This window comes from Tauraco erythrolophus, chromosome 6 (assembly GCF_009769465.1).
Source record: "Tauraco erythrolophus isolate bTauEry1 chromosome 6, bTauEry1.pri, whole genome shotgun sequence".
Classification (NCBI taxonomy): Eukaryota; Metazoa; Chordata; class Aves; order Musophagiformes; family Musophagidae; genus Tauraco; species Tauraco erythrolophus.
In genome coordinates this window covers 13,046,512-13,334,869 of record NC_141470.1, presented here as the reverse complement: position 1 = coordinate 13,334,869, position 288,358 = coordinate 13,046,512, and the positions used below count along the sequence as shown (strand labels likewise).

General features: G+C 38.7%; 3 protein-coding genes across 5 annotated transcripts in view; 1 reads left to right on the top strand and 2 right to left on the bottom strand.

Annotated features, from left to right (window-relative positions):
- SOX6 (SRY-box transcription factor 6) overlaps positions 1-59,785 on the bottom strand; it is a 381,585-nt gene extending 321,800 nt beyond the window's left edge. Inside the window, exons 1-2 of the mRNA XM_086614165.1 lie at positions 59,748-59,785; positions 1,583-1,653 (exon numbers count right to left, since the gene is read on the bottom strand). The gene's annotated coding sequence lies outside the window, so the exon portion shown is untranslated. The remainder of the gene's footprint in view (positions 1-1,582; positions 1,654-59,747) is intronic.
- Positions 59,786-102,138: 42,353 nt separating this feature from the next.
- Positions 102,139-108,636, top strand: C6H11orf58 (chromosome 6 C11orf58 homolog). Of its 2 annotated transcripts, none has more exons than XM_086613805.1 (5): positions 102,139-102,239; positions 102,519-102,599; positions 103,955-104,015; positions 105,742-105,851; positions 107,084-108,636. In XM_086613805.1, exons 1-5 carry the CDS (start codon positions 102,180-102,182, stop codon positions 107,291-107,293), a joined length of 522 nt encoding a protein of 173 aa, XP_086469931.1. In that variant the 5' UTR covers positions 102,139-102,179; the 3' UTR covers positions 107,294-108,636. The 2 variants fall into 2 exon arrangements, with proteins under 2 accessions (XP_086469931.1, XP_086469932.1); XM_086613806.1 differs by having other exon boundaries at positions 102,504-102,599; positions 105,742-105,861; positions 107,094-108,636.
- Positions 108,637-118,898: 10,262 nt separating this feature from the next.
- On the bottom strand, positions 118,899-282,648 carry PLEKHA7 (pleckstrin homology domain containing A7). Of its 2 annotated transcripts, XM_086613526.1 has the most exons (29): positions 282,551-282,633; positions 282,312-282,388; positions 282,086-282,143; positions 185,804-185,887; positions 176,652-176,763; positions 172,065-172,169; positions 170,240-170,312; positions 168,727-168,827; positions 160,131-160,309; positions 157,681-158,166; positions 151,101-151,620; positions 148,946-149,032; positions 148,459-148,578; positions 146,585-146,638; positions 143,496-143,576; positions 141,378-141,446; positions 141,132-141,212; positions 139,655-139,804; positions 137,768-137,869; positions 132,839-132,947; positions 131,548-131,786; positions 130,937-131,125; positions 130,544-130,661; positions 129,698-129,777; positions 129,104-129,304; positions 125,913-126,065; positions 123,184-123,317; positions 122,212-122,354; positions 118,899-118,996 (listed from the first exon to the last, which is right to left on the bottom strand). In XM_086613526.1, exons 1-29 carry the CDS (start codon positions 282,631-282,633, stop codon positions 118,899-118,901), a joined length of 4,086 nt encoding a protein of 1,361 aa, XP_086469652.1. The 2 variants fall into 2 exon arrangements, with proteins under 2 accessions (XP_086469652.1, XP_086469653.1); XM_086613527.1 differs by lacking the exons at positions 143,496-143,576; positions 148,459-148,578 and having other exon boundaries at positions 282,551-282,648.
- Positions 282,649-288,358: the final 5,710 nt, after the last annotated feature.

Genomic DNA, 288,358 nt, shown 5'->3' with positions numbered 1-288,358 from the left:
AACACAAACATTGTTTTCAAAATACTTTTTATGTGAATTTTGCTTACTACGGCTTTTTGTCCTTGTCAACCAAGAAAAGCAGGACTCAGATCAGGAGCCTGCAATAAAATTACTAAAGCCCTTTATATGTTCATAATACTAGATGAACATGAATTAAACAATAGATTCAGGTTCTCATCCAATTAGCCTAGTACGTACAAAGAAGTTTACCATGAATTTACCATTGCACTTATTCCATTGCTTTGATTGGAAAGTATACTCTATATTGAAGTATAAAGAGGTACTGTTTGTACTGACTGATACATTGCTACTTCCATTTATAGATGAGAAAAATGAGGCAAAGAAAACTAACTGATTGCTTGGAAAAAAAAAAAAAAAAACAAACATGTAGTGGCAAAGCCAGGAAGAGTTAGAATAAATAACTTGCTCCCAATTCAGTAATCACTTTATATGGCCTTCTCAGAACTATTTTTCAACAGTAATACTTTTTAAAAATTGTTTATTTTATTTGATAACAATATTTTCTTTAAATACAACTGATGATGCTTATCAAAAAGATGCTGACCTGTAAACGAAGGAAACTGCAAATATAATAGCAAAACCATATATGAAAATAAACATTTGTAAAGGGGAAGAGTTGGTACAAATTGAACACATTTCCATAGTGAGAAGACAACCAGCCATATTTTTCCCTGATGAATGTAGTTTTGTGAATATCTTTTTCCACAAATGATTGAATAAATATTTATTCATAAACCATATTTGTGACTTAAGAGAACAGGCTGCATAGATTGGTTTCATTTATACTACATCATGCAAGAGATATTGCAATAATTTATATCATGCCAAGCCTAAGTTCCATTAGATTTTCCTTATTATACTTGACTAAAGCTGAAGACTATCCAAAACAGCAATTCTGAAAGCTTTCTATTCTCTGTGTAAATAACTATCTTCCTCCCAGATACTCTCCTCTAACTTTCCCTTTCTCAAAGCACTTACACATAGGCCTAGTCCCATTTGGCTAATTTGAATTTAAGCATACGCTGAAACATATTCTTGGGCCATGGCCCAAATGACTACAGTCTCAGTCATTTTGCTGCAACCATAAAGGTCAGCTTTCTCCAAGGTACATAAAAATACATTCCCAGTTCAGCAGACACTGGTCATCCTAGTGTTTCCTCAATAAACCTATGTAGCTTTTCCTTTAATAGTCCTGTTAGTCTTGAATCACAGCCTCATTTCTAGAAATAATTTTCATCACAACAGCTAGATGTGCTATCATTAACAAGCATCATAACAAATGTGTTACTGTAAGTAACACTGTTCTCTCATTATTGTTATGAAAATCAAAAGAAAGCTTGAAATAACAGGAATATTCACTTAATTCAAGCATCTGTAGCCCCTCTGAATAACTGAAGCATAAGTTGGTGGCAAAAAAAAATACAGAAAGTTTATAAGTAGTTAGGTACATTTCTTAAGAAAAGAACATTCGAAAACCGTGATATGACAGCGTCATTTTGAAATAGTTAAAAGAGTATTAGAAAGATGCACGTAACAGGAAAACTAATCAATAAATACTTACAAATTCACAAGAAAATCAGCCCCAGCTCCCAGAAATCACTGGTAAGTTGCTTTTGAATTCATGAAACTGACCTGAAAACATAAAAGGAAAAAAGTTGAAAGAAAAGAAAGCCCAGAGCTGATAAATATTACTTTCTTATTATTATAGAACAGTTATGATTTCTAACTACGAACTACATAAAACAGCACACAAGACTGTTGTCACTATTTCAGCCAAGTAATTTACACAGAATTTGTTTCCAGGAAGCCAATACCAAGAGAAACAATTATTTCATTGTTCTGCATCTCACACCATAGCAACCCAGTCCATTACGGCTTCTAAGAACTGTCATAAATGCAAGCACGGTTATCTTTTAATAAGGAAAATAGCTGTGAGGGGGTTTTGGCTTGTTGGGGCTTTTTGCTTGCCTTTTTTTCTGTTGTTTTCAAGTGCTACAGAACAGTCATTACTTTTTTAAAGTATTTTGTTAACAGCACTTTGCAGCTTAACTGATGTAAAATAATACTGTTTAGGTGCGTTTAACTGGAACCCATCTAAGGCAAAATCCACACAGAAAGACAGACTAATGATTTTGTTCTCCTACGGTCTAGATCTCAGTTAGAAGCTTAGCCTAAGCACAATGGGTTCACTATAAGGCATGATTAAATCCAACATTCTTTTTCCTGCATACCCCTCAGTTCTAGTTGGAAAGGTAACAGATGCAACTCAAACCCACAGAGCTCGCCTTATAAAATTCTTTAACTAGCACAATGACTCACTTTATGCCTCTAAATATCCATGGTTTCCTTTCTCCAGAACCCCCATGCATTAGAAGGTAGTTCAGTAGTTTATTTTTATTGTTTGGTCTACATACAGCACATTTTTAGTTCTTATGAAAACAAAGGAACTTTGTTGCACAGCCCTTGTTTTCTTTCCAAAATGTGAGGATGGATATGGGTAACATTAAACTGAAAATAGTAATGGAGCCTGGGCAACTAGTTTAGGTCAAAACCTTTTTGTTCTCTGGGAGCTATCTGATTAATTTTCAGTTCATAAAACAGTAGGTGTAAGCTCAGTTTAAAAACATGTAACTATATTTAAGATGAAATCATCATTTTTGTTAGCCTCCAGTAATCTTTAAGAAACACCTTCCCACAACATTTCTGTATCCTAAAGTGCACCAGCCAGTACTGCACAGCGCCTAGAGACAAGGAGAGAATACCAAACTTATCTTGATGTAGAATATCCTCCTTATTTCATACACCCACCCTGAAGTGCATGTTATTCATTCCAGCCAAACCCTCCCCCATCCTGAAAGTACACATTTAATTGTGTCTTCTCTCCTGTAATACCAACAGAGAGTCAACAAATCTCGTTTGCTATATCAATGCCGTGTTATTATATATTTTAAAAGCAAGTCTGAATCTCATTATCAGCTGATTTATGCCATTAGTGTGCTTTGGAGCCACCAATTAAACAAGGACAGTGGTTCATAAGGTCACAGTTAATTAATCTGAAAGAGTATAAATACACTTTAATGCACACCACCTCATGTAGAGAATTTAGGAACAAAGCACCAAACCTTTATTCTGGGCAAGCAATTAGGGGGAAAGGTTAAATATACAAAATTTTAAATTTAGCTTTAGTGCTCTGTTAATCTATCAGGAAAAAAGTTCAGTTTGGTAAAAAAATCCTGCAGAGTAATATGTATGTGAAGCCTTGATTCTTACAGCAATAGTGCAAGTGAGGGAGAAGGCAGAACAGGGCTAACCATACCCAGTGATCCTGAGCAAATGAAGGCTTGTTGCTCAGATAACACCTCAGAACCGGGAATCAGCTGCAGGCTTATCCATTGTGTAGCTGGTCAGGGCGGAAAAAAGAAAAACAAAAACCCAACCCCAAACAACCCAGTCTATTCAAAACGGACTAATCTGAGCTAGACTGTTGTATTTAATACATCATACAAAACTGACTTTTCCTTCAACCACATTCCCTTAGTAAATTTAATAAAATAGTGCAATCGAGTAAGTGTTCAGTAATAGCAGTAGTCTACCAACACAACCAGAGTGTAAGTAAAATGCTGAAAACAATCTAATTGACCAGAAATTGTTATTCGCAGTAAAAATTCAAGTATGAGATACCTGGGGCTTATATGGAAGAAAATTATACCTGTTTTTTACTGCCTTGACTCATTTTACCTTGCACAGTTCCTTGCTTAAATAATAGGTGATATAGCTAACACATACACACAAAACCCAAAAGTGAACCTCATGACCTAATTATATTAAGTAGCTGTTAACTACTTTTTTTCCTCTTTTACACCCACAGTCCTATATTCTATAGACTACTTTTTTTCTTTTTAGCTTTTCATGTAATTTTTCTTAAAATAAACAAACAAACAAAAACCCTGTTTTCTTATCCATGTAGAAAACCCTCTGTCCATCAAAGACTAACATCATAAAGTTTAATAAAAAATTTCTATCAGGTGTATCCTACATAAATCATATAGTGAAATATAAATTTATTACATAAATAAAATAGACAAAGGACTAATACTATACAGGTCAATAGTTGTTCCATGTACCTTTTTTTCACCTGTCTCTTCTATCAATTAAAGACTTACATCATGTTTTTAAAGGTGTTTGGGATGTCAGCTCCCACCAAAGTTGAGAAGAAAGACCAAACCCTTTCAGAAGTCTAGCTCTTACGCTATTAGCTTAAACCATTTATGCTTTCACTTTATATGTCTCGAGTTGAACTCCAGGTGACTACATAGATGAGTAGTTGTCGCATAAACCTATAAAAGAACAAAGTTTTCTTTAAAGTAATCTGCTGATTTAATTGGTATGAGTCCCACCAGAAACTTCACTCAGATGTTTTGCAGTATAAATGCTCTCAAAACATTCTCAATACCTGCAATTTCTGCAGGTATTTCAGACGCTTGTTTGGAAAGTTGCTAGCCTCCTTATCAAAGACTGACTCTCCCAGTCCCGCTATGAAAGGGATAAAATAAAGCTGTAAGAGCAACTTATGCTCTGATTTCAAGTACCTTTGCTGAAAGATGTTTCATTCTTAAATTGGCGCATAACATGAAAAAAAAAAAAAAGAGGTTATGTTTTCTTTTTCCTGTACTATAGTGGACTTTCTGTTCTACCACTCTGTTCAAATGCCAAAACTTTTGACGGCAAAGGAAAAACACAGCGTAAAGATCTAAATTTGTGTACCAGTGACTCCAGTGCTCTGGTACTAATCAGAATTTCAACCTACAAGCTGAAGCATGACTGCAAGGCAGGGGAACTGAGGCAATAGCAGATGCAATATAGCAGATCTATATAAATGTACTAACTACAGAATCATAGAATGGCATAGGCTGGAAGGGATCTCAGAGATCATCTAATCCAGCCTCCCTGTCATGGGCAGGGACGCCTCTCAACTAGATCAGGCTACTCAAGGCTCCGTCCAGCCTGGCCTTGAACACCTCCAGGGAGGGGGCATCCACAACTTCTCTGGGCAATTTATTCCAAAGTCTTACCACCCTCATACTGAAGAATTTCTTCCTAAGATCTAATTTAAATCTGTTCTCCTTCAGCTTGAACCCATTTCCCCTTGTCCTATCTGTGGACACTCTTGTAAAAAGTCCCTCCCCAGCCTTCCTGTAGGTTCCCTTCAGGTATACATCCGTGGTATTTGCTGTTGAAAACACCCTGAGGTAACACATCATGGATTCCCAAGTCTTGGAAAGCAGAATAAAAACCCAAACAACACAAACTGACAACATCATGAAAACAAGAAACCACAAAGACAGGGATTTACAAAAGGACCTAAGGGTTCAGGCAACCAGCTTTCAATGAAAACAGCAAAAGTTGATTATCTCCTCGTTTGCCTCAAAAATTCCATTTTAGAAAACCATAAAAATGTTACATTTTAAATGAAAAGTTTTGCTCAAAAGCAAACATCCTCGCAGTTTTCATGGTTTTGACTGTTTGGGGTTGATTTTTTCAAAAAGGAAAAGGTGTCCTAACATGAGGTAACATGAAGTAAGGCCAAGGTCATTTCTGCAAACTCCAAAAAGTCACAGGCCTGGCTTAAAATAAATGTTCATAACGTTAACCATCTCTCACTGACTTGACTAAGAATAATGTACCATCCTCCAACAATTTTACATAATCTTTCAAAATAACTCACTTTTCAAAAAGCTGAGCTTTAGCTTGTCTTGCAAACATCTATTGACACCAAGAGAACTCTGGATGTAAAACGGATTACATACATCACTAAATGACTGTAGAATCTTGTACGCCTGTCCCAGCTTCAGTTGGGACAGAGATAATTTTTCTCTTTAGCAGCTAGAAGAGCTCTGTGTTTTGGATTTAATCTGGGACTTGTTATGAGCAGAATTTGATAGTGCACTGATGTTTATAGTTAGTAAAGTGACACCAAGGACTTTTCAGCTTCCCGTGTTTTTGCCAGCTGCAGGAGGACAAGAGGCTGGTAGGGAGCATAGCTGGGACAAACGAGTCACAACTCCTTTTACGATTTGAACTTAGATTTAGGATTGAGGGCCAAGCTGACCAATGGAATATTCCGTACCATGCAACATCATGCCTAGTATATACATGAGAGTTGACTGGGAAGAAGCTCTGTCGCTCTTCCAAGGGCTCTTTCTCTTCTGTGGGCCTCTCTTGGTCTTTTGTAGTTCTCTTTCTCTCTTTCTTTTTTTTCAAGCCTCTCGCTTATTTGAGATTGCAGTGTCAGGACTTATCTGTTTCGAAATCACTTGCTGGGACAGGATTGGCGTTTGTCAATAGGTGGTGAGCAATATACTGTGCATCACTTGTTTGTATATATCAGCATTTTCTATATTATCATTTATTATTATTATTATGTTATCATTAATACTTTAAATTTTATATTAATGTTATTATTAAATTGTTCTTAACCCATGAGTATCCTTCCTTTTTCCTCTTTAATTCTCTTCCCCATTCCCTGGGGGTGCGGGCGGCTGAGAGAGCAGCTTTGTGGCATTTAGTTGTTGTCTGGGTTAAACTACGACAATGCCCAAAGTGTTATGAATCAAAGAAAATTCCATAAATAGCCATACATCACTTAAAAAATAGTCCTCTTTTTGCCCAAACACCATCAACCCCAGTAATTCCAAGAGATTTTAATTTTCAGAACAGAAGATTTCACCACTTCTGTAAAGCAGAAAAAAAAATATTCATTTTATTAAAAAAATTCATTTTTTAAAACCTTTAATTAAAATATTCTGATTCTTCTAAGATAGAGCCTCTACAGGTAGTCTGTATTTTCTGTGCACAGTCATCAGTGAGCATGAAGGAAGCCTGCAAGTAAAAAATGGAAGCAGTTATTTAGTAAAAAGCATGGCATCGTGTTATATCATTTGAGAATGTGGCCTATCATTGTGGGCTGCTGGGACTAAAATACGTACCATTCAACAGCTGTTAAAAAACTATTTTCAGAATTATAGCATCGTGTAAAATGAGAAAAAGGAATAATACAGAAACGAAGCTATACATTTAGGGTCTGAATCACATAGCAATTTCACACCCTTAAATGTGCAAAAATGTCACAATTAAAACAACATTAATGGCCTGTAAGCCCCAAGCCACAATCTCAAAAATTAAGGAGGCAGTAGGCTGATTTTCATGAGATCCTTTGAGCTGGATTTCTAAAAATCTTACTTAATTGAGGTAAAGGGCACAGTTTCAAGATGATTCACTGAGGAATGTTTTACTTACACAGAAAACTTTTCATATATGATCATTTTGAAATAGGAAAGTAAACACAGTAAGTAACCAGTATAGATGAGACTTTCTAGAAAAGACACAAGGAAATTCCTTATATCTTCCTTTTGTGTCACTTCTCTTCAACAGTCCATGATAGTATTTTACTGCCTTTGCTGGCTTGTTTCTTAAACTGTTCATTCTCCTTGGTTCCATGCATTAGCAAGAAACAAAACAAACAGAAAAACAATGAAACTAAAACAACCACAATGTTGTTTCACTAATGCTTTTAATTTTAGAATAGTCTCTCTGCAGTGATGCTCATTCAGATTTTTGTACTCTGTAACAGAGATTGCAGCCAAATGATCTATCAAGGAAGGAATCAGAGCATACCACCTGTTACACCACTGGTCATTTTAAAACACATGTTGCATCACAGTGAGGTAAGAACAGCAATACAATGTAAACATCAGTCTCCAAAGCTCTGGACTCAATCACTGTCTTTGCTATAGACTTTCTGCTCAACTTTCAGCAAAAGAGTTTATTTGTGCTGTTTAGTTCTTTATTCACAAAAAGGAGATACTATTTCTTCCTTCTGTAACAGCGATGTTTTACAATTCTACATACCAGAAGCTGTGATGTCGTTATTACAGAAAGGAGGCTCAAAAAAATACCTAAAATAGGACACATCTCCACAGAGTTTTGCAGGGAGATGTGAGCTCACTCTGCCCACACTCAGAGATGACTGGCCACAAACCCACTCTAATCCAGTTTAGCTATGGTTAGCACTTACGTAAACTACGTGACTTCCAGTTTAGCACAACCTCACATCTGCCTACAAAAAGCATGTCGACGTACACATACAATAGATGGTGTTTCTGTAAACTACCTCCTGAAAAAAGGAACCCCATAAGCATCACCACTTCTGCTAAAGCCCACAGCGTGGCTCACAAGACAGTTGTTCCCTGTCTCTCCCAGAAGGGTATCGGCTCGGTGGCAGCACATGATCTGGCAGCCCCCTATTATGTCACTGACTCTAAGAGGTCCTTATGATCTCTCCTGTAAGGGCACATGCATTTGCAAAATTGTATTATGTCTTCAACAGGCAGCTCATGACAGTTTCTCTGCTGTGTGCCTGCATACCTATAAAGCATCCAATCACTGTAGGACCTGAGGACAGAATACAAAATTAAGGTCTTTTGGTTGTATTGCTTCATAGCATAGCGTCAGGTTAAGACCAAAAAGGTTTTTGATGCAAAAAGTACTGCACACGTCCAGCAACTAATCTAAATGTATTATTACATCTGCCACTAAAATTGCACTTGAAAACACCAAAAACCTCTAATTCACTGTACAGGTGAAAGAAATACCTAAATATGTATTTATTCTTTCATACAAAAGGAAGGGGGTTAGCATTCCAGATCTGATAAGCTCTGTACTCATACTTTCAAGCAGATAAGAACCACAAGACATAAACCACGCTGCTTGGAAGGCTGAAGGGAGAGGAGCAACTCCAGTTACAACTCATGGGTTAGAGATAGGAAAAGCCTCCTCACTGGCCCGGGGTGGGCTGGTAAGCACTGCCAGCACCCTGCTCCCACATCAAGGGACTCAGATTTCCCAGCAGTTCCTGCACCAGCCCACTGCCACTCACATGATGTAGCTACGACACAAAAAACACTCGGAACCTCTCGTGAGCTATATGCTGTTTTAATAGCCACAGGCTGGGTCATTCCTAACCAAAATGATTGAATTAAAGAAAACAGAGAAAGCTTTCAAAATGCATACATTCCTGTCGCATTTACATATACAGATCCATGTGCTGAAAGCACTACAAGGCAAATTAAGCCCAGAATGAAAAGTTACAGCATTACAAGCCCCGAGAAGTATAACTGGTGTTTCAAATACCAGAAACCCTTCCAATATGTGGTACTGTTAGAAGGATATATCAAATACAAAGAATTTTACAGCAAATACATACTGCACTTGGAAAGTTACTTTCTACACCTAGAGAAGCAGCGGTGTGCAGAGGACATGGCTTGGAAATGACATCCAGAGTCACTCTTCAGAGACCCACATTTGTCACACAATCATTGAAATCAACCACACAAAGGCAGACATGGCAGCTCTGGCATTGACCTGCATTACAATATTTGGCAATTTATTCCTCTTCTCTCTCTCTCTGCCTCAACTGTACTTTCTCCACGTGCAATGATAGCTTTTTAATCTCTTCCTATGCGTGTACGGGGACTCGCAACCGCAACAAGGTCTCAGGGTGCTACTGTAGAACAGTCTCACAAGGGTTCTCTGGATATAATTTTAACACAAAATAAAAACATTTTTGTTTATCTTACAATATTATTATTATGTAATACGTGCATCATGCAAGAAGAACACCACACATACCAGGAGCTGTCAGTCTATCACACGGATGTATTTTTTCTTGACAAATTGTATTAAAATTATATGAGTAGTCTTTGGCTCCCTTTATCTTTCGAATACGTAACGTGTCAGGTTTCCTGCTCTTTCATATTCAGACCAATGTTTAAAGTAGTTTTACTGAAGAATTGGCTTACATTGTTTAAAAGAGGATATATTCTTTCAGTTCAGTCATATGACTGAAAAGGACAGTATAAAAAGTATAAATATTATCCCAACTGTAATTTAGCATGCAGCTAAGTCTCTTTAATGAGCTTCATGAGCTCTGGATTGGACCAAATTGAAATTCAATCACACAACAGAATGGAATCACATTGTTCTGAGATTCAAATCAACTATATTTACCGGTACATACTTATTTTATCCCCATTTTTTTTCTATATTATCTACATATATTTTTATATTTTATCTACAATTGCTGACCACCTCTGAGCAAATAAATGGTCTTTTTGGAAAGAAAGATTAAAAAAAAAAATTTCGTGACACTATTATTCTTGCTAGATAAAGCATCAAGAATTATGTAGAGTTGTGAACAGTTAAATAACATGGGAAGGCTTGAGTCATCGTACATCACCGCTCAAAGTCTGAAGCTGTTGCACACGGAAAGGGTTTAGGACACATCTTCATCAAGTTCTTTCACTGCACTTTGACTGGAACACCTACGAAATTGTACTTGTGCTACATTTACCAGATGCAAACTGCTTGGCACAATTTTTGATAGTGTAATACCTGCATATGCACAAGCAAGTCTTGCAACAGTAACAAGAAATCTCAAACAGAAAACTAAAGCCCTCAAGCAGAGAGATCTATATGGGGGAGGAGGGGGAAGTATTAATTGTGAAAGCCCAGCTTTAACATTATTTCCAAGAACTACAAATTGTAAGATAGTTGAAATGTCTATCTGCTATTTTAGAGATATCAGCAATAATACTAGTGAATGAGAACACATTACCATATTTCAAATTCCAGCACAAATATACTGTATAGCACTTGGATTTGAAAATTCCCTGGAAATTGGAGATTCAACCTGTCACAACTGCAGTGCACTTACACAACAAAAAACATAGTGATTCGTGGTTTCAATTAGGGAAAAGAAAAAAAAAAGAAGAAGAAAAAGAGAAAAATGCAACAATGTACCCTTATCTTCAGAATTTAATGTAAGCAGGTTGTGAGCCAAATGGCCAGGAGCTAAGTCAGCTGTACACAAATTCACATTTTTTCTGACAAATGTATTTTGTAATATTACAATATAAGCGTGCCATTTTCTCCCATTGAAACTAGTTTTAATCCACACAAAAATGTGGAGAGTATTGGAGAGTACCATATTACAGAAGCTCAGGTTTTCAAAGCCAGTGAAGTAGGACATAAAAATCAATTAACATGCCTTAAGAACATCTGCCTTCAGGTCTAGTTCCCTGGATTCCCCGAGGGACAAAACCTCCTTACTACATATCTTGGGGGTGTTTTTCCCAAAACTCTGAAACATAATAATTATAGCTTAAGTCTTTTTCTTTTTTTTTTTTTTTTAAAAAAAGACTTCATATACTAACTTCCTCTCTCAGCTCCAATTTTTGAAATTCATTGCTCTTGACACTATAACCAGAGAAACGTAGGTCCAGGTGCTCTCATTTTAATTTCATTTTAAAAGAATGATATGTAAATTAAACTTCTTTTTTCAAGGATTCGTTCAGTCAGTTGGACTTCTATCCTACATGTATATCCTCTGTCAGAAAACGATTCCCCAAGTATGTGTAACAGAGTGCTACCAGCAAGCACAGGGCTTTGTATTCTGCCCAAAGGATCATTCCATTTGTGATTGTCTACAATAATCAACCTCGAAGACAATTATCTCTCATCTGCTGGACAAATAAATCCCATGAAAAAAAAAAAAATGAACCCTGTTACATCACCAAGCCCTCCAAATAAAAACCTCCCAGCCTCCTTTCAGTCTGTCCTAAAGCACGACTATCATTAGTTATAAAGAAAGCAAAAAATTATGTTTAATTAAGGAAGGAGTATACCTTGAAACATAAATTTGCCTTCAATGGTAAAGCTATCAGTTTGGTAAGAATTCAAGCTTTGGAGACTTCATCAGGTGAAGTCCTACTTTCCTCTAATTTTCTCCTACGACATCTCTGTCAAAATCTTCTCTGTGATTTTGAACAATATTTGTTCTTGTTGCCTATCATCTAAAGATTTTTATTTCCTATTTTTTTCTGCAACATGCATCTCTGCAAGGTATTTTGAAACCAGAACTGAAACATGTTCACTATAGATAGAAATCCTTGCAGGCAACACTGCACATGAAATAAATGATACGACAGTCCCTAACTCCAATTTATGCTAAGCCCAGTCATGGGTACTAACAGTCAAGCAGGTTGAAATGCTAAAGCACCACTTTTTCTCAGTCCATAACGATCGGTCTTACCTAACCTAGCAGGAGTGCATGGAGCTCTACCTAGGGATGGATCAGGAGCTGATCGAGAGTTTACAGGTCAGGATTAAAGGGAGGGCAAGGACAGGTGACGCTGTAGTGGGGGTCTGCTAAAGGCCACCTGACCAGGAAGACTAAGCGGATGAGGTCCTCTACAGACAGATAGGAGCAGCCTCATGTTCACAAGCCCTGGTCCTCATAGGGGACTTCAGCCACCTCGATATCTGTTGGAGGGACAACACAGCAGGGCATAAGCAATCCAGGAGGTTCCTGGAATGGACTGATGATAACTTTTCCAAGGGATAGAAGAATCAACAAGGAGAGGTGATATGGTGGAGCTTCTTCTCACCAACAAAGAGGAGCTGGTGGGGAATGTGAAGTTCAAGGGCAGCCTTGGCTCCAGTGACCATGAAAGGGTGGAGTTCAAGACCCTTAGGGCAGCGAGGAGAGAGCACAGCAAGCTCACTACCCTGGACTTCAGGAGAGCAGACTTTGGCCTCTTCAAGGATCTGCTTGGTAGAGTATCATGGGATACAGCCCTGCAGAGAAGAGGGGTCCAGGAAAGCTGGTAAGTATACAAAGAGCACGTCCTCCAAGCTCAGGAGCAGCGCATCCCAGCAAAAAGGAAGTCACGTAAAAACACCAAGAGGCCTGCATGGATGAACAAGGAGCTCCTGGACAAACTCAAGTACAAAAAGGAAACCTACAGAAGGTGGAAGCAAGGACAGGTAGCCTGTAAGGAATACAGAGAAATTGTCTGAGCAGCCAGGGATCAGGTTAGGAAAGTTAAAGCCCTGAGATAATTACATCTGGCCAGGGACATCAAGGGCAACAAAAAAAGTCTCTATAGGTATGTCAGTGATATAAAGAGGACTAGGGAAAATGTGGGCCCTCTCCAGAAGCAAATGAAAGATCTAGTTACCCAGGATATGGAGAAGGCTGAGGTACTCAGTAACTTTTTTGCCTCAGTCTTCACTGGCAAGTGCTCTAGCCGCACCACCCAAGTAGCAAAAGGCAAAGGCAGGGACTGGGAGAATGAAGAACCGCCCACTGTAGGAAACAATCAGGTTTGAGACCACCTAAGGAAATTGAATATGCACAAGTCCATGGGACCTGATGAGGCACATCTGCGGGTCCTGAGAGAACTGGCACATGAAGTTGCTAAGCCACTATCCATCATATTTGAGAAGTTGTGGCAGTACAGTGAAGTTCCCACCAACTGGAAAAGGGGAAACACAGCCCCCATATTTAAAAAGGGAAAAAAGGAAGACTCAGCCAACTACAGGACAGTCAGTCTCATCCCTGTGCCCGGCAAGATCATGGAGCAGATCCTCCTGGAAACTATGCTAAGGCACATGGGAAAAAAGGAGGTGATTGGTGACGGTCAACGCGGCTTCACTAACAGCAAATCGTGCCTGATAAATTTGGTGGCCTTCTATGGTGGGGTTACAGCATTGGTGGATAAGGAAAGAGCAACTGACATCATCTACCTGCACTTGTCCAAAGCATCTGACACTGTCCCACACGACATCCTTGTCTCTAAATTGGACAGACATGAATTTCACAGGTGGACCACTTGGTGGATGAGAAATTAGCTGGATGGACGAATATAAAGAGTTACAACCTACAGCTCGATGTGCAAGTGGAGACCAGTGACGAGTGGCGTTCCTCAGGTGTCAATATTGGGACTAGCACTGTTTAACATCTTTGTTGGTGGCATGGACAGGGGGATCGAGGGCACCCTCAGCAAGTTCGCTGATGACACCAAGCTGTGTGGTGTGCTTGACACACTGGAGGGAAGAGATGCCATCCAGAGAGACCTTGACAGGCTGGAGAAGTGGGCCCATGAGAACCTCATGAAGTTCAACGAGGCCAAGTGCAAGGCCCTGCTCATGATTCAGGGCAATCCCAAGCACAAGTACAGGCTGGGCAGAGAATGGATTGAGAACAGCCCTGAGGAGAAGGACTTGGGGGTGTTGGTTGATGAGAAGCTCAACATGAGCCAGCAATGTGCGCTTGCAGCCCAGAAAGCCAACAGTATCCTGGGCTGCATCACAAGAATTGTGGCCAGCAGGTCGAGGGAGGTGATTCTGCCCCTCTACTCTGCTCTTGTGAGACCCCACCTGCAGTACTGTGTTCAGCTCTGGGGTGCCCAACCTAAGAAGGACATGGACCTGTTGGAGTGGGTCCAGAGGAGGGCCATACAGATGATCAGAGGGCTCGAGCACCAATCCTGTGAAGACATGCTGAGAGAGTTGGGGTTGTTCATCCTGGAGAAGAGAAGGTTCCAGGGAGACGGTATAACAGTCTTCCCATATCTAAAGGGTGCTTGCAACAAAGCTGAAGAGGGACTTTTTACAAAGGCATGTAGTGATGAGACAAGGGGCAACAGCTTTAAACTGAAAGAGGGGAGATTTAGTTTAGATATAAGGGAGAAATTCTTCATTATGAGGGTGGTGAGGCAATGGAACAGGTTGCCCAGAGAAGTTGTGGATGCCCCATCCCTGAAAGTGTTGAAGGCCAGGTTGAATGAGATTTTGAGCAACCTGATGTAGTGGCAGGTGTCCCTGCCCATGGCAGGGGGTTTGGAACTAGATGATCTTTGAGGTCCCTTCCAACCCAAATCATTCTATGATTCTATGTTCACAGCCTGTTTTTTGTACAGCGTAGAGAGATAACGTATTAGTAAACTGTTGATCTTGGAGTCAGAGGTGCCCTGCACTTTAGGACAGACTGTCCTAAGCTACAAATTTAAAGGCAAGTTTGGAGGAAGGGTTCTGTTTTTCACGTGACAAAAATGATTCCTAGCTTCTTTAGGTAGTCGTATAAAACCATATCTCCAGGCATTTACTAGCATTGCTCAACATCTATGAGCCTCAGGCTATCTGCACCTGCACTCAGCATGATACTGACAGGCAGCAATGAAAAGATGACGGCTAGAGGGGTGGCTACTAGGTGTTTTGCATATGATATTTCGAAAATGTAAATGGAATACTGATTTAAAAACAAAACAAAGCAAAGCAAAACACCACATTCAAAAAGTTAGCATGAACCTGGGTAGCAAAGCTAAAAGTTTTACAAAATTAACTCATCAGCCTGACATGTCTCATTACAAGATTTTATCACTGGTTTAACTAAACAAAAGAAAATTAATGAGGAAAGAAAAATAGACAGGGAATAACTTATATTTCTTTAAAAAGAAAGTTCTTTAGGAAGTGCTTCAAATATGTTTCTGTCTTGTGCTAAATGAAGCAGCTATTGCTGTGGAATTTTAGGGTGGTGTTTTCTCCGTTTTCTTTTTAACAAACACCAGAGTGAACATTACAGAACATCCATCAGAAATCATTAGAGCACAAGTTATAACTACTCCCTGGCAATGATTAAGTATGTAGGTTGCGTTCTTTTTTTTGTTTGGTAAAATTTTCTAATTCCTCTATTTTACTTCAACTAGGCATACTTTGCTTCTTTAAGCTAGAAATTTCTCTTTTTCCAGGTGACTCTGCCCTCTTCTAGCATATGCACCCTTTGGAATGCAGTGCAAAGTTAATTATGCATAAATAACCTTATAATAAAACTTTCAGGGAAATCAAGGAAAAAGAAAAGGATTAAAATCTTAGCCAATGCCACTCTCAAGAATCAAAAATCACATTAATAGATCATCTTTCCCACTTGACAAAGCTTCTAAACCTTATTCTTCTCTTTCTTCATTTAAGAAACTTTAAAATGTTAGTTATAGTTCAAATGATCGCGGTTATAATTTCAGTTATTTTATTTCTTACTACGCCTTGCTTCCAAATAACTTAATCCTTCACTTTCTTTCCAACTAAGTGCATTAGGGTGGTACTGTAGGTCGCAGTTATGTTCAAAATCCTGTTGTTCTCAGTGCAGCGTAAATTGCCATTAAGAGTCTTAAAAGTGTAGATTTCTAAGAGGACATGCATTTTGAAAGTATCAACAGGCACACTACTCAGTGTGAAAAAATGTGGTCCCTCGAAGAAATATATCAACCCCTGGGGACTCTGATCGCACAGGAAGGCATGGCTATTTTTGGAACGCAGGGTTAAAAATCCAGCTGTGCTTGGTTCATTGCAGAACAACCATGGTTTTAGATGATAATTCACTGCAAAGTCAGGCACTACTATTAATCACCACAAGAATGTATTGTGCACCTATATAACGTTTCCAGACAAAATTTTAAAATACCTTACAAGAAAATAAATATTTAAGAACACTACAGTTGGATGATATTTTCCTCTGTACAGAGTGCCAACATAAAGTTTGTGGAACTTTCAAACCATAATTTGAGGATCTAGGAGGGAGATGAAGCAACACACATTACTAATACCGACACCCTGTACTGGGATCATTTGTGTAATTAAGCAACATCTAATCTGATCTGATCACCTTTTATGATGGGGTGACCCGCCTGGTTGACGAGGGAAGGGCTGTGGATGTAGTTTTCCTTGACCTCAGTAAAGCCTTGGATACAGTCTCTCATAGTGTTCTGGTTGCGAAACTGGTAACTGCTGGCCCGGATAGGCACACCCTCCTTTGGGTTAAAAACTGGCTGGATGACCGGGCCCAAAGAGTGGTGGTAAATGGGGCTAAATCCGGCTGGAGGCCGGTCACCAGTGGGGTTCCCCAGGGCTCAGTGCTGGGTCCAGTTCTGTTTAACATCTTTATCAATGACCTGGATGAGGGTTTTGAATGTACCCTCAGTAAATTTGCGGACGACACCAAGCTGGGAGGCTGTGTCGATCTGCTCGAGGGTAGGGAGGCCCTTCAGAGGGATTTGAACAGACTGGATCGTTGGGCTGAGGCCAATGGCATGAGCTTTAATAAGGCCAAGTGCAGAGTCCTTCACTTGGGGTGTAAAAACCCCAAGCATCGCTATAGGCTCGGGGAAGAGTGGCTGGAGAGCTGCCTGGCGGAGAAGGACCTGGGGGTGTTGGTTGACTACCGGCTTGATATGAGCCAGCAGTGTGCCCAGGTGGCCAAAAAGGCCAATGGGATACTGGCGTGTATCAAGGATAGTGTAACCAGCAGGAACAGGGAAGTGATCCTGCCCCTGTACTTGGCACTGGTGAGGCCGCACCTGGAATATTGTGTCCAGTTTTGGGCCCCTCGCTTTAAGAGAGATATTGAGCTCCTGGAGCGAGTCCAAAGAAGGGCGACTAAACTGGTCAAGAGGCTGGAAAATAAAACTTATGGGGAGTGACTGAGGGAGTTGGGGCTGTTTAGCCTAAAGAAGAGGAGGCTGAGGGGAGACCTGATTACAGCCTACAAATACTTGAGAAGGGATGGTGGGGAGGTGGGGGAAGGGCTCTTTACATTAGTGCTGGGTGATAGGACAAGAGGAAATGGGTATAAACTTAGTCAGGGGAGGTTCAGGTTGGATGTTAGAAAGAATTTCTTCTCTGAAAGGGCTGTCAGCCACTGGAATAGGCTGCCCAGGGAGGTGGTTGAGTCCCCATCCCTGGATGTGTTTAAGAAAAGGGTGGATGAACTACTTAGGGATATGGTTTAATGGGAGATTAGGGACGGTTGGACTGGATGATCTCTAAGGTCTTTTCCAACCTAGAAATTCTGTGATTCTGTGATATTAATAGCAAGCCATCTCCTTGAAAATCAGGGAATAAGATTCTACTTGATAAGATCAGAGGCAGCAGCATCCCAGTCCAAGCCACATAGAGCTTTGCAAAAATCAGTAAAAATACTATTAAAACATTTAAAAAGTTGCAAGTATAAAAAAAATACATTACTCTTAGAAGTATGTAGATGAATCCTCGCTGTAAGCATGCTGACTCTGATTTTAAGATGAACTAATCACAAGTTGCTTAAGTGCACGTACAAAAATTAAGAGATAATTATATAAAAAAATTTACAAAGTGGCTCAATGCCAACAACAGTCTCCCATCAATCATATATGATACTCTTCTTGTTACCTTTCCCTACCTGGAGAAGCAGCTGTGCTCTGCAGCAAGTCCCGACAATCTTTAAAACCTGACTCCTACAGACACAATAAGAGGGTCTAAAGGCATAACCAGTTGGGCCCTTCTGGTTTTGTTCACTGTTATTTCAGAACATAAGCAGCAGGATTCTCACATTTTACAAAACTAAAATTTCACAGCATTTCACAGTTGCACCAGTCCAATCCTACAGAAGCCAAAGAACTCGCATGATATAAGGATGGCCATACTTGGCCTCATTATCTCAACTATGCCTCGTTCAAGATGTATTTCAACAAGCTGACCTTATAATCACACTACCATCAATGGCGAAACTTTCAGCGATTTCAATGACAGTAACAACTAGGGTTTCAGACAAGAGCGACACTATTCTTGTGTAAAACCTGCAAACAAATACATCACCAGGTTCTTTCACATCACTAGGACTTAGCAAACATATCACACAAAAGCAAGAAAAAAAAATCATATGCTGAACACATTATTCAAATACATACAAAGTCCTCTGCGATTACAGCACACGAATTACTGCTATGCTATTATTAGGGCTGGCTGGAAGGTATTAAAATTAAAAGTTGAATTTTAACATTGCAGAAGCAAATCAATCAACATTTCAAACTTGTATGGACTTACTTTATGATATCAAGCAACATTCCGGGAGTTATAAAATGTGCTGTGTGACTTGCTATTTGTTTAGTTTCTCTAGTCTCTAAATGTGGCCTGTCCAAATTCCTCTGATGGGAAAGTCTTCCGAAAGAACAGACCACTCTTGAGCCATCTCAGACATGGAAAATAAATATCATGGTTATACACCTGAACCCAAAATGTAGGATATATTCATATCGTAGGAGAATTATACATTAACAGCACACTGCGAAAACTGAGCATGCTGGGAAAATACCAAGCTACTCGAACAAAACCAGTATTGTTCATAATACAGTTTTTCCACTTTGGAAACATAATTTGGCACCCTTTCTATTAGGCTCAAGTATTCTGACTTTCAGATACTCCTACAGAGAAGCTAAGTGAGTTTTATTCAGCTATATGCAAAAAAATATATGGTTCTTTCTTTTGTGTCTGAAAATAACTTGTCCACTCTGATAAAAAGTATGCTGCTGGAGAGGTTGGTAATTAAGCCTTTGGAGTTTGTCATCCATTAAAACTTGGTGATCCCACCCAAAGCGCTTCATCATCAGAACCATCTGGTGCTCTTTCTGCACAATTACCAAAATACAGAACATATTTTGACTTGGCACTTGCATTTGGTAGACACTTTAGTCATTTTATAAGCAACAAGAAAGCATCTTGCCAAAGCACAGCCTCAAAAGGAAATCTTAACACGCCAGAATCTGACTTCCATCCTAGGAAGTCCTACCAGAATAGAAAGAAGGAACATCTTCACCTTCAGTTAACGTCCTCACCTTCACATACAAGATACCTCTTACCAGTTTCATTTTTCTATGCTTCCTCTATATGCTGATGATTCAGAGCATTACCTAACAGATTAGGAGTAATGCAAATTGCCTCTAGTTTGAGACTCAGTTTCTTTTAAGATGTCTGGCTTTGAAATCAAACTAATGACCCACCAGAAGTTAAACTATTAGAAGTAAAAGGAACAAAAGCCATTTCAGAATAATACTCTGAAGAACAATGTCAAGAATATTTCACATCAGACTCTGCCACCACATTTTTTTTTCCAGTGCCTGCACATACAGTAATAATAAGAACACAGCTCTAAATGCAGGAAAATCTGAAAAATAAGGGGAGAAGACAGGAATATGGACTACTCCTGAATGATACTAGACTTCTTTTGGGCTCTTGGTTTTCAAGATCTACATAAGAGAAACCATGATGAGAACATCAGACATATTTCCAAGAGCATTAATAAGTCTCTTGCCTTTAATTCACTGATTTTACTTGTTTCTGTCAGTAAAATTTGAGGCAAAAAGTGAAAATTTCTATGCAGTAATGATGTTATTCTCAGCTTTCTCAGGACAGTATGGATAGCACACACACAAAAAAAATATCAGTTCAACTGAAGTGATGACCCATAATTTTCAAATCTAGACATTTCAATTACTTTTGGGAATTCTGAGGATGGGTCTATATTTAATGTCCCTCACTAACAGGCATCCCATATTCAAGGATACAAAATGATGCAAACCTATTGGAACATATAGTCTAAGGAATTCACTTTACATAGCATCCTAGGTGGAAAAAATTGCTTCTCTCAAAGACTTCCGCGTATTGAACATACATAGTATTAATCTGGTTGGTGTCAAAATAAACCAACTGCTCTGAAATTAGTGAAAATATATGAAAAAAGCAACAGGCAAATATTTTTTAAAAATAGTGCAATGTGCAAAATATATTCCAAATGACAACTACAAGTTCCACAGCAAACAAATAAGCTTTTGCACTCCATATGGCATGGAAATCTTTAAAGTACCACAATAATATATGAACCAGAAAACAAAGGTTTTCAAACCAAAATGATCCTACAAAGACATGGATTTACACCCATCAAAATTTTCATAGATATAAATTGGACTGATACAGTGAAAGAATAATAGATTAGATAAATGTAGACATGGAGAACTGAAGACAACTTTACTAAAAAATTAGGAAGAAAATTAGATAAGAATTTTGGATGGAAATTAAACAGCTACTATTACCAGTAACTTGGCAAGTTTAGTCCCTCAACAAAACATTCTGAAGAAACAAGTCTAATGAAACTACAATAGTGAGATGCAAAGAAGACATGGATAAAATATGTAATCACACAAAATATATCTGCACAATAGTAAAAGATAGTGGAATCAATAAAAGTGAAATATTCGTAACGGTCAATTTGGTAACGAGATGTAAGAGTGTATGTGGCAATCTGAGGAATCAAATGTGGATTTGGCAATCTGAGGAATCAAAGACAGCAGTCTTCCAGTACCTGAAGGGGGCCTACAAGAAAGCAGGAGAGAGACTTTTTACAAGGGTATATAGTGATAGGATAAGAGGCAATGGCTTTAAACTGAAAGAGGGCAGATTTAGATTAGATATAAGGAAGAAATTTTTTACATTGAGGGTGGTGAGGCACTGGAACAGGTTGCCCAGGGAAGTTGTGGATGTCCCATCCCTGGAAGTGCTCAAGGCCAGGTTGGATGAGGCTTTGAGCAACCTGGTGTAGTGGAAAGTGTCCCTGCCCATGGCAGGGGGGTTGGAACTAGATGATCTTTAAGGTCCCTTCCAACCCTAACCGTTCTATGATTCATCCTTATTAGACAAGCCGTGAGACAGATAAGACTAACATATGAGCAAGTAAATAAACATTTAACTACATAGACACATACTCTTTGGAGTGTCACCCAATGAGGATGATAATCTATCTCATCTGTTGGCAAAAACAAACTGCACATTACAATATTATCAAGTCATATTCTCTTTTTTTTTGAGCATCAGTATGACTTTCTTAAGTCTCTACCAACAAATGAAAAGAATGAAAGCATTTACGTTCAGGAAGGATAATCAGATTACTGTCACCTTACAAAAGCATTAATGGGGTGTCTCTGTTATTTCAACTCCTTTCATCACAGTGACATGTAACAATGTAACAATGTGATGATGATATGCCATCCCCAAAAGGAACAATCAAATCAAAATGCACAAAAATTGAGAAATCATTCAACTTACACCCTAGATTCTTGAGCAATGGCTATAACATCACAAAAAAAAAATCACAGGAAAAGATGTTGGTGCTTTCAAGCCAGTGGATTTAATATTTTGGTTTAAATTTCACAGCATCTAGAAAAGGCCAAACACAATGGAGCAGACTCACTAATGTGCTACTTCAGTTTTATTACATGTTAACTTCGTAGAAACAGTGGACTCTCATTTGCTATGAGACCAAGTAATTAGGTGTAATGTCTACCTTAAAAAAGAGACATCCTAATATCTCCATCTCACTTTAAAAAAAAAAAAAATAATAATAATAAGCCATATATGATAGGTCCCTTGCTTTATGTTTTCTAATAAAACTAACAGTTTACCATTTATAAAAGCGATACATTCTGGCATATTTTTGATGCAAATTCTGTACAAGTAATGACATGAGACAGTAGTAGACCTAAATTCCTCGAGCACGCTAAGACTGAGTTGCCAGCTCTGAAAAACAGTTTTTGCAAAGCGTATGAGCTAGTCATGAGCCCAGTGCATGGTTGTTTCTACAATTGCGCTCTAATGAAAGTAAGGAGAAGTTGGTGGATATAAACGGAGCAAAATACATTGTCTGGCCCTATTCTTACCTACCCAAATGGGAACAGGACCCAGTAGAGATTTTCCAAGTCCTCCCCATGGACAAATATTTGCATTTCTGTATGTTTCGGCCTTCATGACTGAATCAGAAACCAGGATCAGCCCAGAAATAAACGCAGACTGCTTTTCACAGAAACATAATTTTCCTGTTACGCCTTGCTATAGCTATATATCTTGTAATGTTATTCTTGTCACATCCTAAAAATCTGCATCATTTTTTTGCTTCAGGAGGAATTCTTCCTTCAGCTGTGAACTAGGAGTCCCCACAGAAGCCACAGTGGTTGCACACTGGCATACCAGGAAAAACAGAACTCACACTTTGAGTTAATCCTATCCTACGTATTAACATACTTTTATAGTAGTATAATACACACAGTTTATGTTGTGATTTAAGAATTAAAAACTAATCAGATGTAAAATTAGGCCATTCAAGAAATAACTGCCAAATAAGTTGGAATTAGAGCTGTATATGAACCATTCGATGCTTGCACTTGCATCAGTGAACTGGAAAAGCTCGGTAAGCCAGCAAGGCTTAGGTACGGAAGCCGACACTCCAGAAATATCCACAATCCCCTCTCCTTTAAACAATTAAAACAATCCTGCCATTTAATGGCAAGGAACACAGAAAGAGCAAAGAGGGAAAAGGAAGGAAAGAATAAGGAAATAAATCCTTACCAGTATAGCCTAGAAGGATAATTTTTTCAGGGTCTGGTCAAAAATTATTGCATTCTGTTTAATTCTGAATGCATCTGAAGTTCCTCCTTGTCTAATAATTAATTACACTACAAAATATATGAGAGAAGATAACGCCTTCTCTAAACCTCAAATAAAAAAAGCTGAAGTCTGACGACAACAAAATATATTTATTCTATTCTAAAACATGTTTTTCAACTTCCCATATACTTAGAAGAAGGACTTCAATCACTGTTTGGCTGCAAAACATCTGTATTGAACTAAACAGGCTATTTTTCACTAAACTTAACGTAGATATTTTCCTGAAATTTAGAACTGCAAGTCAGTCACATGATAAATTAATCTAGAATATCATCAATTGATCCATCTATGATCAGGTTACAGCCAGTCATAGTAGTCTTAGCAAATTATTGTGTTGCTCATGCGCTGGCATCAGCAGTCTTTAGTTGATTATTCTAGGTACTTGGCTGGCAGTTAGAACGACATTTTCATCAGTCCTTTTCATGAACAGAGGATAGAAAATCTGAGCTGTGTCATCTATGACAGACCAACTGCTTTTGGGAGTATTATTTTAGTTAACAGACTACATAACTTCAAATTATAAAATATGTTTTCACAAACACATACACATATATTTACATTCACAACTAGCCAGAAACACACAAAATACTTCTAAATTGAGATATTTTCAAGAAAAAATGATAACATGACTGTTTACCTTTCTTCAACTTTGAAAATTGTAAAGAAATCGAGCAGATCAGAGTCTTTTTTTCCCCCCAAGTTTTTTTTCTGCCCCCTTTTTATGAACAGAAATCCTGTCATACCAATACGTTTTTGGTCAGACTACTGCATTCAAAACTGCCCTTTGACTTTTGGTTACTGTTTTTAATAAAGAACAAATATGACAGGATGAACAGAAATCTGTTCTTGTGAAAAGAGGGAAGACAATGTAGAGAAGCAGGGACACAGGGAATTCTGAATACGCAAAAGAAAAAGATAGCAAATCTTTCAAGCAAAAGAAAGCTGAAATAAGAATATAGACAACTGTACCAAACAGCAGCAGGTATTTAAAAGTATGTAAAGTAAATCTGCTCTTAAAGTAGCCACTTATTTTGTAAGACTCCATCCTGAGATGACCCTGATTTTCCTAAATATGTTGCCGAAAACTGGCTCTACAGAGTCTCAAGTTTAACCCTAAAAACAAAAGCACACACAACTAATTTTGCATTGAAAATGTTGACATTTTATAACTTATGAGCTGCTGGAAACATACTGAAAAATTCCTTGAATGTGCAAGCTAGATAACAGGTATAAGGAACAATCAACCAATAGCTAATTAATTCAAGTATGCAACTTTAACATAGCTTTAAAAGCGAGAAAAATAACCTACTATAAAGAGAGAAAAAAATATAACAGACGCTAAAGAGAACAGCTGGGTTATGTAGGAGGCCTAATAGCAACAGTAGTGTATTTGGCCTGTTTCAGGCCCTTAGCAAAGGTTTTCACCCTCTAAAAAAATGAATGGAAATTCACAAATTCAGGCAGATGTAAAATATATGAAATATATCTTTTCCCAGATGCAGATATATGAAATATGACATCTAAATATCTGTCTAATTACAGAGGAGTATAGGATGTTTAACAAATGAGACAATCTGAAATCTTATTGGAAGACCCTGTTCTTACTGGAAATCTGGACGAGCCGGATGCTGCTGCATCGCTGTCGTAGCTGTTCGTGTATGCTGCACACTTTGAGGCGGCCTGGAGGAGTAACAGGGTTGGTAGTGCCACAGACCTGAGTAGAGGCCATCACTGTGGACCTACAGCTTTCGTAGTTACCAAAGTCATACAACTTCTGCATGGGCTGCAAGAGACAACTGAGACATACCACAGTACATCCTTGGCTTCTTTTCTTGCCATGAATGCCATGGAAGTTCATTTGCACAGTTCCCTGGCAAGCCCACTCTTATTTGCAAAGTAAATCTGTACCAGCATTTCTGCTGGAGAGAGCGAGAATGTGTGCAGGCAAAGGATTTGACTCTCCATTCTTAAACGCATTCAATTAGACTTGCACAAGTGACATACCTGAATGAATTACTCACCAAAACCCAGTAGCTTAAACAGCAAGTCCATAGCCTCAGCTGTATGCAAAAGCAGATGAGAAGTACCCACACATGTGGAAGACGCATCAGAACACCAAGCTAATGCTTTCCACAAGGTATCCCTGGTTTTGTCTAGTCTTACCTGTATCTGTGCCAAAACTGTCTTTTAATGTCTAATTTGTGAAAGACATCTGAAACGCCCTTATTTAACACAGCACATTGTGAGTACTCAATTAACCAGAAAAAAGTATTTTCACAGTAAAAGAATAGTAATATACGGCCAGGTGATGGCTCACATCAAAATGCTGATCTTTACTCTTTCAGTGCCAATAATATGAAAGATTAAATTGCTGATAGCATTCAAATACAGCAGTGCTTTATTTTCAGACCTAAAGAATGTAAGATTTCTCCACCATAAAAACTGCAAGTAGAACACTTGTGAATTATGAAGGTCCGTCCTTTTTAAACAAATTTAGAAAATGTAATCATCCTTCACAGGTGAGATATTCTGTTTATTCTATGGAGAATCATTTCAGTCTAAATTAAACTCTTCAAATGGTTTTGATGATTGCTGCAATAAGGACACAACAGGGAAAAGATCTGGGAAGAGAATAATGCGTGTTAGATGAACGGCTGACAGAAATATTTCCAGTATATGAAAACCACCAGTTTGTTTTTTTAAACCAAATATCAGTATTATTTTTTCAAAGCATAAGAACTAATGCTGCTTATCTGTCCTAAGTGAAAGTACCAATCTGCACTCTTCTCTAATTATTCTCAATATGGACTGAGTACTTCAAAGATAAATAAAAGATACAGGTCTTTTCACCATTCAAAAAACCCCACTGGTGGTACAAAGACACCTTCTAGATACCAGACTGTCAGAAAATCCTGCCCATTCACCTTTTGAAAATGAGGCCTTTGGGGGTGTCTCGACCTCAAATAACCAAACACAGGGCAGAGTGAAAATGGCTTGTCTGTTAAAAATTTAAGACATAAGTCCTGCCACAGGTTCCTTAGAATCTAAGCAACTCAGAATGCAAATTAGATTTTGATAACACAAGCAGTGACAAAAAAGCAAAGAAAGAGATTAAAAGCAAAATAGAATCTCTAGCATTCTGTTTTTTTCTGACCGTAACCTCAAACCTCACAGACAGAAAGAACACAACCAAACAGATGCCCACCAAACACTTGTGGGAAGGATTGTTCATATGTTTGCCTCTTCCAAGCAGTCTCTAAATTCATACTTGTTTAACAGTGTGATTAAGAACACTACCGCCAGCAGTCATGGAAATTTCCAATATAAAGTCACAGAACTACACCATCACAGAAAAACAGGCGTGAGATATCCTACTACAGGTTTTGATTTCTTATAGTATGACATGCCTGCCAGTTCATGACTTAAATGATCTCAACAGCAAATATTTTTTAAGAGAAATCTCAAAAGAATAACCAGGAATACTGAAATCCAAGTGATTTAAAAACAGCTCTGTGAGGCACCCTATAAACTGGCTTTTCAACCTATAACTTGCTCATCCCTGTGCTAACATTCTCTTATTTCCAAGGAATACTCAACGATCCTTTACATACTGCTCAAGGTGAACAGTAGTAAAACTCTGTTTGTCAAGTGTCTTCTGAAAGAATCATTTGTCTTTCTTAATGACATTTGCTTTCCATAGCAATGTTCGCCCTGGAGGCTTTTTTGTACATACCAAGCAGTCAACAAATGGGCTGAAGAAGAGGGAGAAGACCAAGACAGGCTCATTTCACCTTTCTGGATGATGTTCCCATGGAGACTCTTTACAAAAGACAACGAAGCTCTAGGCTGCACCATTTGCACTATTTAGCCTTCTCCAATAAAGAAGTCTCGCTGAAACGAGTGTTCTTGCTCGTATAGTTGAAACGGGCACACTGACAAAGATCAGATCCAGACATACAGGGTTTCTGCACAGCAATGCTCAGTCTGCTGCTAGTCCCAAGAACTTTGCCAGGTTTATGAACAAGATTTGAGGCTGATTGTACCGTGCGGTCACCGTCCTTTTCATTACAGTAGGATAATGGGGAACACAAGGTATGAGCCAGCTGGCAGACTCAAAGCAGAAGAGCTGAACTGCAGCTTAGGGGTTAGATCCTTAAGGCAAGAGAAGGAACTTAGGATAAGGACCTGGGATGTTGCTCTTGCCGGTGGGTGAGTTTGTAGTATGGAGCTTCTGGAAGATAAGGGCTACAACCTACAAAAAGGTCATAGGTCTAAAGTTACCATTGTACATAATTGGGCAATAAGAAGCTTAGTACTTGCCTGATTGAGTACCTCATAATTAAGGGCTTGTTCCAAAGCCTGTTTAAGTCAACAGGAATCTTTCTATTGACTTCAAAGGGGCTTTTGATCAAGTCCTGCCTACTTAGTACGATACCTCTCTCCCCATGTCACAACTTAGCAGTTGCCATCAGGAGGCACTCAAACTGACAGTCTCATGGCTTAACCACAAAGGTATTGGTGAGAGGACACTTTCATTTAAGGAGATTTGACCCTGTTTTGTAACTCCAGCTGATGGCTGATCTTCAGTACCTGGGACATGTGCTTGGTCAGAAGAGAAGAAAATTCATTGACATGACTTGAAGAAAAAAGTACTACTGAGAGACCTCTTGTGTTAACTGAGTCTAATTTTTGTTGATGCATGTGAAACAACATAGACTATTGGTACAGAATACAGAATGTACACACAGTTTTCAATGCAAACAAAAGAAATGGAGGAATCACAAAGTTCCCTCTAATACACATAATACATTATCTATCTACTTCCCTGGCCATTAGGCAGTATCACATAATAATAATTTTTACAGTTACATATTTCTGCATGCATATTAATTCTGAAAATGCATACTGTGTGGCCACACTGTAACTTGTCACTGACAGACATTGTGGAAATCTCCCTTATTTCATGGATCATTGATTCAATGTGTAAATCCTTCTTAGCTTGCAAGTCATTGACCAGATAAACCACAAGGGCTCCAAAGGGAAAGAGCCCTTCTGGTCTGACAAGCAAATTCAGCAGCAGCACATGTACTTCAAATCCACATGTGAAATCCTCTTTGAAATTAGAGTCCTGATCCTGCGAATCCTTATGCCCATAACCTGTAAGTCATCCCAATACAAGTCTAATACATCTATCAGGCACATCTAGAAAGACAACATTGCACTATCCGTGTTAGATGTTTGTTTCCAGAATCAGAAATACAATTGGAAGAATAATGTCTAGAAATAATTCAAACTTTTAAGATTTTTTCCACTCAAAATAAATATCTACCATGTACTACATGAAACAGCAAAAAAAATGTGTATTTTTTAAATTAATAAGTGGGAAAACTGGCATGTATAAATACTGACTTTTTAAATTTGTGTACTCTCCTAACTTTCAAAACAGCTAATTGGACTTTCCCACCATCTCTGATACTATTAAAAATCACAGATTTTAAGCCAGTTCTGCAGATTTATAGCTACAATTCAGCAGCTGGATGCTTTTGAAAACATATCTGCTAGTAATACAGACAATACTCTTACAATAATATTTTGCCTTTTAAGCATTTTGTTAGATAACCTATATTTTCCTTAATTTCAGATCTGAGGCAAATACAAATTCAAACTACAGAAACACAAATGTTATTTTCTGCGGTGCTGGCACAATGTTATATTCCAGATCACCCTAACATGAGGTAACTATTATCGATTCTGAAAGCACAACAGGTGGGTCACATGAAAGGTCACATTAGTTTTGTTCACAGGGCCAAACAGAAGGTTTTCATTATCCTTAATAAAAACAGAAGCAAGTAATAAAATATATCATTGCAATAACATATCTCTCCATTCATATGCAATAACCTCATACATTAGATCCTACCATTTCAAAATACTGCTGTTGGCTCCAGCAGCACGATTATTTTTGCGGTTGCTACTTATAAAAATAATATTATAAATCATAGTTTGACTTGCAAATTTCCACACTGTTCTTTTGAACCGCTTTTTAAAATGTTGTTCTGGACAAACCTCCTCAAAGCCTAAGTTCACTCAGGAATATTAAGTACTTTAAATGGTCAATAAGGTGGCAAAGATTTTTAGTAATTCCTGTCATTAGTGTAATAGCAAATCATGGTACCTAGGAGTAGTCAGGCACCTTGTTCAAATCTTGATGGTAAATTAAGCTAGAGTCATAACTCAGACATGGTGTAAAAAAGTCAAAATATATTAGATCCTTTCACAATAGTCTTCAGGACAAACTGGTTGATCAACTCCACTCTGCTTGCAACGCACACGTATGCACACATACACACACATCTGTGCTCTCATCGGTGCACCAGCACAGACAACAACAGTTCATGGCTTAAAGTAAATACAACATATTCTTGCATCTACTGAAAACATATTTTATTTTTGTCACTTAGATTTCTCAAATGTGTATCATCCGTCTTAAACACATTTCAATACAAATTAAAGAAGGCATGTATTTAAAAGAATATCAGTCAGACGCTTTCAGCATCTATTTCAGAGAAATGGTTAATATCTCCTGTTTCTTTCCAGATAAATGCATTTTAACTACAATTTTACTTCTATTTATTTCTAAATGTTGTCTAAATATGTCTAGGCTGAATGATAATCAGCAAATTGGCTTTTCTCCCCCGCTTTTTCTAACTGGACTCTTCTCCAATGCTTTCTTTTGCTGCTGTGCATCCCCATCTCAGGATGAACATACCTGGATATTACATAGAAATGAAACCTAAAAGTATAAAATAAATTTGCATTTGCCTAAAACATTATTTCCCAAAATAACACAGGTTATAGGCACCAGCAGTAACAGACCAGTGCCTTCCTGTTGGTATTACAGCAACAAAGAAAAGGTCTGCTCTCGAAAGCAGCGACTTGTTATCAGAAAGCAACATGTGTTATTGAAAACAGCAAATGTATGGAACAATGTAGACCTATCTGCAAACGCAAAATACCCCTGCTAGAATGACTTTTGAGTTTGGTTCCAAAGAAATGAGCTGCTTATCAGTCTGTCACCTAACTGTGCAAAGCTCATCTTGGGGCATGTTGTGTCTGCAGAGTGACTTGCATTCTAGCAGCAAGGCAGCCGCAGCCGATGCAGGGCCTCACTCCCCAGACCCCCCCATTCCTACAAGTTTTAGGACAATGCGTTTCTTTTCAGAACCACACCTGCCGGCGCTTCTGACAGACTATTTTGTCATGTGCTTCCTTAAGAGGTTTAAAAATATTTCTCACGATTTGAAAATACTAAGCTGCAACTTCACACTTTTTCACACCTTACTCCTCCCCCCTCACAGCTTGACGTGTTATTATTAAAAAGCCTAGAACATAAATCAGTAAGTATATTTCCATGTTGGGTGAGGCAAGGGTGCGGAGGATCTCAAGCATGTTAGGTCAGGAAAAAAGTCTCCTCAGTTACAGTATATCTGATTTAGACGCACTCTGTGTGGTATTCTCCAGTTTACAGGGTATGCCAAAATCTTTATCTATAAAGTGCTAAAGTAAAAGTAGTGGCAGGTAAATAATTTAGACATGAAAAAAATGCATCTTGAAAGAACAGTTTGACCAAACAGAATGTGTTTTATTCTCTTTCTGCTTAAGCTAAAAATTCCAAGAAGTCGTTGGAATTCTTCCAATCAATTTAGATAACCAAATTTGTATTTCACTTTTTGCTTACATTTCTGTGTGCACTGTACTGAAAGCGGTTTTCAAAAAGAAACTTAATTCAAAAAAAAAGAAAGTCCTTTAATTGTCTCTGTGAACTTTAGAATAAATTAGTACTTTTTGACAAATTATCTAAAACCACAGTGATAAAGTGGTAAAAAGGCTTTTTACCTCCCATATCTCAGGGAAGTGTAAGGCTAAATGAACCTAATCTAAAACATGTTATGTAGCTGACATTTTGTAAAGAAAGCCTAGTGTAAAAAATAAAAACATTGGAGGGAAATTTTCAAAGTCAATAACATGATTTATATGATTTACAAAAGGTCAGTCATTTCTGGACAATCTTTTGAAAGATTTACAGTATTTACAATTCAGCTATTTCTACATCTTTCATGGTATTGGCACACTAAATTGAATATTTAGTTTCTTCAGTGCTCATATCAAAGCATTATCTACGTTACAGTTAAAATAGGGGACCTATGTACAAATGGCTTATAATCAGGCATGGTCCCATCTGCACTATGGACTGTTCCTCTGAGAATCCAAGATTAATCAGATTTGTTATAAGTGTAGGGTGAATTATAGATAATGCAATGGTAAGACTGGCACCTATGGTAGCTGTTTCTAAAACGTAACTGGTAAAGCAGCTGAAACAGAAGCACCTAAAGCAAGACTTTTAAACTCCTATTGCAGCCACCAAGTCAAAGGTAGCCTGATTTTGAGAGGCGTTTGGTAAACATCTCTTCTTCTCTGATTCTAAGAGCAAGCACCTTTCAGAAGTCAACCACGTCCATTTTGAAATCTCGGCGTGAATCAGAACTCTTAATTTTAGATATTCCTACTCTGAAAACATCATCCCAGTGTCCGTGGAATCATTTCAGTAAGACTTCCCTAACCAGCATTTGCAGCACGTGATTGGTTTTGTCCCTTGAGACCTTCCCTGATGAATATCATGGCAGACTCATTTCTGCCAGCCATCCCAACCTCCCCTATTTTCATACAGGACTTGACACACCCCTGTACTTAGCATGTTTCTATCTGACATTGATTGGGTTTTTCGGCTCAGCTTTGAAACAAGCTGTTGTCTAACAGCAAATCTAGCCTTTCGTTCAGTATCACACACATACACGTGCCCACTCATGGATACTTTTTAATGTATATGTACTATATACCGCTTTCTAGTGAGAAAGACCAATTCCCTCCAAACATATATGAAAACAGTTGACAGAGACCTGTTGCGTTCAGTCCGGTACTACATAAGATTCAGACAGAAGTGCTTCTGTATTGTTCCTGTTTGTCTGTCCCACTTCACACTGAAAGCTGCAGGCACGAATGGTTAGTTTCATAAATAAACGTTATTTTTCATCTAACAAAGGAACTGGCAGTTTGGACTAAAATTTCAAAAAGGTCATGAAAATCGGGAAGAAAGCCAATGCATTCTGCATTGCAAAATTGCAAAGCCCATCTCACAAATGTATCCTCCTCCCTCTCACTTAAGTGCTGTTCTTAGTTCTCAATTATGTTTCTTCAATAGCAATGAAAGTATATGCTAACACAACAACTTTGTCTGGCTGGAAGGGCCATCTATGAACAATTTGATCAAATCAGAGGCTTAGCCTTTGGATTTTACTTGTATGATTAATCTGTAGTATCTATAACCTTGATAGCATTCATATACTGTTAATTAATTCCACTAATTCAGGTAGCATACCCATTGACTTGAGGAAATTTCAGATTTGGGTCAGTGTAAGAAATTATATTACATCCTGCAGATGATGAAAAAAAGGAAGGAAAAACCTTTGTACCTACCGAATTGAGCTGTTGTGATCTCAAATCAGTTGTTCTGCACGTACGGATATAATGACAGGAAAAAAAGTAATTATAATTAGGTGTCTATTTTGATTTTTCTCTTCATAGTATCCGTACTGAATGTCATTTGATTTTAACAAACTATAAAGTCATTTCAGGCAGGCACTGTATATCCTTGCAGCTACCGATCTACTTAGAGTCTCTAGTTTATTTCAACAAAATTTTTATGTGCAAGCATTTAAACATTTTTAAAGCTTAGATAAAGAATACTAAAACAGTATTGTGATAATCCAGAAAGGTAAAACAAAACAATCTACAATCTGAGCAATGCATTAGCAATTGTTTTTGAGGATGAAAATAGAGAAAAATCTCTCAAAAGAAAAAAAAAGAAAGTAAAAAAACCCATAAATCGGTGAGGCTCAGCTCAATTAACAGTCTGATTTTGTAATTGAAGTTACACTACAATTGAGTCATGAGCCCAAAAACAGTCTTACTTGACTTTAATGGGACTGCATAATGTGCCCAAGGGCTTGCAACATATAAGGACATTCACGAGGATCGAGTCCTTAATTTTCAACAGATGTCTTTATTGAAATTACATTTCTACTACTAAGATGTCCAGTTTACTACTTCTTACTTGCCTGGAAATTTTGACTGACATCAACTTCATTGGCAGCAATAAAGCTACTCTCACACCCCAGCATTACCAAGAAATTGATAAATTCTTATGGGGGAATATTCATACCACATCACTTCAGATATCTTGTGTAAATGCCTAAATTAGGAGCCAGGACTTTCTATACAATTACTGACACTCTCGAAATCATAAAAGCCACATGAGTAGGAGACCTTGTCTCTCTACTTACTGCATAAAAGAGCCTGAAGTTAGATAAATTGTGCATGCTACACAGAGAACACTTTCATTTGTAAGACAATTGAGTTTCCCTAGGAAAAAAAATTGATCTCAGGTTAAGTAAATTGAGTATTTCTATAAAAAGAAAATACAGAACACATGCACATAGTTTAGGACATGTCTAAGAATTACACTTTGAGAGAAGGTAGTCTTGGAAGTTTCAGTAAGTTTTACATGCAGGTTCTCATCATAGGATGTTCAGATTAGTACTGAAGGTTCACCACTGGAGAAGTAAATTAGGTAAAGGAAATTCATTCAACAGTGATCATACAGATTGTGATCATAAATCCATCAACTTAAGAAACGTTTTCCAAAATAGCAGTAAAATTCCAAATAATCCATGGAACATTTAAAAAGATAATAAAGGTGATAAGAAAAAGATATTTTGGAATTGTAATGATAATGAAGAAAAATTTTATTAATAGTCATAGACGATTTCAATGACTTCCATTTGTTACAGTAGCACAAATGGGAAAAAAGGAATGTTTCTTTAACAATAGTATTGCAATAGTACCCAAACAGTAACAAAATAGTATTCCATCATATTGGAAATACAAACTACTTTCAATTTCGTAGGCGTACAAAATGCTGTCATTTGTAATCTGTACCAGGCTTTCTGTTAGTTATGTCAATAAATTAACCTAAAGCTTTCCAAGCTAGTAGTTCCAAAGGCGGTACTGGAGCTACTTCAGTTGTCCAAATCACGTTCAACACTTCTGTATCTCTTGTATTCTTCACAAGACCACAAAACTATACCATAGTAACCCGAGTTATCTGTAATTAATCCTTCCTTATACAGATCCACAAATTCAAATTAAGATGAGAGCATTACCTTCATATCAAGGCTAACTGTCAACGCCACCATTTTATATGTAGCCACCATTCATACAAAACTGTTTCAGAAACACAGCTTTAGAAGTCGCACAGTTTATTACAAATAAAATGTTAATATGGCAAGATGTAAACTGATTTCCTGCTCTGTTTGTGCAAGTTAAAGAATTTGCTTCTATTTGCTTCTGTACCCTATTGTAATCCATCCTTAAAATACATAACGTTAGATGGTTTCCTAATCCATGAGAGACTTCCAGGACACTAATACTATATCTTAGAGCACTGAAGTTGCATTTATTGAAAAGTAAAAGTATTTCCAGCCTAGTTTTGCTTCCCACCTCACCATCAGTCTGGTATCACCTTCAATTGTTTTTCCAGACCAAGCAAATCACTTCTTAAATGCTATGCCTCATTTTCTTGTACAGGCAGTTTCCAAGAGGCACTGGCATAGAATGAGCTGTGAAACTACATCGAAGACTCAGACTCAAAAATCTTAGCAACTGGATGTTCACTGCCTTTTGACCTCACAGCAAGCGAGCTTCTACCTTATGTTTCCTGAATGACCAAATCTTTTTCAATTAGAAATACTGAGCAGAAAATTACAACCATCCTTTTTAAGTTTGCGTCCTATAATGCCCTCTCTACCAAAGACAGATAATCTGACCAATGCATTTCCTTCTCTGTTTCTCTGGCCTAATTTAACAAAGAAAACAAAGCTGGCATGGTGAGTGTTTTTTCGCTCTCCCTGACCGAATGCTGCCTATCCCAGTCTAAGAGGAAAAACAGTTAGACTAACCCTAACCTACTTTTCTCTACTACTTTTGCACATAAGCACCAATTAAAATATTGAATCCATAAGTTAAATAGGAGGGCTCTCATTCAACATTAATGACAACCCCCCACCACACATTGCCTATAAGTTAACATGCATCTGTTTAAAAAAAAAATTAGTTTTTAGTACCAGCAAGCGTGTTAATTGTAGTAAAATGAACAATACTGAAATTGTTTGAAGATGGAATTAAATTTAATGAAATTCACAAACAAACCCCTTTTAGAAAGTAACAACAGTTTTTTGAACATTAAAGAGAAGCTCATTATATCAAGACAACTCCAATGTAAAAGGCAACCCGACTTCAATCACTGCATATCTGCATGTTAATGAACTTGCTGTGTGCAGCAGGGACTGAACAGAGTAAGTAATGGGAAGACTGTCTTAAAGCACACAGCACACTTTAAAAAAAAAACACGCCACCTTTAATCAATGAAACACTTTTTCATTCGTACCTTAATAGCAACTGAAATGATTTCAAACGTAACACAAAGGGAAGATGATACTTAGTAAAGGTTTCTTTAAGACATAACATTTCTTGCACATTCTTTCAGCATTCACATGCTGTCAGCATCACTGTGGCAAAGACTTTCAAGTTTCAGCAGACAGATACCGCCTAGTACAAAGTCTTTGTCATAATAATTTCATTGCAGCCCCCTGATCAAACATCTAGACAAATCTGAGACTGAAAAGTGAGAGCTAACCAGTGACCTTTGATTAGAACCACAAGCACCAGTTTTAATAAAATGCTTCATTCATTGCCTTCCTCTGCCAACAAGGAAGGTGTGTTTGAGCCTGAAAAACGTAGTCAATATACCATTTACACCCATATAATGATTCTTATTATTCACAGTTAGAATTTGTGACTGCAGCAAGCGAAACATAGACATCTTAAAATAGCTAAATGAAAACACACTGACAACGTTCTACCTTTAAAATATATTCAGGAGCCTGCCTCTGCCTTTCTGTTGCCTGCTGCTGGCTTTCATGTCTTGCTGATCGTATTGTAATAGGGTTGGCTTTCTTCCCCCCCACAAACCTTCATTTACACAACGTTTGGTTTGTTACTATTTCTCAAAATCTATGACTGTTGGCAAAGTCCAGTTTTAAGGGGCCTTTAGGTTTGTACTTCTCTTAAGTAACAGTGCCCCATTCAAATACGCATTTATAAAGCTGCCTTTTTTATGTTACATATGAATATTTATATATTAAATTTTGAAAATTCAACTCATTTCTGGAGTTGAATAGCCTATCAAACTTTGAGGGAAAGTTGTAAAAAGACTTTGCAAACTTGAGCAGTTGTTCAACACACGGTTTTGCTTAAAAACATCCAAGTTGCTGGTCTGTAATACAGAGGTTCAGGGAAATACAATTAAAATCCATTTCACATATTTGTGCTTTAGCGTATCAGGCAAGAGGACAGAAAGGGGGTCTTATCACATTTATTTCCCACTTGAAAAGCGAAAGTCTTAAGCAGGGTAATAAATATTCAAATGACTTTGCACCACTGAGCTACCATATCAAGCTAATGATCTGTAGTCTGGAGCTCTATAAAAAGAAAGCCTACTGCCTGCCGTCACCTAGAGGTGTTGCTGTAAACACTGTGGGGGGATATTCTCCTCTCAGTGTGTGTGCGCGTAACTACACTTAATGTTGTTTTCAAGACAGAATATATTGCTGAGTCGTAAAACAGAAAGACGGGATGAAACAAATGCAGAAAAACGCAAGGACAAAATGAATTAATAGAAAGTTTCTGAAGATTCAACTTAACTTCTTCCTCCACTGTGCTACAAAGGAGTGGGCTTGAATTTCAGGCCTCGCTTGCGTAGACCCAAATGATAGAGATACAGATGTTCAGTCATACATGTGGTGGGAGCTCATGGCTAGTTAACTAAGAGCAAGATGGGTGAACTCCACAGCCTGCCAGAGCCTGCTGTAATCTTGAATTCACTGCAACAGAATTCCTGATGTTATAAAGTGGTATGGCCCACTGCATAAGAGAGCAGTCCCCTTCAAGCAGGAGGAAAACAGGAAGAAACGACAGATTTGTTATGAACAGCCTGCATCCTCGCTAGAGCACGGATCAAGCAGACATATGCTCCATCAAAAGCCATGGAGAAAAGGCAGCTCCAAGTACATAAAGAACTATTTCTAATTGCATATGTAATGGTATAAAAAGTCTTATCTTTATTACAAAACATTGCATAAGAAAAAGAAAGAGAGATGGTCTGCAATTTAAGCATAGGCCTGGAAATGCGCCACATCTTCCAAGTTCAAATTTTGGCTAGGACCCAAACCATCTTGAAACCTTCCTGCTTCAGTTTCCCAACTGGAAAAGTGAGAATAAACATACTTGCCTACAGTATTTCTCACTCAAGAGTGGAGGATTAATTAAACACAGTGTACTAGTATCTCATCTATTTAGAAGCCCCAATGTTCCTTGTCATCTCTAAACAAACGTAAAAGACAAATAGCAATGATGCGTATTTTCTCTTACGTATGTTCACTTTCTAACCTGCAAGAGTTTAGACATGATAGGTAGGTGATTTGGAGAAAAAGAGAGACTGAAAGAAAACTGCATGGAAAAGGCACATAAAATCAAAAGTAAAGCTGCTCCAAGGTCCACGTTTACTTTCTTCTAAGTCTTACTCTCACAAAAGCACTAACCTTCTTCTAAACCCAGAGGAACATGCCTGTCATCAGAAACCCTCAGGTACCTCTCACCAAAGCCAGCAGGGCTTTAAATGACAAGCAACCTGGAAAAGAATAGCAAGAGGGGGTGAACGAATTTGTCTCTCTCCCAACACAGTAACATAAGCCAGGATTTTTCTGTCTCTCCTTTTTGTTCTTACACATTGCATAGCAATCCCTGCTGGCCCAAAGATGGCTGATGGTGCCTTCTTGCCTAACATATACAGCAAGCAGTGCCTTGCCAGTTCTTTGGGCTTTTAAATCAGTTAGAAGAGGAAAAGTTCTGTTCAGTTCTAAAAATAATATACTATCAGAGACCAACTTTTGACCTACCATCAGGGCTGAACTACTCAAGTTTACTCAGCAGACTTGAATCAGCCACAGTTTCTTCCATACCAGGATACAGCTAAAGATACTGTTCAGCCTCAGTTCTGGAAGACAGTGTACACAGGCTTGTGCAACTTCCTTCCAGGATCTGCCTACAATATCTCCAGTGTCTCTGGCATCTCCAAAAATGGGAACCCTTAAGTGGCCATTCTGCACTGACTTTTCATTTCTGGCAGACAGCTCTGAAACACAACTATCAAAAAAGAAGAGAGTCCTAACTCCATGAACACAAGTGAGATGTTCAATAAAGATGAGAAGCTAAGACAGCTAAGACTTCTGTAGCATCCAAACGACTATTTTGACAAAAAAAAAAAAAAAGGAAAAGGGGAAAAGGACCCTTGTTACGTTTCAAATGAAGCAGCAAAATATCTCCCCATTATCATTTTAATTGTAATTCATAAGGTTTGCTCATCTTCCAAAGGACGCCTTCTGGACTGTCCAAGCACACGAGTCTAGCTCATGCACAACACGTATGCAAACACTTTGCAATTACAGAATCACGCTCATAGAATTTGATTGTTTTTACCCAAGGCCTGAATGATCCCTGAAAATACAACAGAGGTTTAACACCCTGATTCATTATGTATTTACCAAAGCAAAACTGAATGGCTGACAGAAGAAACTTTATCATCATCTACTGATGCTTTCCTGATTTTTGATTCCTTCATACATTTTAAATGCGCAAGAAGAGACAAAGACAACTTTTCAGGAGTGTTTTAAGTACTGTGGAGTCTAACAAAATCCAAGAAAATCTAGACCTATCTATCTGAAGCTGCCAAGGGATACTGTCTATGTATGTAGATACTGCACCTTTAATGACTTAATGACATGTTCATTCTGTAACAGGAAAAGCTAGCGACAGACTAACCTATCTGAAGGTTAGATTTACTAGTTTTTGTTATATGGGGTCCATGCAATCATGGATTTTAAACATATTTTAGATTTAGAATATAATTAGTCTGTTTTCTCTAGATAATAAAAAAGTTGCTTAATGTTCATTCACGTGCTAGACATTTTTTCAGCTTTTAACTTGCAGACAACTAATCCTAATTGCTGCTGTAATACAATATCATTCTACTGTTTGTTTCTTTCCTGGAACTGCCTGGCCTTTACATGAACATTGCCACCAAAATGGAGCAAACCAGACTGTTCGGCATTAGCCCTAAGTGGTAAAGATCTACTTAGTGGCACACTTATCAAGTCAGTTCCACTGCTGTTTATTTAAATAAAAATAAAAATATTAGCTGTTCAATAAACTCCAGGCATTTATGCAGGAAATTGTGAGGACTCTAGACCTTCCCATAATGAGTGGATTTTTGACAAGTCCTCCCTAAACAGTTTCCTATTCTGAAGTACAGTAATAGCTCTAATAGTCAAGAAAAAAACATAACGAAGCTGCAAGAAGAAAAAGGTAGCCAGGAGAGACACAGTGCAGATAACCTGGTAAGCATCATTATTTGAGTGTAACAAAGTCCTTAGGCTCTGTGATTACAGGCTAAATGAAAGGATACTCTGTCCAAAATAATAAAATAGTCAAATGGATTCCTGATAGTACACACTGTTTAGTAAAAATTAGTTTAAAAACATAGTTTCACATTATACCTTTCAAATCATAGAAGAAAGGAAGATAAATCTACCTACAGTCTCACACTCTTGAGGGCATTAGAACTATTGATCAACAAATACTGTAGATACAGTAGCTAACCAGATTTTGTTATGTACATTTGTAATCACTTAAAAAATTCTGTGCAAGAACAGCTTTGCTACCCACATTTTTCTTTCTTTATATATACTTCAAATGTTGTGATTTGAGATTATAGAGCTAAACGATAATTTTGTATTCCACTGTTGCCACCTGTCAGTGAGTATTTCCTAAGGGTAGTGCCACTATTCCCAAGGCTTCACACATCAGCATAAAGGGTTGAGTTTTCATTCTGAGCTAGCTGCCTCTGAATGTTCAGCCATAAAGATTTTGATTTGCTGATAGGTGTGTTGCAATGCAGGAAAACCAAAGGAAAAGTCAGCAATGTTATTTAAATAAGCTAAAATTGTTATGGCTGGTCAAAGATACCATACAGCTAGCTTTGGTTAATTAGCATAGAATAAATAGCATATTCTACTGCAATATAAACTTCAGAATTGACCCTGCAATCTTTTAGAGAAAAGAACAGCCCCAAAATAATAAAATTTTCTGTTGATCTGAGCAAGGACCTAGAATCATACCTCTTATTCCTGGCTATATTTAAAAATTTTAAAAATATATATATATATATATATATAAAATCCCACTACAAAGAAAGAGCCACATTCTTTATGTAATATTTCCCATGCCGGAAACTAAGTATTAAATACATAGCAAAAACTATGCTGATGTCTTGTTTATGACTGAACAGTATTGTTCAATTTCTTAGTTGTTTTGATGGTTTTTTTTACTAGAAAAGTATTACTCTATTGTACACATTATCATTTTTAATAGACGATTCACTTGCTTGATACTAAATGGAACAAATGCCTTAGCAGCGTAATCAAAAATATGCAGACGTGTTTCCAAAATTAATTTTGATATTTCCTGTCACTGAATTTGCCTCATCAGAGCATGATAGTAATTTTATAGTTGTAGCAACGCTGATTTCACCACATAAGAATTTACAGGAACATTTGAAGTTGCGCATGTTCAAGAATTTTTTTTTTTTTGTCCTGAACAGCTACACAGGCAGTTAGTTTCAAATTCCTATCATCTTCCCTTTAAGTCAGACAGAAGCTAGATTAAGAATTTCCAAAGAACAATAGTTGAAATTGCAATCTATACACAATTACAGTTTCTCTCTTACAAAAAGATGCAAGTCTCAGAAATCACTATTGCGTTTTTGCTTACCATTTAAATTGCTTTCTTATGATTTAAAATGTGTATCTTGATCCTTTTAAGTAATTAGGCAATCAGTAAAAAAAGAATTTGGGCTATTACAATTATTGTTCAAGGCTTAATTTATATATGCCTTGAACATATATAAATTATATATACAGTGCAGGGGCTATACTGAATGAACACTTATTTTATAAAAGTCCTTTTCCTCCTTTTTCACACAACATTTTTCAGAAAATAAGCAGTTGTACAAAAATGTTAACATATGGCAGTATTTTTGGAACTGCTGTAGAAATTAAAGGCAATAAAAATTGCCTTGGACAAGAAAGGACAAATAGGCCAAACCAAATAATTATTCTTGCAGCTTTCTTTAACCACTAACTCCATTTTATATGCAGTTTCCAATCTCTCATATTAAATCTGATCATATATATTTAATTCCATTCTTAAAAATTTCAGTAGACAACTTCAGTGCTAACCTACAACTGCCCTGTCAGAAAATCTTTGATGTCACAGCATAATAGCTCCTGAAAGAACAGCACTAATACTTAATGTAACATGAAACCAGGGCCCTGCAGTGGGGCTGTCTGCTGTCAGGAACAAACAGTTTCACTGCTGTTCCCCAGAAGTGACAAGATTGAGAACTAACAGGGCAGCACCTCCTCAGTGCTACAGGAGACCTGTGCACCAGAGTCACTGGCAAATCCATTTTAATCATTTTAAAAATATCACCATTATTTAAAAAAAACAAAAAAACAAACAAAAAAAAACAACCTAAATAAAAAACTATGGATATGATGCTGGGCATTATCTGACATGTTCTCTTCATCTGTTGGAAACACAACTGTTCTGATATGAAGATGAATTATTATTAAGCTGCAAATGATAAATCAGGAATCTGTCTTTATGAGGAATTTCTTTAAATTTCATGCTTGTAAACAAAGATGCTTGTGTTACCTGATGCATCCTAAATTCTTTTCTAAAAGTTATTATTTTGCCTGCTAAGACCTTTGAATCTTTCTCTGGTTTGAGTTGAAATTTTAAGATTAGAAGTATTGCTAGATGGCCTTCAGCAGAAAACATAAGATATCTTTCTCCACTGCTAACACAGGTGACTATGGGCCCACCTGTGAACTTATTATCAGATTTTAACTACTGAAAACCATTGCATCCAACAGAAAGCACTGGAAAGATCAGATTCTAAAATCTTACGTGGCCCCTGTTCTGAATGGTGCTGAGTGTCACTCGCTCACTGCCCCTTTCAGTGGAACTACAGGCTCTCATGGGAGGTGTAAGACACAGAATCAGGCCCCATAGGTCTCCACTTTGCACTCCGTACTTTTACCTCTTTCGAAACGTTTTTAAGACTCGTGTAACATTGCTTTAGGTCAAAATATATTATTATACATGAGAGTACCAAGCTCCCATGGAAATCAGCTCCATTGCTGGATTTATTTTCTCTCTCGGAAAGCTGACTAGTCTATTTTATAAACTAGCAATAGCTGTATTTTTAAAGTTTATAAAACCTGGCCTCTGGCTAACTTGTAAACATAGGATATATTATCCTTTTGTTTGTAAAGCTTAATCCTACAACTGTCAAGCTGAATAAACCTTCAGAATAATAGCAAAAATACAAAAAAAAAAAACAGTTGTCATTAACAGAAAATTGAACTGAGATTAAGATAAAAATGTCAGTGGCACAATTTTTTATGTATTTGGTAGTACACATAGAACTGGGAACGTTTTAATCACTCAGATTTCTCAAAAGCATTCTTAGGCATCTAATTTTAAAAGTCACAAAGTGATAAATGTTTTTTAGAAGTATCTGTGCTTCACCATCCTCCTTCAATGAATCTCTGGAAGTTGGCAAAAAAAATAATTTGTAGTGTTTTAATCATGTAGGACCTTCCTGGCACTGAATTGGAAATTAGACGACTCTTGCAGATTCAGAGCACATATCCATACAGCAGCATTAAAAACTATCTGCTCATATATTTGCAGCTCTTGGCATTTGTTCCCAGAACATACTTAAACACAACACCCACGGTACAAACACTGGGCTAGAGACATTCTTTACACCTTGTAGTCTAAGTGGATTACAAAAGAGGAAAGAAGGATACTGTGAGTAAAGTAACGTGTTTGTAATCACTGTCTGTGGCAGTGTCAAAACAACAGATAATGCCAAGTTCTCCTACCTCCCCATTCAGTGCCCTAAGTACTGGTGCCCACTGCTCCCTGAGCTACAGGAGAGGCATGTATTGTTCCTCCTCTTATGAATGCCACTGGAGCTGTTTCAGGAGCCACTGCTATCCCTGCTAGAACTTACTGTTCCTCCACTTAGACATTACATGGTTTGAGCTGTGGTTTCAACTAACCCCCTTTGCCCCACAGTGACATTACATTTGAAGCATTCACACAGTCATTTACTGCACCTCAGCTGAGAGGCAGGAAAGAAGAACTAAACGTATGATTTCTTCTGCCCCTCCAGCTAGACGTGCAACAACATGCCTGTCTACACTCTAATCTAAGCTATATATACACTTTACCTCAGCTATTTTAAAGATGGAGCATAAAAAGAAAGACAAACAGTCAAGATTTAAGCTAGCACTTAACTGTACCCCTATTCTTTCTCAGTGGGAGCAAACAAAAGCTGTTAAAGAGACAATGAAATTCTCTTTCCTCACTGGTTTGAAAAGATCAAGGTTTGCTCCTGCTGAAGAGAAATTGCATCCATTACCTTTGCCTGAGACATCTAGGATTTTCCTGAGCTTTTTTTTTTTAATTCCGTTTGTTCAGTTGATCCTTTATGATGCTTGATCATGATTTTAGAGAGAATAATACACAAATATGTAGGAAAAAAAAAAAAATATATAATTGAGAATAATCATACAATAACAGAAAAATATTCTTCTCTGGCTTCTCTCATTCTAACACCATTGAGGTAGTGCCAAGATAATGCTTTGTAGCAGAACAGGTGAGAGGAGGAAGAAAACAATTAGAACCATTACCTTACATGGCCAAGACGTTTTGAGTGGAGACCAAATATCTGACAGAACTGTCTAGAGATCTCAGTTCAGATAAAGCCCACTGCTAATTATTGCCTGAAGAACACACTTTCAGAATAAGAAAAAGAGCTGGTAGAAAGAAGAGAGATCTTGGAAACAGAAAAAGTCATTATAAACAAATATAACTTATCTACAGAACTTGACATACTAATTGTAGACAGGCATTATTAATTCCTGCAGATAAACAACATAGCTCTAAAAAAGGGAAGAAATAAAAGCTGGGTTAAACATTGGTCTCAATCAAAAATCTTAGCAATTTCATATTAAACATAAGTTGATTATAAAGAACATATTTATTTAGCATCAGTAATTATGTAAAACGAGCCATTCCCTCTAGAGATTATCCATAGCCTTCTAGACAAAACAAGCCCCAGAAGTTTTTAATCCTGACCATGTTGTGGGCCGACCATCGAACAAAGGAGCAGGTCAGTGAGGAAATTCATAAGCCAAAAAAGTATATAAACCACCACTAGTGAAAAGGATTCGGTCCTCCAAAGTGCTAAGCATGTTGGCTCCAATCCAACAAAGTACTTAACTACATGCTGAATTTTAAGCACATACATAGTCTCATTCCCACTGAGATTATTCACGGGCTTTAAAGCTCAGCATGTGCTTATATATTCTGTTGAACTAGGACCAGAGCACTTGGTGTCTTCCAGGACTTGAACCCTGAGTGTTATGAGCTGGACCTGAAAGAGCTCAAGCAAATGAGTTTTCTACCTGCCTTAGCCAGTAACTCTGAGCTTCATTCTGAAGATGTGAACCATTCAGAGGTTCTGAGTTCATATTACCCTTCTCCCACATCCATGAGTGGAAGAATGAGGGCTCAGCAGCCATTCCTGCAGTCCATTGCAGCATTTTCTTTTGGTTTGGGTGTCCAAAACAAAAAAGAAAGAAAGAAAGGGAAAAAAAGGAGAAAAAGGTTTTCCCTTAGGCCTAGAAAAAGGAACAAAGCCCATCAGCTCCTCTGGCTGAGAAAAAGCATGTGTTACTGAGTTCAGTTGTAAGAATCATCATTGCCTGAATTATCAGGAATAAAGGCCAACTATTCAATTCATTATTGCTATTTATTTTAATACAAAAACTGTGATAAGAGGCAAACTGCTCTTTGCACATCTGATCATATTCATTATGGCTCCAACACCAGACAACAGGCAGCCTGTGGCTGTCAATGATTTCTGGCAAACGACAATCCTTTACCCAGCCGTTGCCTTTACCACAGCTCTGCAATTCACCACCAGGAGACTGAGGCCCAAGCATGACCTATGCAAACTGGTGTGACATCAAGCATGCTTGCAAACAAGCAAAGTATCAGAAGAGCAAAATGCAAATAAATTAATTTCTTACATCAAACAAGTAATGGCTAATGTTAAACAGCCTTTTATCTGGGTGCAAAAGGGGTTGTTTATGTTCTGCCTTTTTTTTTCTTTTTATTTCAGAGCCCTATTCATTGCAAAATTTTTAAACACATGTAAAGTCATTTTATTAGAATCTCAATTTTAAAAAAAGCTTAGGAAGATACTGACAAATTAATTAAGCAAGAATTTGCACAGAGAAACTTAAAGGGAATAGAGAGAAACACATGCACCTTCATGTCTGAAACAAGATTCAAAACAAATTGTGAGAGACTATTTTGTGTAGTGGCTGCTGTGCATCGTTTGGACAACTACATTACATTGTGGCATGGAAATGAAATAGAGGACATGCATAACCAGTAATAGAGTGACCCTAAAATTACCGGACAGTCAACTGCCACGATCTAGCAGCTTTAACTAGACAGAACGTTGCTATGGGGAACACTAGTCTACAGTGTTTACCAAGAAAAAGAGCTGACATGCACCATGGCATATTTTTAAGTGCTTAAGAATTCCAATCAAGCCACAGTAACAGATGATCCTACTAACCCTGGACACTCTTCTTAGGAGAGACACTGAGGATAGATGGATCCTTCACTGGAAGTTTCAGTGGCTCAATGCTTTTCATGATAAAGCTTCACATTTCTGGTACTTTTGGACTGGGTCCCTATTTATTACCTCTACAACACAACCAGCAGGTCAGCCTGCATCTCAGTTATTTAAACACGGTACAGTGGGCCCAGCCCAGCCTAACGTGCACAACTGGAAGACTGCAGGCATGGTCTAGTTCTTCTAAAAGAATTCGCCATCACAGGAAGTCAAAAAAAACCCTCTCACTAAAAGCAGAACTGGCACAACTTTCCAGAAAGCTGAGGACATAGGAAAATTATTTTTCCCTTTTACGTAACACAATATCCCCAGTTCTGGAGATTGTACATCCCAATTATCAACAGCTGTTCAGTCATTACTCCCACACTAAGCTCAAATAATATCCCATTTGACTGTGAGTGACAGAAATGCTGATTTTGGTATCTCATCCTGTTTCTTGGAAAGTGGAAGAGTATAGGTGAAGAAGGAGAATTAAGTCATTAAGTGTGTCTTGAAAGGCCTCATCCACTAATGTTGGTCTGCCCCCACACATTCTAGTTTTCTTCTGTCTCTTTGCTTCTCACCCTATTCCCTTTTCTTCCTTTTTCCCCCCTCTTGTTTCCTCTCATTGAAGTGTTCTCCCTCCCTTCCCATCCACAGAAACTGACTACTTCAGGTTCTAAAGCACCAATTTCATTTATGCTTTGCTTTTAGCTAGTCTCAAGCCTTCATCGCTAACAAGATCAAAAAGACATAAAATACAATTTCATTTCACATTCAATATTCAGACCACAAATTGGTGTGCAAGTGTATTGAGATTACTAATTTATACTGATCATTCAGAATCTGTAAAGCCTTTCAACAATATTTGCTATCAATCAGTTGTTAGAAGGATCGGTAAAACACAAAAATGTTTAAGATTCATGCTAAGTATTTACAGATTGTTCATATAAATAATACTTATGTACACATACAAGACTTGCTAAAAAATACAAAAACTACCAAACTGATGCACTCAAATTTTTCCCAGAAGCCTATTTTTTCTCAGACAGCAAGGACAGATAACTTGTGTTCCAAAGTATTTGTTGTGAACAACTTGATGAGCAATAGAAAAGGAATATGGAGTTCAGTCTTGAACACAGTAAGCACTAAAGGGGACTTTTTGACCACTGCATATTATCTTCTTAAACATACAGTATTACTCCATCTATATAGAGAAGCTCGAATAATTTAAATGTGTCAAGCTATTACCAAATTCTGACTGACTACAGATATTCTCTATGCATGTTCAACAGCAATAAGAGCATTACAGTTACTATTCAGTTCAACACATTCACTCTTCCCTCCCATCTTTCTCTTTTCATATCCCTTCCCCTCCTCTTCCTCTCCCTTTGTTTTTTCATCCCTTCTTTTCTCCCACACACTTACAAGAAGGCCCAATTCAGCACAGTGTGGCATCGGCAGAGACCAGCGACAGCTGCTGTTCCAGCTACAACAGTGAATGGATTTAAAAAAAAAAAATCAAGGGACAGCTTTAAAGTTTGGGAAAGCTGTTTAAATTGAATATGTAATAACTCTACTGAGGATTTGGACTTTAGCTACACTCAATAGGGGTGCTTCATTACCTGCTTGTGGGAATGTCACTTGTCTGTGATGAGGTCACAGCCTCCTGGCGATAAATTCCATATCTGCTGTTTAGCCCGGTCAGCTGAAAACAAACTAGCAGATGCCATGCTGATTTGCATCTAGTTGCTATCGATACTAAAGAGACAATATGTGAAAGACAGGAAGTATCATGTTGGAGCCATGCTTAGACAGCGTGAGGGGAAACGAGCGTTCACATTCTTTATCTAATCATCCCATGCTAAATTTCTGAAAGTCTTCCATTTATTCTATTTTTTATTACTCTTGAGAGTAATAAAAAATAAAAATAATTTTTTTTTTTTAAAAAAAAAGAGCTGGATTTCTCTCTTACTGGTTTATTTGTTATCTTAGGCATTTCTGTGCCACTTTGACTGGAAGAAAAAAAAAAATCCATCAGAAGTAGAATCAACGACAGCTTATGCTGCCTTGAAGTTTGCACTTTTATAAGAAACCACCCTTACATACGATTCAGCAAAACAATTTCCTCCTGTTCCTTTTGCTTTTGGTCATGTTATACAATATACTCACATCATGAAAAATTGAATTCAGCCTGTCCAAGGGAGGACTTCATAAATCAGAAACTCCAGCTAATCCTCAGTAATTAGTCTTTAGGTCCCCTAACTACCTTTCTCTCTCCTGTCCACATTTCCTCTTTCCCTGAAAAGACTATATATAACACTCACTGCATTCAAAGCCTTTCACTTTTACACCATCGTCTTGACTTTGGGTCTGTAATTTGATCCCATTCCATCAGTGTTGTGCAATGATGTTTGCAAATCAGCTGTTAGTGGACACACCCTTTCATCCCATAAAATGCATGGCAGTACATCTGCACTAAAATACACACCCGTGTATCTCCATTACCATCACTAATTAGAGTCTTTGTTATATTCTTAAAACAAACATTACAGATTGAATCATTCTTGTTTAGAGGCCATGGTGAAGATTAAAATCATAGAATCATAGAATCGTTAGGGCTGGAAGGGACCTTCAAAGGTCATCTAGTCCAACCCCCCTGCAAGGAACAGGGATATCTCCAACTAGATCAGGTTGCTCAGGGCCTCATCCAACCTGGCCTTGAACGTCTCCACGGATGGAGCATCCACCACCTCTCTGGGCAACCTGTTCCAGCGTTCTACAACTCTCATGGTAAAAAATTTTTTCCTAATATCCAACCTGAATCTACCTCCCTCTATTTTAAAACCATTACCCCTTGTCCTATCACAACTGGCCCTCCTGAACAGCCTCTCCCCATCTTTCTTGTAGGCCCCCTTGAGGTACTGGAAGACCGCTATAAGGTCACCCCGGAGCCTCCTCTTCTCCAGAATAATGAAGAGAGTTTTCACTGGCAGAAGGGAAAAATGGAATCACAAGGAAAGGCTGTGTACACAAGCAAGGAAAGAAAAGAAAACTTCTTTGGCTTTCACCAAAGGCTGAGGGACTATCTGCCAAGCAGGGAACAAAGGGCCACCTTAACTGCTTGAACACTTTGTAGACGTGGTCCCTTGAAGTCTTGAAGTCTTCGTTGAGCATTATGGGTGAGCACAGAGACACACCTGAGCTGACTCCACCATGTCTAAGTGAGCTCACATACAGAGGCAGCAAAGGGTGGGAAGTTAGAGAGATTTTCACACCTAGTGAGGGCTACCTGAAACTTGCCACCCCTCAGGAGTACCATGCACGTGGTGCAGAAGCCCGAAGGCACAATAACGCATAAGCTAACGTATCCCCGACCTGTGTAATTCTTGAAGAATAAAGAGAGCCTGTGATTTATTTACCTGCAGCAACAATGTAGCTTTGAAGAAGGCTAATAGCGTCTGCTTTCCAGGTCCAAAGTAGCCACATGCCAGAATCGCCAATATTAGCACATTCTTCCACCTTAAGGCAGCAAAGTGACTGTCCACTCAGTACTTTAAATCTAGGCAGATTTGCTAGCATAGGAACGTTTCTTTTTTCTCTGGTAGGTATGCTGACAGATTGGTAACTTGGGTTATTCTAAGAGAGACCAAAATACATAAATAACACCACTAAAAAGAGTACAAAAGATCTGTTGTAGTACTGCTCAGCAGAAATGAGAATGTTTTACCTGACTCCTTTTTCTAGAACATTAGGTGGTATTACCTTTCTTTCTTGATCTCTTTTGTTTCACATTTTTTCATCTCACTACACTTCTGTAAATGTGATCTTCACAGCCTGTGTAGCCATCATCCCATCCCAACACCAGTTAGCTACCTTCTAACTCATGAAATCAACATGAAAAGCTGATTATGCCTAACTTGTTTTGAAATAAATGAAAAGATTCCATTGTTGCTTTCAAAGAGAAATACCACAGGTATCATAATATCTATGTGGAAAGTACAGGCAGTATAATGGGAACTGAGCCTTAGAAGGCAACCTGAAAGTATGAAAGGGTTTTCCTAGAATTCGTCTTTGACTTTTTGGGCAAGCAATGAGAATAGATATAGATAGCAGAATGTAAGAACCTATGCATGTAGACCAGAGGTGAACACAAAATCTCAATCGTAGGCACTACCATTACAAAAATACTACTAAAATTATGTTGAAACATGTCCACTCATGTACATGAAAAATTTTCATGTGCACATCAACATATACTTGCAGTAAAGGTTAAATATTCTTACTGTAGTGGCATACAAGAATCCCTTAGCAAAAGCAAAATACGAAAGGATCTGCAGGAAGATAATCTGCCTTTAGTAGATCAGGTGTGGCTGAGGAAAAGAAAAAAAAAAAAAGAAACACAGCCACAAGCTCCACAGTTACAGGAAGTCAACAGTCAGAATCCCCACACACTGCGTACACTATACTAGAAGACTCAGTGGATGATTAGATATCGAGAGACAGTTGATCTAATACGTAGTTTACATGAAATGAATTCCTGTTAACGTCAACCTAAAGCCATAAGCTGAAACAAAGTTTTATTCTACACTGAATCCAATGCAAACAGGGCCTTCACATGCAACCCCCTTCCCAGCACAGTCACAGAAAGGTCTTTCCATTGAATCCAGAAGGAACTGCGTCATGTCCTAAGGAATGCACTGTGGCTAGAGTAAAATGGCACACTTCCACTTAAGTAAATGGAGTTACGGTGGTTTATGCCAGCTGAGAATCTGTCAAATATCAAAATTATATCAAAATATTCCTCTGAAATAGCTCAACATTCAAATACCATATATACTAAATCCTTCAAAAAGTTCATTCTAATAATAGTAAGCCAGTCAGGCATATGGCACCCCTCTTATCCAGAAAGCTCCCCAAACGTGATTCGTTATCTAGTTCCACCTATTACTTCAATAGCTGGATTCGGTACTTCTGAGGTAAAACACTGCAAATGTCCTTAGCACGCCACTCTACCGCACTGCGGAAAGGAAGCGAGGATTAACTGAGCCAGTTAAAACTATAAGAAGAATGTCGATGGGCAACTACATCCTATCTTAGCTGGAATTAGGCCAGGACATTGAGGTTAACCCCCCTACTTGTGCAAAAATACCACGGGTTTTTACTAACCACAAATGGTCAGGAACTCAGTTTAACAAGTCCATCCACAACAATAATACAGATGTAAAAAGCGTGCAGAACAATCTCTGAAAGCGTGATATTCTAGCTCAAAGTACTCACCTAGTCATACACTAATTGTTATCTAAAACTAGACAAAACGAAGTGAGATTGAGACACTGGCATAATACAATACTTTCACAGTACAAACATCTGTTTAGATATGAAGACTTCCTAAAAGCTTCACCTCAATGGTTTCGGAGCACTAATGGACAGAGCCTTTGTAGGAGAATCTATGAGTAGTGAGGAAATTTGCAGTGCTCACTCCCTCCTCCACACTGGGACATCGACCAATACAGTTCGTGAAGTAAACAATTCAACAGCAGCCCTTCCGGAACAGCTCCTCACCAGGGTGATCTACTCAGGAATGAAAGTCACATTTATTCCAGAAAAGAGTATCCAGATACGGAGCACTCTGCAGTATTTTATGTCAATTTTCCCACGTCGGCAGTTCCTTGGAGTAATGTATTAATTCTCCTTATGTTGTGTAACAGTTAGCTGGAATTAGTAAATACATATTGTTTCATTAAAAAGATTATGTTTCAGCACACGCATTTAATTTGCCATAAAGTATGCTATGTAAGAAATCACACCATCTTCAATGAATCTGGAAAGATATTAGCATTTTTGTTTCTAATACAAGATATTTCAAGCAAGTAGTAAAATTTCAGTGGTATATGGAAGGGGTCTTAGAGAAACACACAAAAAAATACGACTATAAACAAGCCATCATTCTGGTAAGAGGAAATACAAACAACCAGAATAAAAATAGTTGATGCACAAAAGCCATAATGAGGGGGTTGCTCAAAAAATAACTTCTACTTTGAATGGTTTGGATGAAATACAAATTATCCACAGAAAAGTGTGGACTGGCATAAATGTTTGTACAAAATTATAAGTATATTTCTAGAAGTATGCAAGAGACAACCGCCTGCATGCTGCACAAGGTCCCAACAACGCTCCGCGTAAGTGCTAGTGCACAGAGTCCAAACCACTGCATTTTAATTACTATGCAGCCTCAGATATATTGCCTTTGATATGGAAATGTTCTTGTTCTCTCATCTTCACATACGGTCTCATGCACAGAAATCTTTATCTGATTCATAAAAAATAAACTAGAATCCAATCTCAACACCTGACCTCAGTGCTTAGAAGTTTTTTACTAAGCATGGTGTCACTATAAAAAGAATGGGTAATATTGGTGTAAAGTTAGATATTTGGAGCAATGATATGAAGGATCTGCAGTTAGGAATCAAATCAATATTGCACCTCTGAGGTTTCAGAGTTTCCTGTTGCCTTATGTCAGTCTACCAGTGACTGGAGAAACAATTGACTGTTACACCTTTCTGTCTAGCTCAAGAAGAAAGAAAAAGTATTTAAATGACATCCTGTCTTACCACCGATAGAAAAGATGCAACTTAGGTGCTTGCTGTATGAAATAGGCTCTGAAATCGAATAAATCAGTAGCATCAAACTTTCCGTCTGTTTTTTTTTTAATTTGTACATAACATTTTTGTGCATATTTTAAAGGTAGGCACTACAAATTTCACATGGCAAGAATCAAAATGTTTCCCAAGCTTTACTTTATCAAATTGTTAAAATAAACATAAAGAACACTTAAAATGCAAACCTAGTACTTTTCTATATCTTACATTAATATGCTGCCTGTAAGAAGGCTAAAAAAATTTTGCTTTGACAAATTCTACGTTACTTGGAAAAAACATTAAATATCCAGACCTATTTAGATAATTCTCCTAGCTCTATAGAATTACACTCTGTTTTTATAAAGAATACGATCTGTGTAACCTCTCTATAGAAGATAATGACCCATCTGTAAATCATTTTGTTGCAGGTTATCTGTTTTGTATCACTTCTAGTACCTGTCTGTGCCTGATATGATACCCTTAAACACATTAACTTGATGGAATGTTTTGCCTGACTTCAAAAAAACATCAACTGATAGGTATTTATTCTCCACCATGAATGAATGACTCTGATTGACCTAGTTTACCAATATATCTAATTTTATAGTACTTTTTCCAATTCACAAAGCTCAAGAAATATTTGATTAAACTAATTTCCAAGCAATGATTTTCAAACTTGGGATACTGTTTTCTTTCTTCTTAATTTAAGGAGACAAAACAGTAAACGTAAAACCGATACGAGTATTCTAAAATATACAAGAGAAGGAAAGAAATGTCTATGTACTGATTCTTGTTTCTTTAAGAGAAAATCCATTTTTCAGGTTCCTGTTGTACTAATTGAAAGAGAATTATTTAAAACTTCACTGAATACTTGAATATACGATGGGTATGTGTAGCAGTTTCACCAGTGCCAAAGAACTCTAGACTTTCTCAAAGACAGCAAACTAAAAATTGGCAGGAAACCTCTTACAGTGATGTCACAAATATTTGTTGTTGCCACAGAATAATGTTTTAAAAGAACACCTACTTCTGTGCTGAAAAGGCTTTGGGAACATGTAATTATCCAGTTTTATCACTGTAGAAATCGGCTGCTTTCCAGCAAATACGTCTATCAGATCTCTCCATTCTGCGTAGAACTACATCTAAATAAACAAACCCGTATTTCACACAGGCATCACACCAGCGCGGTACCCACTCTTACTAATGACAGGATTTTAACGTATTTTGTTGTTTTGATAATATCACATCATGGCCTGTAATGATACATCAATAAATACTGCAGGAGAATCGTGTGTCTGAAAAATTCTGAATAGCTTATGAGCTATATAAGTGAAAGTAAATTCAGTTTATGTGTTTTGGTTACAAATTCCCTGAAGTTCCTATTCTTGCTGTTCTAACTAAGGGGAAAAAAAAAAATGGTGTAAATAAAAATTACACAAAAAGACACCAAAAGAGATTACCAGAAATCGGGTTACTAAGGCACAAACTTGAAACGTGCACTGTTGTGTTTTGCTGCTACTTGACGAATAAGCTATATGTGAACTACCGAAGACATCATAAAGCAGTACTTCTCTCACAGGTTCTGACATCATGCAGAAACGTTTCAAAGCTCTGTCTCTGTGATTTACTATATTAACTGAAATGTTTTAAAAATATGTCGTTGTATCACTTTAGTTGACATAGCTTATATATACACAAACACCCTTATTTACATAACTTTTAAAACGTTAGTCATTACACACAACCTCTGCCAAACCAGCCCCCTGATCTTTAAAGTCACACTATGGAAAAAGAAATATACATCTCCCCATTGTGTGGGGTATAAAGAAAAGTGCATCAGGGCTTCTCTTTCCTAAGTAATTTTTGTCCCGCAAAATAAATAAATAAATTGACAGAAGCCTTTTAAGTGTGATCTATACACTTTTAAGAGGGAAATCAAACCAACTGTAAAAGATTAATGGATGCGCTTCCTGAAGTGATATCTCCCAAGGTGATTACTGTGTTTAGCAGACATAAGGTCATGACTAAAGAAACTTTCCAATGCCCACTGAGAAAAAATGTATTTGGTTTATGCTATCATCATGCAAAGCTCTGGCCTTTATTGCCACAAGATATTCCAAGGCCTCTCAGAACTGCATACATATACGGATACTTTTGACTAAAAATATGACCAAAGATGAAAAAAAAATGTCAAAAAGGATTTTTTTTTTCCCCCGTTGAGTAAAGGAAGTTCAGCTGGTAGTGACCACTAACAATTGTTGGCCACATATTAAAAAACACTGGCTAGGGAACAAGCACTGGCAGTTCCCACTTGTGAACAAAATTAAATTGACAAGTGAAGGCAACTAACTTTGGACATCAGTTATTATTTGCTACAAGTCAAGCATTAGTGGTTCTGTGAAGGATGGGCTCCACTTTGTTTCTCTTCTCGCTTTCACCAGTGTGTAAACGTTCAGAAGGGAAAAACGAAGCAGAGTTACGTAAGTTCAGCAGAGGCTCAGTAACGTGTCGGGAGACAGCCATCTGTCTCGCTCCCTGTATGCTACGCGTTACACACATGGCACTAGTTTGCACCCTGCGATCTAGCAGAGAAGGGAACCAAGTGAGCTTTGGAGCAGCCCAGCTAAGTCTCCCAGCGGTACTGAGACAGAGTCCGGAACTGCAAGAGAGAAAATAATGCATTTAGCAGAGGATGCGAGACTGCAGACCACAGGGCCTCTGACATTCCCATCGCTGAATGAATTAAAGTTCTAAGGGAGGAGGCCGGAGAAACCAGCGTGAGGGAAACAAAAAGTATGACACGAGAGAAAAGGACCCGGGAACCGTAAATCCGGGACAACGCGGGGGGACGCCAGCAGCCGGAGCTCGCGGCCCGGCGACCCCGGGAGGCGCGGGGTCCCCGGCGGCGGCTGCTCCTTCCCCGCGGGGCTGCGGCTGTCCCCGCCCGCCACGGGTCCGACCGGCGGCCCGGCCCGGCCCGGCGGGGCGCGGAGGTCCAGCCCCCGGCCCGCGGAGGGAACCGCCGCCGGCGGCGCGGCGCGGGGGCTCCGGGGGCCGGGGCGCTGCGGCGGGGCTGCCCGGGGCCCCCCGAGCGCCCCGCGGCCCCGGCCCCGCCGCGCTGCCGGGGCCGCCGCTGGGCCCCGGGCCCCGCCACCCCCCGCGGCCGCGGGAGTCCGGCGGCGGCCGGGGAAGCGGCCCGGGGAGCGGCGCTCGGAGCGATGCCCGGGGCTCACCTTCCCCTCCCCCCGGAGAAGGGCGCTTCGAAACGGGTTTGCAGGCGAGGCTGGCCAGGCTGCGCTTGGCGCGTTGGCTCCAAGTGCAGTGCCTGGGTTGGTTTCCGTATATTCTTTGGCTTTTAATAGCTAGCTGAGGAAAAAAAGAAAGCATTATTGTTTTCTTTCTTTCCTTCTCTCATTGCCTATTCTAAATTTGACTCCAAAGTTTAGGCAGTTGAATTGGCTAATTCTGAATACAGTCTATTGAGAGACCAGACACAGCAGTATATCCCTGTATAGCAATAGATACAATGTGCTGAATTGGCAGTCTAATTATAAATGTGGCATTTGGACCTCCTTTCAGACCCAGTGCCACCTTACCTTATGAGGGAACTTCAACTACAGCAACTGTTCAAAACAAAATGCCATTACAGGATCAGCTTCACCCAACACTGGAACCAGCCAGGGGATTGTTTTACAAACAGCCTTTCTCACTTAACACAAGAATGTATTATAAGGAAAAGTTATGGATAGCGCAGAGACTGAAGAAAACGCGTATGTAGTTTCTGCCAGGTGTCGAGCTACTTCAAACTGCAGCATACTCCAAATGACCTCATTATTTTCTTTTAAATGTACTCACTATAAATAGATTATTTCTTAGTTTTACTAGAATGAGCTGCTAGGTACACTTGCTATTTATATTCTGACTGTAGTGTGCGTATAACATCGCGAACACAGAAACACGCAAAATATCCTGGCTCAAAACAAAAACCTGCAATGAGATCTTGCCAAAGAATCGTTGTGTGCTGAAAAAAAGTTTTTCAAGGCGTCTTTTCCAGGGAAATATTTGTATGTAATGGCAGACTACATGCACATATCTCACATTCATGCTTACTATTTACTTTATGGTATAATGGCTTAATTAAATGAGTGGGCACAAGCACGTCAACAAAACAAGTCAAGTCAAGTCGAAGTCTCAAAACAGGTTTCAAAATTGCTCCATTACACGAATGCAGAAAGGGAAATTCGTTAATATTTGGACTTCAAACCCTGTTTGGGGACTGGATGAAACTGTTCTTCTGCCCTCGCGACCAGCACTGAAGATGGAAATACCAAAAACGTTAAAATGAGGGTAAAAAAAACCCAACAAAACAGTAGGAGCAAAGTGCCTCTTGTGTGCCGAAGGCTATTTAAATTAGCTTAATAAACATATACCTTATCTACAAACAGCAGGCGAAGATATATTACTTTATCACAGAAAGTTTCACCGTCTATGTTTTTGGGAAACACCCCTAGGACAGAACTAATCTGTCGTCCCCAGGCTCCCACCAGGCTGACTTTCCCTGCAGCCCTCCCCCAACCCCCCCGCCACTCAGACACAACACGAATTGTCTTTTCACGTTGCCACTTTCACTCCTTCTCGTCCTTTGGGGGAAAAAAAAAAAAAAAAAATCACAAACCGCCCCCCCCCCCCCCCCCAAACACAAGCCACCAAGCAGCAGGGTGAAACGGTTGTTCGCAGAAAGCAAAGACAGCAATCAAATCGATATGATCAGCGCCTCTGATTGACCTCCAGGCCCTGCTCTGCCTAAGCACACAGCCCCTGCCGCAAAGCGGGTTAACTGCTCGGCGCTGCTCCACACAACTCGGAAGGGGAGCTGGGAGGCTCCCTCGGCAGAGGAGCAACTCTCCGGCAGCTCGGTTATTAATGCACGCGTGGAAGTACCTGCTCACATCACGCCTATACGTTCTCCCTCACGTATCTACACGCGGCCGCGCTCACGCCGGGGCCACCCCGCCGCCGGTACACGCGTTACACGAGCGGGCTCGGCGGCAGCGCCGGTGCCCGCTCCTCCCCGGAGCAGGGCAAGCCGCAGAGGCACACTCATTAGCTCCCACTGATGATTCCTTTCAGGATCATGAATGGAACAATTGTCAAAAACTGCGGGAAAAAAAAACAAGCCCCGAGACTATTATATACAGACACAGCTTGTGTGCGCGCATGTGACAGTTGCAGGCAACCCAGATTTGTTCCTAAACTCTTCAGCGTTATCCGAGATAAAACATTTAAATTGCTTAGATGGCTAAAGAGGCTTCTTATCCCCAATAAAAAAAAAAAAAAAAAAAAAAAAAAAAAACACCCCCAAAAAACCACCAGCTTGGAAGGTAGTGAAAGCCAGGAAAAGAACAAGCTCTTTCCACCAGACACACCTTGCCTTACTCGTATCCTACAGCACCGTCTGTAAACAGCTGCGCTAGCTTGTTGCAACTGCCACTATTTTCTTTTAATAATAATAACAATAATAGTAGTAAGTGAAATACTTCCTGAAAACTTACTTTGCATTGAGTTTAGGCACTATTCTTTTTTTCAGCTCGCAAAGGAAGCCGTTTTGTCCAGGTTAGGTATTGTCTACTTATGGATCAGCCTCTGGCTAAGGGTTTATTTTAATTTATGGCTTATGCATTCTTTTAAGGTCGATTTGCATGACCTCCGGCAAAGAGCTAAGGCAGCAAGAAATCCCAAGTCGAACGTTGCCACAAAGCGGCACACATCTCCCCTTCCCCGGGTGTAAGCAGAGCTCTCTGATGATGGACTGCTTTCTTCCCCCCTCCTTGTGTATCACAAATTAGGGTGCGATATCAATTTTAAAGTTTTCAGTATAACTTTATCCAAACCCTCTGCTCGGAGAGATAAGGAGCCGCCACGGGAAATCCTCGGGATAGTGCCCCGGTGTGGCGACAACCGACATTGCCGCCTCCGCGCCAGCAGCTTTGCACAGCTCCGGGCGCCGCGGACAGCACTCGTTCGTGGCCAACTTCAAAGCACTTAACCCACCTCAAACTTCACGGAGAATTTAAAAGCACCGCTAAACTCCCCTCGCCTTTCTCCATCCCGAGTCTTTCGGGGTCACCCGTGAAGAGAACCCCGCGCCGGCACTTGGGAGCAATGACAGCAGCGCCCTGCTCTCAAAGATTTATTTCGGATTTTATTTTCCCTCCCTCTCTCTCTCTCTTTCTCCCTCTCGTGTTAGTTCCTTACGTACAATATCTTCCCAGCACCATGTGTTCGCCTGCCGTGGGTGATCTTAAAATACAACGCTGATCTGTCACTACATTTTAAAATAAACTCTACTCGGGAAGGATGAGAAAGTGTTGTGATTTTAAGGTACCGGGGTCCCTTAACGTCTCGGAAACCTCGGGATTCAAACAGCCCCGGAAACTCGCACGGGGACGAGACTATAACTACTTTTCCCTAAAGAAAAGGGAAAAAAAAAAAAAAAAACAACACAAACAAAACCACAACAAACCGAAACAACACACCACCAGCCTCGTGGTATAAAAGTAAATAATCGTGCAGGGGGAGGCGGGGGGAAGGGGTGAATTCAGCCACGTTAAAAGCCAAACAACAGATCTACCTCCGGACGCTGCTGCTTCACTCAATTGCAACTAACAACCCATTAAAGACAGCGCAGGGGGAACCGGATTCTCCTGCAAAGCGACATAAATCCAGCGAAAACCCATTAAACCACCACCGCCACCACCAAGCCACGCAGCACTACACACCACAGCAAACAACAGGTATACAACACAATAGGGCTTTTTTTTCCTGGTTACCTCCTCGGGATCCAGTGTGGCACAAAGCACTGGGAGAGTCTCCTTTTTTTTTTTTTTTGCAACGCGCTTCGGTAATTTTCATTAAAAAAAAAAAAAAAAAAAAAGAGGGAAGGAGGTGAAACGGGAGAGAGAAAGAGGAATAAATGGGTGGTAATTCGGTAAAATAAAATAAAATAAAATAAAGGAACTAGAGTCTGCTGGTGTTTCTCCGGGCCATGGATGTGCAGGATCCCGATCGTTAGAAGTTTGCGGATGGGTTGCCTGGAGATTTGGTTACAATCAGGTTCATTATTATTATTTTTTTTTCCTCCTGAAACAAGTGAAGGCGATGGTTACTGCTGTCAATCTTGGCAATCAATGTGAGCGGCCATGTCGTAAGTATTCAAAGCATTTCCCGTCGTGCAACATCAGAAAGTGAGTGGCCAGGGCATTGATCTGAGGAAGGCAAAAGGAGGCAGGGCTCCCCCGCCCAGGCAGCACAGGCAAGATGAGACAACACAGAGAGAGAGAGGGAGGGAGAGGGAGAGGGGAAGAGAGAGAGGGAGACGGAGAGCGAGCGAGCAGGGAAAGCAACAACTGCGGAGAAAGTGAGCACAAAACAGAAAGTGAAATCACCCCGGGCTGCCAGCCGCATCCCCGAGAAGCTATCACCACTCACATTGCTATTAGACAAATGAAACCTTAAACCTCTCTCCTCTAATGACCACTGATTGCCCGGAGTGGTGAGGAAAGGTACTAGAAAGTTACCGGGGAGGGGGTGCGAGGGCGGGGAGGGGAGAGAGGGCGGGCGGGGGCCGGAAAAGGAGGAGGGGGAGCGCGGGGGGGGGGGTCCCGGGAGAGCCGGTTCGCGGGGCCGGGGCTGCGCGGGGGGAGCGGCGTGTTACATCGCCGGCCCTCCCCCGCCCGGCACGGCGCTTCCCGGGGATTGCGTGGGGAGGCACACGCCGAAAAAGTCCTGCCGGCTCCTGCTCGCAAATTAAAAAAAAAAAAAAAAGAAGAAGAAAAAGGAGAAAAAAAAAAAAAGCGGGAGACAGACGATCTGCAGGACATGGGAAGGATTGGGGGGGAAACGGGGACGAGGAGGAAAGCACTCAGCAAGCGCTTACTGACAGTTGATAAATGGGGCTCTGAGGAGCCCGATCCCACAGCCCGGTCGGGGTAAAAAACAGAAGAAATGTAAAGTATAAATTACACCAGAGATGGGAGTGCAGCTACAGGGACCCAGGGGAGGGGAAGGGGAGAGGAGGAAGGAGAAGACACTCGGAGTCCACAAACTATTTAGTGATACGTTCTACAGAAAGGTAAAACGTGAGCACGGTTAAAAGGGAAAGACAGGTATGGCCGGAGGAGAACAACTGATTTAGGACGGACTGGAGCTGAAGTTGGGATTCTCGTGGCGACGACGAGAGATTTTAGCAGCGGCAATATATAAATATCTCTCTCTCTGCCTACCAAAAGGCAACAGATAGGGACGTGAATATCAGCTTGAATACCAATTTAGGAACTCACGCTCCCTTCGAAGTGCTAATTGGGGGGAGAAATCTGGGAGAAAGAAGGGAAAACTATGAAGAGCTGAGGAGAAAAAATCAACCAGTGGCACAGAGTACTGCAAAGCCAAGAAAGTCTCTCTCTGCTGTATTTTTACATTCCAAAGGTAAACATAAAAGAGTCTTTCAGACTGTCAGGGGCCCGCAGATCAGGTGGGCAAACAGCGCTGCGGAGCTAACGTCTCCCTCTTTTGATATTATTCACACCTAGGCTAAACTGTTGTTAAGATGGGAGTCCGGAAAGCAACCTCAAGCCCACAAAATGAGAGAGAGAGAGAGAGAGAGAGAGAAGTTGTTGATTCATCTCTGTATTTTTGGCACTTTCTCCCCATTTTCCAGAAGGCGCCTGGAACAGTTAGTAACAGAGAAACTTTTTAATTTTAAAATAGCTTCATAACTTACAGAGGCCAGAAAGACGAGGAGAAAGCCTGATTTCGCCTTCCTCCTCTCTCAAGTAGAAATTTGCGGACTAGGTTAGACCCAGAAGTGTACTCAGCCCCACCGCGAATGAACCTTGCTTCATAAGGACGTGGTGAAAATGGAGCGTTACCGTGATGGCACGGGACTGGTCTGATCTGGCTCCAGTTCATTTTGTTAACAAGCTGTAAAACTCCACACACTCCCAGAGTCGTGCACATTGCATCCTCTCCCCTTGCTATCCGAGGTACCATCGTCCCTCTCGAGTCGAGTCCAAGGGAAAATGAGTTTTAAATCAGAACCTCTTGGAATTGCGGATCTATTTTATACAGTATTTTTGGCACTTCCACTACAATAAAAGGAGCCATCAAGTCCTATTCGGCAAGCAGCAAACACCTTGAAATAGAACTTGAAAATCATCTAGTAAAGCTTTATCATCAAATTAGCTGGCTGAGGGCATAGTAGCTAATTTCCATGCATTCTTTCAATTTTAATAAAAGATACCAAAAACATGAAATTCGGAGACGGGGTAAATTGTAAGATTGTAAATACTGAGTTCGTATTCACCTGCGTTCAGCTAATTCAAAGTATTCACCTTGCTGCAGTTGTCCGGGCTATGGATTTAACGGCAGGAAATAGCTTCCAGATATTGCTATGTCCTTTTTAATCTTTAATTACGAGAATTCTCGTGATTGGTCACTAACACTTTCCTTGTAACACATTTAAACCTGCTGCAAGTAAAGGAAACACCTTGACTTTTTGCCTAACTAGTAGCTTCGGCGCGCTAAAATGAGCTCTGTAAGAAAAGAGATGGAATCAGAATACAAGGACGAACTATCCTGCCCGAGTTAGCAACTCCATCAATTTGCTATTGCAAGTTATTTTCTTTCAAGAAACAAACAGGGGGAGGGAAAAAAAAAAAAAAAACCCAACACCCAAACCACCAAACACAACAACAAACCCACTCCTCAAACGTAGCGTCCTCCTCATTAAGTACGAGGCGGTAATGGGACAAGAGATAATTAAAGCATCAGATAAATCTAACCGCCCACCTAGCCCCAAATCGGGGGAGCGAGATGCTGCACTCCCGAAAATCCTGTGCAGAGAATGCCACTGGGCTGGGGCAGGACACCGCAGGGATGCGTCCCCGCTCCCGGGCGGAGCGCGAGTAACACTCTGCAGCTTGTTGCTTCCCCTGTGTGATCAATTAAGTTACAGATGTTACGCGCCGTGCCAGAGAGCTACAACTTCTCCGCGGTGGAACAAGAGGGCTCCTTGGGCATTGTATGCAAATGTGTGTGTATGTGCGCTGCACAGGAATAATTGTGGTTCCTTCTTTGTTTGCATAAGGGAACACCCGCCGTGTAGGTACGTATACACGTGCCGAGAAACAAGAAAACGCTTTTACTTTTAGCGTTACCACACGTTTAGAGCCCGCGTTTTAAATTACTTCCCTTGCTTTTGCTTCATTAAGGCTAAAACCATCCAGAGCAGGCAGCGCAGGCAGATGTTGAGGAGGGATGCTGAATTGCTGTGGGTCTTCGCAGAGGGAAGGGATCGGAGGCGCTCGGTTCACGTCGGGGCACTTACCTGCTCGCAGCTGTCATCGCGTTTTGCGCCGTCTCTCTCATAAAATACGTTAAAGTGAAGCAATGTTCAACAAGCGAAGCAACCCGTCTGTGTGTTAAGTTTTACATACAGCATCTTTAACAAGGTGAGCAAACCTACGGCTCCTGTAGAGTTGGTGGAACAGCCTGAGAAGTTTTGATTCAAAGGGCAAGAAATTCCACCTTAAAAGTCACTCACTCAGTTCTAAACTCCCCTCTCTCCCCAGTTAATGCTGGACAATTCACAGGCTTATTTATAAATTCCCTCTGCTGACACTTTCCGACAATGAAGACTTTTTCTAGGCTTGTTAAAGATGTTCAGAGAAACTTTTGCAAAATAATCGACAGCGTGTAAGAGAAAGCTAAAGGAAAAGAAGTTAAAGCCTGATCATCCGATTGGGAGAAAGTTTTGTTAGACTAGACAGAAGCATACTACTACACGTTTCTTCATAAGCAAACCCATCAGCTGATACGAGTTCCCCTAGAAAAAGAATCTCTGGCGATCCCCTCAAAATTTAGGGGACGCTTACATTTCATATCGCCCAAAGCTAAAGATCCGACTGAAAACAAACCCCCTGAATTCCTTACAGAGTCATCTGCCAACACAATGTACTATCCTGGCGGAAAGAGGATCAAGGAGATTTTAATTTCATTTGAAACTGTGCATCATCTTGATAGTAAAGCAAAAAGCCGCAGCAACAATCTCCCCACTCCACCCCCCCGCCCCCCGTTCAAAAAAAAAAAAAGGGGGGGGGACACGACGACCTGGAAAAAACACATAAACTTTTACAAAGAAAATAAAAGCAAGTTTGACATGAAAACCCCTTCCTGTCTCGGAAAGTTCATTTTAAAGGTCCCCTCTGTAAATCTAAAGTGCAAACACCAGGCTAAGGTAGTGAGTGGCTGGAATTTGCATGCTGATAAGAGAAGGCTGTTGTACTTACAGTGACAGAGGGCAGGCTGCGGAAGAAAAGCTGTTTGTGTTAGCCTGAGAGTCACCCAGGGCTGCAATGAGAGGAGAAGAGAGGAGTGGGAGTGCCAAGCTGGATACACCTTCACCGCATCTCATCACATCTGCCAGCCTCTCTCTCCCTCTCTCTTTCATTTCCACATTCCCTTTGTTCCTGAAAAAAAAAAAAAATCTACACGTCACATCAGTCCCCAGATGCAGTCTACACCAAAGAAAAAAAAATGAATAATTCAATCAAACTGTGCATAGTCTCTAAGGCAATAAATCTATTGCACTTAAAGAAACGAAGGGTAATTACCGCTATAGAATTAGAATAAGGCCAGAGCGCGCAGGGATCCCAGGGTCTGTAAACTCCACGGTCAAATAAAGTTTCATTTACTTAATCCTTTGACAACCCCAAGGTAAACTAAAGGGCAGGATCGGAACTTATCCCGGTTGGGTTTGAGAATGCTTGGAGTAAATGTTACAAAAGGAGAGCGCCCGTGATCTGTCACAAACAATGCAAGGAAGTAGAAGTGTTTCACTGCATCACCTCCAGGGTCCGTTCCCCCCTCCCTAATGAAGAGCAGACCACACTCCCACTTCCACCGGCTTCTGCTGCTCTCTGCAAGTGCAACGGGAATCGCTGGCAGCCAGCAGCCGCCTTACCTGCTCCTAGATTGCCAATAAAGCCCGAGGAAAACTCAGGGTAACCGGCAATTTTGTTCCACGCTCTGGCGGAGAGAAGCCATGGGGGATTTGCACCGGCACGGATTGACTCGAAACGCTGCCCTGACTTCTGGATATGTGCTGGGCTGAGTTCGGGGACTGCCTGCCGGGGGGCGGGGGGAGCACGCTGGGGAGCGGATCCCAGCTGGGCAGGCGGCGGCAGCGCTGCCGGAGCCCTGCGACAGACCGGCCGAGGTGGGATGGAGGAGGGCCACGCTTTCCCCTCTCCTACCTCTATCGTTGCTCTCTCGGCTCGGAGGTAAGACGACTCTATATTGTGTTTATTCTCTCCGGGTAACTCAGGTCCCAGGGGCATGCTTCTGTGCTAACGAGGGCGGCGGCTCGGGGCTGTGTCTCGGGTCGTTATACTCCAACCAAGCTGGAGTTTCATGTCGGCATCTGCTGCTTTACACTTTCAATCGCATTCTTTGTAAACTTCTCCTGGGGGGCTGGAGGAGGAGAGAGACAAGGAGGGGGGGGGGAAAAAGCCAACCCCAGGTGAGACCGTGCTGTTCAGATGACAGAGGCTCTGGCTCTAATTCAGCCGGCCTCTGCGCCGGCCGGGAAGATTGAAACATCTTCCACTGACGTAAAGCATCGCGCATCTCCTGTACTCGAACCGCTTTAATAGACAGTTTTGATTTATCCGAAACATTAACGGAACTGTTATTCTAATAAAGGTAAACTAGAAAACACGCCTGCCTCTCCGCTCACTCGGGCTTTGTTTATGTGCTTCAAACGCCACCGTGAGGCGAGCGCACATAAAGCAGCGAGAGCAGCCGCCTGCCAAGGAGCTCTCGGATTAGCACTTCCCGAAGCAAAACAAACAGCCTGAGCGGCGGCGCGAAAGCCAGCGAAGGATCCGCTGCCGGCGGGCGCGGAGTCGGTGGCTCCGCCGCGGGAGCGCCGCCCGGCAGCCTCCCCCGCCCCGGGCCGAACGCACGCCCGCTCTAAGGGACGGTAGAATTTAAGGCGAATTTAGGGAATGCGCAAAGGAAAAAAAAAAAACCTCGGCAACAGTGTTTTCTTCCTTAACCGTCTGCCCCGCGTCCCTCTCCGGCGCTGAGCGCACCCTCCCGCTCCTTCCCGCGGAGGGAAGGCGCCCTCGGCCCCGCTCCCCCCGCCCCGCCGCACGGCAGTGCCCTCCCGGAGCGCGTGCCAGCGAGTGGGTACTTCTGCCTCTGCCCATCTTCTGGCCACCTCCTTCCCCGGCCAAAAGCAGCCCAGTGGCGCTGCCCAGGCTTTCCTGGGGGATTTTGCTTCTCAAGCCTTTTAGCTGATTTCAAGCCAGAGGCTGGGTTTACAGTTTAGAATCTACATTTGATTTATTTTTTTTAATGGAGGGGGAATGGGAAAAAGAAAACCAGACTAGGCTGTTATGACCTATGAACAGTACCTGGGGTGACACTGCTAGAAGTTGCGGGCAAGACTCAGCACAGTGAGTTACTTTGGCACGCTCCAGGTACAAGAAAGCTACAGGAACGGATCAGCTTTAGGAGACAGATCCTGTTATATAGGGACGCAATCCATGACAATACATTGCAGTTCTTAGCTCTACTTCCACCAAAAGCCTTAAACCAGAAAGGGGTCCTGCCATGGGACTTCAAGCAGCTGGTGGGTTGATGCTCTCCCCCAGCCACCGGAAAACATCAGGGCACCCTGGCACCTGGGAAAGCACCAACCGCACTGGCAAAGCTGAAGTCACCAAACTCTTGGCTACAAGTCGCACTGGTGGAGCAAGCTCTGCAGATGATTCACGAGAACGCTAATAACAAGCTTTAAAAAAAGAGCAATTACATTCAGCTGTGATTAGAAATGCCATTAAGCTGAATACCTGGCACTTTGCAGGTATAGAATAAAAAGAGAAAAACAGTAGTGCGACTCTGGAAGTGCAAACATTTCCACTGAAATGCATCTGCTCCTCCTATTCCGCGTATCTCACCTAGCAGCTGGATTTGACTAGTTGTCATCTTAATAATTTTTCTACTCCCATCTGCATATAATAAGATGACCGTAAAACATTGTTAACATATAAAAAAAGCAGTTCAAGATTAACAATGATATTAAATGTACTTTTTCAGAAGCAACCCAAAGGCGTGCAAGAGACGCTTGCAGCAGTCACCACAGTCAAACTAAGGCACCTCATCCTCGAGCATACCCCTGTGTGGCCTCACGTATTGTACCAATACTGAATAATACTGGGAATAGCTGAGCACGTCTTGTGAATGAGGAAGGACGGGAAGATATACTGGCATATCTATGCCCGCACACACATTTGAGGAGCTGGGAGGGGACATATGCTAGATGATCGCCTTACAGCCCACAGTAGTTCTATCTTATATTGCACCCAGAGTAAATCATAGGTCAGTGATATAAACATGAAGGTTGCTGAATATTTTTCCCTAGGATGTCAATCACAGAAAAACCTTTGCTGAACACGACGACTGCAAACCCCTACGAACCATCGTAAGGGTTTATCAGCACTCCGTGGTGCTTTTCTTTTTTTTTTTCCCCACTGTCAATGTCCCATTCTGGCAGCACACGCTGGAATTCAACAGAGTATGTATAGACTTTATTTTATAACACTATTTATTCCATCAGTTTATTTTTGTTTCATACCCCTCCCTTCCCCCCAAAAAATAATCCCAACAACAAAGCACAATTTTTAAAGTTCCTGACCTAGCTACCGTGCTACAAACAAGATACTATGCAAAAAACCCAAAAACCTCGAAGGCTAGAATAAATATACAAAGCTGTCTTTGACCTGAGGACTGGCCCACATTGCAAATAAATGCATTGCCACTAAGCCACATATATATGCCACATGAATAAAAATAAAAGGAATCTCAAGATAGGCTGATGACTTTGTATTTTATATTACTACTGCTGTCACTTATAAATTGCATTGGTTTTAAGATGTTCCTGTGGATTCGTGACAATATGGCCTAATCTTGTAGGCTCGTGGCACTGTCAATTGTTTCACCCAGAAGCTCAAGTCCCATGCATGTAAAGTGCAAGCTTCTTTTTAGGAAGATCAACATCATGATTCTGGAAAGGATAAGGTGTTTCAAAAATATCAAGGAAAAAAAAACTTAAAATATCTACAAATAAATTTTGTGGTACAAAGTTGTTTTGGACTGTCCCGTTTCGCCTGGAGCTTATAAATATCATTGCATATTGAACAGCTGGTATGGCTGTCTCCTCCCTTTGATCACCTCTTAGAACACTTTACATTTTCTAACCAAAATATGCAGTAGCAACTTCTTGCAACAAAGTTGACTAAGTAGCAAATCACGTATAAATCTTTCAAACCACGTTAAATATAGCTTACTAAACCAGGAACATTGGGTAGAAACTGCTGAAAGTATTCAGGCTGTTAAAAACTAAAATGTGACCTGATCTCAACATATTTGAACATTTTTCCAGCATAATACCAAATGTAACACCCAAGTAAAGTAAATGTGATTTGACTGCTTTGGAATCTTCCTAAGACAAATGATTGAAAGATCAAGGTGTTTTATTTCCTATTTGAATCAATGATCAATAAGTCCTATACATGAGAATCACGCATTTTGAATATAACTCACACTTTTTTAATAAGTGCAAGTTAGACTGAGCAAAATAACTATGTTTTGAGAGCAAAACTCACTATTTTTTAAGTCACTGCAATCTATAATTACAAAGTAACTTGAATAAGGCATCTTACATTAGTCCTAAATTTTTCACTCAAGTAAAACACTCATTGATTCCAACGTGAGTGTTGCCTGAGTAATAGAGTTCCATGTCAAACTGTTAAAATCAGCTAACTTCTAAAAGCCTGCAGATTGATGGAATAATGTGATTATACTAAAGGTACGTATTTAATATGGAAAAAAAAAAATCAAGTCACCAGGCAAAGCTTTTTAATGTTTACAGTAATACAAGTAGATATTTTTAGGGGCTTTATAATTCTGTGCCTGGTCATGCAGACACTTATTCTTACGACTTTATTTATGTAAGTCACACAAGTGAATCGGTACTCTCATATCACAGCATTTGAGGTTCAGCATCTAGGACAACAGGAACAGGAATAAATTGGCTTTAAACATTCCACTAGCAAAACAAGACTATTTGTAAATCAATAGCAGTGAGTTACGCTGCAAGATTTTTTTTTTTTGAATGTCATATTTACAAGTTTGTGACTGATGATATACATTTTATTTGGTTTGCTTGAATAGGCTCTTCATCAGTATTACGTAGCAGAGTTAGACTTTCAAAATGTTCTTATAAAAATTAGAACTCCTTTACAAAAAAGCCAACATCAAACAAACAGAAAACAGACATACACCCTTTTCTCATATTTTTTAAAATGAAGTATTGAAAGCTTAATTCTAATAAGAATATTAAGTAAATAAATGTTAACTCCACTCAGTGGTATTAGCATAGTTGAAATTGTAGTTTATAAATTTTTGAGAACATCGGCATCATGATATGGTTGTCATAGAAACTGCAACAATATGTCATTTCAATTAATTTTACATGCAGTGATATTGAGGTCCATGTAACAATTCTTTTAAGAAGTTCTAGAAGTAAATAGGGAAAAGCAGGAATAAAAATATCAGTAGGTAACACTACCCTTCAATTATTACTTAATTAACAAAACAGGGAAAATTCTAAATTATTTTCAAACTATAACTGAGCTAGTTAAGCTAGAAACTAGTTAAGCAGACTTTGACTTCAAAACCACCAAAATTAAAAGACGAAAGCTATGGAAACATTCAAACTCTAACTGGAAAAAAAAAAAGTATCTTTTCCCAATGAAGCAGATTTGGCAAAATATATAAAACCAGATTTATTCCTGTTTAAGAAATATAAAACATGAAATAGTTTTAAATCATGAATGTTCCTTTTGTGTGTGCAAGAAGCAAAAAAACCACCACCAATGTTACAAATCCAGGACCATAATACAATATTAAAAAAAGCTTTAAAGGTAGGAAATGTAACATGAATAGATTTATTTTTTCTGTATAATGCCGCTACTGTGTGTTATGAATGCTACCTTAACTAAATCATTGCCAGACACACTCAACTGACATTAATGACTTGATTATTAGAACAGAAAAGCTAACCAAAATAAAGGCAGTGGTTTTTTTAAAAAATAATAATTGTATTGTACCAGTATAAAATTTATTTGTTTTTGCTGTTATAGGACAGTATGAACATATACTTTCATTTTCTTATTGCATATGTATGATACAATACCCAATCTGACAGTTTATACATGAAAGAAAATACTGAACAGATCCTAAGGAGAAGAAATGTAGATTTTCAACACATTTTACACAGTAATCAATAATTACATAGCATATTTTGTTTAAATTTACTGAGTCGCCATACAGACTAGAATATGCAAGATCTTTCAAACTGAGACTTGAAACAAGCTGTTTGTAAGTAAATAAAAACTATCAATATTAAAAACAAAACAAAGAAAAAGGAAAAGGGGGGGAAAAAAAAAAAGGAAACCCACAGCCTAGAGAAGCTATCTGCAGTGAGAAAGGAGAAGCATCTAGAGCTATCCTTTCTGATAGGATTAAGGAATGCTACAAAAGAAGCTTTTAAATCTCTAGTTTTCCCTGACAATTAACAATGAAAAGCAGATGTTTACAAAGCTATTTTACATGCTCGTTTATAAGATGCTAAAAGATGGTTTGTGGATGGTAAGAAGGAAGAGCTGGATAACTGCTTGTCTGGTGTATATTTAAAAGCATTTTCATTGGCTCAGTTATTGTTAATAATGAAAGAAACACTTTGTGCTGTATGGCTGTGACTATAGAAAACTGCCGTCATAAAGTCCTCAACAAACTCTTAAGATGCAATTTACAAAGATAATAATAACACAGAATTATTTCACTTCTCTGAATGCTACACATTTGCATACCAGGACTGTGTACAATATACTCATAATGCACATTCATAACAACAAGGACTTCTTAACATTGCAGCAGCACAAGATCTGTGCATTAAAAATCTACAGTTCCAAGTTTTGCTTTTTGGTGGGAAACCATTTGTGCGTGTAAGCCAGATGCTCTGCATCTACACAGGGTAAGCCCATATTCAATTCTACACCTTTATTGAATGGGATTATACCAAGAAAATCATGAAACATCGAAAGGTAGCAACAATACTAATAAATTCACTCTCGTATAGAAACACAGCAAATTAACTTTTCACACAAATTTAAGAAGAAGTCTGGTTTATAACTGTGAGTCAGTAGATGTGGGTTCTATTCCTGGCTGTGCTACAAACCTACGGAGTGTTTCTGAACAAGTCACTTACACCAAGTCACTTCAGTAAAAAAAAATTCAAAGAATGCATGCCTTCAGTTCCATTTAGACAGATCCGTATCTGCCTATGTTGGATGCTTGCACACGTAGGCATATGTCTCTGAAAAGCTGGGGCCTATCATTTTTGGGCTTTTCATCTTCTTATTCTATTTCTCTACATGGAGAGAGATTGTTGGGAGACTTAATTCATAAAAGACTCCTCACATATCAATTATATGCGTAACAAGATTACCATTAAAAATCTCAGCCCTGCAAAGACTCATATGCACGTTTCACTTCACACATTTGTAGTAGTCCAATTTACTCTAATAGAATTATTCACTCTGTATAATTCTAGGCATATAAACTTCTGCAGTATCAGGAACTAAGTTAATGGAACAGATAATGTGTAAAAATACTCATACAAGTTAGTAATGAGGTTCAAGCCTCGCATTGTTAAAGTCTAACATCACATTCAATAGAAGGATTTTTCAAATATTGCTATTATAACGTTCTGGTACAAGTAAGAGGATGCATAGCTGACTCGACATTAAAAAATTTTGCTATGTTATCATATCCAGAAAACAAACAAAAACCTCTTTGCAATGTGTAAAATAATTCCAAAAACTTCAGTTCTAATCATAAAAGATACTCATAAATGACCTGTGTGTTGCCTCCATCCAAGCTGGTTTTGGTTTTTACCTCAGACACTGAATAAATTCTCATTTCTGTTAATGCTTATACTATTCCTACTACTTATTCAGTTGTGAATTAATATATTACTCTAAAGTACAAAAATATTTAATTCATATTCATTGGCCAGATTTCATTTCTTTGATGGACTCTTCTGCAACTCAGACTTCCCATCTACAGGCTATTCTCACGGAGTAAAATGATGCCACATACATAATGATATGCAAAGTAGGTCAAGTTTCCAACTTACAGCTACAGCCATGCTTAACTTCACCCAAATGGATATTGCTCACATGGTTAAAACTAAACATGCATATAAATGTTTATAGAACTGAGGCTGAAAGTAGCAAACAGTCTTCCTGATCTGGATGAATTTTTTCCATAACACAAATTATTTACACAGAAATCTAACAGCAAGGCATAATTGAAAATATTTTGTATACCTTTCAGAAAACACCACGGGGAAAATACCTTCCCAGCAGCTGTTTTTGTAGAGCAGACAGGGACAAAAGAAGGGAACAAGTTCTCCCTCAGTCTGTAACAGCCTGCACTGGTATTACACTAATGCCAAGTACCAAACCAGACAATACAATGCAGCTCACAACTGCCTGGTTTTTCTAGTACCACGTTCCTCAGCCCAGAGACACAAAAGGTATCCTCCTTTCTCCCTCCCCTTCTTTCCACAGAAATTATACTCCTGGCTGGGTCCTTGAATGCTGGTCTGCCACGACCACAGAGGAAGGGATACAATTTACCTCTGTCTCAGTATTTTGCCGTTATTTTAATTTGATGGTATTTTAATAATATGGAATGGTTAGCTTTCTCAGACTACCATCTGAAATGTCTGTGACTAAGGTTTCTGTTCTGTGGGTTTTTCTCTTCTTTTAATTTTTCTTCTTTTCTGTTTTGAACATGTCTTTCAATTAGCTTTCTAATTTATGCAACAGAAAGGTATGCCCAAGGTGAACATGATCTTTAAAAAAAAAAATTAACTTAGGAAATGTTCACAGTGTTCAGCAAAGGAGGCCATGCCCACGGAAGTTGAAATTAAAAAGAAAAATATGTTGAGCAAAAGGAGAGCACTTTAGAATCACCCATACCCCAAATCGCCAACTCTTACCATCAGCAAGTAATAATTTCTTTAGTATGGTAATTTTCCACTTAAGCATTGAAATCTAAACCTAGACTGTAAGACAGTACTCAAGGGGTCATAGCTTCTGCCTTTGCTTTTCCTGTCCTTTCTAGAACTCAGAATTGCAAAGAAATTTGTTATGTTACGGTGTGCAATGTACAAAAGTGGGGAGACCTGAGTGTGGAATTAGCAATGTCTTAGATGTGAATGCACACATCTATTGTAGCCACACAGGACAAACCTTGTACAAAATATTCTTCGTAACCATCGTGTTCAGCACAGGTAGAAATTCCTAAAAAATAACACAGAATGCTCTGACATTCTTTCTAAGGTTCTGGGTCAAAGGAGGTGAAATAAGGATTTGTTAAGGTCTGTTTAATGAAAGACTGAGATAGGAAAAGACACCATACTGAATCCTTTTTCAACTCTAAAAAGCCCAACTCTCTTCCATACAGTATTTGGCACACTTGTTTTCTAAGAGTGAGATTCAAACTTTTCAAAGCCCTTACATGGGGATCTTGCTTCTTTTTGCTCAAAAAAAATTAATGAAATATATGAATCCTTTGATTTAGAGAGAAGCTTTATTTTGTGGAGAATATTAAGGGATTTTACTGTTGATATTTTCACATTAATATACATTATTTATCTCCACAGGGTGGCGAAAAAGAGAAAATTGCAAAGACTTACTGGGTGGCAGGAAGTGGGATTCACTATAATCAACAGCAGCAGGGGACTCTTTGAGGTTGTGTTGCAAGATACATTCAAGATTTTCACAGAAAGAAAATAATTGCATTTAATATTGTGCTGGTGGGAAATAACATATGTTCAATCTTTTCCAGCTTTTATACTTACATTCAGATTTAGACTCTTGCCCTTTAGATGCAGAGATACTACTCCTTAAGATCTAGATTTTTTTCTTCAGTACACTTATGCAGAGGAAATCCTATTATTAGCCAGCTAGAGCTTTGTGCTACTTGCAAATTTTACTTCAAAAATTTACTAAGGTTTCATGAATGTACTCACCAGACAAAACAAACAGCTCTATATTCAATAAGCAAGCTACTACCAAAACATAGTTAAGTTTCCAGCATTATTTTATTTTAGATTTTTTTAAATGAAAAACTCAAAAATTACATGCTTCCTCAGATGTTAGCTTAAAACTTCTTTCTGGGTCAAATCACTACACGTCTTGCAAATTCAGAACTTCTTTAAAATGGATGTAGTTCTGTTTGTGTAAAGAGTAACTGATAAGTTGATGAAATAATGGAAGTTAGCTAATACAAAAAAGCTGCCATACATATAGAGGTTTTCCACTCTTAAACGGGATAAAAATTTGTGCATATGATAAACTAACACTGAGGCTCAATTATCTCTCATAGAAGTTCAGGAAATTAAAAGTAGCTCTCTAGTTTAAGCTAATTGTGTAGAATTCCTTTATAAACAAATACATACATACAGAGAGGTATCTCCATAGCATGTTTCACTATTGCGCTGTTTTGCCCATGAACAACTGAAGTACAAGAGACAAACTGGTCACTGGAGGAGTCTGTCCCTTTCTGATTCAAAAAGGACCTAGAAACAATTAATTTAGGCTAGATACCTATCTTTTAGTGACTAAAGCAAGTGAGATGAATTCCATCTTGCATGACTATTGCAACCCCTGTCCAGTCTTACCATTTACCTTTTGTCATTCTCCTGCTTTGCATTACTTCAGAATGGCAATCTCAGGGCAGTCCATCATCTAGGTAAAATGCTAAAGGAACAGTGATCCTTCACACCGTATGAAGATCTGCTTATTCCTCCCCTATGAGTTTAGTTGCACACTTCAGGGAAGCATACAAAATTATTTCTCAATGAAAATCTGTTAAAGCTTTCTTTTTCACAACCCTATTGTTTTCTTATTTTTCTATGCAATTACAAATGGGAGTACATGTGTGTATAAACACACCATAAACTTCTGGAATATGAAAGAAGCCAGATCCAGGCTTTATATTGACATAGACTTGCAGGTGTCTGTAAAAAGCCTTAAATTGGGAGTTGTGTGTTGGAGGAGGAGGTGGGGGGAATCAATCTTTGATTCAAGAACAGCCTTCATAAAGTCATACCACGGCTAAACAGATTGGTTTAAGTTGTAAAATATAACACATATACTTCACAAGCTGCAATTCTATGCTCACTTTACATGGCTTAACGGCTGGCATCACAGAATTGTCCTTTCTTGCTCCATCCTCACTGCCAGTAGCAACATTAAGTGGCTACATATTCAGTCAGTTGATGAAACTGCTCTGAATTTGGGGTGCAGGGAGAAGGGGTCTGTTGTGGTCTGGAATAGTGCAGCTACACAAAAACTAGTGCTGGTAGAAGAGGAGACAGAGGTGAGCGAATGGGTGCTTGTACTGAGATCATACCAGCTTAAAGAAAGAGTGGAACTCCCACCCTGCCTGCGGGTGGGATCCTACGGCACCTTAAACCAACAAACATTCAGGTTGACTGAGCCTTGCCTACCATCCTTTCCCTACCAACTAAGCATTTTCATTCTTTCCCTTGCATCAGCACTAACACCCACATAAGTGTGCAGGAGCCAGCTCAGGGAGGTGGCTCGTCTGGAAGCTAACCCCACAAAGCAAAAAAAAAGAAATGAACAACTAAACAAAAAAACTTTTCAGCTAGATCCGCTCCAAGGAGTAATTCACAGAATGATCAGACAAGAGCTAGTGCCAGCACAACGCAGAAGGTGGAAACACAGAGCCAGAGGCAATAGAGGAGAGGACAAGGCAGCCCAAACTTAGATCAACTCCAGCTGTGATGGACCTAGAACTGGAGCCAGCCTGACCACTTACAAGCTTCCTCTGAAACCTCTGCACTTTCTTTAAAAACACTATGATAGAATGAGCAAGTATACAGAGTTGAAATTACCAAAATGCTGAAGAAATAAAATCAGAACGCTTACTTATACACTGAACGAGACAAGAAGCAAGAAAAAAAAAGTAATGGTCCTAAAGCTATCTAGCATAGTTTCTGTAGAATCTAACAGGTGAGGACAAATCATTCCTGACTGGAGTACTGGAGGTGTACAGACCACAGTTTTCAGTGAATTCCTACTTTCTAAGCCTTCATTGTGTAGTTTTGGGCTGACAAGAAGACATTAGCAGTGGCTTCAGAAAGCATTACTCATAGTTTACAGGACTTTATATCATCATTATTACAAAACACATTATTCTACATATATTTTTTTCAATGCAACCATCATGGACATGGGGAGGTAAGGCAGCGGCAGCTTGAGAAGGATTGCAGAAGACAAACTGAAAAAACTAAGAGCTAGCATTTGGAAAATAAATAGTGCAGAAGACCAGACTTCTTTTCTCTATGCAAATATCTAAATTCTGCCATCCCACATCCACAAAAATATGAATCTTTTGTTACTTGAGGATATACAAGTTTTTAGAACAAACAGATTAACCTTAGCTTAAGTTTTTAAAGGCAACTACGTAGACATAATGAAGTGTTGGAAAACTGAATTTGAAAGAAAGGAGAAAAATCTTTATTCAAGGAGAAAAAATCAACAACAAAAAGATTTCTAATATCACAGTCACGCCATAAATAAGAGAAACAAAGTCTAATATGTTGACTACGGTAGCAATATTAAGAAAAAAAAATCTCTGTAAAAGATAGATTTTCTTAAAGCTTTGGAAATTGCAGATGAAAGCTGAAGGGAAGCTATAAAGGATTGGCATGTTAATTCCTCAAAGAAAACAGGCTATTTACAAGTAACTGTGATCAGATCAGTAAGGCAGCTACACAGAGGCTGACTCAGACCACTGAGATATTTGATTAGAGTATGTATGCAAACAAAGAAATAGATACTAGTTAGTAGGTTTAAATTTTCCATCCACAGCCTGTACTAGTTGGAAGGAAGATAAAAACTGTCTCTGATTTAGGGGAAAACATCTAAGAAAAGGTTAGAAAGTTTGATATTGACCACTTGGCTTGTCAAGAAGGCCCAGAATGAAGGACTCTAACAGACAATAAAGAATATACATTGACTAGCAGACAGATCTTTGCATCTAACTAGGATAAACCAGTATTTACAGACACATTTGTTTTCCCACTATTGTAGTACTTTCCTGTACTGAATTACTAACGTTCTAGGGTCCTCTGCTGATAACTCAGGAAATTAGTTTAAATTATATGACGACATAAAAAGATTTCAGAAAGCTAAGAAGAATGGTCAAGGTATGTTAAAGGTTAACAAATTCAACATTCAAACACACGATGGGATAAAAATGCCTGCTTCCTGAGGATAGCAGTGGAGAGCGGCAAGGAAAGAGTGTAAAGGATACTTCAGGAGGAAAACGCTGGAAAACAGCTGCCAAAGGAATTCAAAGCAGAGAAAAACAAGCAGAAGTAACTCACATTCAATCAATACATTTTCAAATTTGGAGAATTGTTGGATGATAGTTTTCTAGAAATAAAAGTTTCTCAGAAACAAAAGTTTCATGTGTGACTGTCCCCTGGCTCTATGTATGGATAATGAGGAGAGGGAAGGTAAGGATTTCGTTTTCTGAAGCTTTGATTACTGGCTTGTCCTGCTTGAGATAATAAAAGCAAAGTTTAGTCCAGTTAATCCAATGTGGATGTATATTGATTTTTTGTTGTTGTTGTTAGCAGCAGTGCTATGATATACTTTCTGTCTTCTTGGGCAAGCAGAAAGCATGCTGGAAAGGGGAAGATACATGGCCAGGGGAAGTATAGGATGGCATCTCTGAGGCTGGGAAAAGGAAACAGGGGATTTGATGATACAACTGTGAAAACACCTGTAAATCCCATGTTTTTCTGGTCTGCTTTGTTGATACAGATTTGGCAGCAGTCCTCAAAACTTGAGTTCTCATTAGTTAAGCTCACAAATCAGTTGAACTCAAACTGCCTGTAGGAGCACAGTTCAAGGATCCAGCCACAATTAGCGGCTAGACTTAATTAGATTCAACATCTGAACATATTCCATTAGGGAATTTGTCCCAGAGACAGGATAGTCTTTTTGGTTTTATTAAAAAACCTGACTCGCTCCCCCCCAAAAAAAACAAGCACAATTTCACTTCAACAGCAGAAAGACAGTACTGAATAAGATGAATAAGAATGTAAGGAACACGGAATGTCTGTCTTATCTCTAGTATTTTAGCCTAGAATCTACAACCCTTGTCTAAGTTAGTCATCACAGAGTGGAGTGCCCAGATATTCATTGATAGTCTTTTTCATCAGTATGTGTTGGTATACAACTGGGTACCTTTGGGTGAAGCCTGGAACTGCTGTCTTCAAAGCAGATGATTCAGGCAATGTTTTGTGATTATCCCATACTGCGTACCACAGGATTGTTCAATCCAGCATGCTTCCTCACAATAAATTATGATATGCATACAGAAAACATTACAATAACACTATCATGAACCAACCAACCCAGTTTACTAGATCACATATAGTATTCCAAAACAGTAACATGTCTCTCATCTAAAATTTAAAATGATCACTACTAGTGGGAGGAGATCACTGGTCTCCTTTAGTAATGAGTTCATGATCTCCAATGTCCTCTTTATTGGATGTTGGTCACTGGGAGAATTCGTGGGTATTCAGTGATCTTTTCTTAGAAATCTGCTTGATTGTCACTGACCTCCTGTAGTATCCTAAGAAATATGTCCTTCTCTGCTTAGAAGTTTTAGTTTCAAAAAAAGGTAATTCATAAAAAAAAATCACAGTGAATTTAAGGTTTGCAAATGCATATCAGTACAGCAAGTATAAAAACTGTAAAGTAGATAATCAACACGCCAGGACACTAGAAACTAAGGCGTTTTTTGTTTTTGGTTTTTTTTTTTTTTTTTATAAACAGACTGAAATCATGTTCAACTCACTCAAAATCTTCGCACTCCTGTGGAAAGACATATAAAAGGTTAAATCCCTAGATGATGAAGAGAAACCTAAACAAATTCCTCAATCCTAAATTGTCACCAGGATTACAAATCAACTAATTACAATGCAAGAATATGAACTAGGTTGCTTATAGGCAATGTGTAAATGCAAAATTGTTCTTCACTGAAGGCTCATTTTCCCTGCATGCTGTCCTGTACGAGGCAAAACCGTTTTTTCTTGGACAGCTATTAAAAGTACTTACAAGTACACGTATACTCTGAATGTTTCTCAGGAATAATAAAATTGAACATTGGAAGTTGAGAATTCTTAATTAAACTACACATAGTTACAAACTGTCTTTTGGTGTCTTACAATTTTGAAGTAGTTTTGAAAATATGGTAGTTGCCTATTTACATATCAAAAAGTTGTACTTTAAAATGGAAATGGTTATGGTTCCAATCTGCCTCTCATAACATACAAAAATAGCAGATATACATAATTCCAGAAGGCACTGGACTTTATTACATTAGCCTTTACCAAGAAAAACATTTTCAAGTAATTTTTCTGACAGAAGTTTATGAACTGAAGTTGGAAAGGTAGTCTATAAATCAAGTAAACAATTTTACTATCAATGACTTTCTCCCTTGCTTCCAAGTATCTATTGCACACAGAGACTTCATTAAAGTGGATTGCAAAAAAAAATATACAATGATACCTACCTTTCAGGGTGCATCTTTGATTTACTTCAATATATAATCACACATTTCCAAATCAGTAATCAATAACCTTAAATTTAAAATTCTTTACCTTTTTTTCACCACCAAAAATACAGAGTACTTTAAAAACAGTTGTCCATTTAAGAATATTGTGAATATTTGTTTCATTGAAAACAAAACGTTGTTCTTGGATAGCAATATAATTAATTTCAAAGTTAAAACCAGCAAAATCATCATAAAAAAAGAAAACCCAGTATTTGCCTGTATGTTATTCTCACTATGAATCTACAAGATTGTTATCTCTGTTCAATTGCTCAGCAGTTCAACATTCAGAATCCATTTTTATGGCCCCAACATAACAAATTTAGTCAGTTTTAGCTATGTTACAAAATGACTGAAGACTAGAACCCCCAGCCCACACTGCATCCCATTTTACCAGTCACTACTCATATAGACAGAAGGTGTACAGTAAAAGGTAGATTCTGTCCTGAATAGTCTGAACTTTAACAGACAAGAGAAACAGAAGGTGCGAGGAAAGAATGTAATGCCTAAATAAAAGTATGGAATGTGGGGCAAAGAGAAAGTAAGTAAACGCCTTGTGGTCACAGACGAAGACCATGCAGAGCCAGAAATTACACCAGATCTCACGTTGTCCTCTAACACAAAAGAATTCCTGTCTGCACACGTATGGCTTTGCTTGCCTTTCTGCAGGACTTAGGCCTTATTAAAACTCAGAGTGAGATAAACAAGATATTTAGGATCTCCACTCACTTCTTCAAATTAAAATCTGATCATTAATAGGCTAAGGAGGAAGACCCAAGCATCACCTGTCAAGACAGGTCATCTCTTAGTTGTTACTAATAGCTGTTTTTCCCTCAGTGTGTATGGAAGAAATCTTAAAGTAACGAATTTTCATCCAGTGAGTAAAGGAAGAAAATATAATGTGAAAGTTTCCTTAGACATCTTAAAATGGGAATCACATAATTATGACAAGGGAAACCAGTTGTTAGCATTAATCTCTTGTCCTCATTGCACTTCTAATTCTTAGTTTACACATTCACATAACAAGAAATACATAGCACAAAATATATATAATCCTACTGCATTATGGCAATTGTTTTAGAGCATACACACATTTGCATTCTTAACTGGTGAAGTAGATGTATGTATAGATGTATATCTATATGCATGGAGACACAGGAAGACAAATACATATATAGGATATAGACACATAGATACGCATACTTCCTGAAGAACGCAAAGCATTTTGAAAGAAGAAAAAAATACCTTGCTCGACCACACTCACTACCTGTTAATTGAGACTTTTCTTAGGAAAATGCAGTCATGAGTTTTACTATAGATTTTTTTTTTTTAAAGAAAAAACTTTGTTCAGCAGATTTCCAATAATATAAACCAAACCATTTCCTTCTGAGTAACAGATATATCTTTTTGTTTAAGTGTCTTAACATTTATAATCTTGAACATAATACCCACATAAACAAAACTAATTCACAGCACTCTGGCACTTTTAGTGAAATTAGTGCCTGTTATAAAAAGAGCTAACAGGGGCCAGCGCAGCAAAAAACCCAGTTGAGTTCTTTATGGTCTTTCTGACACACCTCTTCCTATGTCAGACTGTGCAACACTGTCTTTCATTTGATATTTTTCTAATCCTAATCCTTGCCCCCATGACAGTAGCTACTAGTTTTGTGGCAGTCAAAGCAAAACTCATCAGTAGTACAGATATATTCTCAGAAAAGGCCAAAATATACTCATGGAAATAAGGAAATCAAAGCCCCCACCAAGATCCAGCACCACGCTTTAACACAACTTCACACAAAGCTTCCGTTCTCGCCTCTATGTTGTAATCTTTGGCCAACGTCTTTGTTCTGCTTCAAACGTACACAGGTATCACCATCACACTCGTCAAGCTGCAGTTAAGGCTGGGTATTCACAAAATTGTCGTTAAAAATAATGGCAATACTGTTGAGCGGACATGCTAAACAAGATAAACTATTTTGTTGAGCTCTATGTAGTACTAGAGCCACTGAAGCCCTGAAAGAATTCTGCAGCGCTGTACCTACCTTCCCTGACAGGAAAATTCAAAACAATCTTTCAAACAAAGGTAAGATTTTATTTTCGCTATAACCTGTCCTTGTTCTTCTGCTGTATTTCTGCAGGCATATTTGCCACGGTTGTAATTTATCTATTACCAAATTATACGTTTTGTTCTTTGTTCTGTTTCAGCAGAGATTTTGTTGTTGTTACTCTTGTTGCCTAAGGGTACCAGCCAGAACAATAAACAGTTTCAAATAAGTTCCCCTTACACAGCCTTGGATGTGCTAAAAATTTACCTGCTAAAGCCTGATCACAAGCGAAACGTATCTGAACTTTGTCAGTCCTTAAAAAAGAAAGTTTTCATTCATTCAGACATAAACATGAGAAAAACTAGATTTAAAACTTTGCTTAAAAGGAAAAAAAAAAGTCCCATCACTGTAAAATAGAACTAAATATTCTGTTTCTTAGTGGTGCTCAAGGAGAACACTCATTTAAAACCAGAAAGCACGTATATGAAGTAAAATGCATAGACTTGTCAAACAGCAGGATACAATATTATAACAGCAGATCCGGCACTGTTCCTTTTTACTTTCACTCGTCCACAGCTCTCCTGATTTGTATTAACTAGATTGCTGCCACTGATTAGTCTCTGTGCCATCACATTTGACACGAAAATCAACAGAGGACTAATTTTAGGCATATTACAAGCAACCTTCTAGAAGAATATCACACAGGTTTTTTCCAATATGCAAAACATTTTCCTCCTAAGTACCAAGAAGGTAACAGACATTCATTATCTATATTCCTTTTTAAAAGTCCAGGTCCCTCACATTTCTCCATGTGTAAGAACAGCTGGCCATCAATAAGGAACAGCGGGTTGAAACTGTTAAAATAATTGACAGGACTCTGCAGACTCCAAAAGGCTTTCTTGAAGAGCGTCTCCTAAATCAAATATTACGCTTTTCTTCAAGTTTATAACATGCAAGATACAGTCCAATGTCTTGTTCATTACATTTTCTTTCCCTTCTGTTTTCATAGTTTGTTTTTTTTTTGTCTTTAGTACACATTTGGATCTATTCCCTTTCTTAAATCTCAGAATATATAGTAAGAGCTTATCCAATAAACACTTCTCCAAATGTCCTAAAATATACTACAGAGCTCACAAAACATCCAAATAAATGGCTATTTCTTCGAAGTGTTCAGCATCTTTAACACTCTTGACAGCAAACGAAATTCATTTAAACGGTTTAAAATGTGGAGATCAGCCCTATATTGGTACATCTAAAACACCACTACTTCAGCAGCATGCCATCAGTGTGGTTTTCAAACTCACCAAGCATAGATTACCGAAAGATACCACCTTTTTGGAAGAGCAGCATTACCCATTATGAAATATTTTTCAAATCCCAACACCTAAAGCAGCCATATTGCATCTTTAAAAGTAATTCCATGCACCTTTTGAAAATAACAAATCTCGTAATATCCCATCAAGTGCTGCCAGTATACCATCTCCGTTGCACCCACAGAGAAACAGAGATATAGAACAAGGACTCGATTTACCCCATTCACAAAGAATGTCTGTAGCATAACTGCAGGGAAAACTCTGACCTCTTGAGTCCTTATGCCTTAACCACTCGACCAACATAAACACCGCATTGCTCCTTAATAATTATTTCCTAAGAAATAAACGTAGCATGCTTGCAAAACCGTGGCATAGATAGACTGAAACAACTCTTCAGCTGCTTATACTTACAGATATAAACAGTACACAGTTCATAATCCACCTGGAGTTTCCAGAAGGTTTTGATGTCAATGCTGTTCAAACACATCCTCTAAAACGTTGAGTCTATAATCCCTCAATATGTGTCAAATAAAGGATTTCTTATTGATTTGAGGTCAGGGTTTCAGCATAGTGTAACTCATGCAAACTTAAGGCTTTTTATGTTGCTTTTTTTCCTTTGTCTGGCTACTCCCTTTTCACTTTTAAACACGCAATCTGTGATCCATGAGACTTAGGAAAAAATCCAAAGCTGTTTTCCTTGTAATTCAGTACATCCAGATAAAACCATGCTAGAAGGTTATTATTGATGCCTTGTTTGCTCATGCTATACGCACAATCTATTATATGTAATCCCTGGATGTTCTGAAGAATCATTGCTAAAATTAAAGAACCTTTGTCTGAACTTAAAGTTTCAGTGAGTGAAAGGCATCTGCTAATAGAAGAAAAGCTTAGAAAAAACTGCAGAAAACTGTCCTTCCTGACTGTTACTACTTTTGCAAACTAGCCACAAAAAAAGTCATGCTAGGTAACCTCAACAAATTGGTTCAGGTGCCTAAGATTAACATTCACCACGCTTTCCTGGGACATACCTTGCCCTCCTTAACACATGCAGAGTTGCATCATTAACTCATTAAGTTTATTTAAAAATTGTTCTCCCTATTGTCATGACAGGCTGCAACTAACAGTCTGTTTTGTAAACTAAGCAAGTTTTATTCTTGGGTTCTGTTCATGCAATGCTTAAGATTTGTCTACACACAAAAGTTATTCTTAATTACACTGATTTACCTTAATCAGCTCAAGCCCTGTACTGTGATGAGATCATAAGGTTGTTGTCTATGTGTGAAGTTCCTCTTGTTAGGGACGGACACAGCCCTTTTATACTATTACAGCTGCACCCACATCCAGGTTACACCTGCACAATTATTTCAGTAAAACATAATGCATAGCCGAAGTACTTCCACTGCTCTAGATCTCATGTGTAGAACAGAACACACATCTGAAAGCGTAGATGGTCTTTAGAGATTTTGGTAAGAGATTTCTTTAGGAATTAAAATACCATTATTTTTGACATGTACCATTTTAGAGCTGATGGAAAGTTTCAGATATAATAGTCTCTACCAGAAGAGAATATGGCTTAAGTACTGATAGAACCAGCTTCCTGAGTTTCTGTGGCATCTCAGTAGCTGAGAAGGTGTTTCAAATTTTCACAGCAAATAATCACTAAATTTGGATGCTTTTAAATAGCATTCAGGATGTTTTTATATTTGTTGCTTAGAAAATTGAAAGACTAAAGACGCAAGGTCACCTGAGCCAACAAATCCTAGTAAATATTTGGAAGTTCAGAAAGTGTTGAAAATATCTGAGAATTTCTTTGAACTTAGGATGAGATTTTTCAATATTTTGCAAAATATAGTGGTTCTTTGCTACATGGTGGCACTGGCCTGAACTATTAAAACCAATGTGAAACATCAATAATTTGGAATTTTGTTCATGGAAATATCTAACAAGAAACTTGAATCCTTGATGACATTGCCATTTTAATAATTGAGCAGGGATCTTCATTCTAGGGCACTCAAAACAGAAGAAAAATACAGTTTAGGTATTACAAAGCCCTAGAATATGTGGATTCATTAATGGAATTTCAGCAGGTATAAATGGTTTTAATGAAGAAATTGCTCTGAATCAATGGAAATGTTCTTAGAGTGGCTGATTGGCTAGAGATACTGCTGCATTCACTCTGCAGTCTTAGCTGCACAGAGGAACACCTTGGGTCACTCTCCCCATCTAGCCACCAGTTTTTCTGAGGTTCATAAAAACTTTAAACTTTTCAGACACTGCCCACAGTCAAATTCTACTGAAATCAACCAACATTTTCTGAGATACAGACTGGCACAGATATTGCAGATGTGTTTATCAGAAATGAGATTGAAATACACTTGATAATGAACATAAATATATCTATTTTTTTCTGGAGATAAGTGGTTGTCCTGCTTTTCTACTCCCAGATTCCTAAACTTCGCCCCTCTATGTCTGGATCATACAAGAGGTCTCACATCGCACAATCACAACAGCTGATAGTAGAATGCTATATCCATAGATTTGTTAAATTCCACTATCATCAGTATTTCTAAGCAATCCTCCTCTTCAGTAGCATAAAAACATTATTAACTACACAGATATAATGACAGAACCATTTTAAATGCTGTAAGACTGGAAAAGCATTATGTTTTGGACTCCTGGAATACTGGGCAACAGGTTATGGAATATCCTATACGGGTTTTCCATTTTGGATAAATAACATTGTTTGCATATGGAAATTTTTAGATATAGTATTATTTCCCCACAAAACGCCCGTAGATTCAGAGAAGCAAAAACACACTGAAGTGTAAGAGTCAGGTATATATGCAAATGATGGAGTGCATGTAAAATCACAGAATCATAGAATGGTTCAGGTTGGAAGCGACCCCAAAGATCATCTAGTTCCAACCCCCCTGCCATGGGCAGGGAAACCCTCCACTACACCAGGTTGCCCAAAGCCTCATCCAACTTGGCCTTGAACACCTCCAGGGATGGGGCATCTACAACTTCTCTGGGCAACCTGTTCCAGTGCCTCACCATGTCGCTCACCAGCCTGGGCTGCGGCACCAAGGACGCTGTTGCATCCACCGCAGCCAGGAGGAAATGGCCTGCCTCTTGTAGGCAGGATAGGTACCTTGAGTTGAGTAGTTAGTTCCATTATCTCAACTCAGTCCAGCTGGGTAAGAATGATTGGTGCCATAATTCCCCCTTTTTGTTTTACCATTTTTTGTTTTCATGAAGGCTTTATGGGTGAGCAGAGACCCGGCCCATTCATCCAACTCCAGCACGCTCCCCTCCCGCGAATACCACGTCGGGGCTTGCGGCTTTACCTTCTTCTCCGAAGGACTCTCGCTCGAGCTCCTGGCTCCGGCTCTTTTGGCTCGGGCTCTTGGCTCGGCAAGGGAGTCGGGGCTTCCCAGGGTCTCATGGATGTACCACGTCGGGGTCACCAGTTGTTGCTCACCAGCCTGGGCTGCGGCACCAAGGACACTGTTGCATCCTCCACAGCCAGGAGGAAATGGCCTGCCTCTTGTAGGCAGGATAGGTACCTTGAGTTGAGTAGTTAGTTCCATTATCTCAACTCAGTCCAGCTGGGTAAGAATGATTGGTGCCATAATTCCCCCTTTTTGTTTTACCATTTTTTGTTTTCATGAAGGCTTTATGAGTGAGCAGAGACCCGGCCCATTCATCCAACTCCAGCACGCTTCCCTCCCGCGAATGCCACGTCGGGGCTTGCGGCTTTACCTTCTTCTCCGAAGGACTCTCGCTCGAGCTCCCGGCTCCGGCTCTGGCTCCGGCTCTTTTGGCTCGGGCTCTCGGCTCGGCGAGGGAGTCGGGGCTTCCCAGGGTCTCGCGGATGTATCGCGTCGGGGTCACCAGTTGTCGCTCACCAGCCTGGGCTGCAGCACCAAGGACACTGTTGCATCCACCGCAGCCAGGAGGAAATGGCCTGCCTCTTGTGGGCAGGATAGGTACCTTGAGTTGAGTAGTTAGTTCCATTATCTCAACTCAGTCCAGCTGGGTAAGAATGATTGGTGCCATATCACCACCCTCTGAGTGAAAAATTTCTTCCTTATATCCACTTTAAATGTGCCCTCTTTCAGTTTAAATCCATTGCCCCTTGTCCTATCACTACATGCCCTTGTAACAGATCGTGCGCGGTAAGTCATGTATTATATACAAAGTATACACGCGTATTCATGTATGAATTGAATATTTTATGAAACCCAGTGTAAGATAATGGAAATATAGACAGACTTACAAATGAGCATTTAGGCTTCTCACTTTAATTTCTGCTATCCACTGTAAAGCAAAATTAGTTTGAAATGGCCAAACCTGTCTTCAACAGATAGACCTTTTTAAACTAGATAGATGAATGTTACATGTGGTCTAAAAACTTCCATATTATAAATCACTTCAGAAATAACGATGGATTTATAACTCCCTCTCAATGGTACAGACAAGTGCTACTCTAATCCAGGCCACTGGGATCAGGCAGGTTGCATGATACACCCTCACCCAGTACTGTTTAGATCCACCTAAGCATCAGTGCTGAAAGTTACTAGCATGGCATAAAGCATTTGGAATTGTAGTACATTTGCTATTGTTCACACCTAAAGTCTCCTTTTAAATATTTTGTAACTTTCTTAAGTTTTATTAAGGAACATTTATTGGTCATTAAATCACTTCCCACCCTGTTGCTCTACAGGACAACACTGCGTGCTCTTAAAGGCTTGGGTGGCCTAACAAGTCTGTAGCTGCTCTCGGACTTTACTTGCTAGATATTTACCTTACTTCTACCATTTCATATGGAATTATTTGTTGGTTTCAGTGCTATTTCTTCCTCTGAGCCAGCGCTTTCATTTTATTTAATTTTTATCTTTTAGATTCACTTTGCCTATTCAAGGGATAAAGAAATTGAGGATCTAACTCCAAATGTAACTTCATACGGCTTCCATCTCTTTATGACAACCCTCTAGATTAGCAGGCACATTCTGAAAAGGACAATGATAGATTCCTTTGTATGGTGGTCTCTTTTCAGATCCCACAAATAAGCACTAAAAAAATTCTTAACGAATATGGGATTTCAGCTTAGATGGTCACAAATTAACCAGAGAAGGGTGTATGTTAGTTTAAACAAATTACTCACATTTTCCATTTTTGGTCTATAGCATAAGAAATTAGATGGTTAATTTTAAATGCAAAACTTTGTACAGCGTGCAAATCATGTCTGTATGTCAAAGTAAAATAACAAACCTAATGAGGAATGTTAAAAAAGCAAGACCCATTAGTTTAAAGATACATGGAAGCAGCCAAAGATGACAAACATGCATAAAATTCAAAACATGATGGAAAAGGGAACAGGCACTGAACCACATAAATCAGTGTTTTGAATTCTATTTCTCTGTGGGTATAATTGTACCTTAGTTTCTTGTAATGATTTATTGAGGTAAATAGTCTGTATGGTTTAACAGCTACAGCTTCAAAGTGTCAGGCACAGACTCTCCTTTATTCATGAGGCAGCTGAGTATTGGGATGTGAATTAGCTTCTGTATTCTGGGACTTGGCAAAGTTTGTTTTTAAGGTCCTTATAAAGGATTCATGTTGATGCAGCTATTCAAATGTGAAAAACACTGTGCTGTAATGGATGAAATAGAAAAGCTTTACAGTAATTCTGGAGGCAAAAAAAGTAAAAACACTGAAATAAACCATTCAGAATTACCTTCAGCAAAAGAAAGGAATGCCCCAGAGTTAATTTTAATACATTATATCATTCTGGGGAACGCAGAAAAAAAAACTAATTTCTTGATGAAGTACAAAAGTGTGATGGGATTCCAGAATTTACTTTTAAGTTAAAATAAAATAAAGTATGAAAAAGAAATGCTAGAAGTTTAAGCTGTGATATTCACATTTTGTGTTGATTGCCAAACCACACGTTCTATTGCTCTCAGACCAGGATAAACCAACCATTAACTAATCAAAAGAATCATCACCCATGAAAGCTATGATGGCATTTTAACAGTTCTTAATCTATTAATAAGAAAGAATAATTTGCAAAATATATTCCCTCTTCTGTTTATATTCATAGGGTCATTCTTAGCAGAAATTATATGTAGGCTCCCATGGTGTAGAAACCCTATGAAAGCCATGAAAATTCACTAAGCTTCCTTGCGTACTGTGCCAAGATATTCAGCAGGAACTTTGGTCGTTGCCAAGAAACACGTGTGCCTCAGATACAGAAGCTCTGCATGTACCGGTATTTCAACATTCCTGGAGAGAAATGTGACCCCTTGATGCATACACTGGTTTACTGGCATGCTTGCATTCCTCCCCATCTGTCAGAGTGGCATTCTGCCTTCTCACAAGGTGGGATGCCAGTTTTGGAGCGCAGGTGCCAACCAAATATAGGTTCAGACTAATACTCTGCAAAATGTGGCAAATGACATCTCACCTGCAAGAAGATCATCCTACCTCTGACCCATGCCAAATTAGGATTGCATGCTTCATTAGCAAAGGGGGTCATCAGCTGAAAATCACAGGCAGCACCAGAAATGCTGGTTTTCAGTATAATGTCTCCTAGCTGAGAGTCTTCAGCACTGAAGTTTAATTTACAATACGCCAAATTTTACTAACATTGTGGACACACAGCCCTTTGGAGAAAGCTGCGACAGACCATGGACAGAGATTTGTTGAATTCGTCCTCCCAGATTAATTTCTGACAAATTCCAAGATTCTTAAAAAGGGCAAATTAATTAACAATAGGGGAAAGTCATAAGTAAAGATTTGTGTTACCTCTAAGAGGGTTTGCTAACAACACAAAGAAAACTACCTTTAATATGACTGTCAAAAAAAAGGAAACAAAATCCACTTGTTATCAATCATCAAAGTCCTCATACAATTCAAATGTTTAAATTATAATAAAATATTTTGTTCTAAAAATTGACATACAATATAAAAAGTGAAGTTAGTTTTTAGTTCGAGAATTTATGTACACGAGTAAGCACATTAGTCATGACCAACCATTGTATGAAAATCATTCAACATACAATGACAACACTGTATAATATTAAATAGAATTTCAATATCCCCAGAATAAAGTATATTTTGAACTCTTTCATTCATAAAAGTATTCCACACTAAATAAACCTAACAAGAAAAGTTAAATATTCAGTTGATCAATAAATAGAACAACCACAATTACTGCTGGGTTTGCTTCCAAATTAGCGTATTTATAAATGTACAAAACAAAAATGAAGCACTAGCCTAAAAAAATTTATCTGCTTTCAGGAAACAATTCACTATCCCTTCTTTGGTAATTTACTATGATTTCTGTAATTTATTTATCACAGGACGCACCTGATATATCATTAGCTTTAGGTGATATTGTTAAACTGACTATCCAAAAAAAAAAGTCATATTATGCATAATTCTGCATTATTTAGGTTATTCAGAAGGCATGCCACTGCTATTCCCAAATGACAAACTCATAGCTATTAATTCTTACTAGCACAAAATATAACTCAATACATTGAAGTCTCTGATTATAATTCAATACGTGAAGACGTGGAGTCCTGCATCTGAGATGGAATAACCCCACGCAACGGTACAAACTGGGGGCCAACTGGCTAGAAAGTCTATTTGCAAGAAAAAATCTGGAGGTCCCTGTGGACAACAAGCTGATCATGAGCCAGCAGTTCGCCCTGGCAGCAAAGGTTACCAACAGCATCCTGGGCTGTTTTAACAGGAGCATTGCCAGCAGGTTGAGGGACCTGATAATTTCCCTCTTTTTGGCACTTGTGAGACTGTTTCAGGAGCAACGTCTCCAGCTCTGGTCTTCCCAATACAAGACAGGTATTCAAACAGGGGAGCAAGTCCAGCAGAGACATCAAGACAACCAGGAGGCTGCAGCACGATACACAAGGGGTTGAGAGAGCTGGGTTTGCACAGCCCGGGGAACAGCAGGTGAAGGTAAGAGCTTATTGCTCCCTGCAAGTGCCTCATAAGAGGGTGCAGGGAAAATGGAGCAAGGCTCCTTGCAGAGGTGTGTGGTGACTTGACAAGAGGCAATGAACACAAGCTGATTTATGAGAAATTCCAATTCAGTATAAAGAAAAAACTTACCTTGAGGGTGGTGAAACACTGGACCAGGTTGCCAAGAAACACTGTGGCATCACCATCTTTGGAGATATTCCAACTTGACTGGAGATGGCCCTGTGTAACCCGCTCTGATTGGACCTGCATCGAGCAAGAGGTAGGACTAGATGACCTCTGGTGGTCCTTTCCAATCTACATAATTCTATGCTTCTGTGATACACATGATATGATTTTCTATGATACAAATACCAGTTTTAACAATGCTATGTACAGGAACATTTATGCACTCACTGAACTATTTAGGGACAGCATATAGCTTTACATTTGCTTTTCTCAGCTTTTCATTCAAACAAAGACTTCAGCCTTTTGTACAGAATTTAATTCTAGTAAATTAACAGCATTAGACATGCCATTTATACTAAGCCTTCCCACTTCGAATCCCAAATGCTTTAGAAATAATGCATTACTTAAAATAGAAAAGGCACCTGTTATGCTCCCAGAAAAACAAGGAAGGTGGCATAAAGTCAGTAGAAGAGTGTATTTTTCTTCCTGGCACACTATGTCTGCATGTCACAACCACTATCCTCATGTAAAGGACACTGTACCGCCTCTAGGTGTTAGGTGGTGTCATGCCTCTTGTGGTGTCCTCCTCTAGGCAGGATACCACAATTCCAAGACAGTCTCAGACTTCTCCTAAATATCACAATATTAAAAGGACATGACCTTTCATGTCTTGGTTAATTTATTTAAAATGTATTATTTCAGACTATTAAAAATATCGTTTTTTGGGCTTGGGCTGCAAATTTCTATGCTCAAAGTCAAAATGTACATAAATTGTTGCAGTACTGCACCTGTGACTTAATGTCATCTATTGCAAGAGAATGAATACCAAAATGGTAAATTCAACCTCAGTACAGGCAGAGTGCACAGTAGGTTCTTGGCAAAGTTGCCAGATAATTTATAGTTTATTAATACGGTGTATAACTTGAAAAGATCACTACATTAATTTTAAAGACCTGATGTAAGAAATCGGGTGTTGGTGTTAAACAGGTAAAAGAGGGTAATGAATTTCCCTTTTATTTTTGTGTTTATTGCAGTCACTCAAAACCAATAGGCTGTGTCTGATATCCAATTAATAATCCATGAGCCCAGTACATGGATGAGGCGAATATGTATTTGTATGTCCTTTTGCACAGTAAAGATCTTACAGTAGCTAAAACGAGCAAAAATCAGCATTGCCAGAGAGACATGATGTTTTAAGTAATACAAGTCACCAGAACACATGCAAACCGTCTGCAATGGCCCTGATTCATCTTCCTGTAGGCTCCTGTAAATAATAATGAATTTTAGTAATGTATATAATAATAATAACTATGCGATCATTCAGTAATGAATGATCACATATTTGGAACATATACTGTCAAGACACAAATTAACGAAAATGTTTCTGCAGGAGGAAAAATCTTTCTGATGCGGTGACAGCAAACAGTATTGTGATATAGCTCTATCATGGAGATGCAAATATTGTCAGAAAAGAAAGATCTTCAGCAGCCTCGGAAGTTTATTTAGACTTTAGGTGCATATGAAAAGTCTATGTGCTCCACTGACAACGGAAGTGAAGCAGAAACATTTGTTTCCAAAAAGGACTCTGACTTGACAGCTATGCAGATATATCCAAGTTTTAACACATCCATTTTTTTCACACCTGTATAATCTTTCTCAAAGAATTTTGGATCAAGTGCAAATCAGCAGAATAAAGATACCTGGTGTTATTTCTTATCCCTTTCCGCTGACCACTTCCATAAAGTTACTGAAGTCTCTAGGGAGGAGCAACTACTACAATTGTACAGGGTTAGAAAGGGGAATACACAGAGCCACTGTTTTTCCCATACTAATTACATTCCCTTCTAATTTCTCTTTGCCCATATAGTAAAAGACTCAAAGGTGTTAGGAACAATTACATGAAGAGACAAATTCTGCATACAGACAACTTTCAACTTTGGCTTTCACAGCACCATAAGACTCGAAAAAGGACGGCGTTAATTTTGCTCAACCTTTTCCAGCAGTGTTAGTCACTGACGTATGTTAAGGAGTGGTTTGTCCGTGCCATTTTCAAATTACTCGATAACTTAAATTCCCTCAGAGAAACAGATGGAAATGTTAGATTCCCTGTTCCTTAAAGTATTCTGCTTTACTACAGATGGATGAAACAGAAGATATACCAAAGGGAGGAACTACTGTTTTCACTCTAAACGAACACAATTCATTTTGGTAATACCGGAGATTTTATCTCATCATTCAGACACACAGTAGAACAATTTAATTTGACAGATACTTTCTGTGAAATGTCTTCTCTTTATTGCTGCTTTTATGTGGTAACAAGCACAAAAGAAAAAGAAGGAAAATAAGTGAGATATATAAAGCTATATCTTCATTGCAAAAAAAATAATTTTTACTGAGGTACAATATTCTAGCACTGTACCACGTACTGTGGTAAATGAAGACACCTAGTCGGTCTAATATGATGTAAAATGTTAGAGGAAGCAAAGAGCTGTATTTTCTTATTTTGGTGTAGCTGGTTCACGTCAGCTCCAAGTAAGGGATAGATGGTTGGCCTTGACTGGCTGCACTGATATAAAAATTAGCTGGGTCCTGTCTCCACTAGGACTGTACCTAGAGAAAAGTGTCCTAACGTACCTTTTATTATGTTAAAAAATGGAGATTTTTAAAATCCTTGTATTAAGGACAAAGCCTAACACATGCAATGGAAGTCTGTGCGGTGCTAGGTTCAAGGACATCATTTCTCCGTTCTTTGTTTTCTTCATTTGTTAAATGGGGGCAACAATTCTTTTTTTTCTGTGGTATTGAAAACGGCCTGTTCTGCTAGCCCAGAAATAAAAGTAAGTGAAGACAGTCCTTGTATTGATGTGCTGCCTGTCTTGTTTACGATAGAAACTATTTTGGTTTTAGAAGGGAAGTGTTCTAAGAAAAGCTTTTATACCAGGTTCAGAAATATAAAAGCCATTTCAGGATGAGGACATCTCTATCCTTTATTTTGTTAGTCCTTGAAAGGGCTTTTTAAATGTTAACAGCTACAACTGCCTCCCCTCAACTGATGCTCCCTTCTCAGCAATCCTTCTGTTGACATCTCTTTGTTTGCTCTTAGCTTGTCTCTCCTTCTTCCCAACCTCTTAAAACAAAACTTGGCAAGAGCTTGGGATTGAACTTTTGGCAGACATCAGGCCACTAAAACACACTGAATAAGTATGCTGGGTGAGGCAGATTTCAATAAAAAAATTTCTTTCTCCACCTCCAGTGATATACAGAATATTTTCCACTCTTCTCTGTGGCAACCTCTATATATTGCAGTGACAACTACTAAGCAAAGATGATCAGAAAACAGGAAACATTTTCAGCTTAAAACATGCTGAAAGCAATGAAATAGTTTTGAAATGCTAGGGTAATGTCCTGTTTCCATTTAAAAAGAAATAAAGCTTTCTGCCTAAAACAAATTTAATTTAAATTGTGTACTTAAAGTAGCTGTATGCATGTGTACATACATACTTTTTCTATTTCAAGCTAAAATAAACAGTAGTTGCCTTGTTAAGCTTTCCTACAGACAGACACTGGCAGCATTCCCTGTGTCACAGTGATAGCTGCTTTAAGTATCAGAAATTCATTAGTAACAATTAAAAATGCTACAGCACTTGAAAAGAGGTTGATCCTATTTTATATGCCAATGTCAGTTAGCATATTATAAATTGCAGGAGTTCAATTACACTATAGCTAATATTTAGCACTTATACATTGCTTCGAACATACACTGTGCAATCCTCAATTAATTCTTAATGCTGGCAAGTAGATATATTATCCTAATTTCACAGATAACGCAGAAAGGTGAGATAATTTGCCAAAGGCCACTTAGTCTTAGGTGGAGCCAGGACTGTAACAGGGGAAGATGCAACTCTGAATCCATGGCTTCCAAGCCAGGGCTGTCCAATATCTTGGTCATTGTGTGATAGTTTTATTACTGCAGCTTAGACAGTCACTGCATGGCAAAGACATCCTTATCACATTACACAGTGAAAAAATTCTGTTGGCTGTCAAGACTTATTTCTACTTTAATCTACCCTACCTCTACACAGAGAGCTCAAAAAGAAATAAAACTGAAAAAAAAATCCAAGATTCTACATCAGGTTCTTCAAAGACGAAATTGCTTCTGCAAGATCTAGTTAAGCTTCGGCTTCCCCATACCTAGCTCTGCTAAGCTGTTGTCTGCCTGAAAGTTTTTGTAACACAGATTGCTGTGGTTCCAAACTTGGAATTGGACTGGGGTGGAAAATCTTCATTAAGGTAGTTTTTCCGGTATTTCCTGTAATGGAGCTGGTGTTCACCTACCTGCCATCCCCAAAGATGGTTCTTGTTCAGAGACTGGGGCTTACTACTGAAGTAGAAATACATGGAAAAGTCTAAGACAGTATAATTGTAGGTGACTGAATAATTTTGTTATTTTATTTGTTATTTCACCTCATCTTGCTCTCATCTTAAAGTCTATCTCTGGTAATTTCCAACAACAAACCTCAACATTCCTCCCTGTGGTGCTTTAGCTGCTCTGATAGGGAGTCATTTAGCTGAGGTCTCATTTCTGCACTGTGGCCAGTTTCTGCTTCATGAAAAAACCTCACCTCCTGTAAACTGTTAACTTCAGGATAGTCTCTTCAGAGGGACTGTGTCAAAGAAATGTGGAAAATTCACACAAATAGTGCCCAGGACCCTTACCTACTGTTTTGTTTATATTCTAAAACAGTCTCCCAGATTGGAGAAGACAGGTTTCTTCTTAGAAACCCAATCTGTCTTGTTCTCCCGTGAATCATTATATTTCTTAGCTGTTCAGAGAACACTGCAAGTTTAACACTGAATCCTAGCACGACAGGATTTTCCAAACTCCTTTCTTATTACTTACTAGTGTCACAGGAATTATATAAAGCTCGTTGAGTTGCACATCCTCAGAATTACCTATATCTCCATGAAGATAAGTGAAACCTTTACATAACCAGTCTGCTACAGAACTGACATTTTTGTTAGAAGTTAGATCATCCCATTTTTAAGTTACTCCGTAAGTAAACAGATGCCATTTAATGCTAAGGATGTTATTTGCTTATTAAGGTAGCTCTTTCCTGCAAAACCAGAGCATTTTTATCCCAAGTGAGCAATAAACTAAGGGAAAAAATAATTGTAAAAGCTTCTCACTAAAATATCATTAGTACATCATTATTCATAGTTTCACAGTCACGTCATGGCTTCAGTAAGAGCAATTCATGCCTGATAAATTTGGTGGCCTTCTACAACAGGGTTATAGCGTTGGCAGACAAGGGAAGAGCAATTGACGTCATCTACCTGGAATGATGCAAAGCATTTGACACCGTCCCACACCACATCCTTGTCTTTAAATTGGAGAGACATGGATTTGACAGATGGGCCTCTTGGTGGATAAGGAATTGACTGATGGTCACACTCAAAGAGTTGTGGTCAATGGCTTGATGCCCACTGGATATCAGTGACGAGTGGTGTTCCTCAGGGGTCGGTATTGGGGCTGGCGCTCTTGAACATCTTTGTCAGCGACATGGACAGTGGGATCGAGTGCACCCTCAGCAAGTTTGCTGATGACACCAAGCTGTGTGGTGTGGTCGATGTGCTGGAGGGAATGGATGCCATCCAGAGGGACCTTGACAGGCTGGAGAGGTGGGCCTGTGTGAACCTCATGAAGTTCAACAAGGCCAAGTGCAAGGTCCTGCACGTGGGTTGGGATAAGGCCAAACATGGACACAGGCTGGGCAGAGAATGAACTGAGAGCAGCCCTGAGGAGAACGACTTGGCAGTGTTGGTTGATAAGAAGCTAAACATGAGCCAGCAATGTGCACTGGCAGCCCAGAAAGCCAACCTTGTCCTGGGCTGCATCAAAGAAACGTGGCCAGCAAGTCGAGGGAGATGATTCTGCCCCTTTACTCTGCTCTTATGAGACCTCATCTGACCTCATGTTCAGCTCTGGGGCCCTCAACATAATAAGGACATGGAGCTGTTGGAGCAGGTCCAGAGGAGGGCCACAAAGATGATTCATGGGCTGGAGCACCTCTGCTATGAAGACAGGCAGAGAGAGTTGGGGCCGTTCAGCCTGGAGAAGAGAAGGCTCCAGGGTGATCTTACAGCAGCCTTCCAGTACTTAAAGGGGGCCTACAGGAAAGCTGGAGAGGGACTTTTTACAAGGAGATATAGTGATAGCACAAGGGGCAATGACTTTAAATTGAAAGAGGGGTATAAGAAAGAAATTCTTTGCTCTGAGGGTGGTGAGGCACTGGAACAGGTTGCCCAGAGAAGTTGTGGATGCCCCATCCCTGGAAGTGTTCAAGGCCAGGTTGGATGAGTCTTTGAGCAACCTGATCTAGTGGAAGGTGTCTCTGCTCATGTCAGGAGGTTGGAACTAGATGATCTTTAAGGTTTTTTCCATCCCAAACCATTCTATGATTCCAAATGTAAACAAAAACCAAATTACCAAACCATTAGTCAGCCATAAAAACATTAGTACATTTAAGTTGTCTTGAGATATACTTGAATTTAACAGTACACCGTAACTAACACCCAATTACAATAGCTGATTTAGAGTTTAACAGTGTGATTTTCTTGCACTGCTTTTTCCAAAGGCAAACCTTCTCAAGTCATCCCATAAGGGAACCATAGCCATGAAGCTAAAATTTCACACTTGTTTTTATTAAAGAACAGGTCTTTAGGCATAATAGTACAGAAACAGTAATAAAAGCTTAACTTAAAACAATGGATAAGATACACTTTTGCTAGTATTAGACTACCACAATTCCTATTACCAGACTAAAAAAGCTTCTGGATACTACTGCAAAAAAAAAAAACAAACTCGTTTTTTAATTTATAAAGTGATGTTATTTTTACATTTTTTGCATTTTTACACACCTTCTGTGAGAAATATTTAATACTGAAATTTAAATTAATCCAGTATTACAGTCATTATATAGCATTCTACACATTTAAATACATGAAGTTGAGGTTAAAGTTGTAAATACAACATTCTCTCATATGAATGCTCCTTTCTGCCCTTTTTCATTGTCAAATAGTAACTACAGAAGTTTTAGAAAGTAGGTGTCACAACTGCGCCTTTCCATTTGATTTTGCGCACTCAAGCAGTGCAATGTATGCGAACACGGATTTCAACACCACTGTCCCAGTGCTGCTTTGCACAAACAACAACTGGGAAGAATTAAATGTTACGTGTATCTTTAACTCTGAATCTGCCTGCCCAGGGGTGGAAGGGCTATAACAGCACATCCCTACGTTATTAGATCTGCGGAACTTTTGTGCTCCATCTTACAGAACATTTTCATATCGACTCTTCTTTCATTTGATTTCAGTCCTACAAAAGAATGATGGGTGACATCTGAATAACAAGGCTCAGGGAAAAATCTTTAAAAGTATCGAAGTGACTGGAGAGCTTAACTGCCATACTCACAAAAAAAAACATTGTGATGACACATTTTTAGCTCTGTAAGGAGGAAACTCATAAAGACAAACTTAACTAGGAGCAGAGCATTTCCCAAGCACAAAGATTCCTCTCAAAGGCAGTTCACAGAGCAGAAGCCTAACTTTAGAAGCCCTATAGGAACTTTTCATTCACTACAGGGAGAGCACAGGAAAACTACATTCAGATAGCCACTGCAGGATCTTCTCCAAACTGTTTGAAAGCTGGATTCAGCTCTGACCAGCAGTCACACCACCTCAGCTAAAAGTGAATTAGTGGAACCAGACCCACCATCACCACCCACCCCAAGCTGCTTCAGCACAAAGAGAAGTTACTTACAAGGAACTGAACACTCGTTCCTTGTGAGATATCTTGTCCATCAGCGTGGACAACTGCGCATAGACCTACATGTTACAGAACCTATGTGCTATGTTTTCAATGTTATGTTTGCCTCTAAGTCACTCTTCACAGAGTGTGGTCTTCTGCCTTGCATTAGCAGGCATAGCCTACCTTGTCCTTTCTTCCCTCTTGCGGCAGGAGCACTCTGCCCCATTGCCCAGGCTGATAAAGGACAGAGCTTTTCACATGGCAGCCGCCGGCTCTTCCGCATCTCTGTTTTCGCACCTCCACTGTCACATCATGGCTGCTGTCAAGTACGCACCCTGGTCGGGTGTGGGAGTAAGTGGGACCCCATAGTCAACAGATGGGTCCCCAGCCAACGGGGCACCTCAGCCCCGAGGAGCCTTTGGACCACAACCAATAGATGACCACAGTTCAGAACTGACCAGGCCGTAAAATGGAGCCCCCGCTGGAGATCCCCTTTAAGAGGTTCTCCTCAGAGCAGCAGGTGTGCGATCGGAAACCACATTCCCTTGGGACTGGGATGCCACCCAAAGAAGCTTCCTGGGATTGAGTGCCCTCATCCTCCTTTCGGTGACTGATTATTTCTTCTGGTCTTCTTGAGTGAGCCCTCGCCCCTTCAAGTCAATGATTCTATCTTCTGGGTACCCTTAACTGAGGGGTTTCTCCTTCTGTGTGAGTGTGCGCACACTGCAGTCATCACTCTCACATGTTGTCGTGTAGTAATAACATCCCTGGCTGGTGTACAGAATCTTTAACTTGTGAAATGTTATGAGAGTGTTGTTTTAGTTACTCCTTTTGTCTCGTTAGTTTTGGCTGTTTGGTTTGAGTTACAAATTAAAGTTCGCTTGAATTTATTATCTGTGTGGAGCCATTTTGGTGTACCTCCACAACCTTCAAAATCTGTCCCTCACAGCATCCTTCTGGACAAGTTGTCCAGCTGTGGGATGAGCGGGTTCACAGTGTGCTGGGAGAAGATCTGGCTGAAGGGCAGAACTCAAAGGGTTGTAGTGAATGGGGCTACATCTGGCTGGTGATTGGTCACCAGTGGTGTTCTTCAGGGTTCAATCCTAGGGCCAGTTCTAGTCAATATATTTATCAACGATCTGGATGCAGGAGTCAAATGCACCATCAGCAAGTTTGCTGATGATACCAAACTGAGAGGTGCTGTTGACGCTCCTGAGAAACAAGAGGCCTTGCAAAGGGATCCAGAAAGATTGGAGCATCGGGCTATGACTAATAGGATGAAAGTTATCACGTTGAAATGCCAGATTCTGTACCCAGGACAGAGTAACACCAGGCACTTATGCCTGCTCATACCTGTTTTCATCTGAGTAGTTTACCTCATTTTAATTTCAAAACTCCTTAAGCAACAAACTTTAACCTTAAACTAGCCAGGTACAAGCTGTAATATGAATTGGCACATCCCATTTGCACGTTTCAGCATGTGCACCTTAACCTCCTGGCATTAGTCGGACTGCTACAACTTTATCATGGGGACAAAGTCACTACGTAATTGAGGAATTAAAACAGAACGGATTTTCCTAACATTAAGGTGAGAAGATCTAAAGATGTGCCTGTGCATCTCCCCACATACTAACATTCAACGGCAACCCATTCAAACTAAGCTAACTCTGAACCAGACAATGTAAGAAAAGACCAACTTACAGAATCATAGAACGGTTTGGGTTGGAAGCGACCTCAAAGATCATCTAGTTCCAACCCCCCTGCCATGGGCAGGGAAACCCTCCACTACACCAGGTTTCCCAAAGCCTCATCCAACTTGGCCTTGAACACTTCCAGGGATGGGGCATCTACAACTTCTCTGGGCAACCTGTTCCAGTGTCTCACCACCCTCTGAGTGAAGAATTTCTTCCTTAGATCTAATCTAAATCTCCCCTCTTTCAGTTTAAATCCATTGCCCTTTGTCCTATCACTACATACCCTTGTAAAAAGTCCCTCTCCAGCTTTCCTGTAGGCCCCCTTCAGGTACTGGAAGCCTGCTAGAAGGTGTCCCTGGAGCCTTCTCTTCTCCAGGCTGAAGAGCCCCAACTCTCTCAGCCTGTCAACCTGCGGGTACTAAGTACATTTCTGCGTTGTACACGGCACATATATGGAGGAGACAGGACCGCAGGAACGACAGAGATGGCAAACGGCCAGAGCAACTGAAGGGTTAAGTGGAAACCGACGTGAACCAAGACAAACAGCGGCAGAGGCGCCTCATCTCCGCCCCGACCGTCCAGCGCCGGGAGATGAGGAAAGTGGCGGGAACCTCGCGGCGTCCTCGCGACTCCGGCCGTTCCCCGCGGCGGGAGGGGGGCAGGGCCCGGGGGCGCCGCCGCCGCCGCCTTCGGGCGACCGTAACCCAACCTGAGGCGCCGGCAGCGGCGCGCCCGGCGGGGACCGCCGCCGACTACCACGGCGGCGGCTGGTGCGCTCGGCTGCGGCCTCGGCCGCGGCCAGGGCTCGCCTTCCCTTAGCAGGGATTACCTCAGGCTCCGCGCCCGCCGCCACCCGACCGCGCTCACACGACGGCAGGAGCGCAGCCCCGGGGCTGGGAGCCCTCCTCATTCCCTCAGCGGCACTTCGCGCCTGACGCCGCACCGAGGCGAAGTCTCGGTGTCCGGCTACGACACCTCCACAACCACCGGCACAGCAACTAGACGCCCACCAGCCCACAGCCCGCCGCCATTCTCCCTCACTGATACGCGCCAGCCAGCGAGTACGCCCACCCGCCCGCCGTGCCCCCACCTCCCTCCGGAGGCGGGGCTCGGGGCCGTCCCGCGCGCCTGCCAATCAGCGGGCACAGACAGCCCCTGCCAATCAGTGGGCACAGACGGCCCCCGCCGCCGCGGAGGACTGTGGGACAGGTAGTCTCTACCCGCCCTCACCGCGTCACCAGGGCCCGGGCGAGAACTACCGGTCCCGGCGCGCCCCGCGACAGACCGGGGCTTGTGACCCGCCGCCGGGCAAGGGAGGGGCTCCGGCAGGAAGGCGGCGGAGGGGCCCGGTCACCCAGCCGCAGCGATGAGCTCGGCCCGGGAGTCTCAGGGCCACCACGGCCTCAAGCGAGCGGCCTCCCCCGATGTAAATGGGCGCGGGGCCTGGGGCGGCCGCACGGCGGGAGAGGGGGGGGAGGCGGCCGGGGGGAGGCGGCGGCGAGGCCCCGGTACGGCGCCCGAGCCCTGCGGCGGGACGCAGGGAAGGCCGCGGCCTTGCCGGCCGCCCGCTCCCTCGCGCTAACGGCCGTCCAGGGGGCAGCGGCCGGCGGAGGACCGCGGGGGAGGCGGTGGCGGTGGGCGAGGGGCCGCCGGGCCCGCCCCGGCGGAGGGGGCGGGCGGGCGCAGTCAGCGTGTGCTCCCGCAGGGCTCCAGCAGCTGGGAGGCGGCGGACCTCGGCAACGAGGAGCGGAAGCAGAAGTTCCTGCGGCTGATGGGCGCTGGGAAGGTGAGGCCGACCTGCTCCCCCCTTCTCCCCGCGGGCACACGGGGAGCCGAGCGGGAGGAATCCGCCCCAAAGCGGCGACGCGGGGTTTTCTATTTGCGATGCGGCAGAACCTCCCCGGAGGGAGGCTTGCTACAGGCCGCAGTGCTCCCTGAGGGAAAAGACAGCAGTCGAAGGCAGTCTCGCTTTGGGCCTCTCCTTTAAGGAGGATTTGGGTGTCACAGCTGCGGCTGTTATGTCAGCAGCTGTGTAACGCAAAAGATAGGTCTGAAATGTCAAGTCCCTGCTCGTCAGCTTCCTCCCCACCTCACACCTTTATACCTTCAGACCAGCCGAAAAATCTGTGGACACTTCAGAGAGAGTCCTTGTTACAAACTAACAAACCTGTGCACCAGGTCTGTAAAAGTCTCATTGGAAAAAAAAATTAAATCTTTAAAAGAATTGTAGCCTATAGACTAAACCAGCAAAATAGTAAACCTAATTAAGTAACCCAAGAAATATTTTTAAAGGAAAAATGCAGTTAAACAGTATTTCTACTATACTTTTTTCAAAAAATGCTGCAAACTAGCAAAATACAATCGTGCTTTTTCCATGTACAAACTGTTTTAGTATTGCAATTCTGCTTAACTTACCTTCAAGAAAAATAGTTTCACTTGTACTAGCTTATTTTGCTTGAATACAGTATTTTTGTAAGCCAGGATATTTTACTGTATTGCAGAGGTTAAAGTTAATGCTTCCTAATGGATAGGAATATTGTACCTTATTAAAGCTTCCCACTACCACTAATCTTAACGTCTATTTGGATGCTTAATGCTGCTTGCTATGTAATGCCTGTTCTTGCCTATAGGGATACACTTGCTAACGAGCAACTACTGAGGCAGTTTATTAGTGAGCAGTGCGAAAGTCTTACCTCATACTGTGACCAGTCTAAAAGTGGGATCATCATAAGATGCACAGACTGAACTATTGCATAGTTCCAGAGAAAGAGACTCGAAGGGTAAATTGTCAGAAGCTGAATTCACACTTGCCCAGCATTTTATAGTGTCGTTCTCGTATTGGATGATCACCGTTCCTCCTTGTTGAGCTGACGTACAAGCATGGTTTGTCGTGGCAAGAACCAGAATCGAATAGAACCAGCTTTGGGATGCGGGAAGAGTAAAGAGTATCTAGTTGTTGGGGTTTCTTTTTCAGAACACTTAACGAAACAAATTCATCAAGAGGCAGCAGTTGTTAGCTAGTAAAACTTACAGTCGGTTGTCAAGGTTTGACAGCAAAGCTTTTTCATTCGAGATTTCCAGAATGTTGGCAGAGCTGCAAGTGCATCCTAAAGCTCCAAAACAAACTGCCTTTTCTTTTAGAAAGAACATACTGGCCGCCTTGTTATCGGAGACCACAGATCAACCTCTCACTTCAGGACAGGTCAGTTTATCCAACAGCTGATACAAAGTTGGAAATCAAATGCTAATTTAGGAACATCCCAGTACTTTGAGCTTTGTAGATGTTGCAGGGAGGGATTTCAGGTTTCGTGGCTGAAGCTGAAGACAGGTTAGGCTGTAGAGTTGTAGAAGTTACTAATTTTTCTTGTTAGATTACTGACAAACAGTTTCTCTGGCTGCACTTACTTGCCTTGTAAACTTCAGGTGCAGCAAAGTACTTGATGGTTGGTTAAATTTGTGTAGGAGTGTCCTGGAAATACGGGCCTGTAGGTCCTCAGTCTTATTTTGCTTGGTACCTAGCAGTATTAGACTTCTTCCTTGCTGCCATGTATGGATATCCAAACCTCTAAATCGTTGTGCATGGAAAAGAACAGGGTTAATTCCGGCCCCCCCCCCCGATTACCAACTGAATAGAAATATCTCTGCCTTAAAGCAGTGAGGTAGAAGCTGAAATGATCTGCAAGGTCATCCTGGCAATCAACAATAATTTGATGTCATGTAGCACATGACCATGGTAACTTGTTATCAGGCTTGCTCAGGTAGTAAGTCAAAGTACATTGAAACCAAGCTGGGCTTGATTGTCTGAGAGAAGCTTGGATAAAGCTGTCTAGAATAGCAACTGTCAGAGTTCCAGAAAACTTCTTTCTCTGATACACTCCACTAGTAATTTTTCAGTTGATGAAAAACTATCTGTGGACCAAAACTCTAAAAGAAGCCTGAGGATTGGCTCCAGGTTCTGCTGTTAGTCTGCAGAGTAACTGAGAATCACTTCCTTATGCCTGAATTTCCTAGAAGGGAGATGATGCTTTCCCTAAGGAGTCATAAAGAATCAGTACTGCTTTGTTACTAGCAAGAAGTTAAGATGCTGTTTTTTCACCAAAAAAAAGCAGAACAGCTCTTTAATTAATGCTTTACTTCCTTGTCCAACATACAGTTATTGTCCTTTTATCATAACATATAGCTCTAACTTCCAGATGAAGAGACATTAATTTGTCATACAAGTTTTTAGTTTTACAGAGATGCACATTAAAAACTAGAGCGTCATCAGCCTATTGGTGGAAAAGTAGAGATTCCTACCTTTCACAGGAACAGAGGATTCTTAACTATTTTGGACCATATTTTCCCCCAGTAGGAATGATTCTTTATTTACTTACTCAAACAAGTAAAGGCCATGTAGAAGTAGCTCAAGAAAATTACTATTTCTACTAGTTCCTAAAGGTGGAAAAATGCAGAGCTGTAGTAACTGCTGCTGCTAATTCAGGATGCATGAAATAGTTTCAGATACAGCTCTGTAAACGAGAGGTAGTATTGTCCCAACTTCTGCTCCTTTATGTTAATCATGGTTTAATCACAGTAATCACGTGGTATGTAGCAAAGGTCAGAATCTTTCTCCTTGCTGTGATGTGCTGCAGTACTGGCAAGAAGCAGAGCTAAGTCATACTGGTTACACTCACCTTGTTCAGTGGAACATCCACTGGGCGTAGTGCAGCTCTCTGAACGCATCGGGTCTTAGGAACTTACTGTCCCATCTTTATATCAAAGCAATTTTGCCTGCAGACTCCATATGATTGCTTGTAAATCTGGTGCTTTGTGTGCAATAATACTCAAGCCAGTAGTTTTAGATGGCTAGATTTAAAACTTTTCCACATACACAATGTAATTTCACATAATTTGAATGAACCATAACCAAAGTACACTGGGCAATGCAGGGGAAGAAGACAAGAAAATGAATGAAGAACTGGAGTCTCAGTACCAGCAAAGCATGGACAGCACCATGTCTGGACGAAACCGGCGCCACTGTGGACTGGGTTTCAGTGAGGTAGGAAGCTGTTTATTTCTATAACGGTTTGGCTTTCATTTCACTAAGACAAGATGATGCATGGTTTAAAAATCCAATCACCCAAACTAGTGGCAAACTTCTGCTGTTTGGGTTAAAGGACAAACTAACTGCAGGCGCTTGACCTCTATTTGTGTACGCTGTGGTGGCCGTTTAGATGCCTGGAGATGATTGATGCTTCTCATTGTTCTGAAAAGTGATATGACATGCTTCATGCTCCATAGTAGTCAAGACTGGTTAGGACAGAAAGTGACAAATACATTAAATCAGGGTGTTGCCAAGGAGTACATAAGGCAGCAGGATAACCAACTGCGCTGTTGCCGAGAGCTAATTAATCTCAGCTTGTTGCAGTGAGGCACATACCTCTCTACGGTCTTGAAAAGTAAGTGGCTATAGAGGGGCCAGACAAGGGAGGTTTCCTGTACAGAGTCCTCCAGTGAGCTGACACCTGACCGGTCTTATACTTGCAAGCAATTCCATGGGAATGAGCAGGAAGAGAAGTGTGACAAAACCCAAGAGAGTAAGATTATTTGGAACATGTCTTCATCTGCCAATTGAAAGATGCAACAACTAATTTTTTTGCTAACTTTTAGCACCAGTTACTGCTTAAAACATAGCTGATGTTTCCAGAGTGAGTGAAACCACCTGTGCAGTGCTGAGAATTCTTAATATTACAGCCATGGAGGTTTTGATCTTCAGGACCATGAACAAAACGCCATTTTGGGATTGTTCTTAACAGTATCATTGGATTATTTCAGCATTCCTCATGCTGCAGTGTGCTAAACTTATTTTCAAAGATCAGTCATAAATGTGAATTCTTGATGGTGTAGCCATTAATTTCATTATGTTTCACTCCATGACAGATATTCAAGTGTCGTTATGTACTGCGTACAACAAAGTAAGGAATTACTAAACTGATGTCATCTGAAGCTTTTCAGACTCATTTATGGTGTCTTTAGGATTTCTGCTGTAACTAAATAAGAATGTGGCTGATGAAACCATGGATGCCATGGTTGGTATGGTTAAGCCCTTCAGTGGAGTTGCTTTCTGTGTAATAACTTGTATGTTGCAGACCTGTGTTTAGCAACATAGCTCATTTGAGTACTAAAATGAAAGAAGCCATTAAGCGAAACATTCTCACTGGGAAATTTTAAAAGATGCAATGGAGTTGCCAGGAAATAATGGTTTATCTGTCTCACAATGTGAACTTCTAGTTTCAGGAAGATGAAGAACAAGAAGAGTCAGCTGGACACTCCTCTGAAGAGAGTTCAGAGGACTCTGAAAGTGGCTCTGACTCGGAGCAAGAGGAGTCTGCAGAGGAGCTACAAGCTGCTGAAAAACATGATGAAGCTGAGGCTTCAGAAAACAAAAAAGAAGCAAAAAGCAACTATAAAATGATGTTTGTTAAAGCCAGTGGTTCATAACTGCAGATGTAACAGCTTTGTATTTGAAGTACAGTAAGCCTTATTGTTACAGTGCAAATTGGAGGACTGCTACAGCACAAACCTTTGTATTATGATTTTAAAAAGACCCCGTTAGCTGACAAAAAGTAGTATTTGCTTTCCATTGCCATGGATAACATTTTTATGGGCACAGTGATTACTGTTTTTTGTAAAGAGTATAAACTACTGGATGGAGAAATAAATTCTTTTTGTTCCTGCCCAGTCTCTACAATGTTATCTGAACTATCCCTCCCCTTATTCCATGCCAGATAAGGAAACTTCATGTTAGTGGTTTCTTTTGTTAGTACCCCAGTCTTGAATTTTTAACTATTAAGATTACATGTGAATTACTGGATGTTGCATTAGTTGTAAAATGTCAATATCAGCACTATTCTGTGATGTACTAGAGCTTTAAACAATGATTTTGTCTATAGATGCTCGTGTTTACAGGGCTAAGAGGAGAAATCACTCACTTGTGACAGTACTAATCCCCATATCCATCTGAAGTCCTACAGCAGTTGCATGGGAGAAGATGTTTTAGAAACGCATGATACAACAGAGGGCTCTAATTACTTCTTCAGCTTTATAACGAGGGGGATAAGCTGTGGTTCTTCTTACCTTTCAGTGGAAAAGAGTGATTTTTGAATTACTGGCTCCTGGTTATAGCACTGAGCTGTTATTAAAAACAACTCCTCCCGAAGAAACTAGTTTACTTTGAAAGAGAAAATATACTTTGATAATGAAAAGGATATAAAAATAATTTAGCTTTTTTAACTATAGAATACAGAGTTAAGATCCAAGCCCTTCTTCCCTTTCTCCCTGTACACACATCACTTGGAGGTTTAAGTCAATTACCACAAGAAGGTTATACCTCTCAAGTAAAGTTGATACAGTTAGTCAGGAGTTCAGTAACTCCTTCTAGCAAGATTTAAGCATATCCATTTCTCTGCAAATTAATAGTTCATTGTATTCAAGTAACAAATAAAAGATCAGAACTTTAAATTTAGACTTTGTTTCCTTTTAGTACATCAGACAGATCAACTGCCTCTCCTTGCTGGGAGAACGGGACATCTGATCTGTACCTCTAGTACAGCCTCATTCTCCCACAACAGCGTTACAAGAAACACTCCGGATGCTCGTGCAGAACCTCCCATTTCCGTGCACAATTAATGACGTGCAGACAACGTTTGCAGGCCACTTGGCTTACACGAAAGCAGCAGTGTGTACTATTGTTGTGTAACTATTGAACTTAAACATTAAAGCATCAGTTATTGGGGGAGGACTTGGAATAAGTTTCATTATGGAAAAAATAAAATGATTGTAAATAAAAACTGAGTGTAGATTTTGATTAATGTTTTACTATACTTGCATTTAATCCAAAATTTTTCAAAGTCATTCAGTTTTAAGAACAATGTTACAGCAGCCACTGACCATCAGTGGTTTGTATTTGATTTGTATGGATTTTTTTGCAAGCTTCTAATACATAAACAAAAATTAAAGTTGTTGTAAATGGTGATGAAAGAAAACCTCACCATGACTTAGGAAAGCTGCTCTATCTCCAGGAAGAGACAGAGGCCCTCTTCAAGAGATGAACCGATTGACTTTCCTAATAGACTGATACCATTTTTTTCCTATTTGGACACTCTGGCTGCCCTTCAACCAGCATTTCACTGTTAACTTCTTTTCAATGTGGCTGCTGGCCATTTTATGGCCTTGAGTGTAATTAGAAAATCCAGGTGTAGGCTGCAAAGTGCTGCACATACACTGACCTCTGCCTTCCCTGTCCCAGCACTGAAGCTAGTGCTGCTCTCGCCACCGTTTCTTCGGCAGCCGCGCAGCCTCCATGCCGATCTCTGAACTGGCCCATCAGCAGCGTGCATCAAAACAGGGACTCGCCTCAGAAGGTGACAGGATCCACTGCTGTAGACCCACCCTGCCAGGCAGAGGGCCCTGCTGCTTTCCCACCAGCCTCAGAGCACGTTAAAACCTCACCTCAGGGCTTTCCTCCACAATGCAACCAACCTGCAAAGTCAGAGGAAAGGCAGATCCAGCTGGCAGCCAGGGGTCTCTGCAGATAGAACAGGCTGCCACAAGGAGCACCATCGGGGCCTCTGCCCTGAATCGATTACAGCCTCTTGCCTTGTAAAACAGATTTGGCCATCAGTTCCAAATACAAATAAATCGACCACACGGGGATAATAGACAAACTGAAATTAAGCTATTCTAGTATCAGCTCTTACCAGGAAAAAAAAAAATCAACACAACCAAGTATGACATGTAATATTGTGAACATCTCATGAGGTTTGGTGTAACTCAGTTGTGATACTCACCTGCTAAGACTCATCTGCTCAAAATTGGAAGAGTTCTACACAATCACGTCGGTTTCTGTGTAACATTTATAAACATGTTATTAAGAACTTGCAGATTTATGTATGAAGCAGCCTGTCTAAGAAGCTTGTCTGTACACACTGAGAAAGGCTAATTTAGTTCAGCATAGATTGTGCAGTAAATGTTTCAATTCAGGAGTCAGTTTTAGCCACATTGGGTAGAGTCGTATCAGTGGTAGAGGCATGGATGGTAGCAGAATGGTTTCAGCTGTCATACTTATCAGAGACAGACAACACATGATAAATAAAGGTTGGTGTCTTGGCTGACACTGGTCAGATCTTTGCTTTTTCAGATTGGTAGGGAAGGAGCTCCCAGAGATGACAGCAGACACTGAATCATCTGCACTTGTCTTTTCAAACAAGGTTTGGCCACTAACATTTCTCAACCCAAAGACCAGCTTATTGCCATCTCAATAGAAAGGCAGAAGTCTGCCCATACTCCAACATGTCTTAGAAAGCAACTGATGAAAGTTAGGATCCGTCACAGAACAACCATCACATCTGGTAAAAGCTTTTACCAGTTTCTAAACCACACTGAAAATTTACCTACACAAAGGTCAATGCAGGTGCATCACCAGCATTTGGCTTTGGGAGACTGAAAACACCTGAACAGGCCGAAGGCACTGGTGTGCTTGTTCACCTTCCATCTGCCCTGGAATTGGGGACCCCTCAAGACGAGTACCATCACAGCCCCACAGCCCACCAGGTCCTGCAGTCACAAAAGAGGATACTTCTAAGGCAAGTAAAAAGGGATCCGTTTCTTTCTCAACATCGTACAGGAATTCTTCAAGGCCAAGAACACCAGATCTGTAAGTTGCCCTGTAGCTTTGTGCAACTGCTTTACAGTTTACTCTCCCTTTCTTCCTGAAGAGGAGGCTGACAACTTGATTCCTGAAAGCACAATTTATAGGCCAGCTTCAAAGTTATAGGTCCTTCTAAGGCTCTGGTTGGGGAATTCACATCAAAGACGACGTGTACATGTTGTTCTGATGCCAGAGAGGACGGTTGGTAGAAATCTCTGTGGATTTGCTACAGTCCCCAGAACAGGGATTAAATTATGCACTGAAGCTGCCTCTGTAAACTGCAGGAGACAAAGAGAATAAGTGGCAGTGCAGTACCTCATAATCAAAGCCTGCCATGGTATTTGCATCAGTCTCTTGGAAGCTGTCAGGGGATTAAGAGAAGGGACATGTGTCAAGGTACCCTCACCGAAGGGACAAAGCAGAAGTTGGTTTCATTTGCTTTTAAGACTGCCACCTTGACTGCACTTCTCCCAAGAAAAATATCGGAGTAATACACAGGTGTACAGCATCATGATGGAGAGATAAAAGTTTCCTTAGTTTTTGCACAACATTAAAGAAACAAAATACTTAGTGATTTAATATAATTTGATTTGGTTTTGATGTGCAGGTGCAGAATGAGATCACACTGACAGTTTGTACTATTATCTATCCAAATCCAGTACCATTTATGGTGTCCATAGTTCAGGAAGATCTAGTTGAGAAAAAAAAAAAAAAGACGACTGAAAAGTAACATGCATCAGAACAGAGGGTTTTTTTATCATCAGTAAATAAAAAAAACCCAACTTCCTTCCTTTGAACTTTTTTCACAACTGCCCACCTTGAGCTGCAGGGAAATTCTCTCAAACCATTACCACAGGTGTTCTTAAGACAAGCATATCAAGCTACATTAAAGACTGCAGAAAGGTTTGACAATCTGAACTGGCTCCTTTTCACCTTCATATTTATTGCTAAAGCTTTAAAACAAATGCAAGTGAAGCTTTTGATCCTTAACTGGTTGGGGCCAAGTCGTCTTCTTCCTGTAACAGCCACTAAAGAGTTGTAATTGTGATCTGTACGTAAGGATGTAGTAACAGAACATCACTTTCCAGATTTTTTTTTTTTGTCAAAAAGACTTCTTAACATAAGAAATCAATACTAGACACACACAAAAAAATAGAGAACAAATTTACTCAGTAGTCAACCGATGGAGCCACAACCCCGATCCTGAATAAAATCTGTGTATAAAATCATTTGCCAAGTCACTTTTAAACTGGATTCAGTAAAGACAACTGAAGAGTCCTCAGGCATACAGAAGGCTTTGAGGAAGCCAAAGGACACAGCTACATTCATAAGACGTTGCTCTCTGTTCTCTCTGGGCCTCTCATCCAGGCTAGGGCTTGGGAAGTAAGCAGAGCAGCCAGTTCTGGCACTCGCCTCAGCAGTGTTTCCTCAGCTTTTGCTGATTCTGTGTCTTAGCACCAAAGGAAAGAAAAATGGGATCAACCTATGTGTGTGTATGAGTTCACAATGCCCAACTCATACACACAGACAGACTACAACTGTGTCGGGCAGAAGACAAAATCCTGTTCCACATTGGGAGAAGATGCTCAAAGATGCAGTATGGAAGAAGCAGAGCAGAGACATAGAACTGTTTATCACGAACCAAGCAGTCAGAAAAGCCAACAATACAGACAATATAAGAAACAAATAGAATTAGCAGTGACTTCTCCAATGTCAACTTTTTCCCCCAGAGTGGTACAACTCACTGGAACTAAATGTCGCCAGCTACTTAATTTCACTAGGGTTGCATTTCACATAAGCCATCAGCCAGAGTTTCAAAAAACCTCCAAAAACCTCCTATGTCTCAACAGATGAACAGGAAAACAATGTTAACACTTTTCTCAATTCTGGCTCTAGAGACAAAATCAAGCCAGCCCGAAACCCCTTTGTCCTTTGAGCTTACAACACTATTCCATCAATAACTGCTCCAAAAACGCTGCCCAATTCTGTTAGTGTTTTGTTTGGAGGCTGTTTTGCACTCTCTGTGAGACAACCAGGAGCACTGGCAGGTAAATAACAAGTACACAGTGCACAAATGTGCACACATGCAATACTTTCTGAGTTTATTTACTTCCATAATTAGAGCTCAAAGTTATTCTGTCATCTCCTGGTAATTTCATGGTAGGCTTTACAATTTTACCTTCCCCTTAGGTTTACCTGTATTTTAACATTCAAAGTATGGTTGTTGCACAGAATACCTCAACAGACTTGTATTAAAAATGCTCTTTAAAATTCCAAAGCTTTGAACTAAAGAAATATCTCACGAAGTTTTCATGGAAAGTTCATCTCGGTTGGTTCAGTTCAGCTACAGTTAGATGCACCTTTTCAAATAATGGAAAAAAAAAATGTAAAGGGGTCAGACCTAATCAATACAGTTGTTCAAACAGAATTTCAGGCACTGTGATGTGTGCATTTTTTGTGCTCTTTCTTTGTACTGCTCCACTAAGAAGAAAGGTTGCTTTTGCTAGTAGAGCAATAAAAGTCTTAGCCTTTTGAATACAGCCAAATAACCAATGGGAATGTTTACTAGGTGTGGAAAATATAGCAATTTTTCATGTTTTTCTTGTGCATGGCTTTGTTCTTTTTATAACTACGCAATACATAGACACATATATACACACACACAAGGCACAAGCACTTTAAAATACCCAAAGACAGACATAAATCAGAGGGGTAACATCAGATCATGCCTTCTGTAACTTCAAAGTTTTGACACTAAGTAAATCTGGTCTTTCCTTCATATAACATCCAGAAGTTAATTGCTAAGACACAGGGGAAATATATGGTTTTACAGAGGGGAACAGACGATGACATAAAATACATACACATACATTTGAAGATCTGGAAATCAAATGTGTAAATGGTGCAGGTGGAAAAATAACAGTGTAAAGAATACCAGAACATGTTGGGAGTGCTCTGCTTTCCCAAAACATCAACCCCTGCCTCCAAAGGCTATGAGGTACCTGAGACCACCTCGCTTGACCTTCAACAATTTTTTTGAAACAGCAACACACAAGTTTAGTAGCATCTTTCAGTAGCTTTTAGTTCCACACATAAGCAACTTTCCGTAATAGAATCTCTTAATACAGTTGCTTCCTGAAAGACCTTTCTAGCTAGGTTTTTTTCCCCAACTATTCTGAAACAGTCTGGATGCCTCTAACTACTGCTACTGTCCAGTCCTTCAAAACAAATAGCTTTCCATAGATATACAAAGACAAGCAACAGCTCTATGGCTCAACAGGATTTCCTAGCAGCCCAGCAATACATACAAACTCCAAATAAAAGCAGTGAAAAATAGGGGGCTGGGGGGTGTTATGCAAGTTCAAAAAGGCGGAAGCAGTGCTACTTACCAGTATCAGGCTGTAGTTCTCTAAATTCAGCTATGCAATAAAATTTTAATAACTTAAGTTGAAGAAATTGAAAACAGATATACATGAGAAGTCAGTCTGCGTAATTTTTGCTTGGTGTAACATTACAAAACATTAATTAGAAAACAGCACCTTCAAAAGAAGAACTGATACTGCTTTTTAATGAGTTTCTGTTTCATTAATTATAATTAGTCCCAAACACTTAAGATGCTTAATAGGCAGAGGAAAAAAAAAAAAAAAAAAGCCACTTTCTGACCAAAACTACATCGATGTGCAAGTAAATGACATTTTTTTCTAGTCTTAATATTAGAGAGTAGTGTGTAACACCCACAAAACAGCATTTTGATTAAAAGAAACAGAATTGAAAAAGGAAATTGACGTGAAACGAACACCACATGCATACAAAAATTAGCCCTAATTATTTAAAAACTACACCCATCCCTGCAAAAAAGATGGTTACTGGAGAACAGCATTTGACATATTCAATAAAAAGTTTTGGAAGAAAAATTATCTTGATAATTTTTTCCCAAATATGGAATTAACTATGGACACAGATCAAAATCTTTAGAAAGACTAATTTTGTTAAAAACATCAACGGTGTACCTATTTAGGGCAAAATCCTCCTCTTTCACACAAGCTTGAATGAGCAGATTTTGTGTGTGAGATCATAGGAAACAAAATTGTCATCTCCCACAACCTGCAGAGCAGAAGTGCCTGCACCCCTTTTCCTTCATTGCTAGGGCAACAGATGGAATGTGGAGTCACTGGCTGCTGCAGTTCAGGAACCCATGGGCTGTGCTCTTCACCCACCAATTATGGCCACATATTCTTCCCTCCTGCATAACAAAGCCTCTGGAGAAAGAATGCAGTTTCAGTGAACCACAAAACGTGGTCAAAAGCTCCTTTGTGTGCCTGGGAAACAGGATGAGCATGTCTAAGCAGCTCAGCTCCCAGTATCTGCTGCAGCACCTGAAGGTCAAGTACTCACATTCTCAAATATTCGCTCTCAAGTTCACAGAGTCAACACCAAGCCACAGGAACACCTCTAACTGCTTCTTTAGAGATTAAGTTTCAGAAGAATTAAACATTTCCACTGGTCTCCATCAAACTGATGTCGTTTCAGGGAACAGTTATAGTGTAAATCATGGCTGGTTAGCTGCTACCGAAAATCTGCTTTGCCAGCTGCCCACCAACCCTCTCTTTGGTCAATACCTTATTCACATACAGTGCACATGTTACTATGTGATGCCTCCAGGTTGTTTTGTTTTTGTTTGTTGTTGTTGTTGTTGTTGATGTTGGTTGTTTTAAAATGAAGTTACTCTTGATACTTTATTTCACCAGAAATTAAAGGGCTAAGAAGCTGTCAGACAAACATATGTATCTATGAGATAGAAAGGACAGTATTGTAGTCATTGTGTTGAGGGAACTACCCTGAAAAACCTTTCTATTCAAGAATAAAGACAGATTTAATCAAATGCTAAGAAATATTTCTAAAACAAAAAAAGGAAAATAAAAATGAAACTTTGGTGTAGGGGGAACCTGATCCAAATTCCAGTGCAAAACTGGAGAACTTCAATAGGATTTGAATCAAAGAAGAGCAAAATGTGGTAAAAGCACAAACAGCTCTGGATTTTCGACCACATGGATGCTGATAAGAGAGCAGACACGACAAAGGCAACAGGAGGCAGTTATGTTAATATTTTAATCTGTACATATACCATTTTCCAAACTGTTACATTTTATTTAAATTAATGTTTTCTTGCAAAATATTCATTTATGCTTTCAAAACTTTTTTATAAAGGCAAAAATAAATCATTATTTTGGCAAAAGGTTTTGAAGTTGATACTGGCAGTATTGAGGTAAAATAGATTGCGTTAGCTAAATATATACTTTTAAGAATATTTCTGAGTACAGCGTTAATATAATATGATTTGTCTTAAAGTCTGAAACTTGAAGGTCAATTTCAAGAGTTCTGTAGCTATTACTTGAATACAGCAAATGAACAAGTTAGTGGTTTCACAAAATACTGAATGAGTATTTCTCAGTCATTTCTCATCCAGAGCTGAACTCAACTAATAATTACATAATGGGAAAGTTTTGCATGTCTTGCATTCAACGCGTACAGTTTTTTTCAAGTAAAGTAGTTGCAGCAATTCATTTCATCTTATTTTCTCCATATGTAACTACCTCACCCTTTGCCCTATACGTAAGTAAAACACTGAATTTCAAAGTTTGGCAAAGTTAAGCAAGCACCAGCTGAATATACATACGAAATTAGCAGGTGCCACATTACATTAGTTTTGCTGTTTCCAGGATAAATACTAGTCAATACATCATATTGTAATGTTTATTGGAAAAAAAAACATATTTACTAGTAAAATGACATATCCTATTATTTTTCTTATTGTTTAGTTCACATATTTTAATTAAAAGCTTTCTTTCACGTATCAGCTTTCGAAAAATTATAATATGTTAGCTGTTTGTTACTGAGGGGACAGCACTACTGTCAAAAGCAACCTAGCATACTGCGTATTGATACCAGCAAGTTAATAATATGGGATCGAAAAATGAAATGGGAGTTAAAACTGGCTTTCATTATGGCTTTCATGGAAAATTTCAGCTCTACAGTTGTTACTGATATTTAGAAATCCAAGTTAAAAGTTCCTTGCAATGCATTATTTAATGGGCAAAAGGGTGGGTGATTAACTCTACAAACATATTCAATCCAAAACACCCTTTCGGCAAATCTCTCACTTCTGTTTGCTCTACCCATACCCTATGAATGTGCTTCTAGGTTTGTTCAAATTTACATTTTTTTCATGAAACTTTACATTGTGCATCTGAACCTGAGGGGGAAGTAACAGTATCTTTTAACATCTATGCAAGTAGTTTCTCTTAAAATGAATTCAGCCCTTGATTTAAAAAAATCCTAAAATACATTGCCCTAAAAATACATTGTCAGTATTTTACAGAGTTTATTAAAAGTGCCATTTATTCATATAAAAAGTCTGAACTAAACTGAAGTCAAAATAAAATGATTTGCAATTCTCTTCATTTTCATAGAAAATCCCCCTATTATTCTCTGAATGTATTTCCAGAAGAACATGTCATCAGTCGATGAGCATCTTCACAGGAAGCTGGTAATGAATCTCCTTTCTTCCACACGGTGTCACTAGGTGGGATTTGCTTTGAGTCTTACGTCAGTGTTCACTTACTGCTTTGGCTAGCATGAAGTAAAATAAAACATGGTTAAATATTCAGGGGAGTACGCTAACGCCAAGCACTAAGTACTTTCAGGAAACATTTTTTTTTTATTAAAGCCTTCTGTAGTTTGACAGAACGGACAATTCATATAGACACATTAAGCAAACAATTATCTAATGATGCCACTGATGTTCAAACTCCATGTTGCTGGTTATTGCAATTATTTTCTTGATAATTTTCTTGAAAAAAAGGTAAGGGTTTTTATATATATGTATTATATATATAAATAAATACAAATACATATCTATACATACACATGTATATCTGTATGTATGCATATTTATATAGACATGCGATACATGTGGTTTTAAGTGAGTCTGGAATCACAGAATGGTTGGGGTAGGAAGGGACCTCTGAAGGTCATCTGGTCCAAGCCCCCTGCTCAAGTCTAATACCCTGGAACCATACGGTTATTTTTCTGGGTTCGGGAGGCGACACATGGATAGCCTATTTGCATGCAAAGATCTTGTGATAGCAATAATCAACTAGCATATCCCTAGATATATTACTAGAGTCAAGTGTAATTCAGACACAGCAAAAATGGTAGGTTCCAGTTCTCAGAAAGATGAACTGAACCAGAAAAGCAAACAGCTACTTCCATCAGGCTCTGTAGAGGCTCCTAATGTCTATACACCTCTCTTGATGTAAATTTGTCATTTTTCACAGGCCTTGTTGAAGGCAGGTCACTGCCTGCTTGGGCCTTTCTGATTATGTGCTTATTTTTATTTAAGTTTTTATTTTTTGCACGGACATTCGACTCAGATTACTGACAATGAAAACAAAAGTATCTGAAGATTAACACTATTTGAGGTATTCACTTAATCAACCCTCTTTACGACTTCATCTATGTTTTATCTTTTTGTCCAATATCAGGCTATAAAATCAGGCTGAAGGAAATCAGAAAGGCAAGAATAATTTCAAAGGAAACTATGGAAGCATGGAGAGTGTCTTAACTAAGGGCACACTTAGCAGTTAAATATCACAATATTTACAGGTTTTTCCTATTTCAAAGGAGAGAAAACTCTGAAAATACTACTGGAAAGAGACGATACACATTTCTTTATAAGGACAATGAAATTATCGTAATTTTCATACTTGAAATGGCAAAATAACCTAATCGGAGACAAAAATGAAGTTTTCTGTTAACACAATCCAATGAAAAACACATCGAAAGCATGAAAAAGTCAAACACGATATTGTAGAATTAGTTATAAAGGGCCAAATTTTCAGCTCACCTCAATCAAGACTCCGATGCTTGCTCAGATGTAAGACACCAGCCCATAAAAGAACCCCCTGCTTATACAACTTTGTTTGCACTTTGGATTCTCGTGTGCAGCAACTGCACGTGCCACGCACAGGCAAACACGCCTCCGCACCCCTGCGGTAGCCACAGGAGTACACAACACACGCCGCCGGAGTACAAACCGCTGCTGAAAATCTGGCCCCATGCAACCAACAGTACAAACGTCTCCTTCCTTCACCACAGCAAGGTTATGGAAGCGTTTTATCCATAGAAGGACAGCAGTTATTTGAAGACTTTATTAGCCCACATGTTAGCTCATTAGAAGCAATGCTTACAAGAAAAAAGGTTTCTGAAAAATAGATGCATGCGTTCATTTGGATCTAGTTTAGGTTTAGTAAAAATGTTAAAATTCAGCAAGCCACAGCAAAGGCACAATGGCAAATCAGACATGCCGAGAGCAGTTAGTTCTTACTTTTAAGGTGTTTAAACAAATGTGTAGTGAAATCCATTGCTTAAGGGGGAGTGAGGTGGCTGTGGTACAGAAGGTGAGGGTGCTTTAGATGGATAGGTCAACTGCTGAGCTAGAAGGGATCACATACAGGAATTAGGCTGCACAATCAAACATTCATATTGTAACAGAGCCTCCTTAATTTTCTACCACATGAGTAGGAAACCTGATTAGTACTGCAGTGAAGTGTTACCCTATTTTAGTTACATGGAACACAATTTAAACAATGTTTCTACCTGCTGTTTTTTTCTATTAGTTGCATAAGTTATGCAAATAAATATTCCTGTTTTGAAGAGAATATGGACAATCTATCTTAAGATGAAGTTTCACTGGAACATTTCAAGGCACACAACGGATATACCCTAATCCAGCCCTGCTTTTAAAACTGCAGTTCTGTAATAGCACCTATATTTGCTAATTTGACTTCACTGAGGGTATACAAGTTTTCAACATTTCCTTTGTTACATGCCAATGAGGAGAAACAAAAATAATATATAGAAAATCGCACAAAAAAATTACATATGCCTATACCATTTTGCTTAGTAAAGTACATGACATAGTTAATACATTTTCAGATCTCAGCTTGAAATTTCAGGATAAAGAATACGATTAAGACCATCCTTATTTATAAAGCAGAGTAATGGTATAGTATTAGAAGACAATAATCATAAAACTAAAGAGACTGAAACTCAGTCTTCAATTCTACTTTTAAATTTTGAAGGGTTAAAAGGAGACCTATTTCCAAAACAGAATTTAGGAAACGACTTCTTAATACTCCTGCATTTTATTTTAATCTTTCAGATTCTTGGCATGACTTCAATTTAGAAGGCTGATTTCTTACTAGGAACAGAGGAATTCTAAAATTCTGCTTTCCAAAGATTAGATAAATGCACAATTTATTTTAAAAGATATTTATATTACTATAGCATCTTAACATAACTTAACTGCTTCCCCCCAAAAAAAAGGAAAAGCTAAGCTTCAGTCTTTTTCACAAGGAAATCTTTGTAAAAAAAATCTATATATTTAGTTTTGGATTTTCAGATATGGTCTACTTCATCAACAAGGACCAAATGACAATCTATACTTTAAAAATCAAACCACAAAACAAGAACATTAGAATAAATGGGAATGTACCATCAGCTGTGCAAAGCATCAAATTATTTCCTTTTTAATCACTTCAGATCATCAGAAAATAGGCCATAACTAAAAAACCTGAACTCTTTTTATGGTTTGTATATTTTCTATCAAAACCAAACCACTGACTTTTTTTTTTTTTTTTAGAATTCCTTGAAAGGTGTTTGTTTTGAAAGGAGTAAGTAATAATTGAAATCAAAGCAAGACATGTTACAAGAAGTGAGTATTTAAGATACAAATGTGGCAAGGAAAACTGTGCATGGACATAAAGGTTTGTGCTTCCTTAAAGAATCAAAGACTTGGCTACTATGTTGGGGTTTTTTAAGTATCTGAAAGACAGAAGAGCTAGCCGCTATACTTCACAAAGAAAATTAATTTAAAAATCATCTCACAACAGACTGCAAATTTTTTCAAGCAGCATTTAAATATTTCAGTGCCGATACACTTTTAAATTGTCTCCCTGGGGAGAACTAAAGAATTAAGAAGATTTCTGTGGTTACGTATACCTAAGAATATGTAGTGATCACACTTTTGAAATAATTACAATAAAAAATTAAAATATGAAACAAAAATCTGTAGTAATGAAAACATAGCTACTGCATACACTACACAACATAGAAAAGTCAAACATTTTCAGTACTGTATGGTTACTACAACTTCATGCACACCCAGAAGTAAGTTAACTGGCCACATGAAGACTGTCCAGTATGGCAGGCACTCTGCTCTTGTTATACTGACACAGAGGAATAATTTCAAGTATGGCCTGTGTTCATCTTGCTTGATCTTAGCTTCAGTGCTACATTTTCCCAGGAGAAGCTATAACTCACGTGGCAAAATCCTGCATTGGTTCACACCTCCTGAAACACAAAGTCCCTCTCCATAACCAAAGTGTGCAAGACCCTGTTACAAGGACTTGGTTACTAGAACTGGGACCAGACCACCTGCAGAGAAGCCATGGGACTCACAGATGCCTGAAAGACCAAAAGGTTACTCCTGAAATGCTCGCAAGATTTTAAAGTTCTGGGGTTTTTTGTTTGGTTGGTTGGTTGTTTTTTTTTTTTATAATGTCTAGCCTCCTCAGTGAATCATTTTATCCCCTCCACTCAACTAAATTACCCACAGAACCTCTGCCAAGTCTCAAGATTTATATCTTGAAAACATATTCCATCCCCTCAAAATCACATTCTCCTCAGGTTTAGCTGCCACTGCTTCTGTAAGTATAGAGCCACATTCAATCAATGATCTGTTACTACAGATGCATGTTGTGTGTTTGGATATTGGAATAATCTGTCTTTAATGGGAAGGTCTTGAGGGCTTCTGTGGCAAGTGCCATAAGTTTAAACTGACAACTTCGGATGAGAAATGTGCATATTTTTTCTCCATCATAGTTGAAGTTTCCATTATTTCCATTCTCCACTGGAACAGCGAACTGTGCCAGTTATAAATGGCCAGTCAGATATTTGCCAGAATAGCTGCTGCATGTATTACTGTGTGATACAAATCTTTTGACATTTCTTACTTATTTCAACTATAAAGCAATCAAGAGTGAAATTATCACTTTTGGTAACGTATTGCAAAGGATCTATTAATTTCCAGGCATCAAGCAGAATTCATGCATGGCTGTCTTGCTCTGACCTCTAATCTTGGTCACCAGATAGAAACATGCCAATACCCTTTTACAACATCTTTTTCAGCCTGCTGTCATATAGCTCAAGCTGCAAATGATTGTACTCTAATCTCAATCACCAGACCAGGGAATCTTTCTGTTAAAAAAAATTTTAAAAATCCCTTTATCTCGATTTAAGTCACAGATCAATTTACTTTTTAAAAACGAATATAGAAATACCTTATTTAACATAATGATAGGAAATTCATTGGAAATGTTAATTTTTTAGTACTATTAGTACGAGCAAGTTTCCAAGCTGAAATTACTGATCATATTATTTTGTCCCCTTCACCCTGTCTATTGGAGGCCAAATACTCAATTCAATATAAAACTTTAGCCTCTCTAAATTTGTTATCTACACACACTTTTCACTATTTTGAATATGAATGAGTAAAACTCCCTCTTATGCCAGGAGGTCAGCAACAACCCCACACAACTTTAGAAGCTGGTAAGAAATAGCTGTTATTTTGTAAATAACTAAGTATTACCTGCTACCTCCTTGCTCCTCTGAGAGGCTTCAGAAGCCAAAGCGTATGATATGGTAATGATGCGCTCCTGCTCTTGCAGCTGTGAATCTAAATCAACCGAGTTGTGTTTGTCCTGGGCAATAGTAGGCTGTAGATTGTGCATACTAGTGGGAAAGTGCAAAACAACATTAACATTTACAAACATAAAGAAGAATCCACCATGCAGATGAGAACAAGCTTGAACTCATACAGCCATTTTCAGATCTCACCTATCAAGCTCCGTATTTTATTGAAGTTCTTTAAAGTAGTATTAGATATTGTATGCAAACGACTACAGCATACAAAGGGAAATGATGCAGCCATTACACATTCAGGCAAGATTTCTGCATAGCCTTAAGTGCATCTGGAAGTCCTTTGTTGTAAATACGCTGTTTACATGAAAGCACTTCCAAAAAATGTTATAGACTTGAAGTTGTTAATAAAATTTCTTGTTAGTGCCCAGAGGCAAAAAGGTATAACCTGGTGGTCCCTCAGGCACAGCCTCTTTATTTGTCTTGCAAAGAGAGAAAATGTTTGAGGTAATCAAATTCTTGAAACTCAAATGTTTCAGCTGACTCTACATTAGCTGTAGGTAGCCAAAAAGTGTTCTTTCAGAACTCTAGCTCTTTGGAGACAACAGAAACTTGCTCTCACACTGACTTTTCTTCTGCTTTTGGCCAGATCTGTGCCTTTCCTTCCTCCTCACTCTCATCTAAAAGTTGCTTGGTAAGAACTCACTACTATTTTAGGATACTCTGAATAAGAAAATAGACATATACAAAATTTGTCATTATCTCTTCTACTCTGTTTTTAAAAAGGAGCTTTAAGTATACTGTATAAATTCTGTGTGCATTTTCTAAAAGCCACAAGTTACACTTAGAATTAGACTGTTGTATGAAGTTAGTTCCCAACATTCAACACCAACCCCTATATAAGATTAAAAAAACCCCTTACCTTGATTTAGTAAGCATATTCTTTATCTTTTCTGCTTTACGCTGTCTTGCTGCCAGTTCTTCTGTAGAAAGAGGCTCTTCTGGCTCCAGTTCAACATAGCGTTCTGGAATTGCAACCTTCTCAGGTTTTGACAGCTGTGGAAAGAAAGCAGGCATCAAGTTTTTAATAACAAAGACTTAAAAAAAAAAAGACAAATTCTCATTGGGAGAACACAGTGAAAAGAATAAAGCATGGGTGTTCACAGTCAATACATGTACCTGATGCTAAACGCTCCCTCTGGATATGAGCTGATGCCCTTTTAACAGTGTCATTTCCCTCTGATTCGTATTACTTTAGAAGACAGATCGAACAAATATTAAAGAGGATTACAAAAGAAATCAGAATCAACAGGGAATCTTTCTTCAGCTCAGGCTCAGAGCCCAAAGCAGGACACTGCCTAAAGCTGTTACAGTAGAAAGAAGCAACCACTACAAGACTGATCAGACAACCTGAGATTTTAACGTCATAATGTGTCATGCCAGCAAGGAATTCCTACAACTGAAAGGAAATACAAAGTTTTAATCTAGGGTGGCATTTAGGGACATGGTTTAGTGGCAGTGTTAGGTTTACAATCAGACGATGATCTTAAAGGTCTTTTCCAACCTAAATGATTCTGTATCAGTCTTTTGAGACTGCATCATCTTCTTCTGTGAGCAGTGAAGGGAAAAAAACAAAACAAAACAATAAACCAAAACGAGCAATCTGTAATCATCTCAGGAAATTCTTGGACTATAAGATCTTAAATCCTAGGTGTTCAACAGTTGTCTAGGGAACTGCCCCAGAATTACACTAACATTGTGCAATTGTAACAGCATGTTGCACACACATAATTCTGTAGACTGAAAATTTTAATAGGATTGCACAAAAGCTAGCAACAAGTTTTTGTTAGGATCAGTTTCTTTGCGGGAAATTTTTGCTCCACATAAGAGATCTAAATCATCCAATCAAAATTCAGTTTACAAACGAACTCTGAAAACCAATGTGTATTATATGGAACAGACTGCTTTTGAAAAGCACAAATAGAGGATGTGTAAATAAATAAAAATAAGTAAAGTGGAACTATTTTTTCTTTTCCTCTTTGGATTTTTGATAAAACACTCACGAGTTTTCAAAATTCAAAGTTTTGAATAGAAATAATTCTAAATTTTTGACCACTGATCTTAATCCACACCAATTCAACGGCACATGTAAAGTGGCCTGACCTAAGCTGCCGTGACTAGGCTCAGTAACTCGCAGGTAATCATAGGCCTGAAGCATACAATACAGTCACTGGCACTCATAACTACATTAAAATCCCAAACTCACATTTTTATACTTCCTTCTCAGTAAATCCAAGGCCAATGGTTCCTGAAAAATCCTCATTTTCCACTCCTTCCTTATCTTCAAATCCAACTCCTTTCTGAAGCTCTGTAGCCATACACATTCCTTTTATTTTTAATTTATATATCTATTTCCACACTATGACTAACCTAGATCAACTCATCCTGCCACTTCCAGAATAACAAACTGAGTTATCATGTGAACAGCAGATTTATTGGCCTTCAAGACACAACTGAGTACACTTCCTTATGAGGCACAGAAGTACCTTGGGTACAGAAGCGCCTGCCAAATGAAGAGGATGAGTACATGAAATGGAAAAGGACAACCTGGGTAACCTCAGAAAGAAGTTTTACATTCAGAGCTTCAGGCCTGCGTCAGTTACTCTGAAGTAGGGCAGAAATGCCTAAAAGCAAAAGTGTTTCCTGTCCTAGGCTGAAGGCGCTAACTTGAATGTCTGAAGTGATTCAGGGAGCTCTGGAGACCTAGAAATGAATTTCATAGCAGAGTGCAAAAAGGCAATACAACGAAAATATGTTTTTCTGTTTCTGAAGTTTACAGGAGTACTGCATTTGCTGTAGAACATACGAAGATTAATTGAAAGACACGTTCGTTCATAGAGATCAACAGATAATGGCTCACGGATTCAACCTTTTGCAAATATCTCTCCATGTAAAACGATACGTTGCCAATAGCTTTCAGAAGAGTAGAGGTGCTTACCACTCTGTCATTAGTAAATTTACTGATTTTCCATCTACCATGGCATTTTACACAACGCACAGTACCGACTGAAACCTTTCCACTTGCTATAGTCTTTCCTTTCCACCAGATGGCTCAATCGCATTTCAAACACTTTACTCACTTACTAGAGCTGAAAAAAGATCTAGTGCCCAGAACACCAACCAAGTTAGTTGAAAAGCCAATGGAAAGATGTTTTCTGGTCTGACCAGGATAAAGCAGTGCTCCCTCTTCTCTACCATGCTTTGTCAGTCAAAACAAAGAGTAAGGTAGCTCTGGGGAACTAACTTTTATTTCATTGCCGTTTCTTATTTTCAAATACTCTTGATGTTGTCTTCTCATCTTTTTTTCCAATTTAAATAACATTGCCTAACCTAATTGCTTTTTCCTCTATAAAGCCCAAGGTATTTTTCAAACAGTAGAGCAAATCTTTCAATTTCTCCTCTCTACTAAAACACATGAACCTTACAGAGATTCTAAGTGTCACGCCATAAATTGTCAATACCCAAAAGACTCCTTTTAGCTCAAACGTCCAATTAACTTTTGAAAGAAAATATGAGAATTCACTACCTAAAACTTGAAAAGGTTAATATATTTGGGGAAGAGAATAGGAGGCTAAAAATTATGAGTGTTACCTCTCTGCTGATATCTAAATCATAGTCTTGAGGCTCCAGGTCTGTCTCTGTCACTGCTACTGGCTGAACTTTTAACCATTCATTTTCGTCCTTGTCTTCTCCACGAATTGCTCTCTCAAGTAACTGCAAATCAAATTCTTGCTCTCGTTTCCACTGGTAACAGATACAAAACAATTAACAGCACTCAACCATACTGCCAAATTCACCATTTAGCAATGTACATTACTACTGCTGCAAATGCTATATTGCTGAAAGAATCCACAGAGCAAAGCCCTTAACAGACAACAAAAGGAACGTATGGCTGGGAGATTTGATCTCTAGCTGTGCTGCAAGGATTTTGGAGTATTGTTTAATTTTACAGGAAACGTTCAGCAGTATTAAATTCTAACAAATGTGTTAATCACAATTTCATATATGCTGATTAACATTGAACTAGCTACACAAAGACATCTTTGGAAGCACAGACGTCAATACAAGTGAGTCTACCGACTGACTGACTAGTCTTAGGCATTCTAACCAGGCAGTGCTGTGTGATTTTTGAATCACTACACAGAAAGGGTATTTATATTGCAAGCTGAGAATTGCAACTTGAAAATTTTATATATCTTTCTATAATAATACCTCAGGATTAAAGCTGATAATATTTTACTACTAGCATTAACTTGTCTTGAACTCAAAAATAATAATTTAGTAACTTCTAAGCTCTTCTGACTGTACTAAAAGTAGTATCTAGCTAGAAAATCACATTCCATCTTTACAAGGTAAATATTTAGCAATAAGAAATTCAGAATGTATTTAATTTAAGCAGCATAACTTTAGAGTCCCCAAATCACAGCATAGTAGCTCCTTCACAACTACACAGCTGCACATAACTTAAGAACACTACCAACACTTTTTTGTTCAAAAATTAAGTTCAGTTGCAGCATCAGACCATCCAGCAGATCTCAGCAACTTTACCGTACAGAGTTGAAACAAGATATTAAAAGCAGTGGGAAAGAGAAGGGACAAAAAGAACAACAAAAAAATTATCTCCTAAGGTATTTGAGGATATCGGTAGGATAATGTGCCACTCTATGTTTCTTAAAAATATCTCTAGTATTTCTGTTACAAATCTTTGGTTTGTCTGCCTCAAGTCTGAACTCCATACGTCCTTAGATTACATTATGCTACTTGCATTAATAAATCTAACAGAAACCTATTCATGCACAAGCTCTCAATATTCACTCAGAAGATACAGATCTTCCATGTACCTCAAAAAAGTTGAATAGCTAAAAGGCAACTATATTTCAAAAATTAAGATGTTTCTTTATAGAATTCAGAAGAGAAAAAAATGTTTTCTCATATAAGTACTCCAAACTCATTCTTCTACTCAGATTCGAACCAGGCCTGATTGACATAGTATATTTTAAATACACAGTATCACTTTCAAGTTTTTAGATATAGGTAAGAAAAAGATCAAACCATTATTACGAAGCAGCATTTTTATTGGCTTTGATGTTGCGACTTTTACATTAAAAAGGCATTGTATATAACAAATGAATTCAGGTACTGTGATCAATACTTAGAATGTCTACTACACTCGAGAGCTGACCGATTTAAAATTAGGGTTACATATACAACGTATGTTTAAAGCAAATGTTACATACTGAGTAGCACTTCAATTATACATTTAACTGTTTGCCATTTTGGCTGCTAAATAAGTGTAATGCTGTAAGTAATTGTGCTATCAAACATGCTTTTTTTGCGTATCAAAGCCCTGTAAGTACCAGAGATGACCTCTACAAAACATTGCTAGGGCTGAAAGATTCTATTTTAATTTTTTACAGCAAGAAAAAGACCAAGATGGCACACAAATTATAAAGTGTTTGCCACAAACGTTAATAAGGAGTGTCACAAAAATGTTTAAATTCGACTTGTGTATGTTATGCGAGTCAGGAAACAAAAGCAGCTCAGATTTAGTTCTTCTAATTAAAATACGAAAATAACAGTGATACTATAGTTCTATAGTTCCCAAATATTATGCACTATCATCGATAAATTCGTGACTGCAAAACAGAAGACAAAAGAGATGAATGTCTCCAGGTAGTGCACTCGTATTTACTGGGGAAGTAAATACAAATAACTGGCTGTAAATTAGTGCTACTGAACAGTGAGAATGAAAGGCTGAACATTATAGGGTTTTTTTTTTAATGCTAGCAATTGACACACATGTACTAAATGCAATTAAGCCTGGTAAAAATTGAGTAGTCCAGTTAGAAATTTTAAAATAACTACAAAATTCTGCAAATTAAAAACAAGCAAACAAAAAAAAAGAGGCATTAGGTATGATGAGTGACGAATCTAAAAGCAAGAGATCTTGTGCAATGAATTAGGTAAAACAAGGTGACCATTCTAAAGCTCTAGTGGACCAAATAAAAAATAAATTAAAAGACCACAGCAAAAGTGCAATTACAGTACAGTCTTGGTTTAGCACCAAGTGAGCGACTGGGTAACTTCACCAATTAGAATTGCTTTGGTTAGTATCCAAAATGTATCATTACAAATTTATCATCTGTACAGCATTTAATCTCAGAACACAACAAAAATCCTTTTCTTCAGCAGCTTAAATCTGAGCCTTATTAGAATATTCTACATTTTAAGCTTTAAAGAATCTGTATCAATTAAAACACATTAGCTCTTACATAAATTTCTAATCAGCATGATGAGATTTTAAAACTGATTATCCATTTATCATCTCTTTAAAACAACAAACAACCACCACCTTGGTCTGATATTACCAAGACTATCTTGCAGCCTAATTTATGAATTAAAAAAAAAAATATACCCATGGTGAACAAGAACATTCTAAAAGGCCCATTCCATTATGAAGCAGTTTTAAAACTGTACAAGCTTCTTACACTTTCTAAATACAATCCCAATAAAAACAATCGTGTCTCTGAAATCACTTCCATATATTGACATCTCCACTCAGCACACTAACCTCTGGCCAACTTACCTGCTGAACCTGCTACGTATACTGGAACTACCAGTAAAAAAAGATCATCTGTTACTCACACTCTCTCAGAGTTATGCTGTATAACACTAATTTAATTAGACTAGAAGCATCGCACACACTCCAGTGAAAGTGCTTGATAGCAAAAAAAACCCCAAAATATTTTTACTTTAGTCCTTTTAAGGCATATCTAACATACTGAGCCTATGTCTGCAGAAATGGGCCTGATGAAAGACCGAGATGAAACAGACTGCCTTTCTCCTTGGCTAAGAGTTCTCTTGCGTTCACGAACTAATGCCTTCTGATGGCGCTTCATTCTTTCCAGTTGTTCCTCTGCACTCATCTTGCCTCTTTGGTGGTCTCCAGAGTATAAACGTTCCAAGGCACTCTTTGGTCTCTCCTGTAGAAATCACAAGGCACACAAAACACATGTAATTAATACTTTATAAGAATTATACAAAAAAATAACTCTTTCTCCTACCTTATTACTAAACGAACATGATTTTGTTCTACTATTTTTGCATTATTTTGCACATTTCGCCTCTATATTTTCTATTAGTACTGCTGATTTTTGGTTCCAGATCTAGTTTTAGAAATGTTTCAAATGCAGTAAGCTGTCTGTGCTTCCTGATTCATCTAACAAAGTGAAAAATTGGAGGTTTTATTAGATCACAGGTTTTGGGTCCTCTCCCATGCTGCTACCGCGCCACTTCCTGTTATGCAAAATATATTGTGGGCTTAACTATTTTCAACAGTTCAGACATTTGCCTTCAGATGTTCATTTAAAACTTACCTTGGACCTATCCCTTCGAAGTGTTGCATATGATGCAATGGTGGATGATTGGTGCAATCTGGAAGTTGATCCAGATAAACCTTTATAAGGAAGAAGAGAATGCTTTAAAACCAAATGACAGACAAAATTACGATAAGCGTCAGATATTTTTTTAAATTGTCATGCTTTTTGTATGCTATTCTGCTTAATCTTTTAGCTCACATTTCACATTTTGCAGTTCAGAAGATCAAGAGAGGTATGAAATTTCATTTCAGCCAAAGGTAATGTGTTTCAGGTCACTACTGATCAAAATTCAGAAAGATCTACAATAATTTAGAAGCTTGTATTAAATGAGGTATGGAGTGAACTCAGCTGTACAACAATAGACAAACTGTACAAATAATCACAAGTATCTTCCTTATCCTCATGTGGGAAATAGTTCCAGGACGGTAGCACAGTGGGGATGGAGTGTCAAGTCACATATGGCACCTGGGGGCATTGTGTTCTTATTCTTTATTGCTTCCATTTCAATGGTAATATAAGTGTTTTAAAAAATACTTGAATTTGTAAAAGATCACACAGAAATATAAGGAAAAATAACTCTAAATACAGGAAACATTCTAACAGCTAATTTCATGTTTTGCTATGCTTTTTTTTTAAGCATTATACATTCATTTTCTTTGTAAAAGGCTGGTTGTCTGTAACAGTCCCATTAAAATGCACAAAACCTCTAGACTTCCACAGCATTGTATAGTTAATGTAAAAATAATGATCTGATGATAAAGACCATCTCCAGAAAATCCTAGGAGAGAAAAGCTCCTATACAGAGAGTATTGTTAAAATCAACTACATAAATTCCTGGCTTACCACGGGTAGGTAATGTCTGGTATCCACTGTCAGAGCATATCAAACCACTGGAAGGTTGGCTGAGGTCACCACCTATTGTTGCTAGTTCTGGTTCACTCATGTATGAACGCAGTTCCATCTATATGGAAAAATACTCATCAGGTCAAACGAAATCACAGACAGCAAGTCTTAATCTAAAGTCTCAATAAATCCTCAAGCTTTGTTTCTGGATCACTAAACCTCTCTCTGCCATGGTCATACGGCATAGATTTCTCCCTGCCATCACTATCTCTCTGCCATCAGCTCGCTCTCCTTATTATAAGATCTAAAGGTCCACATATTTTACAGACAGTATCTTTTATTATAGATTCACACATCTTTAAAGTGCAGGTGTAGAGGCATATGAGTGCTCACCCTGTAATCTCCATTTACATACTGCCCAAGTTCTCTGTCTCTCTTTCTTTCGTCTGACTGACGTTTCAGGCCACGCACTGATGTGTGTCTGATGACAGTGGCTTCTCTTGGGAGAGGTGGAACAGCCGGTGGCTGATCATCAGGACTGTACAACTGAGGGAGAGGAGGTCGGGGTGGTGCTTCATCTTCCTGGTAACAGGAAAGTACAGGTATTTGACAAACAGTCTGAACACAGTCTGGCATAAACTGACTGAAAGTTCATTACGTTATATGAGTTATTTGTGACTTCTTCAGCATATTCTCCTCCGTCCACACCAGGAGCTTGGCGCTTTAAAAACCAAACAAGACCCAAGAAAGCAAACAACTAGTCAACCACAAAGCATTACAAAGGAAGGCTTTGCATTGGTATGTTCTAAAGCAGCATGTGGCTACTGTACACAAAGCTCCATGTTAGGTGCATATATTCTCCTGTGCGTGCTATTGCTCAGTTTCAACACAAACACTTCAAGTGTCCCCACACTGTGTGCACTTTGGAACCATGAAACTGTCATTGTTTCTGCCACAAGTAAATGGAAACATTGGTGAATGAATCTCACAAGAGCAGTACTTACAACCTTTGGCTTTAGCTTAACTGGTGACTGAAGAGGCGGCTCAATTTTTTTCAGCTGCTGTGCTTGGTGCTGCGTTCTGGCCTGGAAATAAGGCTGTGGATACAGCCTAACCTCTAGAGAGGATTTAACTGGACTGGGTGGAGGGCTTTGCGGAGCTGATAGTTTGTTCTCCGCAGTTGCGAGGGAAGCTGGTAAGGAAGGCACTGAAGACTGAGAAAACGAAGGCACTATTTTTCTCTCTAGGAGAGAAACAAGCAAATATGTCAGGTGTTGGTTCTTATCAATAATGTTCATAAGAACAGCAATGAACACCCTTCAACTTCATAAACCAGCCCTAATATTCTGCATATTGCTTTGAATACAAACAGAGGGTTTTTTTTTGACATAAAACCATTTGATTGTTACATTATATCAGGGGTAGAAAACACTTTCCTGATGAGGATCAAGCAAGCCTTTCGGACCAAAAATAAAACCACACACTTTAATACCATCCAGTAAAATTCCTTGGAAAGGGCACTGGGAAGGAGGGAAAGAAAAGCTCAAGAGTCATATGAACTCAGTTCATAGGCTCTATCTGGCCCCATGCCACAGATTCCTTAAGATGCCTATAGATCTAGACAAGGCTAAGCACTCACAGCCATACCTTATATAAAATAAGATTTCACCGTCTCAGAACTATTTTATCTCTGTACGTAAATGGTCAAAGTGAATTAACGGGTGGCATTAACAGTCTCTTGCTATCCCAACACCTTATGACTTTTAATTGAAACATAATAAAGCAACTGAGAGGCAGACCATACACACTTTCCCTTCCTCCATAGCTCCCTTCCACAGCTGATGTTGCTCTGCCCACCAAACACCTGCCTGAAGTGGGAGCGGGAAGGCAAGAGCAGTTGGGCAGTATCCAAGGAAGGCGGGGGTGGGAAGCAGAGAAGAACACAGAGAGGAAGTCCTGGACAGAATGCAGAATAGGTACTATGCTGATATGAGCCTGGCGTACAACAGAAACTCTTTCTGCAACTTGCAGAACTTAGCCCATTATTATTAGTATTATTCCCTTTTTTATGGCTTGTTACATTTTAGTGCCATCAGTATGTGAAAAAAAACAACAAAAACCTTTTGACCACCTCAACCAAAGAAACGCCAAGTTACTGTGCTCAATCAACAGAGATTTCTGATGCAACCAATAGCAGAATTAACTGGGTTTTCTGCAGTAGAACAAGCTTCTAGACTATAAAGACCCAAATATTCAGCTGCATTTGTATATTCTTTTTTGTTATGTTCTCCTTACCTGGATTCTTGATAGAGTCTACTATGGTTTTGTAGTTTGTTTTATTTGCACTCAAGCCAGCTGTAACATCTTCAATTCTCCACAAGTCTTTTTGTATTTGTGTTTTCTCCTGATGTTTGTAGTAAAAGAAAAAAAAATCAATTGTATCTCATTTTTAATTTCTTATGGGCTTATCAAACTTCTTTTGATTCCAAACCCAAACTAACATTTCAGAACTTACATGAAAACTTGGGAGTCTAGAAATGAGTTAAATCATTATTTTAAAATAAATAAAAAAAACGACCAACACAAACCATCATATCTTGCCCATTTAATTTATTAGAGCATTTCCTGAGTCTTGGAAGACTTTCTATAGAAGACTGGGGGAAAGAGACACATCTAAATTTTCTCTACAATATTATTCAGGCTACAAAAACCTAGTTTAATGTTCTACATAAAATGAGCTTGCAGAATCTTTTCATTTGAACTTTGTTGTTAAATCATAGAATCATAGAATGGTTAGAGTTGGAAAAGGGCGAACATAACCCCCATCTTTAAAAAGGGACCAAGGACAACCTGGGAAACTACAGACCAGTCAGCCTTATCTCTGTGCCTGGTAAAATCATGGAACAGATTCTCCTGGTAGCTGTACTAAGGCACATAAAAAATAACCAAGTGGTTGGTGACAGCCAATATGGCTTCACTAGGGGCAAGTCGTGCCTGACTAATTTAGTGGCCTTCTACGACAAAGCTAGAGCTCTGGTTGACGTGGGTAAAGCAATGGATGTCATTTTCCTGGATTTGTGCAAGGCGTTTGACACTGTCCCACATGACATCCTTATCTCTAAAATGGAGAGACATGGATTTGACAGATGGACCACTCGGTGGATAAAGAACTGGCTGGATGGTTGCACTCAAAGAGTTGTGGTCAATGGCTCAATGTCTACATGGAGACCAGTGTCAAGCGGTGTCCCTCAGGGGTCTGTTCTGGGTCCAGTGCTGTTCAACATCTTTGTCAGCGACAGGGATGACGTCACTGAGTGCACACTCAGTAAGTTTGCTGATGACACCAAGTTGTGTGGTGCCGTGGACTCACTTGAGGGAAGAGATGCCATCCAGAGGGACCTTGATAGGCTTGAGAAATGGGCCAGTGCAAACTGCATGAGCTTCAACAAGTCAAAATGCAAGGTCCTTCACTTGGGTGGGGCCAATCCTAGGCACAAATACAAACTGGGCACAGAGTAGGTTGAGAGTAGCCCTGAAGAGAAGGATTTGGGGGTGTTTATAGATGAGAAGCTCAACATGAGCCGGCAGTGCGCTCATGCAGCTCAGAAGGCCAACTGCATCCTGGGATGTATCAAGAGAAGTGTGGTCAGTAGGTCAAGAGAGGTGATTCTGCCCCTTTACTCTGCTCTCGTGAGACCCCCACCTTGAATACTGTGTCCAGTTCTGGTGTCCCCACCATAAGAGAGACATAGATCTGTTGGAGCGTGTTCAGAGGAGGGCCACAAAGATGATCCAGGGGCTGGAGCACCTCCGCTACGAGGACAGGTTGCGGGAGCTGGGATCGTTCAGCCTTGAAAAGAGAAGTCTTCGGGGGGACCTAATAGCTGTCTTCCAATACCTGAAGGGAACCTACAGGAAGGCTGGGGAGGGACTTTTTACAAGAGTGTCCACTGATAGGACAAGGGCAAATGGGTTTAAGTTGAAGGAGAACAGATTTAGACTAGATTTTAGGAAGAAATTCTTCAGTACGAGGGTGGTGAGATTTTGGAATAGATTGCCCAGAGAGGTTGTGGATGCCCCCTCCCTGGAGGTGTTCAAGGCCAGGTTGGACAGAGCCTTGAGGAGCCTGATCTAGTTGAGAGGCGTACCTGCCCATGACAGGGAGGTTGGATTAGATGATCTCTAAGGTCCCTTCCAGCCTATGCCATTCTATGATTCTATGAATATAAAACCAAAACAGAAGGGCTGATAAATTTAATTTCTGCTTATGTGTGGGTCGTTAGGCCTACTGGATGTGATGTATTACAAGTTGAAACAATATATTGCTGCTGTTCCAGGATTTGGTCTTATCTTGTGTCCTATTTGCTTTACCAAGTCTTTCCAGTAGAAAGAAAGTAAGCTTTTTCTACAGTCTGGACTCCGCCTTTGATTGCATCTTGCAGCCAGCGGCCTTGATAACTGAAGCCACCACTTCAGTCAGATGTTCACTGCAGTCATCATAAATAGCTATTCTCATCTACTTAATCAAAGCCTGGCAATTCTGCCTTCCAAAATTTGCATTAAGAATAAACTTAGTAAAACCAAGAAGACAACTGTTATTGAAGACAGCAGAACGCGGTAAAACACTTTAGTTAAGAATTGCTTACAAATTGTACAAGAACTCTAGAGATTCATCACCTGCCATGAGCTGCAAAATAACCACTAATTAATCCTATAAGCCTGAAAGAGAAAAACTTTAATAAAAGCTCTTACACTTCGTAGAACTGAGAAAGGCATACAAATTGCTTTCCATTTTCTGTCTTAGATCAGAAAATATGTTCAGCCAGGTTATAGATCAGCAAACAGGGTGCCAAGAACACAAACATTTAAATGATGGAGAACGTTATTTGCCTGTAGTAAACTCACTCGATAGATGGGACAGATCTTGAAAGACTGTCAGGATACAAACTATAAATTTGCTCGTTTCATTTCATTTTTCTGAGATCAATCATACTACAAGAAACCAAATGATGGATTTACAATAATCGAGCCTAAGAACTGCTTAAAAAAACTCCACACGTCCAAAAAAATTCTGCTTCTGAAACTACTCAGAAAATGTTCGATCAGTAATTTACAAAAGCCAAGAGATCTTTTAATATTATTTCTTCCCATTACTTAAATATTGATGTGAAGAGAATATTTTAGACCAAAAATGGACTAGATCTAAAAGATAAACAGATGAATTTATTTTTAAATTATGAAAGCCAAGACTGCTGTTCACGAAAGGGTATAAATGTACTTTATGGGCAAGCATGAAAAGATAACTCGGAGAAATAAATCAATTTCTCTAACTTTCTTCACACAGAAACATAATTTACAATGATTTATAAAACCAGAGGAGAAAACACTTACCAACTAAAAAGTTACCACTGACAAAATAGCACATCTCAGTTAATTTCAGCATGCCCAGATCACCCCAACCCTTAAGCAAAAGAGAATGAGGCTACACTCTTAAAAATCAAGATTTACTCTAAGCTGCTTGAAACATTTAGGTTTTAACCTCTTAATTAATGCTATATACAAACGACATTCGCTGTTTCCTACAGCAACTTGAGCCTGTAAACTTATTGAATTTTTAATAATATTCCATGAAGATTGCATTTTTTTAAATACAGTGTGTATTAATTTAGTGCTATTGAAAAATACTAGATAAACAAATTTCAGTCTACATACCCTCAAGTAGGGACCAAAAACTACTACGGGTACTTCAAGAGAGACCTCTTTGAAGGAATTTAGTTTTAAGAATATTCAGTACTTTCTGAAAAAATCAGCTCCTCTTAGTATCTCCACAATTTTTTAAAATCTTAGTCAAACATATATATGTACATATATGTATGCATAGGTATGTAAGTATACATAAACAAAACACATAATGTGTGTATGTTTGTGTGTACGTGCATGTGTATTTTTTTATAATTATGCACGTATGTGATAGGAGATGATAATAAAAATGAGTTAATATTTTTTCTGTGCAAACCGCATTCCTTTTCTGCATATTTCACTGAATTACATCCAGTATTTTAAGCATTTGTAATGCACAACTGGAAATTGTTTGCTAAAGTACTTTAACAAAGTATATTTTGTTTAAACCTGTAATTTCCCTTTGTTAAACCAATTAACTTCATACAGGGCTGATTTTATTCTAAAATACCCCTGGGATTTTTTGGAGACATGTATTCTACAGCTGAGCTAAATTACGTAATATTCTGGCTCTAGAATATGAATCACTCCCCCATTCCCCCAAAATCAGAAGTAAATGAAAACGGACTTTGAAGATTGATGCAATTAAAAAAGTTTTACAATTCTCACTTCAATACAAAACATTTCTCCATTAATAGCGAAAACAAAGGGACTTCAATTCATATCTGATCAGATATTTGTTGCAAATAAATACATTTATAAATTTAACTAGTGAGCTCTTTTGGTCCAGGATATTTGAAAAAGTAGGCTAAGATTTGAGCAAAATGTGTACATTAGCTTTGCTCCTTGTGTTTTGTCTCTTAAATAAAACTGTTCTGCTTAAACACAGGAAAAATAATCTGGACTGTATTTCTTGCTCTAAGAATAAAATAACCAGCTGTAAGCAGATATGTAGAAATAATCTGGTATGCCACATCCAGTTCAGCAAACAGAATAACTTAGCTTCAAACAAAGCTTCTTTGTAAGATTCAAAACTGAATAATTGATTTAAAACCAAGATGCCTTTCAATTACCAATGGCTGTTAAACACTTATTCCACTTCACAAAACAATCTGCAGAGATAAATCTTCCATAAATAGAAGAACATGACAAAGAACAAGTAATGACAATAACAAGCTAGTGACTGATGTTCTTAAAAATGGATAGAGAGCCAACAATGTCAGATCAAATAAATGGAAGACTAAGAAGTCCTGCATAGTCTTATAAATTAAATACGTTATCAATGTCAAGATGTCAGCACGTAATAAAAATATAATAAAATAATGACAAATTTGCATAGGCAATTTATGAGAAACTATTACACATGCTGCAAGATAGCTAGTTACTGCACAGCTACGCTGCTACAATGTGTGAAGTTTGCAAACTAAGCTACATGACAGTTGACTATAGTGCAAAAATCGCAGAGAATTTCTCTTACGAGATGATAGCTTTCAAGTTCAGACAAAATCATCTCATAAGTAAACCAGTGTCTGGAAACGGACTCACCTGAGATACCAATGAACTATTCATCTGTTCCTGTAAGGCTTTTTTCAGTTGGCTCACGTCCTTTTCTAATTTCAGATATTCATTCCAGGCATTTTCCATTTCCTATTAACAGAGGGAATACTCTAATACAATGTTAACGATAAACTTCAAAATTGCTCTATCCATATAATTGAGCACCAACGTGGTTTTAAGACAGTGTTGTTCTATCATAAAAAGCAGCAAAAAGTCAATTTTGTAGTCTACATTTTTTGCTTAGAGTTGATGATAAACTTCAAAACGTTTCATAGGTTGCAAGATCAAGTCAAGAATCCCAAGTTAAAAAATTCTGGCAAGCTTCCCCACACAAATACATTTCTTGAGCATAAAACTGGCATTTAATAGAATCTGAACTATAACTAATATGCTATGAAGCAATCAAGTCTATTCCAGTTCCTTTTACCTTATTCCTCTAAAACAAGTTTACAATTAAAATCTAAACAGTCACCTAAACCAGAACTCATGTTTTGAAACACAAAGCTCTACAGATTGTGTTGTAATGGCATTGCAACTGAATAAACAAGCAAACACCTGGAATATGAGGCTATCCAATCACCCTTACTTTACTTAGATTATTTCCAGCATTCATGGCACCATAGTCTGCCTTCTGACCCAGAACTGAGAAAAATCAAGAGTCTGGAGCACTTTTATGTAAAGAATGAGGAAGTGGGCTTTTTCTCTGAAGTCTAGAAAAGAGAGCGCTTGGGAGCTGAGCAGAAGAAGTCATGGAGGTCTATGAAACTATGAGTGGCAAGGAGCGAGTGGATAATGACTGACGATTCCCCATTCTTTCTGATACAAGAACAAGGGTCTATCACATGAAACGTGCAAGTCAGGCTAAAAACAAATAAAAGAAAGTGGTTGTCCATGCAGTGGGGAAAAGATACGTGCAATATCTTGCCAAATGATCCTTTGGATGCAAAAGGTTCACAGAACTTAACAGCAGACTGTACAGGTTCTTGGAAATGAGATCTTTTGAGGATTACTAAATAGATTAAAAAAAAAAATACCAGCCTCAGGAATTCTCTGAGCAGAAAATAGTTAGAAGCTGGATTGGTTATGACAGGAAATACTACTCACCTCTCCTATCTTTACTCTTCCCTAAGCATCTGCTTATATCCACTGCTGAAGCCAGAACCCTGAGCTAAAGGAGCCTTGGACTAGACCAGTACAGTCATTCTTACAATTATTTGCATTTTATGCCTCAGATTAAATTTTAAATGCTGTCTGTGGAAGTCATACATTTTCTATGACGCAAAACACTGCATATATACATTTAAATAATACTAGGATTTTAATTATCAGATATTACTACAGGAAATGCATTCATGCAATTCTAGAAACAATCTTATGAAGAGCTGGTGCCATATTCATTAAGAGATAGGATTAATATAGCAAGTACACAACACTCAGGTTTGATATACTCTCTTTCATGGTCAATTCTTAGAAATATTTTTATTAATAAAAATGCAACATTACACTGCATTTGAATGCCATTAAGTCAGAATATTAACAGTAAATTTTGACCAAAATATCAAACTTTCCGAATTCCTTTTCCCCTCAGAATCATATATATATTTTCAAAGGACTAGCCCAAAGATTTGCAATTTAAGCCTCATACATAAATGAAAAAAGTTTTTTGAGCTTTTTTTTGGGGAGGAGGGGATGGGAAGAGTGCATTTAAAAGGAAAACCAGAGAGATTGTTGAAATTTTTTTGTTCTGGTTTAGTATCCTGTACCTTAACCAAATCAGTTCAGAACAGGACTTAACTCCCCTATGCAATGAACAACACAGTTTTACTCTAACTGGTATTTTAATTTTAGTTTTCTTGAATCAACGAAAACACCTACCGTTGAAACTTTGGATATTTCAGCCCGAATATGTATGAGATCCTCTTGCAAAAGTCTCTGCTGGTAAGAAATTTTTTCTGCATGTTGTGGTTGGTCTTTGTACTGTTCCATCTGCCTGTGTAAAACCTCCAAAACAGACTCCAGCTGGTCCTAACAAAGAAGATGATGGCAGTAAGCTTACAACATTTAGACGGAATTTCACGGATCTACCTGTGGGAAAACAAAAGTTGTTTTCCACAGTCTCAGTCTTGCCTATAAGCCAATAGAGGTTAGGACTGGCTTCCTGTTGTGGAGACTAAGATGTAAACAAAAAAGTGCAAGAGCCTTAATTAACTATTATAACTGAAATTATCTGACATTTTCCATTAAATCTTTCCATTAAGTAGCCAAAACTGTTTAAAAACACAAAGCAGTGAGAGGGGAATTTTTCTACTTACAGTCTGTACAAAACTATAATTTACAGTTTCAGAAAAATTCCCTTTAGCAATATAGAACTGACGCAGCCATACCACAGCATAACATTAGCTGTTTAAGGAGAGGTTCTCATTCACTGTTATAGCTGAATTAGCCATGTGAGCAATTAAAATATTGTCTAAAACACTAAGTAGGCCCAATTCATTCCATCAAGAGTAAATAACACTGATTCATTTTTGCACAGTACCTCTTCCGAAGGATCCGTGTGGACAGTACTTTCATTTTAGAATAGATTTTTTCTGAAACATCTCAATTTATTGACAGCTATAGCTCATAGGCAGTGAAGCAGATAAAGATACATACAGGCAGGGAAAGACAAGGAAAGGCAAACCATTTTGTCATTGTTTACTATTTGAACTCTGACTTGAATAGGCACGGAGGAAAGGGGGTAGGTTCCAACTATGAACTTGTCACAGAAGATATTCCAGTATTTCAGTCATAATCCTCAGAACTATGTTCACAGTACTATATATAAATCAGCACAGGTTTCTGAAATCACTGCAAATTTCAATTTCCCTTCCTTCTCTCACTCTCTTTTTTATTTTTATTTTTTATAAAACCCCAAAAAAAACCCAAGAAAATACCACACCAGTTACAGTGTGAGCTCAATACAGTAGCATGCTGCTATTTATGCAAACAATGTTTGTGCAGGTGGGAAACTGCAAATGAAACATGGCTCTGCCTCACACCATATACGTATTAAGATATAAAGCAAAACTACACAGAAAAGTGTACATACCCCAATTTGTAATAAATGCCAGAAAATTAAATGTACGTGGTTTTAAAACATTTATTTGCAAAAACACATTTTCTAAAAGTGGGTATTCAATCCTAACATAAAAACGAATTCTTTTTTCTTAAGGTTATACACATGTCCAAAGAAAACTACTACAATGCAAGCAGCATTCAGTAATTTGATTTTTTGTTTGTAATTTCTTATTTTATGATTAGAGGAAAGTTTTTATTTTATTTTATTTTATAAACCTCTTTTTAATCCACTTACTTTATTTTCCTTAAGGGCTCTTAATTTGTCCTCCAAGTCCTGCAAAATTCTGTCCTGCTCACAGAAAACGCTTAGCTTGACCTGAAAATGAAATCATATAAATATATAATGTTAGATTTTAAAAACTAAGCGGAAAAGTCTCCATTAGCAGTATTTTACCCCAAAGAGCATAATAATGTGAACACATAACAGTACAAGACAAATCAAAACAACGCAAGAGGTTCTGAAGTGGTATTTCATACTTACATCAGTATCACTTTCTGCAATCTTGACAGGTTTTGTACTTCGTTCTTTTAACGCGTCACGCCCTGTCACCTATGAGGAACAGGTTTTAAAGAGCTGAGAAATGTTTTAGCAAACTAAAACCTAATTATGCTTCAGCAACGAAAAGTTTTGTTAAATATTCCCAGTTATTAATAAAGATTAATAAAATTTTGGATATGAGGATTTTCAAATATGGTTTTCGTTTTTTTAAAAATGTCATCAGAAAGAATTACTAGTTATATTAGGTTATTAAATAACTCTTACGGTAGCTTAAGATTCTGTAGAAAACAGTATAATCCTACTTGTCTATGGTTACGAAAGTCCTGTTCCTGCAAAACCTAATAGTTTTAACAGTTCGCCTTGAATAGCTTTCTGGAAGCCAAAGGACTTGAATAGTTCCTTTAAATGCACAGTTGCAAGAATAACAGCGTTAATTAATGACTAGAAATACAACTTTTTGGCAACTATTTCATTGTACAAAGGATAGTCTCTTCCATAGCACAGGGTGAATTTTATTAAAAACAGACTGCTATAAAACTGCTGTAGTGGAACTAAATGCAATTAATCTATTTTGACATGTTTATAATATTACAAATCTCTCATTCCATAAATCACTCGTTTCATATTCAATTTCTGGTGAGAAGATTATCTTCTCACATAGCACCGTTTTAAAATCAGTACAGAAACGATACTATATTATACTTCCAACCTTCACAGCATTCTTAAAATGAAGGCATGTCTATCTCTGTAGAAAAGTTTATTATTTCTATTGCCTACATGAGACCCTTTTTGTGAATAAACGAGGTTAAGAGAATGGCAATATAAATAGCTCATTAATCACACAGTTTTTAATAGCCTTAAAATCTAATGACTTAATATTACTAGATTAGAACATTTTAAATGATTCATTAAAGCAAATACTACCTTACGAAAGAAACACTTCATGTTTAGAATTATAGTACTCATAAACAGTATATTTCTATTCATACACAGGCAAGAGCTTATGAAGAAAAGTTCATCTAAATATTGTCTTTAATAATATAAAAGCAGAAGTTTTAATATAAGAGCAGAAGTTGTTGGCTTTTTTTGGTGGGGTGGAAGCGGTAGTTTGCATTTTTACTGACTCTGACTGGCAATCTCCAGAGTTGAAGCAACATAGTTCACTTATTAACCAAACAGGCACCTACAGGAGCATGCTAGCTTTCTTAAAGTAATTATTTTTTAATGGAAGTGTAGATAAATCTTTGCTGCAACCTCAGTTTCTTATTTAACATGTTTTATTAAGTTAGTCATCTACACATAGTATTTTCAAATAACAAAGTGGGTTTAGGACAGAAGACTATGGTCATCATTTATGTTTACTGTGTTCTCTCCTCCAATGGCAGACTCTATTCAGACACTTATTATGCATTTTCCTGTGGTGAAATGTTTCTTCCCTACCACCAAAATAAATTTTGGCATTTACTGCCTCTCAAAACTTTTAATTTTCAGTTATTTTCATTTTCTACAGTTAAATGTTTTATATAAGAAAAATCCTTTCTTTCAAAAGTATTAATGTAATTACTTGAATGCCAAATCCTACGTAAAATAGTAACAAGCCATTAAATATAAGCATAAATACTATCATGTCAAATTAATAATTTTGCATATTTAATTACCTGCAAGCTAAGAGAATGCAAAAGCCTTTTTCAAAACAATGGAATTAACACAAAAAACAGAGACTACAGATTTTGGGGATATTTTAAGTTACATAATCAGAACTGTAAAGAATTTGTTAATTATCAAGCAGTGAACATGAGAACATAATGAAGATTTAGCATGCTTGCACATTTTCAAAATTACACATAGGAGTCACTACTTGACACAATCATTTTCAAAACATGATAAAATGAAACCAAACACTGAGGTCAGCCATAATTTTGCATACAGACTCCAAAAGGGGAATAAATAAATTAGAAAAAAAAAAAAAAGGAAAGAAAAAAATCTTATGGAAAGCTTTACTGTTTACCATAAAACACCCGTAAAGCCAGAATATATAAACATTGACTGCTATTTTAAAAAGCAATGGGATGAGCACATTTCAGATGCAAGCAGTCTTACATGTATACTGGATAGTAACCCTTGTGCTGAGTTCTTTAGCACTTTGTATATCATGTTGATCAGAGGTCCATTATTTTCTATCTGTTTCAAACAAAAGTTTAGTAATAGCTCGTTATAGATGTAAAAATTAAAACCCCCAAACCTTACAACTCAAAACTCCATGAGCAGCAATAATCGTATGCTCTGATGTCACTCCGGTCCTTGAGGTTTACAGTCTATATAACTTGCCATTACGCAAGCTACAACTGGATATTGACCTATCTTGTTATATTGTGGGTAGATTGCTCATCCAACCATAAGACGTTTTTACTTTTGCAAAACACACACACAAACACACACATCACAAAACAGGATTTGCTCAGACTTGCCCAGTTGCAGTTTCAAGAGTGTTGGGAATTACAGCAAAGTATTTTCTGTCATGTAACATGCAGCAACGCTTGCACCAAGAGCTCTCTATCGACACTTTGAGCAACCTAGTTAAAACCTCAGTGACAAAAAAGTTACTTCAATCACACTTACCCTTCCTCCCACAACAAATACCTGCCATGCAGTGTTTCCTTCATTATCTATGTGACACAAGCTTGCACCAGCAACCTCTTTCAACTGCAGTAGAAACTAAACAGCGCCAGATACTACAGCATGACAGCAGAAGAATGAAGCAGGACCACTCAGGTGGTCTCAGATTTGCTTCAACTGGTCACACAATTTATACTTAGTGACACAAACTTTCTTGTGCTTCCTCATCCATACACTGTACAACCTGCTTGAGAATGTTTGTAAACTACCCTGAAGTGAGGCTGCCCATCCATCCCTCCTGTAGCCTGCTTGAACTTGATTTCATAGTCATGAAAAGGGAAGCTTCCTTCACCACTTGTGTTTCACCTTATTGGCAAAGTCATCTTAGAAGCTTGTGGGGAAGAGCTTTGCTCTTCCTTTCTGCTTTTATAATACAGTGCCTGTCCACTTTAGAGATAAGAAAAACCAACTGTGGAAACACAACTGTAGAAATCTGTTTGCAGAATAGGCACGGTTATGCTATAGCATACAGATACATCATTTCTTTCATGCTCCACATACCTTTACTGCATGACTGAAAAAAGAATATAGAGTCATTGCAAAAATTTTAGGGGAAAAAAAAGACTTCATAATCTAAAGGCAATATTATTAAAGGACACTCCCACAATGCCTAGTATTTGGCAAGTTCAAAATTATCAATAATTGTTCGTTACAGTGTGAGTCAACAGCCTTTAGACTTTTTTTTTAATGTCAGGACTAGCTTGCCTGCAGGATAAAACTACTGAAATAGATTAATATCTCTAGAGCATTTTATTTAATTTCCACTTATATTATGACAATACACTATCAAGTTGAACAATATCTCATCTTGCTATTAACATCAAAAATTATTTCTTAGATAATATTTTTAAGTTCTTAAACAATTACAAATAGGCTAGTATAAAAGAATAAGAGCAAGGTGTGGGGGGCGGAACACGTGAGTAATGACAAGTTACAAAATGCTGTGTAACCAGTTACCGTAATCAGTTTCAGTACTATGGCATGTATTATGCAGTTAATTGCTTAATCACTATTCCATGTGGAAAAGTTACGTTTCAAAACCTCTAGGAAGAGAGATTTTCAGAAATAATGGATTTACTGAAATGAAAAAAGTCTAACTCCAATTCTAAAGTCCTATTAGAAATTGTTTAATCAGAGTGAGTTTGATTCAAAGCCTAATGAAGTCAAGAGAGAGACTTGAATTAAAAGCCTTTCTAAGCCTTCAGTGTCTTAAATGAAAGGTATCATATATCTTAACAGTGAATTTGTCATATTCCACCACTACCAAATCAATATGTAATTTGCTTATTTTCATCCAGCACTCTACTCTTTTTTCCCCTCATACTGCAAAACAAAGCATCTCTTCAGTAATTTATACTTAGTGGCAAAACACAAATTTAACCAATGCAAAGACACCTTCTCAAATTTCACATGGTCTCTTCAATCTCTTAGCAACCTGACCTGAATTTTCACATTTCCAGACCACTACTGAAAGAAGGTTATTAAGAAATGTCCATTCTGAAAAATTAGATCATTCTTATGGAAACACACTTGACATTTTGACTGTTAAGATTTTCAGAAGGGAACTAACACTAACATTAAGATTCTTCTCACAGGAAGATCAGGAGCCCCCATACATTTCTCTTTCTGGCTGCTTTCGTCAGGTGCTACGCAGGCTGCAGGAAGGCACGAGGGGATCTCCTGGGTAACCAAATAGCTCTTTCATGGCCTCAACTGTAACAAATCGATGTGGTGAGACATCCTACACACCGTAGAAAGTGGGCAGAAAGACTGCTTTGCTAAGCAAAATGATTACATGGTTTCGGAGTTTTTTCTTCAAAATCTGATATTAGTAAGTCTAGATTTGCTTTCAAATTGCCAACTATTGTGTTTACCAGACACAGAAGTAATTTCATTTGGACAGCCACTTTGATGCTCAGCATCATATTTTTAAATTATTTTTTTTAAAGGAAATATCACGTAACATTATTTGGGCAGATTCTATCTATGGATGGATGGATGAACGGGTGCATTTGAAATCTCTTAGCTGTAATAATAGGAAGACAACAAGGTGCTAATTAATCATCACATTTTCACAAGAAAGACATGATAAAGACAAGATAAGAATTTACAAATACAGCCTATTATAAAAACAAGGAAAAAGTCAGCTCAAGAAGATTTAACGAGAAAAAGCCGGATTAAAAGAACATTCTATTTTAACTTAGAGAAGTTGACTTCATATTGGTTCTAATGCTACAGCAAATAAACATTTTGAATCAGTTTTTTATCTGATTTCACTAAACCCACACAGTATCATCCATCTGGAGTACCAGTAACACAAGTTCTTCCTACAAACTGAAGCAACTACATTTTCTGAGTTCCACTTCAATTGTATAGTCACTACAATTTCAATATTCTAAGCAAAACAGTGATGGCTCTGAACAGGTGATTTGAAAACCTGCACGTGCAAAGATGACACAAAAAAAGACCACTGGGTTAAAAAATAATGGAAGTAGACTCCTATAAAATCTTACCTTCAGATCCAAATACTCCAAATCCTTTTTCAACTGGATATAAGTGTCATCGGCCTTCAGGTAAGCACATAGGGAAAAAACAGTGCAATGTATTTGAATGTTTGAAACAATTTCAGAGTACTTGGATTGGTTACAGATAAGAAAATGGATGAAAGAGGAAACAAAATAACAGAGTACGAAGTACATAAAAAAGCACATTTGCTCCACCAGCATACTGCTATTTACAGCTGAAAAATGGGCAAAATATTTCCCAAGAATATTACTACCTCATGCCCACCCTCCAAATATACAAATTTGAGTTTTCCACCTCTAATAAGACGTGTAACTACCTGAAACAATAGATTTTAAAAAGTTACATTTTTCAAGATCAAGTTCTACTGACTGTCCCTTCACTGAAAACTTATGGTGTTGCTCTCCAGCACAACGTGTCTCTTTGGGGGAAGAAGAGAAGACTTGCACCTATGTCAGCTGTAACTAGAAGCCATTATATAACAAATCACTAGAATACTTTTGATCATATTTAATACATGTTTAATAAAGATATGGATTCCTTTATTCAGGGAAAGTATGAAATAAATTTAGTGAATAAAATACTGAAAAAATCTCACTTATCTTTTAAGTAATAGCAATCAACTTGATCCTTATTTTTCATTGGCTCACCTCATCGGTTTAATTTTTCATTGGCTTACTATCAGCTTAATTTTATAGTCACATTCATCTAGCAACATCTTCATTACAGTCGCTTCAAGAAAAGCATGCACAGAAGTCATAACAAAGTTATTTCTCTTTTTTTCAAAAAGGGGTATTTGCAGTATAGAACAAAATAAAGCTTAACTGTTGCATATGTGCTTAGCAGTCAGCCAAAACGCCCCAAAACTCCTAGAACTTTTACGGCTATTTTGACATGATTTTATATCCTGGGTACTTTAAACTTCAGAATAAAAGAAAAATACAACTATACCTTTTCTCAAATTTTGAGCCAATGAGAACGTGTAGTTAAAAAAGAAAATAAAAACTCTTCATGCCAGAAAATCAATAGATCACACTTGTAATTCTTTAGAGGTGTTCACTTACAGTTCTTGTCTGATCAGCTTGTAGGTATGGCTAAGGACTTGACTAGAAAGTCCGCCCATTTTTTGAGAAATTCCTGTTACTATCACCCATCTAAGTGTAATTGTTCTGTAGGTGAGGTAAGTCAGGAAAAGAAACTTTTCCAAATTAAAAAAATCCCTTTAGTTTGGGGCCAATATAAAGCCTTCATCAATTCCAAGAAGAGTCACCACATTTTAGCCCCAGGTGGCTTCATTTTTGAGGGTCTAATATGAATCAGAGAGCTCTCTAAGTACATTTCTGTTTGATCTCACATTTACAAGTTTCATACATCAGTGCCATCAAGAGCACTGCTGATGATCCAAGATGCCCGTGAGCTTTTGTGAACCAACGTTCACCTGCAGAACTGACACAGTTACAAGCTCATATGAATGTACAAACTGGCTGATGCACTTCAATTTGCAGGTGACGCAGCATGTGGCACAGGGAGCCGATCCCATCATGAAAGCAGCACAAAGAAATGGTTTTGCTTTAGAATGAACTTATTCAACGTTTTAACCCACATTTCTGAAGATGCAGCATTTTCAGAAATAGTATAAAAAGGAAGTATACATGACACTTTGAAACATATGCACTGCTGCCCTATAAATTAAAACACTCTTCTTTTAGAGCAAATACAGTAGCAACGAAAAACCACAAACGACCCAGGAACTGTAGAATACCAAAGAATGGGCAAGAAAGCACAGGCTCAAGCATGCCACTAATGAAGCATTTGCAGAGTCACAAAATGTCATACGGCACAGATGAGCCAAGCAGCAGCTGACCTGATAGGTGGAATTAGTTGGCAAGTGCTGCAGTAATTGTGCGATTGTGTAATTTCGTATACTAGCCAACTTAGCCTGATGTCTCCTTAATCGAATGAGAAGCAATGTTAGCTCTTCAGGCTGCAGGTATTTAGACACATTGTAAAGAGGAAATTAGCAGTCTTCAGGGAGAGTAACTGTAATTACATTTTTCACCTCAGTGCCCAGAAAGCAGTTACTTGACACGATTAAGCAATTATTTCATTAACTCTGCGTTTGGTCAAATAAACATAATAAAAGTTGAATCCTGTAATAACAGACAGCTCATCCCTGTTCACGTTGCAGATAACAGCAAAATTCCTACAGGCTTTACTGGCAGCTGGTTAAGATTAAGTTATTTATGTTTTAACTAATAAAAACACAACTACTATGGAATGAGCAGGATTTTAAAACTTAACTACAACAATACGATGACACAAAAGGAGAAGTAACTGCTCTCTCAACTTACCGACTTGCCGTGCAAACTGGGCGCACTCACAGTATGCGTCATGTAGCCCATAGTAGGCATAGAGCGTCGATCGACGTGAGTTGAGCTCTGTAAGAAGCCACAGCCAGAACCGTAAGGATCATCTCAAGTGAGAGGTATGTTGTACTTGAGGGAAAATTCAGGAGATACGCAGCTCTGCCACGAATCTTATATTTGAATTCACAGCATGCTTAGATCAGGGTAACATTCATGGGCCAGCCAGATCCTTTGATGATTAAGTAAAACTTACTAATGAACAAATGCAAATTTAGCACCTGTGATGCTGGGCAGATCAGCAGATTCTGGCAGCATAAGATGCTTCAGCAGAACATGCACAGCAGCTTCCAGCAAATAAAAAAAAAAAAAAAAAAAAAATTCATAAAGCTCCCCCCCACCTAAGGTCTCCCAGAGAAAGGCTGATTGGCTTACGCCCTCCAGCAGCAGCCTTGCACTCCACAGAGGAACAACCATGAATGTCCCCTTTTAGCCAGGGAACACTAAGCTACTGACATGAGTGACACCTTGTGGCAATGGGTTCCATTAATACCAGGGTTTTTTAAATAATCATATTTGATCTGCCCCTTTCTGCTTCTAATATGAAAACCTACTGCACATCCATTCTTTCAGCTTTCTCTTAATGTCAAACTTTTATGGCTTTCTTCAAGGCAGAATAAATTTCTCATGATTTATTTTTATTCCTGTCTCTGAATTTCACTGAATGCTGTTTTGTTCTGCCTTTTTTTCTTTTTTTTAAAGAGTAACTGTATGGAATTTAATAAAGCATTCCAGGGAGGGAGGAGTATCAGATTTCTATAGACATATACATTTCAATGTAAAATTCAAGGTAAAATGATGCTGTGTGCTTACATATAAAAACGTGAGTGTTTTTCTCTACAAACTTTTACAGAAATTTTACAGAAAAGTTGCACAGATGAGGAAAACACTGTTTCCCTATATTGGTAAAACCAATATGACATTTAGAGTTTTACTTTATGAATAAAATTTTTGCAGCTACATAGCACAGAAAGGGAAAAGACTGCTGTACATTCCCTCATGAGGGATGCAATGCTCCTTCAACTTACACATGGAGAAACCAATGTCTAGTATAATATAATCAGAAGTTAAAAAAATATTAATTTCCAGTGCTGCACATCACAAGACTATTTCATCCTCTGTCAGAATATTATAAATCTATAAATGTTGAAAGACATCTGACAGCTACATCACATATACACTAGAAAAAAAATAAATCTAAACTGTGCATGAAGGTGGCATGGAACCTAAAGTGATGGTCCTGAACCCATGCTGGGTATCTGAATTTACAAATTTCTTTCTTTGCAAATACTTTTCCCATCACAGCCCATGGTTGAGGTCAAAGAATTAGGCGATTACAGAGGCTTTCATTTCCACTTATTCCAGTGTAAGAGCTACCAAGACAAGTAAATTCTACATTGATTCAATCCTGAATTTCCTTAATTTCCTTAGCCAAGGATAGTCATGTGGAGTACCAAATAGAGAAAATCCCATCATCTCTGGATAAGAGGGTAGAAGAGTGCCTACAAAAAAAACACACTGAAATTCTACATTGGATTTGATTTGATTATGATTTGATTTTGGTTAGCCCAATCATAATGACTCTGCAAAGGGTCTAAACTATCAAATGCATTACAAATGATTATGTTTTTAGCCATAACTAAAAACTGAATCAGCTGTAAGACTAACTATGACAGCAAAACATGTAGAGAAAACAGATACAGCAAACACTGAAGACTACAAGCATAAGTAAATAAGGAAGAGTTCATGCTGCTGAGTTTTATATTCTTTCCTACCTATTCTATACACTAAAATACTACGATTTGTGTATTTTATACTCATAAACATATGCCTTCCAGTTTTTGAATAAAACTATTCCAAATCAATGTAATGTGCCACTGATTCTTCTTTCCTAACCAACAAAAATTAATAAATCCGAAACAATCAGAAGAGTTTTAGGAGAAAATTATTCACTGTGTTAACTTCCACAACTTGCACGATCTTTCATACACAAGGAAGGATGCAGTGAAAATGATTAAATTAAATTTTTGATGTATGACACCACATGTAGAACAGTTTGAAATCAGTTGTACTGTATACAAACCTTCACAGCACGATTTTGTATCTTCCTGGGTGATCCAGCAAAAGGAACATCTACAGTCTGTCTCTCCTCAGATGGTTTAACTGTAAGCCTTTCTGCAGGAGTATGCGGTCTCCGCAGGGTAAAGCTTTTTGGAGGTCCGGGTGGAGGAATATCAGACGGAGAGGGTGGAACAGATATTGATCGTGGAACATCTAATGAACTTTTTGACTTACCACGATCAATAAAGTCTGAAGAACCTACATAAAGTGGGGCAGTGGGGCTGCCATGCTTAAACTGCTGTCTCTGCTGCCACTCATATAGCTGCCAAACGGTTCCATCCTTATTTGCTTTCCTTTCCTCCTGGGACATCTTCAAGTGGCTAACACGATCTTGCGCATATTTGTAGTCACTCGGCAAGTTGCGGTTTGGTGGTGGTGGTGAGCTCCCTGAAGGCTGCCTGGTATTCTTTGGCAAAGTGTGATAGTTTTCAGGAAAAGGTGGATTGGGACCCTGACGTGTAAGAGTCTGATCAGAAGTGAGGCTGTAAAGAAGGAGCGGGGGGAGGAAGAGTAAATTTTAGCACACATTGATGAGTGGGAGAGACTGATTAAAAAAAAAAAAAATCTCTAATGACATTAGCATAGGAGCTACAAGACACAACATACAAGAGTAATTTTAAAAGAATTTACAGAAATATTGACAAAGTAATCTTAACGAAATCTACCCTGCACAAAAACGTTACACTGTATTCATGTAAAGATGCAAACAGTATAAATATAGGCTTTTAATTTCGTGTGTAACACAGGATGACCTACTAGAAATAATACTTAGACCAAAAAGAATGTCAAGACCGTGAAGAAAGGAATTATTACTATTATATTTAAAGAGCAAATCCGTAAATTCGAGCATTTTTGACTGAAAGCCTGCTCACCACTAGGTGGTGCAGTTTACGAAGAACAAATGCATGCTCAGTATAAAAAATTACCTCTAAAAGTGAAAGAAAACTCACCAATCACAGAATAAGCACTTCAGAAAATTTTTGTTCATGTTAACGAAGCAAAAAAAAAGGTTATGAAATTGCTCAAAGTCGCCAAGTCTGTATGGTTTACTTTCATCTGACCTAATGCTACTGGTTCTACTGTTTTAAGCAACACGAGGCTTTTTGCTGGAAAATTCATTGACAAACTAGAATATAAAACCAGGCATTACATCCTGGCTTTAGTACTTCACCTACAATATACTTAAACCATAAAAATTAAATCTTTCAGTAGATAGAGAGTTAAGACAGAATTGGAAAGCTTTGACAAAGTGTAGTTACCTCCCTCTACTACTTTGAAGTCAAAATCTTTCTGTAGCCTCCTGCATCAGGAACTGCCTAGTTTCTGATTCTGCAGTTAAACATCTGGGGGTCTTAAACTTGCAGTTACTCACCCATTGATTCAGGATCATTCTGCTAGACTTACCACAGAGTAACAATACAAACAAACAAACAAACAAAAAAACCCACACAACAACAACAGCAAAATAAAAACCCACAAATGAAGAAACCCAGAGCATGGAGCACATTCATCACACCACTCGGTAGACTCCACTCTGCATGAGAAGGAGACTCGATGGTGTAGGAACTGCAGGAATGCCACGTGAAAGAAAGGAGAGGATGGAAAAACATCTTTGTTCAGCATCCAAGAATAAAAGAAGCAGGAGGAAAAAGAATTGCTACCATAACCACTGCTCAATAGTTGCCTCCGTCTATTTCTACTTGTAGGATTTGGCACTGTTGGGTTGTCTTGAAATATGGATGTTCTTGATATATAATTCCTCATGTCACAAAGCAGCATAAATGCCCCGTGCTGCATGGAGGATTACAAATCCGTAAAAGCTCTGCTCTCTCATACCACAGAACCTTGATGCTACCTCAGATTTCACCAGCAGGCAGGTAGCATGAACAGAGGCAACTCAAAGATGAGCATTTAGTGGTCAGGTAACCTCTTCCATTTGTCTACCTCGTTACATCATGTGCACTCTGTGTGTTCTGTACTGTACCGCCAATTCTTTCCACATGAAAATCAAAGAGGTAAAAATGTGTTTTCTCTAGACAGCAATGAGAACTGAGAAAGCTTGGAGCAGGTAATGCTTCAAAAGGACATCTGAGACAGGCACGAGGCTGGGACAGATCCCTTTGGTGATTTCTCTGGAAAACAGAGGAACTATAGACCATTTCTATACCCCAACCTAGTGGAGCCCTGGTAAAGGTATCAGCAAACTACTGAATGCTGCAAGCCATCTGTGTGTGGCTATTTTCTAATTGCACATGAAAGGGTCAAATATTGAGATCTGCAGGAATTAACGGTAGCCAATGATGCCACCAGGGCTAGCAGCTTTAGAAGCAAAGCAGTCTGAAAACAAAGACCCCATGAGTTTTGGCAGGGTGTGTGTGTAGGGGGGGGTGTAGAATCGTGCCTTTCTTCTAGAAAAGGATGCATCTTGTCTGAGAGGAACTTACAACTGTTTGGATGACAGCAGTACTTTGAGTAGCTGGGAATTGCCAGCTTCATGCAATACTTCAGCCTGCCAGGAAAATGAACAAAGTTGCACGTGCATTATATTGCACAGAGAAAATCATATTCAAAGCTGAACTTTAGAGGCAACTGCCTACATATAGGTGGGTTGCAATTTCTCATATTAAGTAGGGAGAAACCTCCAGCTAAGATGACAGGCTTGAAGCAGGTGGCATCTCTACCACACAAGATTTCAGACCCTCAAAAATAATTTGCATTATATAAAAATAGGCACTAAGATGACATTCCAGCTTCTATAACAGGACAGGAAGAATGTTTAACATCTCTGTTGGTGACATGGACAGTGGGATTAAGTGCACCCTCAGCAAGTTTGCTGACGACACTAGGCTGCGTGGTGTGGTTGACACACTGGAGGAAGGGATGCCATCCAGAGGGACCTTGACAGGCTGGAGAGGTGGGCCCATGTGAACCTAATGAAGTCCAGCAAGGCCAAGTGCAAGGTCCTGAACACGGGTAGAGGCAATCCCAAGCATAAATACAGGCTGGGCAAAGAATGGATTGAGAGCAGCCCTGAGGAGAAGAACTTGAGGATGGTTAGTTGATGAGAAGCTCAACATGAGCCAGCAATGTGCGTCTGCAGCCCAGAAAGTCAACTGTATCCTGGGCTGCACCAAAAGAAGCGTGGCCAGCAGGTCCAGGGAGGTAATTTTGCCCCCCTACTCTGCTCTCGTGAGACCCCACCTGCAGTACTGTGTCCAGCTCTGGGTCTCCAACAGAAAGGCATGGACCTGTTGGAGCAGGTCCAGAGGAGGGCCACACAGATCATCAGAGGGCTGGAGCACCTCTCCTGTGAAGACAGACTGAGACAGTTGGGGCTGTTCAGCCTGGAGAAGAGAAGGCTCCATGGACACCTTCTAGCAGACTTCCAGTACCTCAAGGAGGCCTACAGGAAAGCTGGAGAGGGACTTTTTAAAAGGGCATGTAGTGATAGGATAAGGGGCAATGGCTTTAAACTGAAAGGGTAGATATAGATTACATATAAGGAAGAAATTCTTCACTCTGAGGGTGGTGAGGCTCTGGAACAGGTTGCCCAGAGAAGCTGTGGATGCCCCATCCCTGGAAGTGTTCAAGGCCAGGCTGGATGAGGCTTGGAGCAATCTGATCTAGTGGAAGGTGTGCCTGCCTATGACGGGGGTGGGGTGGAACTAGATGACCTTTAATTGCTTTCTCAGAGATCAAGAGTAAAAATGAGCAAAAGCAGATGTTCTTGAGAATATCCCTCTTTTGGATGATGAGGTGTAAAGAATATAGAAACAAAGCAGACATTGAAGAGTGAAAAAATGGTCTGATGCCATAGTATATGATTATTGGCCATGAAAATCATTCAGGGTCTGAAATGCAAAGCAACTGCACAGAAGATATTGTAAAAACAGAAAATAAATGTCCAAAAGAAAACATATACAATTATTAGAAACAATATATCCATTCATGGGAGTGCACAGAAGCTAACAAAGACAAGTCATGTTTCCTCCTTAAAGCAAATTGGGAATGAACGGAAAGTTCTGCATAACAAGAAATGTTTAACACTGTACTTGCAAGGAAGGAAGTTCCTCAGTATAACTGCATTTAGTTGAGAAATATTAAGCTTAAATTTCTCAGATTTTTATATATATATTTTTAAGTTTTAGAAATAGCAGATTCTTTACAATGACGTAGTGACTAGGTCTATCCCAGCACTGGAACCATATCAAAGACAACTGGAGAGTTGCTGTTTGATGGCCCTGACCTTTAATTAAAAACAAAATCTCCTGAAAGCCTCCTTTCAAACTTCTTTCCAATCCTCTAGATCTCTCTCAAAGGCTGGCATGAACCTTACTAAAGCAGGTATCCCCCTTTGCTGAGAACAGAGAGGGGTTAGATGACAACATGGGACGCAACCGTAGTGCAGCTAACACTTTGCTGTCTAAGAGAGATGAATCTTCAAAACGACAGTTAACAGTTACTAGCTAGCAAACAGTTCTGAGTGCTTTAAAAAAAGAGGAAGTAAAATATCTATTTGAAAGACCTAGCTATCTATATAAAAGGTGCGATTCCTGCAAATAATTCTACAAATAACTGCTGTATTTGTGTGAAGACTCTAGCTGAAAGAGTTCTTTTTGTCCTAATTAACTTGCTGGCAAGCATTGCATCTTTATACACCTGAGCCAGGAAACAAGCAAAACTGTACTCATCCTGTGTTCAAAAATTATAAAGGCTTCCAAGTCCTCAGAGGTTCTTTATTTGTAACATTTCAGGTGGAATAACACGGAGCATTAAGAAATTAAGTGGTCCGCTCATACTAAAATCAAAATGGAAAGTCAATTAGATTATCATCTCTATCTTAAATTTCTACATACTGAAACCAGGAAGACATTTGACAACTAAGTTAAGTGCACTGCAGCAAGCTCAGCAGGCAGAGAGAAGGTGCCATTAAAAAAAAAAAAATCAATCCATTAATCTTCAGGAAGGTAACATGTGATTTATTCTGAACACAGAATATAACGGCATTTGCCAGGGAAAGACAAAGAAAACAAGGTCAAGTGAGCTAAAATAGAACATAAAGAAAGTTCTTAAGGTAAGAATAATCTCTCTCTCTCTCTCTCACCCCCCCCAACAGTACTATCTTACCACTACACCTGATACACGCCTAAAGCTGATTTACTGGAAGAGTGATTAGGAAGAAAACTACTTATTTAGTGATCAGTCAAGCCTGTTCACTGCCCATACTTTTGATGTGAAAAATATCAAAGGACATTTTGGTAAGCACTGGCTAATTAGTTCAATAGCTTTCTGTATTATTTTAGACTAATAGATCTGTGCATGTAAGAATAACTAAGATACCAAGTACTTTTCTTCATTAAAGTCATACTCTCTCAGGAATCACTGATTTATATCCAAGCAAAAAAGTTGCAAGTAAATCGACTCTAGCACTGTAGAAGAACATTAAATAAAATCTAAAAGTATGAAAGCTTCTTTAAGGGTAACCCCAAAGATAAGAGAGTAGCAGAACGGACTTCCAAACAGAATTAGCAAGCCTTAAATTTCTTACTGCCACCAAAATGACAAATGTTAGTTTCAATAAGCATTAAAAAAATTGCCCCAAATATTCTCTCCCTCCTAAGAACCACACGCTAATGTCTGCTATTGTTCTATATTATAATTAGATTTTAGTATATTTATAAGGTACTAATTCAGTAGGTTACCCATATTTGAAAAACCCTCATGTGCAGCACAAAGCCCAACTGTCTGTCCTGCCACTTGACACGAGGTGACGTTCTCAACAGACACATATACACATCACTTCATTTTTCCAACTGGTACCTAATCTGACTGCACACTTTGAAAGCAAAGCAATTACGAGATTTTCAAATTACAAAAGCATTCCAGCATGCATTCCACCTCTTGATAAAATTTATGTAATTTTCAGGGACTGGAAAGGGAAAAGAGAATCCTGAAGACCATGGGAACACCCTAGGACCTCTTCATTAACTAAATGAATATACGGAGACCTTTCAATATGTGACGTGCACACTGTGACTTCGAGTGCAATGATCTGATACAGAGGAGTGAATGGATGTTTGGAACAGGAACAGAAGGGAGAAAAGAAAAAAACAGCGTTCTTTACTTTTAAGTGGAAAACAAATTATTTTCTATAATTTATATCGTGTAGTTGTTTATGAATAAGAGGTAACTGAGCGCTGCACTTCACTTTCTGGCTCTTCAATTGTAGCAAATTTTAAGAAGGTTTAAGCATCCGCAGTGATTAAAAACAGTGAAAAAAAAAAAGCACTCTAATCTCACTTCTATTTGCAATATAGTGACAACGCTAAAGGGATTTGATTATCCAATCCCATATTGACTTTCCCGTGAGATAAACACCTGAAAAATACCATTCTGCACTGGAGGAGAAAGTAAGTTTCATTATGTGTTATCTCTGTAAAATATAATTCTGATTTGCACTAAACATATCACTAATGCATATTTTTCTTTAATTTAAGAAAACGCCATTTGGCAGTCTATTTAAAGACGGGACTATTACTAACCTTTTTGTATCTCCTTTTTGGACTTTTACCCAGTGCTCCACTTGAGCCATGTTACTTTTTCTTTGAATCTGTTTATCTGGATTTGTTCTGGGAACAAACCCTCTTTTATATGAGCTGGTACCATTCTGCTCCACTAGGCCAGCACTCATACTTAATGAGCTAGGAAGCGTTCCATTCTTCTCAGCTGGCTGAGACTGAGCTACTTGGGACCACGACGCATTTGTTAAGTCTGGAAATAATGAATCAGCTTCTGTTAACGCATGCTTAGGCTTTCCCTTCTTAGTTTCCAGAGTTTCTTTTCTGTGGATATAACGCTCCTCCTCCCCTTTTTCTCTTCTTATCTCTTCACGCTTATCATAGCCAAGCATGTCAGCTGATTTTTGATAACTTTCTTTTGTATCTGTACTCTCTGCCTTCATATACTCTTCACAGGCATCCACGTGATTGACTTGAGGAACAGCTTGATGATCCACTTTTTCAGTTTCTCTGGAAAGAAAATACATGTCAGTAATGAACACTGCTTAATTGTGAAAAGTTGATGTGGTGTGGTTACTATTTTAGAACGGATACCCACAAAGGCAGCTTCTCCAGGCTGTGATAAGTTTGACAGAAGTATGTTGAGACAGATATGTGCAGCAAAACTCAGTTGTTATCCCAGTTTGACAAAAGGTACCTCTACAGTGCTATCAAGGAGGCAGAAATCATTCATGTGCATCTGTAAAAATGACTGAAAATACTAATACTGTATGAAAGAAGTGTTCAACTTGTGTAATATTATGTACAAACAGCTGCAAAAAAGTATTCCTATCCTGGGAAACACTGAAAGCCAAAAAACCAAAATCAAACTACCAACTGCTCATTTCAGTCAAAAAACTCTTTCTTATCTTTGTAGATGCCTTAGGGCCTAGTCATTTCTGGCCAAGAGAACATAGAAATATCTACATTTGACTCAGCAGTATCGTTGTCCAGGGAATTTGTAACCTGGGGGCTATTCCTTCAAAAAATATAATACAAAAAAAAAAACTCCATTGCTTCTAATACACGCTGCAACGCACACTAGTTTACTTATTTACCTTATTGTCTAAATATTTCAAAAATTCTGTACCAGAAATCTTGATATTAAACCTACGACACACTATAAAACATCTAAGGATCCTAAAAGTTTTATGTTGCTTTTGATGCATCATGTAATTTATTTGCAATTTTCTTCATCTCCTTACAGTGATAACCTTCAACATTTTCTCTCTCTTACAATTCAATGGAGTATCATTGATCTCAGAGTAGCACCTCATCTTCTCTGAAACAAAGTTCAGCTTCTTTAAAGATTTATGGAAGGTGAATTCTGAGTAAGTGCCATGAAACAATTGTTTTCACTTCAGTCTAATTAATATCTCAAAATGCATAGCCTACTAGGAGAAAGAACACTGAATCATTACATCTAACATGTCAGCCTTCCCCAATTTTTCTTTCAATTATTCCTGTCCTTATAAAGGAAAAACAGGTAACAGATTACACATTATTTGAAATTTAAATTAAATCCAGAAAATCTTAACACAAAATCATATAGGACACAAAGCTCTGGAAGAGATGTTGATCCTTTGCTTATATTTGATTTGCCAAAAGCAAGTAGTAGTGAGAAACTGTATCATGACATTTTAATCCTCACAGCCCCAAGGGTTTAAAAGCAGGGTTGTCTCAATACAGTCTTCTTTCACAAGGAGTTGTAGGGAAAGAATCACATTCCCAAGGTCAAAACATCAAGAAAGCTACACCAATTTTAAGAAAAGGAAAAAACTGGAAGCACATGAAGGCACAGCTGAATTTGTTTGCCTCTAGCACTAATTAGGACCAACAGGACAAAGGACATCCTCCTTTTGTCACAGTGCTTTTTTTCTACACTGAGAAAAATATAAAAAGCTCTTACAAGTACTAAAGGCCACCAAAGTAAGTAAAAAATAAGCAGCTAATACCTGTCTAAATTAGTTAATATTCATAACTCTATGCACTTATGATTTACGCATCTTTAACGCGCTTTTCCCTCTTACCAGCACTTTAATTCTAGTCCTAAACACTCATTTGAAACAACTCATTACTCTTCTGCCTTTTCCCTTTTCCTTCTCTCTCCTCAAGGCTGCCAATTGGCTGTTGCAGGTGTATGAATTTGCTCACAAAAACTCTAACTTTCTCACTGATTTTCCCTAAAAAATTATATATACACAGAATGTAATCCATGTCACTAAAAGTGGGCACACCATTTGTGTGTAGACACAAATACTGAACACCAGGTTTTCTTTATTATGTCAGTTAATTGATTTGCAACAGACTGTAAATTAAAAATACTAGCTTCTTTAAAATGAGAATGAGTTTCATGCACTCGTTTCCCAACAGCACTTTCAGAAATCACCACCAATCTGATTTTTAAAAGCTAACAGTTTGTGTAATGAACTTGCCTCTTCAGTGAAGAGCGTGTTTGCATAAGAGCAGCTTGATTCATAGCCCGGATCCAGCTATTCATATCCTCTTGGGTATCTGCACTGAAGTAGTACGTCCGCATCCCTGAATGCTCTGCCTGAGAGCCAATAACAGAATTCTTATTATAAATATATGCCCGCATACCTGTATGAACAGCCTGGAAGAAGAAAAACAAAATAGTCAAGACAGCCCTTTCATTTTCCCCCCCCCCAGAAAATTTACCAGAACTTTTCCTGATATCTCATAGTCAACATGGGTTTATGAAAGGCAGGTCTTGCCAATCAAACCTGATCACCTTCTATGACAGGGTGACCCGCCTGGTTGACGAGGGAAGGGCTGTGGATGTAGTTTTCCTTGACCTCAGTAAAGCCTTTGATACAGTTTCTCATAGTGTTCTGGTTGAGAAACTGGTAACTGCTGGCCTGGATAGGCACACCCTCCTTTGGGTTAAAAACTGGCTGCATGGCCGGGCCCAAAGAGTGGTGGTAAATGGGGCTAAATCCGGCTGGAGGCCGGTCACCAGTGGGGTTCCCCAGGGCTCAGTGCTGGGTCCAGTTCTGTTTAACATCTTTATCAATGACCTGGATGAGGGGATTGAATGTACCCTCAGTAAATTTGCGGACGACACCAAGCTGGGAGGCTGTGTCGATCTGCTCGAGGGTAGGGAGGCCCTTCAGAGGGATTTGAACAGACTGGATCGTTGGGCTGAGGCCAATGGCATGAGCTTTAATAAGGCCAAGTGCAGAGTCCTTCACTTGGGGTATAAAAACCCCAAGCATCGCTATGGGCTCGGGGAAGAGTGGCTGGAGAGCTGCCTGGCGGAGAAGGACCTGGGGGTGTTGGTTGACTACCGGCTTGATATGAGCCGGCAGTGTGCCCAGGTGGCCAAAAAGGCCAATGGGATACTGGCGTGTATCAAGAATAGTGTGACCAGCAGGAGCAGGGAAGTGATCCTGCCCCTGTACTCGGCACTGGTGAGGCCGCACCTGGAATATTGTGTCCAGTTTTGGGCCCCTCGCTTTAAGAGAGATATTGAGCTCCTGGAGCGAGTCCAAAGAAGGGCGACTAAACTGGTCGAGGGGCTGGAAAATAAAACTTATGAGGAGAGGCTGAGGGAGTTGGGGCTGTTTAGCCTGGAGAAGAGGAGGCTGAGGGGAGACCTGATTACGGCCTATAAATACTTGAAAAAAGATGGTGGGGAGGTAGGCGAAGGACTCTTTACATTAGTGATGGGTGATAGAACAAGAGGAAATGGGCATAAGCTTAGTCAGGGGAGATTCAGGTTGGATGTTAGGAAGTATTTCTTCTCTGAAAGGGTTGTCAGCCACTGGAATAGGCTGCCCAGGGAGGTGGTTGAGTCCCCGTCCCTGGATGTGTTTAAGAATAGGGTGGATGATCTACTTGAGGATATGGTTTAATGGTGATTAGGGATGGTTGGACTCGATGATCTCTAAGGTCTTTTCCAACCTAGAAATCTATGAATCTATGAATCTCTGAAGAACTTTTCAGATTCTTTGACCTTTTCTTGAATTTTGGGTAAAATTATTACACTGCCAGAACAGGCTGTAGTGCAGAAAACTCAAATGGCACTCTGTGATTTTTAATGAAATTCTTCTACATCTTGCTTGCACTATTAACTTAAAAGTGCAGTGCTTCTGTTTTTCATAGGAGGAAATTTCAGCTTTCCATCTTCCCTTAATAGATACATTTCATTTGCCATAAATGGCATACAAAACAAACTAAAGAAGTTTAGACATGCGTAAGCAAGCCAATTTTCCCAGCTTATTTAATAAAGCAGTTTATTCAGACAAAACACAGACAAAAATCTTACAATTCAAGCAATTAAACTGCTTACTTAAGAACTGATTATAATGTACGTTAAGATCTTTAGGTTAAAGCGTGCACTTGAACCTCTGTATTAGCTGCAAAATCACAAGACTTACTGATAAAGTTAGTAATACTGATAAAATTATCACAGCACAAAAAATATTGACAACTCTCTGCACACCAAAATACTCCATGACATTCCACTGCAAACTAGAGGTATTTGGAAATTCCTCTATAAGTATATTCAGTATTCAAATGTATTCAATATGGAATGTCTTTGTAACTGTAGGCTAGTTGAATTTAATCAAATCTCATCCATATTTGTATAAGTGATAGTATAGATATTACTAAGTCATACCAGTCCTGAAACACTTGACTATATTTCCTCAAAGTTACTTTACAGATGTGCTTCAGTTTAGTAGGGAGAGATTCATCTCCTTACTTTCCAAAAAGCTGAGGAGAGTATACTTGGCTAGAAAGCTCTTGTAATAATATTAAAACAAAATTAGTAACTTAAACTGCTTTTTATAAAACTAAATCTGCTATCACACACAAAAGCTAATAGCATGAAACACTGTTGAGACAGGGATTTATTTTTTTTTTAATTAAAAAAATTATCTCAACTTTTTAATTTGACTACACCTTCTTTTAAAGGTTAAACTTATTTTGCAAATCTTCCCTAAATGGCTGGTCTTTTATTTTGATGAAATCATCTCCCTCTCATTATTCCAAACAGAAAAAAAACCCACACTCTACAACCGCAGATGGCTTCGGAAACACAGCAATACTTTTGACTAAACCCAGGCTATTTAATCCAGCGCAGCCCTCCCTAAATGTTACAGTTTAGTTGTTTACCCTGACTTTCACAAATTACCATAATCTTAGAGACTTGTATGAACAGCTCCAAAGAGTAAAATATTTGCTTGCTATTGCACTAAGTTTTGTGGAAAATTTACTCTCTTTCTATTGAAGCCCGTTTTTTATAAACGTGTGAATCGTGGCCTTTCCCTTCTGCACCTCAAGCAAGGAAGCCTCAGCTTGTTTTGAAAACTATGGTTACACAATCCCCGCAGGGGTCAGTCCCTGGCCGGTCATCATGCCCATGGTGGAATGGCTGAGACTGCAACACAACAAGAAGTTCAAAAAAGGAGAAGGAGAAGGAAGAGGAGGAAAGGGTGACAGAGAAGTCCAAGACTCCCTTCTGCTTGCAAGAGCCTGCTTCTCAACAGCAATGGCCAATAAGGGAATACAAGGTGGATTCTTCTCCCTTCCCAACATTAGCTACCTACCTTAACACAGGACTCGCACACATGAAACTAGCTCTGATCAATTGTCTATTTAGGGATCAAAGAGTTTTTTTCACGTTTGCCTGGTTGAGCTCTTTGGGTTTGGGTTTTCTTTGTTATTGTTGGAGTCTTTTTTATTTTCCAACTTGAGAGCATTACAAACGGCCAAAACAAATATGATTTAGAAGCATTTAATTCATTGTGATTTATGGTTATCATCCAGTGTAAGAAGACACCAAAAACTGGCAGCTCCATATGTAAAGGAAAACAGTGATTTTAATGCTAGACCTTATGACTACAGGGTTCCTTCACGGACCACATTGAGTCCACAGAAGAAGATGCTAGAATTCAGAAGTGAAGCAAGTCCTGCAGGAAAGTAGACTCCATGTGGCCCACTGCAGATAAGGCAGTAGGACTCTATCATTCATTGGTTATATACATGCTGAAAAAACCCACAATCTTGGGTACCTAACTGTGGAGACTGCGTACCACATCAATGAACGGATTTAACAGCTTAATTTACTTGACCTGTACGTCCTGACAACATAACCTGTTTGCCTTCCAGGTTCTCTTTCAGCAGTGTATGACGAACACAGCTGAAAGCATTGCCTAAAAGGCTGGAGCTGGAAAGAGTATAAAAACGCCAACTACGTTGCACCATTCTCCCTTGAGAGACTGGAGCTATCACAGCCATAAACATTCCTAGCTTCAGAAGGGATAATGGATATGCTGTGTTATCATCAACACAAGATTCTGAAGCTTGTAATATACAAAACTAGTAAAAGGAAAATTCAAATATATTTCCGTTATTTGTTAGTAGCGTGTTTTATATGCAAGAAAGCCACTTTGTGCCAATGTCCTGTAGCTGTCACTGCTAGCAGACACAGAAGCTAGCAGTTCTTTTTTTTTTTTCTTTTTTTTTAGGCAATAGCTATTAGGATGACTACAGCACACTAAAAAGCCTAAAACACAACACGTGCGCACATGTACATCATACACACAACAGGGAAAAAATAATATTGGTACCTATTCATGCATTCAGATGCCTTAATGTGGATAGATCGAGAAGAAAAGCAGTCTCTCTCCCATAATGCACGGAGGAGAATGGACAGTAAACCCCAAGAGTATATCAAAAGGACAAGACAAGGACAAAAAGTTAAACAAGTTAAAATCATGAAAAGATTCATGTTTTCAAAGAAAATACTTAGCAAAAGACTACACTGAAAGTAACTATGTCTAGAGGTCTCTGTTAATTCAAAACTCCTAGCAGAGAAAAAGCCAGAATTCATAGGACAGAGGGATAAGGAGGGGAATGGTTTTCTAATAATCATAATCTTTCAGAGTTAGTCCTCTCAATAAGCTATAAAATACAGGAAATTCTCCCTTCTGAAGTTCGGTATTTATCACCAAAAATCGAAATAATACTCTGAGCCTTCACTATAAACACAACAACAGCACGCTACAATCTAACTCATCTTTCATCTTCAAATAATATTGAGATTTTTCAGGACCTCTTGAAGCTAGAATCTTCCCTCTTCCAAATTCTAAAATGGCACCTCTCAACTTTAAAGCCCTTGGCACTTCTTCACTTGACTCCCCAGGCCCAGAGAAGCTTTATAAGCAATAAGAGAGTCTAAGGACACAAAAACGATCCAGAGAACATAAAGGAACAAACTATGTCAAAATTTTTTAGGAAAATCAGTGAGATCAAACAAATAGGTAAGAAGTTTGCCCTGGTCCCAACAGGTCTAAGCACTGAACAGATACTCCCGTTAGTAAGTCTTAGAGTGTCAATAATGAAAAGATGTTTAAAAACAAGCTGCAGTAGTATCTTATGGAAGTAATGATTTGGCCTGGCTTCCTAGGCTCTGAACGCCCTCATGCTGAAAGGGTGTATCTCTGAAAAAATTTAAAAGGTAGTATCAAAATAAAAAGGAATCATTTGTATCTCCAACACTACTTCCTGCCTCTTACAGGAACATCAGAGCATCCTTCATTGACTTTATTTGGTAGCAAGACATGCACCTAAATACAAACACGCACTTGCACACATTGTCTTTGCACAAAGTTTTGTTTTCTTTACAGCAAACATTGGTAGGCCTTCCAAAGTTTCTCAATTTGTACTACTGTCAGATTTATATAAATGAGTTTGCATTCAGTATTCTCATGCATTTTAACACATACAAGACCAATTAAAAATAGTTTTCATGACTGATGACAGTGAGGCTTCTAAAGAGACTGTGATGACATTAACCTTCATAAATTGATACTACTCATGTTTAAAATCGTTGTATTACTACTAAGTACAGTCAATTCTCTATTAATCACAGAGAATATTTCCGGCTGTATATTCATGTTGCGCAAACTTTTTCCCACTAAAATCTATACATTGGATTTGTGCTCCCTCACATTCGTATCAGTAAAAAAATTACTGTATTAAAAATACAGTGATTAAATTAATTAAATATCTTTAAGATGTTAGGTACTGAATTAAATATGCAGTATGGATCCTGAGTTCTAAAAGGCTGTCACACAGCTTAATAACAGAAGCTTATAGCTAGTCACAGCACTTTGCTTGGGACAAATACACAACGTGAAAAAATCGTCAAGATAAATACTTAAAAGCAGAGTTTCTAAACAAAACATTTTAACATACATACTGCTACACTTCAAAGTAGCTTTTTGATTGCATTTGAACAGCCTGTACGCAGTTCTGCAGGTCTGTAATTGTTAAACACCCAAAGAGACACAAAAGCTTAAAGCTGGGCCTTGGGAGATGATGAAAGGAAAATAATTTTGAGAACTCCTACGGTGTACATTTTAACAGTTAGCAGGGTTTAACATATATCCCACTGAGCATATATTTTTGAAATCTTCTTCTAACCGAATTATATGCAAAAAGCATCCATGTATTTGCTAAGTAAATTTACTTTCTTTAGTTTTACAAACTAAAATGTCGAAATTTTTCACAGCTTGGCTGCTTCCCTAGCTTCAAAAACTCATTATTACTTACACCAGCCATTTAAAATGAGAGCCTACACCTCTACTGTAACAGAGGATTTACAACAACTTGAATAAATGACAGGCCCAATGTAAAAAGTGACATGGCACATTCTCCCACTCACTCAGGACTTTAATACGAAAAAGTCCTATCTTTATTTTGGGCTTAATCTGTTCTTGCTTTCTATTTCTGGCTGCACTACTCTGTGAGACAGAATGTCCGTCTACGTTCTGGATATCAAAGTGTACTGAAGAGATTAGATAAAGGTAATGGCTGGTGAGTGATGGAATGCCAGTACGGCCATGCTCCTGCCATCGTCTGCCCACAACCGACTCCGTGACCCTTGAACATCAGTGTTGGATGGGGTCCATGTGACAGGAATCTTACAAAATCCTCTCACTGCCCTAGGAGTTGGTTCTAAATAAAATGAAAGTGCAGCATCAAGTTTGCAGACAATCATCAAACACCTGAAGCAGAGTTAAGATTGGCCCAACAAACTAATACACGAAATGTATGTTGAGGATTTTTATCTAGATAAAGATTTTTATCTATATAAATTTTTATCTATATACTTTTATCTATATAAAGATTTCTAGCATAGTTTCTTTTGCTATCAACTCCCTATTTCGATATCAACTTTTTAGTAATGACCCTATGTTGAAAGTCTCAGGTTATTAGCTCATGTTGATTTTCAGAAAAAGACAGGTTAAAGACTTGGTAGAGTTCATATAGGTATGATATCCTAAAAGAAACAGCAGAAGACTGCAATTGCTTCCGAAAACATTTAATCATGATCACAACCATGGATTCTACTCCGCGAGAAAGCAGAGGCACAACTTGGTAGTGGTGACTCGAGAGCTTGCCTATGAAACGTACTGCTTGGAAACTACACGTGTGTCCATATGTATATATGTGTATATATAGACACACACACACAAATATACAGGGGTTTTTCTCCCCCCCTTATCACTGATAGTGTTAAACTGTTTATAATCCTAACATACATTTGAATAACATTTACAAACATCTTTTCAATAAAATAAAAAGCAGTTTGCTTTTTTTTTTTAAACTCTAAAGCAACTAGATACTATTGCTACTTTATCTCCTTGCCCAATCTGCACTAATAGTTATTCAAGAGAAATAGAAGCCTAGAAATACATTGGGTCCTCCTCTTTCAGTATGTTCTTCTCCCTAGGAAAAGGCTCTAGACGAGGAGGGTTTGATGAATTACACTCATTGAATATTGGAGTGGAATGTTTTTCTTAAACAAAGGTTTCTTTGTAGCTTGTCCTGCTATCTCATGTTCAATGCATTTGAAAAAGTACAATAAACACTTCCACAAAGTGCACTGGGTCTTTTTTTTAAACACATTTCCCAAGTTAATATTTGTTTAATACATTTCAAACCATTATCCATTTGAAAACAGAACCCAAAGCAGCAAAAGGCAGTCTACAACTTTAAAACCTCCAAAAATCAAAATGCACGAGAAAGTCTAAGCTGAGCACATATTCTTCATAATTTCAGTACAGAAAAGATTTAACCAGAAAGTTTCCTTCTAGATCTCCTAAAGTATACCAAATCAAAACCTGATTTCTCAATTTATTTATTGTAAGTATATAGCTCATTTGCTTGGTAAAAAAAAAAACAAAACAGGTTCTGCTCCAAGTATCCATAGAATTTAAATCTGCAACATACACTGAAGTTTCTAAACTCTGCCTTAGTGCTGCAGCTCAGACAATCAGTTGGAGTCAGGTTTCTCTACTGTCAAGAAGGAATGTATGTTTTATTTCGTTTTGGTAGGTTTTTGTAACAAAGAATAGAACTGTAAATTAAATTATTTATTTTTTTTTAAAAAAAAGAAAACACAGAAAACCAACCAAAAACTGTATTAAAACAAGAGTATTTTTTCTTTAAAATACTCCATGTCACTTAGGACAACTATGCCTCACCCCAAAAAAGGAGAGAAAAATTGGTTACTCTTTTTCCCCTTGAAATGCAGAAATTACACATCAAAAGATACAGTGTTGTCATTTTCTATCTGCAAGAACTGAGCTGATTATTTTACTTTAAAAAGAACACAACAAAACCAAAAGACCATCAATATTCTATGAGATAAAGTACCCTACAAAGAAAAAAACTAACAACTTTTCTTCCAATTCATAAATAGCACTGGAACAACTTATCAATACTAATTTCTAATTTAAGAAACAGGATCTTTACTCACAGACACACTAGTAAGCTCTAAAGACCCTTACATAGTAATAGACATATGAATGTCAATTCATAAGCAACAAAAAAGCGCTATGTCGCATTCGAGCATGCAGTCAATAAACCTGTCTACTTTAAAAAAAATAATAAATAAAACAGGAAAGCAGATGATGTTTCTGTTTACAACAGCATCTTTTCTAATGCAAATAAATATTTTAAAATATAATTAGGTAATAAGCTTTGTAACTGTACCTTAAAAGAAAATTTGCGATTTATGCGATCTTCAGGTCCAACTGGAGATATTACATAACTAGGCAATGGTATGCTACCCAAAACAGATTCTTCTCTGCTGTCTGTTGCATTAAAAAAAAAAAAAAAAAAGAAGAATTCAATAATTTAATTCACTGCACTTTTCAGTGGGGTAATAATACATTCTCCTTTATGGACACACAGACAACAGGCATTATGTAAAAAATTAACAGCAGTTCAGATTGAATACAAGGAAAAGAATTTTCCCCATGAGGACACAGCAGCAGCAGAATAGGCCAACCAGGGAGGTTGTGTCATTTCCATCCTTGGAGGTTTTCAATGCCTGACCGGATTGAGCCCTGGGCAACCTGTGCTGACTTCTTTCCTGACCTTGCTTTCACCAGGTGGTTGGACTAAACGCTTCCTGAAGTCCCTTCTGACCTGAATTTTCTTGTAACTCAATACTAATAATACATGGAGAAAAACATTTTCTTTTTAAAGAAACAAGACTGAATTTTTTTGAAAAAAGATCAGTTTGGTTTTTTGTTGAGTTAAGGAGGGCGAGGCTAATTTTTTAGGTTCAGACAGAAGAATACGCTTTGAGAATAAAGCTTATTGTGACAAATGAACTCTGACAGGCTGCATAACATGACGGACCTTCCATTTAGCATTCTACATCTAGGCTAATTGCTATAATTAGGAAACCTCTATTACTGCTGCCTTTAAAGCCATCAGCAGCAGAAATGCAGCGCCTAGAAATACGAATTCGAGTTTCACATTCTGTAATGCTTTCCAAAAATTGTAACACACTACAAAATATTCAAAACAACCTCATGTAATACCACTATTCCTAGTTCAGGCTAAGATCACATCTAACCTTTTCGGGTAGAAATACGGGATTCAGAAGTTCTCACTCTTACATTGTCCCTTGGGTTAAAGCTGAGTCAATGCCCTGATCTGGCCATAGTACAGTCTCAAAAAACCAGCTGTTCAGGTGCAAGCAAGCAGGTAACACAACGCAGACCAGAGATGGGATGTGTCTTAAACTGGTATTGATGCCAAATGTTTTACAACGTAAACTTTGGCACATATCAAAGATAAATTATGTGACAAAAGATCATCTAGCATCCTCTTGTTCCTCAACTGCAGCCTGAAATTTGCTGCGCATTAAAGACATATGGATAAATAATTGTTTCACTGTGCATCTTCTCAGAATACCTAACACCATCTAAAGAGTTCAGTTAGTTTATGCTTGCAATGTGATTCAAACAGGTGAATTCACAGAATCACAGAATGTCAGGGATTGGAAGGGACCTCAAAGGATCATCTAGTCCAATCCCCCTGCCAGAGCAGGACCACCTAGATCAGATCACACAAGAACGCATCCAGGCAGGTTTTGAACATCTCCAGAGAAGGAGACTCCGCAACCTCTCTGGGCAGCCTGTTCCAGTGTTCTGTTACCTTATGGGAAGAAGTTCTGTTACAGACTAACTCAAAAGAGGTAGTACCTACTCACCTTTGTAGTAAAACAAACAATAATCAGCAAGTACGAACCATCGTCTTTTCCATAATCGCATTCCAGAGCTATCCTGAAATGCAAGAAATGTGATACACTTTTCATTTAAGGAAAGTTAACACCTTATCATACACTGCTGTACCAGTGAGTATGAGTTTACCAGGAGTTTACCTAAATATGGTACTAATTGCAAAAACAAGTGGTTTATAGTTCAGCAAAATATTATGTACTAAGGAAGATAAGAGGCAAAACATCCAGCTATAAAATAATCACGGCGGAAAATTCAAACTGCTAATTTTCATTAAGTAATTAAACTCACATCCCAAACAACATTCAGATTAACCTTATACACAACCAATGCGTATTTCATCTAGTCAGATTTATCCTGCAATAAAGAAACAAAGCATGCATCTGATGGCACACACTCCAACAAGGACTGCCTGTAGAACAAGATGAAAATCACTACACAGCTGTGAAGTCTGACCTCACATTTCAGACAATGATCCCCTATAATTCTACAGTCAATCTCCCATGTGCCACCCATGCCTAAAATGTAACTTAATCAAATAGGAAATAAAACAGGGTGCATAACGTGCCTGTGGAGATCTCTATCTATCTCCATGTAATATACAGCACTTTGTCAAAATGCGTCATATTTACATTGAAATTAATTTTAGAAGCTTGTAAAATTGCCAGACTGTCACCTAAGCAAGTCCAACTCATTCAGCTGAGGTAGGCTTTGGTGAGACCAGCAGCATAGAAAGCATCTTCAGGCTTTAAGTGCTTGCAAGTAGAGGAAAGGGGTCAGAAGAAAATAGCTCGAGGAATGTTGTATATACTATTTCCATTCTTCCTTCTACAGTCATATTAAGTATGCAAGGACTTTCTTGCCTTTCCTTTTTCATGCTACAATGCTGTCAGCACATACTGTGTCTGAGTTCTGATTTTGTCATGAAAGCTAGTGGACTTGGGTAGTGAATGTCAACAGTTGATGGCAGAATGCAGTTCTGCATGCAGGAGGAAGCGGATGGTTGTCAGCAATTTCATTTTCCTGTATATGTAGAATCATAATTGCAAGCCTTAGATTTCAGCCTTCTCCTACTCATCCCTAAACCTAGCTGCTGGATCTCTGGTGATAATCTAATGGACACTGACTGCCAAATTAGAAGCAGGGAAATGTTCTCATACAACAAACAGCTTGCTTTATTTTTTTCACTCAAGGAAGTGCTTCTGTCAGGTTAAGAGTTCAAGATATAGCAGCTATAAAATTCTGTTTGTTGGATTAAATCCTATAATCCAGCCTTTGCTTGGACACTAGTCTTGGTTACAGCAATGTGTGGTGAACAGGTCCCTGTCTCCCTTCATTTTCTCCCTCCTGCTTCTGAAGAACAAAAGGCATATGGGTTGGAATTAAGCCTTTGATCAGGGTATAAGGGCATAAGCAAGCAGATGGAATAAGGCCTTCATAGCTAACCTCGAGTTTATAGTGTGTTTGGAGGGAGACTGAGATCAGCATGGCAGCAAGCCAGCAGGATGAATCAGGGAAAATAACCTGATTTAGACAACAAAGTTATAGCCTCAACATTTAACCACCCTGGTGATGTCCATTTATCATTGTTTCCTCTTCTGAATCAAACCTGCAGGTAAAACTTGGTTTTCATACTTGCTGAACACAAACCTCTCATTATAGAAGCTTGTGGGAACACCCAACACCACCCTGCAACACCAACATTCGAGGTTCTGTTTTTTCAGTTACTTGAAAGGCACTTACTTTTACTTGCTTGTATTGAAGTATATAAACAGAAACAGATGATTACACGCATACCTGTTTGTGTAGCCAGCCTCTTACTATAACAGGAACATTGGGATTCCTCCTGATAGCTTGCTCCCTCTTTCCAAAGCTATGAACTTTGTTTCCAGACTTCAGAACCTGTAAAGAAGCATAATGTAGCAGTGGTTTTTAAACTGTACAGAAACTCATTTCATATTACAAATAACCTCACTGCAATCATTCATATGTTATTACACAGTAACGAAGTATTTATAGCATTTTCAAGGGCAAGTACGTAGACAATGATATTTACAACATAGCAAAGTCAATCTCCCACTTCCATCAACATATCGGTGCCAGGAAGGTCCACCAACTCCCAGCTGAACAGCAGCAGCACTGGTATTGAAGTCTGAAAGGCAGAACTGCTAGAGTTTCAGTGTGCTTGGGAAGTATATTTGAGTGCACTGCAAAAGCTGCGTGCAAGTCTTTCTCTGTGACATGGTGCAAGCCTCTCACAGGCACAGGACTCTGCGCGCAGGAATCCTACCCTCACTGTTCATTGCTGGAGGGAGGGAGTTTGCTGTTTTTGGTTTTCTTTCCTATTTAATCCAAACAACATTGTTAGCTTAGTAAAACACTTGGACTTTGACACTGCAAACAGAAAGACATAGAGTGACACTGCTAAGGAAGAAATCTAGATGGTAGAAAGTGGGAATCGCAAGGTCTAGGTAATGGTTTGTGTTTTACTGCAACCTCAGTTTTGACTCACATGGGCAAAACTACTTCAAAAACAAATAAGGAAAGCCTATCAAGCCTGTGAAAAAGACAGCAAGAATCTCTGGATGAATAGTGTGCCTGCTCTTTTCCAACCTCTGCACAGTTTGCTAATGCAATTGCTTTAGGAACCTGAGGTGAACAAATCACCCTTACAGTTGCTCCTGACTTCTCCAAGGAAACAGCTGTCCAGATTCACTCTCTGTCTCCTTCCTACAATGTCTCCTTTGTTTGAACCTCTCCTTTCAGCTAGCCAGGGTACTGATGCTCTGTCAGCTGCAAACAAAAAGCAGCTCTGGAGACGAGCACATTTGTCATATGCAAGGGATGATATCATAAAAATATCACAGCATACTGCTTCTGCCAGTCAGGCAACACCTGGACTAGAAGATAGCATATATAAAACCAAAACATTATAGCAATAAATGGTAAAATTAAATGGACTCTGTTAATTTTGAAGCCTGGCTTTACCAGCCTGCACTAAATTTCACACATTTCAGTAGACATAAGCACACATCTTAAAGCAGGGTTAAGGTAAGAGTAATAATCAGTAATAAAAAAAAATATAAATCACTTTTTCTTTGGCACTGTAGCATATAAAACAGCAATGTATATTTAGCACGCACAAGGAGGTATCAAAGGGCAGCTTTTACTAGGTAGTTTCCCCAAGGTGTTTACCAGGAAGCAGCACGCTGCTTCCAGCTCTGCGAGAAGCCGGGTGAGCCGCATGTCACAGCCATTTCTGTGCAACACCCTGCAGCTTAGGAAGAACGCCGAAATATGGGCTTTTGCCGAGGAGTGGCACCTCCGTGAGCTGCACGAGACGTACCCGCAGCCCAGGTCAGCACAGGAGACGGCCTGGGCAGCACAGCACAAACCCAACAGCCCAGGCTGTGAACAGCAACAGGTCTCTGAGCAGCTGCAGCTGCCACCCAGCTGGCAATGGCCAGTTCACAGGAAAAGGCAGGTGAGGATGGTATCTCCGAGACCTCCCAGCCCGTCCCTCTGCCATACCTGTGCTAAGGCACTCAGCTATGACCACAACACCTCTCTCAGTACTCGCTCGCAGGTGTACAAGCAGCAAGTCTGAGGCAAAAGGAAGGAAGAAATAAGATCTGCGGCACTTTGTGTTTGCTGTTGAAAATATTTCAAAAGATAACTTGTGAACCTGAGTCCAAATACCACTTTAAACAAACAGACAAAGATGTATCATGAGGACAGCCAAGCTCCAGATGATCGTATGATCATCACGACAAGCCATATATATTTGCTTTTAAGAAAAATGAGGAGGAATCAATTCAGTCAAGATTTTAGAAAACTGTTGTCAAATGTTAGATGCAGCAGCTACATTACAAGGGTGACGAAAAAAAATGAAGCCCAAACTGTTTAAGGCTCTGAAGGTCAAAAAAATCTATGCTTTGCACCTGAACAGAAATCAATGTACAAAACATACAGAATTTAGTTTCCTAATTTTTCTTGTATTTATCCCAGGAAGTGTGGATGAACTGAGGAACACTTAAAGTACAGCTGATCTAGCCTTACAGCAGGGTGTAAATTTGAGTTTTTCATCAGATCTCCTGTCAACGATCAATCACTTTGATTCTCTGACTTTATTTAATATAAAAAAAACCCGCAGATCACCGTAGAAAAGTCATCTTTCAACTCGGTCAAAAGACCAAACAATTTGTATTACACAGGAGGGGGAAAAGTCTTCCTAAGGCTGTGTATTTTATATCAAAACAACACCCATAATAGAAGCAAAAAATCATTTTCTAGTGCTTTATGTAATTAAAATTTTCATATCATCTGTAGTATTAATCATCTCATTCTGCTCTGGAATAAAACAAAGTGTAACAGATACTGAATGTTACACCTTGCTTCCACTGGCTAGAATAACGAGTTAGTTTAAAAGAAAAGGGATATTTTAAAAACTATTTGTCTGTACTGCAGTAGTCTTTTCCTAACTCAAAATATTCTGATATCATTGTCACATGTTGAAAAATGCAGGTCAGAGCAGCTGCCTGGGTCACTGAAGACAAAGAAGTTGCTTTTGACTTCACTACATTTGTTATGCTGGCTTGTTTGTGAATGACTCAGAAGTTTTTGCAAAAAATCAAAATGTCAAGAGCCAAAATTTTCAAATCCCTTTTCATCTCTGCTTCGTCTTCTTCCTTACAGTAGCCTCTAGCTGAGGAGCAAAGTTGCTAACTTAATTATAAAATGTAATTATTTTTTTCTAAAACAGGACAATAAAAAAATAATTTAGAGTGTCTTTCATTTGGAACAGGTTTTCTAAAAAGCAAAAAGTAAGACTGTATCTTGGTAAAAATAAGCATATATATACACATAAGAGAATACATAACAGCTTTCAATCTATACATAATCAAAAAAACTAAAACAAAACAAAAAAAAACAAACCATAAACCAAAACCAGCCCAAAAAATAAACCACTTGTTTAAGTCATAAACTCTTCCATTCAAAAAATCTCAATGTCTTACTAACAAATGAACTCATGAATCCTTTCACTATCTCAAAAAAACTTAGACGAAATTCGTATTTTTCAGATAGGAAAAACTGACTCAGAAATTCTTACTCTTAATATTGAGCATTCATCTACAGTGGCCCTGAACTAAACCCTGTGTTCTACACACCAGCTCCAGACAGTCCCACAGAGCTGGCACCATCACATACCTGTCACCATTGCCTGTTTCTCTCAACTGCTAGACCCGTTCTTAACTTGTTGTAATCCTCACCAGTTCATCTTGGAAAAATACCAGCAACTATCAGTGTCACCAATAATTCAATTACTTCTCTTGTGCCGATTCCATCCAAAACTCACTCTCTAAATGTAGATAGTAATAAATACATCACGCTACTATCCTTTACACTTTCGACTTGGCCAAAGTATTGTGTAGCAAAGTAACATTTACAAGCTTCCATTCACACCATCAGACTAAATTCCAAATGTACCTTACTCTTAAGCTGAAACAGATCTTTATTTCTCCATATCCTTCATTTGTAATCAATATAAATGGTTTTTAATATGGTTAATAATGTAGTTAAATAGGCTGTGAACAAGCAGGTCTTTGGGACAGAAAATGATTGTGGTTTATCAGCATACCCTTTACAAAAAAGAGATGTTTAAAAACTGCAAGCAAATTTAAGAAATCCATTTTATCTCTGCTAATTCTTCCAGTATTTTTTGGTTCCTTTTATCCAGCCCTCCCCCATTCTCACTGTACTGTAATTTACTGTAACATCAAAGAAGCATTAAAATAGTTGGTGACACTTCAAGTACAGCATTTTATCATATTTTGTGCAATAATAAACACAAGCCCTTTGTCAACGCCAAATAATGGATTTTACTATTATTAAACATTCTGTGTGTAAACCTGGTGTCTGCACTGTTTGTGCACTACAGTGATGGCAGAAAAGGATCCAAGTTATTACTAAGAGAAGAAAAAGCAGCAAGGTTTCATGGAAAAGTACGAACTGCAAATCACAGTTCCTGGTACTCTGCAGCACTGTTTGCCATTTACACTGGACTATCAAAAGACTTGCTGGAATACTAGTATTACATATACTTACTTCCATTCTTACGAAGCCTTCCAAACTTTAGGCTTTGGAAGTTTACAAACTTTACACGTCACGATTTTTTGAATTATCATTCAACACTGTCACATGGGTATATGGTGCTCCTATGCTGTAAAAAGGTTTTTGCTTGGGTAGAAAATATTATTTCTTCTTTGAGGTAAGTTACTGGACTTCTAGGCTAATCTTTTAACTAAATCAGTATTAAAAGAATATTGGATTTAAAGCAAGTGAAGTTCTAATCATCAAGCTGAAACAACAGCCTTTTTCCTTTACCTTAGAGCCATGTTTTGTATCAACGGCAGATGTAGTTACTGCAGTGGATGTTTCACTGACCATGCTTGAAGGTCTTTGGTTTATATGTTGCTTGGACATAGATGAATTCTGTCTAGAAAACAAACAAAAACAGATAATCTAAAGCATATAATTTCAAACAGTCAGCTTTGCCTTTTTGTAGTTAAGATTCACAGCAAGCAAATGAACGACAGGCTAATCAAACACTTCCTATGCATCTGAAACTTCCTTTGCACCACCCCTATTATTTTGATGTCAGGTATTTCTCAAGCAGATGCTGCCAGTGACATCTCATGATTGGTATTTGCCAATGTATCAGGAGGAAGAAACCTGCCAAATTGTCTGCAAATCCAGCAGAGAATCAAGATACAACAAAAAGCACTCAGAGAAGATAAGGCTAATGCAGCAAAACTAAATTTTGCCCAATTTAGAGGCTTAGCTGCAAATACGTGGAAGAGCCAGGACTGGGGAGGGGAAGATAGGAGTCAGCATTTTGCAATAACAGGCTTCTTATGTAAAATCAGAGTAAGACTAGCCTACTGTTAGATCTTTCACTAACTTGATGATAGATCTTTGTATCTGCCCAAAATATGATTCATACTCAATATGAATTATTAAAATACCTGTTAAGTGAAATGGTGCAATTTATGGCAGATATTGTTAGAAACAAATAACTTCTGAGTCATACTAAGATTCAAGAAATCTTGATAACTAGCTCAGATGCATATACACGTTTAAAGTATGGGCGAGATCAATCCTACCATAAGAACCTGTTCAACAAATGAGAATTCAGTACAGCTGCCCAGATGAAGAAATGAAACAATAAAAGAGAAGTGCAAAATCTTGTAGAACGCCATATGCACATTACGAAGAGACACCTCAGCAGCCAAGCTCGACAACAAATTGTGAATTAAACCCACAGGCGGTATTTTCAAAAATCATTAACAACATAGTTTAGCAAACTGTGTTTTAGGAAAAAGTAGCAACACAGTCACATCAGAAAAAAAAAAAAAACAATGACAAAATAAACTATTAACAACCTATGATTTTCCTTTTCCCATCTCAATAAATCACCAAAGCCATTTATTTAAAAAAGACCACAGAAGCCACGCCAAACATTATTGTTGCTGCCACTGAAATTCAATCCAATTCTGAACGCAACAGAGAACAGAGTAATTCTGAGCTGTTACCGCTCATAAGAACAGAGAAAAGAGTTTGTGATTGTAGTAGCTCAAAAGAGGGTTTAACCGAGGACAAGGTATTTTGCCATCATTGCTCCTCCTCAGTTACAACCTGAACAACTACCTGCCCAAAAGCTTTTATAGTTGATTTGGTGTCAGGGAAAGCACATTTTTCCATTTGTGATCACACAGTTTCAATTAAGCTTGCAAGGAAGTAACACAACTTTGATCCCATTTCCTTTATGCCTTGCTCATCTGGCTGTGCAAACCTCATGAAGTTCAACAAGGCCAAGTGCAAGGTCCTGCACGCAGGTCAGGGCAATCCCAAGCACAAGCACAGGCTGGGCAGAGAATGGATTGAGAGCAGCCCTGAGGAGAAGGACTTGGGTGTGTTGGTTGATGAGAAACTCAACATGACCCAGCAATGGGCACTGGCAGCCCAGAAAGCCAACCGTATCCTGGGCTGCATCCAAAGAAGTGTGGCCATCAGGTCGAGGGAGGTGATTCTGCCTCTCTACTCTGTTCTCATGAGACTCCACACCTGGAATACTACGTTCAGCTCTGGGGTTCCCAACACAAGACCTGTTGGAGTGGGTCCAGATGAGGGCCACAAAGATGATCCAAGGGCTGGGGCACCTCTGCTATGAAGACAGGCTGAGAGAGTTGGGGTTGTTCAGCCTAGAGAAGAGAAGGTTCCAGAGACACCTTCTAGCAGTCTTCCAGTACCTAAAGGGGGCCTACAAGAAAGCTGGAGAGGGATTTTTTGCAAGATTGTGTAGTGATAGAATAAGGGGTAATGGCTTTAAACTGAAAGAGGGCAGATTTCAATTAGATCTAAGATATTCTTCACTCTGAGAGTGGTGAAGCGCTGGAACAGGTTGTCCAGAGAAGTTGTGGATGGTCCTTCCCTGGAAGTGTTCAAGGCCAGGTTGGATGAGGTTTTGAGCAACCTGATCTAGTGGAAAGTGTCCCTGTCCATGGCAGGGGGGTTGGAACTAGATGATCTTCAAGGTCCCTTCCAATATAAATCATTCTATGATTCTATAAATCCCTTCTTTCTAGCTTTTATATGTAAGTTCAGGTTCAAGATATGAGAACGAACTACAGCAAGTCCCTAAAATCCTTGGGCAGCCCTTAATGCATGAGAGCTTCATCACATCGGTTTGAGTCAATTTGCCTTACCTCTTATGGACCAGGTATCCTACTTCAGCATTTAATAGGCTTTAGGAATACCCGGTTTCAGCGAAGGGCAGATTAAGGCAATTCCCGTATATAACGCTGACTAAGCTATTTCTGTTGATGAGCCAGTCTCATTATCTGCTTTTGACTGTGTTCCCACTTGTTCCCTTCCCGCTCTGTAAACAGGTAGAAAATGCAGACTTACAATGTACCGGCATCTTACTTGCCTTTTCCTAATATTTACTTATCGAAAAGGTTCCATTTTGCTGCTTGAGGCAACTAAACTGAGAACAGCTATTTCAATGAGAGAGGAAGACCAACGGAGATGTGGCAGTCTTCTACGCTGCTTCCTCAAAACGAATCTAAAGTATTAGATTTGACATCATTAAGGAGGCCACTAGAAACGAGTTGCAAAAGTATGAAAACAAAACACATCCAAGGAAACATTTGGCCTTAGAAGACACCAAATTTCTCTTCTTCCCTTTAGGTTTGGATTCTCTACATCGTCCACATCACAAACTATTGATTTTTATACTGTGGGACTGTCGCACAGTATTGTCCAGATACTCTCTGGGGCGAGAAGGGAGGAAAGCTGAAGGTGGACAGAAGAGGAGAGAGCACAAAACATACATGTTCAGAAATACTGTAGGATTTCCAGACTGCAGATAATCTGATAAGACTTTTTTTCTTCATTCTATAGAGTAGCTATTTCATAGAGAGCTAACTTACTCAGGAAAGACAAAAATGAAAAAATTTAAGTTTCAACAAAATTGAGTAAATTTTTCTAATAAAAATACTAGTATTAAAAGACAAATAATCCCATAGAAATGGTTTTAATCTACAAATTCAGCTCAGATTGAACAGATTTTCACTATTCCAAAGGATACTGTTTCACAGTAGGCTAAACATACTGTATTTTTTTTAAAAAAAGGAGAACTACAGCAGAAGATAAGCTTTAAACATTTAACAAGACCACCACCAGAAAATCATAATACATAGACATAATACAATACGGAATAATAAATGCATAATTTCTAAGCATTTTTAATGTGTCCATTTAGTAATTTCTCTTCCACTTGCTGCTGAAAGCGATCACTGCCAATAAATCAAGCTTTCTTTTTCTAGTAGTACCAAGGTTAATTATGAACTTCAAATTCTCAAGAAAAATGTTTTTAAAAAATGTAAGGTTGTTGCCATGTAGAAGAACTCAAATAGCTAGCAAAAAAGACAAGTCAGTCCATTGAAAGAGAAAATACATTGTTTTTCACCTAAAAAAAGGTCTTTGGCAGCAAACACTGATGATTGAAACTTTCTGTTCCTGAGATGTAACAGAAAACACAAAACAATATTGAAAATTAAGCATAAAATAGATTTGTTGCATGAAATTAGAACATAATGAAACTCAAGTATTCACCTCCTTTAACAGCTAATTAATATTCTTGGTCTGGTTTTAATGGCAAATAAAAATATGCAGAATATGCAGCATTACCTGAAACATCCCAGCATGTTAGTGGAGTTAAAACTGTCCTAATAGTATTTACAGATTTATCTTTACAAAGAAGTGACTGTAGCATTAACTCTGTGCATTCAGAAACATTAGTTCAAAATCACTATTACCAAAGATGTTTGATAACATCTGTTATCCAGGGTATCCCATTCTGTCTTCACAGGGATGTTTTTTGTCTAGTTTTAATACAGTTTTCTCGTTGCCTCCCCCCGGGTGTGTGCATACACATGCAGAATTGCAGCATGCACATTCAGAGCTCCAGTCCTTTGTAAATATTTTTAAAATACTTGAAAATAACACTCTATATATAGTATCTCCTGTCAAGCAACTCCCTGTTCTACTTAAACAGAGCTAGTATGTCTACAGAAATCACATTTACCAGCTAAAAGAATTACATGGCCAATATTTGGTTTATTTAAAAAAAAAAAAAAAAAAAGACAAACACCGAACAACAACAAACTCTTACACCAGTAGCCCACACTGAAAATGCAATACTCACGAGAGAACACATTCCTTTTCTCTAAAGGATCATAAAGATCAGTCGACTTCAAAGATTCACATTCATACTAGCAGCTTAAAAAGTTTATTTTGTTGGAACCAAATATGATGTAATAACGTCATATCAATCTAGTTTTAATACTAATAAATGCCTTATTCAGCTAGACAAAAAAATAACTGTCCCAGTATTTCCATACATGTAAACATGGCAGATAGTTATTTTGGGGTGGTTCAGGTTTCCTCCTTTCTCTCCACCTGGTATTTTTGCTGCTATAGTAACCAAATGCAATAGACAAAGTAAGATGGCTCTCTCCCCAGAGGTGATACACAGGCTTTATCAGTTGCACACAAAACAGGCAAAAAAGAAGATAACACTCACCAGATTGAGCATACTACATTTTTTTCCTATACTTCTACATATATCTTCAAGTCTTATCTTTTTAACTTTAAAGTGCTATCTTCTCATTTGCAAACATACTACTATCACATACATATTGCAAAGCTTCTAATGCACAACTACTAGATCCCTTCCAACCTAAACCATTCCATGATTTTCCATGTTTAGCAACAGATACAACTAGACCCATGGCTGTAAGTGCCTGCTTCTTCCTTTCTGTATACGCTTGTTTAAAGAACTGTTATTTAAAGATAGTTAAGAGAGAAGAAATCTAAACATTAGGTACATCTATCCTAAGTAATTCTATCACAGATTTTTTCAGAGAAATGTGCATATAATGATGTGGTTAAACTAGATCTAACACCTGTCTGGCAGTCCTATCATTAATACTCATTTTTCCATTGGTTGTTTAGGAAAGGTCTCTTTGTGGATTAAGGGTTCATTAAAAACATGAAAGTAAAGCACAGAAATCTAGAGACAGTTGTGAAATGGAGGGAGGCTACCAGAGAGACTTCCCATACAGTCAAGATGCGCAAATTATTTGGAGGTGATCCTGAAAACTGTGAGGTGACTAAGTCAATAGAGGACAAAAATTATTCTGGACAAAAACTGAAATGCTGACAGTTTGGAACAGACAGAAAATAATCTTCAGGTATGATTAACCATGCGATAAGATGCCAAACTGAATTCAGTGTCAACAACAGACTACTAATTCAAAAGAGGAAGACATTAGAAACATCTCTGCTGCTTTTATCACTCAAAACAACATTGGCAATCTGAGGAAAGGGTATTTTAAATCTTAGCACAATGAGTGGCAGCAGCCAAAGTATGTTAAGAATTATTAGGAAAGGAAAAGAGAAGAAAAAGTACAGTTAAATTATCATAAAAACCAATTAGCTCACATGCTAAATACTGCAGTCACCTATAATCAATCACTCCTTCAGAAAAAAGACAAGTCTAAAAGAATCGTACAGAAAACCTAGCTCTCAAGCAGGGCTAGTAAAAGCTACAAAACACACATCTCACACTAAGTGACCAAAGCTGCTAAGCTTGTAAAAACAGACTAAGAGGTGGGGATTTGACAGTGGTCTCAGCTAAGAATGGGTTAGGAAATAATGAATTATTAATCCCTATCTAAATAAGACCACCTTTACAAAGAAAGAATAGCATAAGGATCAAGAGATAACATAATTCAAAAGTTGCAATACTCTATTTTTATCCTCCAGTTACAATGGAGTTGAGGAAATCAGATTTTGGCTTAAAAAGCAAAATTGAAGTGATATTGTTTAAAAGGGAGATGCCTTGGGAAAAGACTAGTGAAACAGTCTCAGCCTTCTACTGAGAGTATCCAGTCCTCATGTGATCCAGTGAGGCAAGGGCGTCTGGTTCATAACTGACTCTTAATCAAGCTAGGATTACATCATTTATTGACATCATTTTCCAAAACTTCTTTTCAAATTTTCTTGCCAGAACATTGCTTCCCAGATAAGAAATGGCCAGAGCAGCCCGTACATTCATCATTTCCAGATTACTGTAAATTACTTTTCTGATGTTTAATGCGTCCTTTTAATACATACGTTTGTTGCAGTCTGAACAAGTTTGTGCTTATGTCTCCCCACTAGCTCCCAGTCAACATCTGGTGACAACTCCTGGCTTTGGCCCTAATCTTAAATTAAAATTAACCTCTAAGTAATAAATCACATCACGACAGTGCTGAAGAACAAATTGCCATTTATGAAACCCTTAAGAGTGCTACTACTTCAGAGAGGATTCTTCAGCTATGGAAAAAAGTACTCTTGGTCAAAAGGATCCCATGATAGAAAGTTTCCATAGACCATGCAAATCCAGAGACGATCCTTCCAAATGCGTCCTGTTTGTGAAAGTCATTTAATCACAAGATATAATCTACAACACTGATTCCAAAGTAATACACAATCAACAACACCAATTTCATACAAATCCCTGGTGCCTGAGGGAAAAGAACTGAAAACACAGCATCATCCTATGATGATTCCTAGGCCTAAAGACAGGGTGGTGCTAACAGCTCCTTTGATTTCAGCAGAGACATCCTCATATGTCAACATCATCATTTGACAGAACTCAGATATGACCATGATGAACAGCATCTGTGTAAAACCCACACTGTAGCATAGAAGTGGTACAAAACTAAGGAAACTAGAGCATGCCATGCACTTGAAAATGAGACCTTTAAAGCAATTTTAACTGATACGTTACAATCTAATTTTAAAAACACTCTGTATGTACTTCAGGCCAATACTAAAGCTTAGAAAAATGTTCTCGCAGACTGTTTCCTGAGTAGTCACTACAAACACATAATCCTCTCTATATCCATCCAGCCATTCCCACCTCTTTTAGAATAAAACCAACCCATCTCTCTCAATTCTACTACATTGTAAGATCTTTTTCCCACTTTTGATACCATCTCGGTGTGACTAACTGAAGTCTACAGATGACAAATTATGCCTGTTCATCTGATTGCACTACAAATAAACACCTCCAATTCTCTTCCAAAAAAGTGTCTAACATACACAAAAGATCCCTGAAATCATGTGCCACCTGCAAGCTGTTCTTTCAACTCTGCTTTTAATATTTTATCTGCTACCATGATTACCAAACCAGAAACAGGCCAGGGAAGTGTGACTAACCCAGGGAGGCACTCCAAGGAGTTCTATCCAAACACTTATTTTCCCTTACACATGTACAAATTTTCTTTATATTAAATTTGATTGAACCTTTACAATGGATTAAATAAAAATCAATTAATGGACAGAAGTTGCAACACAGTGGCTGTTGTCTACACTATCTTTGAGATCTGCTCCATTGCAATATAGCTGTTCTCCTCGCTAAATGACTTGAGGCAGCTTGTTTGCATACTCATAACGAGCCAAACCTCTACCGAGTAGCAAGCCACCAGCATCCCACATAACACCTGGGGTGATCTCCAGCTCAGTAGGTGTCCCACAGTCTTTGCACCTAATCACAGGCCTCTCCCACACACTGTGAAGTCAGTCCAACGTTCTGTGTCGTGCTGGTTCTCAGCATGTGCCTTAACACAGGGTCGGCCCTTGGACCTGCTCCGGGCTTGGGGAGGGCAGCTGTTTAGTTGCGGTTTTGGGGGGTTTTGTTGCTATTGTTGCTTTTGGTTGGTTGGTTTTGTAAACCATTTGAGAAGCACTTCTCAGGACTGTACCAGAAGCTCTGGGCAGAGGGCTGTATCCTTATGCGCTACTTCTCCTTTCCAAGTCCACAACAGAAGACATTGTCGGAAAAGCCTCAGTCTCCTGGGAGTCTCACATGGCCCTTCTCTGGGCCTCGTTTTTCTTAATGGTACACTGCTTTAAATTAAAGGTAAAGTAAACTAAAAGCCACACAATGTGAAACATGAAGTGTTCAGAATTGCACTGGCAGCCATGCAAACCACCTCATCCAGGCCGTTACAGCATGATGCCCAGCCTCCATGCTTAAACAGTGTTGGAAGACTCGGCTGGAAAAGGAAAAGCTATATGGTGGTGTCCTGTTCCTCTTGCACTTTTGAGTGGTTTCAGAAGTGATGTAGAACTTTCTCCTAGACTCTGTCTAGGGAAGATATCCAGTCATCCCATTACAGAAGGGACTCCAAGAGCAATCAAGCATGCAGCAAGGATGATGGAAGTACTTAAATCCAACAGTGAAACAGGGAGTGATCTAAACCAACACCAAAGACATGCTCAGATACACCAGTTTGAACACATGCATTTCTTCTTTTTTTTTTTAAATCAGGCAATCAAGATAAAATATGCTGGAAAATAACATATATGATTCCATTTCTCTAGAACAAATTGAAGAATGCCTAATCAATTTTTTTTTTTTAATAAATACCAGCACAAGTCACAGAATGTAGAAATATAAAACATAAGAAAACCAAGGAACTACTAATGGGAACTACTAATATTTTGTGTATTTCAATTTCAGTATAAACCTTCCAGTTTGCTCTTCAGACATTTTACATTTATGTTCTGTATATTCTATATTTATATGAGGCTAAAGCATCATTGTTGAAGTATCCTATTTATATCAGGTTTTTTTGGTTGTTTGGGGTTGTTTGTTTGTGGTTTTTTTTGGGGGGAGGGGGTGTTTGTTTTTTAAAGATTTAAAGAGCTGGTAAAGATTTTTCTCTCAAGCCCTAATGTGGAACAGTGCTAGAATCAAAAACATATTATCACAATAAGAAGTAAATTTTGAGCATAAACCATCTTTATGACATTTTTGCTACAATATCAGAAGAACTGTCAAACTACTAAACTACTGTAGGTAAAACCAGGACAACATGTTACTGTTTTAGATCTCTTGACATGGGTATAAAGCTACTTACTCTTCTCGCAAAATAAATTCAATATTTTCTGGAGAAACCTGTCCTGTCACAGGATGTCTAAATGACGTGGTCTGCTGATTATGGCTGAAAGGAAGAAAAAAAAAAAGAAAAAAGAAAAAAGAAATTAATATTGCTAAACTCAGTGAAATATATCTATGATCTCTAAAAGGCAGAACTGTTTACATTGATGCTTTGCTGCTGCTACTCCAGAAATGAAGCAGATTTCTGAGGTGCTTTTCAAGCCAGAAATGTTTTCAGCTCTTTCCTGCATTCCTGTTGACTTTGCCAATGGCACACTGTACCATTTAATTATTAAACAGGTTAATGTTTTAAAAGTAAACTAGTCGCAATCCTTAGTTAGGGAGATGCACTTGAATTTATGATTACTTACACCTGACTGTTAGCAGATTATTTAAACATAACATAGAAATTAGACAACATAAATTACTGACATGTATTTCTGTAAATTTCACAGAATAGAACCAGTACAATAATTTGAAATGTTGCTGGACAATCTTTTACACAATTCACAGTATTTAATGAGATTAAAGAGAGATTTTGTGGAAGCCCTTTGTTGCATGTTTTTTTTTTCCTCTAGCACGGTGCTATTTCAATGATTTTTCTTTACACTTCCATGCAAAGGATCATATATAACTTTAGCTGTTCAGTTGCATGGCCTATATAAACCAATATAATTTAGTATTTCATCTGAGTTGAGTTAAAATTGAGATTTTCTATCAACTTTCCCCTCAGAGTACTATCTAGCTGATTTGCTATCTGCTCTGAAATATTGCTGTCCATTAAAGACAATTGTTTATTTGTGTAACTGTACTCGTACAATGCAAAAATATAGAGTGAAGAAAGCTTATTTCAAGATAAACTAGTAGCCTTCCCTCCTCCCCAAAGCAGATCATTTGAATTAATTGTATAGAAAACACAAGGCAATTTCTAGAGTCTCATACCTACTAAGCCCCTTATTCTGCAGACCTGTTCAAAGAAGCAATCTATAAAAATTAAAAATCTTAAAGACATAAGCAATTGAAGAGCTTCAATCTTCAATTGAAGAGAATTAGAAAGGTCATGGCTGTTAGAGATCCTTAGAATTACACAGTAATGAACCAAGAGCTTACGTACTTAAGATTCTGAATTTTTGTGAGTTTAGTTAACAATATTTAGGTAAACAAAATCCAGAACTAGAATTCCCATCAAATGCAGTAAAATGTTAACATACTGTGAGTATATTCAGGAAAAACAAACAAACAAACCCAACATCAAAAAAGCCAAAACTGAACATTCCATTGTTTTGTTTGTTTTAAAGAAGATGTGGGATTTTTCCTCCCGTAATGCGTAACAATTTCAGGTCTTACAGATTTGACCCAATTGTCTAGCATAGCATGATGTACCCCCAGAAACAGAATAAGGCACAGAGAAATACTTCGGAGTTTCTAAGTAATGAAATTCCAAAGAGGTAACAGCCTTTCCGTACAGTAAAGGACAGCTAAAAATCAAACAGCTCATGCACCCATAACATGCAAATGTAAATAGCTCAGGACATGGCTTGATTAAAAAAAAAAAACAAACCCAAAAAAAACAAACCACAAACCAAAATGAAAACAAAATGAAAACAAAAACCACCAAAAAAAAACCCACAACAACAACAAAAAATAACCCCTCCAAGCCCCACAACAACAAAAAAATCAACACACAAACCATCCCACAACCAAAACCACAGACTGCTCACACTAAGTCCCACTTGGACCATGAACAACAGAGGAAGTTTTCAGTGTTAGAAACTTTTCACCCTATTTCCAACATGCCTTGCTCCAGGAAGTCGTATATAAGGGATCAACATAATGAACGCTTTCAACAATAAGCTAAAAGCTGTGACAACTTATGTTACACCAAAAGGACTTTTTCCAGCCTCACCTATTGCAAAAATTCTCGCCCTACAGCCATTAAAAACTGTGCACAACGTACGAGGCCATCAGCCACCCCACAGCACCAGCGGCAGCAGTCGTTTCCTGGAGTGGTGAGAACTGACCGCTGCGACAGAGGTGGGTTCATGAAGTACCTTTGTAGTTTCTAACTCTTCAGTTCTCCCATGAAATCAGGGATCAGGGGGAAGTATTTGCAGTAAGCCTGCCGTGCTAGCATCTACAAAGCAACCATGATCTTTTTCTCACAAAAGGACTGAGGAGTATTGTTTTCTGAGGAAGCACTTATGTATGAGTTTATGTTCTAATTTTGAATATACACGCAAAGAAAGGAAAAGGAACTTGCACATGTCAAAGAAAATAATAAATAAATCCTAACAGTAATAATTAAACTCCATTTTTGTCACATAGTTCGAACCGTTTCAAGCTAAAAGTTTTTCCTTTTAAATCACGACTGAAGCAGCCTGTTTAACCTTTGCTACTCAGGCCAGGACTACCAGCAAAAATGCAAATACACAGTTAGCTTTAAGAACGAAAGCACATTGGCAACTTTATTCTCCAGAGGCAGACAAACTGTCAGCAAGCTCTCATTTGCAGGCTTTTAGTCATTAACAACTCACTTTACAATTAAGACTAAGAAAAAGGACTATTTTCCAGAAATGATGTAGGGTTATTTGGGAAATGAAGTTGCCCATTATACCATACTATCACTTTTACAAATGTTTTATTATTTCCCATGAAATAAACTCACCAGGCCTTCAGAAGATCAATTAGTTCTCTTGCTGTAATTAAAGAGCAAGTCCTTTACTAATAGCCTAAATACTATTTGCCAATAATAAAAGTTTCAGCAGCAAAGTAAACATTTCTTAAGTATCTGAGCAATTGCATTTTGGGACAAGTTTGCACTTCAAGTGGTAAGAGTGGAAAAACAAGGATAGTTAATGTCATTACATAAAATGCAGATGGTAACTTCACAGACCAGGAGAAGGCATACAAAACCAAAACTTTCTGCAAATCTGCAGCTTCAATACTCAGGACGTTACTGGGAAGAGAGAAACAATATCACTGCCACTAATAACTCGTTTTGCAGAACACAGTGGTTTATTTGAATCTGAAAAGTGAGAGTTTAAATGTTTTGCCTCATAGGACTCACTAAGAATAAGGAATACTATTCAGAACAACCTATACAACAGCTGGCTAATGCCTTGCAACAAGGAATTAGATAGCAGGGAGATTTTTGTCCACAATGAGAGCAGTCAAACATTGGAAGAGGTTGCCTAGCAAGGCTGTGGAATCTCCATCCTTGGAAACATCCGAAACATGGCTGGATAAGGCCCTCAGCAACCGAACTGAACATTGCAAGTTGGTTCCAACTTTGAAGCTGGCCTGGCTCTTAACAGGAGAGGCTGGATCTGATGAGGTCCAGAGGTTCCTTCTAAACTACACTATTCTGTTGTGTCATTCTCTGCTGCTCCCTCCATCTTCCTCTGCAAATATAATTTAATTCTTACAACCTCTTTGAAGCTTTCCCAGCATTTAAATAGATGTATTCCAAGAATATTATACTTTATTTTGATTAGAAAGGAACTGTAATATTAGATTTTTAGATTTAGATCACAATTTCTTTTTGTTGTTTTCACGCTCTTTCAACATTTGCTTAACAGTAATGTCTCTTTATACAACAATGATAACGTTTCCTGTGAGAGTGATCTAGTAAACTTGTTGCAGTGAAAGTTACTCTTCCTTTCCAAGCACAGACTAAGAAAAGACCTGGCACAGTTGTCCTCCAGACACATCAGCTCACCAAGCCTCCCAGTAGTTAATCACCTGTATTTCCTCCAAATAGCAACTGCTGAACGCGTTTCTATTGTCCAGAAATCTACCATGTATAACAGGCACAATAAATGAGCCTTAATAAAAGGACCCGATATGCTGCTCCACTCTTCATGTCCCTGTTATTCTTTTTTCAGTAAAGATTTAACACTCACAACAAAACTGGGAAAGGCTCATGATGCTTCACCATGTGAATTCTGAACGCCATATAACTCGTATTAGTACACCACCACACATTTGAAATGCCAACTTTTCTAGTAGCATTACGAATTTTCTGTGTGATAAATTATGGCATTTTTCCTAGCAATCATCTTTTAATTTCAACAGTTTTGTATTACTCTGACTTTGTATAATTATTAATCAACAGACCCATTAAACCAAAGCAAGAATGAAAACATGAAAAACCCACACAAAAATTACATTCATTAGCATCTACCACTATCATCATTAGTAAATTACACTACATTCTGCATTTCAACATTACAGAACACCATTTTCCAGGGCTTGCTGCTGATTTGTAATAATAAAGACTCAGACTCTTTGTATCAGAATCACACTTCAAACATCGGTTCTTTGTAATTAGACAAGGCAACACAAATGCTACCATTTTCCAGCATGCATACACAACATTTACAAACTAAAGAGAGTCATCCACTGTCTTAAGACCAAAGTACTACAGCAGTTTAGGAAGACTCAGGACCTTCAAGATGTAAGCAATGTTAAAACATCCAGCTAACATTGCCACACGTGAAAGCACACTGCTTGAGCATTTGATGTAACTCCTAAGTTAGCCCTGAATCCAGGGGTGGGGGGTGGAACCAGATAACCTCCTTACAAACTGGATACTGTTTATGATCCTACTGGGTGCATGGGAGTGCAGACAGACACCTATATCCTTTGATAGCACCTTACTGCTTCCCATCAGAATGCAGCCTAGAACAATTCTCAGGTATTGGTTAAGCAAGTCTGCAAATTCAACATTGCCTATCATATGTTTGCACTAACCTAACCTATAGTGTGATGAAATTTAACTGATTTAAACACAGGAAAAACACATAATTACAATCAAGCCTCCAATCCTATAGTATAACTGACACAGACAGACACTTTTGCCTGCATGGATTCCGCTGCAGAACTCATAATTAACATGACTTCACCTATTTATTTTTTTTTCCTTTCAGTTCATTTTGTATTCAAGTCAAAGTCAAGTTTTCATACTTAACTTTTGGACATGACTGATGCTGATGACCTTTCATTTGAAGCCAAGCAAGCTTATAAATTGTCTCTAGAGTAATTTAAATGCCCAGACAGATGAATCTTGAAACGTGTGACTCAACTACTGATTGAGTCTACATCACATTAACAAGAAATTTATAAGTTTCAAGAAAAATTCATGTTGTCGTTGGACAGACTGTCCTATAAATTATTATAAGTCATTTCTCCAGTAATTATTTGCCATGTAGGCTGACTCCTTTATGCTCACCTGCAAGACTAGGTAAGCAGGAACACCTTTATGTTGTACCCTCCAAACGGTGGTGATAGTTACATGAGAGCTCTCACGCTTTTATGGGAGTTAAAGCTGCGGGTGCAGCCGACAGAAGGCACAGTGAAGAACTGCTGTTCAGCCAGCAAGTTGTCACTCCAAACAGGAGAAAGTGCTTGTATCTAACCAGGCAAACAGCCAGGCATAGTTTGCTTTATTTCATGACATATTTCTGAAATACATCAATAGCTTCAAAATAGTTTTGGCATTGCCTTCCAAATATTTTTTAGCTATTAGCTTTCAGAATAGGTTGGAAAGAGTATCAATGAATAGTCCAAGAAAATCAGTGCCATCGAAGTTCTGCAAAGAATATTATTGGAAGAACAATGCAGTACAATACAGATATAATTTGGAAGAATTTGGAACAATACAAACTAATTGTATAACACCAGCAATAGCACCCACTACAAGCTGGACACACATCAAATCCCATCTTCTCAAGATACTGAATTCCACTGTAATCACTGACTAGGAGACTTTCATAAGGTCAAAATGTCAGGCTCTCATTCAGTTTGATTAGCATCTTAACCTATGAACCATTACATAAGAAACACAAAGTAAAAGTAATTCTCTGAACTCTCATATCCTCCTTAGACTATTGCCCTGAGAAATCACAAGTGTTTAATTATTTAGTTAGAATACAAATCAGTAAATATCTGGAGCAGCTACGTCTGTGACTACAACCAGTCAACACAAAAGCCTGTGCTTATAGAGGCAGCTGAGGGGGCAGCAGGCACGACATCAGATTATATCATATTTTCACTTTTCCTTGTAAAAGTTTGCATACAGAGAAAGTTTGAAACTAACAGTTAAATGGTCAGTAAACATGCTCCACACGTAGTGCACTTCCTTCTACCTAGCTCACTAATGATGAGATTAAAAGGGAACTGCAAGTTTCATTGGAACTGAGTCAATATTTTTTTTTCTGTCTTAGTGAATTACCAAAGATAATTTATACTATCCAATAGTAATATGGGAAGGAAAGATTTTTTTTTGTTAATGAAAATCCTGTTAAGAACAGATCTAATAAACCAATGATAAGCTAATACGGAAAATGCCACAGAATCACTACAGGAATTTCCAGTCATTAAAAGAACAGATAAAAGGATTAATACACTATCACATCACAGGATCATCACAGATTTCCATGAGTAATACAGGTTGAAGTCATCTGCTGATTCACAAATCCCTTCGATGCATATCATGAGACACTATGAGGATTTTATTAACTCACAAAACCCACATTCAAGTAACTTGAAATGAGGGAAGAAAAGCATGATAAAGTTTTGAAGACAAGGAAATCCTTAGAAAAGAGGACATTCCTGAAAAGTGAAATTTTATTCTATTTCCTTTTGCAACTTTAGAAAAACTACAGACGTCCCTGTCTTCAAAATCGAAAATTAAACTAAAAAATTCTCTGATCACAGCAAAATAAAATTAGAAAGGTAAAAGATCACATTATTGTATCACATTATGTTAATTCTGGCTTGGAACTCACTTAAGACTGTTTCTTTCTTTCCCATTGAAGTATTTCATGACAGATGATTCTCCATAAACCCCCAAAATAAAAATAATCTTGACTTTTAGTGACAATGAAGTGTCACTAATTAGTGTCACTAATGTCACAATGTGAACAGCAGGCTCAACCAGTTGTACATTTCTTACATCTATGCCAAATCTTAAAAGTTTGAAATAGAAACAGGAGTAGGTCCAATAGTTAAATACATGTACTGGTGATATACACATACATATATACATATGTATACATATATACATATGTATACATATATACATGTACACACAAGTGTGTGTGTATATAAATATATATATATATATGTATGTATGTATGTATATCTGGAATATATATATATAAACACACCCACCCCTCTCTTCTCCAGTGCTGGCACAGATATTTCTGCAATGATGTAAATAACTCTGGGTCCTACAGGATTGCACGGTTGGGACAAATGGTCCCACCAGTCCACTTAGATGCAGAATCTCCACAGACAGATGCTCAGGTAGAAAGCAAGTTGGGTTTTTTTTAATCAAAGATTCTGGGAAGCATGGAGGCCTAAGTTTGTTTGTTTATTTTTCCACTGGGGGTCATTGGTGCGACAGGAGAGCAAGAACTGAACTTTTTTCACTCATCAGTTCTGTAATACACATAAAGCAGCGTCTGCCATACAGTCTTTCACACAAAAGAAAACTATGCAGACCTAATGTAACCGTACTACAATGGCAGGTTGCAGTTATACACGAAATGGTGCTATAAACCAACTCTGCCACAAGAAAACATGTAGAGAGTGGGATGTCACCTTATTTGTTTCTTCTAGATCTGATACACAAAGTAAATAGATCAATTAATTCTCTAATAAAAAGGAAAGTGGTGATACCACTAAGTAATACAATAAAACACCCTGGATAAAAGCAGCATACCCTTAAATTCCAATGTCAATCACAATTTAAAGAGTTTAGTGAGAAAGCCACCCAAACAAGCATTGCTGTATCACCATAGTATTTTGGAAAAAGTATTTAAGGGAAGCATTACACAAAAATATTATATATCTCAATTTTTATGGCATAACAAAACTGGTTAAAATCAGAGACCTTCATATGCATAGCATGTAAATTTACCAATGGAGGCTGAAAATCTTCACCAGTCCTATTTGAACATATTTTACTTTGATGCAAACTTACACAATAACAGATATAATCACCCACATTGTTCTAAATACGAAAGCAAATACAAGTTTTCCAGCACCCAACTTCCATCTAAGTAGCAAGCCATACAGTGTAGAAAGCTGGAACAATTTAATACGACAGCTATGAAAACTGAATAAAACAGCTTTCAAAAACTTTATTCCTCTGCCATGTAAGACTATAACCTCAAAACATTTCTCTTCATCAGCTTTTTAATGTTGAAGACTGATTTCTACTTCTTAAGGCAAATGCACTTCTGATTTATTATTTATTGAATTTAACACAGAATACGAAAAAGTGATTATCAGAGGACAATATCGCAGACCAAGACCTTGCTGGGCTGCTACATGTGCCCTCGGACAACATGGGAACACATTGCCCTTTTCCCCTTTCCATAGAATGGAAACACTTTATCTACAACCTATACCACGGGAATGAAGTTTTAATCAAATACTGTTTTCTTACAAAATCACAAGTGTCCAGAACAGAATTAAAGAATTATAGCTGGTATCCATCAAGTTCTCTCAGGGCTACAATCTAGAATACTGCATCCAATTTTGGACCTCCTCATACAGGAAAGGCATCAGAAAACTGATGTGAGTTCAGTGGAGGGGCACCAAGATGGTCAGGAGCACCTGCTCTGTGAGGAGAGACTGAGGGATCCAGCCTTATTCAGCCTGGTGACATGACAGCCTCTGGGTGACCTACCAGCAGCCTCCTGCAAGGAGGTAATCAAGAAGGCTCTTCACAGTGGTGCATGACAGAAGGACAAGAGACAGCAGGCATAAATTGAAACAACAGAGCTTCAGACTGCAAGTAGGAGAAGCTTTTTCACCTTGAGGATACAAAGACATATCATGAGGATGGTAAAGCACTGGATCAGGCTCTCCAGAGAGGTTGTGCAGTCTCCATCCTTGGAGGTTTTCAACACTAGAGTGGAGGAAGACCTGAGCAACTCGGTCTGACCTCACCACTGACCCTGCTTTGAGCAGGAGGTTGCACTAGAGACCTCCGGAGGTCTCATCCAAACCAAACTGTCCTACAATCATAAGGTTGGGTACAGTTCCTATTCTACAACAAAGCCAAAGAACGCAACCTAAACCCAAAACAACCAAAAAAGTTTCACAGAACAGATCTTGCTAACAAGATAATGTATAAACTCCACATCTTTTAGGAAATAAAGCCTCAAAATAGCATTAAAATCTGTTTTTTTCCTTCAAACTTTAGTAACACCATTAATTAACTTCTTCTCCAAATAATTAAATCCAAAGTCTATTTACATTCTACTAATAAATATTCCACAAAAGAAGAGAATTTATGCAGCCCGGGTGCCTGTGGTTATGTGCTTTTTATCTAACAGGACACATGTTCCAAACAAAGCCTTTCCTGTAGCTAAGGACATTCAAAACATGCATGGGTCTGTCTCAGTTCCTCTCTAGCCCTACCCATGTCCTCCACTGCTTCACGACGCTGTTGAGGCACTGACTGTAATCCTACAAACCTCATCCCCTTCAGACACCAGGCTAAACAAGGATATTAGGATCACATTTGCTGAAGTACTGCTTAATATGAAGAAACCACAATTCCCACAGCTCACACCTATTCTTGTGGGTTGGCTGTTCATGTTTACTGGCATATATATTAATAAAAGTTCCTTCATTAGTAACAAACTGTTCCAGTCTATCTTGTGGTTAATTCTGAAACAGTTCAAATTCTATTCATACACAGCTTAAGCAAAAAAAAAAACAAACCAAAAAACCAGCAAGTTGTTTCCTTTGATTTGTGTGATTCTTGACTGTTTCAAAGGAGTTCCTCCTTCCCCAATGTCATTCATGATGCATCTCCTCCAAATTTAAACGCACTTGTAAAATATTTTTTCTCATCAAATCTTAAGTATAAAATGAACTACAGTAGTCCTGAAATGCAGATAACACCAAGCTTTTGCTTGAGAGAAGACTAGTAATACATCATCATCTTGCCTAGAGCAACCAGTATAAATCAACAGAGTCCATCAGACCTTCGGAGCTTTGAGTTACACACCTAGTGGTCACTTTTGTTTCCAAAGAGGCCCAGCACCTACAGGACTGAAATACGGACACATACCAAAGCCATGACGTTAGCACCAGTTCCCAGAATGCTACAGTAAGTCACACACAATTCCACGCCAACCCAGAGCCAAATTTACACTCCACACTTAAAATCAACAGGTGGTCCATCAACTAGGGGCAGCTCTTACCCTGGGGCCTTTCTGAGCCTTTCTTCCCTCTTGCACACATGGAAGATTCTCATTTTAGATTATGCACAGAATTTATAAATCATCCAGAAATGTCTTTTTAAGGCAACAAAAAGCTTTTCAGCATTAAAAAAATAAAAAATAAAAATATATCTATATCAGTTGTTGACAACTTTAGTCAAACTTGCTCAAAGAAATAACCTAGAGACAAGTCGTCCTTACAGAGATGTAGAAATACTCAGTGGCCCCAAGTCAGACAAGCAGAGGAAATTCTAAGACATTTCCAAACAATCACAGAAAACTTTTCTGGTTTTAATACTCATTGTTTCATTCAGTGCAGAAAACCAAGCAAAACTGTTCTGAAAATGAACTATTTTGGGGTGTGTGATGTCAGAATTTTCTTTGCTAAACATAAACCAATGAACTAATTCTGCAGAAAGAAGGCAATTATCTTCAGTCATCCAGTGTCTCCTCCCCAACGCCCAGACCCACCATGTCAAGTCACGATATAACCTATAGCAATGGTTTAATAACAATTTAAATTATCGGCATAAATTATGCCGGGTTTAGTGTATTGAATGTCTAAGTATGTGAACCACACATAAATCAAACTTAAGAAAACCACATTCTGTGTTTAACTTCTTGAATCAACACATTGCACTACCAGAAGGTGAAAATTTGAGAATAAAAATAAAATGCAATCAGACAGCTGTGAGAAGAGTCGCACCGAAAAAAAAAATCAACCCGGCCATGGAAGAAACATTTGCATTTTCTTAATGTTACTAAGTAGGCACATTAAGAGTGCCCAAACAGCCTACTCTGAAAAAGCCCACAGGAGACACGACTGATGACAGTACGGAGATCCAGTGGCTAAGGAAAATAGCACAAGAACTGTATAAAGAAACACATTTTCATCTTTCCATCTCAAAAATAGTTTAGCCAGCAAACTTAGTTTTAAAACTACTTTGTCGGATTTCCATGAAGTGGTTCGGAGGTTTCATTTACATCAGCCAACATCAATATGCATTATTGGATAGCATGCAGTCATCTGGGCACAGCATGCATCTTCAAACTCAGCTCTGAATTAGACTCTGTGTGAAACCACATTATCCCATTAGGAAAGATGAAAACTCCTTCCTTAAAATCATGAAAAGAGCTATTATTTTTCAAAGTAACTGGAAGGATGATGCAACTACCACCTTTCACAATAAGCCTGGAAGTCAACAGACAAATATAACAGCCAAAATATCGACAGCCAAACCAGATGAAATCAGGCTCTTTAACCTTGTTCCAGGGAGCAAGGCTGCAGCAAAATCCAGCCAGAAGACAGCCCTGAGTACATCGCTATATATAGTCGAGCTATCAGCTACATTCCTCCTCCCCACCACTTGAGCAGCGCGTTATGGCCGCTTTGTCTGGTTCTCATCCCGTGGCTCCACCGTACTGAAGCCCCCACCAGCGCACCCCATTCTCACCAACGTGAAGCCAATGCAGATAACGGTTCCAGGAGCACGACAGCACTGCTGCTGCTGCTGCTTTGTCACCAGGGTTTTCACAGCCTATGCGGCTCCGTAACAGAGCTCCCATAGCTGAGTATCAGAGAAATACACCCTTAAACAAGACATCAGCCAGAAGATCTACAGTCCTACCCACCCCTCACTTTTGTAATGCAAGGACTAGATCTCTGCCAGCTCCTCGAACCGGCCAGCAACCTGGGAGGACGGTCCCATGCCGGTTCACTTTCCGACCTCAAACCACCACCACTGTTTGCCGCTGTCAAACGACACGTCCAGAGCAGGGTACAAGCACCACTCGGGGAGTGCTCCTGTTGGCATGTCTCGCCGCCGGGCTGGCGTTCCGCCGGCCAGCCAACACACAGGCAAGGGCAATGCTGAAGCGAGAGAATCTGGCAGCGGGTGAGCTCTCACGTTGCTGACGAGCCCTGGGGTGAGGACAGGGAGCACTGGCAGGATTAGAGATTGAAAAAAATTCCAAAACCTTCTTCAGATCCTGCATTAAGCCCTTTCAGTGCTGAGCTAGTCTCTATCAAGCACGTGACTGAAACTTGGCAGTTACGAAGGTGAAGTAACTTCACATGAAATAGTATTTGTTCTTCAGGTAACTATTTAACAATACATATAATGAGAATGCCTTCGAAAAACATGCATCTTCCACTTACAGAAAACTTCGAAATCTCTTGAAAATACAGGTATTAAATAGTCCTTCACCATTCAGGTTTCAAATGCAGCAAGATCAAAAATAAAGTGCTCTCAAATCACATAAGTGAGCATAGTCAGACTAAGAGCTAGACACTCCAGGTAAGTTCATACCAGCACTGTAGTAAAATCATTTTATTCAATGCTAACTTTTAAAATGAAAAAAATCCCAAGTGCAACATGATGAGTATCATATGCATATATATTTGATCCAGAGGATTACAAGCAGCACAGTACCTTTTCATGCTCTCACTGCTACAGTTGCATTTTAATTTACTAATCATAGAAAGTGCACAATGTTTTAAAAAACAGTTAGATAAATGTATAATCTAGCAAGTTAATCATTTGCAAAAGAAGATTCAGTTCTTTCAGGGTTTTTTTGGTGTGTTTGTTTTGGTTTTGTTTTACACACCGACTATTCTGTACAATTAAACCACCACCACACATAGACATTACAAGGATTTTCTCAAGAACTCTTGGGATCTTCCCCTCCTCTCCAAAACTACACTTGACAGTACAGCAATCGAAAATAAAGCTAAGATTTATTTCTACTTCTTGGACAGTGTGCCACATTACATTAAAATTTTTTAGCTTTAACTTCATAGCATGTGCTTACGTTTACTTCCTTTTCACTTTGTACAACTGCAAAATACGTCAACTACCCTTTTTCAAGCGCCCTATCTGCTTTCTTAAGTAGTTACAAAGAGTAGAATAATTTGTCTGCATAGCTACTCACTTGGTCTCTCATTCTTCTGCATGAATTCTGCGTGCTCATGAAAAAGCTGTAGCTTATAGCAATAACCTCCAACGAAAGGGGAAAAAGCTCCAGACCTGTTGTTTGCAAGCTGCTTAGCTGTGACTGCCACATTCACCTTCTCTGGGTCTTTATCTGATTACAGAAAGTCAAACTTCCAAATAGGAAACAGCTCCTCTTACAGAACAGTAAGTAACCTGACAAACCCTATACTATTTTCTCCTGAGGATTTCTTATATTTTGCATTCTGAAACTTAATTTCAGATGAATTTCTATTTTAATGTCTCTCAAACAGCTATTTGAACTAATCAAGGTCACAAATCATTATTCTGAGTTTGCTGTCCATACTTATTTAATTTTAATACAGTGACCATCAAATGACGTTTATTCCTAAAATGTGACTTATTAGACACTGCAACTACACTTTAAAAAAAAAAAAAAAAGAATCTTTAAGTAGCACAGAGAAAAGTAAGACTTCAAAGTGACTGATTTTTGCCAAAGAACTCATCACTGACTCACAGAGTGATTCTGCTTCAAGGTTATATTCATCGGTTTTGCAATATAAAGTTGAAATAGTTTGAATTCATTGAGTGATGACATTTCATTTATTACAGATACTGGATCAGGACTTGGAAATGTGTCTTTACAGAGAAATGGCGTTCTCCCACAAGAAAAGAGAAAGAAGTGGCTGAATTTGTAAAACCAGAAGTGCAGTAGGTTTTTCTGCATCATTAACAGATAAAAGAAGTTAACGGTTTTGGCACCACTACGTTGGGATTTGTGAGATCAGGATTCAGATCCTAGCTCTGAAGCAGATTTCTTGTATGACCTTGTCGAGAAACCCTATTTTTATAAAATCATCATTTTATTAACATTTAAGACTTTCAAAAGAGAGAAAAGGTGCCTACCAATACAAAGTCTTAACCTCATTGGCAGCTTTCAGGGTGCTACTGCAGTACACACAAGCAAAAACATTCATTGTTTTTCAATAGTAGAAAGGACTATCTCGACTTTCCCAAAGAATTCCAGCAAACCTGGGAGGCAAGAACAGGCTGGAAATTCTGAATCTAGCTAAACAGGACACATTGCTGCCTTCCAAGTTTAATTGTTTACAGAAAATCTCTTTCAACGCACAGAAGCTTTTCTTTAAAAACATTTATATCCAACATAAAATCATCTTTATTCTGAAGACAACATTTTGGCTACATCAATTGCTCTTTTCACTTCAAGTACTAAGTGTATGGATGTGGGAAGAAGATGGTTGTATCTTTTACTAGCCTACTTTTTCACAGCTGTGAGGTAAAACACTGAAAACTGGATACAATTCTGTACAAACACAATAAAGCCTAATGCATTACGATATCCAGAAAGTAAGTTTAGCAAAAGTATTTGGCAAGACTAAATTGCCAGTGCAGTACTTCAAAATTGAACCAATCAACGCCATCTGAAAACTTGCATCTCCAAATGTAAGTCTCCAAAACTCAATTCACTCTGAGATTAACTTTCCTGTACTACTTAATCAAAACCTTTCTGCTCAGTTACTTAGTTCTTAGTTGTTATCAACTTAACTCACCCAGGTTCAACTTATAAATAACTGCACCGAAACATCGAGTTTAGCGTAACATGCCCCAGAACATTTGCTTTTGTAGTATCACATACTGTCATCTTATTACTGTTCTTTGAAAACAATCTAAGAATCTAAACCTAAATTAGTGATACTAATACTACAGATTAAATTCCACAAGTTACGACTGGCAATAGTCATTCATCTCAAAGCACAACAGTAGAAAGAGGTAACTACATTGTAATGCAAATTACTGTCAAATCAGACTAAAAGGAGGGAAAATGCCCTGTTTCTGAACAAGACAATTCTCTTCAGGAAAAATAAAATAAATAAATTATTCTTGCATGACGCAGACTTTGTTCTATATCAAGCATCCTGTGACTTCCACGTTATATGCCATGACCTTAAGTTTTAATATATCTGAATTTAACTGTTCTCACAAATTCTGCAGATACCACGTGCATATTCTGCGTTCCTTTGACATGAACAGGTTGCAGAGTAAGATATTGTACTTGAGAAAAAGTAGCTCAAAATTTTTGGCACCTTGAAATGTCTGGTCCTACATACCTTACATACCTACATACCTGTTTTCACTCTCAAGTATTTCTGTTGACATGAACGTAAATTTTGTCTGCATAAGAACTAGAAAGTAGACACGAAAGTTATTTTGTTGATATATCAGAAAATGACAATTAAGAGTTACTATGGGAAGAAAAAATCCACTAGAGTTCTACTTGGAAATAGTTAGGGACAAAAACCAGAAGGGCTAAATATTTTTGGTTTAAATAACATGATTTAAAGAAAATAAACAATGTAATTGATTGAAGTTCCAACACTTCTGATTAGTCGGCATGCCCTACAGGGGAGGACAATAAAAATAAGAAAAGGGGGGGAATACCAAACAAAAAAACAAACCACAAATCTCCCACCCTGCCGAAAAAACCCACAAAAAATCCCCAAAACTGAAAACTCCACCACACATTCCTATTTCCACAAAGAAACTGAACAGAACTTACTCTTTAACAGATATTTTACTGAAAATGGATTTCCATAACTTAAATATAAATATTTCACTATTAGTTGTTATCAGTAACAGTGTTACAGTACTTCCCTCCAACAGAGGGAAACCAAAATCCGCATGAGCAGAACACACCTCAACTATCCTGCTGTAACAGCAGAGCCACTGCACAGCAGAGACCAGTCAGATCCCTGCTGTGAACTGTGAGACCACCTCCCTGCATTTTGTACTGAAGGAAACAAAAAAAAAACCACCTTGATAAATAGTATGTTTCTTAATAGTCTTCCCCAGAAGTTTATCCGAAGGAAGGAAAAAGACAGGTGTACCATTTTTATTAAGTGGTCTTACCCTACCCACAAAATCACAAATGTAAGGACTGTGGACCCAATTTTAAAGGTATTTCCTGCTACAATTGAGAGTAGAGTTCATAAGGAGAGAAAAAAAAAAATTAATCCATATACATATCATGTAACACCAACTATTTTTGGAAGCAAGGAACCTTCATCTAATGCCAAGTGGCATGTATGAAAGACACATCCAAGATGCCAGTTTTCTAACTGCTCACCAACAGAAAACAACCTTAAAGATTTATTCTATTAAATCAAAATAAGCCAAATAAACAAATAAATAAAAGGGAATAACTGAATTTTTTCAAGGACTGTCCTTTAAGTTGCATTAATAGTTTACACAACCTGACATCATTACATGCTTGTTGAACCCATATGTCCATGTATTCAGTAGAATCGGTAAAGAGAGTACTTAAAATATCAGAAGTATATGTTATCTCTACTATCATCTTATGTCACCATTAAAAAGTTATTGGGGACCACGAACTATCTCAATCTGTAAGATAATTACAGCACTACATGGTTCCAGCACCACTGCAGCTCCACAATCAGTGTACCGCTAAGCTAGAGGCCGCACATTTCACTTCATCCGGATTCCATTAAAATTGCTTTCAGTCAAAATAATGGGATGCATATATAGGAAGTAATGCCACTCCAATGCAATTAGAATGGTTTGGCTTGGAAGGGACCTCAAAGATCATCTAGTTCCAATCCCCTTGCCACAGGCAGGGACACCTTCCACTAGATCAGGTTGCTCAAAGCCTCATCCAACCTGGCCTTGAACACTTACAGGGATGGGGCATCCACAACTCCTCTGGGCAACTTGTTCTTGTGCTTCACCACCCTCACAGTAAAGAATTTCTTCCTAATACCTAATTGAAATCTACCCTCTTCCAGTTTAAAATTATTACCTTGTCCTATCACTGTGCTCCCTGATAAAGAGTCCCTCTCCATCTTTCCTATAAGGCCCCCTTTAGGTACTGGAAGGCTGCTATAAGATCGCCCCGGAGCCTTCTTTCCTCCAGGCTACACAACTCCAACTCTCTCAGCCTGTCTTCATAGAAGAGGTGCTCCAGCCCTTGGATCATCTTCGTGGCCCTCCTCTGGACTTGCTCCAGCAGCTCCATGTCCTTCTTGTGTTGGGGTTCCCAGAGCTGAACACAGTACTGCTGGTGGGGTTTCACCAGAGCAGAGTAGAGGGGCAGAATCACCTCCCTGCACCTGCTGGCCACAACTTGCCCACTGAAATTTCATTGTTCATTTAAACTGTATTTTGACCAGTGTTCCCTTAACATAGATTTACCAATGACAACTGTATTCTAGATTGTTCAAAATTTCCTACACTTGATAAAAGTATTCAAGCATCATGTGTAGTTCATAAACTAGGTGTTTCACAAATTCTTCTCACAACATTTTCAAGGCAGCTAGAGATTTTGAATTTTATCTGTTCTTTGTGTTATGCTATCTTGCAGTGGGAACAGCTGAGCAAAGAAGCAAGAGTGAGGATGCAGGAGCAATAAAGAACAGTACACAGTAGGAGATGGGGAAGGATGTGTACAGGGCTGCAAAATGCCATATGCCCATGACAAAATGAGTTCTATGCTGTTGTCACTGCTGAAGAAAAAAAAAAAGAAAGGGTTCATGAGAGTTCTGGTTCCATTACAGGAAAATTATGATTAGAGCTCAGAAACCAACTACTACCTAAAACCACCGTTTGAGGGACTGGACTAGCAAGAAATTGTATGTCCTTCAACAGGCAAGTGGCATTGCAATACTCACAGTCCAGGTCACCAGCTTTTCACAGAACTTGCCCTTAGGCAAGCCAAATTCCAGCAACTAAAGAAAGTCATAGAAGCACTATAGGGATTCTCCTTCCTTCCTAATCCTCTACAACTGAGACGTTCTCTTCTGTTCCTTGAACTCCCAACTGATCCCCGGGGCTGAAGTACAGGTAATTCCAGCTCTCCAAAGAAATATCCTGTCCTCTTCTTCACACAATAACTAATATATAACTATATTATAATCATATTATAATCATATATGTTACATTCATATATAATTATACAACTTTTGGAATCAAGATCACTATCAAGAATCAAAACCTAAGTATTAACTGACCTACGAGATTCTAAATGGAGCAGACTTTTTAAAATGCAAATATTCAGAATGCTGAATGTGGGGCATTAGCAGAAGCAGTTGTTTCTACAAATTAAATCTCAATGGTATCAATTAGCAGATTTCTCATGAAATAATTAAAATAGGATTCTCAGTTCAGTCTTCACAACACCACTTCTGCTGCGACCTCTGTAATACAATAGACTCTTAGAAAACTTTTCATCCTAAACTTTCTCAGAGGCTGTATTTACAGTATTATTTCGTAAATGAGAAGTTTCAGACACTATGACCTCCAAATATTATAACGATGCTGCGCATGTATTGCTCCAGGCTCTCCCACCCTCTCAATCTCTAAACTATTTACCTCTGAGCAAGACTTTCACTTTGCACTACTTTCACTCCAGGCAGCCCATAGCCCATCTTACCACTGTGGTCACTATAGAAATCCTGAATCAGCAGCAGACAGACAGACTGCAGAGACATATTTTATCTTCCAAAAAACAGCTGAAGTTCAAGATGTATCCCTCTCGACCTTTCTTAAGAACATTTTCCACAAACTTTCCACACTTTTCCTTTATTGAAAACAATCAGGCATTTGCAACAAGCTGGTACCAAAACTTACAGAGAGAAACAGAACGTAAGCCCTTGAGTTACAGAACAACATTGCTCTGGCACACTTTCTCCTCCTTATTGTTTTCTTCATCTCGATCAGGAATACCATTTTAGATATTGAGTTGGTTTTGTTCACAAACTTTTTTTTATTACTGAAAGATCAGAACACCAATCAGGGAAAACTGTGCTACAGCATCTCAGTATTTCCATTGTGGAGTTTCTAAGCACAAATTTTAACAGCTACTAATTCTAAAAACCATGAATAAAATTTATTACAATTAAACCCATATAATTTATCTAACATGGTCAAAAACCTGAATTATAGTAGGTTCCACTTCCTGATCATAAATTAAGACTTAATACAATGCAGGCAATGAAGTATAGATTAAGGCAGAACGTGTAAGATGCCAATTTTCCTTGGCTTGTGTATGCTTTTGTCCATCTACTGTTTTGTAGTTAAATGTCTAATCACATTATTTTAACTGGCAAGAAGCAGTTTTCCTACAGACGACTAAGGAAGGAAGTAGGGTTATAGGCCCTTACTAACATCTTCCAATGTGAAATACGGTTATTTTACACGAAAGGCAAAGATTCTATCATTTGCTGACTGGATCACAAAACAGTTTTGCTTCATATTGCCTACAGCCACCATAATAAAAGAAACTTTGTTTTTAAATACTTCCATTTATTTTTATTTAAATGACAAACTTCTGTGCGCTCTTCTCTGTGTCCAGGACAAGACTAGAATCACTCATTACATTTCCTGAAGCAAGACTATGTACGTTATTTGAATTAAAATGCCTAGAAATGACTCATCACACTAAAAACTCTCTTAATGTAAACTAATTATAATGGGCACTATGACTGTAATACCAGAAACAATTTTGCTAGTAAGAAAATAAAACACATGTGGAAAACAGTTTAAAAGAAAGAAACAAACCAATGTTTAAATGATTAACCAGCAAGTATATTACTTTCATTAGGAAGGAAAAATTTATGCAGTGACAGAAGCCATGAGTTCTAAGGAACAATAAGACTTTACAACAGTGCAATAATACCCTTTGCATAGCTGAGACCCATCAATGGTATCAACTGAAAGTCTAAATTACAGCACTGATATTATTTAAATTACTTAATAGACAAACAGATCGGTAAAAATTAAACCTGAAAATACTAAGATGTCATTTACCTACTATGATCTAAAAACTGATTAAAGATATGCTTAATTTACAAACACTTCAAAAGGGACAACTCACATTTCTCAGTGTTAACAGGATTCAGACCAATAGAAAACAAGCAGTATGTCTCCTTTTGTCAGTCTGTAACATATTCTTACAAACCTTTTTGCAGAAAGACATCTTAAGAATCAATACTCATGGGATGAGTTCAAACACAGAGAAGTAATCTTAGAAAGTGTAAGTCTACTTATAAAACATACAGAAAACACAGAGATTTAAAGCTTACAATGCAGTAAAAAAATACTCCGGTGCTCTTAATGTAATTTATTCAGCCTCATTTCTCAACAGTGCTTTTCATGTAAGAATATGTTCTAAACCACTAAACTCGAAGTTATGAATCAGAAGCAAACAGAAAAATACTTTGAATGTCCTTAGTTCACTTATTTCTTGGCAAATGAAACCACAACCTGTCAGGGTTTACCAAGCATAGAATGACAGTTCAGATGTAAAATACTTCATTGCCTCTGAGAAAAATCTGACCTAATTTGTCAAATTCTCTGGTATGGAGAAAATTTCATTGCATAGTCTCAACACAGAAGGACATGGAGCTGCTGGAGCGAGTCCAGAGGAGGGCCACAAAGATGATCTGAGGGCTGGAGCATCTCTGCTAAGAAGACAGGCTGAGAGAGTTGGGGCTGTTCAGCCTGGAGAAGAGATGGCTCCAGGGTGATCTTATAGCAGCTTTCCAGCACGTAAAGGGGGCCTACAGGAAAGCTGGAGAGGGACTTTTTACAAGGGCATGTAGTGTTAGGACAAGGGGCAATAGATTTAAACTGAAAGAGGGGAGATTTAGATTGGATATAAGGAAGAAATTTTTCACTCAGAGGGTGGTGAGGCAGTGGAACAGGTTGCCCAGAGAAGTTGTGGATGCCCCATCCCTGGAAGTGTTCAAGGTCAGGTTGGATGAGGCTTTGAGCAACCTGGTGTAGTGGAGGTTTTCCCTGCCCATAGCAGGGAGGTTGGAACTAGATGATCTTTGAGGTCCCTTCCAACCCTGACCATTCTATGATTCAACGATTCAACAGAGTTTTCCTCCACAAACACAGTAGTCCTTCAGCTCTCCAATTGGTGCAGTGAGAGTCTGCAGAAAGTAAAGCTAATAAGGTTTCCTGAAGTACTATGTGGCCAAAAATAAAAAATAAATTATTCCCTTTTGCTGTTTCTTTTCAATGTGAACAAAAATAAAGCAAACGAATCAATATATGTTTAGTGATATATTTGTTTTTTTTTTTTTTTAATATATATGTACACACACACTCACATGTAAAACATGTGCATATGTGCACACTTATGCATACTTGAGGCTATCACTTTGAGGCTCTAGACACATCACGAGTTAGGCAGATCTCCCAAAGATTAAACTTCTTAAAATTCACAAAGTTGATCTTTCACATATTTAGGAACAGGATGTAGGTTTTGATTATAACGTGCTTTTTAGAATACAGGTATCAAAGCACACAAGTCTAAGAAGTACTATAAAGGATGGAATGACGCAGTTAAAATCCAAGAGGAACCTTCAGTTCAGCTTATTATTGGAAGGCTGAAATATCAGTAAGCTACTGTAAATTAATTCGTGTTTACCAGTGCTAGGAAGAACATGAACTCAGGCAGCCAGGTTAACACACCGGAATGACCTTAAGGAATTCTTATTCCATAAGCATTTCAAGGGATCTTGAACTAAACTGATTTCAATACATTATATACATTTAAAGCAAAAGCTAAATTTAAAACATTTCTCCTAAAACAACTCTCAGAACTTGAGAAAGTATCTTAGATTTGAAGAAAAGCAGGTATGTGGTAACCAGGATGCATATAGCTGGATTACTGTTGCGTACAGCGTTTTGAGACAAACACGCACTTTAGTGCAGTACTGTCTGATGCAACTCACAATTTACAAAGAGCCTCACACCTTGCAAATCTCACTTCCCTCAGCATTCTTAAAATCATGGAATTGATGGGGGTAAAAGGGGACTGTAGGGACTGTAAAATCATGAATACAGAACTTTCTCTGCTAAGTGTACGTTATTCAGAAATGAGAGTCACAGCAACTTTTTAGGCTCTGAAAAGCAAATATAACTCTAAAGTGACTTTTCCAATAGTCTTCCAAAAATGAATTTATAAAACTTCTGCACACATACGAAAATCTATATTTACAATCCAATGCTATTCTTTTCACAAATGATCCATTAAAACTCTTCACTTGCAACACATTCCAAACCACCAAAATGCTGTAAGTAAAACCATTAGCTATACCAGCAGGACCTGCATGCATACAACATGCATCTTCTCGGATGAAATGCATGCACACCTCTGCTGCAAGAGTGCTAGAGAACTATTCAATACGCAGAACCCACAGGGCACTGCGAATCCTTACCAACCGCGTCAGCTAATAGTTGCTGTGAATTTGGGCCTTCCCATCAGAAGAGGGCAAGAAAAAGCAATTAGCAATGATATTTCACATGGCTCTTGAAAAGAACCTTCTGAAACAGTCACCTAGACAGTATTTCTTTATACAAAAACATCAGATTAAAAAAAAGAAAGACGTTTTGAAAGCCCAGTAAAGAAATCCTCTTTCGTCCTGAAATCCTTTCTGAAACATTGTAAACGTTCATAATGGAGTGCTCAGTAGCAATTACTCACTTTGAAGCTGTCACTCAACCGTCACCATGACAACAACAAAAACCTTTTCACGCCTCGAGAAGACAATGGGAATTTTTAATTACTGCCATTCATTCTGCTGACAGCTTGAGTGAAACAAAATTCTACTCTCTAAAAAAATACAAATACCAATTTAAGATTTCAAGAATAATACGATTATTCCCCTCAAACATCCTGCTCTGTTTTCCCCCACATTTAGATTTCACATTTGCTATTTACCAAATACTTGGGTGAACATGAATTTTAGGATGGCTGACAGAATTCTTTTCATGCCAATGCAGACTAAGTTTTGTAAGTCACCTCAGTATGAAATCTCAGATGTTTATCAGGGACTGACTTTTCTAAGTCACTGTCATCACAGACCGGTTAACTGCAAAAGACTGGAGGCAAAGTTGTGGGCAAGGCATCTCATGTCTTTCCCGACTGTTCCCAATAGCATCCAAGAGTTTAGTCTTGGGGAAAAATAAAGGCAATCCTTCTAACTGCTGTTGAAAGTTTTTTAAAAATAATATTCTAGATACTGTTTTGGAGGGAAAAAAAAAATGTTTTGGATCCTGCAGACTCCTAAAACATAAACCGTTGACTTGACAGGGCTATTCATTAGTCACAGTGTACACAAACAATCCTGGAGATTAGAAAATATTTTCATTTCCCTGATAAAAACACACAAGGGGATAAAAAGAGGAGCACTTGGTGGTAATTTTTCTCCATGCTACCACAAAACACAAACTACAGGAGTTATTTATAACCACATAGCACTGTTTTTCTCTAACAAACTGGCAAATGGATACAGTTTGAAAATCCCATAATTTGTGATTATTTGTAGCTGTTCATATAGTATAGCCTATTGTCAGGTAATAACTTTCAAAGTATATTTGGAACATCAGGTTAGATCATGGAACAAAGGAAAAAAATTTCCTTCTTGGCCTAAATCAACCATGACATGTCCTATCAGGTAATTTAAAAAAAGAAACGCACATAATGTAAGAATAAAGAATTACGACAAAAGTGTAAAATGGCAGAAAAACTAGTATTTATACAGGTTTCAGAGCAAACAGTTTGCTTAGAAATTGTATAATGTACAAATAAGGGCTATTAATCAATTGGAAATGAAGTTAGATTGCCCAGGAAAAAAAAAAAATTACTTTTTCTTTTGATATTAAGGGCATTTGTTTAAACCACACAAAAAAAGGGTCCACGAGGCGCATAAATTTAGATTATGCAAATAAACTCATGTAGAATATATGCTATCCTAGTGAGCATAGCATATATATATATATATAAGGATTGTTTCTCCCGTGTTTTTTTTTTAATCATGCATACCTATTTGAAGTAACAGTTGAATAAATGATACAGCTAAAAAACAACAGTTGTTTACTAAAAAAATAACAACAAAAAAGATGAAGAGTAAGGCACAATGAATGAGAATTAACTCAAATTCTCTAGGACACAAAGTCTAGATGGACATTCTAAGCACAGACTTACAGTCAAGGTGATGAACTGCAATACAAAGTCCAAAACAAAATAACAGAAGAAAGGCACAAAGGAACAAAGAAAAGTTACTTATTCTGATAGTACAGGGCATTCTGAATAGGAAATATGCACTCAGTCTAGAAAAGCACTAGTGGTGAAAGAGTTGCAAAACAAATACTCAAGAAGGACAGTTGGAAAGCATCGAAACTGAAAGGTTTCAAGTTCAATGGGGAGAACAAAAACACGTGTTCAATACAGTAAGTTTTTATTGATCAGTAAGATCTTCACATCAGTGAGAAGACGGTGTTACACGGAGAATCATGAATTAATTATTGATCTCTTGAAAGTAAAAGAAATGACAGGAAACTCAAACTTTTGGGAGGAAGCATGAAATTGAGCGTTTGAGGAACTGAAGCCTGAACCAAGCATCCAGTTGCGTTACCACCACAAACACTTAGTGAGCCTGACCAAAAGCACACTGCTGAAGCAAAGTACTTCACAAGTATCGCAGAAGCCTCAAATCTGTCCACAGATAACACTCCAATGACTTTTTCGCAGGAAGTGATCTAAACCACTGATAAGTCATTAAAAGAACACACATGGAAAAAAAAGAACAGTATACGTTCAATAGTCCACTGCTGTTAGATACAGTACATTAAAAAAACTTCTTGTCTCAGTATTTAATTTCCTACGCAGCTGAATGGTTTGGTTTGTTGTTTTTTATAAATCAAGGGCGTCGATTCTATTGTCATCCAGAATTAATTAAGGCACTCAATGAAGTAACAAAGGACAAAAACTAGAGTTGACAATTCTCAGAAAATATGTACGTATTTTTCTACAAAAAAAAAAAAAAGTGTCCTTCTATGAAGGGTTAGTCTTGATTTACTTATTACTGCAAAGGCAAGAAGTGGTAGGGAGTCAGAGCCCTTTACTTCTGCACACTGTTCCCCATAATGGCCAAGCAACACTGTTAACTGTAGTTAACTGTAGTTAACACTGTTAACTAAAACTCGCCACTTAAAAATGTCAAGCTTGTTCACACAACTTAGTAAGTTCTGCAGGCATAATGTTCTAAATCAGTACAAAAGAAAATTCTGGCATATTGATTAGAAAAATCAACTAAATAAAAATCCATAGCATTAATAACCTGTATTTATTTTGTTTAAACCATCACACTATAGAAGTTAATGATCAAAACCTGTAGAGGCTTTATTACCAACGCTGATTTAAATCACGTTTCCTACAGGGGCCAAAAGACTCAGGGGGACTAACAGAATTATTACATCAATATCTTGAATCCAGACTGGCTTGGTAAAGACAGTAAATCACTAAGATACAGTGCTTGAATAGAGGTTTTTATGAAATATTAATGTAATCAATCCTCATCACAAAAGCCTCAAGTGATATCAATTGCCAGTATGACTTGAGAAATCCCAGCCTTTTTAAAGAAGTGCTGGCTGTTTGTCTTACAGCTGATCACTCACAGCTGTGCTTACTAGAAGAAATACAGAGATGTGCAAGTTGCCCGTGTTACACTACACTTGATCTGCTAAGACGCTGTGGATTTCACTTCAACAATGGATAAGATTTTCTAGTGCGGCAAAGTAAAAAAAAAGATCAGAACTGAAGACGAACAAGCCACAGTGATATGGTTTTATCTAAAGATATAACCATTAACATTGTAATAAAAATAACAAGATTTATGCATACACGCGCACACTTGTATCTCATAGCTCTATTTTCCTTTTGGTACTAAAATTTGTTCCTACATTATTTAAAGCTCAACAAGTATTACAAGTCAGGTGAGAAACAAGTGATCTTAGCTCCATAGAGTTTTACTACACCTTTAATTAACTGAAAATGATGCATTCCTGAAAGTCACATCCAAAATAAAGGAACAAACTTTTATCTTGCCAACTGCTTAATTATTAGCTTAAATAATTCTAAACATTTTGCTAGCTATCTTCAGCACTTTGACTTGCACCTTAATCATATACTGTCTACATAAAAGGGATAAGAAGAATGATTCTGTGACTGCAGTCCTTGGCTTTCCTCTGTTCTGGGAAACAGACTTCATCTAATTAGCAATATCTAATTATATTTGTGCTCCACAATACTTCTATGTCAGATTCTTTATATTTTAAAGTTTCTTGATAAAACTATCAAGTGATGGAAGCCAGTATCAACTTTCAACATGCACTCATAATATTAAACTAAACAAAAACAAACAAATAAAAAAAGCACCAGTAAATCATACCAATTTTATTTTATTATTTTTTGGAATTATAAGGCCCTCATATCTGGCAATTCATCAAATCCTATATATGCTGCAATTTGTACTACGCACTTCTGTTGTATCAGAACACTAGCTTTACTAGTTGAAAGGAGCAGTAACTCAGAAACAATAGCTTCCAGATACCAGCAATATTAAGTACCTACTTTTAGCCCAAGGGCTACTGAAATTATTTCAATCATTATCTTGTTTTCCTGAAAGATCTTAAACTTAAAAAACTTCTAAATTCACAAACATCAGGATACATGTTATACAAGGCAAGTAGCATATTAGGAGCAAAACATAAATATTACATTTTAAAGGGTGCAAAATTTCAGCACGTGTTATAATTTTAGGGAAAGTAAGTTCCAAGTTAAAATTATAACTACTTTTTCAAAGTAGCAAATAGAAAAATGGTACTCCTTAAATTGTGATGTATACTTAGTATTTATAATATTTAGATAAATTCTTCCCGTTTACACCACAAAATCATTTGCCTTAAAAGTGTATTCACAGGTACTATCCACTGCCCTCCTTCTCAAAGAAAAGTCCTTCCGGCTCTACATTCACAACAAACCATAGTTAAAAATCTTCTGCTCTTCACTAATAAAACAACAAAAGGAATCCTCAAGGAATTAATCTGAAGATATGCTCAGTAAAAAAAGTTCCCAGTGATTACTCTGTGACTATACATACATTTACTGTCAGATTAGAGTTCCATGTAAATTCATGTAGTAGCACCAAAACTCAGTGATCTGAATCAGCCGCAAACAGACTACCCGTTCTTTGAAACATACTCTCAGGGCATTGGTACTTCGCAAAATAAGTGTGTTACATGTAATAAAAATAAGACTAAATTATTACCATTTTCATTTGAAAAAACAAACAAACTCAGATTTAATCCTAAAAAGAGCAACAGATGAGCAAATTGGATGGGAAGCGTGATGGAAGAGAGATTCAGGATGCAGGGAAACAACCTTCGTTTCCTCTTTAAACACTATTTGTGCTCTTGCTTCTGCTCTCACTACTTCGGCAGCATTTTCCCAGAGGAGTGCAAGAGGATGCCTGCTTAGGCAAAAACCAAATTACCAATCACATCGGACCGAGGTAGTAGAACTATGGGATTTTTTGTGAAAATATTTATTGAAGTCCATGGAGCAGCTTTGCAGTTGACTGATATGAAGACTGTAAAGTCACTTCTGCCCTAGAGGCATCTCCTATTTCTGCCTTCGGCCCTTTCTCTACCACCAAAGAAAATTTCCTCAGCTTCTGCGTATGCGAGAATTCTCCATACAAGAACACAGCCCTACACACGAGTGCATCATGAGCTGAGCCCTAGCATGACAGCTCTGAATCCAGAATAAACGAGCAGCTGAAAGGAAGCAGTAGATGCCAATTGGAAACAAATGATGATGTTTTAAGCTCAAAAGGATGGCCTTAGTACTGAGTACCCATGGCTGTTTACATAGCTCTGACTTCCAAGTTTTAAAGATACATATTGTCATGTATCAGAAGGCTGACATTAGTATAATGGCCCAGTAAAAGCAACTCTTGCATTCAAACTACCTTCTCCAGATTCACATGGGACAATTCATGCCATATGAGCTTACTAACTTGCTCTAAAGCAGGTTTTCTTCCCACTGCCCAGAAAGGGAATCTTTCTTTGAAAAAAATAATTTAACCATCGGAGTTACATTTCTAAACTTGAACCACAAAACTTTGCACAATACGTGGTGCCTCCAGCTGGGCTCCAGGGCAGGTTGCCAATATTTCACCGGATTTCTATGAAGTACATAAACATTCACAGCTTGGATCAGAGACACATGTCCTAAAGCTTACAGATCTCCTCTTTCAAACCAGCACACTTAACAATGATCAGCAGGTTAACAATGAGCCCTTCATGAAAAAAGTTCTGGCTAATATTCAAGTTGGGCTTAATATGCTACACGTGATGCAACGGGAAGCTGAATAAGCTGTCAAGAAAAACAAACAGCACAAGGATATTCACAACTGGAAAAACAATCAATGGAGAGGCAGTAGTTTAAAAATAACAGAGCAGAGAATGGATTTGTGTATTGAGACACAACTACTTAAGAGAACTAACTAGGTGACAGCATTGCCTCAAAGGACCTAAGCCCAAACACTGGAGTTCCCGACCCATCCGGTACCGAAGTAGAAGAGAATAAATGCTGCAACTTACTACATGTGTGTAATGCTTCCAACTTCTAAAAATTCACAGTCAAAATACAAAAAAAAACCCCACAGAGATTATGGGAGTATGTTTGTGAACTTCGATAAACCATACTCTACCTAAGTTTAAGCTAAATCTAGAATAAGCAGAGAACATTTTAGAAGAATATTTTAATATACATTAATATTAGTAAACTACATACGAATTTTCTTTCAAATCACTGCAGTAAGTAGACTAGCAAACTTACAATGGACAAAAATTCAATAGCTAAGTTGTTAAGAAAATTTAGGTTCTAAAACACGGAAAATTATGACATTTAAGCAATTGAGGTTTTCAGAACAGCTTGTGCTTAAAACTAAGGGGCTTATCTTTAGGAGCTTTTAGCATCTGAAATACATCAAATCATGACCCAGCAGGGTGAGAGTGGGCAGAAAATAATATAGAGAAAAAGCACAATAGAGGGAAATCAAGGCTTATAGTGCATAGCAATAGAAAAGTTTATATTAGCAAATCCACTGCAGATTTGCCTAATGTTTTCAGCACAAGGAAATAAGGCAGGCCCTGCAGACAGCACCAATAACTCCATAAAAGAAAAATGTTCTGCCAGTGAAGAAACATAAAAGACTCTTAGTAGGCATTAATAGATCAGTGCTGCTTTCCTCAATTGGAACAATTCTGAATTGTGAACTGAGATTTTAGTATTACAAGTTGACACAGGCTACATATTAAGTATTCTGCATTTTATCCATCTATGGTAACACAGTGCAGAGAGAAAATAAACCTGCCTGTAAGGTTTCCACATGAATATCCAGAATCGGAACAAAAACCTGATTGCATCTTTCCCCATCCAGAAGTGGTATCAACACTTGCTACTGTTCTTCAGGCCTCACAGAACAGCTCACAAAAGCTGGAGTTAAAACTACAGAAATACCTTGTGGACACACCTGAAAATCATTCTAAGTAAAATCCAGTTAACCTGCAAGACAATATACATACATTTCTCTAATTGATATACACATGCTGACTTTCCATTAGTGTGAACAACTTACAACAGAGAAACTCTTGTGAGCAATGTTTCTGGGTCTGTGACATCACCTGGAACCCACCTTTCCTCACATCACACTAACAGAAGACAAAGGCACAATTATAAGACTCCACAATTATGGGCAATGCTCTAACTTTGTCTTTTACTTCCCTTTAGGCATCTTTTAAAGCAATGGAAAAGACAGAATGACTGCAGGAAAATAAAGGGAAACACTCTAGCTTTTACCTGAAAGGGGACAGGAAGAGGGGAAAGAAATCAGTAAAAGCCAAAATAGGTTGAGAAAGACAAGGCAATCAAGTTTTCAGAACAATAATAAATAAATAATTATTCTTACACAGCAAGAGCTACAAATTCTGTAAACTAGATTTAGATTTTCAAATCTAGAAATCTTACCTAGTCAACAGCAGTGAAGTGTAAAACAAATCATTTTCACTAGAGACACATCTGAATAGACTAAAACAGAGGGAGTAACCTGGTAAGAAACCAGAGTGGGGACAGAGCTAATGACACATCTTAAAGCAAGAAAGACAAGACTGAACTTGATGCAGTTTAACAGGAGAGCCAAGAAACGGATTTTTTAAACAGATTATGCAGTTAAAGCAGTAGGTAAAATGTGGATAACTTACAGGGGAAGAGGAGGATAAGTGCTACAGAGCTCTAAGAAGTTAAAATAACCCTGCAGGGAGACAAGGCCTCTAACAGGAGGGTCTGTAAATCCTACAGGAAAAGGAACAGGTCTTCAACATTTTAAAGAAAGGAGCAGTAAAGTGTAGGCACAGTTGGAATTTGGAGAGTAAAAGAAAAGAGCAGAGATGCTGTCCCACTTCAGGAGAAAGCAGTAGTCACAGGGAAGGCAGAAGTAATGTCGGTAATGTCAGAGCAAGCAAAACTTAATAGTACAACATCCAAGAGTTTCCAAGCAAAGAGACTAATGCGCAACGACTTCTGAAAATAACATGGGTCTTAACTTCTGCCAAAGCACCCTGTGCCACCTGATTTGTCACTGGGGGCAAGTCACACCTGAGACAGACGTGTTGGGAGGAGCACGGTCATGTAGTGCCCTGGCACCCTCCCCACATGAGGTCATAGTCTCAGCCATTACCATCTTCTCCACCGTAATTGTGTGTCTTCAGTAGACGATTATTCCTTACCTGAAGTTATGAGTAAATGAAACCTCTTACAGGAGCTGAAAACCTGATGTAAATTTGGAAAAGGCTAGCACCATCAGCATTATCTGCATTGCAGTCATCTCAGCACTGTACAGAGGCATTTACACATCAACAGGACTGACTGTCTGTTCTAAACAAGTGTCTTTAGTTTAAAAGATGGCTCTCCTCCGCATGTGAGAAAGAAGTAGTCTGTTTTTTTGAAAAAAAATCTAAAAATGGAATACGCAAGTATCCATTTATTAAGTGCTCAAATTTATGTTCATTTTCTGCAGGAAGATGTCCTTCAAATGAATTGCAGGACTCATGAAACTGGATTAGCAACGTCACAAATCATACACCTGCCAAAATAACAGCATAAAAAGTGCGACTAAATATAATCTACATCTTATTTGAATAGATACTATCTATATTTAACAATTTGTTATAATTCAAATACTAGCTGACACTTATTCAAATTTAAACATAAATCACAACATTGGTTATAATTTTCCTATAGTTAATTGTTTTAAAAATAACTTTTAGGCTTCTGCAATGTCCTCATTTCTGATTTAATAAGTTTTGAATTTGCATAAAGAAGAAACTTGCAAATTTATGCCTTACAGATTTTCTGCCAGTGCTTCAACTTTTTTTCTCCAAACCAAATCGTAACAAATTCCCAGTTTACATTTCTCAAATTATCAACTAAATGCTGCGCAAACCAAGACCATTTCTAGGGCCACCCTTTAATCTGCAGGATTTATTACAATTCAATGTTTCCTTTACATATACTAGAAAAAACAATGTTTCTCTCTAGGCTCAATTTCTAAGACACAAAGTTTTCATATTTAATTTCAAAACCAATGTATTAAGAGCATAAACTCTCAGCATTGTAAAATGATTCTTTGACATACATTTTGCTGCATCACCCAGACCCCCAAACACGCCAAGTAAATCTCAGAAAACCTCCAGACACATCCCTGTAAGGATTTTAAAAGGATCCAAGAGGTACCAAGGCAGCTTTACCTCTAAGAGAAGCAATCACGGCGTCAATCTTGGGAAGCGCACACTACTGAAATAAGAGCTACGATAATTCGTTAATTTAATTCCATAAGCAGATTAATCAACTGCTGAGGCAAAAATGGTAACAGAAAGAAGAGAAGAACTGAACAGAATTCTGGAACAACCTTCATAAATCAGGAAACCAAGTTAGTGCATATTTATAACAACAGAGCAACTTCATTTTGGAACACACACATGCACAAATTCTTCTAACCCAACAGAAATAATGCACAATGGTCCAAAAATAAACAAACAAACTGCCCTTTCACACTGAAATCCTCAGAATAATGAAAATACAAAAGATTTTACATCTGAAAGTCTAGTTACACTAGACATTTTCCTTTTTTTTTATGATGAAGAATATGTTAGAAAATAGCTGCTAAGAAAAAGGTAACACAGAACTTGTTGTAACTGGTTCTGCTGGCCAAATATTCATGTCAGAAGAAGAACTACAATTACATTTCTGTGCATAAGAGCCTGAAATACCAGATACCACAAAATAAACAAAAAGCAATATTCAAAGTTTCAGTCAGTATTAATTAGAAAAGTAAGCAATCCATATCAGAGCTTTTGCTCTGCATCATACGCAGTTTATACAATTTCATCTTGTTTTAAAGACACTTAATAGATAACATTATTATAATGTTCACGTTTTTCCTCAGTTTCCTCTTTTCTGACAGAACGATTTATAATGAACTGTTGCAATCTGCCACCCATTCACCTGATTACACCCTTACCAGTCAGCATAACCTGAGCCACACTCGGAATGTAGAATGAGCCCTGAGAAGCCAGAAGGAAAAGCCCGGAGTGGTACACATGCCTAAAGAAGGCAATACCCAACATAGCTCAATACAGGTGAAACGAGAAACATACCACAGCCAACAGCTCCACAAGCGCTCGGCTCAACACCCAGACGGCATCAAGACTCTCAGAGCTTCCCAGCTGGTCCTGCCCATCACTAGGGAGCCACGTGTGGGACTGTCGATCTACTGGCCACTCGCACAGAGCTGAGGCTTTTCATTTCCAGTTCAGATATGACAGAATAGGGGAGTTCTTTATTTGTTTTTCTTTTTTTTTTTTTTTCCAAAATGAACAAAATAGAGTGAGAGGAAGGGGGCAGGGGGGAGGCAAGAGGTAGGAGATAAGGAAGAGAGAAGAGACTTCCCGTACCAGAGGCGTTTTGTAAGAAAAGCCTTCTTACCCAGCTGCAGTTTTCCAAGGAAGCAACTGAAGAAAATCGCGCAGGGTCCGCAACACCAGCCCACCCCTTAACCAACATCTCTCACTCACGATTTTGTGCTTGTATCTTCTGGACAAAATATAGAGAGGGTGATCTTGCAACGTGCCTTGTCTTTAACAGTTTTCCTATCATTTTGTCTTCTCAGAGAGCAGCCCGTACTTAAGATTTATTCCCTGCAAGCAAAACTCTTTTTTCAAGTTCAATCTTGCTTAATGAGTTACTTTTTATTATGTGAAGCTTTTAATGCGTTGTTTGTTCTGTCAAGCCCAAATAACTGCTGACATTCTAATCATGAGGCCCCTTGGAAAAAAAAAAAGGGGGGGGGGGGGTTTTTTGCTTAAAACCAATCTTTACATTTGCCTGTAAAGCAATTATATCCTGTTTAAACCATTTTAATATAAAAATAGCCTGCCCACATTTTAAACATTGCAGAAGATAAAATATAGAATAATATCTTCTTCAGATTTTGATCGTTCTCTCTCTTACTTGAATCTGAATTTAATATATTCCTTTCTAGACATAAAGGAGATAGCTAGTGAGAGCAGCACCAGCTTTCTTCACTAGTTCTTCTCAAGTTCTGGAAAAGGAATTATCTGTCTAAAAAGTAGACTGATGTCTCTCTTCGAGTATGAAAGCTACATTTTATTGTAAGCATTTGTAAAAATCAAATTCTATGAGGAAACAGCTTCTAAGGCCCGCTCAAATTTAGCACACCATGTTCTTGCATGTATTTTGTCAATTTTGTCATAAACTCTGCCCTCCCCTTTCTCCTCTTCTCCCTACAGGGGAAAGGGAACAGCTCTGAACCAAGAAAGAGCAAAAAATACAGGAAGTTTTGCTCAACTAATTTAGTTATTCCAAGAAAAATGCAAATGTAAATCCTTGTCATACACATGCACACTGCTGAATATTCAGAACAGCAACATTAAATAGTTACTCAGGATTTTGATTAACGCTACCAAACAAGAAAAAATTTTTTTTGTTGTCACTTTTGATTGCTATTTGCCTGACGTCATTACTTCTCAAAAGATTTTAGTTTAACTGAATTTGTCAGATTATGCTACAAAGAAAACTCCGTAACTGTTGTGTTTCTTTAAAAGCCCTCACTTTCTCCTAACACTCTACAATATGGAGGTGATCAAGATTTATTCCTCCATCTAAAACACAGGAGCATTTTATTTTATTTTTTTTTAATTTAAAACATGGATGCTAATTAAAGACCACGTTTGAAGTGGGCAGTGGCTCCCTCCTCAAAGGAAAAGCAGCAGCTTAATGCTGCAAGATCTCTTGCCTTTCCGCAGTTGAGCACTGTCAGGTTGTTGCTTGGTTTCAGTGGTAACAGCTTATTTATGATGTTGCTACAACTGGATGGGATCTGCATTACTGCCTTGGAATCAACTGCACAGATGCAATTGACTCACCTTGAATTCACAAAATTACAACTTTCACTCTCCCTCACTGGACAGCTTTTCTTTTTTTTTTCCTTTGATTTTTTTAGCAGACAGAAAAAGTATAATAGCATGCACAGCTCCAAGGAAGTCTTGATCTGAACAGCAGCCTTTTGTTGTGAACATGGTTTCCATCAACTTCCCTAGAAGATGAAATTCCAGTATTACAAAGGGCAGCAGAAGGTCTGACATTGGATAGGCCAAAGGACTATGACAGCCCTGATAAACTCTAAATTAAACTGTTTTGCTACTTTGAACGTAAATACTGAAAATCATAAATCTCTCAACTATGCAGAATGCCCATGTCTTGACCTCTCTGCATCTGTGACAGAAACATGAAGATTCTGAAGAGGAATCTTCTTATGAAGGGTATCACAGGCCACCCACAGAACTCCAACTACATTACAGGAACACTAGTAATTGCTCCATAGCTGAGAGAGGGTTGGGTTTTGTACTATCTCATGTGTCGGTATGAGGAAAAAGATGTAATCCCTCCTACTCAAAAGAAGTCTTCCTACTCAAATTTGAATTGAATGTGTATTTTTGAGGCAAACAAAAACAATGATTATTTTCAAAAATGGCTACAATCTGCTAATATCCTAGCGGAGCTGAAAGCTCTGGCTTCTCTAGTCAAACACGGCTAGGACACTAGATCTCTTCCTTTTCTCTTTCCAAAGAAAGACTCATAAGGCTGCCATCTCCTCTAGCAGCCTAAAGCAATGAGAAATAGCACATGCTTCAACAAAAAAGGTCTCTTGCCATACCAAGGCAACTGGGAAAAAAGACATGAGCATAGCCTTTGCAAGCTCTGCCAAAGACGACTTTCTTCTTAATCTCTACTGATTAAGCATATGAAAATCAAAGCATTATAAGCATATTTTCAAAGACTATCTTTTGAACAGACTTCCTTCTACACTGTATGATACAGGAAGGAAAACTAAGATGACAACAGTAAGCAGTAGAAAAAACGCAAGCTACCTGGCTAACGCCATTCTAGCTGTTCTAAGATGGCACATGGCAGGTTTACTGCACGCTTCGGCTACCATTTAAAGTTTAACCACCAATACTAATTTTACATTTGCTGCTACTTATCTTAAAGCACAGGAATCATAGAAGGTAGTATTTTCTTTGAATTTCTATATTAAATACCCAATCTGTAAAAAACAAAGATGACAAACTACTGGAAGAAGTGCTTTTCAATCACATGGAGTATTTTCTACAACTAGTTATCTAGATCAGATCTCTTATGTTGTGCCATAAAAGAAACAAGATATTTGTTACCAATCTCAACATAAATTCTACTAATCTGTAAATTTTGTCTAAATATGGAAATGCTCCCAAGAAACTCCAATTCTGCTTCGCATGGATATCAAAACCAAGTTACAATATGGATTAAAAACAGTCCCCAAGATGAACTGATGTACGCAATTCCGTAATTCACAGCCAACCAAGAGATCATGACACCCTAAGTGATCCAGTTTTGGAGACTGTATCTTGGTCATCTCCAAAATAAAGTATAAACAGTGTCCTGAATAATCTTTACAACACCATAAATGAACAAAGTGCTGGTTGTACACTCTTCCAGAACAGGCTGTCATCAACACCAGACCACATTTCCACAAAAATATCGTATCAATACTCCTTATGTGTAAGAGAAAACACAGTCCATTTGAAACACCATGCAATTCCAACGATAATTCTGATCTCTAGAAAATCAATCTTGTCTACACAAGAGACAAAGTTTCCTGAAGACAGAGGTTTTCCAGAACTCTGTTCAAGACTTTTATGTCATCCCAGACGCAAGCCATAGTAGATTAATGTCTCTGCCAACATACAAACTAAGCGTAATGTATACTAACCCACCCCACTCCATAGAGATCACAAACCATTTGTGATAAACAGTAGTTTCACTGCCTATTTATTTTACTGGAAAATATTCACTCACCAAAACGGAATAAAAATCCTAATTCAGTCCTGTCTTTGTAAACAATATTAATCCCCAGTCAGAAATGGACATATGGAACTATTGCAAAGGAAAATTCTGCACTGAGGATGAGCTCTAAAAAGACTGCAGGAACACTGATTTTACATAGTTGGAGCTGTTGAGATACCAGTGGTTGCATACAATGTAAAGAATTTCTCTTTATAGGTACCGGAACAAAAACAGAGTCGCAAAGTTGGAATGACTTAGTGATTAAAAGAAATAAGTCCACCCAATTCTACATACATAAAAAAGGATTTAATGATCTCAGTTGCATACCACAGAAACTACTTATCTTATCTGAAAACTATTAAACACAGGCTTCACTGAAATGTAGAATAACTATTTAAAAACATGTAAGAAACAGAGAGGAGAGAATTAAAAAACAAAATGCACTTAAACAACAGGGATCCAACAGTTCAGGAACATCAATCTATCTCTTTTCGCAACAGAAAGGTGAAGACTTGGAACTCACTCATGAGACCTTCATTCTGTCCAGAAGGTCACTGTGAAAACCAGGGAGATGGGTGGTAGGCTCTGGTCATTTTTATCATAGGGGTCAGGAGTGAAAAGCTGTGCATTTGCCTAAGCATCTAATATATTTTTGGAAAAAGAAGACTTTTACATCAGCTGTCATTTACTGAATTTCTGTCGAGTTTAATTTCCAGTTTATTCATGGCTATTACCACAAAAAAAAAAAAGGCCAGAAAAAATGGAGAAAAGCTACTAGACTTCAGCATCCTCCAAAGTTAGGCCAAAGGACAATAACCACGAGCAATCATTGAGGTTGACCTCTAAATCGCTAACTCCAGTTTTAATAAAACTCTACTGGTACCTTTGACCAGACAGCCTGGTAGTGCTACAGAGATATAAATACACAAGTTAGTGCAGGAATTTATTTCAAGAAACACACAGAAAAGTGGTGAAATGCACACTATACAGAAGCCCTTTGTTTCTGTTCACAGATGACTACCACTGCAGCCTCACAAAACTAACCCATGCCACTCTGTATGCTGCAGTTTATGAAGACTATTTGTCAGGTTCACTCTCTGGATATGAACATGTTAATAATTAACTTATTCTCTTAACCTGCTCTTCAAATGTGTTACAGAAAGATGAGTAATAGCACAAAACTCCTGTTCCAACTCCAATTTTCCCCTCCCTCTGTTATTGTTGCAGCATGAGAGGCAGGGACTTCACATTCAGACACAATAAACAGAGATTACATTCCTTTATTAAGGTGTGCCAGAAACTTGAGATCTTTCAGCCAAAGTAGTACTGTTACACATTCCCTCTAATTATTATGCAATATTACAGTCTTCCACAGCAGGAACAGTAATTTCATGGTAAGAATCCAGCCCATTCACTAGCAAACTGTTACACAGCACTCTCAGAAGGAAGGTTTTTTAATAAAACAGGAGTGTTAAGTCAAAAAAATCAAAGAATAAGAAGCCTGTATGATTAAGCTTTATCACAACACTAGCACTTATCACCTTTCCACACGTGCACATTTTTTACGAATTGTCTTAAAAGCATAATGATGGTAAGTACTTTTGTTTATCTACCTTACGCAATTCTGCATGAAAAGACCTAAAATTACTCATGTTTCTAGAAATCTGTGCGTTTTCCATTTCTCAACATTGTAGATATTTAGTTCCTAATAAACGACTGAAATATCTGAATACATAACTCACTTAAAAAAATCTCCAGGGTTACGACTTCATTTTTCCAGTTAGAAAAAACTCAAAATATTTAGTGTGTTTAGAAATAAAAAATATTTGCTTTAAATAATGCAAACCTAATTATAAAGTCAGGCACAAAGCATTCTAAAACTGTATTTATGTTTTTTAGCTTCTTAATTCTCTGATTTCATAATTTTTTTCACAGAACAAAGAAATGGAAACAAAAAATCTGTTAACAGCAGCATCACACTACAGCTCTATATGCAAGTCCATTAAAAGATAAAACTTAAAACATGATATACCTGCATGACACCTGGTAGAATGGATATCCCAGTAGAGGAACAGAGTTTGAAAATCCAGACTGACTCGACATTGCCTTCCGGTATTGCATCCACTTAAATCGTTTCTATATTCCATATGTTAATTCTTTACCAAAAAAATACGTATGTATGTATCCATCTGTAGGTTTGTTCAAAGCTAACTAAAAAGAAACCAAGTGCACATTTGAAGGTCTTGAGGATTCTGCCTGCATTTCAAACTGCTTCCTCAGTAGTGAAATTCCTAAAAGCCAACACCCTCATGACATCACGTACTACAAAATGATAAACATGCAATTGTTTCAGTAAAGCAAGGACAGCCCGGCGGTTTTGACTCGACATAAAATCCTGCACCGCATTCTTCCTGAAAACACAGTGCCTTTCAGGCTGGCGAAAGGCAGAGGGAGAGACCTGCCGTCTTGAACAGCAGCCCTGCTTTGGCAGGCAGCCAGCAAGCAGCAGAACTTATTGCCAATGCCGCAAATCCCTCCTATCGGCTAATGAAGATCCAGACTGCAGGTGAAACACCACTTTAGCCCATGACAAGAATTTCCTTGAAAATGCACGACATCCATGACCTTGAACTCAGGGACTGAAATTTCTTTTAAAAATTTCAGTTAATGTACAACGTATACTGTTGTTTCATAAGCAACATCAGATTGCATTGCACGTTGCAGTAGCATGAAAAATCACATTGAGTTTTCCCCTGCTAAGAAGGAATCCTATCGTGCTACACTCTCAACTATGGGAAAGCAGGAGGGAAGGTTAGGAGGTGGAATCGTAAACCACATTATTTAAGCTACTGAATATAGAAATGAAATTATGTGCATGCATTCCTGTAGTATTTTACTACAGCTTAAATCAAAGAAATATCAAAAGCGAGATTTCTTTTGATATGAAGTACAATGGTAAGTTACATGAAAGTTTATTTGGGCATGCTTTCCTCAGGAGAGGAAAAGACAACTGGAAAGCAGGAAGGCATGTGAGTAGCCACAGTGTAGCCCAGTGGCATAACTAATATCAAACAGACTTAAACGATTATCTACCTACACTACTCTTAGAGTAAAGAAGGTGTACAGTGCCCTCACATGAAGACTTGTTTAAGGAAAATATTAAATAAAACAGATTTTAAAATTATTTCATTATCTGTGCTAGCTGCACTTGAAAATATTAAAATGTTGAATTTAATACCTACACCCCATGACATATTATTTACTCTCATATTATTTTATTTTGCCTCTTAGTTTTGGAAAAAGACTGAGTCAGTTTCACTTGGTTTATCACAAGTTTATAATCAACATCTCAGTCCTCAGGAAAATAGTACAAAACTGTCACTATTCTAGGTACCTTTTAAAGTCTGACCTGAAAGAATGGGAGCTTGCTCTTCTATCTTAAATGTACCTTAAATTTAAAACTAAACCTGATCTCAGTGAAATGGTTAGTTTCTTGTTCACATAACTCAGCTGGTTTTATGGTGTTTTAACCACTGTGATGTTTTAGTCTAACTATTATTTGTCAAGGTGTTAAAAAAAAAAAAAAAAAGGGTGGTTTATTTGTGAAACGTAACAACAACATTTCAAATGGAGACGAAACAGTAGGGGAAAAAGCCCCAAACAATCACCCACTACAGAATAAGGGCTTGATCCTTAAAAAAATGGGAATGCTTATTAATTAGCTCTGCACACTGTCACACTCAGTCAAGTAATTAACTGTTCTCACCAGGTACATCTTGCAGAGTCACAGGCCATTTTACACAAAAAATACAAGGTACACTTTCACACAGAATAACATGCAGATACCGCATACGGTCACCGCATACGGCAGTGACTGAAGTCCTATAAAAATGCCAGGGCAACACAAAGGGAGCACACTTTGCCCAGAGAAGTTTGTTTGTTTTTTTTTTCATAGCCCAATTGATACATCTGGAAAAATCAAACAAACTTCCGGGCACATCACTTTGGAGACATTTTTATACCTCTTCTGACTGCAAAGAAAAAGCTTGACAAGGCAATTCAAGCACAAATGATGTTGCAGTATCAGTTGAACTTTTACAAACAGACTTGAAATAGACACTTTTACAAACATCATCTCTCTCATGCCTCACATGGAGCACTAATTCCCAAACCCACGTCTCTCAAAAACCACACGGGTAACAGCAAAAAAAAAATGTGTGCGTGTGAGAGGAAAAGAAAACTCTACCAGGCCTGCCCGAGTCACCTTTCCCTGCCACCTCATCAGGGATGTTGGGATAAGCACTGTCAGCTTTCATCCCTACCCAGCTGCTGAGGACCAGGTAAGCCATTCTGCTGCGCTGCTGTGGTTGGACCTGACGAGTCATTTTGTGTGCACATTCCTAAAGCACTTAATGTTTCTCTCCTGTATATTTGCTCTTTTTAGTGCCTCCTTGACACTGACAATCACAGCATTAACACATTTATCCAGTAATTCTCATCTCAGAACAATTCTTCTTAGTCCCAACCAGGATTTAGGGTGTTTCCATATGATTTGCCAGCTGAAAGAACGTTAGTGTCAAGTCAGCAGATTACAGGCTTATAAACCCGGAGTAGAGGCTGCCAGTGGCTCGTCATGCCATTTTGCAAAAACCACTTAGTCCCTTAATGCCTAGCTTATCCACATAATAAGGAAAATACTGGCTGACAGCAAAGGAATGATGTGAGGCTAAATTTTTTTTTGCAATTAAGTATTGAAATCCTGTGATTAAAGATTTATGACGGGATAAAACAGCTGCAGCATTTGAGGGAAAAAAATGTGTGGGAATATTCAGAATAGAGCTTTCTTTTTGGTTCCTGCTCCTAGCTCTAACACAACAGAAGCATTATTGCTCTGAAATTTCAATTTAAATATAAAAGCCATTTAAATTTTAAAATGTGGTAGAAACCACACAGTATTTAAACGGACGGACAGCATTACATAGAGTTTAAAAACAGAGATAAGCGAGATGACAATAGGCAGACAAAAACTGAATGTGAGATGATCTTTATAGAAGCAGAATCCTTCATTGCAAGCATTGTACCAGTTCAGCAATTTGGAAACAGCAAGTGAAAGTGTGGCCTAAGAGAGAGAAAAGAGGAAGAGGAAATCTGGTAAGGCCAAAGAGAAAGCTTCCACACAATGACACCCAACATTTACCAAGTGCCTCTTTTGTTTCATTCCACATCCATGCTAGATTACAGTACAGAACTGCTTCTGGGATCCATACCTACTTGCCAGACACCACCTCCAATAGAAGGGACAAGTGGGTTTCATTCCAACTGCAGTCATGTTTGTTTGAATTTTATTTCCGTGTTTTAGTGCCAAGAAACTTACTTAAAAATAACCACATTAGTACTGTCTGGCACAGCGTGCCATGTAGTACTTACTACTTTGCTGGAGCAAAATTAAACAAAGAAAATAAGTTTGAGGCACAAATACTGTGTGCTCCAGAATTTAAAGTGATCTTAATACTGAAGTAACTGATCCGTCAGCAGCTGCTAGTTGAAAAGGTATGCAATACTAAACTGAGGTGTAACTACATTTCAAAAAGCAGGGATAGGATGAAAGACTGGAGAAGAGCAAGCAGACGATCACTTTCAGGTATTTCAAACAAGTAGCATCCTTGGTAAACTAACAGAAAATTAGTTTAAAGAAAAAGGCAGACTGAGGAGAAACAGAAAATAACCTCATTACTGGAATCTATACCAACTTCATCAAGTCTAGAAGTGAAATCGGGCACATTGTAGACAGTTATGAGACAATATATAAAAATGTATATAAAGTGTTTAGTATTCATAAAAATAGAATGAAGTGTCATGCAGAAATTATTGTATCAATACCATAAACCAGTAATTTACTCCCATACAAAGTGCTATATTTTCCCTGCCTGCTATGAAATATATTACGGACACTAAAATAGAAGGACAAAAGGAAAAATCATTACATGGAGTCTGAAAATAACAGTATTACTTACAAATAAAATACTACAAAGATATTCACTATAATGAGCAGTACTTGCAAGACATAATGGAAAATCTGTTTTTTCCTTTCTGCAGGAAACACAATAGAGAAATATTCAACAACACTGAAGAATAACGGCAAATTTGAAACTGAAGGAGGACACTATCACTGAAAATCTAAAACTCATCCACAGTTAAAGTCTAACTGGATATTCATATAGGGAAAACCAAAAAGAAAACCCCAGAGGTAACAACAAAAAAGCACAGGAAGGAAAGAGGACTTGAAAATACCAACACTTGTGACAAACATCCATGTGAGAAAGCCTTACCTAACCTAGCTGCCAAAGGATGTCTTTCGCTCTTTTCTGAGGCAGACTAGTGGGTTCAAGGTAACACATAATCTCTGCTGCACTCTTAAGTTTGTTGGTCAAACAAACTTCAGCCTAGTTTCCTAAGAAAACTGAAGTGATCATTGCCACATAAGCAGATACAGAATAAGCAGTTCTTGTTCTCAGGTAGGCCACCTAATGAAAAACAAAGAAAAGTGAGCAACCTCTGAAAGAAAAGAGGCAACATACGAAGATGTTTGTATTTTGACTTCAATTAAACTGGGTTCTCCAAAGCAAAACACACATCTACCTTGTGCCCACTTTCCAGTCTTTAAAACTTCCTGTTTACCTGCCCTCCTCCTAATACCTGGTTGCTCTGTTTGTCTTTCAGTAGCTTTCAATTTCTCCAGCCCCTCTTTGCCTCCTGCTGTCAAGGCAGCTTTCTTGCCATATACAGGGTATTATCCAGGTAGGCCTATTGCAAGCTTGTACAGCTTGATAGCCCATTTATCCAGCCAAGACAGCTGCCTGCTACCCATCCTCACCCTCCATCAGCATTACATCACTCCCAGTAAGATCTTTAAAAAGATATATGCATCCCAAAGAGCAAGTAACAGTTGATTAAACAACTAAGTGCTGCGCACTTCGCAAAGACACTGAAGTTCCTCCACGTTTTCTCCATATACTCCCAGTCCATATACTGTCATGTCTTGAAATATGTCTAGCGATGCTGACAAAACTGATTCAAAAGGCAAGATTCCCAAGAAAAGCAACAACCTCTGCTTAGTTTCTCAAGCTCGTCTGTTTCTCATTTATTTTTAGACAGAAACAGGAGTTTAAATCTACCCTCTCAAACTGAACACTGGAACACAAAGCTAGCATCTCTAATGATACAAAAATAAGTGAAATCTCATTTGGAAGGAGCTTTAAATTTGCAGTTGGGCCCCATGTTAGCTATTGAAAGGCCAGGTAGGTCAGATGAAAAGTACTGGGAGGAGAGGGTGAAAAACAAACAAACAAACAAACAAACAAACAAACTACTTACTTTTTCCTCAGTATCCAGGTGTGAGATTTGAACTCCACTGGCTATCACCAGATACTAGCACCAGAAACAACACACAGGTTTTAAGACTTTTCAAGCACTATGCAATCCTCCATCATCTGTCCCCATAAATCCATCTTTGTTCCTCTCCAAGAGGCATCAAAGGTGGAGCTTAGCACTCTCCAGAGAACAGAGCCCAGTCATTGTGTAAAGTAGTTAAGAGAGTCCACTCCAGGATTCAAACCAGAGCACAGAAATTTAAAACCTAGCTATTCTAGGTCATTCTTTCCTTCACTTCAGGGAAGCTTCTCAGTGATAAAATGCTTGCATTTTTCCTTGCATACACTTTAAAGAGGAAAAAATGTGTTCCCAAATCTAATTTTCCAGATATGAAAACATGTAACAGTTACGTAGGACCTGGCTTTCAGCTGCTTCTGCAACACTCAAGTTGCAAAAAGGTTCCTTTGAAGTAACTCACATAGCACGTGAAATTCCTGAGAAAGGCATCTTTTGCAAGACAAAATGCCAGTGCACTCCTCACTGTGACCGTGTAGGCTGGTAAGAGTGATGGAACTCCATAAAGTAGAAATAATGATGGCCTTGAAGTGTAAAGTATCTGAAATTTAAGGAATTTATTTCCGTTAATGATTTCTCCTTCAAGGAACACACAAGTAACTGTAAGATATGGCAGTAGGTTTTATTTTATGTAGACACACATTTCTGCATCCAGAAGTGTAATCTTAAGATGCCACATATGAAAGCAAACAATTTTGTTTCATTCCATGCTCCTCTTCAGAGACACAGAAGTCACAGAGACATCAGCAGCACCGGCTTAAAACTAGTTGTCGTCTAGACAGACACCAGCTTCCATGTGTTCTAAACATCATTCCAGGAATCAGTCATTATAAACATACAATAAAAAACTAAATACCACTTGACAAAACAAACTTTGAATGACATTGGATTTGGAAGAATTCCACAATGAATACTTTATTTGGTAGATTCAAAAAAAATACTGTCTGGTTTGAGCCTTTCTGTCAGAGTCTGAAGCTAGATTTTAAGAATTCTTACACCTGAAACAAAGCCTCAAATTTACACTAAAATATTCATAGTGGAGTTACTAGGACTTATATGTTTGCTTGCTACCTTAGTCCTTCTAGACATTCTTACTTGGATTAAGAAATAATATTTTTTATGTCTTTGTTCCGATCTGGAACAAAAAAGCAAAAGTTATTAAATTCTCATCTAAACAAAATCATATTTTAAGTTCAAATATAAAATTGCTCTTAGCTACTTTACTACTAGACAGGCTGCAAAGATGCTCAAAAGTCCAACACCAGGGTCCTGACTTGCAAGGCAACCTAAACAGCGCTACACACAGAAGCCATTCCAGCTACAAGCAGTCACAGTGCAGACTGCACAGCCTCCATTGACCTGATGCATTCCAGCTTAAAGTATTAATCACACACAGCCTCAGTACTTGAAAGCACACCTTCCTGGCCTTTGTGCCCAAACTGGAGGTGGCACACCTCTCTCTCTTCCTGGAAGTTGCCACTCCCCATTCAGAAGTAGCTTAAGGCTCCGTTCCTTCTACTGTCCTCTGGGTTCTCAAGAGGTGGGATCCTTCACATAGTAACACTGCCTTCATACCTCTGCTGTAACATCCCATGGCACCTACAGATACCAGGTTTTAGCACGCTATTCTGCAGCGATGACCAAGGCAGAATGGCTGGCGGGCCACACGGAGGTATGTAGCAGCAGCAACTCAGTCTGTTCACAAAAGGACCCTTTATGGCAAAGCATCTGTTCAGGGAGTTAGCCAGAACAATGTTGTTTACTACTGTACCTCAAAGCAAAAGCAGGTATGCTGTTCTGTGCAAAACCTGCATCACTGAAGAGCCAAAACGGAAGCTCTCATGTCCAGAAACAATCACCACCTGTGCAACTCCTGTGCAATACTGAGTCTTACACTGCAGCTTCCCATTCCTCACACATCACACCTTCAGAGATCTTAAAATGAAAAATGTAACTGTGTTTCTGTTTTCAGTTACAGCACCTATTTTTTACAGTTTTATTCTGAACATAGAAGGCAGGATAAGTAAGCAATTGTGAGCAAAACCCTAAAGCTCATAGACTGAAAAAAGCCATTTAGGGAGCCCAAAGTCATAATGGCCAAATTCTATTTGACATAATTATTTCACTTATTCTGTATCTCAAGTAAGTTTTACCATCAGATGTTTCAACAGTCAACCATGAATTCTCAATGGCTCTCACTAATATTGCATGATAGCAAATATGGGGAAAGAGCATGTACTAGAATTGAGATTAATAAACTGCAATCTTGATCTAGATGTCAGATAACCAATGCATGTTTCTTTACTGTTTAGCAAGTGTTCAGGCAGAAGCTAAACAACTCTTTATTGTGGCCAAAGGTTCTCAATTGATTCATGAGCAGCTGAACACCGTTGGCATCCTGCCTGTCAGAGAGATAACCCTGTCCTATTGAACGAAAGCAGTGAATCTTCCTGCCTGCAAACCTAAATCACAATGAAGTTGCTATATAACCAGGTACCCTGCTCTCAACCAGGCCATTCTGCCCTACAGCTGGCTAAAGTAGCCTACAACAATTTGCAGAGTGAGCAAGAAAAATTCTTGTCAACAATAAAGCATCAGAATGTCTCTGAGGCAGAAGATGAGTACCTGGGCTGTAAATTAACCTAACCATGTGAGGTCATGAAACCTCACAAATATAAAGCCACTGACCATGACATAGACAGGAAGGGGGAAGTACCCTCCTTACGATTTGGACCTTCCTCTCAAACTGCAATTCCAGCTGAAACAATTAGCCACAAGTAACTTGCAACTGGACACTAACTTCCAGGATTCGCCTGATCGCTACCGACAGACAGAGGTACACGGACTTTAGTTATTCTGTACCTGTGCACATAAACAGTCTGTACCGCACATCTTTGAATTCTAACCTATGTAAACTTTGGGGAGTGATCTCATCCTCAACGCTAGCAGGAAACGTTACCCTTCAGCACCAGGTTCACCTGTATCATCCCCATGACCTTTGGCGAGGAGACAAAGTAAACATATCACCTGGCCACACAGTCATAGCTGTATCCAGGAATCCATCACGTGCCAGTAGACTGGAAGAGGAAAACTGCTGTTGCTGGAAAGCAGGAGGTTCACAGGCCACACAGCACAGGCTGCAGCAGTGAGCATCAATGACACAGCGTTTCACCATTGGAGTCTGGTTGGCCTGGCACTGCCCTCACACTGGATTTGGAAGGAGGTGACTAAAGGACTAAACACCTCTTCCCCCCAGCTTTACAGTGTACACGAATCGTAAGGGTTGCCATCTGCAACACACTGAGAAAGCTCAGGTCAAGTATATCAGTCTAGTGGAGATGGGCTGCAGGATTCACATGCCTAAAATCCAGTGCTACCAGAGCTGCAAGGCTTTGAATCCGTGCCAGCATCATCACTGGCTGGAAAGAGGACAGAATTCCAAAACAAATCCAGCAAAGCCCAAAAAGCTCACCCAAAAAATAAAGAAGCCCAAACCAAACCAGAATCTCACCTAGTTCCTTATAAAAGCAAGTTCATCGACTTGACCCACCTCTACAGGACTTTTCCAAATGGTTTTACAGAGCAAAGATTTGTAAGGCCTGTACCAGGTATTGACTATCTTCAAAGGCCATTTGGGAATGACCATTCCATTTTCTGCTTACTGCATTTGGAAACACAAAAGTATAAATATTGTGTGCTGTAGAATCAGCAGGATTCCACATTTCAGTTCAAAGAAAATCAGAGAATCAAATTACTGAAATAAATCTTCTAAACAAACAAAAAAGCAGCATTCAAGAAGACATGACATTGTTATACAGAAAAAAACATGCAGAGCCTGAAATGGGATTAAGCCACTTTATCCCACCTAAAAGTAAATTATGCTGGATAGAGACAAATATTTAACTTCCAAGTGACACAAAAATACTGAACTGAAAACTAACCAAAATTATTAAATAATTTTTAAAAAAAGCAAGTCAGCCAGATAAACTTTAAAAGAACAAACTTCTGCTAAAAACAAACAGGAAGTCTAGTACTTCACTAAGTATGGACGCATGTAAATTGGACTGAAGTGATTTAATAAAAATGGTCACTACAAACATATGTAGAAGCCAGAATGCTGATGTTAAAAGCAACTTTTAAAATTATTTTGAATTTAGAAGGCTGGTTCCTCTCTACCTCAATCCAAATAAATTGTAATTTACTTGAGCTACCACAACTTAGCAAGTTTCTCTCTCCAACAGACACAACTCATTAATACAAACTAAACATATGCCTATTTAATGGCATCCAAACGTCAACCTGCTGACCCTTGATGAAGCTCCAGAGTACATAATATATATCTCATAGGATTACAAATAAGGAAGGCTGAGTCTATTTTTGATCTTCAGGATAAATCAGAAAAAATCTTCTACATGAAAGGACTGTCATACAGTGTCCTTTTTAACTCAGACATATTTTATGTTAACAACCCTGATAAATTCTTATCTGTAAGAATAACCTATTAAAACTTCTTACTAGCAAATAAACTGTAACTATGAGGCTTTGTAAATTGTGCAAATCACACATCAAATTACAGAAAAGTGTTACAATTACAGCCAAATGAAACACTGTCATTTCGCTTGAAAGTTGGCAATTTGGATAATTCAACGTGCCTCAAAAGAACAACAGTAAAAAGAAACTGTAGAGTACACAAACTCCCGAGGTCAGGGTGATAAATGACATCACTTCCAAAATAAGCTTTCCTAATAAAGGCTCCTAAACCAGAGCTGGCTTGCATTCAGTTAATATCACTGCTACAAGTAATTTGAAATATTCTTGATAAAATATTTTTAGTATCGACTCCAGTATATTAAAACCAGTTGAAGGTCATTCCGATGATGAAAAAAAAGAAAGTTCAGACACAGGAAAGATAACAAATTCATCCCTAAAACTGAACAATATATTTTGAGAACTCCATACTTAAATCAGTTCAAGATTGCTTGTTTATAATTATAATCTTTAAATATTACAATCTGAGCATTATAAAAGGAAACAACGTATCCATCAGTTCTTGGATTACATCTACTGAATTCTACTTATTTGTCCCCATAGGCACACTTGGGCTACTAAAAGCAGGGTGAGTGTTTTTTAATTGAGAAACATTGTATATGTAGTTTTAAAGAAGCTTATGTCATCCCAGCCTCCCGGAATATATATATTTAATTTGCTCAATTAGACAGACAACACTTTTTATTATACTTGTATTTGTTCACTGCAGTTAAGAAATTTAATCTGCATCGCAAAACTTTTCCATGTGCCAGGTCAATTCACGTGCCACTAAATGACAATCCAGCACTACAAACTAGAGAAAAATCTAACCTGTTCTCTGAAATGTAAATATTTCATACTAGTCTTTTTAGACAGTCAACTGTTCAAACTCTTCATTCTATATTGGTGTAAGAACTTATTTTAATTAATTTTGGCATATTCTTCGGTATGTCATTTTAATCTCAGAAAAAAAAAATAATGCTAAGGAATCCTTTATATTCTGTTACATTCTTGTGATTTCCATTACCATACACAATCTTGAACGGAAACCTACCTATGAAATGGTAACATATAACATATATGTATACATATAACATATACAACACGCATTTGAGTCACAGTCACACTAATAAGAACTGAACGGACAGCACAATTCTAAAAGAACAATGAGATTTATGGAAACACTTAAAAGCAGTAGCAATGGCAGTGTGCAAGGTGACAGGGGCCACATGCTTTTCAAGGGTACAGCATGCATTTCTAGGCAAAACAGAGCAGACAAACAGGACATCCCTTAAAACGTATACTGATTTACACACAAATAAGTATCACTAATTATACTTTGATTAATCTTCTGCAGACTGTGAAATGATTCGTGTTTACAACACCTGTCTAACCTCAGGTGCTTTGCCAAAAGAAAAGAGCTTTCCCTCCCCCCAGTCCTCCCCCAAGGAAATGCAAAGGATATAAACTTCAAACCTGGATAATAACACCTATGATTCTATGATTATAAGAAATAGCTAGTTCTTTTCCAAGATAAGGAACGATTTCATTTGCAACTGAGCTTCTGATTGCTAGAGAAATTTGATTACTTCTGAAGGCATTACAAATGCTTTCACTCTTCATTCCTCATAACAAAATCTGTTCAAACACTTTTGAAATAATGTAAATATTTATTCTCTTTGGTAAGAATTAATCACCAATTTCAAGGCAAAGTCCACAATGACCAAGAAACAATCCTACCCTTTTCATGAGGATCTTTCACAAACCTGGAATGTAAGTACTGAGAGAGACCCAGTGTTAACAGTACGTGCCGGGAATATCCAACTCTCACTGCCCTAATTATTTAAGATAACAGTACTCAACTTCCAGGCAGGTATTCTAATCAGAAAGCAAACTTTGAAACACACGGCACTAAACAAACACTGCATGTTTAAAGATACAGCATGGAAAACTCAAAAGGGTCATCAAGAGATCGGCGCAAAATCCTTATATTATCTCAGGCGTTCAGTTCATGAAACACAGGAAAAAACACAGGTTTTGAAATGAAACATTACAATATCTTTGCAAGGACTGAACACTGATACATACCTAAGATAACACTTTTTCATAGCACTGTTTACAGACTGTCAGCTTCAGTCAGTCATTAACTGTTCTCATGATGAAGCCTGAAGCATTCATAAGCATTCAAAAGTGAAGCACAGTCATTAAAAAGGACCAGGCTTGCCCTCTCCCCCTTCGCTGAAAAAATCATTAACGCCTTCACTCCTCTCTTTCTGCCTAGGGAAAGAAAGAAAGGGGAGGGCAGAAGATCAGAGCAGAACACCACCTACCTCATTGCCGTCATATCCTCCCAACAGGTCACCCACGCAAAGAAAAAGGACTAAAACCGGTCTCTAAATCGGTTTCAGTGCTTCAGACCGGCTTAAGAGAAACCAACTGTAATGAGCTCGTTTTTAAGCTGGAATATTTAATGCCAGTTGATTTTACACTGTTAAAACCACTCGCTCCTGGAGACGCCCTAGCGTGACTACATCCACTTAGTGCCATCATTCTTTCACATGTTTCAAGATAAAGGCAATACATTTAAATACCAAATATCAAGAAACTATAATTATGATATTATATCCCAGGTAATTCCTAAAAACAAGAAATTGATGTTTTAATAGAGTTGCATTATTTTAATCAGCTCTCAACATTAGTCCTGGCCACACACCTTCTGTGGCTGAGATGACAGCAGCTTTGCACAATCACGTTTGCAGACAATCACCTTCTGGGTTTCCTTCCATCTAGAAGAAGTTAATCGTCTTGATATATAAAGCCAAATTAAACATAATCTTTCAAGAAAATATCCCTCTGCAGATTAATCACTCAAAGCAAAGCAGAAACAGTTATTGCAAGTGTAATATTAATGGAAGTTCTGATAAAATTGGAGCACTTTTGAGATGGGTGGATTAAATTTGTACATTTCTCCTCAGAGGTACAAATTTAAAATCTCTGAAGTTTTGTGAGATATTAAATTTATTAAAAGAGTCTTGACGTGTTCCATGACTCCTGCTTCAAATTATAAGGAATTATTATGCTTTATTTTAAAACTGCCTTCAAAATACTGCCTATCACAAAATGATTTCTGATTCAATCACTTCAGTAAGTTTAAAACTTTTCTGTAAAAAACTTCCATGCAAGCCAATTAGAATACTCACTGTAACTGCTCTTGGTAAGTAAATTTTGTCTTAACAATACGCTGTGTTAAAACAATTATCTAACACATTGTGCTAGTTTAAGTAGGTCATACTGTTTCTATTAGAGTTGCCTTAATGCTCTTCCTAATAAATTTAGTTGCAAGAGAAGCATTTGCTTTATTTTATCTAAAAAATTGTTCATTTAAAACTATATATTAGGCAACCCACAATCTTTGAGAGACTCAACACATTCTCTGCCAGTTACACCAAAGTACAGAAGACACACTTTATATTAATTTTGTTATGCTGCAGATACACAGAGAAGTCTTTGTGAAAATACCATCATTTACAACTACACAACTGAAATTCTTTTCATATTTGGGAGGTGAAGAGGATTGAAGGGGGCTGTTTTTTATCACGAAGCTGCTACGACTTTACTCTCGTAGTTGAAATGCTCTTTGCAGCTCCTGCGATCTTCACTGTTATCTGTATTTGTATCACGGCTGTGCTCAAAAGAGCACTACGCAAGGCATGATACAAAATCGGAAGAGGTCCATCTTTATAGCTTAAGCATTTATAAGCTTTATTTATATATAGTAGCCATTTAAAAATAAAAATGTTTTGACTGAAATAAAATGCAATGCAAACAATAAAAGGCAAAAGTACCATGCTCTTTTTATTAAGGGATATAATTTTAAAAACAAAATACAATTAAAATCTGTAGAACTGCAAGTCTTCTGTTTCTTTTACAGTTCACCAAACCTAAGTGTGAGAAATGACACTTTTTCCTAAGCTTTTGTTTTACTCATCACAATAGGATCAAAAACTTCAAAAGTTTGGAAATACCTTATAAATGAGATATGAAAATCATGCAAAGAAGTGGTTCTAGGAGTAAATGCTATAGAAGTACCTCCATTAAAACCTAACAGAAGATGAGATCCAGCAAGTGACAATCCATCCTAACTCAACATTTGTTTTTAATTACTTTACATTTAATTGCAGGTGCTCACAAAGTTTAAAAAAATAACACTGATCTCTGCTTACTACTAAAAATATTTTAAACTGGAATCGTAATATTAATTAGTCACCAGTAACTTATTTTTGCTTTGAAATAATATTTACATAATGTTCCATCAGCAGACAGGTCCCAGGCAGTACCTCCTAGGGGTACATAAAAACCAGAAACAAGCACGTACGAGGTTTCAAGCAACATCAGAAGGAAACTGTCGCATTTCAGCTGCACAGCGCTGACAAACTTTCACTCTTCCACTTTATACAAATCTAACAGTAATTACTCACATAACCTGGCACCAGTTCCCACATTGTTCATTCCCATAAACTACATGGGGCAGAAGGGATGCATTTCTTCCTGCAGCACTACATATAATTGCTGAAATCCCAGCGCCCTGTCCTTCTGATTGCTTTTAAGAACTGGCCATAAATGCCTTCTCCACATAGAGCTACCAGTAAAACCGGTTCTCACAGCCTATGGCTGCAACGAGGTTTTTTTGCCTATAGAAATTTTTAATCAACACATTTGTTAAGTAGTGTTTTTAGATTGCTCTATCCAATCATTTTGGATATTTCAGCCACCACTTCTCTTCCCAGATCCTCCCAGTTCTCCCTACCACAACTTCACCATCCTAGTGACTCACTCTTTATTTTTCTGCTCCCTTTTCAAAGACTACTTGTGATCTCCCCAATACTTCAGCTGTTGCTTCTGTCCCTGACACCTTCCAAATTTGGAACTGTCTATAACATGAAATCTTATCATATTCAGGCACTTGTAAAACAGATTTTTTTTTAATAGAAGACTAAGAAATTCTGGCTGTTCCTTATGGAAGTATTTCTTCTCAACCTGTTTCAAGTTTTATTTTGGCTTTATGGAAAATGCTACGTTTCATATCTTTACTACTCTTCAAAAATCAGAACTGTCTCATTACCAAGAAGTACACAACTTTTTACAAGCTAATTTTAAATTCTAAAAGGGAATAGTTGATAAATATACTACAAAAAAATCACATGAAACAGGACCACCTCTTTTCCCCCAGCATTCAGATTCAACAAGCTAAAGAACTCAAACTTACTTCACAGTTACTCTATTATACCTAAATGGTCTTCTCCCTTAAAAAAGGAGGAAGGGGAGAGAGATTAGTTTTTACACTAACAATGAAAAAGGAAATACTAAGCATAAAATGAGACACAGTTTTCAAATTTCCAAAGGGTTACTATAATAAATTAACAGAAGGGAACCTTAAACTACAGGATTTATTTTATTGATGTTCTTTAAAGAGAAAAGAACAAGATTACACATAAGATGTCTATGATGATTTGTGGACCTGTGTTCCAGTTTTGCTATGTCATCTAAAACAGAACATACCCAAGGAAGTATCAATATGCTAAACAGCTTTTATGCACAGAGAAATACTTTGAAGCCATCTGAACAGCTTTCGTTAAGGTTTAAGCTTTTGGCACAGACAAAGTAATTTTATAAGAAGTTCAAATTAAAACTATAATGACTCTAGAAGTATTTAAAGACACATAAAAATCCTCCAATGGACTTCTCAAGATTCAGAAAACATTTCCCCTCATGCATGACATGTCTGGTACTATAAAGAAATTACAGCTGGAATACCAGAGACTATGTGAAACTACTACTCTCTAAGACCACATTTGATACTTGAAGTTCTGATTTATTCCTGATTTAACATCCTAAAATGTCAAAGCCATTCCCAGTTTACTTGTGTTTCAACAGATTAATTTTGCCATCTAAGATAGCGAAAAGCACTGCAATTCCATTACAGAAGCTTCCAAGGGTTTGTTCAGCCTAAATGTACATTGTAAACTTCACATCATAAATGATGTGTTATTCTAGAAGATTTTTTGCCCTCTGCATTGCAGGCTAGAAACAGCATAATAAGGATCAAGAAGACTACAGAAGATGTCCTGTGGTTTTTAATTCAAAATGTCAGAATATAAGTATACTACATGCTTTACTGGATCTACTTTTTAAAATAAAGATCATGAAAAGCACAGAAATCTGAACACCAGACCTACCGAGGTTCACTTTTACATTTCACTTTATTTCTAAATGCCTATCCTTGAAAGATTTTTGAAGATTTCTAACTAACTTAATTATTCAAAATATGCTATTAATTCTGTAGGCATACCCAAGGAAATTTAAAAGGAGCTTCAACAGTCTTAGAATTGTTTAAATGATGAGCAAGTACCACAGTGCAGAAGCAGCTACTTGTAATAAAGTTTCCTCATGATGGCAGCATAAACCATTCCGATGAAGTGCTACATGACAATACACATTCCTACTCACACAAAACAGTGAGATCTGAACTGCCCTAGGAATAGTGTTCACTACTTCTCATTTTCTCCCTTTTCACATTACCATTTCTACACTACTTTACAGATGTCTTATTTAGACCTCAGAATTCTATAGCATTGTTCTACTTCACACATCCAATTTATGAAGACAGAAGAGGTGCCACCCTTCAGTGTATTTTGACAAGTGATAAATAATTTTATGCACCTACCCCATACACTCCATTAGATTTTGTATCATTTGTATATTCAATTTTGAAAAGTCTATGACAACAGCACAATCTATGCGCTCGCATGAATCGCTACGCTGAGGTTTCAATCACGATCTATGAAGCTCTTCGGAAGAATGATCTTCCATCAAGTTCTTCTTGCTTTTAATGTTTCTGCAGTACAAAGAGAACAATACCATGACTTTGAAGACTACATTACTTTCTTGGAAGTAAAAGTAATTTCAAAACTGGCCAGAAGGATTCTGAAAGCCTTGCATTCTATCTTACTGACCTTCCACAGTATATAAGTAACAAAGATTTATTTATAGCCAGTTGTATATTTTTAGAATACACAAAATTCATTGAGTTCAAAATCTGCACAGATTTCAGCTCATAAATAGATTACATCAATTAAGTCTGTGTCGATTAAGAGTAGGTTTGCGATTAAAAAGATCACCGTGCTTGGGAAGACTTTGCACTACTAGTGCAATTCACTCTTTTCAGACTATGCTGCAAGCAATGCATTGCAGAGGCTACTGCCTCCAAAAGCTCATCACTTCACACTTTGATGGGTCAACATTCCCTCAGATCAGCCACCATAACTGTAAACATAGTTGTTCCTTAACCCAGTTCTATCAAAATAATCTCAAGTTTTCAAAAATCATGCAGGACAGTATAAAGTAACCCAGATCACTGGGACACCAGGTTAGGAAGTGACAATACACACAGTTACACTGGCTGATCCAAGGGGACAATAAAACTCCCGGAGGAGAAAAGAGACAAGCAAGAATGAGGGACCACCTCAATCTCCTGCTCAGTTGCAAGTTTCATACTTGTTTACAGCCTTTAAAAGTGCACTAAGCCCCCACTTGTTTCTCTCTTAGAACACCTACACAGAGTTTAAACATCAGAAGTGCACCTTTACTTATGTCATCTTCACATTACTGACTAGCCGTGCTAAAATGTACCTAAAAACCTTACCAATTTGTAGTTTTACACTGTCTCTGATCAGTCACCAACTGCTTAAAGGAAGTAATCTTAAGACTCCAAACTGAAGATAAACTGCCACTCACCCTATTTCTAGATGTTAACAAAGACTGAAAGCACAAACATTCAGAAGGAAAAAGAAAATAATAACAAAACAGCCTGATTTAGACAAAATAGAAGCTAGAAGAAACACAAATGAAAATTTCTAACCCATGAAACGCAGAATGGATGTATTTGTTCTAGAAGTTCAACTCGCAGCACACATTGCAATACCACAGCCTGTACAACCTGGCAGTTCACATGACTTGGCATTCCTGGACAGAGTGGAAACTTCCTTGCACACAGATGAAGAGCCAAGAGCAGGAGTGAAGGATTTTTTGGCTCTAGGTAAGCTTTTCCTTAAGTATCTCTTTTCATGTCTTGGCAGTTCTATATCCACTATGGTAAAGAGAGTGGTTAGCATCAATTTTCTCAAATCAGACTCAGATTACACTGACTAAAAAGACGGACTGTATCTTAATTTGAGGGTTTACAGTAAGAAGATTAAAACAAACCAGCAGCATCTTTTTTTAAGCAATATACTCACTGCAGAGCAAACAGATATCACACCAAAGAAAAAGTAGCTTTATAATGAAAGTCCATCTCCCTAACATTTATGGTTTCTAACAGAACTATTATTCCTCCAGAAACTTCCCATTTTCTTCTCCATACACTCTTACAGTACACCTATTTTGGCCAAGATAGAAGCAGAGCTTTACCAAGATTTCTCTGCTAACAGGATTTTTCAAATGAGCAACTAAGACGAGGAACAGCTGGAGCTTCAGAAGAGGATTGCCTCATTACCAGTACCAATAAACAGAATAGATCAAATAGAGGAAAAATCCAAGTTCTCTATCTGAAAGAAAAATTACTAGGTTTAAAAATCACAGTCTAAAATCAAGACTCTGCTGCTGGTATGTACCTTTGTGTGTTTTATTGTATAACAACAACAATACAATAACAGCAGTTCTATATGAATTTACAGCTTTTTGTTCGACTAGGTAATATTAGTTTCATTCAAGAAACATGATGAGGTCAATGGAGTTATGTGAAAGAACTACCCTGGTGTAATTAGAAACCATGACTTATACAGCTTTCAGCAAGGTGCTTCTTCAAACACATAATGAAATATTCATGGCCATATCGTGATAGAAGAGCCTGCAACCAACTTAAAAGTAGTAAGATGAATTGCATGACAGCCTATCAATTGAAAAAGAAAAAAGGTCAATAAAAAGGTGTATTTGGCAGGACAAACTTTCACTCCCAAACCATTTTTTCTTCTAGTCTTGGCTCTTATTGTTAGAGACTAGCAGAAAACACAATAAATACAGCATGAAGAATTTTTTTTTCAGATAAAAAGTTTCATATATAGAAGATAATTAGTCGAACACAAGTTTAAGTAAAAGAAAATACTGAAGTTTTAAAAAGGGAAATAGAGCATTCAAAACTAGATTCAAAGCATGAGCTAACAACTGAAAGTACAGAAACGCAGAGATAATGCATAATGTATGTCCAACAGTAAACTGATCATTAGGCAGGAGGTACCCTAGCATGAGCCACCACTGTAATATGGCAGTGAAAAAGACAAAATTCAATGCCAGGATACATCACAACAGGTATTTCCAGAAGAGACAAGGAAATATTTTAAGCAATCTTTAACTGTGTTTCAGCAAGACTTTATCAAGAATATCATGCACCATTCTAGACAATCCCAATTTAAAAAACATCAAATAGGTATATGTAAAAAGAAAAACTTTCCATATGTGGGGAAGAGAGCAGGACACATCAAGTGCTCTGTCATTTGCAACAAGCTAGGGCACATCTATCTACTTTGTAAGACACAGCAAAAGGCAGAGAAACTTGAGCTAAAGCAAGCCAAGCCAGTGTCCGAACCAGACTGACTGAAGATGGAGCACTACGAGACATCTGATAGCCCAGGCACATCGTCATGCAGACATGACTATACTGCTTTTGGCTGAAAATGAATGCTTCAGACTTGCATTGTGCTACACAAGCGTATGAGCTGGGCCTTGTGTTCAATCCACTATACGGTGCAGACATGCACTAACATGTAGCTTATTCAACTCTTTATTTTGTAGGGTGTAGGACAGCTCTGTTTGAAAACAAACAGACCAACCAGTACTAGAAATACCAGAGAATGGAAAGTTGCCTTCATCAAACAACAGTGATGGCAGGAGACCAACAGATACCAGACTGCCACTAGGTAATACAAGTCAGAACTTAGAAGAGAGTTCCCGAATTTCTTTATTCCTAAGACAATCTGGTAGGTACAGGAAAAAGGAAGAAAAAAAAACCAAACAAACAAACATAAAAAAACAGATGTAGATTAATCAGTTCATGAGATAATTTAAAACAAGTGATGAAAACTAGAAGACATGGCTGAGTCAATACCTGCTTGCAGACATCAGCCTGCTGTCTGCAAAAATTAGAAATCAAAGATAATTCATGTATTTGCTAGTATTTCATAACACCGTTCATTAAAAGAATTCATTGCTGTTTGTAAATATCGGTAAATATTTTGGATTCTACTATATCTCTGAAGCCATGAAACTTCTCCAATTGTGCAAACACTTGTGAACTTCAAAAGTTCTGAATCAAGAATATTCAAAAGTCTTTGATCTGCAGCATACTAGAAGATAATCTGTTATGAGTTTACTAAGCTACTATGCAAACCAAGATTTAACTCTACGTTTTTTTCCCCTGCTTTTTTCTTAAACTGCCCTTTAAATAAGCAGTAAGTGAAAGCTAACAAGCAGTATCATAGAGCCGAGGTCACCAATTCTTAAAACTTCACGTTTTAGTTTGCTGAAAAAAATATATTTTCCCATGTCATAAGGTATTACATTATGTAATACTTAAATTAAAAACTGCTTAAATTTTGAAAACAATTACTTTACGTCCATAATAGTCTACTCACACACGTGAGGTTTTGTTCCACTACTTCAAACTTCCCACAAAGCGCTAACTGGGCAATGCACATTTCTTGGATCAAGAGAGTTCGACATTGGTCCAGTTGGTTGTCTCAGACAAACAATGATGTCTTCCTCAGCTAGGAAATAACTTTAAAAAAAAAAAAAATAACATACATGGGGTTATCTAGTAAAAACTCACTAACCATCTTCCCTTTGTGGTCTCTTTAGCGCAGCAAAGGAATCTGACCTGAATTCCTGCCTCTATCAAACTGGTTCCAGCAATGGTATCTTCTTCTGGTATAATCCTAAATGTGGAATGTCAGGAGTCCTATCTTCCTCTATAATTATTCTATTATCCCAAATCTATAAAACCCATCTTGCTTCAGTTCAACCCATACAGCCAGGATGCCTGATCTGCTCAGAGAAGGATCTTAAAAGCTTCAAATGATCAAACTAAATCTAGTGAAAGGAAGAAATCCCTGCTTCATCCATAAAAGGGCAACTAGCAATATCCAAAATCTTGCCTCAAAATAATCTGCAGAAGAATTTGGTGTATGAACCTTACTCTTTCCCAGTGAAGAATCACAAAGACATAGAAAAGCCTAGACTGGAAGGGGTTTCAGACAACCACCTGGTCCAACCTTCTGCTGAAAGCAAGGCCTTAGATGAGATGATCCAGGCTCATCCAAACTGAGTCTTGAATACTTCCAGCAAGAGAGATTCCACTCCTCCTCTAGGCAACCTACTCCAATGTTTAACTATTCACAATGAAGAATCATCTTCCTGGCTAATCAGGAATGACACTGAAGGCTTGTGAATGCTATTCTTGGATGGTAGAGGGTAGTGCTTACACAGCCCCTTCAAGTCCAAAGCATGTAAGCACAATCCTTGACATACTCAGGTTTTCTTATGTGTGCATTTATCAGAAGCGAGGGGGAAAGAGGACAGATTTGCAAAGCTCCTACCTATGCTAGAAATAAACATTATGTTAAATGAACCATTAATATATTTTTAACCAATCCAACATAAGTATCAGACTTGGTCTTAAAACAGCTGACAAGAACAATCACGCTAGAATATATTTGGCTAAGAGGCACTCATTCATTAGCATTTCAGCAAGAAATGTGTAGTGGCACTAGTCAGGGAGATAAACATTCCCAATATTTTGGGCCAGCCTTGCCTTTAATCCAACTAAGAGGTTTTGGCAGGCTGTGAAGAGCTGCCATTTGCAAAGAAAGGTGATATTTAGCGTCTCTATTAAGACCCCCGGCTCCTAGAATCGTGTAAGACTTAAGAATGCCTGCTTTCATCTTACGAAGATGCTGCTAATATTCATAGTTTAAGAGTGAAAAAATAGGCCCTGAAGAGGCTCAGGAAACAGATATAAACATGCTGGTATAAATAAAGAGCCCAGGAAATCCAGAAATCATTAAGCAATTCTATATGGAAGTATCGATTCCAGGCATTCCACTGTAGTCCACATATAAATTATCATAAGATCCTGTGGATCTTATTTAAAAATATGATCTTATTTAAAAATATGCTATTTTTAAAATCCTCTTTTTTTCCATTTTACTCAGAAGACTTTCATAACTCTTAAACCCTATTTCCTTTGTGTGTTCTTTCACCTTCTCCTCCAACAAAAATGGAAAATTAGACCTTTTAGAAGCTGTAGCTCAAAGTGAATTTAAATAAAATAAAACCAAGTCAAATTCTTTGTTCTTTGCCTTCACTGTTTCTCAACTGCTCCATCTACCTCCTATTTCCATTCCTCTAACATACTATATATCCTCCTAAAAATAAGCAAGCCATCTAAACTGTAGACATAAGCAGTGCAAAAAATTCCATTCAAGCAAATTCCATGAACAAATAAAGGCTTTTTGGTCATTTTCTCACAAAGCTGTCGTAACCCTTCACCATGAAGATCAAAATGCACGTGTGTAAAACTAACCAGTTGAGCCAAGCACAGTAAAATCTTGAAGAATTAGACCAAGACAATCACAGATGCCTGCACCGGCATTTCTAACTTGACTGTAACTTCGGTTGAAGTTTTGCTACAGCATCACTGACAGTAATGTAGTTCTTCAGCAACAGTGGTTTGATTGAAAAAAAAAAAAACGAAACAGTTTTTTGAAAGCTTAAATATTTACTTACAAATATTTTAGCTCATACACAGAAAAGCACAATAAACAATGAAGATTTCAACAAACATCTCTCTTACAAAGCTCTCTACCATACACGTACACACAAAAACATCCTATATGCCAAGCATTCATCCTCTATGTTTGTCAAAATTCATAAAGTTCCAAAGTACTATATTATATAAGCAAACTGAGACAGAATTGATAAGTACTTTGTGCACTAGTGCAGTAAGATACTAAAATTCAGACTTTCCTTTAAAGCTGCTGATTTACCATACTTTCTTACAGCTATTCTTCACAACATAGAACTAAAAAGGAAACAAATGCAAAAGCTGACCAAAGCCATGCTTAACAAACCTTCGAAATTTACTACAAAAGACAGTTTTAAACAACACTAGACTGGAGGGCAGAGGTGCCAATTGGAGGGCTCCAGACGGGCTGAAGAAATATGCTGGCAGAAACCTCATGATGTTCAGCAAAGACAGATGCAGACTCATGCACCTGGGGCGGAATAAGCCCATACTGCAGTAAAGCTTGCAGGTCAACTGGCTAGAAGACAACTTTGTGCAAATGGACCTATGGGTCCTGGTGAAGAAGGTAAATGCAATTTATAACGTAATTTTCATTCCAGATTTTGACATCTCTGATACATTACAATGCAATGTAAATGCAGAAAACAAACAACGAAAAAGACAGAATCTACACCACAAGATTATTACCCACCTTTAAGTTTTCTACAATAAGCAGTTCCAGGAAAGCAGGGGAATGGGACAGGTAGCCCTTGTCTCAAAACCACAAGCTAGCATATCTTAAGCTGGTTCACTGAGAGGGACTGACATGCTCTTGCAGAAAAGCACAGGCTGACGAAAACAATTACAGAAGCTTCAATATACTGTGCCGACTAGAAGTTCCTTGACTCTATCACCTGGACACAGGTCTGATAAAAATCAGTTTCAACAAGGTTCCACTTCTGTGTTTTCCAAAAAGATCCTCCTCACACACAGAGCTCGTTTGGTACTTCGGCTGCACTCTCCAAAAGACTAGCACACTTCCATTATTTTCAAGAAGCTGAGTGTTCTCATTCGAAATAAAGATGAGCTTTTAGCAAAAACAGAAACGTAAAAGTAAAATTACAGTATTGATGCTTATTGCCTATCTGAGAGAGGTACAAACATTGATGTCTTTGAAGATTTATAAGTTATTTCTACTTTTAAAATACATGATGTTCCTCTAAAACATTTTTGGATAAGAATTTTTTAAATTACATTTTATTTCAGTATTGCTGTTCTCCCATTGTCTCAGGAACACTCACGAACCCTAGATAGAACCGTACACCATTGTATTCTACAGATTGATCATGAAATTTTCTTGGCTTAAACCTGTATTCTTTGAAACATACTTCTAAACATCAATTTTTATATTCTTCCTGATTGTCATTTCTGAAGATTGACTTTGTCTAAATTCTACTATCTTGTTTGCTTCTGTAATTTTCTTAAATTCTTTATGAACTATTTTTATAATATTGAAAATTCTAGCCCCTCATCAAAATCGAGACACCTAAAATAATTGTCATCTTGCATAAATTACAGTCTGATATTTCCAGTAAGGAAGAAATGCAGAGAATAGAGTGCATGACAGGCAGATCTTTAGCAAATCCATTAAGTCTTACAAAATTTTTTAATTTTACATTAGACAGTATTCTATTATTTAGAAATCCTTACACCTGATACACTGGAGCTTAAATTTGTCATTATCTCTGATTACCTGCCATAATCACCACCACATTCTACCCAAATAGTTTATTTCTGGAGATAAAGTTACTGTTACCAATTCTCCTCCTCCCCAAAACACACTTTGTCAAATACAACTCTTGAGGCTTAACAAATATTTTGGTAAGGTTTGTTATTTTAAAAAAACAAACAAATAAACACACACACACACCCCTCCCCAACAAAACAAAACACCAAAACCCAACTCACAATTCCTATGCTCTTTGTTGGATCTCATTAAGAAATAAACAACATCCAAATTCCCCACCTCGAGTTAGAAATATGAGTTTGCTTTGCCATCTATGGAAACTATTTTGCAGCTAGTCAATACCACAAAGATCAATAAAACCAGTAACAGGCTTCCTTCCTAGACCTTTGCAAATAACACCATATTAGCATAAAAAGCAGACAGTAGAAGATTGCAGATTAGCTGCAGTTTTCAACATGACTACGAAACATTTGAACAATAAACAATTAATCTTACTTATTCAAATGAATAAGTTCGATTTGCTCCCAGGAACTATATATGGTCAGGTAATCCTTCTGCTTTCTGGGAAGTGTAATTTCGTTTAAGCTACAAATAATTTGAGACAGCACAATCCCATTGTCTACCTCGGCAATAAAAGTCTTCGGTTGGACTGTAGGAAAGGCATGCCACCTTGCAGGAAGGGCTCCCATTGCATATGTCTTTACAGTCAAGCTGGTCTTTCTCGAAGCTGTTAAGCAACACATTTTGTTAAATGTCATACCAAGTGCATTCCATGAGATGGAATGTACATGATGTCCCTGCCGAAACCACATCCTCCCACCACAGCTGTAGATTTGAATGTTCCTTTGTATTCCTTGTTTGGAAAAAAGGAGAAAAATACCAGTTTTTTTACAAAAGTAACTCCAAGCACCAAAACAATGGCTTGGTATTTTGCAAAATTCCTGAAGAGGAAATTTACTCAGTTTCCCAATCTCAAAGGGTAGCAAAACAAAGCAAGTGCCAAGCACTATCATATCTCTACAGGAAAGTCTGTGTACCATAAACACGTAACAGAACATACCAGCGGTCTAGCCCGGGTGCCTGCGCATCCATATATGAGACTCAGACTCCATAAATGCTACTTTAAAGCGTAAACTATGTTAAAAACATGCATATCTGTATTCAAAACTCCACAAGACATTCATTGTCTATAAGCATTTGCAAAGTGCCCAGTTTTTAAAACAAAAGCTTAATGTTCCTCCAATAAAGCTTAAACACAGATGCCGTTTAGCAATTTGTTAATTTTTCCTATTTCTGTCAAAGTTTTTTTGGCATAGTAACTTCATTTCAAAGTTCCCATGAAATCCAAGGTAAATTTTCACAGCTTAATTTTAAGCTTTCATATTTAATTTTAACTACACATTGTTTTTCTTTAACTGGAGCTATTTTAGTTCCACTCAGTGATGTGACAGGTGTAAAAAGCTAAGGTGAGGTAAGAGATATTTAAGAAAATAAATGTAAAAAAAAAAAAAAAAAAAAGTAGAATAAGATTCATAAGACTCATTCCTTCAGATGGGAAGTGTATAAACCAGACTCTTTAAGGACAACTGCTAAATTTCAAGGAATGTCTAATCTTGGGAGGTCTAAATATCTAACACATGCTCTACTTAATTCTCCTCTGCCATGCAGTTCCACTGAATGTATAATTTTCTAAAGAGCTGAAGTCCAGCTAGGACCCCATTGCTACTGTGAGGAACAGTCCCACCTCCTGCCTTCCCAATGCTTCCTCTGCAGTAGCACTGGTGCTTCCACTGCCATGCAGCAAAGTGAAGGGCAAGTTATTCAGCTGAAATCAGTCTCTCACAGGATGTGTTTTTCAGCTAGATTAAAGAAGTGAGCTGGAGCATCAGGCTGCTGAACAGGTGCTCCAGGACTGGTCAGGAAAGGGCTACAAAGGAAAGATACAGTGGAAATGTTAGCATCCTTTTCATTTACAGCTCATTTTTAGATTAAAGCCCTTCATTAAACTCATTAGCTAGTCAATTTGTGTTCTTCTCATCCACAGCACACCAGATAGGACTTCACACCTTTTTCTTCTAATGAAAGTGAAGAAGTTGACTTCTTTGCCTCTGACTCTGCCATGCAGTAATCCAAAACTCACCAAAATCAGCAAGCTTCAGACTAGACCTTTAACAACTTAGAATGGTGAAAGCACATAATTTACTTTACTTGTTCTTTGTTTCTACAGAAATGCTCAGAAACAAGCACATGTTAATTCCTTTGACTCTTCCACTCCCACACCCTGGATATAAGCAGCCCACTGTCTGGTGGTAACAACTACTTCAATCAAGCACATAATAGCCCCCTAATAAAAAGAGTAACCTAAAAAAGAAGTTCCTGACGACTATTAAGAAGCAACAAGAAACTTTTCAGGGCATCGTTTAAAAGTTGTCAGAATACACAATGCATATGCCTATGATGGGGTGAGAGAAGTGGACTTGGGAAATGGTTCCAAACAGAAGACAAAATTACAAAACTACTCAAGGTCAGTTGTTTTCGAAAGTCTTTGTTCTGCTTCCTATACATTTTATAACCTGAAAAAGGTAAACAAAGACATCTATTGAAGCAAAGGAAAAAATGGAGAAAAGTTTTTAAATAATACAAAAGGAGAAAGACTTGGGGGTGTTAGTCCACGAGAAGCTCAACATGAGCCAGCAATGTGCACTGGCAGCCCAGAAAGCAAATCGTATCCTGGACTGCATCAAAAGAAGCATGGCCAACAGGTCCAGGGAGGTGATTCTGCCCCTCTACTCTGCTCTCATGAGACCCCACCTGGAATACTGTGTTCAGCTCTGGGGTGCCCAACACAGGAAGGACAAGGAGCTGCTAGAGCAGGTCCAGAGGAGGGCCAAGAAGATGATCAGAGGGCTGGAACACCTCTCCTACGGAGACAGGCTGAGAGAGTTGGGGCTGTTCAGCCTGGAGAAGACAAGGCTCCGGGGAGATCTTCTAGCAGCCTTCCAGCACCTAAAGGGGGCCTACAAGAAAGCCGGAGAGAGACTTTTTACAAGGGCGCGTAGTAATAGGACAAGGAGCAATGGCTTTAAACTGAAAGAGGGGAGATTTCGATTAGATATAAGGAAGAAATTTTTTACAACGAGAATGGTGAAACACTGGAACAGGCTGTCCAGAGAAGTGGTGGCCTGGAAGTGTTCAAGGCCAGGTTGGATGAGGCTTTGAGCAACCTGGTGTAGTGGAAGGTGGCAGGGGGGTTGGAACTTTAAGGTCCCTTCCAATCCAAAACCATTCTATAATTCTATGATTAATGTAACTTTCAAAATAAGTACTGCAGTACCTTTAATGCTTTATCCATGTCTTTTCTGACTTTCATCAATCTAGTTCTTTGTCTTCCACTCAGATACTCCTGCTGACAGTATCTTGCTAGTTGTTTGGAATTTGAAAGCTCACAACAGCTATTGTCACAAATGAGAAACAAAACTAAGGACTTTGTTGAACAGCGTAATTGTATGCAGGGAAAACACATTTTAGAGCAAAATGAAACATTGAAAACCAGCAAGATGTCTGAATCTGTGTTCAGACTCTATTTAGAATTAAAACTTTGATTAATCCCAGAGAATATCTCAACTAAGTAAGAAGAAACCCAGGAAATGTTACAACACACAAGCAACTACCCACTTTGAAATAGTAACATGAATTTTTAAAAAGACAACACTACTATTTTCTTGTATAAATACTTGTTATTCCATCAGTCCTAGACAAGCAGAAAGCTGAAAACACTGCCTAACAATGAGAAAATTCTCCTCTGTGCACCCAAACAGACAAGCCCAGAAATTGACAAGTAAGTATTTTACTTGTAGTTTTAGGGATCCTAAGTAATTTTAGGATCTTTACTAAAAGCATTTAATAAAAATTCTTTACCCAGAACAGCTCCAGAGGTAAGTGACTTTTCTAGTCCTGTACCAAAAGACCTACCATCAACCAGTTGCTGGCTGTATAATAAGTTGGCAGAAAGCAGCTGTGCAGTAAGTTTTCACTAGGACATGGTACGTGATTTATTTCTTGTATCTCTACACAGAATAACTGATTCCCCTCAAGACCAAGGGTGGTCTGACGGATAGCACAGCCTTCAGAATGGAGACATTTTCTTTTACACACTTATCTTTTTGGCAGCTGAGATCTCATGGTCATATCAGGATATAGGGCTTTTGGACACTCTTAGCACAATCTCCCTTTCCCCTCTTATGGGGAGAGAAACTCCAGAAGAATAGTATCAAAAATACTGAAAACATGTTCTTAAAGACATCTCTAGAAACTACACACTGTAAAAAAGGAGAGTAGTCCCAAACCACAATCTTAGTGAATAAAATTGCATAAGGAATGAAAGATGCTAAAGGGCAGAAAACAAAACTGTACTTCTACTAAAGTAACATTCAACATTTAAGAATCACGGCTAAAACCGATTCTACCATATTCTTCATGAACACTTTACTTCTTTATGTTAAAGAAACTGCAGTACAATTAAAAAGCATTTAAATTATTTCAGATACCTGTATTTAGGAACTCTAGTGTAAAAATATGTCTCTAGATGTAAAGCTTGGTAATAGATAGGACAAAAAAAATATTTGTATTAATCTGCTCAATTTACATTTTTAAATATATTTTCTGGTTTTATATATATGTACATATGTATACTTGTATTTATATACATATTATATATATTTATGTAATATGTAATAAGTATTCTGCCAATTCTTCTGTTTATTCTCAGACTGTACCGAAAAGATTTATAAGCTAAAATATTAATTACCAAAGTAATTAATTAAATCAATAGCTATTGCTCTTCAGAGACCAGTATACTGTTGAATATCCTCAAATCACACAGTATTTATTCTGATACACATACAAGTATGCAACATTCACCGAATACCTGGAAGTTTCTCTCTCATAAAACTTGCATAATATAGTACAAAAAATTTAAAATTAAATATATATGCATGTAGATATATATACACACACATTTTAAAAAATGCTGATTAGGAACTGCTATGGCAGTATATTTGGCAAACAAAATTGTGCTGGGAAAGAGGTTTATAAAAATAGGAATACAGAGATACTGAAGAGAATAACTTTTAGATTAGAGCCTTCAGGATCAGATTATGTTAGGAATATTGAAGAACATAAAGGAACTAGGCACCATTAGAACTAATCTATGCCAAATCTGAAAACCAATTTAAATGGTGAAATTGGTATCACAAGAAAAGTCTAGCCAAGGAGCATTTATCCATTTGCTAAGCCAAGACTGCAGCTTGTGCTAGATCAGCAGGGAGTACAGTAGTCATTTATAGCAGGACTCCAATTTGGAAAGGATTTTAAAAAGGAAGGCATTGCACATTGTGTAACTGGAGAGAGTGCACTGAATTGTATCTTGACTATTTGATTCTGTCTGTACCGAAGTCACCTGGAATATTTAAAGAAGTTGGTTCAAACTTTGAAGTTAAAAAAAAAAAAAAAGAAAAAACAATATTTAGTCACCACACTGAAGGAAAACATGATTAAATGTAACCAGTTTGGAATTATATTGTTTAAAATGTTATTAATCAAAAAATTTGGGAGTGAGAGGGAGAAGAGGAATCTGAAGGTAGAGAGATGGTAAAAAAAAACGAGAATAACAAACGCTCTGCCTAATAAATAAATCTTACCCTATACATCTCCCAGTTTCACTTTATTTTTAAAAAAAATAAATACATACAAACATATAACAAGCATGAAAAAAAAAACTGCCCAAAGCTTAGTTAAAAATAGAAAAATATTGTTTTTAAGACAGTTCCCTAAATACTTTTCTGTCCCTTATTTCACTTATTGCAGACCTTTACAAAAATCCAGAACTACGCTGGCAACCACAGGCTTTGCTACGATTTCTTTATAGTCTGAAAGATTAACGCTTTATCCAAATGCTTGGCTATGTTAAATTATGATATGTTCTATATAAAAAGAAATTCTGTTTCCTTTATAAAAATAACCTGTTTTAAAATGCAGAACTCTGAGAACCAAGCTTTCCTAGTTTTAATGTATTCCCTGGCATACTGAAGAAAAAGTTAAACTGCAGGAGAAATGCATGTCAAGAATTTAACAACATACAAAAATGAATCTATAAAAAGCCTGGGTTTTATAAGAGTATAACTACATTAATTTTGAAGACATTTAGCTTTTTCTGTAGACTCATTTGAGTGACCCATTATTTAGCATTCCTCATTTTCCATCCATTAAAATCTCACTATGAATACTTCTCACACTGTCAGCACACTCAGCTTACTTGAAAGGCTATTGTTAAAAGCTCATATAAAAGGAAAAGTTAGAGACAGATACTGTGGGTTTATCTCAGAGAACAGAAAGTTTCCGGAAAAAGTCAAGGCATGAGATTTAAAGGTAACAGAATAAAGCCTTTAATTATCATTCCGGGATCATCTAATTATGCTAATTTATTAGCGTGCAAGTAAACATTTGGGTCTTCAAAGTCTTCCTCTATTTCCCCCCAATCTTTACACGTATTCGCTAATACTCACTATTTATGGGTAATTGGGTAGAAAAAACAATCACAACGGGTGATGCACATTCTGGCAAAATATATGCAAGGAGGACTCAGTAGAGAGAAAGGTGGGATCTCAAAACCGTAGTTTGAAATTCAGTACCTTGGTTCTAAGCAAGATATAAGGTTCTCAAACTGCCAACTTCTCGTTTTAGTTAAAGAGATGAGCACTTCAGCAATCGTATCGGGAGAGCAACAGGCACATCCATAGCTACAGAATCAATAGGAAGAAATGGTATAAAAGAACCTACTCCTTTACATTGCAACGTTTTCTTCTGCGTTCCCTTCTATGCGTAGAACACCATTCTGACTTACTGATACCTCTTCCTTCCTTGCAAGATTCTCGGCTCTCTTGCCCTGGAGGGCTACTCCATGCTGGTCACTGGGGTCCAGAACTTCCCAACACAAATCAGACCACTGTTTACACATTCCTACATTTCTTCTGCGTGGCTGCTGAATACAGTATCTCCACTACTTTTTTGGCTGATTACAACTCAGATAACTGAATGGAACTTATGAGGCACGCATAATGAGAGTTAATTATATTCACATGATGAAACTGAATTTATGGTCACACAAAATCGCCGCTACTGTAACAATTACACAGACCTAGCAAATTCTTGTGTACGAATATACTACAATGATATTAAAAGAGGTAAGGCGGGACAAACATGCATGTCAGTACTACCATAAGGCGTATTAATCTAAACCACGGTTTACCTATGTCTTCTGCATAAAATTAGATGCACGTACACAGAAGCAACATACCATCTAAGTTTTAAACTAGGATCTAATTACACAAGAAACATATATGGTTACGATATTCTTCAGAAATAAACAGCAATAAGTATTTTCTTACTTTGAGTAGTTTAGCTGTATGAATTTGATCTTTTTAAGTATTGACAGAAGTCCAACTTTAGTTACTAAAGATTCAAAATTGTGAACACACAATCTATCATCTAATTTCATTATTTAGCTTAAAAACAAAAGGCCTAAACAAATCTCTCAAAACAGATGACAAGTTAGAACATGAACTGCTAAAGAAATTTCATTTTCTAAAAAGGTACTCTCAAGGTCACCAGACGAATCATCGACAAATAACGTTTATATTCATTAACCAATCCAGACATCATCTGTTACATTTCAAGATTCCCCCTCCCATAATAATCATGAGGGAAACAGGCCAGTAAATGCAATTGCCCCCACCTATAACAGTGTGTATATAGCTAGTATATAGACAGCACCGACACCTTATTTTGTGCCAAATATAATGTTGAGATAAAGTAGAAAAAAAAACAATACACGTGCTAAGGAAGAGGAAAACCAACTTTGATTGGTTTTAACAACTTCATTACTTTCCCATTTGTTAAATATTTCTAGAAGAGACTCTACAAACAAGCATGCTTTAATATATATGCAGTTATTAATTGTTCTGTTTTTTTCTGTTACTTTAGGTGCAGAAATTGCAAGCCATTCAAATACAGAATAGACACAAAGGTATTTAGTTCCAGTCAAACCGTTATTTTCTCCAGGTTAAATAAAACTATTCTCCCTTTCTTTCTCCTTTTCAAAACCCTGGAATGTGACACACAGAGGATTTTACAAAAGTACGGTGCCTTTGGTGAGGTACAATCTCTCTACACCAAACAATTTTGTCTGCAATAGAATGGTAGCACATGACATATTCAAAAGCACTGCAAGTAAGAACACATGCATCATGGCCAAATTAACATTCCCAGGATTTGGCCCTGGCTTTAAACCACAAAGCAGACATGTTCCAATTATATCCTGCAATGCTATATTGCTTGTTTTGATGACTACGGTATTTTTTCTACACCAAGTGATACAGTAATGACAGAAGTAAAGTGAGGACTAAGGTTTACTCATTTATAGACCAGTATGCAGCTGAGTCATCTCCTAACAATTTCTTGGAAAAGCTCATGTCCAAACATTTTATGTTTAGGAACAGTCTCTCACATGCTGTACACATCCCTCCACTAATTCTTTCCCTCTGCTGCTATGAACTACGACATAGTTGCCATCACTGAAACATGGTGGGATGACTCGTATAACTGGAGTGCTACCATGGATGGCTACAAACTCTTCAGGAGGGATAGGAGAGGTAGAAGGGGTGGTGGGGTTGCCCTGTATGTAAGGGAAGATCTAAACCGTTTAGAGTTAAATGTTGGGGATGACCTAGTGGAATGTCTGTGGGTGAAAATCAAAGAGGGGCCTATGAAGGCGGATATTGTAGTGGGTATCTGCTACAGGCCACCCTATCAGGACAGTGAGACTGATGAGCTATTCTTTAAACAACTGGGGGAAGTCTCGCGCTCACTAGCCCTTGTCCTTATGGGTGACTTTAACCTGCCTGATGTCTGTTGGAAGTATAACATGGCAGTCAGGAAACAGTCTAGGCGGTTCCTGCAGAGTGTGGAGGACAACTTCCTCTCACAACTGGTTAGTGAACCGACTAGAGAAGGAGCTCCCCTAGACCTGCTGTTTGTGAACAGAGAAGGTCTTGTGGGAGATGTGAAGGTTGGAGGACGCCTGGGGCTTAGTGACCACGAGATAATAGAATTCTCAATTCTAGGGGAAGTTAGGAGGGGGAACACTAAAACGGCCAAGCTGGACTTTGGGCGAGCTGACTTTGGGCTGTTTAGAAGTCTGGTTAACAAAGTCCAATGGGAGACAGCTCTCAAGGGTAAGGGGGCGCAGGAGGGATGGTTACTATTCAAAAAGGAAATTCTGGAGGCACAGGAGCAAGCTGTCCCTGTGTGCCGGAAGTCGAGCCGCCGGGGTAGAAAACCAGCTTGGATAACAAAGGAGATTTGGGAACATCTCAAAAGAAAAAGGGATGTCTACAAGTCTTGGAAGAATGGGCAGGCATCCAGGAATCAATACAGGGAGGAAGTTAGGGCATGTAGGGAGATAATCAGGGAGGCAAAAGCCCAATTGGAACTTAGACTAGCCTGCTCCGTAAGGGACAACAAAAAGTCTTTCTATAAATATATTAATAACAAAAGGAGGGCTAAAGATCACCTCCAGCCCCTACTGGACTCAGGGGGTACGTTAGTCACTAGGGATGAGGACAAGGCTGAGGTCCTTAATGCCTTCTTTGCCTCAGTCTTTAATAATAAGGTCAGCAGTTCCCAGGTGAGCTGGCCTTCGGTGTCTGGGTGCAGGGAGGGAGAGCAGATCGAAGCTCCTGTGATCCAAGAGGAACGGGTCAAGGATCTGCTCCTTCGGCTGGATGCCCACAAGTCTATGGGGCCTGATGGTATCCACCCGAGAGTCCTGAGAGAGCTGGCGGATGTCATTGCCAAACCCCTGTCCATTATCTTTGGGCAGTCTTGGCTCACTGGGGAAGTTCCGCTGGATTGGAGGCTGGTGGATGTTACCCCCATTTACAAAAAAGGGCGGAAGGAGGATCCGGGGAACTACAGGCCTGTCAGTCTGACCTCGGTGACGGGCAAAGTCATGGAACAGGTTATCTTGAGTGCTATTAATGAGCACATACAGGTTAACCGGGTGATCAGGCCCAGTCAACATGGGTTTATGAAAGGCAGGTCTTGCCAATCAAACCTGATCACCTTCTATGACAGGGTGACCCGCCTGGTTGACGAGGGAAGGGCTGTGGATGTAGTTTTCCTGGACCTCAGTAAAGCCTTTGATACAGTTTCTCATAGTGTTCTGGTGGAGAAACTGGTAACTGCTGGCCTGGATAGGCACACCTTCCTTTGGGTTAAAAACTGGCTGGATGGCCGGGCCCAAAGAGTGGTGGTAAATGGGGCTAAATCCGGCTGGAGGCCGGTCACCAGTGGGGTTCCCCAGGGCTCAGTGCTGGGTCCAGTTCTGTTTAACATCTTTATCAATGACCTGGATGAGGGGATTGAATGTACCCTCAGTAAATTTGCAGACGACACCAAGCTGGGAGGCTGTGTCGATCTGCTCGAGGGTAGGGAGGCCCTTCAGAGGGATTTGAACAGACTGGATCGTTGGGCTGAGGCCAATGGCATGAGCTTTAATAAGGCCAAGTGCAGAGTCCTTCACTTGGGGTATAAAAACCCCAAGCATCGCTATAGGCTCGGGGAAGAGTGGCTGGAGAGCTGCCTGGCGGAAAAGGACCTGGGGGTGTTGGTTGACTACCGGCTTGATATGAGCCAGCAGTGTGCCCAGGTGGCCAAAAAGGCCAATGGGATACTGGCATGTATCAAGAATAGTGTGACCAGCAGGAGCAGGGAAGTGATCCTGCCCCTGTACTCGGCACTGGTGAGGCCGCACCTGGAATATTGTGTCCAGTTTTGGGCCCCTCGCTTTAAGAGAGATATTGAGCTCCTGGAGCGAGTCCAAAGAAGGGCAACTAAACTGGTCAAGGGGCTGGAAAATAAAACTTATGAGGAGCGGCTGAGGGAGTTGGGGCTGTTTAGCCTGGAGAAGAAGAGGCTGAGGGGAGATCTGATTACGGCCTATAAATACTTGAGAAAAGATGGTGGGGAGTTAGGGGAAGGGCTCTTTACATTAGTGATGGGAGATAGAACAAGAGGAAATGGGCATAAGCTTAGTCAGGGGAGATTCAGGTTGGATGTTAGGAAGTATTTCTTCTCTGAAAGGGTTGTCAGCCACTGGAATAGGCTGCCCAGGGAAGTGGTTGAGTCCCCATCCCTGGATGTGTTTAAGAATAGGGTGGATGAGCTACTTGAGGATATGGTTTAATGGGGATTAGGGATGGTTGGACTCGATGATCTCTAAGGTCTTTTCCAACCTAGAAATCTATGAATCTATGAATTGCAAAAAGTAAAAACTTCTTGGGCAGTACATAAACACACCATTCAATGTTCTCATAGTTAAAAAAGCATTAAAAGTATGTATGATTTAAAATGTTTCAAACAAGTGTTTTTCTAAAGAAGTTATAGCGTTAAATTAAAAAACTATTACGAAAAGTATCTAGCCTATAAAGTACAATCTATACAATAATCAATCACCTTAGCAGAAGATATTGTTTTCCACAGCCATTCTGAAGGCATCAGAAGTTAAACATCATTCCTTGAAAAGCGCCATTTACATCACACAGGCGAACAAAAGCAATCATTGTCTTGCCTGAACACGGCTGACTGCAAACACTTTACACCACAACAGGCCCCTCGCTGCATATCCAAGAGCTTTATCAATTTGAAGTAACAACGAAGTTTTAATGGAAATTCCCTGGAATCTACTGCTTGACTTGTTGGATAGGTCTCCACTGGAACTATTTACTACTAGCAGCATCTTTGTAAAACCTTACCATCCAAAACATGACTTCTGACAAGACGTTTAATGTCTTATTTTCCACAAATCCAGTGTGGTTTCTTCCTCAGGTGTATGGATACAAGTTCTGTGGTTCTACGCTGATGCAAATGTTCAGTTCTGTCATTTCTACATGTGCTTGTGTGGGAAGAGGGAGGGTATGTTTGTTTTTAAATACAGCTAGCGCAACTTGTCACACTTCCCAGACTCTAGATTTAGAACAGAAGGGTTTTTGAAAGTGTTTTATTGGCAATATGAGCTCCAAGTCATGTATGTATCTGCAGGCAAGTACATCTGTTGCATAGGTATATAACTTTGGCCTTCTACCAGCTTCCCCTGCAGTTTAACACCAATTTATAGCAGAATTTATAGCGGAAAACAACAGAGATTCCATGAGTAATCCAAGCCAAGCCTCAATTAAGACTTTCAAAACAATAATTACTTGGTGCCAATTATGACACTAGTTCTTATATGAACACGCTTTAAGAACCCAGAAAGGGCTAGCCGAAGACTGCAAATACTTAGCCTTTTTTCATTTTTATTCAACAGAGTCTTTCTAAAAGCATGTATAAACCCAAATCACCAGTAGCTTTCCACGTTTTCGACTGTCGCCCCTAACAGTGTGGAAAGAATAGAGCTTTAGTTTGGAACTAGTTATTTTTGCATTTCTATCCAAAAACAAGCTAAAAAGGTTAAAACAGAAATAAGTAAAATGTTTTCAATTGCCACCCTAGTATTAATAAACTCTTTCTAATGACAAAACACTGCTCTTTAAGGGTAAACAACAGGAATTATCAGCACATGCACTTTCTCATTGCAAAAAGACTACAATTCTTTAACAGACTCTAAAACGAAGTTATCAGCAGACACAGGAGCACTGCAGAATCCAGTTTAAAAAAAAAATAAAAAATCTGTTAAGGTTATCCTTTCTTTCAGCACGTATATAGTTTGCTATTTATTCTTTCAAAGCACATCCATTACAACAGTGTTTTCACTTTTTATTTATAAAAAAGGCCTATAAAGTAGATTTTCTTTTAAAGGGGAAAAAAAACAACAAAAACAACCAACAAACAAGCAATGAAGCAATCTGATTATTGGTAAGCAATCCACAAAAACAGGCACAACATATACTAAAGCACATAAATTTCAGGATAAATATACAGAAAAATAAAAAAAAAATCCCAATAAAAAACTGTATCAGCAGAATAATTAATGTTCTTTAAAATGAACTACGCCAAACCCAACTGAACAGCATTATTATAAGTATCCACGTTATTTAACTGATGTACAAAAAATTATTGGTGCCACCATGCCCCTCCACATGAAGTATTCAAAAAGGCTTCAACCATCTTTTGAATAATCATGTAGAGATGTTGCAGAACTGAATGACAAAAACACAGTTGTCTGTTTTCCTGATGCAGAGCATACCACTGACTTTTAAACTGCACAATTTCAGTACAATTTTCACTGGAGCATTTTAGAATGTTAACACAACAGCAAAAAATGCCAAGTGACTGAAGTAAATAAAGGTATTTCCATAAATTAACTTATGGACAGAGACCTGGCATTACCTTTGAAGCTAATAATGCACGTGGCGGTTATTAAAGAAATAAGTTTAGTTGGTTTTTTTAATGCGAATTTGGTGGAGCAAAAATTACTTTAAAACAATCTAGCCAAATTTTGCTGCAGATACAATTTTTGTGTTAACTTTCCAAATCCTCAACGTTGTTTTCCTAGTATTTGCTAACACCTTCACCCTAAGTTTGGCCCACCAACCTGAGAGCATGAACAACAGTTCGCAAGCCTAAATTGCCAGTTTTGAAAAACAAACTAACTAACTAACTACTACCACAATTATGTTTCGCGTTCCGTGAAATCGGAAAGCCCCTGAAGATTAGTTGAGCTGGCATAACAGACCAAACCTGCCAGAACAATTCATCTGGCTTACATGCTGTTCCTTGTGGCCATATTTCCCGAGGAATGCTCAAAACCAGACGTATTTCAAGCTGGATAAACTCTTCTGGCATTGTGCTCCTGCAACTCTCTAATGAGTAAAGAGCCCCCTTATCACATGACAGGTTTGGGAATCAAGATAAGCACCTGAAGTGCATGAATGCATCCTCTCACCTGAGGAGAGCACACCTCCATCCAGTTAAGAGGATACGCGCTGGCGGGTAACAGGCACACGCATGTCCCAGGCACACGATGAAGCAATCGCACGCAGACACCCTCACGCACAACAGGCACAGGTCCTCCAGGGCTTACTGAAAGCAGCTCTGGCTCGTCTCACTGCAAACAGTGGGTATCTCTGAATTAAATGGCAAGTCAAACTTACTATGCACGTTTTTGTCTCTCATTTACAATACTACCAATCTTCAGTGATGCAATGCAAACTCTGGAAAGCGTCAGCAAAACGGTATCTTGCATTATTTAAAGTACTTTATGGTGCTGTTATTTATAGTTCATTTCCTCTAGTTTTATTGGTCTTATATTCCATATAAACAGAACAAAAGGATACACCATGTTCCACACTGAACCACATTAAGTCACTGGTCCTAAAAGGAAAACAGTTCTAGCATCGTATTTCTTTCCATGTCCAACTTAATTCTTTGTAATCGATACTAGGCAGATCGTTTAAATAAAACCCACAAAATTCTGAATCTAACACAATTCTACTTTGAATTGTCAGGCTTTATTAATTACAAAAATCATTCAAAAATTCCATGTTAACTAGGAAAACTTCGAACTGTTCTTTCTTAGTTACAAAACTAAGGAGCTTAGAGAAAAGATGCATCACTTCAGTTCTACTTCTCGAGATTAATTCATCCAAAGTGAGACACTTAAAACCACTTTTATTCCTTAAAAGCTGCAGAGTTGGCACCAAAAATGCCCTCTTGTGGCACAGCAGAACCCTGCAGAGCCTGTCCTCAGTTCTTTCAGCTTAAATTTTAAAACAAGAATGTACTACTCAGGGCTTATTTTGAAACTAAAATGTGATAGGAACGTCCATAATAAACTAAACTAAAACTGCAGACACTGGTCAGAGTTTGAATGAATGCTTGAACTCAGTTTCTCCATGTGGTTCTTTCATTTTCCTTTTTTTGAGTGTTAGTGTAGTAAGTAGTGAGAATATCTGCTCCCTCCTGTAAATCTGAAGCATAATCAAATTCCCAGAGAAAGCTGTCCTGGAACAAAGCAGCATCACTTCGGCAGATTACTGAAAGGGGAATCTTTTGCTGTTTGAAATCTTTTGTTAAAGAATGTGTGTAAAAACAGCTCCACTGAGAAAGCATCCACGCACTTTGATGTCTACAAGAAGTGACAATTTACAAGACTGCCTCACCCTCATCCCCACAGACTACTAATTCTCAGAGATGTACTGCTGAACTTAAGAGGAACCACCAACAGACATCCACAATCTACAACTACCCAGCAGATTTGTTTTCCCACGGAGCAAAGCTAGCCCACTACGTACTTTCCTGTTAACAGAAATGTGACTGCGATGCCTTCGATTTCCTTATTTGAAAGCAGCATCTTTCACGTAGGTTTTATTTTTGATGCTTTTTAACTCTTAGACTGCCAAAATGACGTTAACATAGTGGTTCATTTGCAAGCAAACAAAAATAAAAACCACTAAGAAAGTCATTCAACTGAAGCCAAACCCCAACGAGCACTGAAATCCTGATGCCCAGCGAGGGCGGGGGGAATCTCCCATCTTGCCTTTCCAACACAGCACAGTTATGAGCACATTCTTCACCAGTCCTCTCTCTTGGTTGCGCTTTCCCAACCGATGGCAGTTCAGGCTGCCTGGCAGCCTGCCAGATTATTCATGAGGATAGTCACTCACAGCTAGTTCTCTCCTCCTGCTCTCGTGTAAACAGTCTGCTGTGAAAGGTGCTGCTCTGTTTTTTTCAAAACACAGCTCAAGTAGGAAACAATTGTTTGTAGGCACAGGAATACTAGTTATTTCAGCTGCCAGTTAATCCGCAGCAACCCAGAGCTCGGTCATATTTCACTCCGGCGTGCACCCGCTGGGGTGGAGCTGGCAGTGGCGTACGCAGCACTGCGCAGCGGAACTGAGGAGCAAACAGGCAAGTTTGAAAGGGTGAAGTCTGAGGAAGGAAAACCCTCACATTTTGGTCAAGGAGGAAAATATTCAACCAATATTTTTACCCCAGTGCAATAATTAAAAACAAGAAAAAAAAAACACGCAACACTTACAATCTATTATAAACCCTCAATCAAGCCCAAAATTTCAGCTGGAATATTCAGGGAACCTTAGAAAATAATAACACATTTTAACTATTTGAGTATCTGATGCTTTCTCTTTTCAGACAGAAATCATCCATGTTTGGTTTATAAAAAGGCATTTCCAAAGTTTTCAATTGAAGTTTCAAGTTCCGACTAAATTTTTTAAAATACTTGTTATAAAAACAAGGTCTTTTAAAATAAAGTTATCATTTAATCCTTAGGGAAATCACTATGTCATTTCATCTGTAGCAGCACAGATGTAAACTTAAAAAAAAAAAAAAAATCCCTTTTGACAAGTGTCACTGAGCTTTTTCTCAAAACTTGATTTGTATGTAGCTGAGATGAAAGTCTTCCTGTGAAGAGTCAGATGCACGGACTGTGGCCTTAATTGTATCCCATATTTTTGTAGCAGTCTGGGTCCCCTAGATGACACCACTTCACGCAATGGTCATGGAAACGCACACATCGCTGACGCTGAACACACTTTCTCGGGACAAAGCCCTGTTAGCCACGCCGCAAAGCTACTCAGTTCAGAAACCACACAGAATTATGTAAGGAGAGTTTACCAGTCCAGCACAGCAACATGGGAAATTGGTAGGATTTGAGATATTTTTGATCGTTTTGCTCATGCAGCATTTCCAGTAAAGACTCTCAAAGAGAAGAGAATCAAGAGTCATTACGCTGCATTCTTTCAGGTGTAACAGTCCAAGAGCTCTTTTCTTTCTAAGTACAACCAAGTTTTTCATCCCTTTTGAAACCAATAAACCAGTATTTCCTTCCAGAGTTATCCTAGCTTGTGTCTATTTCCTACATCCTGGTCTTGCTACCTAAAAGGAAAAGTTAACTATCAGACACTGAGTAACACCAAGCCATAGGAAGATCCACAAAACCAGCCATCTGGTCAAAATCCTAACCTATCAAAGCTGCAGTCTTTCACACAGTTGTATGTAGCTCTCCTCCAGCGCCTGCAGAATATAAGAAAAACATATATGCGTGTACACACCCATGTAAAAGGAGCGGTATGGGTTGGGGAAGAAGAGAAAAGAAATCACTAAGTTTCCTTATTGCCTTAGAACAGCTCTTAAGCCACACCTACGACTGGAAGAGAGAAGTCTCCCATCAGTAGTACGCAGCCTTGTGAGGCTTCCTCTTCACCCAGCCTCCCTCAGGCATATCTTAACAAAAATTCCTTTCTCCATAATTTAGGTCAGATCACTAACCTGAGTGCTGTCACACGATGTCTGCAGCTCCTAGCCTTTCTGTCTTCTGATCCTGGAAGGAAATTCTCAGTCTCTGTACCCACCCATCTTGACTCAGCAAGTCTCCTCTCCAAAGCACCAGCCTACCCATTCAGGCAGAGAACATCATTTCCCAACCCTTACAGGAAATAACTCCTTATAATCCTTGAGCTAAGAACGCTAAGAAGGTTTGTCATGTACAATTTCAGTTCAGTGTATACATGTTTAAACAAATGGTATTGATTACACAGGTCGCAAGTATCTCAGGTGTCTCAAAACTAGAAGCACTTTCCCATCAGTTACAGTATCTACACCATCACTAGTACCAATTGTGTAAAGAAAGCAAGTATTCAGTTGTGTATTGTAGGTGCCTTGGTTGTTTGCAGCTACTGTGAGAAATTAAGACAACATACTACACAGGATACCATTATATAAGCCAAGTTTAAAAAGGCACCTTTGGCATTTAAGACAAGCTTCTTTAGCAGACAATCTAAGGAGAAGCTTATGCTTATAAAAAAAATAAAAATATCCACATTATTATTAAGTGCATGCTAAGCAGCAGCCCATTTGAGTGGGTTTCTCTGCCTTTCTTCCAAGCAAACTGCTGCTTTCCAAACTAGAACATCTCTAAAAACTGGTTTTATTACAGTCTTTTTACAGTTTGTTTCCAGAGAAGCATTATCTAACTATAAAACCTGTTTTTCATGCCCTGTAGAAACTGCTGTCAACATCAGGGGCAGTGGCAGGTATCAACCTAAGAGCTAGAAGGCTTTCAAGGACACTCCTCTCCTGTCATATTTCAGATTAAGTACAAATTCCTTCCTCTAATTGTTAGACCTGTTGACAAGAAAGTAGCCATCCTCATGATTAGCCACCCTAAAAAATAAAAAAAAAAAATTAAAAGCTTCACTGTAAGAGTTATCCTAGTCTAGTTGAATATCGAGTTAGTGAAAAGTCTTTATCCTAATCAATGGTAAACATCCACACTTTAAAAAAGAAGGAAAACTAACAGAACAATGTCCACAAGCTAAAAGTTTACTGCAAATCTCTGACTGACCTTTTAACAGCTCAAACAGTGTACATTTCAGGAAAGACTTATGACAGAATTGCGCCCACTGTTTTCCAAAGCTTTTGAAAAACAGATACAACTTTTTTTTCCTAGCATCAAGAAAAACACCCAATACAGAAATATTTCCTCAAAGCCATTTGTTTCAATAAGTAGCATATTTATTATGCTGTCTTAGGAAGACGGCAAGTGCTCACATCTCAGAAGATTTATTTATCCGGCATGAGATACAAAAAGAGCTTCCACTAGGCAGTCTTTGATTTGCTTGAGCTTCAAGAATACTCTTTGCAGAGGGAAGAGAGAAGCTGTTAGCTACATCATTATAGATGTATTTTAACATAAATGCACTTTGACGCGAACTGGTTAGGTAGAGTGAATAACTTCAGTGTCCAAATCTTCCTAGATTAGAGCTCTGCATCTTACTTAATGAATGGAAGTCGTTACAAAAGCAACTGCTATCTTAGATGGAATGACACAAAGCAAAAATTTCACATAGTATTAAATATTTTATTTACATACAGCATTTAAAATTCCAGGGATTTCTGTTAGGCTTTTTCCTAAAAGCAGATGAAGTGTAAAGGCTTGCTTTAAAGACCTTGATGTGAGATGGTATTAGGAGCTTTTCAAAATGTATGCATACATTATTATTTCAACACATCAACGCTACACAAATCTTTCCTGTCACATCAGAAACTCCACCTTTTAACAACATCTTTGTTAATTTAACTTGCTTATAACACACGGTGATAAAGTAATTCTTGTACCTCTAAACTGGTTTCAAAAGTTTGCATAATGCTTTATCTTCTGGGCAGACACAGAGGAAATATTTTCTTCTCTTATTCAGCTAATTCAGTTAACAGCTAAGTCAGAAGCTGAGAAAAACTACCAGAACACACTTAAGCTCCTTTTTCTTTATGCAATTTATAACTTGCTAGGAATGGAAGAACAAATTTACATGTTTCTGGATTAAAAACAGTATTTGAAAATAGAATATGAAATCAAGATTAACTGTTTAAAATTATGTGAAGTGCTCAAAAAAAAGTCCATGATTAAATTAAAAAAAATCTATTTTTATCACATACTAATAAGAGACATTTTATTTTCGCTCACTTCAGAAGTAAAATGCAAGTGGGACCCACATATTTACTGACACGATTTAAGTCGCTTTGGGACATCTACTCCAGATCACCAAATATTCATTTCTGGAAACTGGTGTGGCACAAAATACCCACTGAAGGATTTCTTATAACAAATTCAGAAAAAACCCAAAACTTTACACAAACAACTACAAGTAAGCAAAACTATTGCAATTGTTAAGCAGGGTATATTTCACAGATAGAAGGAATTTTGTTTATGAAGACAGCAGTTCCAACTAATGCTAACTTCTACTGACTCTGCTTCCCTGTGAAAAGTAATTTCTTTGACCAGTAGACAGAAATTGTTTATGTTGACCTCACAGATAGTTAAAGGCTTCCAGAAAGGTTGCAAGAATCCATTCCTGCATGGCAAGTTCAGATGTTTCCTAAGCATTTTTCACAGCTTTTGAACTAGAGCTCAACCTAAAGAAAGCCACAACACAACTGAGAAACAAGCACACGACCTTCAAATCAGCTGAAAACATTGGGGCTTTCCTAATGCTACTACCCACTCTAATTCTTCACCTGGGCACTCTTCACAGACCATAGCACTCTGAATTCATACTTTCTTCACACTTCTACTCACCTCCCTGGCAGACAAGTCTTACACTGCAATTTAGCATTTTCACTACAAACTTCAGAAGTCAAAATAAATGGAATGTCAAGTTAATTGGCATGGAAGCTGCTGAGCTGAATAAAACACAAAAATGAATAATACAGTAGAATTTTTAATATATTTGCAGAGGTCAATAATCTTTCAGATTTCTGTACTACTGCAGAACCAAGAAACCTTGTGACAGAATACTTAAGAACTTCGTTAAATCAGCTGAACACATAATCATGCTCATTTTATGTTTCCACCTACGTTTTACAAATGCCAAAATGCACCAAGAGCAGTGTTCTCAGCATGTTTCTCGTTTCTTTAATTCAGTTTCACCCAAAACCATTATACAGATCCAATAACAGGTAGAAAACGCATTTATTATCATTAATGGAACTCCTAAAAGATAAGATGAAAGGGGGAAAAAGTTAATCTATCATTAACATTCTGGGGAAAACAAAAATTGTTGATGCTGAACTTTATTCTTAATAAACAGATTCCATCTGTATTACCTCATTTGAAATTATCACAGTTTATTCAGCTCATTAATAGAATTTTGTACTGTGCTTCTAATCATAGAAATGTTAAAAATTCACCTGAGATAAATCATCTGAAATTTTCTCTGTAAAGGAAACAGACATAATATCCACTAACAGGTCATTATCTGTAAAAATTCACTTTTTTCTATTCCCATTAAAAAAATAAGTAACAGGTTTATTTACAATGTACCTCATCATAGTTCTAGAAACCCCACAGGAAACACTTGTATGACAGTCTAAACGTAAACTTACAAGTCTTCTCATGTCCCTATACAAACAAAATTCTCTCCTGTACATCAATAATTCAAAAATTCTTGTAGCCTTACTACTCACATTACTTAAAAACACAATCTACAGCTACTTTTTCTTAAGATTTCAGGCAATGCTTAATCTGACTTCCACAAACCACAGTTTACTTGAGCTTCTGCTGTCTGCCTACCACAGCGACACAGGAACAGCACGAGGGTAATCAGAGAAACCCCTCAAATTGCTAATTGTAGTTTCCCTATTAGATCCATCAAGGAAGATGAGCTGTAAAAACGGAACTCCTTTAGCTCCATTCTCTCTGACTACTACTTTTCTGATGAGGGAAAAGTCACGTTATCCACACACAGAAGGTTCCGTTTTCATCCTTGTTTTGTCTCTTTAGCCCACCTTATTTATCAGTATCACTTAGTAGTTTACTTGCAACTAGTTTAAACCAATGCTTTCCAAATCTCCCACAGCACTAAATTTTACATTCTGTCCACTGCTCAGCCAAGCATTTATTCTCCCCAGAGATGGCTGATACATATAGCTCCGTCATTCACTTCTTGAGCCTTGGCTACTTGTCATTTTCTGCAGCTTGCCAAGCACCTCATCACCTAGCTACCCCTACGCTCCCAGAACCACAGGTTTGACCAGCGAAAAGACAAGCATTTCAGGCATGGCAGCTGACCGTTGTATCTGGTCAATGGGAAAATTTAAAAAACCATGAGCTTCCTTAAAAGCAATGCTGATGCAGCAGAAGTTGCAGAAAGAGGATATAGATTGGGGGGGGTTGGGGGGGGTGGGGAGGGTGTGTGCATTTTAAATCCCTCAGAAAATGTATTTGAATATATATGGACTATGTATATAGCCCATAGTGTCCAACACAAACACTGGTCTTTTCAGGTCCACACTGCTGACTGTTAAAAACGCTTCATCCCTCTTCTAATTTGTGAACATACAGACTCATCCAAAAATCCACATCAAAAGGCTTTCAACTCACTACTTCTCTACATTTCCGAAATTACTTCACATCTTTCCTTCTCTTCTGCTAACCTTGGTTATCTTATTTATGCAAACTCAGTTTACCAATGTTTAGGGCCTGATTTTCACTATGATTATTAGCACTGGAACAATGACAGCAGACTTCTGCCTGCCCAGTCTGCAAGGCCAGCTACCCACAGACCAGCTGCTGGGGCTGGCACACAGCATGCCCTGCCTTTTGCCCCCTCTGCCCACTGGTGTGCAGCACTGGCGTGCAGCGGGCATAGTGAGGTGTCTGGCAACCGCCGGGTCAGATGTTCCTGCTACAGCTCAGCTACTATTTGACTCTGCAGCCATGCCAAGGGAAAGTAAAGTCACAGCTGAGATCCCATCCTCTGCATCCAAAGAAGAGCAATGAAGCTGGTGAAGGGTTTGGAGCACAAGTCTTATGAGGAGCAGCTGAAGGAACTGGGGTTGTTTAGTCTGGAGAAAGGGAGGCTGAGGGGAGACCTTATTGATCTCTACAGCTACTTGAAAGGAGGTTGTTAACAACTTGGGTGTTGTTCTGTTCTCCCAATTCACAAGCAACAGGAGAGGAAATGGTCTCAAGTTGTGTTAGGGGAGCTTTAGATTAGATAACAGCAAAAGTTTCTTCACTGAAAGGGTTGTCAGGCAGTGGAAGGGGCTGCATAGGGAAGCATTGAGTCACCATCCCTGGAGGAACTGAATAGACGTGTAGATGTGGCACTTAGGGACATGGTTTAGTGGTGGACTTGGCAGTGGTTGGTTTAGGGTTGGACTCAATCTTAAGGGTCTTTTCCAACCTAAACAATTCTATGACTTCTTACTGTCCTCAGTATACACAGGAGTGAATGTTTCCTTGCAGTGCAGAAATCCATGAAGTACAAGGGTTATGGAAATCTCATACAAAACTTGGAGACATTTCTACTGAAATTCTGTGGATCACATGGCAAAGCCAGTAATATTGTTGCAGCATTTCAAATTGCTCAGTAAGGGAGAGGAAAACTTCCAGAGTTTAAAAATCCATATTATTTGTAAATCTCTGAGGAAGGAGTACTCTGCATCAATATGCATAGCTGCTGCATAGCAAATACTGAGTATTATGTTTGAATGGCTTAATCGTGTATGTTCTTATCTTGTGTTTAACCTTGACACTGGATGTTCTGTGTTAGTAATGTTTACTTCAGGAATAACTGCAATTTATGTTTCTACTTGTGTTGTTTTTTTACTTCTTCAATTGCAGTAAAAATGCATAAGCAAAACTTGAATTTCATGCCCAACAATCACATACTGAATGCCCAGCAATCACATGGCACACATGGAAATACACTGAAAGTCATAAAAGCAAACGCTGTTTTACTTCTTTGTCAGAGTACATTGTCATAAACCTCAGTAATTTCAATTTTTCTTCCTCTGTTCTGTTGTTTCAATATTTCCTTAGACAATTCAATATTCTCCAAAGGCATGGAAATGCAACTCTCAAGAAAGACTCTTCATCTGGAGATTTGGCTATCTACCTTCTCAAATAAGTTAGCAGTAGAAGGAGAAAAACTGGACAGTGACACTGAATAGTATCTGTTACACTGAGACTAACACTTTGATGAAGTAAAGATTTATCACTTCACATTTCAACTGAAAGGACTAAATACACTGTTAAATGAGTATATCAAATCCCAGCTTGATACCTGTAATCTGTTTACTAAGAGTTTCACATAATGATTTTTATTTGTCTCAAGTGAAATAAGTAATTGATCACTTTTTTAAAAAATATATAAATATATAAATGAGCTGAAACTGCAACTCACTACATAGCTAACTGGAAAAGCAAAATGAAAGAAGTCAGGCTATTTAAAATTGAATACCGGGAGTAATAACATGCACAGCATTGAAGAAATAAATCTTATCGCCATCTGAAATAGTTTTAGGTATTCAAGTACTTCTGTGCTAAAAAACTAAAGCACAAAAGTAGTATTTAAAGAACAGCATCAATCTATGATTTACAAGGAAAGAAATAAAAACATTTTCTAAAGCCCCTTGACAAAATAATTGACTTAACTGGAAAGCAAGTAACAACTTTACAAAAATCAGAATGTTCACAAATTACTCTCTTTAAATAAAAAATAAAAAAATGAGTGCTGATTTCCTGAGATGGTAACAATAAATGTCAAGTGTTTGATTATCATCATCTAAGAAAAATGTTTTTTACCATTTCCCAGCTAACTTTTATGAATTTAATTTTAATTTAGTCCAGGCAATTCAACACAGTTTTGAAACACCATGTCCTCTGTTGAATAACTGTCTACACCTAGATTTTGTCTGCCTTATCTCACCATGCACACAGTTAATGCTATAACTCCTGATCTTAAAAAAAATACAAAGAATTACTAATGCTGCTTTACCAACCAGTGAAAATTATATATAATGAATCACACCCACTAGCATAGTTCTGTCTGCAGATGTGTTTAAATATTCTGCTGAAATAGATCTAACAGATTTATTATTCTAGGTATTAGGATAAGCCCCACTTCTTTCCTTTGATCCAAAGCAGGCATTGAACGGAAGGACTAAGAGGTTAACCTGCAGATCACACATTTAAATAACATCTAAAAACCGGCTTTAAAAGATACCTCTTTAGAAAAAAAAAAAAAAAATTAATTCTATTTGCCTTTTGCCTTCTGATTTACACTGCTTGATAAACAGTGCCTCCAGTTTTTCATTGCTTTCCGTTATACTAATACCAATATCTTAAGTTAATCAAAATGAGTCTTTCTTCTGTCTAGTAAAAGGGACACAGAAATAACTGCAAAAAGCAAAAAACAAGCAAACATAAAAGTTAAGTGAAAGGTGCTGCTCAAACATTTTGCTAGTTTGAAGATGACTGTGAAACTATGACATTTCAAAACAAATATGCAGTTTGCAAAAAGCCAGTAACTCTACATTTTTTTAGATGAAGTAAAGTAGAAAATTAACAGCAGCTTTTCTGCTTAATCATATTTGATAATCACAGCCTAACAGAGCTCCAGGAAAAAAAATCACTTGCATGTTGCAGAGTCAACACGCATTTTCAACATGCTTAGTACTCAGCTCTTAGCTCAGGATATTTGGATACAAAAATATAATAAAAGTCCCCACGTGACAAAGAATCATAAATAAAATCCAGTATTACTCAAATGCTTCATTTCAGCAGTGTATCCAAAAGTCATTTTAAAAGTTTTGGAGGTTTTCTTTATACTTTTTATTAAAGATAAAACCTTTAAAGATACAGATAAGCAATAAGGAAAACAAGGGTTCAAACAGAAAACTTCAGGCAGAAAAGCACATACCTACTATGTATTGGTAACAAGCTTTTGTACCTGTCTAGACAAGTCAGTGACATTCTTGCCAAGTACTACGTGGCAGACAACCAAAAAGAAAAGGGTTGGGTGCTTAACCAGATTCTTCTTGGATTTTAACATCTTTAACTACAAATCTGCTTTTAAATTAAAAGTTCTGCTTCTAAGGACAGTATCTCAGAGCAGACCTTGTAAAACTGCCTAATAATGCTGCAGGAAAAGACAACTGAACTACAAATGAAATTAGGTTTTAGACCCATCCTTTACTGTTATCCAAGCCAAGGTCATTAAAAAAAAAATCATTTCTAAAAAAGCAGATCTAGGAGGCAAAGACAAAACAAATTAGATTTAACAGTAAATTTAGAATGTACAGTCATACCAGATAAAATCTGATGTGATACTAAGTAAATGTGACACCACATTATTCAAGTTGGTCTTTGCAGGGATGCAGCACTACAATACTGAAGCAGTACAAGTAATCTGTACCAGTGAAATGTAAATATTTGAGATGATGGCAAACTTTGATCATTAGTGAAGTGAACACTCATTTTAGTATAACACACCTGCAGCAAACAGAATAATGGGAAAATGCAGGGCTTAGAACCCAGGAGAAAAACCTGCACTCAGGTACTTCACAGCACATGCTTCTCTCTTCAAAGCACTTGCTAAGATTGTTTAGTATTGCCACTCACCTGGAAAAGGTACTTTTTTGTCTCCTCTATTACAAATACAAAAACATCTTGCATGATATGTTTGCCTGCAGACAGGTAATCCTTTTAACTAGATACAGTTGCTAGGGAGTTTAACAGCTACTGATAGACTGAAGAAGCAAAATTCTTCAACAAAACATGTAGTTTGATACAAGATTCTGCTGTCTCAAATATCCGAGATTCTCTCTTTTCTGGTAGATAATGGGTAACAAATAAAACAAAATTAAAAGCATTGAATAGATTATCTATTTCCTCATCTGATGAGGTAGACATATTGCACACTTCTAAAAGCAGTCTGAAATGTAACATAAGATCATGAAAACTATTTTTAAGACTATAGAAATACCTACCTGGTAAAACTGTATTGGTTTTTAATCTTTACACATTAGACAGACTTTCAGAAATAGTGAAACTCTCACTGCAATATGCAGCTTCCTAAAACATACATGCATGTTCACCTGCATACGACTCAATGAATGCAGAAGTGGACACTACTTCAGGAAAGGGGCTGAATGACTGAAGTTTTTCTGATAGATTCATGTTAAAGCAGACAGAATGTGTACTGAACAGAATGTGGATGCTGGCAGCTCTGGAGAACCAGTTCGTATCCTTGTTTCTGAGCTACAACGCAAGAAATTCATATAATCCCAACCAGAACAAAAGAATGTTCCTGTTTCCTAGATAACTTTGACTTTCGGAAGTGTTCAACACCCAAAAAACGTCTCTAGTTAATGGGAACTATGCTTTAAGTGTATGTAATCCTTGCTGGCCTCCCCAAAATTCAGTTTTCCAACATGTATGCGTGCTTTGGAAGAAAGGCAAACAAGGATTGACAAACCAAGCTGAGTACTTTTTGGTGCAGCTTTGCTTTAAAAACAAACAAAACCCAGCACCTCCCCTTACTCACTCCTCCCTCCCCCAAGGAATGCACACAATGTTGCTCTTCATTCATACACATCGCTGAATCGAACCACACAGGGTATTTTCCTTATGCACAGTTCCAAGCTTGCTCTTCCAGAGGGCACTTTGAAATTCAGGCAGCATGAACTCACCCTTTTCCCACTTTCTGGCTACAAAATACTTGTGCTGCCTGTAATCATCAGCAATCTCTGCTCAAGCACGAATCTATCAGCATTTAGTTCCCTCTTTAATGAGTGATCTCTCATTTTAACTGTCATCAAAAAAGGACAGCTAATTGTTTCCCCCCCTAGCCACTGTACCTATCCAGCAGGTCCAATATTCCCAGCTCAGTTCTGTTCACAATCCAGAAGAACAAAATTTATTAAACACGCTGTCTGGTCAAGCCCAGAGCTGGAGAACAAAGGGCAAAGAGGAAAGATACAAACTCATACAAGCCACACTACTTACTTTGACAGTGTATAGTTCTTTCTTCCCATTGCTCAAACGGAGCACTCTCTTACAAGAAACCAAAACACAGCACTAAAGAGCACCGACACAGACGCAACCCAGCCCTGGCACTTCTCCCTCGCTGCCCAATTTCCTGCCAGTGAACCAGCAGAGGCCGCTCAAGACCGTCCGTGCTTCTGCAGACCGGCAGGACGGGACCGCTTCCTGCCCTGTATTCCAGCACAAAAGCCAGTTCTGGCATTTGTCTTCCTCTCGCCAGTATCATACCCGTTTTTCCACCCCTACTAATCAACTCAATGAAGGCTAGTCCCCGCAAGGGCAACTCCTGATTGAACTCTAGCAACCAGTCACAACCTACAGATTGCTGCATATGGTGCTTCTCCAGATTGACCCAAACCACAGCTTCACCCATTGCTGTGGAAACAGTCCAGGTTCCTTTCCCTAAAACTTCCTCCATGGTATTTTACAGCACACAAAGTCCTTCCATTTTGCCAGAGACTATCCTCAAATTCACTAGTGATGGTGTAAACATCTTCATTTTTCGTTGGTGAAGTTCTCATGTGGTCCCAGCTACATAATTTTTATTCCACTTCAGGAACTGCATACGACCCAAACGGATTGCACACAGCAGGGACAGAGTGAAGTGCTTCACAGGCCAGCTCCTCGCAGGTGCACTTATATACTTACTTAAACACTAATTGAGACCTTTTATCTAAGCACAGGTTCAAGAACCACAAAGGACATAATCTATATTGAAGATCTCATTACAAGGAACATAACTACTGTTGAGTAAGGAGTAGTGAAGTGCTCCAAAATCTTTTGCTTCTACAGCAACAACCATCACAGAAAACAGAGCAAGGAGGAAAAAAAATAATAATTTGCATTTACAGCAGGCCATGAAACACATAGTAAGTAGTGCTTTAGCCCACCTAAACAGCTTTCAGTTTTCAGCGACATGGTACCTAAATGTACATGTTTGGCACAGCAGAATCAAATTTCCACAGGCAGACTTTGATTTGGTGTTCAACAACTTCTACGTTCTCTGCTTGTTTACTATTTCCAAATACTTGAAACACCTACCATGTGTATTTCCTACATACAGTAAAAGCTAAATAAACAGTTGCAAACAGTTACAGCCTACTGCTATGAACAATGGCGATTCTATAAAAAGTTTTGCTTCTTGTACACCCAGTGTCACCTGAAGATGAGGCCAAGCTGCACTAAAAACTGATTTCAGAAATAAACAAAGGGTTAACTTCAGATATTTAAGTGCTGATACCCGCTTTTTCGTTCTTAATTTTAGGCTACAACTCAAATGCAATATCACCTTTGAGATGTGCAATATTATCACAGCATTCTAAAACAACCTCTATAGCAGCAGTACACTTTTTTAACATACTTCAATACAAGTCAGTTCGGTATCTAATACTAGAAGAACGGATCCTTTCACATAAATACTCATCTTGATCTTTCAAAGCTATAAGAAGGTAACAAAAAAAGCATTCCAGGCTTTCAGAGCTTTCCCACTTAGCTCTAAGTCTTTCGGATGATCAGAAAAAGATAATCAGCAGATGGAAACAAAAGACTGAACTATAACGCATACATGCACTGTTTTTCCATCAGTCATTATTTTCCCTGCATATCACATCTTCCCCAGAAAGACAGTCTGCCAACCACACTTACCACTTCACATCAACAACCCAACTACCAGAAACAACCCAGAGCAGGTGTTAAGTCCTCATTCAACTCCACATATGCTCAGCAACAACATCCTTTCTGCAGTGCCTCTACCACAAAGCAGTTGCCCAACAAACACAACATATTTCAAAAATATCAGCAGAGAAAACAAACAAAGAGTTGAAAAAGAGTAGTGCAAGCTGTCCTTAGCACTCGAAGTCAGAAAACGCAACATTTGTGATACTTTCAGACAAAGAAACATCCAGTCCTGTGATCACACCTAAATCAATATTCCTCTTAAAACAGATCAAAGGTTGGCATACCAAGCAAATTGAACACTTCCTTTTTTTTTGTTTTTAAAAAAAAAAGCTAAATTGCTGCTTTTACATATTTTTGACACTCAAAGAAAAGAGGAAGTAAGCCACACTGATGAAAAAAGTCTAACAGGTCACAAGCAACATGGGACATTCCCTGGACAGTGACCAAATTGCAACCTTTCAAACTTGGTATCTATATCGAGTATAGCTGATTATGCCATGTCTGTATTTGATTAACAGTAACAAAGCTGCTGAGGCTACATATGTGGAAAGACATAAAATTCTATAAAAAGTTAACTCATTTTCTCCTTAGGACAAACTATTTGTTGCAAATGAGCTGCAAAAGAAACAGTGAGATTTTACCAAAACTACCAAATGGAGACCCAGAAAAAACAGTTTACACATAATTTATTTAATGTTTTATACAGTGATTTTAGGATGAAAAGCAGGACTATACTAATAGGGTTTGCCACCATCAAGAAAAACCTGAAGAATAATCAGAATAGAGAAAATCATACCAGAAGATGTGGATGTGCATAAATGGGAAGAACTAGAATGTAGCTTCATACCTGGCTTCCTAATATAAATCACAGTCTTAAAAGTTAAAGCAGCGAAGGAAAAGAAAGAACTGTATGCATCACACAATTCGAAGCATTCACACGTGCTGTCAATGTGGGTGTCTTCCCCAAATAGGCAAACAAGCTAAAATGCAGAAAGCTGAGAAATTTTTAGAACCAAGAAAGCACTTTTGTTGTCTGAGAGCCTCACAAAAGCTCATTCCAGCATACGATTCTGTTCACTCGCATGCAACAAAGATGACTTCATATTGCAAGAGGTGCAGACAAGAACTACAAGGTATTCAAGCAGATGGAGAGCCTTTTTTAAAGGGCTGGGCAAAGAACCCAGATGATTTAGCTGAGCAAAACAAGACTAAGAGGGGATGTGATTTCATACAAACACCTCAAGTAAGTAACCGAAGGGAAAATAGTTGCCCTTAAACTACAGAACAGCACCGATAAAAAAAAAAAAAAAATCATTATAAACCAGAGCATGTTAATTTGGAAAGCTTCTATTCATCAGAATTAGAGTACTGGAAATTTTCAAGCTCACGGTAAGTGGAAAGGGCAGAAAAGCTTACCTGGTTTCAATATTAAGCCTGACCAGCTTATAAACCTTTGTTTTACTATACGATGCTTCAAGGTTGTCCATAGTATTGAAGGAAGTAATAAAGACATGGAAGTAAACGGACACAGGATTATTTTTTTTTTTTTAAGTCAGACAGCTCACATCCATTGTTTTATCTAATATTTTGATTACTGCTGTACCAGTATACAAATAAGGCTTACAAGATACATAAAGAAATTGACCAAAGAGGAAAAACTACAACGAGTTATATTAAAAGTGGAAATTATCAAATTATCAAAAGAGAGAGGGGTTATTCATAGCATTTATCCTGACACTCAATAACTTAGCAGCCAAGGAGTGCAAACGTGCTCAGGAAATTTCTGTAGATGAGACTGCACTGGAAACTATCACCAGTACAAAGTGGACTGGCTAGTTGTACAGAAGAGCTCATGGGTTTTGTGAGCTGGAATGCCAGAAAATGGAATTTAGTAGCACAACACGTGAAATCATGCGTTTAGGGACCAGTAACCTTTTCTGTAAGCTGAGAACTCATCACGTGGAAGCAACATAGGAGGAATGAACGGAGCAGTGAGGTATGGAAATCCTGGTCTAAGGATGCTAATGTTTATATGAGCATAAGGGGAGCTCAGTATGCTCATGGAAGAAAAACTGAGAAACCCCACTTGGCTCAGGAAGCCTCTGAGCTGAAAATAGAGAGGCTGGAGCAGTGCTCGGGGAAATATCACTGCTGAAGAGGATACTACATCAGATTAATCTCTGGTGTGAAGCAGTACAGCTTAACAGATTTATGTAAAAAAATTGCTGTTGCTCTTCGCAAAACTTTGCTTGGCTAAAGATGGTCGAGTTTATCCAATTGCTCTGTAAAATACACACTCCATTGCATATTTCATTTCCTGCAGCAATTCCAGTTCAAGCTAAACAATGCTATTAGCACAAGTTATGACAATGCACTACACACAACTATAATTTAACGGATCAGAAATTAAAAGCTTTGCAATTGCCTGATGAACAAGACACGAGAACGGTCTTCCAAACTGAGCAGCTGGGAAAAGGAAGCTAAGCTGTTCTGAAATTGCACCAGTAAGCTTCTGGAAAGGACGGAAAAACAAATGGATGTATTCTTACAAAGAAGAAAGAAGTTTGTGTTGATGTATCTGGGTAAAGGATCTGTTTACATTACGTTTACAGACTGTACATTTATCATGTTTTAGAGTTCCACCAGCCACCTGTGTAACCAGAAGGACTTTTCTTCCTTTCTTTCAACGCACTGGCAACAGTCAAAGGGTGGCTGCTGTAAGTGGTATTCAGCTGCTCTCCAAAGCCTCGCTGCTACAGTCTGTTCATGAGTTGAGGGCTAAACTAACTGCCCAGTCCAGCACTGTAAGGGATTCTTTGGCTCAGCCAAACAGGGACTGACGGGCTTTTTCCTCTTTTGTAGAGAAAAAAGGGTGTTTTCGGATCATTTGCAATTTCATTTAACAAATATCCTACCGTGTGAGGTATTTATGATGCCTTCGGTCAATCTCTCCTTCATCTGGCCCAGTATCATTCTGAAGTTTGATCTTCACTAAAAACCTCAAGTTTGTCAAAGGTTTTGGGGTACACTCCGCAGGCGTTTCAAAACTAGATATCTGTGACACAGTTATCAGGAGTGATAAGGGACTGTACTTAATGACCTGGGCTAACCATTCCAGGCTAGCACTGAAGCAATAAGATAGTCTAAGTGTTTTCCAATCCTTTTCCGTTAGTTTCATTGAATTTGTCACGCATTCACATTTCCAAAGGAGAATGCAAAGACATCATAAGCAACACACAACTCCATAACCAGGGTGTACCAGAGTTTTACTGATCTGATTAAACCTCTACTTTTACATCAGCGTTTACATTTGTAAAAGCCTTATATACATAAGGTTTGAAAGAAGCTCTCTTAAGATCCTATTTTACTGCAACATGCTTACACCTCATAGAATAAAAGAGCCCTAACAGGCAGCGCATCTCAAGTTTTTAGCTGTTTTCTGAATAAGATACACTACACAGAAGATACAACAGCCACCGCCAGACCAGGCGAGGCAAGTTCATTTGTTCAGCCCATTCTCCGGGAAGAAACACTTGAAGCCTTTCGCTTACAAAAGTTCCCAGTGCTGCATCCACAGCCACGAGCCGTTTACAATTAAAAAGCAACCATTCACCTTCAACTGTGACCGGCGCCCAGCAATGAAACGCTCCACCTGCCGCAAACCGCACTTTAAATACCAGGAAGAAAGGGGAAAAAAAAAAAAAAAAAGCAGCAACACAACAACAACAACAAAAACCACTGAAGAGCCGCCTCGGGGGAAACCTGTTGCCAGCCACCGGGAGCGCGGCAGGCCGGGGGAGCCCCGCATCCCGCCGCGCCCGCCAGCCCAGCTTTTCCCCATCCGCCGCCGAAACCGCGCACCTCCTCGTCACTGTCCCCTCCCGTCGATCACTAATTAAACCGGCGGACATGCCGAGTCGGTGAGCGGGGGGAGAAGAGGTGGAAGCGACCCGGCGCCCCCTCACCCGCCTCCCGCGTCCCCGCCGGCGGGCCGGGGCCGCGCCGCCAACGCCCCCCGGCGGCGGCTGCCCGAGGGCGGCGCAGGGCAGAGCGGAGCGGAGCGGAGGAGTACTCACTCGATGAAGTAGCTGGCGCCCTCCTCCGAGAACCCCTCCTCCCATCCGCGGGGCAGGTCTGCAAGGGAGGGGGAGAGAGAGAAAGCGGGGAAGGAGCGGTGAGAACTTCGCCCGCGCCCCCGAGGTGCCTCGGCGGCCACTGCGGGGGTGAGGAGGAGGAGCGGAGCCGCCGTTAACGGCGCGAGGGCAGGTCCCCCCCCCCCCCCCGCCATCGCCGGGCACCCACCTGAGCGGATCATGTGGCCGGAGTTGACGGGCTCCCCGGTGCGCGGATGCAGCCAAGTGGTGGTGCGGGTCAGGTCGCTGGCGGGGAGAAGCGGAAAACATGCACCTGTTAGTGACTGCGGGCGGGCGGCTGCCCGGGCGGGCGGGAGGGAGGCAGGCAGGCAGAGCGGGCGGGAGCGGGGCCACCCTCCGCCCCCGCGCCCCCTTCCCCAGCGCCCCCGCCCGCCGCCGCCCCCTTACTCGATGAAGAAGACTCGCCCGTCCTTGCAGACGCCGTAGGACCAGTGCTCAGGTAGAGTGTCCCGCCCCACCGCCGCCGCCATGTTCGCCGTGCGCGCCGCCAGCCAGCCGGCCGGGGAGGGGGTGCGGGCGGGCAGGCGGCCGGCGCTCGGCGCCCGGCGCCCGGCTCTGCTCGGCAGCGCCACCGCGGCCGCCGGAGGCGCGGCGCCCCGGCGCGGGCGAGGGGCGACACCTCCCGCCCGTCGGGAGGCGGGCGCCTGCCCCGGGGGAGCCGCGGGGGAAGGAGCGGGGCGGCGGCAGGCTGAGGTGGCGCCGGCCGCCTTTGTCCGCTGCTGCCCCCCTACACCCCTGCGTGCCGCGTGGGCTGGTGGCCCCGTCCCCTCACGGCCCGGCGGAGCCGCCCCCCGTCGCGGGGCGCCGAGCGGGGCGCAGGGACTCGGCCTCGGCAGGGAGCAGCGTACCGCGCGGGCCGGGGCGGCCGGCCGGTCCGACGGGGAGGGTGCGCATCCTTAAAGCCGCTCTTCGCTGAATGGAGAGGCCGGATGAATCTCCCGCTCCAGTCTCGGAGTCTCAGCGACCGTCCGGAACGTGGCAAAAGGGAGGATAAGTACAGGTGCGATAGCGCTTGACTTCCAGCGTGTCCTGAGGTACACTCTCAGAGAAGGGAGAGGGCGTTGGGACTTTGAACCTCGGGTGCGAGGGACGATCGCCGCAAGGTTAAAAGATACCAGAGAGTCAATAGCAGCCAGTTGCCAAAGTGGAGCTGTCGCCAGTATCGCAAGGGACCTGTGCCAATCCCTATATTCATCAATGACCTAGAAAAGGAGGGAGTGGTAGCACGGGAGCCTGCTAGGTCAATTTCAGTCACGGGTTACTCCCTCCCAGCTCACACCTGGGACACTACGATCTCTGCTGGTGCTGGTGCACAGGGAGCCTACAGTAGCTAAGGGCAGAATTGAGTGCTCCAGGCAAAGCTGCAGGTACCCGAAAAAACGGTTGAGGGACAGAGTGGATGGGACAGGCAAGGGGGTGGTGTGCCTGGGCTACCACACGGCAGGGCCCCTGTGCTTCTCCCGCTGGTCCTCTGTGTCAGCCGACAGAGCCATGAGGGGTCCCGGGTGAGGAGTCCCCAGCTGTGCCTCTCGGCATCGCCTTGGTGGGGTGACAACCACAGCAGAAGCCAAGGGAGGGTCGGGGTGGGGAAGTCTGACTTGTCTGTCACAACCAGGGCAGCAGTGGTAGAGCCCAGCGTGGCTCTGTGGCGTTTTTGCTGTTCTGCTGTTCTCTCCTTGGGGAGAGAGAAGGATCAAAAAGCCAGGAAATGGAATGTTTGCTAGCTTGGGATAGAGAGAGTGTTAAAATAGGGGAAAGAGAGGCTGCAGATAGGGGTGGGAAAGGGTAGATGGGCTTGACTGGGGGCAAGTGAGTAAAGAAAAAGAGAGGACAACAACTGAGGGCATGGCTGTGGGGAAGAGAGAATCCATGCAGTAGAAAAGGTGTAAGAGGGGAGAGTGCTGCAGGGAAAATAATACATGTATGCTTTTTCTTCTTCTAAATAACCAAAAGGCATCGTTGGAAGAAAGGAGGAGGCAAGAGAAGCCGCAACAATGGGAAGAGAGAGGACTTTGCTCTATTTCATAGGATTTTCAGACAACATGCAGGTGTGGTGCATCAGGATGGCATTGTGTGGGGCTCCCTTTTTGGCCACTGTTGGAGAAGATGACACTATACTAGACCATTGAACAGTCATTTCTCTGGGACACATTACAGGCTAAATGTTGGAAAGTGGTTTGATTTCAGTTGCACATGAGAAAGCACGGGCTTTAAATCAAGAGTTTGGTGGGGATTTTGTGGAAGTCTAGCAGAGACTTACACTTGCACAACTATTGGTAACTTCTATAGACTAATTTCCCTGACATTACACCATCAAAAATTCTTCCTCAATATTGTCATCTTCCAACAATTCACAGCATTTTAGTTTATCCACAGTTAAAAAGCAGGAGAATGTGTCTTTTAGCCCTTTATCCTAAGTCAGAATTTTGATTAAAACTGTTAAAACTGAAACTTCTGCGCTGCTTTTCTTTGAAACGTGAACAATTTTGAGTCATTCTGGTCGTGTTGTGATTGGATAGGAGATATCACAGAACCTGCAACAAGGTCAGTTCATGCAATTACAAAGTAAATCAAATACGAGTTGCTTAGTGTCATTGCATGTTTAGATCTGTGTAGAAGAGATAAGACAAACTCCTGATTTGGAGAGGTTAATTTACCTCGATGCTATGAAGCAAGTCTTTCACGCTCTGTCAGCTGCATGAACTCATTGACATTAGCTTGTAAATCCACCATGCTTTGGCCACTAGACCACTGTGACAAGATAGGCTTCTCCACCCATAGTGAATAGTAACTTAATTGAATAAACATTATTGTGTTGTGGATTTCTGGTCCTAAAAGCATCTGTACTGTGTCAAACTAAATGTCTGCTTAGCCTAGTATTCTGTCTCAGATCTCAACAAGAGCAAGTGCCAGGAAGGAGTGCAAGAGCCAGCCAGTCACATGCAACTCTCCCAGCTTCTTCCGTTCTTCCCTCAACTCCAGCATCTACATCTAGTGCTTGCCCTCAGAAGCTGTGAGCTCAGAAGGCTCTTGAGCAAGAGGTTGTTTCCATATGGAATTCCTAATGGATCTGTTCTATGAACCTGTGCAAACTAGAGTCCACGCAACTTCTATCATGCAAAACAGCCAGTAGCAAAGCGTCCCTAATGTGCTTCTTACCTGAACTGTGTATGAAGAATCACCTCTCGTTTGTTTTGAACCCAGCTCCTATTTCATTGATTCTCCTCAGATCTTACAATGAAAGAGACAGTGGCCATCCAGTGCAACCTCCTGCAGGGTCAGCGTTGAATTTAGACCGGTGGCTCAGGCCTTTGTCCAGGTGAGGATCTGAAAACCTCTGAAGACAGAAATTCCACAGCCTCTCTTAGCAATTTGTTCCCATGTTTTTGTGGTGAAAATACTCTCTCATTACACCAAGTTAAAAGATCCCTGTTTCAATCCATCACCCTTGTCGTATGACCACGTCTTGAGTTGATGCATCATGATACCTGCAGCATTAGCACACTAACACATACACCTGTTAATTTCAGATAAATGCATTATTGGAAATTAATAATAATAAATGTTTTATTACAGTAACTTGCAGAGCTCTGTTCTAAAATTAAGTTGAAAATTTGCTCTAAATTCATAGAAGTTCACAAGCTGACTTGTGTTGGGCTCATCAGAAGGTAGGTTTGAGTTTTACAGCCCTGGAGGAAGAATGCCTTCAGGCATCATTCATTAATAAGATTACCAGATTCTTCTGATTCATTTTTTTTTCTGATTCATTTTTTTTTCTGATTCATTTTTTTTTCTGATACAGCTAGTGCTCAGGCTCTGGTTCCAGTCCTCCCTGGCTGATCTAAGCCACTTGTATCTTCCATTACATATCATTCATTACTGTCTAGAGGCACTATCTGGAAGAAGCTATTTGGGGTTGAATTAGGAATTTCAGGCCACAACATTGGGAACTGAGCTAAAGGAAGTGAAATATACTATTCAACAAGATTAAGGGTATAATAAAAGCTAAGAGATTTGAGGCTCCCTTTGTTGTTAACTGGGTAATTCAAGGAGACATGCTGAGGTCCCTGAATCCTGCAAGTTTGAACCCACATTTGGCAGCTTTTTATGAATGCATTACTAGTGTTACTTGCTCTGTCTGCATCCCCTGGGAGCACTTTTTTGGATGACTTTGTTAAGTTTCTTCTGCCTTGGGAGAACAGTGATACATTTTGAAGTATGCCAAAATGTGTATCTACACTTTGCTATTTCCAGATTAAAATCAAACAACTGGACATGAACATCCTTTCTGCCTCATCCCTTTACTTTCTTTTCAGCCCTTGTCCTTACAACCCAGCTTCACTCTGTCAGTGCCAACATCCAAATCTTCTCATTTCCTTTTTTTCCACTTTTATTACACGCACCACCACCCCCTGCCACACTTGAGTCTGCATGTTTCCCTGTACTTTTTCAACCCTTCATATGCTATAACTTTTGAAGAAAACATGGAGTAGAAATCTGGAAATGATACTAGAGACACAATATCAGAATCTCCAACCAAGAAAAAACTGAAGTATAATTTCCATCAGTCACAATTAGATCCAATGTCTAGGAGGTTACAGAATCACAGCTGGATTTCAGGCAGCTTTGTACTCTAATGATCTATTCCCTATTTTTCTGAGTATTGAATATAATTGAATTCGATGGTCTTAGGGGTCAAAAGCTGTTGCTGTTTCGGGAAACTTAACTGAAGTGAGATACAATGCACAGAAAATCCTGCTAGTTACGACTTTTTCATCATGGCCTGTACCTTTTTTAAAGGACAAGTGTAACCTATAAAAGGTGCGAGGCCAGTCAGAGGCAGAACGTTTGAGGAGCAATGAATCTGAATTATTAAATCATGGTTAAGGAAGCTCATAAGCCATAATGTAAAATGTGTAATGTGCCTTTTAGCATGATTTACCAGCTCTGCTCAGAACGGCTGAGACTTAAAGTCACAAAAAGTTTCAGGGTTTATTTGCAAGATAATTTGCAAGATTAATTTGCAAGACAATTCCGGAGCAGTTTGCCCAATTCTTTTTCTGATTACACTCAGATATATGTTGTGCAATCAAATTGTTCTTAGGGATTGTACAGCGAGATTCCCATCTAGCAGTGGCAAGTGCTTAAGAGACCAGAAATCAAAACAATGATTCTTACAGGTAGAAGAATATCTTAATCAGACAATAGGGGAAATATGAAAGAGATATTGGAGAAATTAGGCAAATCCACATTCCAGGAAAATTTCTGATGCCATTTCTCCAGAACTGCAAGACTTTCAGATGATGGAGGAACACCACTAAGGAATAGGTGTGGTGTATTTGTTCAAAATTGCGAAAACAACTTTCACTGTTGAACTCTCAAACAGCACGGGAAAAAGCCATCTCAAGAGAACAGTATTAATGATTCCAAAAATAGCGCAATAAGAATAATAGATTCCCTTGTCTCTGGGTAACTCAAGGAGAAGGGCCTAGAATTCATAGGCTGCAAGTTTGAATCCACAAAAATGGTAGACTCCAGACACTTCTGGATAGGGTCTCTTTGAAAGGAATTACAAAGAAAAAAGATAATATACGTAATTGATTACCTAATGTCACTATCTCAGTGCAGAATAAAAATATTAGTGACATCAACAGGACTCTTGAGTAACCTGACAAAAAATAGCCATGGACATCTAGAGCCAGTGTCGTGCTGTAGGATAAAGGAACACTGTAAAGAAACAGATCAAACATGCAGACAGATTTTTTTTTTCAGTCTGAGGTCCCGGAATTGTTTACAACAAGAAGAGGACAAATTAAAAATATTCAATTCAAAGAAAGACCAAATATTACCTTACTAGGTATGGAAAGCAAACAAGATAACAAAAAGATCATTACTGTATTTTTTCAGAATGAAAATACAGTTGTTGGTTGTTAATATGTACCAATCGATTTTATTCCATGTTCATCCATTTCAGGGTGGGTAGAAATCAGATTCGTTTATGTCAAGATAAATTTGAAGATAGATACTACATAGAAAATTTCTCAAAGATAATTAGTAGTAAAACAGACTGAGTAGGAATGTCATGGCCTTCCCTTCGTCACCAATTCCTAAAGGCTGGTCCAGACAAAACTTCTGCCAGGGAGATTCTAAATATACTTATTTTGTCTCAGATCAGGAGTTATGAACAGATGATCT

What these genes read in the sequence shown, in the direction of transcription:
- C6H11orf58 (XM_086613806.1), top strand. Translation starts at nt 102,180, where the DNA reads ATGAGCTCGGCCCGGGAGTCTCAGGGCCACCACGGCCTCAAGCGAGCG. An exon ending in AGCGAGCGGCCTCCCCCGAT is followed by an intron (nt 102,240 to 102,503) that starts GTAAATGGGCGC and finishes GGGCGCAGTCAG; the next exon opens with CGTGTGCTCCCGCAGGGCTC. An exon ending in TTTCAGTGAGGTAGGAAGCT is followed by an intron (nt 105,862 to 107,093) that starts GTTTATTTCTAT and finishes AGTTTCAGGAAG; the next exon opens with ATGAAGAACAAGAAGAGTCA.
- PLEKHA7 (XM_086613526.1), bottom strand. Translation starts at nt 282,633, where the DNA reads ATGGCGGCGGCGGTGGGGCGGGACACTCTACCTGAGCACTGGTCCTAC. An exon ending in TACAAAATCGTGCTGTGAAG is followed by an intron (nt 149,033 to 151,100) that starts GTTTGTATACAG and finishes GGCTTCTTACAG; the next exon opens with AGCTCAACTCACGTCGATCG. An exon ending in AATATGCTTACTAAATCAAG is followed by an intron (nt 122,355 to 123,183) that starts GTAAGGGGTTTT and finishes CTTTCCCACTAG; the next exon opens with TATGCACAATCTACAGCCTA.